Source organism: Aotus nancymaae, unplaced genomic scaffold, assembly GCF_030222135.1.
Source record: "Aotus nancymaae isolate 86718 unplaced genomic scaffold, 86718_ANA_hifiasm-v0.15.2.pri h1tg000020l, whole genome shotgun sequence".
Taxonomy (NCBI): Eukaryota; Metazoa; Chordata; class Mammalia; order Primates; family Aotidae; genus Aotus; species Aotus nancymaae.
Window position 1 is genome coordinate 43297479 of NW_026988432.1, and position 288358 is coordinate 43585836.

General features: G+C 36.0%; 2 protein-coding genes across 3 annotated transcripts in view; one reads left to right on the plus strand and one right to left on the minus strand.

Moving 5' to 3' along the window:
• Positions 1-603: 603 nt before the first annotated feature.
• ASXL3 (ASXL transcriptional regulator 3) lies at positions 604-184293 on the minus strand. Of its 2 annotated transcripts, XM_064379306.1 has the most exons (12): positions 184206-184293; positions 154433-154515; positions 117526-117634; positions 116151-116259; positions 101344-101465; positions 91343-91460; positions 90279-90398; positions 78829-78992; positions 24435-24531; positions 22157-22262; positions 16377-18333; positions 604-8874 (listed from the first exon to the last, which is right to left on the minus strand). In XM_064379306.1, the coding sequence occupies exons 1-12, from the start codon at positions 184257-184259 to the stop codon at positions 5158-5160; spliced, it is 6756 nt and encodes a 2251-aa protein (XP_064235376.1). In that variant the 5' UTR covers positions 184260-184293; the 3' UTR covers positions 604-5157. The 2 variants fall into 2 exon arrangements, with proteins under 2 accessions (XP_064235376.1, XP_064235375.1); XM_064379305.1 differs by lacking the exons at positions 154433-154515; positions 184206-184293 and having other exon boundaries at positions 117526-117666.
• A 58390-nt stretch (positions 184294-242683) lies between these two features.
• The window catches only part of CCDC178 (coiled-coil domain containing 178), a 559051-nt gene continuing 513376 nt past the window's right edge, over positions 242684-288358 (plus strand). Inside the window, exon 1 of the mRNA XM_064378981.1 lies at positions 242684-242753. The gene's annotated coding sequence lies outside the window, so the exon portion shown is untranslated. The remainder of the gene's footprint in view (positions 242754-288358) is intronic.

The window sequence follows — 288358 nt, forward strand, 5'->3', positions numbered from 1 at the left end:
GCCATCTGGTGGCTAAACACAACATTTTCTGTGTAGATGAAAACAGTTAACAGATTTAATAGCCAACTGTGTTTAATACTTGGATTCATCTTACTGAAAAGATATGCATATTTATTTAACCTATGGAAATATAACTGAAGCAATTTTGTTTTAATGGCTCACAGCATTTCATTCAAGTAACTCTAGCTATAATATTTCATGCAGGATTTTAAAAAATTAACCGGAGCAATTCTTTCAAAAGATCACTTTCTGAATTATTCATTTTGAAAGCTAAAAATACATGTGATAGTAACAATTTGTTTACCTGAATTCTTTTGGTATAAAGAATTAAGATCTTAATGAAAACAAGAAAGTCCAAATACAGTCTTAAATGATAAGCATAGCAGCTACCATTAATTTCTAAAGTTTCAGTTTTAGCTTTTCCTGTTTTAACAATAGTTATAACCATATGTTGACAAGTCACCATTACCAAAAAGCAGCATAGATAATTTAACAGTATATGGTTTAAGTTGTCCCTACAATTTTTTAAAATATAATTTTCAATTATTAGTATTTAACGTATATAACTTACTTCATTAAAAAATTTTAAAAAGACCATTATTTCATGTTTAATTTCTTTATTTTCTCCAGAATATCTTAATATTGAAACCCAAGTTACTTTGAGAAAGGGAAAGACAGAGAAACATGAAGAGACAAACATTTCATTTAACTTATGGTATTGTGAGCAGTCACTTTTGTAGGCAACACTTGTTTTTTTTGTAGAAAAGAAATAAAAAAACCAACAGCACCATTAAAGAATGCATGATCCCTGAATTCTAAACAAAACACTGTCTAAAAATTTTTTAAATGCTTGTTGCACTCAGTCACATTTAGTCAGGTATCAAAGCAAGCGTAACAGTATTAAATTGTTGCAGTCTTACTGAATCAACTGCTCCCCCTTCTGAGGATTTTACACACCTTCTCTGAGTTTTTCCTGTGGGAATAATATATTCTTTGGTAGAGGACTGAAGGAGGATTTTACTTTTCTGTATGTTGATATAAAATGTCTATGTAGGTTCGGGGCCTTCGCCCCCAGTCTGTATTTGTCATGCATATTATGTTTGGGTTGATTTCACATTTTGCTGTTACACTGTAAGAGTAATATCGCCTTTAAAAAAGGCATTAAATGGCTAATGTCAAACAGATGTAAACATTCAGAATACTGACCCCAAAAAAAAAATTACAAACGAACACACATAAAAAAAAAAAACAAACTACTGAAAATATGTATCGTATCAGGTTTCCATGAAGCAGGGGTGGGGGGATACAGCAGTACAAGAAAATTATGGCAACCAAGTAAAGCACTTTCTTTGAAACATTCAAGAACAGTACAAATACAACAAAGTTTTTCTACAGTCTAAATTATTCTGCAACTATCAAATATAGTACAAAGCGAAATAGTATGTGCTATAAAAAAGCAGCTCCTTTAAATTATAGTAAAAATGCTTTTTGTTCGCTTTACAGTGACAAAGCATGAAGACTGAAGACGACAGGAATTTTATATTCAGTAACATTTTGGCTACATAGGCCCCTGACAGTCTGATGAGTTCCTGTTCTAGGACTCTTCACAATTGTTCTCTGGGAACACAGATGGACAGTGACTCTGGGCTCTGCATGCTCAGAGGGGGTCATTCCCGCTAGGCAGCTACCGCTGTGCTGGGCTTCACTACCATACAGACGATATAACCCTATGCTTGGCTTCAGCTTCTAAAACCTGGGACTTCACTATACCATGGAAGAACTGGGAAACCAGAGGCCACAGTAATTTCCACTTTTGAAATTGTGTGAGGGTTTGTAAAGGAAATGGGGCTACAGCAATAGGTATTCTTACTCTTGACTGCATTATAAAGCACCATATGCACCAGCTTGTTTTTGTGTGTTTATTTTGAACTGAGTAAGAATATCCAAGGTCCAGCAGTCAACTAAACCTTCTATAGCTCATCCCAGAAACACGTACCACCCCAAAGTCTTCATAGCAACTAGGCTCAACCTCATAGGTTTGTTTTCAAGTTTTCTTCTTCAAACTAGACCTTCGCAGGGAAATATTATATAACTATGGTGCTCAGTTCACCAAAATTTCTGCTATTCTCACTTTGGGGAAGAAAAAAATATTTTCATTTTGAAAATGAATTTGCATCAGAATGCTCTTATTAACATGCCCATTAACTAACCTAAATGTCTTTATACACCTCAGGCATATGCATATCTTATAAGAGGAGGATTAGGGAATAGCAGTCTTCCTTCCCCTGCTCCAAAAGTGCTACTTAGGGAAATACATCCTTTGTGATTAAAAAAAAAAAAATTGCATGGTACATGTGCAAGTTCTATTCCTGATAAGAAAAAAATTGTGTCCAGTAATCAGGATAATGCACATGCTAACATTTGCACGCCACACCACAATAACCATGTAGTAAATAACATACTCCATTTGCACATAGCAGACATATGTAGAAATCAGAAAACTAAGAACCTACTCAATTCAAATATACTGGCTTTTGTGTATATATATATTAAATGAACACTTATAAAATATCTGACCCACATTTTACATCTAAATTTCTCTTCTTCCTTTCCCTTATATTTTAGCTTAGGATATTAATTTTTCAGTAATATAAGCCATATGAGAACACTAGGTATTTGAATTGGAGCAAAAAAGAGCAAGGGCACAGAAAAATTATGCTAATCGGACCTGGACGAGAGAATCCGTGCACTATCAACAACTGATTTTCCAAGCCTGTTATGTGAAAAATCAAAACATACAGAAGGACACTTTTCCTTATTCCCAGTAAGCAACTTGCAAGCAGTATTCACCAGTGAAGGAACTGATCATAAGCTCAGAATCTCATCAGCCTCAATTGTACCTCAAATACCGAGTGCAAAGGTTCTGTAGATTGGAGTTTCTTCCAACACCATGTCAGTTACTGATGTGATGGGTTTCAATCTGCTGGTGTAGACAGTATCTGACACTGGTATAGCAGTGACTGAATTTGGAAGGAGTTGGCATGCAAGTGTCTATGTTATAGGGGTGCCCCACTGTGAGACTAAGAGCATGATCTTCGAAATCAGGATGATATTAGAGCCAAGCAGACAATAAAGACACCACTGATAAGGATGCCACCCCAATACAACCCGGCGTGCAGTGAAGAGAAAACTAAGGATCCGCTGGAACTTACGCTGCATTCCTCGGGAAAGGCTGGTTAAGCACATTGCTAACTTTCTCAGTCATTAGTTTTGCCAATTTTACTGTGAAAAACAGAAATGACAGTATTGAAGCACCAAAATCATGTCTACAGCGGCAGGCCTTTCTTTTCTTTCTTTCTAAGATAAAGTACCTTTCACTATCAGCAACTTGTTATTCCAAATGATGTCTCTATCACCTAAAGAAATTTGGCAACATCACAATAAATATGGAGAAAAAAAAATCTCATATAGTTATTATAAAAAAATCACAAGTGTTCTTATTTTCAGGAATGTAATTTCTGCTCATTCCAGTCAATTTTTAAGACGTGTTTTACGGGAATGTCAAAAAGTTTACAGTGATTAGGATAATCCCATGTGAAAATATCAGTCATTCTTACCCTGGATACGGATGATTCCCCGCCCCCCCATGTTTGTTTTTTTAATTCTACAGCCACAATCAATCAACGGGTTAATGGCACTCCAAACTTTGTGCTCTGAAATCTGAAGTTAAGTGGGCATGGTTGGTTTTTGTTTTCATCTTTCCACAATGTGCATGTGCTTTTGAACTTGCTTTTGGGAACAGAGCCTCCTGAACTACGGCTGTCCTCCGGTATGAGGGTGGCCAAAGTATATGGAATGTAGCTCAAATACTCAACACTCAGACGTTATTGGATGCACACTGAAGATAATTTTAAGATGCAGTATCCCTTTTTCAAAAGCAGTTCCCCCAATATGAAGAATGTACTGAATACACCTGAGGGAAAAAAACAAAACACGCTACACCATTTTTTTTTTTTCAAAATGAGGGTTATTTCAGAGTTCAATTATATAGGCTGTAAATAATGAGAAAAACAATTGTTCTGTAAAATGTTGATGCTTTACCCTTGGGTAGTCCCTTTTATCATCAATGACCCTTTTAAAAAGAGATGGCCAACCTTTGCAAGGTCTGAAGCCAGAATGCATGGGTGTCATCAATAAAGGGCTACAATAATTCCCCCCCACTTTAATATCTAGTAATTCATTAGCGTGAATAGAATATTTACATTATCAACCCATTTGTGTGTGCATAAACAGCATCTTATTTCCTTGCTTTGAATTTCAGGGCATTTTTTTTTTTTCAAACCTGCTCTTAAAAGTCACATAGGAAGTGCTAAAATCCTCTGGGCCCATGGCTATTGGCTGGCCAATTGATCTCATATGATCAGGTGTCAAAGGGCTAGAACCACATTGCTGGGCATGAGTCCCATGCTGCAATTTCACATGTAGGACATATTTCACTACAATATGTGTACAAAATCCAAGGCAGGTACAGATAATCTGCCATAGTTTCTGAGAAAGAGTAAAACAGGAGGAAAGATAATAATCAAGACAGTGGATTTCATTAATGGCATACCTCCTTTAATACATCTTTTGAGATAGGAGTAAATACAAGGAATCACACATTTAAATCAGATTCCCCTTTCTAAATAGGATTTAATCACTGTGGTAAAGCTAGGTCCAGAAAAGTCAAGTGTAAAATTCCTTGCTGTAATGGGTCATCTGCAGAAAAATGCAGAACCCACCTTAAATCATTCCTCTTATTCTCTCTATACATCTGCATTTCTGGTTATTAAGTAATTAAAAATGTCCTTTTCCTATCTACAGCTGGGTTAAAAGAAAAATAAAGATGGGGTATTGACTTGTATACACATGGACAGAAACTTTCCGAAGCTCAGAATGGCAAATGAACACGTAAAAGACATGCCACTGAGCCATTCAGTTGGGATGCATCCTCTCCTTTATGAGAAACGCAAGAAAATAATGCCACAGAAAAAAGAGACCTGTTCCAAAGCAAAATAAATTACCATGATAGAAACCACTGCATTATTCGATTTGTTGCTGCTGATGCTATTTGGCTTTTCCATGTGGAAAAGGGATACTGCATCTTTCACTCAGCTCTTATCGTACAACCAGGCATGCTACACAGAGTTTTGAAGGACCTATGCAGTCGTCATGGCAGAAGGCCCCACAGCCTTTGCACACAATCATGGCTTTCAGCCGGCAAGAGCATTTCAGTTCCAACTCATCTGCATTGCTGCTGTCGGCAAAGTTCTGAACGGGCATCTGAGCGTTCTGACCGGGCAGGCCCGTGGCAGGATTGGAGCCACTTCCCAAAATCCCAATGGACTTTTCAATTGCAGATGCTGCCCTTTTGAAACTCGTGCTACCAAAGTGTATTGTTGGATAATTTCCACAGAGCTGCTGTTGTTGCTGCACCTGCATTTTCTGAGCAGCTAATTGGGTAAAAGGCTTTTGTGGCTCAGAAAGCAAATAGGAAGAGAAATCTGCATTTTTTAGCGCGAATGCTTTTAACTGTTCTTTCATTTCATTCTGGTCATAGGAAACTTGTTTCATGCCCAGTTCACAGCTGCTGCTTAAACCTTCCTCAAAAGAAAGAGGTTCCGATTTTATATTGCTACATATGCCCGTGGACTGTGGCCAACTAAGTCTCTTAGTGGTTTCCATGGTAACTGGCGGTTGTTTTTGATCGGATGGGACTTCTGCATTAGGGAGAGGTGGAGGTAGTGGAGGTGGTGGGGGGGGAGGTGGGGGCAAAGCCAAGGGTGGAGGGGGAGGGGGAGGGGGAGGGGGAGGCGGTGGCGGCGGTGGATGTACAAGTGCTTTGTTTGGCATTGCGTGTGCAGTGCCTCCCACCTCATCGCCTTCTTTCATGGGCATATTGGGGGATAACATGTTGGCTAACCTTAGCTGGTGAGGTGCTGAGGAAAGACTAACCTCTCCCAATCCCTTCTGTTCAAGATGCCTGTTGAAGGCAAATGCATTACATCCCACTGCGGTCTTGGAAGAGGCCTGTAATAGAGCTGCGGTAGGAATGGGGCCCCTCGCAGCCATAGGCATTTGGTAAAACTGCTGTCTGTGTGAGGTACCAGTGTCAGGGTGGAAGCCGCCATTCTTGTCAACATGAAATAGGTTCTGCTGGAAGCTACACGATGGGAGCAGCCGCTTTTGCTGTTTGACCTCAGGGCTGTGAACAATTCTGTTCTGCATGGCGTGCTTGTTTAGCCATTCTTGCTTAAATGGCTGGCTGTGTCCTAGCTGACTCACGCCAGAATTGATGACACAAGGCACCCCTTTCACATCTGGCTCCACCAACAATTTTCCTGGTTCACATTTAACTTGAGTGTGTTCTCCTACAGTCCTAGCTACTCTCTTCTTGGGGTGGTTTTCTCGCTTTCTCATTTGGAGTGGTGCAACAGTCCCTGCCAAGTAGCTCTTACCATCTGGATTTGGAGATCTGGGCGGAATTTCAACGTTTCTCTCTGGTGCTGGTTTACCCACTGAGGTAGTTTGAAGAGGCAATGGAAGCCTGTTGATCTCGAGCTTGGCTCCCAATCTGGGCTGTGGCAGCACTTTTTCCAAAGGCAGGTTGCCCTGTAGTAACTGCGTCACCAGTGGATTGTTAGCCTCCACAGAGGACAGACGACAGCTTGAATTCCCTGCACCAGGGACTCTTTTCAGGGTGTCAGTAGCCAAGGAAATAGCCTCTTCCATGGGACTTGAAGTGGAAGCTTTCACGTTCTGTGTTTGTTGTATACTAGAGGTTACCTCTGCAGCCGGAGGAGGCAGCTCGGGGCCAGGGAAGTCTTCAGTGTCCATTCTAACGCCCTTGTCCGCTTCGTGGAGTTCAGATTTCACAGGAAGAGCAACATTTGTTATGAGATTCCTGGGATGAAGTTCTGACACATTCAAGTAGCTGGCATGTTCAGTTTTGATAGCCTTTGGACAGCTTTGTTCGAGATATTCTTTTTGTTTACTTGAACCCGAATGAGTAACCAGAGGCTGTCCTGTGCTCCTCATCCCATCGTCACTCCAGCAAATCCGGTTACTTGGGTTATACTGACTGCTACAGGTTGTGTCTGCTTCACTTTTGAAAGTAGCTGGGCCACGTGCCTGCTCAGCAAAGTTATGACTGGGAGCAGTCGGCTCATTTAATTTATCTGGAACAAGGGGTAATTCTCGGAGACTTGTGCAGGCGGCCTGCAATGTTTTACAGTCTTGTTTTGCTGCCGAAGCAGCAATGAAAGTGGAACTGTGATCTACACCTTCATTGGCAACAGGCTCAGGCCTGCTAATCACAGACACCTGAGGACACGCCATGGGCTGTATGGATGCCTCTGCTCTCACTGGCCTGCCCTGCAGGTCCAAGCTGGCTTCGGAGCTTTCAACGGAGACAGTCAGAGACAAACTGGAGGTCAGCGTGGTGCTGTGGTCAACAATGACTTTACACGGAATTGATCGGTTTATGGCTGCTGGTGCAAAGCCCCCTGGTGGTTGCTGAGGTTTTCCAGAATGGTCTGCCCTGTTTCGAGGCCCTGAATTTTTGTCCAAGCTTTCAGCACTTAACTTGGGAGGACTATCGTAAGAGTTTATTGTCAGCATATTTCCAGTAAACATTGCAACGGTTGGGTGTGCAACCAGAGAGTCTGTGACTGCTACTGAATCACCGCAGCTGAGAGCTGCTCTCACAGTGGTACCCATGGATACAGTGGCCTGTTCTTCACTCCCAGGTACGGCTATCTTCTCAGAAGGAAATCTGTTAATTCCCGTCGGGGGAATCAAGACAGAGCTAGTGGAGAGGTGGTTTGGCAAATTGTTTCCAATGGAGGGAGTTGGCACAGAGGTGTACTGAGTGGAGACTAAGTTACTAGCACTGCTGCTTGATATTAGTAACTGCTTATCATCCATGGAGCTTGATATGCCGGAGCCCTCTGTAGTGGCTGAAATGGGAGTGCTTTCAATACATTTTGGTATAATGGCTATGCATGGAGTGTCAGTTCCCTGGATGGTTTTTAACATGCTTATATTACAAGCAGAAATTGTAGTGTTTGCACTGTCAACAGACATTAGAACAGAGGATTTATCAACAGAACTCACAAAGGGATGTTCTTTAATTGCTCCCGACATAGCAGTGCTGCAGACAGATACGGGGACAGAATTTTTATTAAAAAGCATGGGCACACTGCTATTTTCAGAAGAGGTAGATGAAACAATTTTCTCAGATAAATGTGACACAGGTATGTTTTCATCAGAACTATGCACAGATAAGTCAGTGGCAGTTTCTGGAAGTTTACTTGGGTTAAGAGACTGCTGTAGTACAGTGGTGGTCTCCCGGAGGTGTGCAGACTTGTTGCTAGGAGATCTACAGTTTGGATTGACAATAATGACACCAGTCGAACCTTCCATTTTTGTTTCAGGGGTAGAAGAGACTTCTAAGTTTGGAGGCCCTTCCTTTGAGCTGAGCGGAGGCAACCGGGTCTCTTTAGAGGTTTGGAAGAGATGGGCTCGAGCTTGATGTTTCGCAAAGAGCTTAGCCTTTGTCTGCTCTTTGATGTGTGCCAGGGTTCTTGCCTTTCCACTCTCTCCTGGGCTTCCCATGGCTCCAGAGACAATGCTTGCTGCAGCCGCTACAGCAGCGGCTGCAGCAGCCTCTCGCTGGGCCCGAGCTTGTTGGGCCCGAGCCTTGATATCTGCGAGGGTCCTGGCTCCTGTGTTCCTCCCGCCACTGATGGAAGTGCTAGTGGAGGCTCGAGACTCAGGTTTCGAGATTGGTTGGCTCTTGATTATAAAAGGTGGCCCAATTTTGGAAAGCTGGATCTAAAAGGAGGAGAGAAGAAAAATAAAATGTGCTTCATACATGATCACAGAGGAGGCACATAGAATGTGATAATGCAAGGGAAAGGACTAGCTGCATTCTCTCATAATGTGCCATGAACTACACCTAAATCCCTGGATGTGTCTTTAGGGCATAAAGCAACAAGAAATGTAGCATGAATGTGAAAATTAAGTTTTTAATCTCTGTTTTTAATCTACAAAACATCCATTGTGACTTCATTTGGCAGGGAAAGGAAGCAACTTCTTAATGCCTCACATAAATGGACACAAAATTCATGCTTCTAGAAGCGGGGTAGGCTAAATACTTTGAAATATTTAATTTTGAAATTATTTTCCTTAGTGGCATAAAAAACTGGGACTTCTACTCTATTTGAGTTTATCTGTCTTAATTTGACCCAAAGAAAAAAGGCCTGACCAAGATACTGACAACTAGAATTCTCATTCTGACTTTAAACAAAGGAACTTTGTAAACGCTAATCACTATGTACCTCAGTTTCTCCAATAACCTCTCTGAGCCAAGGACTCTATAATTTCTATGTACTCCCATGCTACCTTGTATGCTGCTTTATACATATACGATAAGAACACAAGAGAAGTTTGTAAACTCAGTTGTAAAATGAGACTAGTTATTTCTGGTCTATTTCCCTCAAAGAGCAGTTTTAAAGATGGAATGAGACAACATTTGTCAGTGTTCTGTTTTCCAAAGGGATTGTATTATCATTACATTTGCATAAAAGCAAGGGAAACTCTGATTTTCTGCCTCTAAAGAATTTATACATTGGGCAGTTTGATACTGGTAATCCACAATATGCTGAATTTTGTACACGTCCCAACCCATACCATTTACCTATTTTTGCTAATTAAGAGACTCACAAAGTCATCACCAAATTCAGGAGGAAACAAGATCTAACAACCAGCATCCTATAGCAAGGCTGTGTTGCTCTAGTCACTAAAAACATTCTTAGTCATGGCTGTGTAGAGCTGGAAAGACTCTAGTTGATGTCCCTCATTTCACAGTTGAGAAAACCGAAGCTGTGCAGGTAAAGTAGTTTACCCTGGGGTCATATAACTAGTGAGTGACCTAGAGTCTTTGGGATTCCCATTTGGTGCTGTTTCCATGTATTCTGTTTCCTTTTTCTCCAGATTATACATATCAATTTAGAATTATGCTTTGGAACGCTGATAGATGAAATTATCTTCCTGAGCTATCTTGTTTCTCATTTTCAAACTGCTTGTGAAGTCTGTCTTCTATTCCAAAGGCCAAAAAAAAAAAAAAAAAAAAAAAAGATGATTCTGGGGAGAAGATTCAATTTGCTCTTTTAATATTTCTCCTAGTGTAAAAAATTAAAACACATTTTTAATAATTAAACTTAAATATGCTTTAGCAAGAGCTCTTAAGACCAAACATCAAATATTCCTGTAGTATTTATCTACCTACCTTTTTTAACATCAATGCTTAATTTATTAATTAATGTGCTCAATAATATTGCAAGATGGTAACATCTTGCAAGACTGTGATATCACAACCAGGATACTGACATTGATACAATTACAATATAGAACATTTTCATGACTACAAATTTCCCTCATATTATCTATCTATACATAAAGTCCATATGACTTTGAAAACAAGCTTTTGACAAAAAAAAAAAAAAGACTGGCATGTTTAAAAATATCTCTTATGAAAAGTTTATATTATTCTTTCTATGGCTTCAAAAATTAAAATGCATAGTGAGTTTTTAATTGAAATTAATGCTTATTTTTTATACCTCTAGAATCTTGCTTACTAGAGACCGCTTTATTAAAAAGAGTAAGTACAACCATACTCTTAAAGTCAGCCTGTGGAGAGCATGAGTCATATATAAAATAACAATTTTGGAAGATCCAAGATGGCTGATTAGGAGCAGCTCAGGACTGCAGCTCTCAGTGAAAGTGCAGAGGGTGAGTGGACGCCGCATTTCCAGACGGATTTTTATTGCCCACAGACCAGGAGATTCCCAGGTGGAGAAGCCCCACGGGTCGCCAGCGCAGCTGTTTTGCCAGCGCCCCGGCGCGGCAGTTCTCTGTACAAAATACTCTGGTCTGGGTGCCATTTTACCTGGCCAGAGGAGCTCCCGGAAGGCACAGCACCCATTCAGCTGATAAAAAAGGGGACTGAAACAGGGAGCCAGGCCAGGAGATTCCCGGGCAAAAAAGCGCCACGAATCTCAGCGTTGCTGTTTCAGCTGGTGCGGTGTGTCTTCGCACGGGAAATCACACAGATCCCGGCACCTTTTCAACAGGCGACTGGAACACCTGGGAGAGAGTCAACTATTCAACTAAAAAAAAAAAGGGCTCTGAGGCAGGGAGCCAGGTGATCAGGCTCGGCTGGTCCCACACACACAAACACACACACACAAAAAAACAGCATTTGGAAGCGCTCTGGGTTGAGAGTTTCACAGCAAGCACAGCTGAACCTGGGACAGGCTAGCTCTGTGGGGGAGGGGCGTCCGCCATTACCGAGGCACTTTACCACTACGGAGGTAGTCCGCCATTGCCAAGCCAACCCGCCATTGCCGAGGCAACCTGCCATTACAGAGAGAATCTGCCATTACAGAGGTGGGTCACCATTGCCGAGGCAGTTTGAACTACACCCATATAAACAGGACTGCAGGGAAGTTCACACGGCATCTGGGCGGAGCCCCCAGCAGGGCAGCCCTGAAAAAAAGGCAGCAGCACAATGGAAACTCATAAATAAAGCCCTAACTCCCCGGGACAGAACACCTGGGGAAAAAAAGGGGTTTATGAGTTCTGCTGTAGCAGGTTTAAATGTACCTGCCCAGCAGCTCTGAATGAACAACAGAGCTCACAGCTCAGCACTCGAGCTCCTATAAAGGACAAGCTGTCTCCTCAAGCAGCTCCCTGACCCCCATATATCCAAAGAGTCACCTCATAAAGGAGAGCTCAGACTGACATATGGCAGGTATCCTTCTGGGACAAAGATAGCAGAAGAAGAAACTGGTAGCAACCCTTACTGTTCTGCAGCTGCTGCAGGTGATCCCCAGGCAAGCAGGGCCTGGAGTGGACCTCAGTAGTCCTACAGCAGAGGGGCCAGACTGTTAGAAGGAAACTAAGAAACAGAAATAACTTCATCATCAACAAACCTGACATCCACTCAGAGACCCAGTCTGAAAGTCAGCAACTACAAAGACCACAGGTGGATAAATCCACAAAGATGGGAAGAAACCAGCGCAAAAAGGATGAAAACACCAGAAACCAGAATGCCTCTCCTCCTACAAGGGATCACAACTCCTCACCAGCAAGGGAACAAGGCTGGATGGAGAATGAATGTGATGAAATGACAGAATCAGGCTTCAGAAGGTGGGTAATAAAAAACTAAAAGAACATGTTCTAACCCAATGCAAAGAAACTAAGAACCTTGAAAAAAGATTTGATGAAATGCTAATGAGAATGGACAACTTAGAGAGGAATATAAGTGAATTGATGGAGCTGAAAAACATGAGAACTTTGCAAAGCATGCACAAGTTTCAACAGCCGAATTGACCAAGCAGAAGAAAGGATATCAGAGGTTGAAGATCCACTCAATGAAATAAAACAAGAAGGCAAGATTAGAGAAAAAAGGGTAAAAAGGAATGAACAAAGTCTCCAAGAAATATGGGACTATGTAAAAAGACCCAATCTACGTTTGATAGATGTACCTAAATGTGATGAACAGAACAAATCCAAGCTGGAAAATACTCTTCAGGATATTATCCAGGAAAACTTCCCCAACTTAGCAAGGCAGGCCAATATTCAAGTCCAGGAAATACAGAGAACACCAAAAAGATATTCCTTAAGAAGAACAACTCCAAGGCACATAATCGTCCGATTCACCAGAGTTGAAATGAAGGAGAAAATGCTAAGGGAAGCCAGAGGGAGCTGGTACCATTCCTTCTGAAACTATTCCAAATAATCCAAAAAGAGGGAATCCTTCCCAAATCTTTTTATGAGACCAACATCATCCTGATACCAAAATCAGGCAGAAACTCAAAAGAAAAGAAAACTACAGGCTAATATCCATGATGAACATAGATGCAAAAATCTTCAATAAAATACTGGCAAGCCGATTGCAACAGCACATCAAAAAGCTTATCCACCATGCTCAAGTAGGATTCATCCTGGGGATACAAGGCTGGTTCAACATACGCAATTCACCACATAAACAGAACCAAAGACAAAAACCACATGATTATCTCAACTGATGCAGAGAAGGCCTCTGACAAAATTCAACAGACCTGTATGCTAAAAACACTCAATAAACTAGGTATTGACGGAACGTATTTCAAAATAATAAAAGCTATTTATGACAAACCAACAGCCAATATCATACTGAATGGGCAAAAACTGGAAGCATTCCCTTTGAAATCTGGCACTAGACAAGGATGCCCTCTCTCACCACTCCTATTCAATATAGTACTGGAAGTTCTAGCCAGAGCAATCAGGCAAGAAAAAGAAATAAAGGATATTCAAATAGGAAAGGAGGAAGTCAAATTGTCTCTATTTGCAAACAACATGATTGTTTATCTAGAAGACCCCATCGTCTCAGCCCAAAATCTCCTGAAACTGATAAGCAACTTCAGCAAAGTCTCAGGGTACAAAATCAATGTGCAAAAATCACAAGCATTCCTATACACCAGTAACAGACTTAAAGAGAGCCAAATCAAGAACGAACTGCCATTCACAGTTGCTATAAAGAGAATAAAATACCTAGGAATACAACTAACAAGGAACGTCAAAGACCTCTTCAAGGAGAACTACAAACTACTGCTCAATGAAATAAGAGAGGACACAAACAGATGGAGAAACATCCATGTTCATGGTTAGGAAGAATCAATATCGTGAAAATGGCCATACTGCCCAAAGTAATTTACAGATTCAACGCTATCCCCATCAAGCTACCAATGACCTTCTTCACAGAACTCGAAAAAACCACTTTAAACTTCATATGGAACCAAAAGAGAGCCCGCATAGCCAAGTCAATTCTAAGCAAAAAGAACAAAGCAGGAGGCATCACACTACCGGACTTCAAACTATACTACAACGCTACAGCAATCAAAACAGCATGGTAGTGGTACCAAAACAGAGATAGAGACCAATGGAACAGAACAGAGGCCTCGGAGGCAACACAACATATCTACAACCATCCAATCTTTGACAAACCTGACAAAAACAAGCAATGGGGAAAATATTCTCTGTTTAATAAATGGTGTTGGGAAAACTGGCTAGCCATGTGCAGAAAGCAGAAACTGGACCCCTTCCTGACACCTTACACTAAAATTAACTCCAGATGGATTAAAGACTTAAACATAAGACCTAACACCATAAAAACCGTAGAAAAAAATCTAGGCAAAACCGTTCAGGACATAGGCATAGGCAAGGACTTCATGACTAAAACACCAAAAGCATTGGCATCAAAAGCCAAAATAGACAAATGGGACCTAATCAAACTCCACAGCTTCTGCACGGCAAAAGAAACAGTCATTAGAGTGACTTGGCAACCAACAGAATGGGAAAAAATTTTTGCAGTTTACCCATCTGACAAAGGGCTGATATCCAGAATTTACAAAGAACTGAAACAGATTTACAAGAAAAAAACAAACAAGCCCATTCAAAAGTGGGCGAAGGATATGAACAGACACTTTACAAAAGAAGACACACATGAGGCCAACAAACATATGAAAAAATGCTCATCATCACTGGTCATTAGAGAAATGCAAATCAAAACTACATTGAGATACCATCTCACGCCAATTAGAATGGCGATCATTAAAAAATCTGGAGAAAACAAATGCTGGAGAGGATGTGGAGAAATAGGAACACTTTTACACTGTTGGTGGGAGTGTAAATTAGTTCAACCATTGTAGAAGACAGTGTGGCGATTCCTCAAGGACCTAGAAATAGAAATTCCATTTGACCCAGCAATCCCATTAGTGGGTATATATCCAAAGGATTATAAATCGTTCTACTATAAGGACACATGCACACAAATGTTCATTGCAGCACAGTTTACAATAGCAAAGACCTGGAACCAACCCAAATGCCCATCGATGATAGACTGGACAGGGAAAATGTGGCACATATACACCATGGAATATTATGTAGCCATCAAAAACGATGAGTTCATGTCCTTTGTAGGGACATGGATGAACCTGGAAACCATCATTCTCAGCAAACTGACACAAGAACAGAAAATCAAACACCGCATATTCTCACTCATAGGCGGGTGTTGAACAATGAGAACACACGGACACAGGGAGGGGAGCACTACACACTGGGGTCTATTGGGGGGAAATAGGGGAGGGACAGCGGTGGGTGGAGAGGTGGGGAGAGATAGCATGGGGAGAAATGCCAGATATAGGTGAAGGGGTGGAAGGCAGCAAATCACACTGCCACGCGTGTACCTATGCAGGTTCTCCACATGTACCCCAAAACCTAAAATACAATAAAAATAAATAAAATTTTTAAAAAAGTTAAAAAAAATTAAAAAATAAATAAATAAAAATAAAAATTTTATAGATTTTATATTTATAGATAGAGCAGGATTTTTTTAATTTAAAAAGTTTGAGATGTTTATAATTCTAGACCAATGCTATGATGGAATAATCCACTTCACTGTACAAAAGTATAAATGACAAAAGGTAGAAACTTTAAAAAAACTTACACTGGGGTTTCTTTTGAATTAACCTTAATTTTCAGTTTACTTAGGCAGAATTAATTTATATAAATGCTTTGTTTTCTGGAAGTTAAAGTTTAGCTGGGATCAAAACAAAGTATATAAATAGAAATGTTTATCTGTAAGCCTTTATTATTTGGTGAAGTTAAAGGCCTATTTACCATCTTGGAAATAAAAAAAAACATAGGATTTGTATATCTACACCTCTATAGTATTCTCTCTCAGAGTTCATAAGGCAATTTTATTGCTTTATTCAAGAAATATTTAATGAGGCTCAACTGTAAGCTAGGTCTTCAATGCTAGGCAATAGTGGTGTGCAGTGTTTGTTGGGGAAGGAATGTAGGGATAATACATACCTTCTCTACCTTTGTGCTGGCTTCTGAGTTTTGATTACTCTTTCCCTCGTCCCAGAGAACTTTGTAGGACACTAAATTATCTTTCCCATTTTCCCAGGTTTACATAGGTCTCTGTCCTACACCTTGAAATCCCTATAAGCCCAGGTGTCTCAGTGGCCTGTAGACATTTCCAGGCCCTATTCTCTCTAATTCTTTTTTCTTTAATACCGGGGTTTAAACATATGCATGTATCTAAACTGTTTTTATGAATTCAATGCATAGTCATAAAGAGGGTCATTTACTATTAGAGGATTAGATTATAAATTGCTGCATAAACCTAGAAGGAAGAAAATCTAATTATTCTTGAAAAATTAGGCTTCTAAATAGAAAAAGCCTATATATGGAATTGCCTTTTGTTTTTTTATTTAGTACCATACCTTGAGAGGGGGAACCCTTGGTTCCTCTCTTGGAGGCTGTTCTTTCTCAGCTGGGCTGCTAGTTGATATGTTCCGGGTTGACTGATCGTCTTCTATCCTAGCTCTCTTTTCCTTACAGATCCCAAAGCTGTGCTGCTCTGCAGTTTTCCTCTTTGATATCTCTGAATCTCTACTTTCATTTCTTATCCCATCAGGTGACTTAGAGGGTTCTGATGATTTGGAAGTATGTGAGGTTTCTAAACGACTCTGTGTACTCCCTTGCTTATGTGTTTTATTTCTAGAGCCTTCTGAAAATGAAGCCTTATCCACTGATGAGATATATTGCTTGTCCTGTAATTTAGCAGATGGAAGCTCATTTCCCTTATTCTCTGTCTCTTCAGAAAAGACAGATAATTCCAATGGTGAAGATAACACTTTTTTTTCTGTTCTTTGCAGGACGCTATGATTTTTAACTTTTATCATTTCAGTAGAAGCAAGTTCTGGAATTGAAGCAGGATAGGGCTTTTCAGTGTCAAGATGTGATTTACATGTTTGCTGACTCAGGGTCTTATTGTGCAAATCTTCAGATGGAAATGCTTCAGGAGCAATGCAAGAAGAACTCATTATGATGGCTTCAGGAGAATTAGCTAGAGTCTTCTGCTGGGAGGTAAGGTTCTCTCCCAGAGGTTTGGCAGTGGTGGAAGACTCATCTTTCTGCGGGGAGAGTGGTTCTTCAGATACAGAAGGTGACTTTCTTTGCTGATGTGCCATTCTCTCATTCATGGAAGAACTGGAAATTGGAGATGTTTCTGAAGGAAGTGGCAAACTGGATACAAAAGTGGTCTCAGAGGTGAGAAGCATGGAAGACACTGAAGAAGTTTCTGATGTTAAAGGTAAGTCAGACATCGGTGACGTTTCTGATGTTAAAGGTAAGTTGGATACTGGTGATGCTTCAGATGTTAATGGTAAGTTGGACATAAGAGATGCTTCTGATATTTCAGGTGAAGTGGATATTGGAGATATTTCTGACATCAAAGATGCATGAAGGTTTTCATCAATGGAATTTCTCTGGTTATATTTGTCTGTATTTTCAGTGCTAGACACCTCAGAACAAAATGTTGTCTCAAGGGAGGCTGGAGTACATGATTCTTCTGATGTGGACTGTGTTTCCCCTCCTGGGGAAGGCAGGCTGGTACAGGCTCCCTCTGGGCTCTCAGAAGAAAAGGATGTTTCAGAGATGCAGGCATTTTCTGAAAGCTGTTCTTCAGGATCACTCTGTAGCTCCATATCTACAGCAATTCCTTCATTTGGAAACTGGCCTTCTAGAGAAGATGACCCTGTTTTTATTTTTGGGGTACTGGTCTCTATTGCAGTTTCTGACTCCTTATGTTCTGTGTCACTGACATGAGTCACAGATGAAGCGGAAGGAACAAGAGAGTCACAGACTTCTAACTGATCGATGACAACTGTCATTTCTTCCTGGGGCAATTCTGACTTCTCTTCTATCTTAACTTCAATATGAGGCAAAGTTTCTAAAACATCATTCATCATAACACAGGATTCCAAGTTATCTTCAGGAGGTGCTATTTGGGGTTCTTCATGAGAATTGGTTGGACTTTCAGATTCCTCAGAAAATTCAGGTATTGTCTTATGATTTTCATCCTGGCATTCACAGATACTAGTCTCTACCTCTTCTGCAATTTCCTCCTGAATTACAGATTCTTCAGGGATCAAGATATCCTCTGACTCCGATTCTGCCATTAAATCTTTAGCTGGAATTTCTACCATAGGGCAAAGAGAAGCACAGAAACCAGGCTCTGGAGAAGCTGGGCTTTTCATGCTTTTTGGCTGTTGTTCTGTCAAGGGCGTCTGTGCAGAAACTGGAAGACCAGAAGTCCCACATGAGGAACTACTTTGAGCTTCAGCATTGTTTGGTCCAGTAGTGAGCTTCATAGATTCCTCTCTTGACATGCCCAGTCTGTACAGAAATTAGAGATATGAAATTATTGCTCAACCACAAAACATGAAAGGTATAAGTGGGATCTCTCATGAATGTAGTATTCAATAGAAGTAAATACACCAGATTACTTTTATAATCACTAACATGCTTAATTTATGTAAACTAGTTTATAATGATGATGCTTCTTTGCTGCTTTTATAATCTCAACTAAAACTCTACTTCTGATTAAGAACAGTACAGATTTTTATTTTGTAAAGCAAGGAGATATGAACCTTACCAAGTATTAGTAAAGGAATAAGAAAATTACATACAACAAAGTATTAGAAAATACAAGCAGAAAAGCAAATATATATATATTTAAATCCAAAAGTAGAATGATGCTCTTATAATAGAAATTTATATAGTTTTCAGCAGATACAAGAGAACCAAGTAATTAAGATCAATGGAAGATGAATGAAATTCATCAAATTTTGAAGTTGAAATGAGTTCCAAAGATTGGTTTTCTTTAATCTAAGAAGTATTACTCAGTCACCTTATTTTAGCATCTAAGTGTCTAACCTAAGACAACATGGAAATTTCATTAAAGAATAACAGAACATATTTGGGGTTATCAAAGTTATTCTACTAGCTTATATCTGTGTGCAGTAAGACTTTTAAATTATTTCATGCAGATCTCTTACTGTAAAGATATTCCTTAAATGACAGTACAGAAAATCAAGAAATAATTGAGCATGATATTCAGGTCTTAAGGTAAATCTAATTAGAGTTACAATCAAGGTTACTGTAAATCACTACTTTCCGTCATATAATTTACATAGTCAGCATCAGATGGTAGAGAAATATGCTGTTCCAAATGAAGTTAAATTAGGGTCCAGGCAATGAGAAAGATAAGTAGGAGAGAGAATATTTCCAGAGAAGAAGCACATTTAAGTGAAGAAATATACTCACAATAACATTGATGCAAAAAATACCTCAGTGAAAACCACTTTAACCTTTTATTTTTAAAAATCCTCAAAGTAAAAGGGAAATAACATTGCAGGTCTTTGCCTTCTTTATTTAAATTCAGAAATCTCTGAAAAGGTAGAAGATACTATCTTCATAAATAATCTCTTTCCTTTCAATGTTCTCTAAGATGAATCCAAACTAAGCTACAATTTATAACTATACTATACTGAGAGGATCAGAACAACAGCATTACAGATAAATTTAAAGCAGAATAATCTGCTAGAAATGAGGTTCCCTGGGACTAGGTCAAGCAGAGGTACTATTGATACTAGACTAAGTACGTAACATACCCAAATCTATCCACTGGCAGCCAACTTTCTGCTATTTGGTTAATATTATTAAATATACATACAGATAAGTGTATATGTACAACAGCACTGTATAAAACATGCCCATGTCAACATTTTCTTATTTTCATGGGAAAACAGACTTAAGATGGCATAAGACATAGGAAGAAGATGTTCACAGCTCCCCATACTTCGCAAAGGAAAACCCTGGCCTCCAGAGATCTGCACACAAATTCACAAACCAAGCCCTCTAATACTTAGCATTTATACAAGTGATATAAAACAAATACAGAACAATACTATATTATAAAGAAATTAAGCAAGTGAGAATCATAATAATTTAAAACAAGCAGAAAACAAAACGAGGCAGATCTTGACACTAGTTTGAATGTTTAGACACATTTTTGAAAAAACTTAGAGCAATGAAAAGGCACACGATATCAAGTCAACTAAAAACTGTCTGGTGGTAGGGGAATACAGGTAACCTGGGAGCGACAAAGTGAGAAGGTCAGTCAATGAAATGTCCAAAATATATCTGCCATGAAATATGTAATAAAAGATAGAAAAGATCGAGAGACAAGTCCGGTGATGTGAGGGGACAAAAACTACTGATAAACTACAGCAAAAAAAAAGGGAGGGCTAAGTAGATGTTTGTATTCAGAGTTTGGTGATGGTAAGGAAGGGGGTCATGTTTGTTAATATTATAGCTGTCGTTTTTCTAGGGAAGAGACCCTAAATCTGATGCCCAAGGGAATCTGGGAAATTCCTAAATTTCATGCAAAGATTGTACATATGTGTGAATTTTTCAGAGAAGGATTTTCAGGATGAAGACCCCAAGCAAGTTACTCAACCTCAGTGTTATAAACCTGGGAAAATTACTTAGCTTCATTTTCCCTCAGTTTCCTAAATTTAAAAAAAAAATAATAATATAAATAATGGTATCCATCTTATAGAATTGTTGGGAGGATTAAATAATATTTGCAAAGCTTTTAGAAGCATATCAGAGCGAATGTATTCTCAATGATTATTTGTTGCACGAAGGAAAGCTCTCTGTAATGTAACTCCCTTTAACTGTGGCTCTCTGGGAGTAGAACTTAGGTAGCCCTACAAACAACTGCATCCCTGGCATCCAGGAGAGTGTCTGACACAGAGGCAATGTTGAATAAATACATTAATTTAATAAAAGAATGGGTCTATCACTAAAAAAATTAAGAACCAATGCTTTGGAGGTACTATCTCAGTTATGCTTCTGCCATTACTGAAAAGAGTGTGCCCAACATTTTTTTTCACAGGCTCCTAAATAGTCTTTAATCTCATCCTCCAGGGTTCTTAATCCTGCTGGGCATCAGCATAACCTGGAAAGCTTCTAAAAACACAGACTCCTGGGCTCAACTCCTAGATTTTGATATAGCCAGGTTTGAGTGATATTGTTGGTGGCTTCATGTGAAGACCTATGACTAGATTGTCACATTTTTAATGTTTGAGAAAATACATTAATTGTCTCTATTTGGTTTTGCTTAAAAATATATAGGCATCCAGAAATCCTGGCACAGCAATTAAAAACAGGCCTTCCTACTCAAGAGGACTACCATTCAGGACAATTCACAAAGGTTAGTATACTCTGAGTACCCCACTTCAAGCGGTCTGTTAAGTATCTTATTTCTTTTCATGAAGAGCTCTCACGTGAGACTCCTGGCATGTCTCTTTTCCCCATTTACAGGTGAAATTTTGTGAAATGAGATCCCATGACATATGTTTTGTTACCTGTAACCACCTGTGTCCTTTACACAAAATAACAACTTTCAACATTGACTGCGTATGTGGGAATTGGAGCACAAGTTCCTCTATGAATGGAAATCTGAAGTGACCATCAACAGTAAGTGCTTAAACCCCTCCTTTTTAGGGAGATGATTGTCTGAGACACTAATTGCCCAAGCAGAATGTGTCTACTAAACATGAGGCAAAGGTGAAACTGCTTTCAGGGTTAGTTCATTTGCTCCCACACTATGATGTAAAGGCTCGTACTACTTAAAAAAAGAAGCATACACACACATAACAAATTAAAGATAGATTACATTTGAGGAGGAAGATAAGGCAAAAGATAAATCTCAGGCGCTTCCCAAAACAAGGACTAAACAAAGATTAAAATGCTTTAGGCACAGTCAGTACTTTTGGAAAAGTGTGAGAATTAAATACATGCCAAAAATTACTTATCTATAAAGAATTCATTCATGAACATACTTGAAAATAGGAGAATTTTACTCAAATCCATTAAGAAAACCAAAAGTGACTTCTATAAGATTTCATGTGCTACTTTCAACCCAAAATAAATTTTCATGAACAAGTTATAAACCCTTGAAAATGCATTTTTTTTAATTTAAGTGCTGATATACCACTATAATTTCATCTGCACTTTCTTACACTGAGGGACTATTGCCTTTTATCACAGGTTTATTAAGTTTTACAGCATATGAGTGTGCTATGTGAAGCAGAGAATTACATTTTCATTTCCTTCTAAGAGAAATGAGAAAAAATACTCTAGTACTTACTTTTCTCCATAAAATCTCTCAAAGAATTTTTCTTTCCAAGGTTCTGTTTTCTTTTCCTTCTCAATTTCTTGCCTTATCCGCAACTGCATTTCTGGGGTAAACTCTCCTAAAAAGAAAATGGTAATGTATTGAGTAAAAGTGGTCACATCTTTTGCCAATTCATAAAGAAAACATGTAATTCATCTGAGTAAACTTTTATGGATCTTGAAAAGTACAAGGACAAATAATGATAACATTTCTACAGCTTCTCGTTTCATGAACATCACTCAAGATGTTCATAAAAATTCTAAAGCTAAATGCTTTAGAAGAACGCTAAAGCATTTAGCAAGTGTATTACCTGCTAGGGGCTACAAATAGGAGAGTGTATATTCACTGTCCTTAAGGAAATCAGTCTGCTGGAAATAGAGTATAATATAATGTCTAAAGCCCTGTATAGGCCATAATAAATGTAGTGAAATATACAGAGTAAAGCACTTAATTCTGCCTAAGTCAATTAAAGAGGACCACATACAGGAAGTGATTCCTGAGTTTGCTTTTGAAGGTTGCTCAGGCTTTTATAAAGTAATTAAATCACAAGGCACAGAGATATGAATACATATATTTATGATCTTTTGAGTAGCCAGTTGTGAGTAAAACATAGGAAGAAATAAAATGGGAAATAAAACCTGAGGCCAATTACCCAATAGATATTCTAATGAAAGTTTTTTATTTTTCTATGAGAGACAGAGGGAGGTTCTGGTGGCATTCAGTGTGGAAGGAATATAGCCAAGTAAGTTGTGTAGAAAAATAGGTCTGACAACATAATGAAGAAATTGGAGGAGAGAGATGGAGATTACAGTTGGGCCAGTAGCAGCAGGAATGTTGCGGAGGAGTCAAGTAGTAACAGTTCATGACCAGAGAGGCATGAAGAAAGGAAGAGGGTCAAAGACATGAGTAAGGTTTTAAACTGAGGAACTATGAGGACAGTTGTGATATTCTAGAAATAGAGGAAGCAGAAGAAGGAGCAAAGAGGGAAGAGAAGCTAGTGAATTTAATATTGGGAATTTTGGATTAAAGTGCCTGTGCTAGTGAGATCTGCTAAGCATTTGAAAATAAAACACTGGGGAAAGGGGTGGGAATTAGGGAAGGGTGTGAAAGCCAGATATGAAAATTCTTTGCACACTGGCAATAGCTAAAACCATGGTGGTGAATGAGGCAGCTTAGGGAATACATATGATTAGAAAAGAAAATGCTGGAGACATCAGATGGAAGAATAGGGGATCCTGATGAAAGCTGAGCAAGGGCTGGCAGAAACATAAATAATTTAAGCCTCAGAAATCAATTTAAAATCTGTTTTTACAATCTAAATTAGATGGTTTCAAATCAGATGGGGTGAAAAACAAATGAGATATTGGTGAGGGAACTTGAAATGTAGGCATTGAGAACAGGAAATTGGACTTTGCCATTAGTTATATCTATATAGTTTTTGTTTGCTTTTTTGAGACAGGGTGTCATTCTGCTGTTGCCTTGACTGGAGGGCAGTAGTGTGATCGGTAGGTGGATCACTGCAGTCTCAACCTCCTGAACCCAAGTGATCCACCCACTTTAGAATCCAGAGTTGCGAGACTATAGGTATGCACCACCACACCTGGCTGATTATTGTATTTTTTTGTAGAGATAGAGTTTTGCCACGTTGCTTAGGCCGGTCTTCACTCCTGAGCTCAAGTGATTTGCCTGCCTAGGCCTGTCAAAGTCCTGGGATAACAGGTGTTAGCCATCACACCTGGCCAATATTCTTTCTCTAAGAGGAATATTTCAGTCATGTAGAGTGGTGCCACCCCTGACTGTAACAGTTTGAGTGTGTAAAGCGGAAAAATATAGCAGGATTGGGTACTTTTCAGTCTTCCAAGAAACTTGGTGACTAAAGGAAGGATAAGGTGAAGTAGTAACTTCAGGGTAAGAGAGGATTAAAAGAAATTTCTCTAGGTGCCAGGACACTTAAGAGAATGCATAACAGATCAAACAATACCATTAAAATTACCATTCCCAAGAAAAATTTGCTGTATCCAAAATTTTATGATGTCTAAGATAAAATTATGTTTTCTTCAGAAATATCTGACATCAATAACGTCAGGTATAACAAAAGAATTAGTGAACTCATTTGGAAAGGGATATGAGTTTTTACTAAATTAAAGTATACTGTGGGGGGAAAAAGACTGGGAAATCAGAGAAATATACAAAGCTCAGTAGAGTATGTGTACTCCAATATGTCACATAATAATAGAAAATAGAAATTTACCTTCTGCCAGTCGCTGTTTCCACCCTTGTGCTGCATATGCAAAGAATTCATTATTTAGAGCTGAAGTACTGAGGCGTAAAACTCCATCACTTCCCATCTAGGAAAATAAAAACAAGGTTCCATCAGGAATAACTCAAAGCAAAAGTATGCAGGAAAGAAGCAAAAACTGAGTGGTGTTGGGTGGTGTTTGTGTGAGTGGGAGGGAGGGGGAAGGAGATAGAGAAAGGAGAAGGGATAAAGAGCAGGAGCTCCAGGGAGAGCATGTGCAGGGTAGGAGGAAGAGAGGAAAGGGACCCAACAAAAGATCAGTCTCCTGGGATGAATACTAGGAGATTAGATGCATGCATTCTGCTTGCTGATGTGTAGGAGACAGAAAGAATTAGTGTTGTCCTTGACTGGCTTCTTATGTAGTTGGAGAGTGAATATAAAACACATAACAAGTTAAACAATGTCAAGCATTAGGTAAGTGAGAATTAAGAAGTCCAAAATGTAAAAGCTTGGGGAATATATGTATGTGGACATGTGAGTGTAGGAAGAACCTGATGCAGCATCATGAGAGTCTAAGAGGATCTGGACAAAATGGTTAGAGATCAAAGCATAAGGTATACTGTCAACAAGCATGAGCATTACCATAGAAGCAGATCATAATAAACTATTAGTAACTGGGACATTTGTGAAGGTGTGAGGATGCTTTCATCTGGTACTAAAAGGTTTGACAAACTGTAGCCCCAACTATATCTTTAAAGATTTCTTCTTACTTCCATATATAGAATTCATATATCCTACGCACTAATTACCTGAAAACACACTTAGAGATTACTTATCCTCATTTTTTGTTTTTGATCTTCTCTACACTTCATTTCAACCTATTGAAATACTATCACTCTTTTAAAATTTAATTCAAATAATGCCTTCATGAATATTTCAGTTGAATCATCATTCAGGAGCAAAAGAGAAACTGAATATAAAAAGTAAGTATACTATCTTAAGCTGGATAATGTCTAATCAAAGCCAGAAAAGAGAGACACAGAACAAATGTGAGATATGCTGATTGTTGACACTGTGACATCTATAAGGAGACCACAGATTCACAATCCTCAGGGTCTTCATTTAAGATGGCACTGGTAGTCACACTAAAATATTCCATTCATTTGAAATATTTCAGGCAAGATTTCATTTATTCATTGATTTACTGTTTACTCATGCTCAATTATTTCATCTTATTCAACTGATACTTGTTAAGCCACCCATACGAACCTATGTGCATGGCATTTGTATGGGTGCTAGAAATTCACTGGTAATAAAGACAAATCCCCTGTATTTATAGTCTGAATATATTCTACACAGAACAGATGCTTTTGGTCCTTGTCCACCCTTTCCATCCACCTGGGTTCAGCATGACTGATGTACGGTTACGTCACCATGCCAATGTCCCACATCATAGGTTTACCAAAGCCCTGATACATGAGTGGCTTAATGTTTCAACTTCTCCATCCTTTGAATGTACAACTCTAGGACACTATTCTCTGCAGTGTGGTTTATGCACTGAACCAAATGCATGCTATCTGGTGTTCCCAATGGCTAGAATACATGGATCGGGGAACTAAGTAGAATGAAATAACCTTTACACTATCATTCCCAAACACCCACTTGCCGACTGCATGCATTCTGTCCCCATAGCTCTAGCCTCTGTGGGATTAGAAGTCCAGATTCCCAAGGGGAATCATTTCTATTAGAGCAGGGTTTCTCAAGATTGGCACTCTTGTCATTTGGGGCCAGATAATTCATTTTAGTGGGGGCATGTCCTGTGTAATGTCAGATATTTGGCAGTATCCCTGGACTCTACCCAGTAGATTCCAGGAGCAATCCCCTAACAGACATGACAATGAAAAACATCTCCAAACACTGGCAAATCTCCTTTGGAGGCAAAATCATCCCTAGTTAAGAACCACTGCACTACTGGACAATGTAAGGGCCCCATTGTAGCCAAAGCTCTGTCTGGTTACTCTGTATTACTCATGTCATTGGACCAGTAGGCAAAGAAGGGAGACAGATAGGATAATCAATCAGCCCTAACCATCATGAGGAAATAAGACTGCTGCAAGAGAGAAGGGATGGACAGAAGGGTGTTGGGAATGCTGGGGGTTCTCTGGGACATCTCTTGATGTTATTTGTGCCTGGTGATTGACATCCTGACAGGGAAAGACAACCAATAGCTCATACTCCTCAGGGATGGCAGTCTGCGTCACTTCTAGTAGAAGTGCTAAGAGTGAGAAAATCAGCAATGAGTACCAAAGGAGGGAGATAATGAGCTAAAACCACATCCTTAAAACCAGCTTGAGACTGGCGCAGCCTATAGCTGGGCAACTAACCCTCTGGTCATAAGTCTTGTTATTTTCATTTTTTCCTTCTTTCCAATATAGTAATATTATGATCAGCTACTTTTTAAAGAGTTAGAGACACAGGGATCTTCATGTGAGGCACAAGATCTGAGTAGGACAAAAGGAAGTCTGTACCAGATATTTCTGATACTCCACTTTATATCATCTTGGCTACATGAGTACAGAGCTAACAGGGTAAACAGTTCAATGCACTAGGTCCAAACTAAGCCAGTAACACTCTAGGATTTTCTCTGAAGCAAAAAGAGTTTTAAGTTCCCCTGCAGGTACAGCCTGGAGATGCAGAGTTTGTCCCTGGGTGCAACACCCAATTCATGAGAGACAAGGGACTATGGAAAAATGTCTCACTCTCCTGCTGTTGTCCTGTGGAACAGTTCTGTGGCTCATTCTACACATTTTCTCCAATAAATGAGCCACAGTTGTCCAAAGGGCTTCTCTCCTCCCTGTCTCACCCTATTTAACCCTGGATTTGGCTTCCAAATGACCTGTATTCTGGTTCTTTAGTTCCAGGCCCTGTTTGGGGAGGGAAAAAGCTGAGAAGGTTCCTAAGTAAGACACCAAAGCCAAAGAGCTTGGGCTTTATCCTCTACATGGGAGCAGCCCAGTGAATGTACCATAGATAAACATGCCACTCCAGGTCAGTGGCCTCCAGGTCCAAGTTTTCTCCTCAGTTTACCTACGCAAATTTATTACCTTTTTTGACATAAGCCATGATGGTGGAAAGTTGTGAAGCACTGCTCTAGATAGTGGGAGACATATCACTTTTTTGAAGCCAAGGAAAAGCCTAAAAGATATGTGTTTAAAAAGATAACTTTGGTAGCTGTGTAACAGAAGAGAGAAGGAAAAACGATACTGAGATGTTGCTAGAAAGGGTATTGGACTATTTCAGTAAATGGCAATAAAAGAAAGACGTATCTGAGATATATTTATGACTGGGTGAAGATCTTTAGGATTAAGAAGGTAAAGTCACTGGGAGAACATTTCAGGAGACACTTAAGTTGCTGAGGATGATTCTGAGAGATGGGGTGGATGAAATGATAGCCAACCTTCAGTACAAGTCTTCAACAAATGTTATCAAGGAGTTATAGTCAAGACAATGAGGATGAGGACAAGAGAGCCATATAAATGATATGACTCTATGAAGTCTGAAATTTTTCTGCAAACATTAACTCTGAATAGATGTCCTTGTGATTCCAGAGCCTTGAGAAAATGGCAACTCAATTTAGTAAGATTAAAAGGGAAAAGGCATTCGTATTGTACAGATAGATTTTAATTAGGACTAATAAGTAGAAGGCAAGTTCTCTGAAGCAGTAGAGGAAGTTGTTCACTGTGGAGCACACGTATAGAAGGCACAGTGGATTAGAATTATTCTATATTTGAGGACTTAGATGGTACCTTATAAACTTCTATAGTCAGTGTAACACCACTTAGCATCTTGCAGACAGTAAATAAAAGTTATTGTACTGCCCTTGCTTTAAGTAGTGAAGGATTTAAAATTTAACTCCAGTGGCTGATATACAGTAGTTTAGTTCCATATATCCTACCAAGCCCCGGGCATGATTAGTTTAGTAATTGAAATTTCAGCATAATTTTAAGACACAAAGAAATACCAGATCCAGATTAGCTCTGACAGATTCTCGAGATCTCAGCACATGAAAATGCAAGTCAGTGTGACATAAACACATTCAAGAATATGAAAGCTAGCCCTGGAGGAAAATACTTTTATTTTAAAACAGAAAAATAATTTTAACTGCCAGATCCCCAGGCTGTAAGAGACAGCACAATGAAATACTAGTGCTGAATTCGATTGAGGAAATACATGCCAATAAAACGTTTTAAATACACTATTAATTTTATGGCTTTTAAGAAATACTGTCCGCCGGGGCGGGTGCACCTCTCTGCTCCCGCACACGCCACCTCCCGTGGCTGCCCCGGCGCCAAAAAAAAGAAGAAATACTGTCCAAAAGATATATTTGAATGAACTGGAACAATAAAGACTTCTGAAAGGTTTATTTATTCCCCAGCTACAAAGTGTTTTCCTGATTAGCCAAAATAGAAACGTTAATTCCCAAAATCACCAAACTGTCTTATAATGAAGTATCACTATTGATAAATTATAGTTCCTATTTAATTAGGAGGACAAAAACTCTGATCATAATCACTGTTCCAAAGGAAAATAAACCCCAATAAAGGAAAACGTACTCATATGGAGATCCTTTTACATAGGCTTATACTCTTTCTAAGTATACCATTTGAATGAATACTATTAACATACATTTTAAGGAATGGGTGCCAACTGGAATTTGAAGGGTTAAATAAACGTTCCCACTTGCATCTCATCCAACGTTTGAAGATGAATGAATGTTAATTCAGTGCAAGAATATATTTACATTTAAAAATAATCCTTTAAACCTCTATTTTCTAAATCATTTTTTTCTTATATTGTGTTTCTTACAGATGATTCTAACTGCATGGTATGAGAATTGTTGAAAACAGTGCTGGAGTTAGAAAGTGGCTAAATAATAATGGTGCACCAAGAATACTAAGCAATCTGGATTTCATTCTACAGACAATGGGGAGTCATTCAAAGTAAAGTCAAAACATAAAGAAAAGATTCACATGAGTATGTGCAGGTAAGAAGATTGCTGCTCTAGATAGGGTATCGGGAAAAGAGGCATTTGAGGAAAAAGAAATGCAAAAGCAAGCCATACAGCTAGCTGGGAAAGAGTTAGCCAAGCGAAGAGAAGGTAAATGCAAAGGCCCTCAGGTGGAGCTTGCAAGGAGGCCCTTGGAGCTAGAGAGCAGAGAGTGGGAGGAAGAGGAGTGGAGGGGACAGGATCACACTGGGCCTTGTCACCTACTCCCTCAAGGGGGCTGGAAAGCCTTTGGAGGGTGTTGGTCCGAAGAATGATAAGATCTGACATTTCAAAAAGATAGCTCTGACTACTGTGTTTAGAAAAATCTTTAGAGTACTGCTGTCTAATAGCAATACAAAGGTGAGTCACATATGTGATTTCAACTCTTCTACTAATGATGTTAGAGAAAAGAAATGTGTAATTAATTTCAATAATGCATTTTCTTTAATCCAAACTATTCAAAATATTATTACAACATATATTCACTATATTGTTAATGACATATTTTACATTCCCTTTGAACACTAATTCTTCAATATCCAGTGTATCTTTTTAATAGCACATCTCACTTCATATTCTAGTGAGCCATATTTCTAGTGTTCAAAAGCCTCAAGTGGCTAGTGGCTACTGTACTAGACAGCATAGCTTTAGCACATAAAGATCTACCAGGAACACTAGTATACAGGTTTTCAATAATCCAGGAATAAAATGATAGTAGCTTGGACTAGGGTAACAGCACTGGAGGTAGTGTGAAATGGTTCGGTTCTGATTACATCCCGAAGCCAGCAGAATATGATGGCAGATTAAATGTGTGGTATGAAAGAGGGAAGGCAAGGATGATATCAAGAATTTTTGGACTTAGAAATGAAAAGTAGGAAACCGCTACTTAGAAATGAAAAGTAGGAAACCACTAATTAGTTTTAAAAAGACAAGACTATAGGCAGAGGAGATTTGATTTAGCACTACATCAGGTTGAGATACTGATTATATTTCCTAGTAGATGTCTTCGATATGATACTCCTACTACAGTGCAGAGGATGCCTTGGGCAAAGGCAAGACTAAGACAGGGATTTCTGTTAACTAGCATGAAGAGTAAGCAGAACCCATGATGAAAAGTCTTAAGATTGTTCAGGCAGTGGAAACAGAGAGGAAGGAGAATATTCAAGAGAAGCATACCAACCAAAATTGATGGCACTGAGTGAGCAATGGGGCTGAGAAAGATGAGACAGAGATGTGGAAGATGATTCCCAGGAACAAGGCTTGCTAACTAGGTAGAAGCTGGTGACAAACATCAGGACAGAAAAAAGGCACAAGGAGGAAACAGTATTTAGAAATAAGAAATGAAGGCTTTGGATATGTTGATGTAAGGATATTTTGATGGCATCCAAATAAAGACATTTAGTCAGTAACTGAGAATATGGCAAGATGCTCAATGGTAAATATTTTTTCAAATAGGAATGATTAGCAAATAAAGTATGGTTGGAAACATGGGTATGGATGAGAACATCCAAGGAATATTTACCAAAAGAGAAGGTGGCTGCTTGCGGAGTCCTGAGGAATACTAATGTAAAAGGAATGAGGAAGTAAAGTATATCCTGTTAGGAAGAATAAGCAAAAGCAGACAGAGTAGGAAGAAAATCAGAGCAAGTGGCATCATATTTTTTTTTTTTTTGAGACAGAGTCTTGCTCTGTGGCCAGGCTGGAGTGCAGTGCTGCAATCTTGGCTCACTGTAATCTCCACCTCCTGGGTTCAAGCGATTCTCCTGCTTCAGCCTCCTGAGTAGCTGGGACTACAGGCGCATGCCACCATGCCCGGGTAATTTTTTTCAGATTTTTAGTAGAGATGGTGTTTCATTACATTGGCCAGGATGATGCCGATCTCTTGACCTCACGATCCACCTGCCTTGGCCTCCCAAAGTGCGGGATTACAGGCATGAGCCACCGCACCCAGCCAGTGGCATCATATTAATAGGTGCAAGGGAAGAATGTATTTGCAGAAGGTGATCTGTATTGTGGATGTGCTAATATCTATCAGGTCTTTTAGCATTACTAAGGTAAACAGTGTGTACAGTACACTATGTTAGCTGTTGTGTCCAATACAAAAATCAATCGGATCTTTACAGCAAAGATAACCAAGACAGTGAGACACTAATCAAGAGTCTAATACAGTACAAAAAGAGTAATGAGCATATAAACTATCATATGCTGTTATCATCAAGCCACTTATACCCTACATAATGAAGCATCCAGTGCCCTTACATCTATATCCCAGTATGAATAAAAGCCAGGGTACTGATTCTCTTTAAAAGGTAAATTTTAATTTTTTCCTTACTACTAAGTATGATTCAGATGGCCCAGGAGACTCTATAGATATGCTCAAGTTTTATCCACAAGGGAAAATGTTATTATTTAGAATAACATAAAGATAGGAAGAAAAATAAAAGAAGGCTGTTAAGAGGGATGGCTTCCCTAAAGGAGATAGATCAATAATATGCTAAAGATAATTTTGCAAATAAGTTTTTGAAGCTATTTCCAAAATTGCAGTAAGACAATATTCCCAAAATTGTGCTTTGCAAGATAGGTGTTTTAATAGGTAAATCCATCTTAAAGGAAATGTATTCTTCCATACAATAAATATAGCCTGCATGTAGTAAATATGGTAGTTTCATTTACTGTAGTATCTAATATGCTAAAATTTATTTTAAATCCTGAAGAATAAATTATACAGTATTTCCCAAACTTTTTAACCTATAAACCTCTCACAGAACAACCATCAGTATCTCACGGAACAATTATTCCCCAGAATATAATTTGGGAATTCATGCATTAAAGAATTGTAAAAGTACCACTGGCAGAAACAGCCAAATGTGATACACCTGGGACAATGAATTTGCCCATGCTAGAGACTATAACCCTCTTTAACAAATAAATGTAAATTTCTAAGATCTGAACATGGGATAATTTTGAGAATATTGCAAGGATCAAGTATTCAGAGTAAATAGTGAAAGACTATTAAAGATGATATAATATGCTTTAACCCACAAGCTTGAACAAACTCAAGTTCAATGCCACTGAAGGAAACAATTCTTTGCGAACACTGTCAAAAAAAGTCCTAACATATGTAATAATTTTTTAAATTAGATATTGTGATTATAATGCTATAATTGAGATTATGTCCAGTCATATGGGGGCAAAATAAAAAAATGTTTTACAGGCATACCTGAAAAAACATTGCAAATTCAGTTCCAAACTACTACAATACAGTGAATGTTGCAAAAAGTAAGTCACATACATTTTTTTGGTTTCCAGGTACATATCAAAGTTATCACTGAACTGTAGTTTATTAACTGTGTAATAGCACTATGCTAAAAATCGATTTACATACCTTAATTAAAATACATTATTACTTAAAAATGCTAACAATAATCTGAGCCTTCAACGAGTTATACTAGTTTTGCTGGTGGAGGGTCTTGCATGGATGTTGATGGCTGCTAACTGATCAGGGTGGTTGGTGGCTGCCGAGGGCTGTAATGACTACGGCAATTTCTTAAAATAAGCCAACAATAAAGTTTGCTTCATTGGTTGACTCTTCTTTTCCCAAAAAAATTATCTGTAGTATGTGATGCTGTTTGATAGCATTTTGCCCACAGCAGAACATCTTTCAAAATTGGAGTCAATCCTCTTAAACCTTACTTCTGCTTTATCAATTAAATTTATGGAATATTTGAAATCCTTTGTTTTTACTTCAACAATGTTCACAGCATCTTAACCAGGAGTCAATTTTATCTCAAGAGATCACTTTCTTTACACATAAGAAGCAACTTCTCCTACTGAAAGTTTTATCATGAGATTGCAACAATTCAGTCACATCTTCAGGTTCTATTCTAATTCTAGTTCTCTTACTATTTGCACCACATTCCCAGTGACTTCCTCCACTGAAGTCTTGAACTCCTCAAAGTCTCTATGAAAATCAGAATCAACTTCTTCCAAACTCCTGTTAATGTTGCTATTTTGGCCTCCTTCCTTGAATCACAAATATTCTTAACGGCATCCAGAAGAGTGAATTCTTTCCAAAAGACTTTCAATTCACCTTGCCCAGAACCATCAGAGGAATCACTATCTATGCCAGCCATAGCCTTAGGAAATGTATTTCTTAAACAGTAAGACTTGAAAGTCAAAACTACTCCTTGATCCATGTGCTGCAGAATAGGTATTGCATTAGCGATATGAAAAACAACAATCTCTTTTTAAATCTCCATCAGCTTCTTCAGTGACCCAGTGCATTGTCAATGAGAAGTAATCTTTGAAAAGAGTATTTTTTTCTGAGCAGTAAGTCTCAAAAGTGGACTTAAAATATTCAGTAAGCCATGCTGTAAACAGATGTGCTGTCATTCAGGCTTTATTGTTCCATTTGCAGAGCAAAGGCAGAATAGATTTAGCATAATTCTTAAAGGCACTAGGATTTTTGGAATGATAAATGAGCACTGGCTTCCACTTAAAGCCACCAGCTGCATTAGCACCTAACAGAAGAGTAAGCCTATCCTTTCAAGCCAGGCACTGACCTCTCCTCTCTAGCTATACAAGCTCGATGGCATTTTTTTCCAATATGAGGCTGTTTCATCTACACTGAAAATCTGTTGTTTAATATAGCCACCTTCATCAATGATCTTAGCTAGGTCTTCTGGATAACTTGCTATAGCTTCTACATCAGCCACTGCTGTTTCACCTTGCACTTTTAGGTTACAGAGATGGCTTCTTTCTTTAAACCTCATGAGCTAATCTCTGTTAGCTTCCAAGTTTCGTTTTATAGCATATCTTCACCTGTCTAAGGCTTCACAGAATAAGAGTTAGCGGGTTGCTCTACATTAGGCTTTTGCTTAAGGGAATGTTGTGGCTGATTTGGTCTTCTATCCAGACCACTAAAACTTCCTCCATATCAACAATAAAGCTGTTTCACTTTCTCATCATTTGTGTGTTCAGTGGAGTAGCACTTTTAATTCCCTTCAAGAACTTTTCCTTTCCATTCACAACTCAGCTAAGGGTTTGGTACAAGAGACCTAGTTTTTAGCCTCTCTCAGCTTTCAACATGCCTTCCTCATTAAATGTAATCATTTCTAGTTTTTAACTGAAAAGTCAGACTTACGCAACTTTTCCTTTCACTTGAACACTTATAGGCCATTGTAGGGTTTTGTTTTGTTTGCTTTTTGAGATGGAGTCTTCCTCTATTGCCCAGGCTGCAGTGCAATGGCGCAATCTTGGCTCACTGCAACCTCCATCTCCTGGTTTCAAGTGATTCTCCTGCCTCCACCTTCCAAGTAGTTGGGACTACAAGTGCGCGCCACACACATGGCTAGTTTTTTTTTTTTGTATTTTTAGTAGAGACCATATTGGACAGGCTGGTCTCAAACTCCTGGCCTCATGATCCGCCCACTTCAGACTCCCAAAATGCTGGGATTACACATGTAAGCCACTGACCCCAGCCTCTAGGATTATTAATTGGCCTAATGTTAATACTTCTCTGTCTTAGGAAATAGGGAAGCCTGAAGAAAGGGAGATATATGGGAGACAGCTGGTTAGCGAACAATCAGAACACATTTATGGATTAAGTTCACTATCTTATAAGGGCATGGTTTGTGGCACCCCAAAACAATTACAATAGTAAAAAAGATCACTGATCATATATCACCATATATAAGATACATTATCATATATTAATAAAATATATAATGATAATAAAATGCTTGAAATATTGCTTGAATTACCAAAATGTGACACACACAAAATGAACACATGCTGTTGGAAAAACGGAATGGTGCCCGTAGACTTGCTCTGTGCAGGGTTGCCACAAACTTTCAATTTATAAAAAAAACCCCACAGTATTTGTGAAGTGCAATAAAGCAAAGTAAATTAAAACAAGGTAAGCCTGTATAGTTTTCATCCTTCCTCCAACTAATTTTTTAAAGTATGCATGGAATCAAGCAAAAGTGAACACAAAGGCAATTTTAGAAACAAAAATATTACCGAACAAAGCAGCACTTAGATGGAAATGTGGAAGGCTTTTTTGTCATCATTGTTATGATGCAGTTTTAAAGTAGATGTCGTAACAAAAATCTCTTCTTCTGAGCTGTCCTCTTCCTTCTACTACTTACTACTTTTGTGATATGTGTGTGTGTGTGTATACATATATATATATATATTTATATATACACACATCTCTATATCCATCTATACATATATACATGTATTTAATATACACATACATGATACATCCATACATATTCATGAAGTTATCTATATATATACATATGTATATACGTATACATATAATTTTTTCTTTTTCCTTTGCAAATAGAATTTTTAACCAATCCAAACAGTTGGCTAAGATAAAGCTCTCCTTTCAAATGAAACCTTTTGCTGTTCCCAAGAGAATGAGAACTATCCTCCCTGCCACCAGAAGACTGGCCTAACTTTCCAAAGCAGCAGAGGATATATTCAATCAGATGCTGGGGAAGCCATTCCTTAGAATAAGACTGTAGAAAAGCAATTTCTCAGGCCTCAATTAATGAAAGAAAAGAATTATCTTGTTATAAGAGAAAAAGGTTTTCTTATAATTGGTGCTAAGGATTTCAGCATATATAATCAGGAAAGCCATATTTGAGGGATTTATGAAATGTTAAAAGCAAATGAAACAAGTAGAATATTAATATTGATTCTTGAAAGGTTTCAGGTACTCAGTTTCAACTACTGTGTTTACATGGGAATTTCCCTTAAGCTTTCATACAATATTAGTTAAAACAATAATTATTTTCCAATGATGTTACTCTATGTTTAAAATTCTGACACCTTTTCTAATAATCAATCTGTTTTCAAATTCCAAAGACATGAATTGCTATTAAAGTGCTATAATTTCTTATTCTTCAGCAGCCTCCTCAGAAGAGATTTAGCCTGTGGTGAAATCAGTAAAAATAACTGAAATAAAGATATCTAAAGGTAAAAATAAAGCCTTTGACAGATCAGGTTTTCATCAGCTTCTCCACAATTAGAGAAATGTTTGATGTTCACAGTATATCCACTTCATGACAAACTTGTGGAGAACCTTTGGCCACACCTTGGGACATTCTGCTTGGTCCTCTATGAGAAATGATGTTTTCAAAATTGGAACAAGTTTTAGCAAATATGAGAATGTGTATGTTTTAAAAGACAACCTTTAATAATTGCATTTTCATTAATGTTCCCTCTGTGTGTGTGTGGCAGAGGAAGAAGGAAGAACAAACTTCCAGTGTACCCAACCACAAATACTAATGTTTTATTTAGTGAAACCCAAGCTCATGTTCTTGTATAGATAAAATAAGGGTATGTTATAATGTAGTGGGAATCAGTGAATCACTGTTTCCATTTGTAATACACTGAACAGCTGTGTTTAAGTGAGTATCTATTAGTCATTCATTTCTTTAACAAACATTTCACAGCATCTACTATGTGCCAGGAACCGTGAAACAGATAGACAGCTTCTGCTGTTCCAAGTGCCTTGCACCTAGAGTGGTAAAGAAAAGGATAAAATGTCCATTTTAATAGCATGGGGAGTGTCTAGAGAAGGGAAGGATGCTGGGAGAGCCCCCAAGTCTGGGTATCTAGCGTATCTTTAATTCCCCCTAGTAGCCTGGTAATATCTACACCCAAAGGTAACTGTCTTATCCTCTCCTCCTCTTTAACAATGGCCTTGATATACTTCTTCTTCAATAAAAACTATAACCAATAACAATAATAATAGACTATCATTAACTCAGTGCCTTCAACAACCCTGATGATGGGTGTCTTTGTCTACAATAACAAAAAACTATAGACTGGGAAGCTTATAAACAACAAAAATTTCTCATTCCTCTAGAGGCTGGAAAATCTGAGATTAAGGTACCAGCAGATTCAGTGTCTGGGAAGGACCTATTTCTTGGTTCATAGGTGATGCCTTCTTGCTGTTGCCTCCATGGTAGAAGGGCCTAGCTAGATTTCTGGGGTTTCTTATAAGAGAACAAATCCCATTCATGGAGACTCCGCCCTAATGATCTAATCACCACCCAAAGCTCCACCTTCTAATAATATCACCATGGGAGTTAGGATTTCAACATATAAATTATGTTGAAACCTTTAGATTATAGGAGTAGGTAAGCAGCAAAGTAGGATTTGACTTCCTTAAATGACTTTGACTCCCTAAAAGCCATATGACTTTCTTTAGTTAACATGCAGGCATTCATTCTTACACTGAAAAAGTTTATGTGCTGGATGCTGGAAATACAACAATAAACAAAGAAAGGCATGGTCCCTGTTTTATAAAGTTGTAACTATAAATTGTGTTAAGGCCTCTGAAGGAAACAGAAGTACAAGAAGGGAAAATTCTGGGTGCATGTGTGTGGAGGTAGGACTGTCCGAGACATTTATTTCTAAGCAGAGATGTATGTGAAGGAAGGGCAGGAAAGAGCCCTGGGGTAAGGGCAGAAGGAAAAGCAACGACAGCTCTGACAAGGAAGGTAAGGAACCTTGTTATGAAGGGAGATGATGAGAGTGTGGCAACTGAAGGACTGTGTGTGGCATCAACATTGTTGCTGTTGTTTTCTCCTGTTAATTTTTTGTATGGATATTCTTAGCTAACAAGAATCCACTCTCCATGGTTTGGTTTCATTTGTAAACTATGAATAACAAACTATTTAACTCCCTAGAGTTTTTGTGAGGATTAAATGAATAAATACATGCAAAATAGTGTGAATAATGCTAGCTTAGACGAAGTTCTCAACAAGCTGAGAATATAATTATTATTATTTGGTAGGAGGTGTGGCAGACATACTCTAGGAGCCCCTGATGAGTAACACACTTGTAGAATTCCTTTCATTGATCATGAGAAGAACCTATGACTTGCTTAGAAAATGGGGGAAGTAATGGGTTGTCACTCCCTTGATTATTTTATATTACATAAAATGTCATCTTAGCCAACAGGGGCAGAAATATTCTCCTGCTGGCCTTGAAGAAGTAAAAAAAAAAAAAGATTGTAAATTGCCTAAGGGGGTAGCCTTTAAGAGCTGGGGGCTTCAGCCCTACAACTGTAAGGAAATGAATTCTGCCAGCAACCTGCATGAACTGGGAAGAGGATCCCATGCTGCAGTTGAAAATATATATGTCAGTACCTTGATTTCACCATGTTAAGACCCTGAGCAGAAGAATCAGCAAAGCTGTGCCCAGACTCCTGACCATGAAAACTAACCTAACTCACTCCTAACCCATGGAGATAAGAACAGCATGCTACTTTAAGCTGATAGATTTGTGGTAATTTGTTATATAGCATGGAAAACTAATACAGGGAAGGTGAGAACAACTCATTTGGTTGCTACTCCTTTATCAGTTGAGAGACAAAAGTATCTGTGTACATGAGCTGGGTGTGTTTGAGTGTATGGGATATGGATCTATGGGATACATAATTACGGACTTCCCACAGTACTAAATGCCAAAGAAGACAGATTAGAAAGAGCAGACTGTAATCTCCATGAAGGCAGGGATTTGTATAGCATGATAGAACAGAAATTTAACTAATTTTGAAGGAACTCATTTTGTCATTATTCAGTTATATCACTATTTGATGCCTCTACTTAACCCTACTCAGTTTTGTGATATTTTTGTTAGGGTGTATAAACAACAGATTTTATAAGGAACATACATATGGTAAGAGCTACTTTTAGTCTTTGATGTAAAGTAACAAAGAGAAAGAGAAAGAAGACAATGGATTTTAGCTTTTGCATAGGGGTTATCAATGCTATAGTTCTGTTACTGTGTAACACAGCCTTCCAAAGTGCAGACAATTTATGGCTTCCTATTAAATCATTCAGCTGTGCAGAAACCAGAAAATGGGAGGTAAATTCCTTCTATTTATTTTGGTATGATTTAAATTTCTGTATATGCTGGTTCCTCTAACATCCTCTAAGGCCAAAAACAAAACAAAACAAAACAAAGACAACAAACCAATGCCCAGTCTCCCCCAACCCACAAAGCATCCTTCTGATGTATTCAAGACATTCCATGCTGGTCTGCTTAAGTAACCCAGTATGTCACAATGGAAAGACAGCTTGATTTAAAGTTAGAAAATTGGTCTACTAAGCCTAGTTCTGTATCTTCACAGCTGTCTGAAGATGCTCCAATTTCTTAACAGCTCTGAGTGGCGGTTTGTTTCATTATTCAAATAAGGAAGTAAGCATACTTGCAAAGCTGTTATATGAATTAGAAATAATAAATGCAAATAACCTCGTATACTACATAAGGAGTAAACATTTTAAAAATTAATATATATAATACTACTAAGTGCTTAGTTTGTGATCCTTTAAATCTCAGCATTCTCAAATATGTCCTTAAACTGGAGCACAGATATGATATTTAAAAAGCAATAATCAGAAGGGACTCTCTATGTTGAAACTAGGTATCACAAACGGAGAGTTTAATGTTTTGTTGCTTTAGTGCTGGTTGGTCACCTGACCTCTACTGTTACAGTTATTCTACTGAGAAATCAGCTACTTAGCCTTGAGCAAAATCAGCCCTATTACTCAGTTTATAGCTGATTGGCCTACAGATCAGTGTTGGAGCCAAAGCTGTACCAGAGACATATCACATGACTTACTTAATGAATAACCTCTTCTCTGTATAGGGAAAGAGAATCTGGGATACCAGAAAAGATACTGAGAGAGGAACAGATACCCTAGAAACATATAGCAGAAGAACAGAGGTAAATGTAAATGTATGTTTAACATCACCTCCCAAAACTCAATTACTTTTTTTAAAAACCAGCAAATCTCCATTTCTTGCAACCTGAGCAAGGCCAAAGTAACACAACCAGAAAGTATTACATTGAGTAATCTATTATATATTTTCCACCTTGAAGACAGTATACAGTTCATTGAAGAAATAAATTCCATTTACAAAGAAAGCCGAACACCATGAAAAAGTTGGACTGCAAAGTAATTACAAGCCAACAGTTCACTTTATAGAACACTATAAGGGTAGGGTTTCATAAAGACTGCAAACCAACCTTTAAATTTTTGTAACAAAATGCCAAACATGCCACCTAAATTACACCAATACCAAACACCTAGCCAAAAATCCTAAAACATCTAACTCTCCTCTTTCATTACTAATAGAGAAAGCCTGTCATCTGACTTTCGAAACACTTATGCCACAATTAGTGACATGTCAAACCTTCATGCTTTTACTTCCTCATTTCCCAAAACAGATTCTAGTATAGCAACTAATGAGAAGTTCCTAAGGAAATAAAGGATTTTAAAGTCAATTAAGTTTGGGAAACACTATACAAAGTTCAAATATTTTCTTCACTGCAGAGCTCTGGGACTTTTACTATGCAAATAAATGTAGCATTTCCCAAATTCATGAGAGCTCAGAACATTGTTCTCTATATTCTATGGGTCTGATATTCTACAGTGTGTACACTGTAAGAAATGTTGCTGTACAGTATCTATAGGTCAGAGCACTGGAGAATTATAAACCTAGAATCTACTTTTGCACTCTATCCCTGAATTGACACATCTTGCTAAACCTCAGTTTAATGAACTCTCAACTTACTGATAAAGGCCAGCCTTAGAATTGACCTTTATGAACAAGGTCTTTGCCCTTTTAGCAAAATTGCCATTGAAATTTTATTCAAATGTTGCTTGGCATGACTGACACTCAAACCAATGATTCCTCTAACTAAAAAATGAGGTATATGTGACTTACTGTGTTTGTCTTTTGCCTTTGCTGTCTGGAACCTCTGAAATAAGTGTGTGTTCATATCCAGGACACTCACTCAAGAGCATTTCTAATATAATGACCACATTTTATCCCCTCCTCTTTATCATCCACCACTTGTCTCTTTACCTAGGTCTCAAAAATTTTATTTTTTGGTATGTACCCCCTCAATTTTTAAATGTAAAGAGATCATAAATTATAATAGCAAATTTTAATAACCTCAGGTTTTGTGTAGATATCTGATTTAAAAACATTATCCTTCCTAAAACTAAAGATAAAAATTAGAAACATCATTGTTAGTGACAAAAATATTTGTTACACAAATATGATGTTTTAGACAGTAATCACATGGAGTTTTTCAATAATTACACATCAACACTAGGCCCACTTTCTACAGCAAAATCACCCTTCCTTCCAGTTACTGTGGCTAGAGGGATAACAGAAGGCTAAGCTGAATGTGTATAATGTGTAAGTGACATTTTAAAAAGCTAATGTGAAAAGCAAAGTGATAATACAGGGGCAGAACGCTATTCTTTTAAATATACTAACATACATGGTAGACCTGTACATGCCATATTGGCTTTAGAGAGTAAATAATGAATCTGTTGAATTTTTAAAGAATTTGCTAGTTTGGAAGCAGGTAAACAGACAAGATTCCCAAAGAAACAGGGAGTTTGGGAAGTTTCGGTAAGGTCAAGTAGACTCAAGATAAATTAACACATTCACATATGCACAACCTAGTTATGATATTCAGCCCCAGAGTGTGGACACAATGACACTTTGAGAAGCATGAATAAAGTAGAATATAAAGTAAAACACAGAGGCCTCACATGACCTAGTCCATTGTCCTGAGTCAGTTACTGAAGGGGGTGTACTAAGGCCTTCTACCAGCTAGAAGAACCCTACACCTTCATTCACTCTCAGTGTAATTCGAAGCTTTGCAATCAGGTGTTCTTAGTTAGGTAACTTTACCAATTATAAATTGAATTAAACCAGTCCACAATAAAAAGTTGACAAGAGGTATGAAAAGATTCCTACCCCAAAATAGATTCAAGATAACACTAATAAGCAAATTTAAGCAAAGAGTACTACAGGAGAGCAGGCACAGGTCCTTCCCCTAATATGAATTCATTGTGTGTCACCACATAGAGAGAAAGACCAGGGGGAGAAGACTTGGTGAAGAGGTGGGGGTCTGGGGAAACATGTACCCCACTGATCTAGAGAATGCCACCAACTCAAGAAAGGAGTGGTGGCCTAAAGCTGAGTTGGGGAAAACTTGGACATAATGAAAAGGAAGCTTGCTTCTTATGGGAGATATGAGAGCCATAAGAAATACCCTTGGCCTGTTTTAGAATTAGAACCAACCATATGTTTTGGGGCAAGTTACTGTAAATGTGAAAGAGATTAAAATAGATCTCTTTTTCCTTTAGATCTAATGTTCTAAGGCATAGGTAGAGCAAAGGAAAAAATGACAATAACTAGATTCAAAGAAGCAACAGTTAATGGAAAGAGGGTGAAATAAAGTTAAGAAGAAACTAAGTGCTGCTGGATGAGTGGTGATTCTATGAACCAGGAACCTACCTATACTGAATACAATTTGAGCCCTTGGCAATATGCTGTGCTAAAATGTAACAGAGAGACATTGCTGAGATGCAAAGCAACACAAAGTGTGAACACACAGTGCTTAGTGAAGACTGAAAAAGCAAAGGCCAATGATAACTTACAGGAGAAAAATTTTATAAAAATAAATACTACTTGAAATGTGTGTGGGAGGGTGGGTGGCAGGGGGCAGTTTCCACAATTGAAGTGGATTGCTGGCCTTTTGTGGGCAAAAAGGAAAGATACAGAGGCCTTGTCATGTGCGCACACTCACCCACCAGTAGGAATTGTCCAGCACTTCTTATGCCATACAAATGACTCTATGGACACACATGCAAGTCAAACACCCACTATGATGAGTTGAGACCAGCATGTAACACCGAAGTTTTGCATGGGTTTTAATACATACAGAATCTTCTTTGTAGGAACATACCTAACCTGTACTTTGAGAAAACACTGCATTTTGCTGTGTTCAAACTTTTATAACTGTTGTTCATGGAAAATTATGTTATGGAAGTTACCACTTGTGGTCTGTCAATATTCTACCACATGTCTATCAGTCTCTAACTACAGCTCTTGCAATCATGGTCATGTGATGTATACATGCAGTTATCCAGATAACCTATTCCCTGTCATGCCAACATAAATGCTCATGCCTGACCGCTAATATCCTAGAACACATAACGTTTCACTATTAAAAACTTCCTTTTATTTAATATATGACATATATTTGATGAAGATAATGAATAAAAACTCAGGCTGGCCACACTGGCTCATGCCTGTAATCCCATAACTTTGGGAGGCTGAGGGGGGCTGACCACTTGAGGTCAAGAGTTTGAGACCAGCCTGGCCAACATGGCCCATCTCTATTAAAAATACAAAAAAAATTATCTGGGCATGGTGGTGGGCACCTGTAATCCCAGCTACTTGGGAGCCTGAAGTAGGAGAATTTCTTAAACCCAGGGGGCAGAGGTTGCAGTGAGCCAAGACTGCGCCACTGCACTACAGCCTGGGCAACAGTGCAAGACTTCATCTAAAAACAAAACAAAACAAAACCTCGCAGTGGTAGTTGCTAACGGTCTCTCACGTCTCTCAGTATTCTCCCCTTCATTCTTGTCCAGTCAAACCTCACCCCTGAGTTTGCACAGCACTAGAGATGATCTTTCCTAGACTCCCTTGCAGTTACCCACGGCAATGTGTCCAACTTCTCAATAAAGGAACATGAGCACATGTGATGTATGTAACTTGTGCACTACTAGTGTATCCCCAATCATTTAGCTAGGGCATGGATGGGCCAGCTTCAACCACAGGCAACAGCCTGGCAGCAGAGCGGACAAAAAGAAGAAACAGAAGTACTGCACAACTCGATGGAGCAAAACTGCCAAACTCCCATGGATATACTCGCTACTTGCAGACTGTTATTTTAGAGAAAAACCACTATCATATCTAAGTCATCATTTTCTGGGACTGTTTTTTATAGCAACATAGCTGCTACCTTGACTAACCCACCCTGAAAACCAACTAACAAATGCACACATACACACAAACATACATACATACATACATGTGAAACACTGCAAAAAGTTTCAGGAGTATCGTGGATCCTTGAAGCCTTTCTTAGTATTCCGAGCTCAGTATTTAATAGTAATTGGGGTAGTTAAAAAGTATCTTAGGAAAACTAGCTTTAAAATCGTCAGAGGAGCTTTTGTTTCAGAACAACCACAAGAACACTCATCTGATCAGCCAGTATTGTAAACTACAGGTGAAATAAGAGAGCAGTCTGAAATACAAAACAGATTAAATGACTGGCTCCTTCCCCAATAACCTAAATTCTTTCATATCTCATCTTTATTTTCAGGCCTGCAAGCAAGTAATCTCAATGAATGTCAAAATCTATTTAAGTGTGTCAATGTAAATGCCAGGAGCAACAATCACTTAGACTCTAAAACTATAATACAATTCCTTTTTAAACGACAGAAGGCATTAAAATACCATCATTCATATTCTCTGTCAGTAATGAAAGATGAAATTTCAAAACAAACATATTCTACCATAAATATATCATATGGAAAACAAACAATCAAAATCAAACTTTATGATTAACTACTATAAACAAATACAAAAAGAATTTTTGCAAAATAATAGCAACTGGAGGATCAACAACAGTTCTGAAATTTTTGCCCATACATTATCTAGTTTCCCTGTAATTCTATATCTCATCTTAACAAACAAATGACATCTAAAATATAATCTATTGTCTGTAAACCAGAAACTGGAAGAGTACATGTAACTATTTCATATAGCATGAACATTTAAGAAAATAAAGACTGCATATTTTATGACAGTATCACCATTTTTTCCAGCAACTGTAGGACTGCCTAAAATCTTAATCTTTTTGACACAGCTTTGTATTGCTGAGTGATATATAAGTGATTAGACCAAAAATGTAAGAGTGTGAGCCCTGAGAGAAATTAGTAGGGAAGCAATCGCTATGACAACACAGCCTGGCTCTGCAAGGGATCCCCATAGTCTCTCCCAGATACAGAGTGATCTAATCACACCATATGGTCTCACCCACAGGACTCATAGGACCTATGTGCAAACAATCAACCATCTAATTTATTCAAATGATAAAGGGGAGGAATGGCTCTTAAAATTTCAAGCTGTTTAAAAATCAGTTACCAGTGACACAATTCATTATCACAATAACTGAAAAATGTTTCCATTTAAATAAATAATAACCATACACTGACAAGTTAACAATTACTCATTTGGGAATTCAGACTGTCCATAAGACATTTCTTACCTCATAAAGAGGAATAAAATACAGTTAATATAAATGTAAAAAACTGGACAAGAGGAGTCCAACCAAATTTTCGAAGAAGATCACATATATTTTGAAAGCAAGTCTGAGGCATATTGCACAAAATCAAATATAAAATTAAATGAGAAGAATATTCATCAAATTTGCATATAAAGGCATAAAAAAGAGAAAGCCAATGTGAATGTCGTGGACATTAAAAATGAAAAATTGTCTGCTTTCTCAAAAGGAAGAGAGAAATTATGGCAATAAAACAAATACACACATCTGTTTACAAAATAAGATGTAATTTGGTTATTTAGAAATCAGTGCGAGAATAATCATGATATCTACATTCATTCTAAAATGACAAAATTGGACTGTGGGGCTAAAATGTAGAAAACTAAACAGAAAATCTAAATGAAAGGATAGATATGGCAAAATAAAAAAGAACATTTTAAAATCGATCTTCAAAAAAAGAGTACAATTATATTCAAAAGGCAACAGCATTTTGTATGCAAATCTATTTTACCATAACATTTTCCAAAAATTTTAGTCTTTGTTTTTCCCCCAAACAAAAACCCATAAAAAATTCAGTAAAGAAATAAAATAGTTTAATATGATCAAGTGAAATGAAAGTTCATATATTTTAACTATATGTTTAAAGATGATAGCTTGATGTACACATCTTTCTTGTTTGAAAGAACTAAAAGAGAAAGTAAAAACTGTTACCCTTCACCAACTGAGTTACATCTAAATATGTAGGGAATTGTAAATTAGATCATTAAGCACAAAAATTCAAGGAAAATTGATATTGGTTGAAATGATCCTATTTAAAAGAGTGCCTAGAAAGATACAGGTTTTTAATAAAATAAAAAGAAATGGTCTAATTTTACATCTTTGAGCCTATTCAGAAGTGCACATTCAGAAGAACATATTCAGAAAGATTCTAGTACACGAACTATGATCAACTGAAAGAAAACTCAAATGGAAAAATGAAGTTAATTATGGACCATTCTTTCTAGCCCATACATTCTGCTGTCACAGTTTCTTAAACTGAAACTATTGCTAATTACAGTTTCCTAGCTAGCCTTAGTGAAGTGCCAAAGAAACAAGGTACAAGTCGGGGGAAAATAACACATTGTCTAGATCAGTGGCCACCAGTCAGCTTTTAAGTCAAAATTACTGTACATCCTGACAAGGAGCTAGGGGTCATGGTGGGAGGGGAAGTGATTAGGAAATGGTGGTCAGAGTGGGGAGAAATATAACTCTAGCTGCATGTGTGACAGAACAGGCTATTCACTGCAGAGCCAAAAAAATTAGGGCAGAAGAATAGTTATTTTTTTTTAATTTTTGTACATGTAACATATTTAACTTGAAGTTTAACATATATAGAAAGCGAACAAATCATAAGCATAGCTTGAATCACTTTTACAAAATGAATACTTTTATGTTATCAGCAACCTGATTAGGAAACGGAACATTAACAGCACTCAGAACTGCTCTCTCCCAGGTACTAATCCCCAAGAGTAATCTAACACCATAGATTCACACTTTGCTTTTTTTTTGTTTGACCTTTATAAAAATAGAATTACACAGTACATACACTTTTGTATTGGGCAGTTATGCTCAACAATGTATTTGTGAGATTCATCCATGGTGTTGCATATAGATGTAGTTTGTTCATTCTCATTATAAATTCAAACACTGGAATACTATATAGCAATTTATTTATCCATTATACTGTTGAAAGATGTTTTGGTGGTTTCCAGGTTTTGGCCATTGTGAACACTATAGCTACACATTTTTTGCTCATTTTTTTTTATTGGTAAACATAGTAATGATTTCAATTAGGTATAAACATAGGGAAGAGTTTAAAGCTAGGTCAACTTTAAAAAATGCTGCCAAACCGTTTTTCAGAGAAGCAGTTCACTCCCACCAATATGAGTTCTATTTGCTTTACTTCCTCACCAACATTTGTTATTGTCAATATTTGCTTTTCATATTTATGTATGTTTGTTTTTCATCCTCCTGGTCATGGAGTTGTATTACACTGTGGTTTCATTCATGTTTACTTGATGACTAATGAAGCTGGGCAAATTTTCATATGTTTATTGGCCATTTAGATTCCGTATCAAGTGCTATCTCATGTATGTTTTTCCAATTGACAGAAATTATTAGCATTAATGAGTGAATGTAGCAAAACTGTTGAATCATAGTATCACTGATTGATTAAAGCCAATGTCATTGCTAAATGTTAGAACAAATATAAAATTAAATTTTGGAAAATTATATATAACCACATGAATAATATATTGGAATAAATAAATACAAAAAAAAAGATGTGTGAGGTCTCTACATAAGTGGTTCTCAATCTCTTAACCTTGGGGAATTTGTCCTTCTGGAACCATTTGACAATTTCTAGAGAATGCTTTTGTTAGGGACTGGAGGCAGGGGATGCTACGTATATCTAATAGGTAGAGGCCAGGTATGCTGGTAAATATCCTATAAGGACAGGATAGCCATCCCCAAGTCCATCCCCCACCACAGAAGATTATCTAATACAAAATTAGTAGATAGGAGAGGGTGTTATATAGTACTTATGGATTGGAAGACTCAATACCATATACATGTAAGAGTGTACAAAGAAACTCTCTGGGGTGAAAGATATGTTTGTTCATTATTGTAACTGCGATAATAGTTCCATGAGTGTGTTTATATGTCAAAGTTTATAAATATGTACACTTTCAATACGCGTGTTATTTTACATCAATTATACATCAATAGAGCTGTTATTTTATTTTCAAAAATAATTTATGAGAATTGAGAAGATATAAAAGTTCTACAACTATTAAAGAAATTGAGTCTGTAATTAAAAGTTTTCCCAAAAATATCTCTAGTCCAGATAACTTTAAAAGTATAGTTTTCCTAACATGTCGAAAAGATATAATATAAATCTTACACAAAACTTGGCATCAAATAGACTATTTACTAGATAATTTTAAATGAGTAGCATTAATTGTATTACCAAAACCCGTCAAGTACATTTTAAAAAAGGAATATTACAGGCCAATCTCCACTTGATCAAAAATGTAAAAACTTACAACAAAATATTAGCAAACTGCATTTACATGTGCATGCAGGGGCGTGTGTATATAGGTTCACTCTAGGAATACAAGGTTCATTTAATATCTAAAAGCAATTGGTCATTTATTACATTAACATAATGAAGGAGAAAACAATTATCTTAATAGATACAGAAAGAACTGTTAGTAATTAAAACTGAGAAAACTAGGAATGGAAGGAAACTTCCCTAAAATGACAAAAAGCATCTATAAAATACACCAGCATTAAGCATCCTGGATAAAGATGAAATAATAAAATATTTATCCCCAAGTTTGAAAACAAGTTATAGATGCCAGCTATCACCACTTCTCTTCAACACTATACCAAAGATGTTATCTGGTAAAATAAGGAAAGAAAGGTATAAGAATTTAAAATGAATAAAACTGTAATTATTATAAAAAATATAACTCTGTGCTCTGTGTGTTGACTGAGAGGATAAAAAACTATACACTATTAAAATTAATAGGTAAATTAGCACATTCACTGGAAAAAATCAATATATAAATTGATTTGTATATCAACAAAAATAGCTATAATTTATAATACCAGCAAAAATCAGCAAAGACATAGGAACAAATTGATCAAATGATGTACTACCTTTCCTAAGGGAACTATGAAATGTTGAGAGAAATTAAGACCTAAATAAATAGAAAGACAAGTTATGGTCATGGATTAGAAGATTCAATGTGGTAAAAGTTTCAATCTTCCCTAAATTGTTCTATATATTAGATACATTCTATAACCAAAATCCCTGTGCTTTTAGGAACATTGATAACATTATTCTAAAATTTCTATGATAATACAAAGGGCTTCAAATAACCAAGGAAAAAGAACAAAGATAGTGAGCTACCTCTACAAAATATCAAGCTACCAATAATCAAAATAACATGGTTTTGGCCTAAGGATAGACAAAAAGACCAATGCAAAAGAACAGTGTCATAAATAGAAGCTCACATATCGGGTCAATTATTATGACAAATGTGACATTGCACTGCAGTGGGGGGAAAGAGTGACCTTTTTAATAGATATGGTTGGCCAACTGGATATGTATATAAAACAAATTAATCTCTGTCATACTCATGTTCAATTCCAGGTGGTTTGTTATAAATCTAAATGTAGCATAAGTACATTTCTTCACATGATGCAAATAGACTTAATAGATTAAGACGAATAAGCAAATTGGAGTACATTAAAATTAAGAACTTCTCTTCATACTTAGAGAATCAAAAGACAAACCACAGTGTAAGACAATATCAGCAATATATTTGATAAACGACTTATACCCTGAATTTATAAGAACTGATGCAAATCAACAAGAAAAAGGATGACTCAATAAAAAACAGTAGACTAAAGACACAAACTGGTAATATACAAAAGGGGATATCCAAATATCTAAAAACATGTCAAGTGTTGCTCAACCTCATTCGTCATCAGAGAAATGCAAATTAAAATCACTATGAACAACTGTAAAGTTTGATAATATCCAGTCCTGGTAAGGATGTGAATACCATGAATGTTCACATATCACTGGTGGCAATGTAAACTGGTGTAATCATTTTGAGAAAGTATTTAAGATAGTTTAATACGATCTTCAAAAGCTGAATCTATGCATACTCTATGACCCAGCAATTAGAAATGTAGATATATATCTCAAAAACTTTTGTACTTAGGTGGACCAAAATCATAGACACCAAAATGTCCATAGCAGCACTACTCAAAGCAGCTGCAAAATGAAAGCAACCCAAATGTCCATTAAGAGAATAGGGAATTACAATGTCACTCAATGGAATACTACACAGCAATGAGAATTGTTGTTACACACAACAAAATTAGCTAAATACAACAGAGTACATACTGAATGATTCCAGTATATGAAGTTCAAAAACAGACAAACGTAGTTGATGGTGAAAAAAGTCAGGACAGTAGGTTCTTTTATGTGAGTATTAACTAAAAGGGTAACAGGAGTTTCCAAAATGCTAGTATGTTCTCTCTTTTTAAAAAACCTAGATGCCAGTTATAAGGATATCCTCCCTTTTTAGAAAAAATCATTAAGCTGTATAGCTATCAGGTGACACTTATCTGTACGTATGTGGCATTCCAATACAACTTTCACACAAAAATAAATGATTTTTTTCCTTCCATAATTTCTTCATTTTTATGAATAACAGATTTGTAGAACACGAAAGATAAATACAGTAATTGAGGAATATTTGGCATCCATAAAATCAGAAATGGATAGAGAAAATTTGGAGCTTGTTGAATATAATGTGGGTCTACTATTTTTTTTGCAATTACTTGTAGTTTGGCATATAATTTTAAAAATCTAGAGTTCAAACTTGATTGTGCTGTTTAAAATGGCTCATTTTATATAAATTAAAAGTTTATACTAGTTAACTGATCATGATTTAAAATTTAATAAATCATCATACACATTTGGTATCAGGAAAATATTTTCAGTTAAATAAAAAAAAAACATATAATATCCTCATGTTGGAAATGGGTCTATATAAAGTTGCTGGGATGGTATCCCAACACTTATTCTTCCCCAGTGAAATAAATATTTATAAGATACAAAAAACACAATAAACGGTAGCTTCATTGTTGCTATCTTCTGTTACCTTCTGTAATACAAATTCTATGCATGCACATTTTAAGATGTCCAGAAAACAAAAATATTCATCTCTTAAGAATCAACTGTATATTGAAGTATTAAAATATATTAATACTGAATATTAGTAATAGCTTATTCAATCTTGTTTAACCAATTTTTCTTGGCTTCTTTCCTTTCCTGTCAATAGAGTTTCTGAATGGATAAAACATTAGAAGAAAAATTTAACTAAGAACACAGACGAAAGAAGTAATACTCTGGAAACTATCTCAAAAGGAGATTAAAGAAACTTGGTAAATTGAACCACTTAAAACATTTCCTCAAACTTCCATCAAAACAGCCTTTCTTTCTATACTCATCATTTATTTAATGATAGTTCTAATGTATAAAACACAAGGATTAATCAGGATTTTTGGCACTAAAATATCAGTGAATAAAAACAAATCTGTAAAGGCTTAATGCAAGATTAGGCAAGAAAATCATGTTCTAAGTATCATTAACACCTTTGACTTCACACATTATCAGTGGCATTGCTTCTGTTTTAAAATACTGTACCATTTTCTAAGTTTGCATATCTGACTGCTTCTAGATTATAAAATGTTGAGCACAGGCACTACATCTACTCATTAATTTTATCCCCAACGGCTGTCAAAGAAATGGAACACCTGTGAGTAGCAAAATGTAATTTACATTATTGTGATCACTGAAAACCTACCATAATAAATAATGATAAAACAAAAGTAAAAATAAAAAGAAATAGTCTACTTATTTGAGGAAACAGTACTTTAAACAATTACTCACTAATGTAGGTGTTTATAATGAAACTGTCAAGCTCCCTGTGTTAATAACAATCTATAATATAATCCTTTCTTTAGAGGCATCTGTAACAGCAAAAAGCTTGGCAAACTACAACTTTTCTTCAATATGAAATGTAACTTACAATGATAGGAAATAATATAAAGGATTTTTTGTGAGATACGTTTACTCATAGAAATAAGACATTAATCTGAATTTCATTAAAAACAGTTATTGAGTACCTACTACATTATAGCACATAATGAAATATACATACACCACTAATATGTCACTTTTTGGAAAAGAGTAGTTTATTTAACAAATGCCTTTGGCATACTGGGAAATCTAGCAGAGGAAAACAAATTTAAACCAAAATTTATTACCATATAAAAAAGTTACATAAAAAATCTAAAGGTAGTAGAGTTCTACTTCCAGAGTGGTGGTGTGCGGAGCTCTGTGGAAATGTTCCCTGGAGAATCAATCATAATGGTGAAAATTACTTTTAAAATTACCCATTTAGAGTATCTGGAATTTGCCCTAAGACATATAACAAATGAAGAAACAGATATTCAAAAATTCTGCTAAATCTTGGAAACCACTGCAAGAATCTGTGTCCCTTAAGTTCTGACCCATCCATTCCATCCAATAGATTCATGTGAGAGAAGCTCCTCTCCAGGCAATTTTGGCCAAGGAGTGTGGAAGGGGATGGAAGGGTTGGGGGGTGATTTCTCCCCTCTCAATTCCCAATTGACACTGCAATTCAATGGAAGAGGCAGAGACAGGTCCAAAGCATTTCTCATCTTTTCCGGCTTCCAGTTCCAAAGGCTAAATACCTGGCAAGTACAACCAAGAGGTCGAGGGCTTTTTTCTTCTGGCCAATGGTCACTGTAGGGTGGTGACTCCACTCCATGAGTGACAGGCCAAGAATACTAGGGTCTTTGTCCCAGTTCATTCATAGGGTGGATGTTTCATTCCAGGGAAGGCAAGCTGAGCACCCCCACCCAATGCTCTGCAGGAGTCACTTCTGTCCCCATCCAGAGTAATGACTCTAGATTTTGTCCAGGCAAAGAGGAAGACCATAAGAACAGAGAGTTTCTAAGGTCTCCCTAAAGCAACTATTTAATATAGAGTATGGGAAATCTGCGCCTAAGAGTGATCTTGAAACCAATGGAGATTTCGGTTGTGAGCAATTAAGAGGAGACTGGTAGCTTTATGAATGTAATAAGCTAAAAAGTAAGCTAACTAATCTACTAGAGAGAACCAGGGAGAAAGATGATTAAGAAGAGCTCCCTTGGGACCTGAACCACCTCAAAAACTGGCCTAAAACACCCTGCAAAGGAATATAAATTTAATTTTATCAGACTACGGAGGAATTTATGCCCAGGGCATTGTTGCAATCAATAAAGCAATCAGGCAGCAATTAATGGACCTAAGGTGTGGTTGTGATATCAAAGCAGATTATAAAATCTTGAGCAGTGATTATTATCTTCCTAATAATTTTATTCCCATTGCTTATCAAGTAAATAGTATATTTAGAAACAAGTTCACAATGGCAAATATAATTTTACTGTGAATGGCAAATATAATTTTACTGTGACCATTGAAAACCTCATATAATTTATGAATGGCAAATGTAATTTTACTGTGGACACTGAAAACCTAATATAAATTAATTATCCCATTCCCCAAACCAAATATAAACAAACTCCTAAAAATTATGGTGTATAATGATAAAATAGGGGTACAATGAAAACAAATACTCTCCATCCGAGGAAAATACACTCTAAGTAGTTACTACATTTCACTTAGCCATTCATAATAGTTTAACGTAGAGATCAGGGAAAAGGTGAGTTCCATGGTGACTGTGCTCATGGCCAAGGTTGTACCCTGTCATGCTGCAGAGAAAGTAGCTTCACTAAAATAATATAATCAAATCTTTAACCAAGTCAGTAAAAAGACAACAATAAAAATAATTCCTGAAGGAAGAGATTAGCAGTATATATGTATGCTATACGACATAAACTACAATATCCACTTGCAAAAAAAAAAGAAGAAGAAGAAGAAGAAGAAAGAAAAAGAGAGGGAGAGAGATACAGATATGCAAAGAAACTGAAAAGAATGACTCAGTCTAGAAAACAATCAGACAAAAAAACTTCTGTGTAATGCTCTGATGTTGGATTTAATAGAAAAAGGTTTTGAAGTAGGCATTTTAAATATCTTTAGATATCTAAAGTAAACCGTGTTTACATAAATTAAGGAAGGTATGATGACAAGTGTCTCACCAAATACAGAATAAATAAAGAGAGAATCAAAAAAGAGTGATAATGAAAAAGAGTGAGATGGAAATTCTGGGTTGAAAAGTAAAATAACTAAAATGAAAATTTGATTAAGAGGGACACAACAGTAAATCTGAACTAGCAGACGCAGGCATCAGCAAATATGAAGATACAGGGATAGAGCAATTACGCATCCTAAAAAAGAGGAAATAATTTAAATAAGGAACAGACATCATAGATATGTGGGGTGCAAGAACTACTATGAGTAGTGGAAGTGATAGGAGAGAGGAAAAAGAGAAGAAAATATTCAAAAAAATAATGTTTAACTTTCTACATTTTATGAAAAACAACCTACAAATTGAAGAAGTTCAACAAATTTTAAGTAGGATAAATGCAAAGTGATTCATACCCAGACACATCCTGGTAAAAAAGCTGAAAGCCAAGGAGAAAATCCTGAAAACAGCAAGAGAAAAACGACTTGTCATGTACAATAGAACTCTAATAATATTAACAGCTGGCTTCTCATCAACCCAAAATGAAGTGAAGAAAAAAATCCATTTACAATAACATTAAAAGAACAAAATAGGAATAAATTTTTAAAAAATGTAACACTTATACTCTGAAAACTAAAAAACATTGTGCAAAGAAATTAAAGATCTAAATAAGTGGATATTCATCCTCTGTGGACAGATCAGAGGACTTGGTGTTGTTAAGCAATGTCAACACTCCCCAAAGTGATTTATAGATTCAAGGCAATTCCTATCAAAATTCCATCTGGTTTCTTGATAGAAATTGGCACACTTGTCTTAAAATTCTTATGGAAATTCAGAGCCCCAGAATAGACAAAACCATCTTGAAAAAGAAAAGCCAAATTGCAGAACTCACGCTTCTAAAAATCTAAAGGCAAAAATTTTTAAATATGAAAAGATTAGAATACTTTGGAGGATATTCATATATTATTAGTGTAGGGAATATATTCATTAGACAGAAAAAATGAAATCACAAAATGCTCACAATTTTTTTATATAGCTGCTAATAACTTTAAAAAAAGACAACAGATCTTTTGGGAAATACTGGGTAAAATGCCCCAAACTGCTTTATTACTGTAACTTTTACCCTCTATCATGCTCTTCTCTCTGACCTCACTAGTGTGTTAACTTGTTCCTACCATGACCATTCTTGAACCTGTTTCCTGCTGTGTCTCCTCATCCCTTTACTTTCACCCAGTCCATTGTTCTTTTTTCATTCCCCTCCTTTACAAGTTGAGCTTTTCTGGTCCATCATGTTAACAAGATTCTTATCCTTCCTGTCTTTTGCATACAACGCATATGGCTAAAGCTCAATCCATCATGGATGGTTCCATTATACAGCCAACACTTTTGGAAAACTTCAAGCAGAGAGGTTTGATAATATCAGGGCCTTTACCACTCTCTAAGGTAACCTGATGTGCTTCTTTCAGTGAATTTGCTTTCTCACTCTTCAGTTGCTATTTCAAACTTCATTTTGTTCTGCTCAAGCTTCTTACCTTCCTTCGTACCCTCATTCTACCCATCACTACCAGTACATGATACTGGTATCACTTTCCTGGGGAAAAAAGAACCTGTGGTGATCAGACAGGAATGCCCTAGATTTTCCACTAGGAAACTTCAAATACATTGTATTTGCCAACTTTCTTCCTCTCTTCCAGTTTTTGTGGAAGCAGTCCTCTGACTCCTTTCTAAGAAAAAGTATCCCAGTGCTTCAATAACCACCTATTCCACCCCGGCCTTCAGGGATCACTACAGTAAGCCACCGACTTCTATTTTATCTTGATTACTTAATTGCTCCCTCTCAAAGAAACCTCTATCACTTTGATCTCTAAACATATTAAATCCTTTGCCACATGAAAAAATAAACTAAACAAAACCTCATCTCTCTCCTTAACATGCTATTTCTCCTAAACATGCTATTACAGTTACCGCTATGTCGGCTCCCCTTTTAGGCAAATTTATTAAAAGACAGGTCTGCATTCTCAACTTCTTTCTTCTCTAACTTACATGTCATTTAACTCCTATCTGGATTTCTTCGGAACAAATAAATAAAATGGTTCTCAAAAAGTATGCTAATTATAAAGGAGACAAAATTATCATTTTTACAAGTGATATATTTATCTGGAAAACTCAAGAGCATAAAATGAAAAATAATTTATAATTATCAAAAATTGAGTAAAATGATCTAAGAAAAAAATAGCTTTCACATACACAAAACACATCTATATTATGAAATCATTTATAACAGCAATTTTAGAAAGAACAGTGGCCTCAACACACTCAGCAAAAAATCTGAAGATCTACTGCTCCATTTCTTTGTTCCATTTCACACGATCCACTTTCAAGTTCTTTGTAGGAGACAGTAAAAGAGTTCTATGCAAATATTCTCATTCCAGTTTCTTCTGAAACCACTCTAAAGTAGTTTTTCACCCCAAGAATGCCACCAAAATTGTGTCTGTCAAGATCACCAGTGAAACACAGATGAAATTGATGGTTAACTCTCAATCATCATCTTACTCAATACTTGAATAATACTCAATAATCTCTATCACTCCATCTGACTCTTTCATTTGCCAGTTCAAATTTGTTATTGTGCCTCTCTAATAAAATTTTCATTTTATTCTACTCTTCAACCCAGAATTTCCATTTGATTCTTTTTCATTGTCACTATCTCTTTATTGATGATGTGAATTTGGTGTGACACAGTCATCATACATTCCTTAATTTATGTAAGCATGGTTTCCTTTAGATATCTGAAGATAATTACAATGTCTGCTTTGAAGCCTTTTTCCGTTCAATCTAACATCATAGCATTTCATAGAAGATTTTCTTGCCTGATTGTTTTCTAGACTCGAGTCATTCTTTCCTGTTTCTTGGCATATATATGTATCGCTATCACTCCCTCTGTCTCTCTCTCTCTCTCTTTTGAAAAGTGGTTATCTTAGGCTACATTTTGTAGCATTTCTATATGCTGTTACCCCCACCCCCTTCTTCAAGTCTTAGTTTTGTTGTTATCTTTTTATTAACTTGATTAGAGATCTGGCTGTATTATTTTAGTGAAGCAACTTTCCCTGCAGCATGAAAGGGCACAGCCTTGGCCATGAGCACAGTCACCCTGGAATTCCCCTTTTCCCTGATCTCTCTGTTAAACTCTTATGAATAGCTAAGTGAAATGTAGTAATTACTTAACATATATTTTCCTCAGAGAAGGAGAGTATTCCTTTCAATTTAAGTACAAAATACATCATGGTCTCATTCCTAAATATTCACTTCCTACATATCATGGGAAGTATATTCGAGGATGCACTTCTGGTTTGACACTACCCCACTTCACTTATGATTACTTTTCTGTCTTCTCTGCAAGCTCATTTTCTTTTATTCAGCCATTAAAATTTGGAAATCTCAGACTTTCATCTTAAGCCCACTTCTAAATCTATTCTATAGCCCTTTGTGTTTATATCCACGGTTTTAATTAACAGACACACATCAATGGTTCCCAATTCCTTTTAACTCCACCTTAGAAGTTTGTTTAACCTCCAGACCTGTATAGCCAATTACTTATTCACAATTTCCACATAGATTTCTCAAATGCACCTCAGATTCAACATGTCCAAAATGGAAATCATGCTGTCTTTTCCATTTGTGCTGCTAAAACAACACACTCAAGACTGGGTAATTTATAGAGAACAGAAACATATTTTCTCACAGTTCTAAGGGCTGTGAGATCCAAGATCAAGGCACCAGTAGAGCTGATATCTGGTAAGTGCTATTCTATGCTTCCAAAATGGCACCTTGTTGCTGTGTCCTCACTTGGCAGAAGAGATAGAAGTCCAGGCAGCTCTCTGAGGTCTCTTTTATAAGGGTTTAATCCCATTCACTAGGGCAAAAAGTCCTCAAGACTTAATCACTTCTCAAAAAGGCCTCATATCTCTTAATACCATCAACTTGAAATTCAAGTTCCAACATGTAAATCCTGGACGGATACCTTCTTTCAAACCATAGTACATATTATTCTAGTTTTACCTATCTCAGTTAATGGCACCACTAACCATCTACTGGGCTGGCAATACACTGAAGCTTAGTGAGGGAAAGCAATGTAGTTATAGTTTACAGGGAGAGAATAAGAGAAGATAGGGTATCATAGAGTGAAAATTCTGAAGTTCTTCAGCTGAATTTTTAAAAATTATTATAATGTTTTTGAGAGACAGAGTCTCATTATGTTGTCCAGGCTGGTTTCAAACTATTGGGCTCAAGCGATCCTTTCCCCTTGGCCTCCCAAAGTGCGAGGGTTACAGGAATGAGCCACTGTGCTGGGCCATCAGCTGAATGTTGATCAGCACACAAATGTGAGGCAATTACCAAAGGTTAGGCAATAATCACCTGAAAGGAATGAAGGTAACAGTGTCCCATGCTCATACAGGGTCAGAAACAGTGCCTGTTCTCACTAGTCAGACTGGAAAATCACATGCCTCAGTGGCGGGAGACTTCACTATAGACTGAGCACTGGTCTAGTTCTGCCTAAGATATCATAAGATTCTAAAGTATCAAACTGTTTCCAAAACTTTAACTGCATCAGATTCGCTCATGTGCCAGCTTAGAAGCTCTCTTTTCTGTTCCTCCTACTTATATTTCCAGGGAGCTTTGTGCATGTTCACACTTCTAACATTATTTCTCTTGCTAAAATATAAGCTCAGTGAAGGCAGGACTCAAGACAATCTCATGTAACATAGTATCTCCAATATCTAGAACCTTGAATAGTCTACCATAAAATTTGAGTTGATATTTGTAAAATAACTATATTCTTCTTTTCAATCAACTCAACTTTATCAATACACAGTGTTCAAATCATTTTCATCCTATTTCAGTAACACATAAAGGGTCTTGTTCTCTGAATTGTCACATGGGGTCTCTTTTTCTAAATTGCCAAATCTTTCCTATGTTTAGCTATTGATTTCTGTCAGGAGGTGTTGGATCAGTCACAGATATTGAGATGGTTTCCATCAGAAACTCTGTTGGACCCTGTACAAATCTTTCAGCCGGCAAATAAACAATCAGGAAAAGTACATGTTCATGTTTACTCTAGATGATGTCTGTCCAAGTTGAGGTCTGGCACTTGTGAGGAGCAGAGATTGATTCTTTAACAAATAACATTTTACCCATATGTTTAGTGCTACATCATTGAGGCTGAGCCTCCCTTCGGCTAGCAGATCAGCTAGGCTTTGGATAGAACACAGGACAACTCCAGAGCATGCACATCCTGGAAACATTTTCTGCAGTGGTATCTTGCTGTTATAGAGACTAAATCCTGGTGAACACTCACAGAAAGCAAGAGTGGTATTGAGATGTGCTCCTCCTGACTGCCCCACCCTTTCCTCCATCCCCCATCACTCAGAGATAGTTCTGAACAGGACAAACTGGCAGTCCCTTCCAGTCGGATCCTACAGAATTTCCTCCTGAGGCAGTCACTCCCACCCATCATCGCTCTGGTTAATCTAATTTCACCTTCATTATCTCCTGCAGAAACTCCTCACAGTTTTTGGCATGTGGCTGGCATTCTTACCCTAGGTTCCACAATTGATAAAGAAATACAGTAATGGGAAAAGCCAGTGTCACTTTAATCAGGAATTAGAAGTGGTGAAAGGAATTAAATATGCATATTTATACTACCACCTTAATCCACAGGTTCAAATGGCATTACACTGTTGATTTCCTGCTTAGAAATTATTCTTTATTTCTTTACAATGAACTTGAACAAATTTTACAACTAGAATCAAACTATTTTCTTGGGCAACTATATTTTTTGAGGGTTTAATAACTACCAGGAGTTCTAAAACTGACTTTATAAGTCAAATCAGTTTTCTTCTAACTTTGACTTTAATTTAGGGGAGACTCATGGTATGACACCTGTTCATAATGATCAGTGGTGACCTTGGCCTTAGAATGCTCCTTACTAAAATAACAGGCACTAATGTGTAATATACCACACACATGAGTCTCTCCCTCAAACTGTCTCTTTTTTATATTTAGGACAAAGCAAATGTTAAGTCATTTACCATTCCTGCATAAACTGGCAGCTAAGAATTACACATACACATATTGTTAATTATGTAAGAGAACAAAAAGGGAAAAATGTAAATATTACAGGACAATATTAAGTATTTAGTAATCAAATATGCCAGTGGTAGTGGATTATACATGGCCAAAGATACCCTTCCAGGCTATGAAGTTGCCACTTAGCAGCCTATACAAAAGAGAAAGAAAACGGCTTAATGCAAAGAATAGTATGCTATTCAGGTTAAGGGATTTTGTTTCTCTATCAACTGCCTTATGCATGGACTAGAATCAGCTCTGTTTGTCAGATTGCCTGTTATACGCAATTACTTGAAAATCTGCTATTTAATTGAGTCTATAGTTATTTTACATACACTGAAGCAAATACCGATAAACAGGATTTCATATTAAATATCAGTTAACTAAGAAATGAGTAATATATGGGTAAAATTACTCTCCTCCATAAAGGATTTCCATATTACTAAATAAATTATATATACCTCCATACCCTCCATAAAGCCCAAATGGTGAGAATTAAAATATCCAAGCACGGCTGGCAAGAATATCTTTGGCTATGTATGATTTACTATCATCAGTAAGTGACTTAGGCAAGAAGAAATAATGGATCTTCTAAGTACTTTAAGATATGCTTTCAGACTCAGCGAAAAAGCCAAAGTGTCAGTTCCATTAAAATAATTACATCTCAAACACACACTTACTTTTACCTAAAGGCTTAAGATACTAGTATTTTTCATATCTTTAATACTTTTGAATTTTATAATCTTTTAGGTAAATTGACATTTCATTATACATACTATTTGTAGAATAAAATAACAGTATAATTTTTAAATCAATATATACAGTACACAGAGCAATCTCTTAAGAGGAGCCTGAGTTATCGAAAATGTATGAGCTATTTCCATGGAGGAAAAAGATGGAAAGCCCTTTCACATTTGCATTTATAAAGGCTGCGTGACTTCTTTAAATATATACACTGATGCCAACAGAGCCATCAGAAATCAATAAATCACATTCTCCTGTGCTGTAAAATGTCTGACACACACATCCATTTTCCTAGTCCAAAGTTCTCTGCCAAAGGGACTGTGTAAATGTTCCATTTTAGTTTAATGACATTCTCCACAGTTACAATTAGGTGCATTATTACCAGTGAGTGCAGAACTGGAGGAACACAAAGCCAGATAGGATTTTAAAGAGCCTACACAGTACCTAACCTGCAGTGACTAGTTATTTAACAGACCATAGACAACACAGATATAAATGCAAAAAGAATTAAGAGTTTAGTAAGAATAGACTAAAATTCTGCAATTACCATCTAGACACAAAATAGTAAGCATAACTTATTTAGAAGCAGTTGGGGGATGGTCTTATAAACATTTGCAGAGACACCCCTGTTAGCCCCGATAGCACCAAATAGAGAGAGTCAGAGAAGAACATTACGTAAAAATGATATCGATGACAGAAATGACAACCACCTATTCATCAGTGAGGTTCAATTTGGAAGTGTAATAAAAACTTTTATAGGACTCAACTTTAGTTGACATTTATTCCACCAGCTGCCATATATTTTTTAAAAGGTCACAAAATTGTTCTATGTAGACACAGTTTATAAAGTACAAATTCTTAAAGGAAGGAGAGATGTGCTATGTATAATTGAGGAGGTTCTAAAAATACTCCAAGCACATCTTGCTGAGAGCTATGCACAAAGGCATGTCTGGCTACAAACCCAAGCAGTGAATTTATTAAGCCAATATTCCCATATGGGGGATTGAGGGAAGAACTAGCTATAATTCTACCTATCTGCTAGCACTGACCAATCCTCTTCTGACTTCTTGGTTTCTCTGTATTTCATCTCTGAACCAAAATGCTGTGGCCAAGAAGATGACTTTCACCCATGTGTGTACCTAAACCTGATCATATCCAAACTGTGTTACTCTAAGACCCCATAACACTTCATTTATCAACATAGTTCCCTTCCTTCCAACCTGTATTTTCCTCTCCACTCACTCAGCCCAGCTCCTCCAACCTTACTTTCCTTCCTGTGCTGCCTGAATCTCATAATCGACCACATCTAATCAGTCAAGAAGAACCTTACAAGTCTCCTAAAATCCTTCAACTGCTTCAAATTTGAACCTTTGTAAATCTCTGACTTTTGCAAAATCTAACTTCTGCACATGTGTTACCAAGCTACATGCATAAGTACTTAGCATTGCTGAGGACAAAAACACATAAATAGACCAACTGGGTCCACTGCCATCTCTTCTCAAATGTGCCCTCAATGCTTCTCAGCAACCAGTTTTTTCTCCAGAATGAATTCTTATGAAAATCCACCAAGCTGCTCTTCATGATCTTTTTACTCTCCTGAAATCCCTGATCCTCTGGACTCTTGGCAGACACTTACATATACCACCATCCAGGGGAAAACTCTCACTTTTGACTGCATTTTCCATATTTACTTATTTTTAACTCTTTCTTTCCGCCTCCCTCTGATCTCAGAAATCAATACTTTTCTGCCTTTGTTTTTCTTACATAAGCTTAGTCTCCAATTTAGTCAATTCTTTCTTGTGTATTCTAAAACTTTTGCCAGTAAATCAAATACTCTCTCTTCCGTCCTTAATTTCTCCGATTAACTACCTCAATTGTTAAGACAAAAGCACCTTTAAATGTACCCTAGCTTTAAACAATTACCAACCTTTTGCTATTCTCAAATGCACAATAAACATACTGCCAAAAATATGTATTCAGCACCTCCTTCTCCCCCAAATCCAATTAACAAGTTCGGATGACTCTATTTCCAAAATGTTCAATATGGACTGAATTATGCCCTCACAAAATTCATATATTGAAGGCTTAACCCCAACATGATTTTCTTCAGAGACAAGGCTTTTAAAGAGGTAATTAATGTTAAATGAGGTCAAACAGTGAGGCCCTAGGCCAACAGGCAAAGGAGAGAGGCCTCAGGAGAATCCCACCATGTTGGCACCTTGATCTTAAACTTCAAGCCTCAAGAACTGTGAGAAAATAAACTTCTGTTGTAAGCCACCTAGGCTGTAGAAATTTGTGATGGCAGTGTGAGTAGACTAATAAAAAATTCTTTTCCATTCTATAATGTCTGTGGCTAAAGTTCTTACATTTATTAGTTAAGTTACCTTGCTAAATAATTTCCCAGCTTATATTCATTCAATCACTCATTCGGGAAACCTTTACTGAGCACCTACTATGTGCCAGCACAATGAGGAGGAGAAATAAAGGACTGTCCTAAGGCCATTATTCCAATGAGAAAAACAAATACATAAACAAGTTCATTACAGATCATGGCAAGTGCCAGGAAGGAAATAAACTGAAAAATAAGACAAAAAACAACTAAAGAAGGTGCTTTAGGTGGGATCAGAGGCAAGAAAAGCTTTTGTAAGGAGATAACTTTGAGCCCTGGTGGATGAGGAGCTGGTCTTGCCAAAAGCATCCTTGTCAGGAAAGCATCACTGCAGAGTTATTAGAAAGCACAGAGGCTGAGACACAGAAGGGGCTTGGGTTTGAGGAACAGAAAGGAGGGTACAGCTAAGCCCCAGCAAGGTGGGGAATCTGGGACTCCTCCTTCTCTGCTCTATGCTTCAGTCCCTCATCACAGCTCTTTCTAAAACATAAATATATGTATGTCATGCTCCAGTGCAAAATCCTGGTATGCTCTACATAGCTTACTGACATTTGAAGCCTTTTAAAAAATGCTTGCTTTAACCTACCTTTGTAGCCTCAATTTACTCACATTATATCCAAGCCATTTCAAATTATGTGTTGACAGACAAAATGCACTTTTCTGTCTTTGCATCTTGGGGACAAGGAATATCATGCAGAGAAAAAGCATGAGGTTGGAGTTGGACAAACTTGTGTTACCATTCTCACTCCTATGGTTTTACTTGGAAAAAGTTAGGTTAGACCTTTTTCCTCCCTGACCCTCAGCTTCTACATATAGAAAGTGGGTTTAATAACAATGTTTAGAGAATTATAGTAAGAATTACTGATAACACATGTAGAAGACGTAGTATTATAAGTAAACATTATTACTGGCACATAACATTTCCTCTATTGATTTCTTTACCCAATAACCTTCCCGCACGTTTCCAGATCCAGCCCAAATGACACCTCCCCTTTCAAGCCTTCTCTAAACCTTAAAGACAATGGTTATTATCTCCTCTATGTTCCCACAGCATGATACATATACTACAATCAGAGCACTGTTCTGTAATTACAGGCTTTTATATCTCTCTTTCCTCTAGAACAGTTCTCTCTTTCAGGATAAGAACTGTGACTTATCAGCAGTTACATCATCAGTGCTAGCAGAGTCTGGTGAATTACAGGCATTAAATACACTTTGGTTGAATAAATGAATGAAATATACATTCCAATCCTACCCCAAACCACTATAATTTGCTTACATCTCTATTACTCAACTTCCTCACAAGGTCTGCCAGTGAAGAGTCCCAGCAGGCACATATGGCTCCTTCAAGTTAGGATCAGTCAAGGAGAGTAAAGTGATAACTCAAAAAGGTACAGCCCAGGTGCCACACCACCACATAGGATAGTGCAGTAAACTGGAACTAATAACTGGAGTTAGTGTTCAACCTGAAGTGTCAGGGAAAGCAGAGTTTATCAGACCACAGACAGAGAGAGGACTGTATGGAGAGGATGTCCTGACAGGAGCTGGCCAATGAATGCAGCCTGTGCTGACATCGCAGGGAGGATATGGTGCTCAATCTCACTTTTCTTCCTCTATTCAATCCATTGCTGTGACTCCATAATAGCTGAATCAAATCAGAATCCAGAGAGCCTTCTCTTCCCTCTTCTGAACATTTAGGCGTGAGGCTTAAAGCACTGTAAGCGTGTAGAGAGGGGGAGGGGAGTGCGGCCATGACAGTCCAAGAGGGAATCACAGAGCCAAGTGGGGTGAGGTAGCATGGAGAAGTGGCCTGGAGAGGAGATTGAGAGTCCAAGCATGGTGAGGAGGTCACCTACACTGAGAAGTAGCCTGGCATACAGTGTCAGATGTTTAGCAGTAAGAGGAAACTATCCAAGCAGGGTGGGTGAGTGGGTGGCCTGTCATCAAGAGTCACAGCTTGTGTGCCAGGAGGAGACCATCCACATGGGGGAGGTATGGTGGCTAAGATGGAAGACTGGCTATCTACAAGGCAATAATTAAATACCTAGATATATTAAGAATAAGAGAAGCGGGTTTCTCACTGTCAGAGAAGTGAGAGATCTACAGAAAGAGAGAAAACTAGAATGAACCATGAGGCATTAGATTAGGATTGGAGGTATCAGTGTGAACTCACGGCTTACAAGATAGAGATATCTAAAAATAAATGTAGATATAAATTGTGTTATATTTATACATTGTGTAAACAGGCTCATACGCTTTCTTCTACATGATGTGCCTTGTCTCTAAGACACAGAGGTTAAGGGAGCATTCACACACACATATACAGCTGCATGTATATGGGTACTCATACATATACATAAGTGTAGTTTTATGAGATCTCTCTTAGATCTTGGAGCAACATCCTAACAACAAAGAGCACACCTTTCATGACATCTTGATTTCACGACATCCTCCACTACTGGGAACCAGTGCTTTTTGGAGAAAGGGTTCATTACTGGGCTGGGGCAGCAAAAGTATACAATAAGATCAGAACACTTTAATGTGCTTCAAAATAAGGAAGTGATCAAAGAATTACTGAGGTTGGGCATAGTGGCTAACACCTGTAATCCCAGTGCTTTGGGAGGTGAAGGTGGATCACTTGAGGCCAGGAGTTCAAGACCACCCTGGGCAATATAATGAGATCCCATCTCTCTAAAAATAAAAAAAAAAAGCAAAAACAAAAAACAAATAAATAATAATGAAGACATGTCACTTGTCAGAAGGCACAGCAGCCAGTTTTAATGGGCTCTTATGGACCAAATATGGGACAACTGAAGCATAATAGCCTAGTGAATAAAGGAAATAATGAAGCCTTGAATATATATGCACACACGTGTGTGTCTGTGTGTGTGCATATGTGTGTGTGTGAATTAATACATTGAGAGTTTAAAGAGGAACAGGATATTTACACAGTCTAAAAGAACTTCCTCACAAAATACATTTTAATTACAAAAGGGAAAGGAGCAAGTTTACACTGGAAAAGCTTGGCAAATATACTTTAATACAATGATCAAGTGAACAGCATCAGTATTGAGTCAAATCAAAGTTGTGTGCCACCTAACAGGATGCAAGAAGAACGCAACATCATTTATTGTATTCCTCTCAAAGGCACATAATCTGAATCTGAGTAGGAGACATCATGCAAATTCAAATTGGTTCATAATGTTCTAAAGTGTCAAGGTCATGAGTATCAAGGAAAGACTGAAGAACTGATCCAGATGAAGGAGACTATAGAGACACGACAACTCAATGCAGTGACAGATTTAGTACTGGATCCTGTTGCTAAAAGTGACATTACTGGGGCAACTGGATAAATTTGGACAGAATCTAAGAATTACATGATAATCATCACTGTTAATTTCCTGATTTTCACTGGTCACACTGTGCTTATGTAAGACAACATGTCCTTATTTATAGAAAATACACCTTTCAGCCAAGTGCAGTGGCTAACACCTGCAATCCCAGCACTTTGGGAGGCCGAGGAAGGTAGATTACCTGAGGTCAGGAGTTCAAAACCAATCTGGCCAACATGGTGAACTTCATCTCTACTAAAAATACAAAAAATAAGCCAGGTGTGCTGGTGAGAGACCATAGTCCTAGCTACTCAGGAGGCTGAGGCAGGAGAATTGCTTGAACCCGGGAGGCTGAAGTTGCAGTGAGCCAAGATCGTATGATTGCACTCCAGCCTGAGTGAAAGAGCAAGACTCCATCAAAAAAAAAGAAAACAAAATACACCTTTCAAGTCATCATATATTGGAGGAGAAAGTGACACTGAATCATCTGGCTGAAAACTTATTCTCAAATATCTCTTCAAATTTTCTAAAAGTTTATGATTATTCCAATATTTTCAGAAAAGGATGATGGAGGGCACAGGCCCTGCTGATGCAGTAGTCCACATACAGGCTAGCCTTCTGGACAAAAGCAGAGCAAAGAAGACTGAAGTGTGGGTCTGAAGGGACAAATGAAAGATATCTTACTTAGTCTCCAGTGACTTCTTATTGTACATTTACCACTATTGCCTGTATATGATCAACAGATCATGGATTTGTTATTTTTTATCTGTTCTCTGACTCCTTCCCATCCTTTTTCTTATTCACACTCTCCACAAATACATGTATTCTCTGCGATGACTATGCTATCTCCCAATCCCATCAAATCTCATAGCAGACACAATAATCTATGTACATGTTATTGTTAACTAAATCTTCTACTGTCTTTTTTTTTTTTTTTTTTTTATTGCATTTTAGGTTTTGGGGTACATGTGAAAAACATGCAAGGTTGTTGCTTAGGTGCATACGTGGCAGTGTGATTTGCTGCCTTCCTCCCCTTCACCCATATCTGGCATTTCTCCCCATGCTATCCCTCCCCAATTCCCCACCCCCCCGCTGTCCCCCCCACTCCCCCACAACAGACCCCCATGTATAGTGCTCCCCTCCCTGTGTCCATGTGTTCTCCTTGTTCAACACCCGCCTATGAGTGAGAACATGTGGTGTTTGATTTTGTGTTCTTGTGTCAGTTTGCTGAGAATGATGTTTTCCAGGTTCATCCATGTCCCTACAAAGGACGCGAACTCCTCGTTTTTAATGGCTGCATAATATTCCATGGTGTATATGTGCCACATTTTTCCTGTCCAGTCTATCATCGATGGGCATTTGGGTTGGTTCCAGGTCTTTGCTATTGTAAACTGTGCTGCAATGAACATTCGTGTGCATGTGTCCTTATAGTAGAACGATTTATAATCCTTTGGATATATGCCCAGTAATGGGGTTGCTGGGTCAAATGGAATTTCTATTTCTAGGTCCTTGAGGAATCGCCACACTGTTTTCCACAATGGTTGAACTAATTTACACTCCCACCAACAGTGTAAAAGTGTTCCTATTTCTCCACATCCTCTCCAGCATCTGTTGTCTCCAGATTTTTTAATGATTGCCATTCTAACTGGTGTGAGATGGTATCTCAATGTAGTTTTGATTTGCATTTCTCTAATGGCCAGTGATGATGAGCATTTTTTCATATGCTTGTTGGCCTCATGTATGTCTTCTTTTGTAAAGTATCTGTTCATGTCCTTCGCCCACTTTTGAATGGGCTTGTTTGTTTTTTTCTTGTAAATCTTTTTTAGCTCGTTGTAAATTCTGGATATCAGCCCTTTGTCAGATGGGTAGGCTGCAAAAATTTTTTCCCATTCTGTTGGTTGCCGATTCACTCTATTGACTGTTTCTTTTGCTGTGCAGAAGCTGTGGAGTTTGATTAGGTCCCATTTGTCTATTTTGGCTTTTGTTGCCAATGCTTTTGGTGTTTTGGTCATGAAGTCCTTGCCTACGCCTATGTCCTGAATGGTTTTGCCTAGGTTTCCTTCTAGTGTTTTTATGGTGTTAGGTCTTATGTTTAAGTCTTTAATCCATCTGGAGTCAATTTTAGTGTAAGGTGTCAGGAAGGGGTCCATTTTCTGCTTTCTGCATATGGCTAGCCAGTTTTCCCAACACCACTTATTGAACAGGGAATCCTTTCCCCATTGCTTGTTTTTATCAGGTTTGTCAAAGATCAGGTGGTTGTAGATATGTTGTGTTGCCTCCGATGCCTCTGTTCTGTTCCATTGGTCTATATCTCTGTTTTGGTACCAGTACCATGCTGTTTTGATTACTGTAGCCTTGTAGTAGAGTTTGATGTCTGGTAGTGTGATGCCTCCTGCTTTGTTCTTTTTGCTTAGAATTGACTTGGCTATGCGGGCTCTCTTTTGGTTCCATATGAAGTTTAAGGTGGTTTTTTCCAGTTCTGTGAAGAAGGTCATTGGTAGCTTGATGGGGATAGCATTGAATCTGTATATTACTTTGGGCAGTATGGCCATTTTCACGATATTAATTCTTCCTAACCATGAACATGGAATGTTTCTCCATCTGTTTGTGTCCTCTCTTATTTCGTTGAGCAGTGATTTGTAGTTCTCCTTGAAGAGGTCCTTTACGTTCCTTGTTAGTTGTATTCCTAGGTATTTTATTCTCTTTGTAGCGATTGTGAATGGCAGTTCGTTCTTGATTTGGCTCTCTTTAAGTCTGTTATTGGTGTATAGGAACGCTTGTGATTTTTGCACATTGATTTTGTATCCTGAGACTTTGCTGAAGTTGCTTATCAGTTTCAGGAGCTTTTGGGCTGAGGTGATAGGGTCTTCTAGATATACAATCATGTCGTCTGCAAATAGAGACAATTTGACTTCCTCCTTTCCTAATTGAATACCCTTTATTTCTTTTTCTTGCCTGATTGCTCTGGCTAGAACTTCCAGTACTATATTGAATAGGAGTGGTGAGAGAGGGCATCCTTGTCTAGTGCCAGATTTCAAAGGGAATGCTTCCAGTTTTTGCCCGTTCAGTATGATATTGGCTGTCGGTTTGTCGTAAATAGCTTTTATTATTTTGAGATACGTTCCATCGATACCTAGTTTATTGAGGGTTTTTAGCATAAAGGGCTGTTGAATTTTGTCGAAGGCCTTCTCTGCATCAATTGAGATAATCATGTGGTTTTTGTCTTTGGTTCTGTTTATGTGGTGAATTACATTTATAGACTTGCGTATATTGAACCAGCCTTGCATCCCCGGGATGAATCCTACTTGATCATGGTGGATAAGCTTTTTGATGTGCTGTTGTAATCGGCTTGCCATTATTTTATTGAAGATTTTTGCATCTATGTTCATCATGGATATTGGCCTGTAGTTTTCTTTTCTTGTTGAGTCTCTGCCAGGTTTTGGTATTAGGATGATGTTGGTCTCATAAAATGATTTGGGAAGGATTCCCTCTTTTTGGATTATTTGGAATAGTTTCAGTAGGAATGGTATCAGTTCCTCTTTGTATGTCTGGTAGAATTCGGCTGTGAACCCATCTGGGCCTGGGCTTTTTTTGGGTGGTAGGCTCTTAATTGCTGCCTCGACTTCAGACCTTGTTATTGGTCTATTCAGGGTTTCGACTTCTTCCTGGTTTAGGCTTGGCAGGAGGCAGCTGTCCAGGAATTTATCCATTTCCTCCAGGTTTTCTAATTTATGTGCATAGAGTTGTTTGTAATAATCTCTGATGATGGTTTGAATTTCTGTGGAATCTGTGGTGATATCGCCTTTGTCATTTTTTATTGCATCTATTTGGTTATTCTCTCTTTTCTTTTTTATTAGTCTGGCTAGTGGTCTGTCTATTTTGTTGATCTTCTCAAAAAACCAGCTCCTGGATTTATTGATTTTTTGAAGGGTTTTTCGTGTCTCTATCTCCTTCAATTCTGCTTTGATCTTAGTTATTTCTTGTCTTCTGCTAGGTTTTGAGTTTTTTTGATCTTGCTCCTCTAGCTCTTTCAATTTTGACGATAGGGTGTCAATTTTAGATCTCTCCTTTCTTCTCATGTGGGCACTTATTGCTATATATTTTCCTCTAGAGACTGCTTTAAATGTGTCCCAGAGATTCTGGTATGTGGTGTCTTCATTCTCGTTGGTTTCGAAGAACGTCTTTATTTCTGCCTTCATTTCATTGTTTATCCAGTCAACATTCAGGAGAAAGTTGTTCATTTTCCATGAGGCTGTGCGGTTCTGGGTTGGTTTCTGAATTCTGAGTTCTAACTTGATTGCACTGTGGTCTGAGAGATTGTTTGTTATGGTTTCCGTTCTTTTGCATTTGCTGAGGAGTGATTTACTTCCAATTATGTGGTCAATTTTAGAGTAGGTGTGATGTGGTGCTGAGAAGAATGTATATTCTGTGGATTTGGGGTGGAGAGTTCTGTAAATGTCTATTAGGTTTGCTTGTTCCAGGTCTGAGTTCAAGTCCTGGATATCCTTGTTAATTTTCTGTCTCGTTGATCTGTCTAATATTGACAGTGGTGTGTTGAAGTCTCCCACTATTATTGTGTGGGAGTCTAAGTCTCTTTGTAAGTCTTTAAGAACTTGCCTTATGTATCTGGGTGCTCCTGTATTAGGTGCATATATATTTAGGATCGTTAGCTCTTCTTGCTGCATTGATCCTTTTACCATTATGTAATGTCCTTCTTTGTCTCTTTTGATCTTTGTTGCTTTAAAGTCTATTTTATCAGAGATGAGAATTGCAACTCCTGCTTTTTTTTGCTCTCCATTTGCTTGGTAAATCTTCCTCCATCCCTTTATTTTGAGCCTTTGTGTATCCTTGCATGCGAGATGGGTTTCCTGGATACAGCACACTGATGGGTTTTGGCTTTTTATCCAATTTGCCAGTCTGTGTCTTTTGATTGGGGCATTTAGTCCGTTTACATTTAGGGTTAATATTGTTATGTGTGAATTCAATCCTGTCATTTTGGTGCTAGGTGGCTGTTTTGCCCTTTGGTTGATGCAGATTCTTCATTGTGTTGATGCTCTTTACCTTTTCGTGTGTTTTTGGAGTGGCTGGTACTGGTTGTTCTTTTCTATGTGTAGTGCCTCCTTCAGGAGCTCTTGTAGAGCTGGTCTGGTGGTGATGAACTCTCTGAGTTCTTGCTTGTTCACAAAGGATTTTATTTTTCCTTCACTTATGAAGCTTAGTTTGGCTGGATACGAAATTCTGGGTTGAAAGTTCTTTTCCTTAAGGATGTTGAATATCGGCCCCCACTCTCTTCTGGCCTGTAGGGTTTCTGCTGAGAGATCTGCAGTGAGTCTGATGGGCTTCCCTTTGTGGGTAACCCGACCTTTCTCTCTGGCTGCCCTTAGTATTTTCTCCTTCATTTCAACCCTGGTGAATCTGATGATTATGTGTCTTGGGGTTGCTCTTCTAGAGGAGTATCTTTGTGGTGTTCTCTGTATTTCCTGGACTTGAATCTCGGCCTGCCTTGTTAGGTTGGGGAAGTTTTCCTGGATAATATCCTGAAGAGTATTTTCCAGCTTGGATGCATTCTCTTCGTCACATTCAGGTACACCTATCAAACGTAGATTAGGTCTTTTCACATAGTCCCATATTTCTTGTTGACTTTGTTCATTCCTTTTTACCCTGTTTTCTCTAATCTTGCCTTCTCGTTTTATTTCATTGAGTTGATCTTCGACCTCTGATATCCTTTCTTCTGCTTGGTCAATTCGGCTGTTGAAACTTGTGCATGCTTCACGAAGTTCTCGTGTTGTGTTTTTCAGCTCCATCAATTCGCTCATATTCCTCTCTAAGTTGTCCATTCTTGTTAGCATTTCGTCAAGTCTTTTTTCAAGGTTCTTAGTTTCTTTGCATTGGGTTAGAACATGTTCTTTTAGCTCACGGAAGTTTCTTATTATCCACTTTCTGAAAGCTGATTCTGTCATTTCATCACACTCATTCTCCGTCCAGTCTTGTTCCCTTGCTGGTGGGGAGTTGTGATCCCTTGTAGGAGGAGAAGTGTTCTGGTTTTGGGTGTTTTCATCCTTTTTGCGCTGGTTTCTTCCCATCTTTGTGGATTTTTCCACCTGCTGACTTTGTAGTTGTTGTCTTTCTGATTTTGGTAATTTTAAGTCTGCTGTGGCAGAACTCATAAACCCCCTGCTCTTCCCCCGAGGTGTTCTGTCCCAGGGAGTTACTGTTTTCTGATGTTCTCCTGTGCGGTTGCTGTTTTCCCTGCCCACAAGGTGGCAGCCTAGTCACACTCAGGTTGCAGAGGCTTCGCTAAGCTGCTGTGGGCTCCACCCAGCTTCCGTGTGAACTTCTGGGTGTAGTTAGAACTGCTTCCGCTATGTTGGCCCGCCCCTGTAGTGACGGAGTCTCTGTAGTGGCGGATTGCCTTGGTACAGAACAGCAGGGTGCCTATGGAGAACGCCCCTCCTCCACAGAGCTGGACCGTCCCGGTTTCAGTTGTGTTTCAGGTCTTCTTGCTGGGTAAGAGGGGACACCGTCTCATCCGATCTGCCTCCGGAGCCGCTGCGTTGGCTAAAGCCGCGGCTCTGAGATTCGTGGCGCTGGCCTGGCTCCCCGTTTCAGCTCCCCTTGCTGGCTTATAGGGGACTCAGACTCTCTCACTTTATACAGTGAGCCGTTGCCTCAGGGTGCCGGCCCAGCGGCTGCGCCGTTCAAGCCAGCGGCGCCAGCGGCGCTGGCGACCCGTGTGGCTTCTCTGCGTGTGAATCTCCTGTTCTGTGGGCAGTAAAAATCAGTCTGGAAATACGGCGTCCACTCACCCTCTGTGCTTTCTCTCGGAGCTGCATTCCCGAGTTCCTCCTAAGCGGCCATCTTGGATCAATCTCTACTGTCTTATAATCTGCATACATAATGACTTTCTGGACATTTCATATAGTGGATGAATTTCAATCCAACATGTTAAAAACAAAACTTAATCTCAACCCCGCTTCAACAGGTGCTGTTAATTGCCCCCACCCTGTATATATCCCCTGGTAAAACTTCTAAAACACAGATTTTTAAAGTATCTCTGACCTCTACCACAAGTGCACCATTTTACTTCAGGAGATGATGAACACACTCCAAGCTCCAAGGATAGTAGGCATATTTGGTTTAGGCCAATCTGCATATTCCATTTCCTTGGCTAGCGTCATTGTTTAAGAAATGCTCATGTGATCTAAGCAGTACTATTAGTGTGACTCTTAGGTCTTTTGCTTGAAATACTAGTATTCACCCCATGCATTGAGGCAAGTGCTCATATCTTGATTCAGGTAGACATCCTACACAAAGAGATTCGGGTTTAGAAAAACATCCAGAAGAAGGCAGAAGATTTTATGAATTATTTAAATAATTAAATGAGCCTTTGATAATAACTGAGACCTAGGACCAACAACAAGAAGTCCACTCAAACTTCTATCTTCTAATTACCTGAGCCAGTAAGTGTCCTTTTATGACTTAAATGTCTCTGAGTTGAACTTTCTTTTACTTGCAGTATAATGTGTGAAGAATAGAATTAAATATAAAACTAGATGCAGCAATGTGATAAAAACAACTGGGGTAAATTAAAAATAGAATCTAAGATAAACAGAACTCTTAAAAAAAAGAATGAGAAGTACAACTACAGGAAAACAAACACCTAGAAAGACTGCCTTAACAGCCGGCACTGTCAAGATAAATGGGCAACTCAGCTCCCGTATTTTGGATGTAATACTGGAATGAATCCATTTCACATGGGTCCAGAGGAGGAGGCCCTTTAGGACTACTTCATGATAGAAAGCAGTAGAAACTTGGGGTAGCCAGAGGAAAGCAAGAAAGCGAGGAATTCCAGATTTTGTAAATATGTGAAGACATAATTGAAATTTTAGGTATTTCACATAAGACCTTCAACTGGCTCAAATAAATCTATGGAATCAAATTCACATTCCCATGCCATCTCTACTCATTATGGCCACAAAATAGTGGTGTTCATCTTCATCTGGACATTTGCAATAAGCTAGACTAAAACAGCAGCAGTTTTGGCAGTTTGTTGCATCAAGTGACCAGTCCCTTTCTACTAGAAAAGAGGGTTGAGGCCACTTTGAGCAGAAAAAGAGCACACTAGCTCTAAATTTCCTGGTATAAAATGCTGACAGGCCCACAGAGCTTCTCTTTCTTAAGTCACCCTAGAAAAAATATCTAGTTGCCTTCTAGACCTTTAACAATCCCGTTTCATAGCTGTCATTTATTCCTATTCATTCTGGGTTGAAAATATGTCTGGAATTCATTCCTTCCATTTTCAACTCCAATACCAAGGTCAGACATTTATTTCATATCTCAACTACTGCAACTGTCTCCTAACCAGCCTCTCTGGGTCTTACCTTTCTGCTGTCCAATCCATCATTCACAGAGGTACTTGCTTCCAAAAAAGAAAATAAGGACTGCATTTTATTTATCCTTTGGATTATCTTCCCTTCTCCTATGTCTAGGCACTAAAATATGTGTTTAAACTATTTCTTGCATGTCATTTCCCATTTGACATGTCTTTGATGGTACATACTGGTTTCAAAGAGTTTAGCCTACTATCAGGCCATCAACGTTGTAGACCACATTTCCCTTCAGCAAAATAGCCCACCATTTTCCCCTTTAGGTGGCTCAAGTCATACAGAAATACTAAATCTTCTGGAACATATAAGCAAAAAGTATTTGTAAATGGCATGCCTTTCCTTTGTAAAATTCACTTTTCTTTGGCTCTACTTAAGAAACATCTACCAGTCCTTTAAGGTTCAACTTAAGCATCTTCTCTACTATAAAAATCTTCTCCAATACTACATTCAGATTAAATTTCTTCATCCTCCATATCTTCAAAAAACTTTCTTTCAACTTTTATTATGACATTTATGTAATTCTAACTGGTTTTGTACTAAACTTGGTATAACACTTATCCATTGATTAAACTTATTTGCCAGTAGTGAGCAGAGTATTAAACATTTCCGTATGAAGTGTTTTCTTTCCCCCTTCTATTATTCTTCCACAAGATTCATTCTTGTATCTTCCACAAGATACATTCCTATATAAAACACACAATACATGCTCAGTAAATATTTTTTGAATAAAAAATAGTTTCTCAATGGACTAAGTTATTCAAGGATGAGTATTGTGCCTTATTCAATTATATTTCTCAGAGTGACTAGAAAAAACTGAGTAACAAACTGCTAGAGGTTGAATAAAATATTGGGCTTAGATTCTGGCCACCTGGGTTACCCTAGTTTTGACTAAAACTAGGACAATTTGTTATTTATTCATTCCAAAAATATTTACTGAGTATACTGTTGATATGGTTTGGGGGTTTTGTTCCCTCCAAACCTCAACTGAAATGTGACCTCCAATACTGGGGATGGGCCTAGTGGGAAGTGTTTGACTTATGGGGCAGATCTCTCATGAATGTCTTGGTGCTGTCCTCACAGCAATAAGTGAGTTCTCCCTCTGTGAGTTCAAGCAAGATCTAGTTGTTTAGAAGAGTCTAGCACTACTTTCCTTTCCCTCCTCTTGCCATCTGATGTGATTTCACCTTCCACCATGATTATAAGTTTCCTGAGGACCTCATCAGAAGCAGATGCCAGTAGCTTCCTGTTTCCTGAGGCCCTCATCAGAAGCAGATGCCAGCACTATGCTTCGTGTATAGCCTGCAAAATCATGAGCCAAATACACCTCTTTTCTTTATAAATTACCCAGTGGCAGGTATTTCTGTATAGCAATGCAAATGGACTAACACAGTTGTACATGCCAAACCCTATTTCTGAAGCCGATGACAGATTTGTAAACTAAATAAACTGCACCTGTTTTGAAGTGGAGGAAGTAGTTGTATAAGCTAATAAATCAGATCTCTCCCCGAAAAGTTTCTAATGCCTAAATTCTAAGTCACACAAGCTTATAACTGAAGAGTCATCAGTGGTTCCTCCCTATACCTTGCTTCAAGTGGTACTCGACAAAATGAAAAATTGTGACTACTGGAGAAGGAGGTGGTAAAGGAGAAGGAGGATAAGGATGATGACAACTGCATTTTTCCCCTCCTCTTTAATTTTAATTCAATGCTCCAAAATCAAACCCTCATTATGCCTTTTGGGAACAAGTAAAATTGCTTTCTAACTAGTCTTTCTACTTCCATGCTTCCCATGTCTTCCACTTTCATGTTTCCCATGTCTAACATTCTCTTTCAGTACTGTCAGAATAATTTCCTTAAAAAGTAATGGTCTTATTATCATAGCTCCATTCGAAATCCTTCAATGGCTTTGTATTACAGACACAGGGAGAACACCATCCAGACTCCTCAGCTTCATATTCAAGGAATCTTCCAAAGTACACTTCCCATCTGTCCTTCCAAAATCATTTGCACCATTCTTCCTAAAATCCAGACTTCCACCAAATTAGCTGTTGATTGTGTACCGCTGGACTCTCACTTGATACTTTTCCATTCATTTTATTCAAATTCTACCTCTGTATCTCAAGGCCCAAATCAAGAAGTTTATATTTGACTCTGATATTTCCCTTCTGCATATAAAAGTGCAATATACTTTGTACTTTTCCCCTCAAGCTTACCTGTTTCTAACTCATATTTTGGTTATTTACAAATATAGTTTATGTATCCAACTACAGTGCATTTAATCTTTCCTTCAATAAACATCGACCATCTTGCTATTATTCCAAAGCACCTAGAACATACCACATTCAGAGTGAATATTAAGTAAATGTTGTTGAAAGAGAAAAAACTCCTAGTGAAATGAAAAAGTGCCCAAAATCAAAATAATCTTTTTCTAAATATGAACAATAATCACCACCAAAGGGATACATATAAATTGTAGCAAACTTGCTTATCATATTTAAATATATATGAAAGAAAATGAGTAAGTCAGAAGAAAACAGAATCAAATAAAAAGCTAAGAAAACTTATTCAAAGTAATATGAAAATATTAAATAAATTTTGTCCACTTCAATTCATGGATGTACCTATCATCTCAAGACACAAATTCATAAATATACATGTATTAAGTCCATCAACTGAAAATGATATAGAGTTTCAGAATTCACTGAAATAAGAATCATAAGGGAATGTTTCCTAGACAGCACTTAATAAATTTTGTGAAATTTAATAAAAGTTTAGGTGATGAATTTTTTTTTCTTTTTCTTTCCTAAGCAAATAGCCTTAAAAGATGATTGATGCCTGCTCTTATGGGTTTATATTTGTATTTCCTTATTTTAGAAGCTTTTCAAAAATATAAAAATACACTTAAAGCATTTGCAGTTATATTTTTAAAAAGGTAAAAGGTGATTATTTATAGGCAATCATATTCATACTGATAGACTTTCAGAGAGCAATTGCAAACATAAATTTTAAATGCCTTTTGGAAATAGTTGAGGATAAAAACATTTACATAATTTCTTAGAAACCCTGGCTTTTTATTGCTGCATTTCAATATTCCCTCTGGGCAAAGGAGCAGCTACTCTAAAGATTTATTTGATAATGGAATGCTTGATTTCTTTGTTTTCCCTTTCCAATGTAAGTTTATAGTTTTCATACTACCACAACGCACTATATTTTAAAATTTGAATTGGCTCGCTATTAAGAATAAAAATGGTTTCATTTTAGCAGATTAAATAAGCTAATAACAGCAATAAATAGATATGCATAAATTACAGAAATATACTATGTCTGTATGTAAGTCATCTTTGATAATAGACCTGCCACTTCATCATAATATAACTAGTGGCTGATATCAAATATCTAAATCTTCTACTTACCTGCCTATCCACTTCTGGAAGCAAAAGCAGGAGGTATTGTTGAAAATGCTGAGGTAAGGAAGCAAACGTATGTTTATTTATTAATGCCCTCAAGTTAGTGTTGACAAGAATAGATCCTGGGGTTTCTATGTCAATGTCCTCAGCTTTGGTCCATTTCAAGTGCCCTGTGATGAACAAGCAAGAGGCATGAATTTACTACAGGTAGAGGGAAATGTGTATGTATGTACACACACACAGAGTCACGTATATATAGTGAACATGTATATTCAATTATATGTTTACTTCTATCCCTTTTACAAATGGTATTTCAGAAGAGAAATTCTCAAAGCTTCTTCCATTATGTTTCTGTCTGGCTTCAGTTATCTATCTTTAGTTTTCATAATGTATACTTCACTCAATATCTTCCATATTTTTAGCTCAAAGCAGCACCAGATTCCAATTAAAAAATTTCTGAGCTTTCAATTAATAAGAATTTTCAAAAACTCCAAATGCATGAACAGTAACAACTACAATGTATGTAAGTTTGGCAAGACCTAGTTAGCAATAACAGAAACAACAGTACTGTTTATTTTAATAAAGATAATGATAGCACTAATAGCTGTGTGCTCCTCATGGATTATTTCACAAGCACTGGATTATTTCAAAAGGTTTGGATTCAGGGCATTTCTGTGGGTAACACTTTAAAAAGCATTCTTTTTAAAAAATACTAGGCTGGGTACAGTGACTCATGCCCTGTAATCCCATCACTTTGGCAGCCTGAGGCAGAAGAACTGCTTGAGCTCAGGAGTTTAAGACCAGCTTGGGCAACGTGGTGAGACCACATCTCCACGAAAAACTAAAACAAACAAACAAAAAATTATCTAGGTGTAGTGGGATGCACCTGTGTTCCCAACTACCCCAGAGTCTGAGGTGGGAGGGTCACTTAAGCCTGAGAGGTAGAGGTATAGCGAGCCATGACTGCTCCACTGCACTCAGCCTCAGTAACAGAGTGAAACTGTCTCAGAAAATAAAAAATAAAAATGAATTAGCTACTAGGTCTGAAACACAAATAAGCTCTGCAGGATAATTCTACAACTCAAGGCACACTGACCTCCAACAGAAGGCTGTATGTAGAGTTTACATCTCAAAATCATGACACACAAGAAAATAACATACCATAAGGGATAGTCAACTGAAGCATCAAACACAAACAGAAGAACTGCCATTCTGTTACTTGAGCTATGATAACCACTTGAATGTGATTATAAAGAGTATGTTTTAAATCAGAGGTCAGAAAATAACAGCTCATGATTTATATCCAGTCCAATGCCTGTTATAGCAAATAAAGTTTTACTGGAACATCATCATGTCCAACGGTTTATATATATTTCTCACTACAATGTGGAGTTGAAGAGTTGTTACAGAAATCACATGGCCTGAAAAGCCTAAAGTATTCACTCTCTGGCCCTTGAAAGAGTTTGCCAATCCTTGTTTTAAATAACTAAAGACAAAAGAGTGATTTTTTTTAATTATGAAAAAATAGGATACTGTGATAAAAGAACAGTCTGATTTTAACAAGAACCAAATAATGCTTTTATACATACAAATTTAGTAAAAGGTTTAAAAAATTTTCAGTGGACATAACAGAGAAAAAAAATTATTAAGATATGAACCTAAGGAAAATATTTAGATGTATTGTAAAAATGATGAGTCAAAATGTGATAGGGAAGAAATATAGGGAATGTGATAAGTCAGGAGCTTCAGAATTAAAAAACACAGAGATTGCAGAGAGGCAATATCTGAATAACTAATGACTGAATTTTTTTTTTTTTTTTTTTTTTTTTGAGACGGAGTTTCGCTTTTGTTACCCAGGCTGGAGTGCAATGGCGCGATCTCGGCTCACCGCAACCTCCGCCTCCTGGGTTCAGGCAATTCTCCTGCCTCAGCCTCCTGAGTAGCTGGGATTATAGGCACGCGCCACCATGCCCAGCTAATTTTTTGCATTTTTAGTAGAGACGGGGTTTCACCACGTTGACCAGGATGGTCTCGATCTCTTGACCTCGTGATCCACCTGCCTCGGCCTCCCAAAGTGCTGGGATTACAGGCGTGAGCCACCACGCCTGGCTGAAATATTTTTTCAGAATTGAAATAATGATTAAAGTTCTTGAATAAAACTACATACTAAATCGCAAGAAAGATAAATACCCATTTATCTATCTAGTGTGTTGAAATCTCCAAACATCAATAATAAAAGGAATATCTCAAAACCATTTGGAACAAAACATAGATTATCGCCAGAGAAATTATAAGATGGATAGAAATACTATTAATAAATCAATAAATAGACAGTGAAATCCGTCCAAAAGGGCAATAGAAATTGTGTCAATGTAGAATTTCATTTATAACTATGTCTCTAAAAAATGACAATGATGGTAATTATAAGAATGTTTTGGTATCCTAAATCGAAACTCTATCCCTTAGAGAATCTTGCTGAAATAATCACTAGTGTATGTTCTTAAAAAATAAATAAATTATATCAAAGAAGAAACGCAAGAGTTGCAAAGGCAATGATAAGCTAAGAGACTAATAATAGACATGAGTAAATCCAAACAAACGTTCACTGTAGAAAACAATAATGACTTATGTGGGAAATCAAACAGAGTGGAAATAAAATACTCCACAATAACTGTATGTAAAATGGGAAGATGCAATTGAAATCAGAGCACTATAAAACTCTGGTATGTTTGGGAACAAGAAAGATATGAACTAGCTCTTTATTTAGTTAAAATTCTATAAGTAGCTACCGAAAAAAAAAAGAATTATAATTTCCAAATAAATGGATGGATGGAAAACCCAATCAATCAAATGGAAGGAATAAAAGGAGGGAAAAAAATTAAAATTAAGCAGAAAACAATCACAATAAAGGTAGCTGGATTTTCATATTAGATATAAAAAGTAACAAAATCCATTTACTTGCTGCTAAATACACATTAAAAAAATAGTATGGAAAGAATAAAAATTAGAAAATAATAAAATAAAAATACTAATCAAAAATTCAAAACAACAAAAAAGTCATACTGCAATATTAACATCAGGCCAGATAAACAAAGGTTACAAAAATATATTACTAGATATGAAAAAGATCATTCCTTAAGTGTATAAGGAATAATTTAATGGGAATATATAGTGACCTTGAACCTGCATCCATTTAAATAGCACAGCCTCAAAATGTCAAATTCAAACAATAAAAAAGAAATTGACATCATACAATGCTACAGAAAGTATTAACGCAGACTACCAAAACCTGATAGTTTGAATCAAAAAAATCGTTTTAAGGCTACAGAAGACTTTCACAACTCAATAATCAATCTTGAGCCAACAAATTTAACACAGGGCATTTTACTGAGCCATTAGAGAAAGCATTTTTCTCCCAGCACTCAAAAGCAACAAGAAAACAAAACACAACACAACTGACCAGTGAGTCTCAACAGATACTAAAGAATAATATAAAGCCTCACCTTTATATTATTAAAAGAAATTAAATGCAGTATATTACAAAAATATCAATTCCCTAATATCCCACACATCCATTATAGGTTTAGACATTCAAAAACACACTTGTATGTGCTTTACATGTTAGAGAAAATAATTTGTAACAGAAATTATAAAGTATTTGAAAATTTTAAAATGCCACTCAATTGGTTTTAAAGGTAAATTGCATATATTAAAGGGTAGAAAAAATTGAAAATTAAAGGCTTAAGTGTAAAAATAATGAAGTTAATAAATGATCTAAAGAATAAGAAGGAAGGAAAGACTAAAAGAAAAAGGCATTCATTCATTAAATACAAACGAACAATGAAGACCATCAACAATAAAGAAGTATTTTTTATTAAGCTATTAAAAGACATCTCTGGGCTGAGATGGTATAAATACACTTGATCTTAGCCAAAAGGCCGAGAAGCGATGAGAGACGGTATAAATAAATGTGAAGAGGAATAAAAGGTCAGGACATAATGCTTGATAGAGTACATATTTAAAGGCAGATCAAACTAACTAAAAGTAGATGTAAAAAAACATAATAATATTATGACTCTTTGCAATGTAATTGAAGACAAATTATTTTAAGCTTTATACATTTCCAAATTTAACCTGATAAGAAGAAAAATAAATGTATAAAAACTTTAAAAAAAAAATGAAACAGTATGCAATGCCCTCTTTCTCACATACACAAAAAGTACAAATTACAAATGGCTCTAAAGATAAATTGTATGTGGGGTGGAAGACTTACTTTCTTGACCTAGTCTCAGGAACTCCCTTACTATTTCATTTTATACTATTTCAGAAATAAAGAAAAAAACTTCTTCAATTGACTTTATAATAATAATATAACCTTTATTATAAAAGAAGGAAAAGCAGGACAATATGAGAAAGATAGTATATTAGCCAATCTTACTTATAAATACATAAAATTTTACAAGTTGTTTCTATTTTAAAAATCTTACATTTATTGAGTTGAGATGTTGGGCATATAGGTGTCTGTTTTACTAGCATCTGTATTTTTTATATGTTTGAAATATTTCACAATACAACACTTACACCACAGAGCGAGAGTAATTAGGAAGAAGCTTCTTTTCTCAGAAATAGAGGCAAAGGCCAAAACTAGAGGCAAAATCTTAAAAAATAATAATAGAGAAAAAATTTGCTTAGTTCTTACTGCATAGTATAAGTATTCTCATTTAGTGAGAGTGATTCTGATTGGAGGAAATGTTGGAAAATTGAGAAAAACGTAAAACTTTTTATTTTCTACTTCTGAAACATGTTATGAGCAATGTGAGAGATAGGAACTTACACTGCTATTATTTAGTATGTTTCAAAATGTTTACAAATATCATAGAATAAAGAAGCTTCAGAGAGGCACACAGTCTTTTATGACAAAGTCAAAAAAAAAAGATCTATTTCAAAGATGTCCACCTAAGCAAAAATATGTCTTATAATATTGGAACAAAGACAGAGAAGATGAACTAAATTTATTGCCACAGAGGATATTTAATTCCATTTTAATTATCCTTACACATGTACTCTTAATTGGCTTAAGAACAATCCAATTATATATGATTGTCTTATCTCATTAAAGTTGGTACCTCGTATCTCCCTACAGTGCCCAGAGAAGGAAAAAGATGAAGTCATTTTAGCCTCTAATTCCCAGACACTTAGCCTAGAGGGTCTGAGGTAGGGCAAAGGAGATGAGAAGCAACAATTACTACATTGCCAGTCTATGCTACACAATAAGACACTTGACTGATCTCATGATAAAAACCATGGTGAATGTGTTCCACTAGGGTCAGGGAAATTCTCTATTATCTTGGCTACAGGGAGTTCGAAGACCACCAACCTGAGTAAAAGTTGCAAGCTCCTGAACATGTGTTGATCGCTGGGCAGTCTGCTGGCTTCAGGACTCACATATCCCAGAAAAGAACCCACAGAAGGATTATGTATGAAGTGTGCATACAGACACACTCACATAGAAAAGCACATGCAAAAGGCAGACCAGGCAGACAAGAAGCACTGCTCAAACACAGAGTTTAAAATCAAAGAGATCCTCATGGTCTCAAGAAATTAAGAGGAATGATTCTGAAAAAGAGCTCTGCTAGGCGTAGTGGCTCACGCCTATAATCCCAACTACTCAAAAGTCTGAGATGGGAGGACTGTTTGAGACCAGGAGATCCAGACTAGCCTGGAAAACAGCAAGACCCTGTATCTAAAATAAATAAGTAAATAATAAGAGTAGCATTGGTATAGTGGAGCATGCCTGTAGTCTCAGTTACTTGGGAAGATGAGGCAGAAGGATTTCTTGAGCTCAGGAGTTTGATGCTGCAGTGAGCTATTTTTGTATCACTGCCCTCCAGCTTGCACATCAGATGGAGACCTTGTGTCTAAAATAAAATTAAATTAAATGGCGCTCTGAGAAGAAAAATTGGCTTTCAAAGAATAAAGACTAATGGGAAAAATATCTATCAGAGGGCAAAATCTAATCAATATACAACATGAATCAATGTAGTATTCACAAATGAAGAAATTGTGTAAAAAGTCTACATGGAGCACTGAATCCATTAAAATATAGTACTAGGGTTAATGAACTATATGAATTACAGTTAAACAAATAAAATATAAATGTTATCAACTCTGGTATTCAAAAAATAATGCAACAAAAATATGCAGGTAGGAAGGTCTGTAATGTAATTATTTCCCTATCTTTTTATAATATATTGTCTAAAGTTGAAATGAGTAGTTAAAAGAAAATCACTCTTATTTCAGCTATTATATATTATTATATTTGTAATAACTCTGGAGAAAACTTTTAGATATGAATATATCTTGTGGCAATATTTAACAATTTTGGTTTTATGGTTTTACTTTTTTATCATTTCATCTAAAATTAATTAAATTTATTACTTTCAATTAAAATGGTGTAACAGGTTTTCTAATATAATCTCTGGCTATAGATACACAGTAAGAAATATCAAATAATGTTTATAATGCACTGGAGATAATTATTTTGGATGAAAAGATGGGGGCTATTCAAACTTTATTTTTATATTTATACATTGATTTATTTAAAGAGTATGTACCAATTTATAAAATCAACAAAGCTATAATTCTTCACTGCAAAAATAATAAACCAAATAAAATATATTGGAAGGAATCCCAGAAGTTAAGCCCACCAAGGACATTTATTAAAATCCCCTTGGAGACATTCATTAGAAACATACATTTGTTTAGCAAGCACTTTTTAAACTCTTACTATGTGATTGGGTAGGAAGAAGTATAATTAAAACTGGTTTAGGTCAATGACCTTGAATTCGGGGAACTTACATTTTAGTTAGGGAAAATTGTAAGATATTAAGAAGTAGAAAACAAGTGGTAAGAGTACATTACTAAAGAATTTTTTATGTATTCACAAATCTATGTTTTAAGTGCAATGAAGACAGTGAGATGATAATATACCTGGTTTGTTTCAGAAAACTTCATGGGGGAGGGTTTTAAGTGGTTTATCCTTTGCTAAGAGAAGGAGAAAGGGTATTATTAAAACAACTGATGAGGCAAGAAGAACATATGCTTCAAACTGCATTTGCAGCTGGCACCTACCCTTCATCCTAGTAGATAAAATTTCTACTGCCTGATTATTTGGTAGTCTAACATTTACTGTTATAAAAATTTTCAAGGCCTATAATAAAGAAGTCTTTGTAGAAATTGTTAGCATTTGTTTTATGCCTATCAGAACAGTGTTTTCTATTATACTTGATTAAGAAATAGGAAAGGGACCACCAAAGTTTTGTTTTGTTTCATTACAACATCATCAGAGAAATACATACCATTTTAGAAGCACTATATTTTTCAATTGCACTCACCCCATGACCAAGTCTGATAAACAGTGGACTACTCAGAGAAATATCATCATAGTTTTCATACATAACCTGGCGATGAGCAAACAGAACAAAACAAAAAACCTACATCAACAGTCATAGCTTCCTAAGCTGGGTGGTATATTTCTCATGAGAACTTTGGGATTACCATCATCAGAACTAGAATGACTGAGGAATATTTTTCTTTTATTTTTCAATTTAAGAATTAAAACTGAGACTGAGGAATTTTGAAGTTTCTCCTTTTATTATTGTTTTATTGTATGCTTCTAACCCTCTCCAGGGAAGCTAAGCGTGAAAGGGTCTGAGGGGGTCCATAGTGCCTCCTGTATTGAAGAGTGTTGAGAGAACATACTGAGGTCCATTGTGTCTTGGGCTACACTTATTAGATTCTAAGAATCTAAGTGATTAATTCTTAGATTCTTAGAATCCAAGTGAAACCCATACCTTGCACAGGGTGAATATCTTGCAAACTGACAAAGCAACTAATTGCTAGAGATCAAGAAGAAGCACTTAGGGGAAATCAGAAGAACTTTTTATCCTGTTAGGAAAATATCACAATGAGAAAAAAATTATAGACTTACATCCTGAACTCTGATTTTCATTGGATTTTGTTTCAGAATTATTAACTTAAATTAGAACAGACTTATGGTATTTGTTTTACTTCAGCATGGTTTCAACAGGTTAGGACTTATACATACCTACCCACTACCTAGAGAAGGCAAAGAAAGTTAGAAACCTTATTTCCAAAACCATGTGAATTAGACGTCTAACTCAGGTGGAAAAAAATAAGAATAGGAAATACAGGCTGTCTCTAGTTGGCTGGCTAAAGGATATGAGGTGGGATCACTCCTTTAAATTGGTTCTGCAGCTACACATTGGTGCACAAAGAATGACCTTCTCCACAAACACAGCATCATTTTTATTCAAGAAGATAGCAGTAGCTTCATTATGCTGAACCCCACAGGATGTGTCATTCGTTCATTTAAACTGCTAGGCCATTCAGTTAATTAGAATCAGTTATTCATTCCAAACTCATTCAGAACCTTCTAAACAGAAGGGCTATGATGGTTGTAGTAAGGACTACAGAGGTGGACAGAAAGGCCACTGTCCCACGGAGTTAACAACTTAATGGCAAAGAGCAGAATGTACATAAATACACCTTACAGAGTATTAAATATCAGCCTGATTCTAGTAGGACATCAAAAACATCACTGTCTAAAAAGGACATGAGTTATTTTCAGGAGATGGTTACATTTCAGGCCTGTCCTTTCATTCCACGTTTTTCCATTTTCTACTGCTGGGCATATATTGGAAGCTTTAAAAGTACTACTGACTTCATTTGCACAAAATAAGCCATTCCCTTCAGCTGCTTGATAGGTTAGTCAGCCAGTCACAGTTCCTACCCAGTAAATGCCTGCAGTTTATTTATGACAGAATTGTACTTCAATTGACTTATTTTAAATCCCACCTTCTTCCTCCTTGTGTTTGATATAGGATAGGGTGAGAAATCTTACAATTGCTAGCTCTCCTTTCATGTGTAATTAGAAGTGCACTTTAACACCTATGATAGTCTCATCATGTCATTTCTTGTATTTCCCTCTGTGGTGCCTACAGGTCTAAAATATAGGTTAGATGATTTGACATTCAGATTCTATCCAAAATGAATGGTTTCGACTTTGGAGTTAGATATGCCTTGGCTTGTATTACTTAGCTGTGCCATTTTCACGCAACCTCCTTAACCTTTCTGGATCTCAGTTCCTTCAGCTGTAAAACAGACATCATTCTACTATACCAAATTGAAGTAAAATTAAAAGACATAATTTATGTCAAAATACCTAGACCATTCCATTATATATGGCCAGTGAATGTGTGGCTTCACTTCTCCATTCTTCCATTAAAGTAGTTTCATTATCTCTACTACTTTCTAGTCTAGAACAAAGCAGGTTCAAAAGATTGGGGGGCCTTCTTCATTACCTTTTAGTTTGCTAACAAGTCAGCCGAAAAACTTCAGCAGCACGATATTTAACATATAAGATGTTTAGTGGCTTGCAGGATTTCCTAAGAGCAGACTTGTAGATCAGTTTTTGTATCTTTCAGTTGACTTTCAGTATTAAAAATAAATTGTGATTCTCTAATTCATTGAGCATGGACTTCAAGGTACAACAATCAGAATACAAGAGACCTTGGGCCAGGTACGGTGGCTCACTCCTGAAATCCCAGCACTTTGGGAGGCAGAGGCAAGTGGATCGCCTGAGGTCAGGAGTTTGAGACCAGTCTGGCCAACATGGTGAAACCCTGTCTCTACTAAAAATACAAAAGTCAGCTGAGCATGGTGGCGGTGCTTATAATCCCAGCTACTCAGCAGGCTGAGGCAGGAGAATCGCTTGAACTGGGAAGGTGGAGGTTGCGGTGAGTTGAGATTGTGCCACTGTACTCCAGCCTGGGCAACAAGAACAAAACCCATCTCAAAAAATAATAATAATAATAATAATAATGAATACAGGAGATCCTGACTGAAGATTTGAGCCCCTGAAAGGATCCTGACAATGGTACACCTTAGTAACTTTCAGTCCTGAAGTTACTAAGGAAATAAATGAAGATGCCCCGTGCCTTAAATTTTCATACACTTATTACATGGCACTAACTTTACGGAGATTGGTAGCTGACAGTTTTTAACTAAAGGTCACCTGATGTTTAAGTCTCTTAGTGTATGATAATGTGGTACTATTTGCAATATATATATATATTTTAGTATATTCTTTATGTATCACTTACCCACTATGGTTTTCTATTTCAGAAGCTGCTTATATTAAAATACTTACTTTACAACACCCAGAGTACTAGGAAAGAATATATCAATGTATAGGTAAGTATGGTTATACACAAACTCACATATTTTGGGCTAGAGAATAACCGTAAAATTATTTAGCCTTGAAAACAATGCAAAATAGGGGATTATGCTATATTTAAAGATTTTAAATCCAAAAGAGATTCTGCTTTCCTAAAAGTCTCTTATCTAAGGATAAAAAACTCCTATTTAAAGTCCTTTTATTGAAAGTGTGCCCCAGGATTTAGCAAAGTGTCTGTCATATGGTAGTAATTGATAAAACTTCACTAAAAGAAAATCAGATAAAATCTTGAATTTTATAAACAGATAAACTCTGCAAATAGGAATTATCTCAAGTTGCCAAGAAAGTAAGTGGCAGAACAGGTAATAAAGTGCATGTCAATAAATTTATAGTTTCTGCTAAACATTTTACAAAATATTATAATGATGTAGGTTATTATCATGAACCTATTCACAGGTAAAACAACTGAGAGAGAGAAATGAAGCCATTAGGTCCAGGTGTAGCAACAAGGCGGAGCAGTTGAGAATTCTAATGCTTGACTCAAGACACATTTATTTTTGTCTTTTTAAGTTTCATGTTCTTTTCTCCCTGAATGCTGTTGTGAGTTCCTGATGAAAAGTTATCAGGAAGAAGTATGTTGAAGAAAACCTGGTGCTGACTTGAAAGACCAGTGGAGTGTGTCTCCCACATTTCTCAGAATTTTTACATTATTTTTTCAGACAGGTACTACTAAATATTTTAAGCAGAATAGACAAAAAGCAAGAAAGGGTACTTTTACTGCGGCAGACCCCACTGACAATGTACTCTCCAGTTCAGTGAACCCTTTATAAAGGTTGCATTTTTTTTCTTCCGATACAGTATATTCCAATAAAGTGAAACCTAGTTGCACAAACACTGCATATTTGATAGAATCATGGCCAGGCAGACTATTTCACAGATATCAATTTAAGTCACCTATCTTTACCCTCTGCTTCATCCAATAACATCATTCACAAATTTGAGAATAGGCTTAAGACCATTCAGTTGTAACTACAATGTTTCCTTATTTAGCGCTCTTTTTGGTTTTGATAAATGGAGGGAAATTTTAATTTCCTTGTTTAATCACTAAAACAAAAAAAGTTCTGAGAATTTTCCTTAATTTATTTGAAAAGACATAAATTTCTAAAACATGAAATGGCACAGTCTATTAAACACTCACCTAAACCAGACTTTTTTAATCGTTTTAAGTGCTGACTTGTTTGTTTTCCAGTGGGAGATTTTTGCCCATGTTTCATTTCTTTATCTGAACTGTCTGCTTCACCATTTTTAGATTCGGATCCTAAAAAAGGAAATAGTTATTATGTCATTATCTTCTCTAGCTGTTCTCGAAAAGAAAAATCTAAAATTGTTTGAGGAACTGTAGATATAATCTCCTTTTCTAAGAGTTAGTACACTACCTCTGGCCACAATCTGATTCCTCTACTGGATATAAAAAGAGAAGCCCAATAAATCAATCAAACAGAACAAAAAGCAAGAACAGATGGCCTAATAGTGGAGTCAAAAATATGTTCAGTGATCTGATAGCTTTTAAAAGAAATAGAGTCAGATCTTTTGTAAAACTACGTGAATAAGCTTGAACAACACTATGCCATTTTAAGACAATACAAGACAGAGACAGAAAGATGAGGAAATACATCTTGAACACAGGGAGAGATTATACTTTTATGTATAACTTTATGTTGAAGTAGAAACAGAAAATACAAACATTAATCTATAACAAATAGAATAGTACATAGCTGATAAAGTGACAGAAGGTAAATTAGAAGAAAAGGTCAGGGCTGCACTTGGGTGAAAAGAATGCTGCCAGAACACAAAAACTAATAAAGGATTTCTGATTTTGCAGCACAGGACTGAAAAACAAATTCACACTCACCAAGAACTGCTTTTGATGGGTATTATACATCAGCATGTGGTCCACTTTTGAAATTCAACATTCAAACAAAAGCCAAGGCAACAACAAAATTCACCTACACATTTTCTTACACCTACTGTCTTTAGCAAATGAAGTCATTTGATCATGATGAGCAAGCTGGTGCCTTTTTCTTTTCTAAACTGGAAGTAGTCTATATTTTTGAATCACTGAGTCAAAGATATAAAAAAAATTAAACCAAACCTCAAATGGAAATATTATTCAGTTTCAGAAAAAAGTCATGACATCTCTCTCAGTGAGGAAGTCTCCTCCATGAAGAAACTGGCCAAGCATACGATATTTCAGCTCTTTACCTGAAGGTGAATCCGACTGCTCATCAGACACCTTTAATGGTGTCAAAACAACACGAGGAACTGTCTTGTTTACCATCATTGAGACTCCATTTCTTCTTTTCTGCTGCTGCCTCAAAGCCTACAAAACATAATAAAAAGATATAACATAAAAATATAGCCAAAATGATTTCTCAGAATTAAATGACTCATTTGCCCATCATTAGATAGAACCTCTTCAGAGACTTAAATTCCACAGAGCCCCTAATTTCTCAGGATTCTTAATAGTTACCTTCATATCATTTTCCCTCAAAAGCATAAAATTAGGCTTTGGCAAAGGGTATAAGCCCGATACCATTTTCGGTACAATTCTAACAACAAAGCAGCACTTAATGGTTTCTTCTGCCTTAGCACTGTGGCTTGAGAGTCCATGGAATTTGAAACTATGACTCCCAAGTCAAATTAATGTAAAATAAATGTTTCAAAACCAGGATAAAAATATATGTGTCTGCACTTCTCTCGCAGGTGCGTCCTCTCCAGTGCACCGCTCAGTCAATCAAGTTAACACTGAGTGTCATCAGTATGTACAGCATGTAAGGACTACAGTATTGATGCACTCACTCAGCCGTGGGGAGCACTGCACAAAATCACTGAACATGGCAGGAATCATTTATTTCTGTGAAGGGAATCAGTCCTAATCTTGGAAACCTTGCAGCACTTGGCTTCTGTCTGCTTGACTTTGGGCATTAACCTTCAGAACACGAACATGACAGGTTCTAGCAAATCCAGGAAAAAAATGGATATGAGAATAAATCTCTCCAAATGGGAGCGCTTTGTGTTTCATGAATGAATTGACCACGGTGATGATAATGTAATAAAAGACATTTAAAAGTTTTGAAATACAGCTTATCTAGCTGATCACTTTATACAGAAAATTACCTGTAATAAAAAGCGTCTTAAGCACACAAAACTGAAGAGCCATTAAATTTACAGTCACAGGAATGCTAAACCTCCTCAAAAGGTTAAAAGGCTGGCTTCACACTGTCTCAAGCCTTTTTATTCCTAGTTTCTGTGTAATTTCTACCAATTTTAGAACATTCCAGTTACTTGATTAATGTTTTTCGACTGAGAGTTGTCAGAATCTCCTGAAAGACTGCCTTGAGTGTATTTCCCCTTGCTGTCAAAAAACGATGTCCTTTTATCTGCAAAAGGTATTAGCTGAATGCCCAACTTGTCGGCCATAAGATTTAGCAATCGAATAATTACAGAAGTGAAAATTAAATACCATTTAAATGAGAGAAAGCATTTAAATTATGCAGATAACTTGTTCAGATAAGATTTAAAGCCTGATGAGAAAGTAAAGGCTTTGGAAATCTATTACAAATGATATTGTTGCTAATGAAAACCTAAGACATTTTTTCTTTGATTCTTGCATTTATTAAGTTTTCATAAAGTACCCACGTACTATACATGGGAGAGGGGCAAGAAATACAAAGATTAATAAGATGCCATCCTTTTCACCTTTAGCCTGCTGTCAATAATATATTTAATGAGAGTATATGTGTTATAAAATATTTAAGACATTTACTCTTTCTCAAGGTGTATACATAATTGCACATAAATTTTGCACATAATTGAATCAATCTGTCTAGTATCGTATAAGGATTCAAAGGACTTTATAGACATTAACCTATCAATCCAATAATAAAACAGAATACAGCAACATAGCAATTTAAATTACAATTAAGTCCATCTTTGCCCATTATGTAAGACTTCACAAAACAATTAAGCCTGTACAGAGTGATCAATTTTTAGGAGTCTTTACAGCATATATTTAAACTACTTCTCATGGAAAAAAAAAATTAGGCATTTTAAAAATAATCAGTGTGCATGGTGGGGCGGGAGGTTAGAGAGTTTATTTTAGAAAACATTTAGGGGAAAAAAAGATGAACTAACTAGAAGCTGGAATCATAAAGTCAAAGCTGGCATGTCTTTTTAGAGCATTTGTGGTAAATAATAATTAAAGCAAAAAAAATTTGACCTCAATTTCTGAGCAATAAGAATAAAAACCCAGAGCAATTTTGAATTTTAAAGAGACAAGGTGGAGTCAAGGCAAGGATAAAGGAAAGTAACCAATATTGAGCCCATTTGAATAATGTTTTTTGAATATATATCTCTTGATCAGAAAACCTATTTCTTAGTGCGATATTTTTTAAAAGTACTGACACACACTATGTACCTGTAGGCAAACAAAACTAAATCCCTACCATATAAAAATATATATACACATTTTTGAGATGGAGTCTCACTCTGTTGTCCATGCTGGAGTGCACTGGTGCGACCTCAGCTCACTGCAACCTCTGCCTCATGGGTTCAAGTGATCCTCCCACCTTATCCTCCCAAGGAGCTAGGATTACAAGTGTGCACCACCACGCCTGGCTAATTTTTTGTTTTTAGTAGAGACAGGGTTTCACCACGTTGGCCAGACTGGTCTTGAACTCCTGACCTCAAGTGATCTGCCTGCCTTGGACTCCCAAAGTACTGGGATTACAGAAGAATTTTACAAAATTTCAGAATTTTCTGAAATTCTAAGAAAACAAGAAAATTCCTAGTTTACATTATGCTACAAACATAATAGAAATCATCTGCAAATTACAGAAGAATCTTAGGGGTTTTAAAAACATACATACTTATTTGTTTTACCTCTGAAAAACAAGCATCAGATGTGTTCCCAAATAACAGATGAGCAGATAAGGCAAAAATTGAGAAGTCTTTGTTTACTATGAAACTAGTAACAGTGGGAAAGGAGCAGACTGCTAGACAAACACAGGCATCTTGGAGTTCAGTTACCAGAATGATAAAAAGTGGCTTTTTGACTTAACCTCCTAGACCAACAGGTATTTTAGATGGAGTCTGTGGCTACCATAAAGATTCCAATTCACTTTCCAGAAAGTAGGATTTCTTTGAGTCTGGACAATGGGGACAACCTCCAAGAAGATGAGAAGGCTGATATAAGGACAAAAACAATGTCTCCTCAACTGAGTTGTTTGGGATAGATGGGTTGACTCTAAACAAGAGAACTCTGGCATTTTTCCTGTCCATGAGGCAGTCCATATGTGATTCCTGCTCCCTTGTTGCAGGACATGCAACCTGCAAGTAAAGAGAACTAGCTCTTCAATTCTTGTTGTTGTTTTATAACACTATTTCTGCAACTATATGCATATCAACTACTCAAACATACACTGCACATCTCCTCACAATCCTCTGAAAAATGCGAAATGCCTTTTGGGCTAGGCTGGTCGTGGGTAAGGAAAGGACAGAGTAGGAGACTGCAGTTAGCAGGAACACATACCTCATTGGAAGGGTCACTTGCTACTCAAGAGTAGCATCAAATCTAGATTCCTGAGTGAATCTTCCTGTTTTTAAGAAATGTGCCAGACAAAGCAAAGCTGATTGTGGGCCAATTTCAGCATGAGGGCATCAATTTTTGAGACCTACTAAACACCATTTCCCCACCCATCGTCCAAAGAAATGAGTCTGACCACTACCCAAAATAGGTATTAAGATCTCTTTCTTTTAATGTGCTGAACAGCAGAGGAACTAAGGCTGCTGCTGAGCTGTTTTAATGGCAGTGTGATGCAGTGGTTAAGGAGTTGCAGAGTCAGAGAGAGATTCAACTAACTAGCTGCTGGGTGAATGACTTGGGTCAATGTCCCTACAAAACAGAGGCAGTAGTGCAGGCAGAATGCTTTAAACAGAAAATCTGCAAAACAGTGGTTAGCAGAGTTTACCTTATATAGTACATACTCAACAAATGCCATTTTTTTCTATTTATATAATTTATCCTTTCTGCAACTGATGCATTTTTGAGACCTTATTCAGTTGTACCATAGCATAAGTGCTACTGATCCACACTAGTGAATATGACAATGGTTTTAATTATTATACATTTTAGTGAAAGACTGACAAGGAAATACATACAATAACATAGTGTTTCACTCACATACAAGTGCTAAGAAAATTATACCAGAAAATTATACTCTGAAGTACAGTAACTTGGGTGGGGAGATACAATCTAGAGTGGGATGTCAGAAACAGCCTTTCTGGAAGCAACAAAGGAGATGAGACATAAATGACAAGAAGAAACCAGTTGTGTGAAAACTGTGGGGTCTCCAATATGTAAAAAAAAAATAGTATCACATCCACTAGCAGTAACGACTTTTGATTATTTTAGAAATTTAAAAAAAAAAAACAGAGTGGATGGAAAAAAGGAGTAGGGAGAAGAAGGTTTACAGAGAAAGCAAAGAACCCCAAAATGGTTGCCAAGGGAGGACTTACATTAAGGATGCAAAATGTGGGGACAAATATAAAGCTTCCCTTCAACCCTCCCCAAACCATGCCTATGCCTCAAATCAGAAATTTCATTGGAGAAAGGTTTCCTGATTTTATTATGCCTCTGTTTCTTCTTTCTTTTTTTCCGAGTTCTCCAGGATTAGAACTGAGCGTAAGAATGAGAAGACCAGGGTAAAGTGGTCTTAACTAGTGTTGTCATGGCCATGACATCACAACCTCCTGGGAGGCAGAAGGCCAACTGCTGGATTTTTATGGCCTTCATCAGTGGATACATAAGAAGCTTTTGCAGGGAGGCCTTTGAAACTGCATTCAACAGTGACATCAACCAAGTTCTCTCTAACTGATCTCCATGCTTCCCCTCTGCAGAGGCTCTACATACCTCGCTCCTCTCACCTAAGCAGGCAGCTTTCCTGGGCAAGGTCTTTACAAATTTCCCATGCTTGACTAATTGCTCAGCACCTGCTCAGGCCACAAGCACAGTCAGTATCATTGTCCCACTTGACACTGTTTAGCCTAGCCATTATGATCAGCCCTCTACCTGTAGAATTTAACAAATCTCATAATCCTTAAAAATACAAGGTCTGAAACACACACACACATGCGCGCACGCGCGCGCGCACACACACACACACACACAGTGCCCAAATCTTGAGTTATTTTTTATGCATCTGCTGGGGGTTGTTCAATCAACCATCTGGCCTCCTCTTAGTCCTTTGCGGCTATGTCTGACACCTCTCTTCCAAACAGGGTTACTGGTATCATATTGTCTGTAGCTTTGAGCTTTTGATGAAATGCTATGAAAACAAGAAAATTCCTATTTTATATTATGCTATTTCATATATAATAGAAATCATCTGCAAATTAACTTATAACGATCTATATTTGGGTATCTCACAGCCTGGAAATTATAAATTCATGGAATAGATTAAGAAAACAGGATTAAGATCACTTTAGATAGTCATAGATGCTGTGTCCTATACAGAGGTATCCTAAAAGAGGGGATATTTTTTTTGTGACAACTTGGAAGGGGCAGCTTTTTCTATTACACATCAGAGTCTTAATTAGCTAGTGGTGGCCCTGTTGATTTGTCTATAACATGATTTATTTTGACAGATATTACATAATCAGTCTTACTATTTTAGTCTAGATTAATTTGGAGGTGGGGATATAAAAGAGACACCTCCAACTGTCTCAAGCCGTAGCTGTACTGCAGAATACTAATGGACCACCTTGTAGAACAACTTTAAATCCTGTCATTTCAAATCCAGAAAGAAGCAATATCAGAATCAAAATAAACAAGCAAATGGTGAGTGTAAATGCAATCTACTATGAAGGAATGTACCTTCAAGCTGGTCACATGTACAATCTTCCACTGTCCAAATCACACAGAGTACAATTTCAATATCTATGATGTTATGAGAAGGAGTTTAATGCTTCCAGGTATTATTCAATATGAAAGAAATTTATAAGCTTAACCCTGGAAATAAACGTACTTTTTAGAAGAAACACACACAACAGAGCTAACCCAGTCTAGGAAAAGTGGATATCATATCACACTCACATCAATTCAATTCTGGCTCTAAGTGAAAGGAAACAAATCAAAAGATGCTGACTGGGCATGCTTTTCTCTAGTGACATATTGCAATACTTTCTTGCAAAAAGAAAAAAAAAAACCCTTTAAATAAACATTTGATTTTTCAGACAGAAAGCTTTTTAGATAATTCTAAAAATATGGATTGGTTTTCATTCCTATCCTAATGGAAAAATAAAATAAAACTTCAAATCAGAGGCTTTTGTGTTAACTGGGAATTTTAAGCAAGTAATGCCTGCTTTATTTTAATAATGAAAAAAACACTAGCAATGTAACTTAAGAATGCATTGAATGCAGTAACTCTTCACTGAAAATCTGAAGGTGTCACATGCTGTGAATGCTAAAAGTTAAATGATTAGAAATACACATAGAAAGCAGCGGGCTGTGTCAGGCACCAACAACTTGCATTGCTGTTAGTGTGATAAATGTCAATGCCCATGTTCAGAAACTGCTATCATGCTATATAACCTTTGGAATTTTACAGTATTGGTCAAACATATAAAGCTAAAGCAAAATACCAAGAATAGATCTGCTTTGCAACATCAAAAAGAAAAAGCATCTGCAACTATATGAATAAACCACACTAAATAAATAATGAAGAAAGTCAAATAAACCAACACAAACAACATAGAAAGGTTATGTTCACTACCTTGTCTCTTGCCATAAAAGAACTCACCCTTCTTTAACCTTTCGTTATCTTGTGCCTGTTTAAAATTTCCAAAATTTAATCTTTCTGAATTATATTTTTTAATTCAAAATCTAATCTTTTCACACTTTTTAGAATCATGATAACTAAAATACCCAAGCAGAAAGAAGACAAGAGAACAAGGTAATAATCAGCAATCTGCTGCTCTCCAGAGGCTTCTGAATGTGCTTATGCAGAAAAAGAAGACAACTACTGAAATAACAATATATTATTCATGCAATTAAGCCCAACATATGATGTTAACTAACGTTTTAAGGATTAGAAAGTAAAAGGGACTCAAATATTTGGGAGCAATAAAAATGTCCGATGTCAATAGTCAAGGGACATTATAGCTTCCAGATTGTCCAGTTTACAATTACACTGCAATCAACAGTGCTATGACATCAAAGAGCTCACTCTCTGTAGCAACATGCTTTAGGCAGGAGTGGAAAGTGGGGTCCTTCAGACTTGAGAAATTATGCCTGGTATATTTTGTAAGACAGTTTGTTTTAAATTTTATGTTTTTACTTCACTTATGATCATAAAGCTATTTGGTTTTAGGAATTTTGAAAAATCTCCTTCTTTTAAGAGTCTACACTGGCTAATGCACAGACTACTAAAGTCCTACTGAATCACAACATATTTATAATAAAATAATAATGACATATATTTGAATGTGTGCTATCAATATGGGCTGGTACTGAACATAAGCAGCCTGTGTTCAGAAATGCTATTTTTAATAACTATGCTGTATTGCTTTCCATATGCTACATAACAACTCAAGTATGTAGATTTTCTTGGATAGTATCAAAAATTCATCTATACTATTACATAGCATATGCTGAAAGGCAGTATTTGTGAAGGGGGCAGAATGTGAAACTATGATTCTGGATTCAAATGCCATCTCTAAGATTTACTTGCTGGGTGATCTTGGGCAAATTACATAACTTGGGTCTCAATTTCTGCCTTTGAAAAATGGGGATATGAGTACATACTTCAAAGCACTTGCATGAGAATTAAATCATATATTCCATGTAAAATGGAGAGTATGGTGTCTAGAATCCATCATCATTAATTATCAACTAATGTAATTATTTTTAGGATCATTCTGCTGGCCCTAGGTTTATATGATTATGATTTGTGCATGTATACATATACATAAAACATATATTCACAAACACAGAACACATGTATATGGAAAAAAATATATATATATGTATATAAAACAAGAATTCTACATGGTCATGGCCATTCAGCTATCCAAAAGAAAAGAAAGCTGTAGATTTGCTGAGGTTGCTACAGTTTAAAATGCTGCATGTTCAGTCAATTTTTGCAATGCTGTCTTAAGAAATTCAGCAATTACATGGGATCTGGGCAAAATTCTGCAAGAATAGCTTCTCTTCTAAGTGTATTTCCAATATGAATTTGATTATTAATCAAATATTAGTATATCTGCAACATATTGAGCCATATTCTCCTGGTTACTAATTTGCTACTAGGTTATAAAATAGAAGTTTTAAGAAATGAATTAACAACTCTTTCAGGACATTAAGAAGCTTTCAGGACAGGATTCTTAAACAAAGCTTAGACTGTAAGCAAGCAGTGGCAGTTCCCATGAACACAGGCTCCACAAAAAAAACAAATAAAAAAATCACTTAAAATTGCATGTTTTAGTAATTGTAAAAAATGTTGAAATAATACAAAACCAAAATGAAGAAAGTACAAATTAATGATGTAGAAAAATACAGAGACTTGTACCTTTATATTTCCATTCATATACAGGAAGATTTCAGGGTGTGCACATTTTCCAAGTCACTGAACCTCAGAAGTATGAGTTTCATTTATGATCCCATTTATGTTTCTTAAATGCCACAGCCACAAGTGTCCATTTTTGTATCCTTTGTTTTATCCTGGTTAGTATTTTATTACCTGCATCTTATTTGCTGCCTAAATGAGTATCCAGGCTTTGCTACCTACATCCATTTTTTATTTCATCAATTAAAAAAGGATCTCAACACCGATTTCAGTTTTGCTCTCTGGCATCTAAAACATTTCAAAAGCAGTAAGTGGCAAGCTCTCCAAAGACCTACACAGGGTGAAATACTGTTACTAACTTCAATATAATAACAAATAAATGTTAATGCTGCAATGTCAATAATATGAAATAGGAACGTAATATAATTCAGAATAAACATGTTAGGTTTCTTTCCTATGTTTTCTTGTCTGAGGTACAGGAGAAGGTAGGTAAAGATGTTCTAAGTATAGACGTTTGGATGTGAATATTAAGAAGCTTTAGTGGTTGGTGGAACTTAAAAAAAAACTATTTTAGAAAACATAATTTTTCTTTTCCTTGTGATAAATATATCACTAGACTGATGCCTCTATTCCTGGACCTGGTAAAGGTCATCAATGCATGGCTGAAGGGAGTTGTTACAGAAGGATTAAAATGGAATGTATAAGAGGAAAGCACTTAAACAAGGAGAAACTATGAATTCAGGGTTAAATATGTGAACCTTCCATTTACTGAAACTCTTTGTGTTATCATCATGTGATGGCTCCATCTAACCATAACATCTCTTCCTCTTCTTCTCTGCACAATTTAGCCTTTGCCAGTATGACAGAAGTCACTATTATTTCTCTGAGCCACTCACTCTACCATGTGCTTTCATCTTATTAACTCAGTTAATTCTCAGATCAATCCCAGGAGCAAGATACTATTATTTCCCACATTTTCTAGATAAGGAATTTAAGATTCAGAGAGGGGAAGTGGCTTGCTTAGAGACAGCAAATGAGTAGCAAGAATTCAAACCAGGGTATGTCAGTGCCCAGAGCCCAACCTTATAACCATCCCCTCACAGCACCATCTCAGTGCAAGGTCATACAGGTACGTGTACTGCCTCTGTGACAGCAGAGTAATACTGCAACTTTAACTTACATTCAGTACCAAAAAATATTCATAAATGAATATTCCAGATATAAGTAAGCAACATTCACTATTTTTCTTATGTGTAACTTAATGCATCTCAGTAACAAGAAATTTACACTATCAGATAAGCACAAAAAACATAGAGATATTATCTTTAAAACATGCAATGCATTTATGAACACAACTAATTTAATGCTATAAATCATAGACACACAAAATCTTAATACAAATTTTTATATATTTTCAGTGAGTGCATATTCTTTCTATTTTACATCAAAGTTCTCAGTCAAGCCTCTCCTAGGTTTTTATCATAGATTAAAATTATTGAATTGAATATCATGGATGGGGTTGAATTCAGGAAAATTCTACTGCTTTCTGACTGCAAGGCTATTATTTACTTGATCAGCAAAACACATATTACCTTAAGTATGTAGAACTGAAGGACAAAGAATAAATGGCAGCTATCTTACCTGTTTAAGAGCCTTTTTGGTGTGTTGCTGGAAGGAAGACACTAACTTGCTTTGCACTGCTGTGTTAGTAAGGCTTGAATCTCGAGTGGAAGATGCTTCATCAGTTACCTGCTTCGAACAAACTAGAAACAGAGAGAGATAATGATATTACTAATTTGAATTCCTTTTTTTATATCCACTGTAATTACACACTTGGAGCTTTTCTCCAATTGAAAATGGATACCTAAAATAAAGCAAAATAGCACAGTAAAAAGAAGAGTATCTAGATTTGAAGAAAAGGAATCATTTAATAACTGTGTGGCCGCAGTTCAATTTAACCTTTTTAAACCTTCCTGTCCTTACCCACAAATTGATGATAATTTCTGTGTCACTGAGCTATTGTATGGACATAAAAAAATAACACAATATCTGCCTCAGGAGTTGGGAGTCAGTAGGTACTATCTTAGTTTGAATAGGGAGACTGGGCAATGCATAGTATTCTGAAGAAACATCTAAATTAATGCACTTGTTTTAAATCTACCCAGCCTCACAGGTATTATGATTCTATTACTTAGCCTTACTACTATAGACTTCTGTGACCTGTGGGACATGTTTACTTTCTCCTGTGGGCTGAGTCACAAAGCATGGATAAGGAAAGAAGAAATCTGAGATGCTTGCTGACAATTCAAGATAATTATTTTGAGGAAAATGGTGCTCTCACAGATTACAATATTAACTGCCCATTTTTATCAGAGTCGGGCTTCCATGTTGCCTATTCTATAGAAGACATCAAAAGACTGCTTTTTAGGAGAATCAATGTCTCACTGACTTGGGTGACCACGTAGAGCCCACAGGCGGTGTCTGCTCTCTGAAGCCCATGTTTGAGCCAGAACTCTACCTTTAGTTCTCCTCAAACTGAGAGATTTCTGAGTCCTCATTTGACTCCTCCTCAAACTGAGAGACTTTAACACTGAAATGGTTTGAGTAGGAGCACAGATGCAGGCCCTTTTCTGTATACACTGGGGGAGAAGGAGTTTGGAAAATCAAAATGAGGAAGTACTATGATTAGCGGCAGAATGGAGGCATATGTCAAAGGCAGGAGGCAAGAGGAAGTTAGGAGAAAATAACTTGAGAACATATTGTAACAAAGCTCAAAACATGACTTTTTAAGGGCACTAGGGTTAATGCTAGTTCAAGAAAACTTTCCAAGCGATGGTAACTTGAAAGGGTTCTGACCTGAGTTTGAAAAAAAAAAAAAGTGAAGAAGTAAAAAATTATTGTAGTAAAAAATGAAAGCACAGGCATATGCACCCCATTGAGAACACTTAACTTGCTTCTGAGAGACTCAAACACACCTTGCCTAGAAATTCTCACGGGGCTCATGAGAGCATTTTGGGCAAAAAAAAATCATCAAACTTTTTATTAATAAAGAAAATAATCAGAAAACCAAATGAACAAGTTTAGGAAAATTAAATCATTGCTATTTATTAATGCCAGGCACTTCCCACATGTGATTCGATTTAATCCTTGCAGCTCTCTTGTAACACAATAAGGTATGTATTTTTATATTGGAGGGAGAAAACTAGAGCTCAGAGAGGTAAAATAACTTGCCCATGGTCATAGAGCCAATGAAACCTCTGAGATGGGATTCAAGGCCAACCCAGTCTAGCTCCAGAACCCACGATTTTTCTACTTATATTTGGTTTCAAAAGTCAACATCTGATACAGAAAATACCATATCTAAAGAAGTATAATTTAGTTGCATGATACTGGAGGTATGGAAACTAGAAGTTAACAAAGATAGGCTCAAACAAGTCACTCAGTCCCTGACAAGGAAAAATTGAGAATTGTGAGTAAGTGATGGGCCCAGGAAAGACTATGGTTGAAGTAGCAAAAAGATTTGCAGATGAACTGAGAAAAGTCATTGAATTAAAGATCAGGTGACTTTTTTACTTAATACAATACAAATTTTTTCCTTAAGACAGTCTAAATGTTCTAGTTAAGAAACATTTTATTACACTGACCACATAAACTATGGTTCCTAGGCTTCCGTCCTTTAAATAATCACTAGAATAATTTGTAACATCTTGTCAAAGCGTTATTTATCAAGAAACGTTAACAATAATCATCAGTTTATAGTCAACATAAATATATGGTATTTACTGATAATATAGATAGCCTTTTCAATATTTTGAAGTCTCTATGAAATGTGACCAACTAAGGAGGTGACGGAGAGATGGCAGATAGACTGTATGATCCCAAATGAACATATCTTATGTATGCCCAGCCAAAAGTAAAGTGTCCATTAGCAAATATGTTGTATTACTTTCACATTCTTACAATGGCATTTACACCTAGAAAATGGGAAACTTACAGGTTAGTTTGTTTAAAGGAGAACTAAATGCAGTCTACAGATATTAAGGAACTTAGGGAAAATATGAGAATGCGTCTACATACTGGGCATCTAAATGTAATACCAATTTGTTTAGAAAATGCTATTATTCATATGTCTTTCAAAGGTAAACTTCAGCAGGACTATTCTGACCCAGTGTACACGTAATTAAGGCCTTGCATCCCTCTTATTTTCTGAATAAGGAAATAGCAGTATGTAATCATCTGTCCTTCCTGAGGATAACTGTTAAATAGCTCACCATTTACTCTATTTCTGACCTAGGAAACCATCAGACATTGGGATACCTATTTCAGTATCAGCATATACACTGCATACTTTGGGTTAACTTTATTATGGCACTATGTTGATAATGATTGACATCTGCTTACATATGTTGTATCCAAAAGAAAGATTCTGTTCAATTTAGAGTCCAGAACTTCAGAGGGAGGGCAGGACAGCAAAACTGAAACTGCACTAAGGGATATCATGAAGTTTGTTCCAAAAATGATTCATTTTCCTTTACCCAACTTTATTTGCTTTATCTTACACTCCATTCTAGACCCATGTAAAGCATCAAGAACACCGGTCCTAGGTGGTAATTTTTCTCCCTAATCCCTCTTTCTGGAAGTTGTTCCTGACATTTATTTCTTCGGATCAAACCATATTTCCCTATTTATTTACTTCTGATACAATAACTACAGAACCTTAAAGAAAAGCAAAATGTAACAGAAAAAAATATGTGATTGTTCCTTTGGGTTAAATAACTTATTTTTAAGGAAAAAAATCATTTAAGAAAAAATGGGTAGGACATATCTGCAATTCACCCATAGGCTTCAAGCAGTGTGCTCATATACACATTTTTAAAGTGCTAACAAATATGAACCTTTTTCATGGGCATTTGAGTTGTTTTATTCATTCTTTTTCCATGTATATGACTTGAGAGTAGTTGAATCTAAAAACACTAATTCACTGAGTATAGTTGGCTTGTGCAGGTTCATGTAGATTCACATTCTGACAAAATGCAAGGTTTTCACTTTTACTTATTCTTGCAGCTTTCTTAATAATAGATGTGATAAATAAATAATGAAGGGCTCATTTTAAACAGTTGTCTGAATATTTATCTAAGAGACTGAGTTTGGCCTCTGAAATACAAGCCAAAGGAAAATTAATGTTAAAGAAAGGATCAGGGAAAATCCCTGCATGTAAAATTACAATAGGAGCCAGGAAACTGAAGAATTAGGACAGATGTTTTATCCAATAAATATCAAACACTGACATGCAGCTTGGAAAGTGATATCTTCTTGGCATTCAGAACAGAACGGGAGCTATTTTTTCTAACTGTGTACTGGCATGATCACAAAACTAATGCCAGGACCTTATACCTTGAAATCCCACAATATAGCCTGTCCTTTTCAAACTGAAGATGAGGAAACAAAAATGAGACAAGTTCTCCCTAGAATTTTTATCATTCCACAGTTTTTAAAAGGTATAAAAATACTATTTCTGTCTACATTTTGCTTGCGTGCCAAAAATAGGCAAGCCAAAAGCATAGTTAAAAGCTAATCTGCTGATTTTAAATGTGCCTCTCAATACCTCTATTCTCACTCCCCAAACCCTCCCTTAAAATACTCTATTCAGAAGATCTGGGAGCAAAGGGAGGTGGGAGATTATAGGTAACTATGAGACAGCCTTGAAGGCTGGAGAACTGGTGACTGTTCCAGCAAAAGTGTGGGCTTCAGTGTCTCCAAGTTATCTCTCTCTCCTTTTTATTTAGCATTCAACTTGAAAATACTATTGAACTAGAAAATGTAGATTAGAGCTCTGATTTTTAAAGCTGCATGCTAGGGAGGGGATATGGTTGGCATTCCCTCCTAATCTAATTACTAATCCACTGACAGGTGTACTAGAGGACACCCACAATTGTAACTGTGACCCACAACCCAGGATATAAAGAAAGGAGCAATCAGAATGCAAACTTGATCTGTCTCTCTTGTCTCACATCCTGCCTGTGTCCCAATTCTCACCCTCTATAATCCAGCCAATCTGGAGACTATTCAGTGTCTTCTGAACACATCTACTTGCTGTGTTTGTTGTACTTGCTCTGACTGTCCCTCCTCCAAATATCCTTACCCAGCACTCTGCCTGGCAAACTCATCTTGGCAGTCCAAATTCTGAACAGCTTCCCCCAAAGCTTCTCTGACTATCCCAGCTTCTGAGGTAGACTTGCTCCTCCCCTAGCCATGCTTTCTTGGAATTTGGTGTACGAATTCATGACAGTCCCTGCAATTCTGGTGCTTTTGTCTGCCTCAGCAGCCACAGGCTCAGAAACTCAGGGACTTACTTACATGCAAAGATGGGAACAGAGCAGTCGATCTATTAATGGTCACTGAACTTTTTAAAAATCAAAATTTTAAAAATCAAATTCAAAACTTTTGTTTAAAGTATTTTTGAAGTTAACTTTCAACTATGATTTTTAGTAAGAATTCCTGAAAGTGGAGGTTAGCAAAGCTTTTTTTTATGAAAAAATATGTTTAAAATGAATTGTTATAAACTTGAAAATAGAAACCTTCTTAAATTATTTTTCCAAATTCTTCTAAAGTCAATTAGGGATAATATGAAAGCCAAATGATAGAATTTCCTATGCAAGACAGTAGGAAATTGCACGACCTGCCACTATTTATAGATAAGATTTCTCTTTGCCATCTTTACTCATTGCCTTATTTAACGAGTAAAGTCACAGTTTTGTGCTTTTGCATGGGGAAATAAAAATAAAATTTAAAAGTCAAAATTAGAAATCACAATGCTTACATAAAATGGCAGAAGCTGTGTGGGTGCAGAACCACAACACAGGCCAGGATCTGTACATCATATAGTCACTGCAACAAAGATATTGTGTACTATTAATTGCTCTCTGTCCCACTGAGCCACCCAATACATAACAAGCTATCTGAGTTAACTGGTGCTCAAAGCTCTAATAAAGACAAAGAGGGGAGCAGCCTTTTACCAATTTCATTTCTATAAGTTCTCTTTCCAAATGCTCCCTCTTTCAGTCTTCTGAATAATCAGACTAGATGTTCTCAAATCACAACAGTTTTCTGCGTGAATGATCTCCACATACAGTACAGGCTTAAAAAAAGTTATATGAATAAAAAAATTAACTCAAAGAATACACAGTATATTAGGAATAACACTGTGGTACATTGTTAGAATTCAATAAACTCTGAACAGAGGGCTGGGTCTTAGAGGAAGTTTACTGGTTTATTGATTAATCATTCATTCAGTTGCACAACTTTTATTGAGTACTTTCCTTCATGCCAATCACTGTATGAGATGCTGGGGAAAAAGCGGTGAACAAGATCCAATACCTGAGTTGGAGGCCATAATAATTTTTAAAAAATGTTTTCAAAGAACAATGGTCTAGATAGACACCATTAATTCTACCTGATGAAAACTATCCATGAAAACTTAACAATAATAAATTTGTTTTGAAAGATCAAAAAGCAGATAACTCAGAAGTACCCCCAAATGGCAAATAATCACAAAGGCTTATGTTTGGGTTGTAATTTGTTTTATGTGCAGTATTTACATTTGAAATTGTACATATCAGATATTTTGGATATATACAGCCAGAAAATACATGCTACAAGTTGTTAAGAAACCTGAAGAACAGGGAAAACCATCTGACCCCAATTAAATCATTCCTGAACTTCATTTTTTTAAATCCTTTTTGGATTCAGCCTAAGCAGAATTGCCTTTTCTAAAAACATTTGTTTCAAGCTAGGTATAGGTATTTGGGTTTAAGCAAATTTCCTTGTTGCATTGACAGAAAATCCAAAGGATATGAGTTGCCAAGAAAAGTAAGCAATTAAATAGATTAATAAATTGCTAGTAATACTAGCAATAAAATAATGGGACCAGAAATGTTTTCCTAAGATACTTTCAGAGGACAAGGAGCCTCTTATAAGCATTGATGCTCTTGATAATATTTAGTACAATATCTTCTATAATAAAAAATACATAATATAAATGAAATGATTACTATACTTTATAACCTGCTTCATTACCCAATGAAGCCTCTTCTTATTCAGAAGAAGTTTTCAGAAAAAAAAAAAAAAAGAGCAAAACAAACCAAGAGGAATGGTGAATCAGATAATAATTATACAAACAATATACCAGTGAGACCATGCTGCTAAAAATATCAACATGCCTGAGACCTTAATGATTTGGTGGCTGCTATCATATGGTGCAAATGCTGTTCACCTGCCACAGAAATGGGTATGCCACCGCCTCATTACAATGTCTACAAATGGTTCACAAACATTTTGGTTAGAACACGGAAGCTCCAAAGATAACTAGGAAGACCACTGTATACACTAAAGACATAACTATAAGAATCTCTCTTACACGTACTCAATTTACCAGCCAGGCCAATTTAGTTACACTAATATCTCTGGATATTCATAAAAATGTCTCCTTAAACACAAAAGAGAGAAAACTCAAACCAAAAATAAATATATTTAGTAGGAAAGCATATCTTGTAGTTACCAGCCTTTAACCACCTAACCTCTTCTGACCATAGAACCAACAAGGATTTTTGCTCACAAGGTAATGGAGAGTAATAACACTATATGCCGATTGTGTGGGAAAAATAACATTAGAGGCTATTTATTTTATACTCCCGTGATCTTCATACTACATCAGGTTTCTGAAACATCTGCATAGAAATAAAGCAATCAGCCTAGAAAATCAGAAACAGAAAAAAGTGTACAAAAAGGAGATCAGCAAAAGGTTGGCATGTGTAATGGGCATCACTACTAATTACTTCATATTTTACCATATAAACTATCAACTCCAGTGTACGATAAAGGGGAATCAGGTTAGCATTCCAGATGGCAGTCTGAGAAATGGTTATACAATATAACTGTAAAGAAAAATGAGAACGAATTATCTGGCATCAATGAAAGAGTACTTTTTTTAAAGAAGATGAGTGCTTTGTTCATACATACAGTCACAGATTATATAAATCAAACAGAAAATTGGCTAGTTAAGATGTGTAATTGAGGGAATACTTTTAATTTTGTTTTTGAGAGGGCTTTTGTTGTTTTATTATGAGATCATATTCTGTTCTCGATCTTTATATTATGAAATATTTATCTCACAATTCAAGAAGAGAGGTGAAAGTATGCTTAAATGGGTCACTTTATCACACTTAAAAAGAAAATTTTTTCCTACATGACTCTGGACTGTTAAAACTGACCGAAATCCATTTAGACAAGAATGAAGTTCACAGTTCAAGAGGAAATATGTAAGAAAAAGAGGTCTCTAATGGATAAAAGGAATGAAAAGTATCTGTAAGTAATGTTTGAAAGAGTTGGGATAAGTCGTTTGGAGAAATTAAGATGAAGGGGTAAACATCTGTTGCTTGTCATCAGAGCATGGAAAAAAAGGAGGAAATTAGTTTAATTAAAGGCACAAAAGACTTCACCATAAAGAAAAAAGTCTTCCCTAGAAAAGTTATCAAGAACACAGGGAGAAGTACAGGGGAGACTGTGCGATTTTTATCCCTCTGATCATATACTATTAGAATACTGTCTACTTCAACTGACTGGTTTAGGGAAAACACTGGCAAGAGAGAGGATCCAGGGCTGCATGATCTTTTGAAGTTCCTCATGCTTCTTGTGAACTGCATAATCAGGGGGCTGGGATGAAAAAAAGAAGAAGAAAGAGTGGGGAAGAGGAAGTTTTATATCCTGCCAATGGTCATTTCTGACTGTGAAGAGTATTCGCTTTCCTCTATGTTTTCTTCCATGTGTATTAAAACAACAGAATTTTCACATACTTAAGTTTCTCTAGGCCACCAATGTAGAGCAGGTGTCTCCAAGAGCTAAAAAAGCTGTTGCCTAAAATGCAGAGCTGCTGGATGAAAGACAAATTAGCTTAACCCCCTAAAATTAGGGGACCTAGTTCAAGAATAGAAGGAATATCCTTCCTGTCACCTGCAAGATTCTCAGGAATGGTTGCCGGATAATTGATCATGCTGTGTTATCTTTTTCCACAATCATGCAGAAGCCTATAGACACCCTCCAACCCCCACCCTCCTGAACACAAAGATGCAGACACACATCATCCAGTGTAAAACTACACTGGAGGATTCACAGACAAGTTACTGTAAAAACTCCAGCAAAACAAGACTAGGAATACCAAGAGACACCGGGTAGGTGGGCAACATCTGCAAAAGTTACTCAAAACACTCCCTTCACCACGCCACAGTCACCCTCATTTTCCTTTCTTGTACCCTTGTATAAGATTGCCTCATGAACTGTCAGTGTGACTACTCCCCAGGGTGTCCGGACCTTTTTAATGCATGCCCCAATTTCTCCATGAAGCTTCTCATCTGCATGTAACTGTCTCAATTGAGATTATATTAACACACTTCAGGCCTCCTTAACGCACTTTTCACTTTTGATAAAAGACCCCTCAAACTGTAGCCTCTGAGCCAATGAAAACAAAGAGTGAGCTGAGTAACGTTTCATTAAGTTAACACAACTCTGCCAAAAATCACACAATCAGAAACCCACTTATAAAACTGGCCATAAAGAATAATGAAAAAGGACTCCATAAAATTCTTCAAATGTTGGAATCATTATTTGCCCTGGGATCTAAGGTCTAAAACATAAGATACATGTTCTATTTTTTTTTTTCCCTCAACAGAGACTTTTAAAACACTAATTCCCTTGCTAGAGTGCTGCTTCCTCCCTGAAAGCCATTAGGGTTAATAGCAAGCAGAGCCTTGTTTGATCTCTGTGGATGAAATGTGTATAATTTCTAGTTGCCTCATTTAAAAAGAAATACATAGGATGGTTGCTGTTGATTTTAAGCATGAGCTATATTAGGGCCACAAAAAGAGAAACCTAATTTTTCTTGTTAATAACAATTTATAGATAGAGGATGAAGAGGGCAAAGACTGTCTACTGATGGTATCATTTCATATAAAATATGTATGAGTTCTGCAGAGCAGCAACACATTGTAAGTCAACTTAATATGCGTTAAGAAACTCATGATATACCAATGTATTATGTTCAGAAAACAACTCAGACACAAACATTCCCATAAATCTCTGACTAAAATAGACCATAACATTTATAATATTTTATTTGGGTGACACAGATTTATACTTATATAGGCATAAATAGTCATGGGTTGTCAACACAGATATATCAAGTGATTCACCTAAATCACTCTTTGATCTCTAAAGCTTAGCTTGTAAAATGTGAACAGTTTACCTTCTCAAGTCTAATTCTTATTAACTTGAGAAACTCTTCAGAAATCAAGGAAACACATAACCATAGTTCTGTGTCTTATAAATTCTACAATCAATAACACACCACCTCTCCTACATTGTAAAAATTGTCAACAAAACTTTAAAACAAAGTACCCTGGCAGCACATCTCCAATCTTAAAACAATCTTTCCCTGCCCAGTTGATTCCAAGAAGAGGACTAAAGTATTACAATCATTATCTGAACTCTGCCTAAGGACTCAAGTTTTAATGACTGGCATCGGACTGCTAAGATTTCTTTCTTATCGGTTTTACAAAATTACTTTCTTCTCAAATATTCTCTGCTTATCCCCTAAATGGTACAGCAAATGCCAACTAATAGCTGTCAATTTGATATAACACTATGGTAACAGACGCTTATTCTTTCAATGCATCAAGGGTATGTTACGAATTGATGGTTATTCTTCTCAATACTCCCCACTCTTTCATCCTAAAGGAGGAATATAAGAAGGAAAGATGAATAAAATAGCAAAACAGATGGTATACTCCTCCCCTACTCCCTCTCTCCCTCCTTCCCTACTTTTCTATCCCACACCCCCTCTCTTGCTCCCTCACACACATCCACACATACACCCCACCTTCTCTCTCTGATCACATTTTCAAAGTATATTTGTACAGCTGTAGGAAGTGTGGAAAGTATATCCATTCTAACTTTTGGTTCAAATATATATTAAAAACAAAGTAAGCAAGGAAATCACCTAAAGCAGTTCAGTTTCCTGAAATTTGTTATTGAATTCTAAGAAATCATGTGGTATCCCACTACTTTATTAGAATAAGCCAGGGGTTCCTCTTTGTCAAAGCCTTAAATTTAGGATCATAATGGATGTGAACCAACGCTGGAAAGGCAAACTGTACCAACAATGACTGGCTAATAAGAAGTGTTCCCTGTGATTCCAGGCAAGGTATCAGAGTGAAGAGAGACTGGCCTTTGGCGTCACACCTGGGTTTGCAATTTGGATGGGACATTTAACCTAAGGTTGTTCCCTCACGGGTAAAAATAAAATAAAATAACAAAGTACTCAATACATTTTCAATATCTATGTTTGAAAATGTGCCCTGCAGCTAGATTAATGGCTATTTATACATGGAGGTACAGGGTACTTACATGGAGATGCAATTGTGGTTTGCAGTAAGATGCAAAAGTGAGCAAGTCAAGGAATACTCAAGGAAATAAGCTATTTACTATTCTTTCAATGATTCCCCAAAGTAATTTCCAGAATGCAACTTCAAAGGAGAGGCCAGGAAATCTAATTTTTGTCACATTAGCTGGATATGTTTGGGTATGTGTTATTTCGTGAAGTGCCTAATCACATTTTAAATTAGGGAAGTTTGCTTAGCCCTGCTTTGGTTTCATTATTGGCTGAGTGCTCTCATGCTATCTCTTACCCTTTCCCAACTACTAAACTCCCACGGTTTCCTCTGGAATTTAGGATTAGTCATTATCAAAATCCCCTGCAGCCTCTATCTTTTCTCTGAAAACTCCCTTTACTTCTTAATATACAAAATCTAGCTGTCTCGCCAGCCAGAACACTGGTTCTTCTGGAATGCTCTCAGGTGGTAGCCTTTTTCTTTTCTACACCTCTTGTACCACTGGGCCTGGAAATGGAATAATTGACCTATATTCCCCTCACCGTTCCCTCCAGACCATTCTCCCTCCGAGGCTCCTATGATGTCTCCAGCATTGTATCACATGTCATCAGACTATATTACTAACTCCTCAACCTGCTGTACTTACCTGCAAATTCTTGGTTGCTCTCCTTCATTTTTTGAATATGTTAGCTGCTAATATGACATCTTGTCAATGTTAGTTCTACTATAATTGTCTGTTTCAATATCCATGCTGATGATTCTTTAATATCTTATGCAAGGGCCACTACCAGCCTTTACAACATCTTTGTGCAAGAAAAGAAAAGGCAATCTTTTCCAGGTGAACCCAGTTCCATCCCACAGCACTAGGCTGGGCAAATGGAGGGGTGCTGAATTTCAGCCACTGATGCCACTTCATCCAGGCAACTCTTGAGTGCACACATGGCCTAAGCACTCTTGATAGCCTGAAACCTAGACCCCTTCTTTCTTATCATCTCAGAAAGTATATTCCATAATAGTATCCTAAATTCAATCCATGCATTCCACTCACATCACTTACACTTCCAATTCATTTCCCTTAGAACACCAAATCAAACAACCTTTCCACACCAATGAAACCTCCTTCTTCACACCATCTCTCACACACTGTGTCTTCACTCACCTCCACATGTGCACATATTCTATGGAAATTTGCCTTCATTACTCCACTTCATATGCCCTTAACTCCTTTTTTCCTCCTTGCTTCATCATTGACATTTGGCAAACCCCCAGCTTCAATCACTATACAACTCCTCTGAGCTTGTACAGTGCTCCTGAACACAAGTGAACAAAAATGGACAACCGTGTAGGCTGGTCTCCTATTAAATTAAGGATGAATAACCTTAAGAAGTCCTTAATGCTGTCAGAGTCTCTCAGACAAATATTTTGTATCTTCTCCTTAAGTCTACAAAACTACCTCCCCTATTCTCACCCTTAGCTGACGGACTTGTTTTCTATTTCACTGAGAAAAAGAACATAGACAGAAGCAAACTTCTATGAGCCCCTTCCACACGTACTCACCTACCTTCGCTTCTACTGAAACACCCTGACTTTTCCCACTACCTCCTTTAGAGCACCTGTCTACATCTCTTGCTAAGACCAATCTCTCCATTTGCTGAACATGTCCCATTCTCCCTCATCTAACCAAGGCATGGCAAGAGAACACCCCTCCCACATTATACCATCTATAAACTGGCCACTTCCAAATCAGTATCTCCAAGGATCTTTCCCATAAATTTCAGACAGATAAAATCATTTACTTAATACATTCATCGAGATATTGAAAAAGAATCTCATGTCCAGAAGTGAGCTCCTAATCAACAATCCCCCTCCCCTAAACTGGTTCCCTTGAAGATTCTTCCATCTAAACTAAGGACAATGCTATTGTTCAACCTGCTCACATACTCAAACTCTGGAGTCATCCCCAACTCCTTTCTCCGTCTCACATCCACATTTATCTGTCAGCAGCTTCTGCTGGATCTACCAGAATCCAATCACCTTTCATCCCAGCCACTGCTACTACTTTCCTTTAAATCACCAGCACCTCTCCTCTAGATTACAATAGCTTTCTAATGGGTCTCCCTACTTTTGTCCTTGTTCTCATATCTTTTTTTTGTACTTAGTGATCCTAATAAAACCCAAATGTGGTCATTGCCTTTCTAGTTCCAAACTCTACAATGGCTTAATATCTCACTCAAAACAAAAGCCAGCATCAAGGTACCATATAACCTGGCCCCAGTAACTTCCCTGGTTTGTTTGTTACCGTACTCTCCCTTGTTCACTTTGGCCTCACAGCCACACTAGCCTCTTGCTGTCTATGGAATATTCCAGGCACTCTCCTGTCTCAATGGCTTTGTAACTGCTGTTCCTCTATCTGGAGTTCTCTCCCCTGAATGCCTGTTCACTCATGCTCCTCAGGTCTTTTCTGAATGTAACCCTCTCCCCCACTCCCCCGCTCCCCCACTTCCTAATTTATTTTGCCCCATATCACTGGTCACCACTGAATAAGTTATACATTTTAGATATTTATTTTGCTTATTTTCTGTCTCTCAAAGAACATAAGCTTCATGAGAGATTTGCTTTTGTTTTTCCCTGCTGTAACTGCAATGTCAAGAATAGTCTTGGCACATGAAAGAAGCTCAATATATATGTTGAGAGAGCACATGAGTGTTCACCCAGGCACGAGTGCCACACTGACAGCGACTGCAATAAGATTCTCCTTTACCCTCTTGAAAGGGAAAAGTGTGCTCCACTCACCTACCCTTTTATAAAGTCAGAAATTACTGTGATTCTCTGAGTTTTCCTCTCTAACCACAAGGACCAGCCAGGGTTCACACCATTACCCCAACAATTAGGAGATGCTCAAAAGTATAGGATTAGGGACCACAAGTCAGATGAAAAGTAGAACAGTCCATAAAGCAGTCTGCAGCCATTCTTGTGGTTTTCTTAAGACAATAAGCTGTGTTTCCTATATTAAATTCACAACCTTTGCTACAGATTAGAGAGGAACTAAAGCAGTATCAGTCCCATGGGATCTATCAGAAAGCACAAGTTTAAAGGGCAAGAGCGTTCAGTGAGCATGCGCAGGACAAACAAAGGGACTCCATGGCCATTAATAAAATGAATAACTTTGGGTTATTACTGAAATACAATATTTCTGAAAAAGTCCTTTAAGGTTTGTTTGTTTAAAGGTAATTTACTGATTCCTATGAGTCTACAGACAGAGACTTTAATTACACAGTTTTCTCTCAAATCATGATCTGGGTCCCTTTGTGGAACCAGTGGGTAGAGTAGAAGAAAGCACTGCAGCTATTGTGGGAAAAAGATTTGCCTAAATTGCAATGCAGAATTATGTACACTGAAAGAATCACAATATAATTGTCTTGAGGAAGACAAAAATAAGTTCACATATAAAATTCAGAGGATAAAAATCAGAGGTGGAAAATGCCCCCCTTAAAATTCTGGAAGGGTCACTGGCTTCTCAAAAGTATCTCACAAGAAAATATCTTACTTAGCCCTCTTTTCACTCTGAGGAATGATAACACCAAGCTTCATTTGCAAAAGATAAACCAGGGAACAAAGCTGTTATAAAACTACTTGTGATTACAGGAAAAATCAGCACCATCAGAAATAAAACATTTGCATTCTCAATCCTCCCATAAGAATGAAACCACTAGGTACCCCCAGAAACCCTCTCAATTTGCAGGAGAAATACACTAATACTTAAAGAATTATTTCAGAAAATTATTCAGGGAAATACATACTGTTAAAAAACAAAAAAAGCAAAGAACTATATACTTCTTTTAGATACTATCCTTTTTGAATCAAAACACCTTGATGATAAATCTCAGGATTAAAAAGTTAGAAGAAAATTGTATTGGTAACAGTAGGCAATTCAGTTAATGAATCATTGACATTCTATATAACTTTTAAGAAAACAAGGGATTATATTTTATAATTCATCACACTTACCTCCATTTTCTTCTCCATGGGCATTTGCCTCGGCCATATCTGTACCATCCAATTCAGATTCACAGACTAAATCCAACGTGCCATCTGCTGGGCATGACGACTCCTCTTTCTGTATTATTTTGAAAAGTGATGATTTATGGAGAAGATATATTAGCAACTAAAAACATTCGAAATACTTGAAGAAACCTAAAGTATGATCACTTATTTGTGACTTAACATTTCAACACTGATTTACTTTTTAATGAAAAATCATTCTTGGGTTAAGAAAAAAAGAAAAAAAAAAACTGGGTAAAGCCCATTGCTACCGTTGATTTTTTTTTTGGATAAACTTTTAAAATCTATACCAAAAAAGAAGTTTCTTTTGGACATATGTTGTTTCCATTTTTTTTTCAATTCTACATTTTTCCTCATGTAAAGAAATGGCTTAACAACTCAGAATTTTAATCAGTTACTTAAATACCCAACTTGCTACAAAAAGCAATGAAAAAATTACAAGTCTTTCTGATTGATTAACCTGTCTTATTTTCTGAAACACACACAGTGGACCACAGCCTGATGCTTAGTAGCTAAAGAAGAATTCCTGCTTTGTTGTCTAGGTATAACTTTTTATGTTTAAAAAAAAAAAAACTCACAAATTTATAAGTAGTTAATTAAATATAATCCATCACTTAGATACTTCTTTCTAATTTCTAAGAAATAACACAATGAATTTACTTATTCCAAGTTACACAACCATTTGTAGATTATAAGCTTTTGTCTTCTGGAATTCTGCATTTCAGATGTCATTTCCCCTAGATGGAAATGGGAATGTCTTTAAAATAATTATACTAAAATAATTAAGACTCGGTTATCCGGAGCTTTTATTTCTTCTTCTCATACAAGTGGGCATTATTAGTAAAACTTCCTTGACATCACCATTTCTTTTAAAATTGAACACTAGATTTACTTCAGTGTTTTCAAGTAGAATGAATCAATGATTTATTTTTATAAAAGACAAAGGCATACAGGTGTGAAGCCTGTATATCAACTGATGGTCATTAAGTTAAAGAGTTCATGGTAACTCTGATTATCTTAAACTCCTGGCCGATGACCTATGACACTCCTCCCCATAAATTTGAAAGAATCAAGAATTTAAGGAAGCCACAACTATTCTACATTACCATATGTTATGGAGTAAAACCACAGATATGCTTTCCTTAAAGAAAAATGTCATTGTTTATTCTTAATATGAAATCATTTTTAAGACATCTGTAAACATTTAAAAGTCACAGAAGTCATTCTTCTACTCTTCATCCAAATCTAATTTTGTTTACCTTCACGTCTGAAAAAATGCATGATACATAGTAATAACAATATGTAGAACAATGCAACTTACTTTGAGAGCATAGAGGCCTGACTTTCCAGGGATTTTGAAGAATGTTCCATCCCCTATTCGAGTGTTAGTGTGAAGCATTGCATTCAGACAGGCTAATGGAGAGGTTCCACTAGAAAATAAAAGTGTGCAAAAATGAAGCAGTCTGAGGTACAGCTTCTATTGCAAAACTGTTCTCCGAGTCCCTCTCTCTCTCAAAAAAAAAAAAAAAAAAAAAAGACTTCTTTGCATGCCTTTTAAAAATAGCCTCCCAACCCTGAAAACATCTACATTACAATAAAGGGCCAAGTCCAGTTTCACCAAAGTTAATCAGATGCATCTGTCTTTTAAGGCCTTCAGGCAAATTTTTCTTGAATTGAAATTATGCTTTTATTCATAGAGTAACCAATACTATATTTTACAGAAACCAAAGCTCAAATATTTATGTGGTGTTATTTTACAAATAACACCACGAAGTCTTAGCTTTTAAATATTACAGACAACTTGATGGTTGCACTTGAATGATCAAAAAAAAAAAAAAAAAAAACCCACCAAGTTCAAGAGCAGCTCTATCCCATAGGTTGAAAAGCAACAAAAGAATAATAAACCAGGGAAGAACTGATTTGAAATTATAAGTATTTAAGTTACTCACAGGACTGCATTTCTCACATGGCCAAATAAGAATGTATGTATGTGTTTATACCTCTGATACAGCCTCTACAATGACATCCTTTTCTCAGATATGTCAAAGAGTAGGTGTTTGGAAATTCTGTCCAGCTAACAGAATTCTGTAGTAAACATGCAAGTGACTGGATTATAAGATCATTTATTAAAAAAATCAAACAGCATTAAACTAACAATTTAAAATATCAAAGTACATATGTCCGAACATTATTAGAATGAGTTCATATACTTGAATGATGTTTATAAAACGTAAAGTACATATATATATTTCCTGGGGTAGATTTTAGAACAAATTTTCTGTTTTGATTGCAAACTAATATTTAGAAGCTAGAATTCAGAGCTACAATTTTTGCCTTTATTTAATTATATATCCATGAACATTTTACTTTCTAATATGCCAAAATATCAATATCGGGTCAAATCAATTTTAGTTAAATGCCCTACGCCCTCATCACCCTCACATGCTTCTTATGAATTATGGGTATTTAATTCACATTCTGAGACAATACAGCCTTTAGGATATGAAGCTTTCAAACTTTGAATTTGTAAGTTCAGAATTCTAACTTTAAATTTTGAGGATAATTATATAATTTGTGCTCATAATTAAAAGTTTTCTAAAGACCAAGACTATGAAATCTTTTACTTATAATGAAAACTCACCAGTAAAATGAAAAAGTCAAATATCCTGAATTTCCAGAACACACTTAATAGCAAGGCAGCATATATATGCACTATGGTCATAAAGGTTTATAAGTATTCATCTACAAAGACAATTATTTTAGGAAGCAGCTTCTCTGTGCCAGCATATAAATATGACTCCACTGAATTTGACAGAAAACAAGAATCATCTTAATATAAATTTGGTCATAGAGTAATGTAGCTGTAACATTAAAGTACACATGGTAATAACATGTTTAGGTAGTATCTTTTCTCATGAAGCTCCTACAAGCTTGCAGATCTCATTTCGTTATTTTGTCACAAAAGATTTTAAAGTGTCCCAGGCATATCTATAAAGTAAAACATATTCATCTCTCCAGAAATATAAATTCCAAATAAATTATGTAATACATGTTATACTGAACACTGCAAATACATATTTTTACATTATACTCTTCAGACAAAAGCATAGAAAATTTGAAGCTAAGAATGATTATGCCAGATTTTTGGAGTTTTAATTTAGTGGAACTGTCAGAAATACAGACTTTCTGTAGGGACTTGGTAAAAAGATGTTAACACGACATGTAAAATAGAATCCAATACATAAAAATGACACAATGTAAAATGTTTTAAAATACAACTTAATAAAACTGTTCACCTAATATGAAACCTCACAATGCTGTTTCTTCTCTCTATTCCTAAGGCCCTAATGCATACGATTCCAAGAACTCAGATTCAGCACGTTAAATAATAATACAGATTTAAAGGCAACGACTAAGTACTAAACAAATATAATATTACTATAATTTACATTTCCTTTCTAAGGTATAGCAAGCTGAAGATAATTGTAGAAGATAAATTGGCTATTAAATAGCCATTTAATGCTGTGCTTGCTGCAAACATATGTGATAAGTCCCCAGTTTTCTACAAATAATAAGCTCTATTAAGCATGAATATATTATTAAATTATACTGTCTATTAAGTCAATAAACACAAGATTTACTATGGAAAAATTTAAAAATATGTAATTCACAATCACAATATCTCCAAAGTCTCAATGACTATTGCAATTTCTATAAATCTTTCCCAAAAGAAACATATGAAACTTGTTTTATTTCAAAACTATACAATATTTGCATTAGAAAATTATTTGCAATCAAATGCAAATTTTACAGCTAAAATCACTCACTGATTAGTCACTTAGTTTTAGGCACATGAGTTTCGTTCCTTGAAGAAGAAAAAAACTCATTCTGGTCCATTTCATTTAAAAACAATGAAAAATAAGCATCAAAAGAGTTAAATACTTATTAATAGGTAACTGATATATCCAACATAAAATATACACAGGAAAATGTATTTCAAAAACCTTTCACACCATTTACTTATTGCTGTTATCTTCATCAATTCTATCAACTATTGAAAACTTAGACCACTTTTTCTGCAGAAATGTCTTAACTGCTATTGAACAAAAATAAAGCCTTACTTATGCAATTTTATTATTTTTATATTCAGAAAAAATAGAATTGACAAGTATACTATGTATTGTATATACACATACATATACCTTAAACATAATGATTAAATGTGAGTAAAAAATGAGGCAGATGCACATGCTTTAAAAGTCTGTACTCTCAGAATGAACTCCTTCTATGTAATGGTTCTTATTTTTAATTTATTCAACACAATTTTCTTCACAGTTAATGCAAAAGCTCATCAGCTCAACACCTCAGTTGGAATTTAGAAGTTTAAAATCCTGTAGCTGTGTGTGTGTGTGTGTGTGTGTGTGTGTGTGTGTGTGTGTGTGTTGTATGAAATAAAACATCAAAGTTTTAATTTAAAAATCTCTGAAATTTCAAATTTACTTACTTTCTAACAAGATGAATTGGAAAAGCCACGATATCCCGATTTATAGAAGGAAAGCAAAAAGAAAGGAAGAAAACAAAGTTAGTTTTCCAACTTAAAACACAACTCTTCATCTTACCATTTCAACAAATAGGACACTACACAAGAAACCCACCAAAGTCAAATCTGGCTGCCTATGGGAAGGTTGGGAGGAAAAAACTGGGGCACTGGGCTAAAAGGTGACTTCGACTTTCTTCCCTAATACTTCTATAATGGTTTCATTTTGTTCACAAAGCCAATGTATTTCCATATAATAAATATAGCTAGAAATAAACAAGCAAGAAAATATTTGTCCCCAGTTCTTTTCTGTCTCCTATCCCCTATAACTGGGCCCTTTCCTATACACCTGCCAGGGTAGATATACAGCTTATTCTACTTGTTTGTTTTTCCCCCTGGACTGTAAGGCTGTGGACCCTTCTAGTTTGTTTTCATTTCCCACAACTCCTGAAGCAGAACAGGGGTGGAATTTGGAGGCAAGGGAGCAGGCATAATTTAAACTGTCTAGACATCAAAGAACCCCTAGAGATGCTTTACAGAGCCCCAGTCCTGTGTGAAATAGAGAAAAGCTATTGCTTTATGTTATCAAATCGCTGATAGAAGTCACACAATTTTACTGATAGTGAATACTTAGTGAAAGGAATGAAGAGCCTATCTATTAAATAATTTTAAAAATCAGAGAGAATACCTGGAGAATGCAATTGGAAGACTACTTACAGGCATGACAAAGAAAATATAATTGTGGGTCACTATTCCTTTACATATAACATAATGATTTACAATATTTAATAACAATCTTAAACTATTTTATCATATTAATGTTATGTTTTAATAAAAATTTCAAATGGAAGCTATTTCCTGCAAACATTTCTTTTTTTTAAAACATGGGAATGAAAAAAAATTAATCCTGTACAACAAAATCATAAAAAGTCAACAAATTCAAGCAGTTATTAAACATCATAATTAGTTACTGTGCTAGGTGTTATCAATATAAATTAATATAAATAATTATATTTCCATTATTTCAAAAAAGGTTAATAGCTTCTTTCAAGCATTTCAAATGCTAGCTTTGAGAAAATGCATTATAAAGAATATATTTTAAGAGTAAGTTAGGTGGGTCTCTGGGGTACAGGTACTCTTGATACAGTATCTGTGTTCTCTTTGTGAAAATTATTCATGATTTATGGACTAAACCACGTATATGTTATACTTCACAAAAATGTTTTCTAAATGTTAAAAAATTAATAATATACCATTAGATTTATTTATTTAATGGGCATGTCCCTACTAGTGAAGAATGAGGATGGCTCCTAGACACACACAGGAACCCAGTCTACAACAATCAACAACTCAGTAACATAGATGGTTACAAATTACCCTAGAAAAATCAAGGCCAGATGAACTTATTGAGAAATATTACTGCCAGTAAGAAACTCTCTAAAATAACTGAAAATAAAACCTTAAAATTCAGACTCCTTTATATATGTTGTCTGAATAACATATATATATGTGATATATGTATATGGTTATATATGTTACCGGAATAATTCCAATACAAAACAATCTATAGTAATCCTCAAATTTGATTTTGAAGAAACAGTGTCCTAGACTTCATGGTCTCTCTACAATCACTAGCACTAACATAAGAGGAATAACAAAGTTTAGCATTTAGAAAATATATAAATGGGAATAACCCATCAAATAAGAGACAGGTCATATTTCAAAGGAAGATATTTTGTGATTTTTCTATGTGAGGATATCCACATGGTTTTCAATATTCAATATATCTCTAAAGTAATGTTAAAATGTGGTCCTGGTACTCTTATCAGGTGGGATTGAGGCAAAAAATGATTAACAAATAATATATGCTGTACACTTTAATTCTTAAATTTAGAGAAAGACTTTCGAACTCCAGATGTCAATGTGCATCTCTGGTTGACATAAACACGTCTGTCTATACAACAAAGTACAGACAGTAGGCTCTACAGGGAAATTAAGAAATGGCACTATATAAGTATATACCATAACATATGATCTGTATCATAGTTTTCAAATAAAATAGGAGGTGAGGTAGCTATCTTTAACTATAGACATCTAGTGAAGAATGTATACACCTAGACATTGACAACTGTTCCTCTACCACTACGCATGCCACGACACACTGTATTACCACCCCTGTGCTGGGGAAGGTGGTAGAGAACAACGAGGAAGACTGGACTCTCAAGCCAGTCAGCCTGAGTTCAACGAGGTCGGGACCATTTAGCAGCTGTGTCATGTTGGACTTCTCTAGGTCACAGGTTCTTCAACTACAAAATGTGGATAATAAAACTCACTATGTCATAGAGAACTATTCCAAAAAGTAAATGAGTTAAAACATATAAAGTATTCAGGACTGTGTCTGGTATGTTGTAATTATTCAAAAATTGTGAGTTATTTATTAACACCACCACTACTAGCCACAGTAACCAACATCTAGATGTAAAAAGAATGACAGATGGAAAGAAATTAATATTTGGCAGCCTGTTTAAAGAACTGGCTCCGGTAATATTTTAATTTTTAAAAAGATTTTAATTTCTAATTTCATTTTCATCTCAGTATCAAAAAGAAGTGAAGACATGGGCATGTGTACACAGCTCACCCATAGTCTCTCACATGTGGAGAGTATTAAAAATAACTGACAACTTAGTAAGGGGACAGGGAGGAGAATGATAGCAACACATCTATTACTATAGTTACCATTTATTGAGCATCTATAATGTGCCTGGGCTTTCACAACTATTGTCTATATTCCTTACAGCCACCACAAAATGTAAGCATGACTCCCAGTTTTATAGATGTGACCGAGGCTTGGAGACTAGGAGTCTTGCTGAAGTCAGATAACAACTAAGTGATACAGTTGAAATCTAAATTCTCATCTGATTCCAATGCCCATGTTCTTTCCTCTGTCTCACATTCTCTCTCCATAGAACTGCCTCCTCCACTTAATCTAACTTGAGCACTTAAGCAAATATTTAGCATTTCAAGGAAATACATTTTTTTAAAGCCAGATGCTGCTAAATGATAAGGTGATCTGCTCCATTCTCAACACTGCATATAGCAATGACTTCCCCAGAGTAGATTTCAAATAGGCTGCAGAAGATGACATTCTTGATTATCTTCCTCTAGTAATGTCACCAGTGAAAACAAAGGAAGAAGAAACTTAAAGAAAATATGATAGACGCCAGGCATGTTGGCTGAGGCCCATAATCCCAGCATTTTGTGCAGGAGAGGCAAAAGAATGGCTTGAGGCCAGGAATTTGAGACCAGTCTAGGCAATATGGTGAGACCCTATCTCTACGAATATATATATATATATTTGTATATGTGATAAATATATATATCATATATAAGATATATATACACACACATATCACATATATAGTGTGTGTGTGTATATATATATCTTATATATGATATGTATGGTATGTATGTGTATATATAGCTTATAAGAATAAGATCTATATATACAGACTATATATGCATGTGTATATATCTTGTGTGTATATATCTTATTTATGATATATCTTTATCATATATATACACACATACACATTCACGTATATACATAATGTGTGGTAGAGAATTCAGATCTATAATTGAGATGCCTCTTTATTAAACTGGATCATTAAGAAAAAATACAATCCTTTCACTGAACAAACATTTATCGAGCACACTATGAATATATCTCAAGCTTATCCTGAAATAAATTTGTACTCTGACAGTGTTTTGCACGTAATAGAAATGTAGGCTGAGCTGAACTAGTTTCTGAATACACATGAAATGACAGGGGACTCAGCATAAAGACAGCCTTGAGGCATGTTGCAAACAAGAGAAAACCATTTGGAATTTAAATGTTATCTTTAGTTTGTTCCAAGGAGATGACTGAGATGTAACCATGTATAAATATATCACGTCATTGACTCCTTTGCAGAGGCAGTCAACCCATGGCCATGCCATTGGTGGCTCTTCGGGACTTTTACCCTATTTCTCTACCCTTGCAAGCTCAAAAAGAATATTTCCAATTAGGTCAAAAACTATAGCTTACAAAATAAAATTGCAAATTTCATATATTAAAAACAGATACTGTAATTATATCTGGTATGAGTCAGCTTCATACTAAAATGTAAGCTTCTATATTCAACATGTAGCTACTCACACTCTCCCATCATGTTATCAATAGTCAATACTTGACCACTTCAGAATCTGTCCTGTGGGATAGCTGTCCCAAGTGTTGCTCAAAAATATTCTCAAATATGTTTGGGAAATGTAACATGTTGCATTCTCCTTTTGCAAACTCACCAAATTCATTAATATGTATTAAAGTCTCTGAAAAATCCTGTTTAACTCTGTGTTTCCTGATCATATATAATAAAGGAATCCTCTCCACCATAATATTTAGCAACACCTCCTATTATGGCATGCCAGAAAATATACCTGGAGAAATGTTATACTGAATTTGTATAATTAGGATAACTAGGAATAAAGTGCCTAGCAGTCAGCACTCCCATGAATGTTTAATTTTATTAGGCAAATGTTAAAAGATTACTTCAAAAGTGTGCAAAGCTCTCTTTTTCTGTGAAAAATACAGTGTAATGATTATTTTCCCTGTATAAATTTATAAAATTGAAAAACACATCCAGGAAGCATAAACAGCATTGAAAATTTACAAATAGTATCTATATACACTTGAAAATATTATATATTTGCAATACAGGTTGAGTAGCACAAATTCGAAAATTTGAAATGCTCCAAAACCTGAAACTTTTGAGCACCGACATGATGCTCAAAGGACATGCTCACGGGGCCATTTAGGATTTCAAATTTTTAGATTTGGGATGCTCAACTGGTTTAACACAAATGTTCAAAAATTAAAAAAAAATCCAAAGTCCAAGACACTTCTGGTCCCCAACATTCTGAATAAGGGAAACTCAACCTGCATTATATTACCCAACAGATGGCACATCTAACATGAAAATCATCTCTCTCATCTCCTCAGAGCAGATCGTCCTCCTGATCCCCACTAGTCTCGCTCAGCGGTGGGTATAATCCTCCTCCTCCAGCACCCGTGACATGCATTTTTTCAGACTATTCCAATTATTCTGCCTCCACAATGCCCCAACTAAGTTCATCTTTAACCTTACATTTTTACTTCATTACATTTTATTTCAAAAAATCTTCACCTCATTCACAAAGAAGACAATTCTATAACCTCTAACTGGTCTTCCTGCTTCAACTCCTAGATCCAAATCATCCTATACACTGATGCCAAATAATTTTCTTATATAAAAACAAAAACAACAGAAACACTCTTCAGACTGCTTCTTAGCCATGCCATTCACTGTTGTTGTTGTTGAATCAGTTTTTCACTGCCCAGGGAAGGAAACACAAAGTCCTCAGGCTAGCATTAAGGTCACCTACAACACAGTTGGCACCTACCTCATCTTCAACTTCTCCAACTCTCAGACCACTCTCCTAGAATCCAATCCAACTCAGGAAATCACCAAGCTTCTATGGCTTCCAATGTCTGCTCTGGCTATCATCCCTATGGAGAAGGCTTTTAAGACCTAGGATATTCCCATTCCTCTAGAACAATCACAATACTTTGCATATCTCTCATGGTTTATTTTCTTTGAAAATTGCTTACATCTTCAACTTTTCTGCCCTTACTACTTCCAACAAGCTTGGAAATTCCACAGGAGATAGATATATTTATTTTTATATTGCTTGACAAGCAATACCAATGTACTCAAAAGTTGTTTGCTGAAATGAATTGAATCACTGCAATAAAAGCTGTTACAATCATGGATGTGTAAACATAAAACACATGCAATGAACATTACCAAAATTCTTTCTAAATTCATGGCTGCAATGATGTCTGCAAAGGACTCTACATACCAAAAAGCTGCAGTGGCCATCTTACAGTCACATGCCCTGCATTCTTTTCCTTTAGGAAGTCTCCCTTTCTTAATGATGTGATTCCTGTGTATGCATCAAAAAAATAGGATTGATTTCCCCACCAGTAAGGCTAACCAGATTAAACTATCTCCTTGGTCACAGAAATTGGCCAGCTAGTGGAAGTTTGAGTAGCTTTTAAAAAAACAGATACAGAAATAAAAGGAAAGAGCATAAATTATCTTTCAGTAATAACATAGCTATAAAGACACAAAAAAGAGTAGCTGGTGCCTATCTCTGTCTCCACAAGACCAGCGACTGCAGGGGATAAAGCTACCAGAGGAAAGAGAGTAAAACATAGAAAGAAAGGGGAGAAAAGATCATGGGAACTCCTGCGTTGTCTGGTCATGTTGAAGATCAACCTGACGGATGTCTAAGCTAAATAAGCCAGTAAGTCTCTAACTAGTTTTATCTTTGACGTCAAAGGGGGAGCTTATATAACTTGTACAAGCTATTTTTCTAGGCCTCATTTACTCAGCCATAAAATAATATGTTTAAAATACATGTGTTTTGAGGCTCTATTAATCGCTTTCTGGTTAAGGTTTTAAAGGCAATTAGTAATAGTCTAACTATTAGCTTTCTAAAGTCCATTCCCATCAGGCTGTCTCTCAGCATGCTTCCCTCTTCCTCAATGCCCACTGCTCTCCTCTCTTCCTACTCATTTGTCAAGATCCCCTCACCTTCACCTCCGAAAGCCTACTAATCACCCCTGCAGTCCACAATGATGCTCTCTGCACTTCCAAAGGCATTACACCCTATGCTACTACTGTAGCATTTAGTTCTGTGCAGTCTATCACCACATTGCTTGATGGCAACTAGCTCCTTGAGGACTCTGACTTTATTAAAGATTCTTTGTGTTCACCTCACAGCACCTTGCCAGATTCGAGCATTCAGAACACATTCAGGGGCTTGTTAAGTTAATATTTTACCATTTACAGAAAACAAAATTTCAAGCCTGACGATTCCATGTGTTGGCTGAGGACATCTAGAAATGGGAAATATTAAATACTCCAGTGACAGCATAAACTGATATAACCAATTTGGAAAGACATTTGGCGAGATCCAGTTTTTTAAAAAACTGTGCATGCTCTACAGAACAGCAATCCACTTTTTGGTACAGACCATAGAAAAACACATACTTTCACAAAAAGACATTATTAGTTATAGGAAAAATAAACTAACTTAAATATTCAACAGGTTATAGTTTATAGATTTAGATATATTTTGCCTATAGATTAATAATAAAAGTATAAATTCTGAACTACAACAATACACAGCAAATCTACGACATCGTTGCTTCTGAGGAGGAAGAGGAGGAAATTAAAGCAACTTCAGCTTTTTCTGTTAGACTTTATTAAAAAAGAAAAAGAAGCAACCACATCCACAACTGCTAATTCCAGCTACTGTTTGCTGGAATGTGGGTACTCTGCTATATTTTCAAAACAGAAGAAAATGGTTTATGACTTTTTTTCTTCACAATGTGACTTTTCTCTAATTTATCAGATTCTTCCCTTGATTCAACTAACGTTTACATGCAAGCAAATTAATATAATTACATGGAAAGTGTAAAGGTACATCATTATATCCAGTTAAAAGTACAAGTCCTTCTCAACTCCCCTCAATCCCATCCACTGCCTCAGAATGAATAACTATTAAATGTCAACCATGATTTCTTCCAGATCTTTTTGTATTTACATTCATATATATGCATATATTCAACTTTATGGTTTAGATTTTCACATTTATTTTCAATACAAATGAAAACATGTTCTGCTCTTAACATTCTATAGAATTCTTTTAATGCTTTAACATTTTAGTTTATTAATTCTCATTTGAATTTTTTACAAGTGTATATTCTGCTTACAAATAGTAAAATATTGATAGATGTAAAAGGCATAAATGTAATTTGACATTACAAAAAAGTAACATCAAAAATGCAAATTAGCTTGTAAGATTCTAAATGTTTTTAATATTCATGTAATGTTCTTAAGAGTCTATAAAATATATGTACTGTATCATAATTCAAGTATTTCCTTATTACAGAACACTTAGTTTACATTTATCTATGAAATAAGTGCTACAATAAAGAGTTTTATATATAGTTCTCTTTGTATGTGTACAACTATCTCCCTACAAAAGATAAAAAGATTGTATTTCCAGTTGGAAGGGTGCTTTGAAAATTTTAATAATAACTACTTTCAAATTACCTTCTAATGAGAGTAACTAGTTAAAGACAGATAGTATTAACCTTTAAATTTTTGCTAATTCACTCAAGAGGTGGAGATGAAGAGGCCATTCCACGTGGGAGAAGCAGCATCAGGGAGGCACAAATGGATAGAACTGAATGTGGTGTGCAGGAACATGATTCCAGAGCAGGGAGTAGAAGAGAGAATAGGATAGGAATCAGATTCCAGAGGGAAGGTATACACCACTTCATGGTGCATAACGTTTATAGTTCCACAGTTTAAATGCCATGGCCAAGAGCTTCACTTTCTGCAGGAGCTGATAGAAAGCCCCAGAGGACTTTAACAAGAAAGTGCTCTTGTCCATCTATTAACACAAGGATAGATTTAAGTTGAGCTACATCTAGAAGACAGACCAATTAGAAGCCTGAAGGACTGGCCTGCAGGGAAGGTGGAGCAAGCTTCACCAGAAAACTAATGGTAGCCAGCAATGTGGAGAGAGTCAAGAAATACATGCAAAGACAAAAACAAAACAAAACAGTCGGCTGGCTTCTTGTTGTTGTTTGGACAAAGACACTGACAAAATGTGTGCGATAAGGGAGAAGAAGTTTAGGATTCTTCTGGGACTAGAGATGAATGGTGGTATAATTAAGATGGACAATACAAAGGACATTAGTTTGACAATATGATGAATTTAGCTCTAGACTTAGTGATTTAAAAGTATGCATCCAAAATTCAGATATGTACATGCATCAGAAAGTTAATGGTGGGGTTCAGGATAAACACTGGAGGAGTTATCATTATACAGAGAGTATTCAGAAAATGGTGACAAGTGACTGACATAGTTGTAGAGTAATAAGAGAAAAACGACTGATGTGAGTTCATATATTCCATGAGAAAACATTACTAAGTTCAACATTACTAAAACTACATGAGAAAACATTACTAAGATCAAAGAAAGGAAAAAACTCCTATAAGAATTTTATTGTAATATGATGTATACCCTAGCATCAGCATATAATTGTTTTAGAAGCCATAATAAATCTCTCTATTCATAGGTAGAAATAACCTGTAAGTAGGAAGCTATCTAGGAGATCTGGCCAGAAGAAATCATTCCTTTATATACAGTTTTCTCTTATACAAGAATATTACTAAACATCTGCAAATTGAAGAAAAGATGACAAAAATCACTCAAAATACCAACTCCTGAACATAACTCTAAGCACTTTGTAAACTTTCTTCTGGCTAATTCTTTCCATTTTAAAGTTATAATTTATTTAAATGTTTAATAACAGTATTTACTTTATTATATCCTTTTACATACTACTACAAAGCCATCATAAATGTCACATCAAAGGGTTTAAAATATTCTGTCAACTTGTTTCAAGTTAGTGGTCTTCAACCTGGCTGTATGTTAGAATTTTACGGAAATTTTTAAAAATGCATATTCAGGGCCAACTTCACATTTATTAAATACAAATTTCTGGGTGGGGCTGAGGTGTCAGCGTTTTCTTAAATCATTCCAAATGATTTAAATGTGCAACCAAGTTTCTGAGCCACTGATGTCAGTAGTGAACATTTAAATTGTCCTTTAATTACAATTAAAATAGCACTGATATGAATATCTTAATGTATATAATATTCTTTTCTAATGATCAAGAATACTTTATGTTAGGTTTGTTGAGTGGTGTTATTAATTCACAAGATATGGGCTATTTAATGACCTTTGTGAATAATGCCAACTGACTTTTCAATGATTGGTTTACATATTCATCACTGGTATATAAGCAAGATGCATTACTTGGAGTCAAGAATGAAGTGCAAAGACTGATTAATTTATTAGGTGAACTAAAAAACAATTCTCAAGGGTTCCTTTAACTCGGATTTTCAGGATTATTGGTAAGACTGAATGCTTATCCACATATTTGTTTATTCCTTAGTTTTATGCATTGGAGTTCCTCTTCTGTTCATGTCCTTTGACCATAACGCTAGAGGGTCATATTTTTTCTTTTTGTTTTAATAATCTCTTTATATAATACCTCTAGCAAATTAACTAAAACTATTTTCTCCATGGTTTGTGACTTAATGTTTTGTTTTTCATATGCAGACATGTAAAATGTTATGTAGCCAATTATCTCCACCTTTTCCTTTGTGGTTTATTTTACAGCTTCTAACTTTGAAAACTTATTTTCCTGTCAAAGGTTGAGTTAAATGTTACATTTAAATTTTTCTAATTTTTTTCCAATGGTATGACTTTTCATATTTACATTTTTCATTGTGTCTGTATTTCTCAACATAAAACACAACCAGCATATTACATGTTGAAGAAAAAATTATCATTTATAATTGCTTTCTATGGTTCAGAAAGAAAAACAGCAGTTTCCTTGTTCATTACCTAATTTTTTATTCATCCTCCTACCCTTCTCTCCCAAAAATTCTGGTACTACTCATCTGAAATTCCTTGATCAGCAGAACGTCAAAAGGATTCAGCTCAGAGTTTTGCTGGCTATGGGAAAAATTTTACCTTTAAATGTTTGATAAAGGAAATGTCTAAAAATAACTAACCCAACCACTAGTGTTAAGACTGGCATTCATACCACAAGACAAGTGTCAATTTAATTTAGCTTCTTTCTCCTCTCTCCTCCTCTTCTTTCTTTATCCATCTATTCTCAAGGTACTTTGTCCACTGGTGGTCTTCCATTTTGATTAAAAGTGCCACCATATAAAGATATTTTTTAAAACATAGCTTTCTAGAAAAAAAGCCATAGGTTTCTGCAGTAAACTGTAAGTTTTGTGAAATTCAAACATCATAGTTATTTAGCATGGTGTGAAATATATATATATAATGTAGATAGAATTAGGAAGTAAAAACAAACTTTACAAAAGGACTAACTTCAAAGCTAAAACCTCTTATGGAAACAAGTGGCTTTGGAAAGGAAGTAAATAGAAAGAGTAGTGAATTTAAGCACCCTTCCCTTCCCCAAACTTAGCATGCGACACTTAAAAATACATATTATGAATCCAGTAGTAAGCCTAAAAGAAATTCAATATACCTAGATCTTGTTTTAATTTCACCCTCAGGGAAATATGATTCATGAGAAACATAAGTTCAGAGCAGGGGGTGGGGGTCACAGAAATGCTTATATTTGCCTATAAGCCAATGTTAATACTCTTCTTCCATACAATAAAACCAGTAAAAGAAAGGTCAAGATAACTAGGATCAATGTAAGTGTTTAAAGAGAATAAATAATAATGTTTCAGGCTAATAGTTTTTAAAAACTATAAAATTATACATACATATTAATAAATTCCACAAGCAATGCTACTAATCAGTTATATAGATATTACATTTGTTTATAGAAATAAATATCTTTCTTAGGAAAAAATGTGCATTTTGATTACCCATGAGGAGAAATGTATTTTTAAACAAAATAAGATTTCCTGTGCATTATTTGACAGCAATATCAATGTTCCAACCAGACCCACAGAGACTCTCCAGAGAACAATTCCAATCACAAAAAAGGAGAATATGTAAATGTAATCGGAGTAGAAAAGAGAATTGAAAAGCCAAGGTAATAGTTCAAGAAAAAATTATTTTAAATCTGGGCCCTTATTTAATCAACTAACTAAACGGTAACTGATTAAACCATTGCTAAAATTATAGAGAACTACCTGTCTATGTAACAAAAGAAGTATTCTTCTGTTTCTCTTCATTTTTCAAGCTTCCTAAAAACACAACTTGGGATATCACAGCTTCTGGCCATTTGGCAAGCATCTTATTTAAGTAAGCACAACTCCAACCAACTCATTTAACTTGAATTAATGTTCTTGGTCTTTTATATTGCCACTTAAAGCTTTCAGGAAATAGTTCCTGGATACACCTGCCACCTAATTTCATGAAATCAATATTTCACTAAAACTAAGTCAGGAAATCTTAAGGTGCTGAATTCAATTATAAATGTTACTTCAGGAGTTGACAGTAGATAAAATATAGCATTGACATTGAAAATCATTACAGGTAAAGGACTTTACTTCTTTTTGGATGTAGGGGGATTGTTTTCTAACGTACCAGTAACAATTATTAATGACAACAAGTTAGGATAACAGTAATAGCTTTAACCTTTCTAGCATTAACGTGGGTTTAAAAGCACAGAAACAACATTCTGGCTACAACTCAAATAAATCTATTGTGATGATGAAAGACAACTATCATCAATATAAAAATGAAAACTAATATTAATTCAAACTTCATCCAAAGATGAAAACCACTATTTACTGAAATCCAGACAAGTTACTCTTTGAGTAGAACACAAGAATTCACCGTATCTCTGTCATATATACCGTGTTATACTTAAAAGCAGTGATAAGCCATGTTCCACATTGAAAAATTTTTGCAGACATATTAAAACCAAAAAAGCTTTTATAAACAGTAAACACCTGATATTTGCCTTCACATGCTGTCTTTCCTCCAACAGTTAATTACTAACCACCTGATTGCCTTCCATGCACAAATCCTTTGAGTAGGGTTCTAGGATCCAATATTGGGTGTATCATTACTTCATTTTCAGCACAGAGAGTGAAGAAATGTCAGAACAATGACAGAAAATCCAAAAGTCTAAACCTGTTCATTTGCTAATCTTAAAATTATTCCTTTTCTTGGCTTTTCAAACTAAGTGTAAGGAAAACTCTGAAATTTTTCAAAACAAACATTATCTTAGTATATTCCTATGTCTCTCATTTCCTCCTTGTTCATGTCTCCTAATCATCATTTTCTTCTTCTTTTCAAAATCTTTTCTCTAGAGACACCTCTTCAAGTCTAACACTTGCCTGTGGCTCACAGTGATGGAAATACTGAGCTCTGGAATGAGCAAGACCCAGGCTCAAATACCAGGTCTTTCCACTTATCACTGTGTGAAGTTAGGCAAGATACCTGGCTTCTCTCAGCACCAATTTCCTCATCTGTAATATGAAGAAACAGCATCCACTTCTCAATGTTACTGAGGAATAAATGAGCTAAAAAATAGAAACTGCTTGGCTAAGCGCCTGACATTGATCAGTTACTACAAAAATGTTAGTTTCCTGCCCTTTTGCCAAAATGATATTCAACAGACAGTTCTAATGATATTTACAGACACATACATCTGTGTTTTCTTTTCAGTTCTTTACCTGTATTCTACTCTTAGACCTCATAAACTTCTTCCATGTTCAACACTCAACAAGCTTTTCATTACTCTAAAGGAAAATACTGAAATCATATTATATAAATAAATAACCAAGAAGAAGCACCACATTTCTAAGGAACATGTTCAAAATTGGAGAAACTCTAGTATATTCCTTGCAAAAATTTAAAATGCATGAGCAGTTTAAGGCAAAGTAGAGTCAGTATTTATGATGCAAAATTCCTTAAAACTGCAACCCAATTTGATTCTTAGTAAAACAAAGTCAGAATAATGAAGTGCTTTCAGTGAAGATAAAACAGTCACCGGGAAAAATCAGCCTCAAGAATATTTATTAATGTCATCATGCTACTTTGCTTAAATGGGTCCCAAGCAAAACAGTGAACAAGAAGACTACAACTTCAGCAAGAAAGATCATGGAGATGCAGTCAATGTTCACAGGGAAAAGGCTCTGGATATATACAAGAAAGGAAAATAAAACATTTCTATCTAATATTACATAGAATTTTCATTTTTAGATAAATTCATGGTTAAAATATGGCCACGGTTTACACAAACTGTAATTCAGACAGAAAAATTAGAAGGCACACCAGGGCCTCTCGAATTTTCACTTTCCAACAATTCACACTTTCTCACTTTCCATTCTAGTCTGCACTGTCACACTGACAAAACAGAAATAACATATGTGAGCGACACCAATCTGAGGATCACTCTCATAACCTTCTACCCAGTCATTCAGATCACACTGCCTGGCCTTCAGATGTCCATTTGTCCTCTCATGCCCGCTATATGACAGGGGAATGAGTGACTCTTATGGGGTTCCATACGGGAAAACCCTCAATGTCCATTTTCACCCAACATCACTAGCTGGTACCTACCCGGAAGGAATGAACGGAACCACTCCAATGCAATCCCAGCCACTCCTGCTAGTTCAAGCATTCGGTTCAGCATCACCTCATGACCAACACGAAAGCAGCTGAGGCTCTAATATAATCATCATGGAAAGTTGTCCCAAATCCTTCATTGGAGGAAGATCCTTCATACACACCAACGCTGTCTCCAAGCCATGCCGGGGTCTGAAACCAGACTGGAAAATATTATATATGTGTATATATAGTAAAACTCCCACAAACCACTCTTCTACTTGTCATATTTATTTACAGCTGCTTAACCAATCCTATATATATTGCCTTCTCAAGATGAAAATATGAACATTCAAGGAAAGATCCTTTCCATAGCAGAAGGTAAACTGAAGGCACATGAAGACCTGGTGCTGCCTGTTAAGGTAGTTGAGGTGATCCCAAATGGAAAATAGTTTGTCCTAAAGGGAAGAGAGAAAACACAATATTGGTTTCCAAGGCTAATCTTCTAAACAGGGTGGACAGAATCAAGTATTTAAAAGAGAGAAAGAGGAAAAAAAAAAAAAAGCCTTGACTCTTTCAGCAGATAGAATAGCAATGCCAGATTAACTCCTGAAGATCTATTTGGTATTACCAAATATGCCTTGACTCCTCCTGAATCCCACCATTTCCATAATCCTAACTACCATCACCTTGACAGCATTATCCGACTCCCTCCTAAACAAAGAGCTCTAGACTGATTGCACCTGCTTATAATGGAGCGGGGCCAGGAACCTTAGAAGGAACAACAACTTGAAATTGTAAGATTTTTGTTTTTTTAATGATCAATGGAGCTCCAAGAGCTATCATACATAAAAAGCAAAAAGAATTCAAACCAACTAAAAGAATTTCAGTTTTCCTTCTAACTCCTTAATGAATAGGGTTTTTAGAAACAAAGTAATAGATATTACATAGAGTATTTGAAGTTTAACCAGAAAATTCACTGTTCTTTTTCCCCCTTGGGTCCATTATTATAAGATTGAAGACTATTTCCTCTTTGCTTGTCCCCTTCACCTAAAGGGTATAATAGTGACAACAGGAACTTTCGGTCCACTGCCAAATTTTACTAACTTCTTCTAGTTCCAGAATGCATCTAAAACAAAATTGAGTTAATTCACTGCAGCATGATTTTCTGTGTACTTACCCTAAATTATTTTTGAGTCAAACTGCTATCTATAAAACTACTCATCATATACAACCGCATTCAAGGTTAATAGAATTCTGTCTTCTTATCTCCATTTAACTTGCTCAACTGGCCAGACCCATTCCAACCTTGTCGGTTACTTTCTATCTATATTAAAACAAAGAAAACTTGGAAATATCCAGTTGGTGTATTGCCTCTCCTACCTACTTGGTTTATATTTTGGTTCCTATGTCAATTATTCTGCTGATGTAAAATACCTAGAAACCTTTTAGACAGATTTGGACCTGAGATTTATGGCAAATATAATACTCATTACGTTTTCCTAGACACTCTTCACTAACTTCACTATATCTCATAAAGAATAACACGTCTCTCACTAAGGATAATGCAAAGAATTGACTCACCTAGGCATAAAACACAGAAAACATTACTTTAAAAGATAAGAGTTCACTTGGTTACTTAGTAAAATGAAGTAGTTTTCTTCTTAAAATTTTAAATTCTCATGATTGACACACTGACCTCTTGTTGCATAACCTGAGGTTCCAACCACAGGAAAGTAAAAGAATCTTCTCAAACCATTCCTTACACAGATATTGACTAAAGACATCTGAGTAATATATGCTCAGTCAAATGAACATTTGCTGTGGCGGCCACTATGATCTAGGAATCATACAGGACCTGCAGTTGAGTAAGGTATGCCACCAGCTATCTTGGAATTCATAGTCTAGTTGAGAGAAAGACTTATTTAAAAAACAACAATAATGAAACTCCAGAAATTCCTCAAGGGATACTAAAGAAGGAACCATGTTTCTTTGGGGAAAGTTTCCCAGGAGCACTAACAATGTGTATCTTAAATGATAAATGAGTATTAGGGTGACAGTGATCCTAATAACAAACAGAGGCTAAAGCATTAGTGTATGTATGTGCAATTTACAAGAATCTTGGAAAGCAAATTACTATTCACAACTAAATATTTTCTATGCTGTATTTAGTTTAATAGGCAGCAAACTATTTCAGTATAATGGGAAAATCCTAGCATACAATGAATGTTCAATAAATATTAAACTGAGGATCTCAAAGACGGAAGTGTACAAATGATGACACAGATTTTCCAAAGATTTATTTCCTACAAACATATGTACCTACTAAGAGACAGAAAATTGGTTTTGTTTCCTAAAGTCTCTCCCCTAAATTTTCATTTTGTGTATATGAAGCTTCATAATCACATTTCAAACAAAATTTGGATGATGGTGCTGATACAGGACTAGACTTTAAGACACATCCTTTTCCCCCAAAAAACATACCCATCAGACAGTGGGCAGAGAAGTACTGTCAGAATACTACCATTAACACTTATGAGTTTGGAGGGTGGAAAAGCAAAGGAAATTCTACATCAGTGTTATACATTCAGAAGGCTGAAGTGGCCTAAGTATGAAAGCAGCCAAAGAAATATACTACTTGCCCCCCAAAAACGCAACAACAACAACAAAAAAACCCTGAGCACTAAGATGTTAAATAAATTAGGTAAATTAGGATTCATTGTAAATAACTGTCACTATACCAAACATGGCAAATTAGGAAATATAAATGGGTAAATGTTTCTAAAGTTTTAATGTTACAGTGAAAAAAAAAATTGCCCTCTGAGTTACAAGTAAGATCTAAGTTACAATTCATCACTTGTAACTCAGAGGGCAATTTTTTTTTCACTGTAACATTAAAACTTTACATGAAAGCATCTCATTTAATAAAGGATAATTTACTTATAGGTAGAGTGTACATCAGGAAAGTACACTGATATTGGAGTCCCAACATTAGTTTGTTTTGTTTTGTTTTTTATTTGAGACATAACCTCACTCTGTCACCCAGACTGGAGTGCAGTAGCACAATCACAGTTCACTGCAGCCTCAATCTCCTGGGCTCAAGCAATCCTGTCACCTCAGTCCCCCAAGTAGCTAGAATCACAAGTATACACCATCGCACTTGGCTGATTTTTTTATTTTGTACAGAAGGGGTCTTGCTATATTTCCCTATATAGTCTATATATGCATAATCTTAAACTCCTGGCCTCAAGCGATCCTTTTGCCATGGCCTCCCAATGTGCTAGGAGTACAAGAATAAGCCAGCACATCTGGCCCCAACATTAGTTATTTATATATATAAAAAAAAAATTCAGGCTCTGTTTCATTAAGTAATAATAGTTTCATATCTTGTCATGGAATTTGAATAAAGAACACTAACTAGACTTTCTTTTCTAACTACTGATGAAATTTTAGATAAAAGATAAATATTAGATGTTATTATAATATTTCTTATAGAAATATAAAGCATTTGGCACCAGCATGCCAAAATACCATTGTAAAATATCTTAGAATATAAATTGGATTTCATTCTATCTTGATTAGCTTTCTCCAAATTTCTAACAATGGCAGCAAACAGTGACATCTCATAAATATCTTACAATTGACAACAAATTTTTCAAGTTTTTGCAAATTATTATATTTTTATAATAGCATCTTGATGCAAGAATTATGATTTCCCCTGTTTTACTGGAAAGAAAAGAAAAATAGTCTAAGTGACTTATCCAAGACAACACATTATATTCAAAGCAGAAACGGAGCTAGAATTCAAATTTCCATTCATTCAATCTGAAAATATCACAAGTCTATATTAGATACTGCAACAGAAGAACATACATATTATGTTAAAATGAAACTGCAAGGATAAAGTGATGAACTGAAGCCAAAAGAGTGAAAGAATTATTCACAAGGAGGTGGTATGTGACATCTGAATTAGGCCTTGAAGGTAGGGGTAGAGAGCAAAAACTGGTGAAGGTCATGATAGGCTGAGCAGTGTCAGAGAGACCTGTAAGTATAAGGAATGTCTGTGTAAACTATATAATGTTTTTCAGATGTAAAAAGTGATAATACATCTTTAATATAAATCAAGCCCACAAGATTTAATGAAAAAATAGATATGGCAGAGGCTGGTGGTTGTTCGCCAAGAAGGACCCTTCCCTACAGTTAAGATGCTCCACTTTTTATCTTGGAACATGCTTCCTCAAATAAAGATTTATTCTCTAGCTTCCTTTTAAGTTCAGTGAAAGTATATGTCTGACCAATGGGGCATGAGGAGAACTGTTTATTCAACTTTGAGAACATGTCTTTAAAGGGACTATGTGTGCCCCTTATTCCAGCTGCAAGCTAGCTCAGACCACTGAGATAAGAACAAAATCCTAGAGACAGAAAAGCAACAAGACAGAAGGACCTAGCTTCCTTGATATCCTGGGGTAACATAGCTACCTCATAACTCCTAGGACTACCCACCTTTAGACTGCAACATGCAAAGTGAACTTCTATTTGATTATGTCACTTAAACTTTGGGACTCCATAATACCCATGCAAACTTACACATCAGCTTATAGAATAGATTGTGTTATAAAGTAAACAGCTAATTTCTTGGATCTCAATTCTCCAAATCTAAGAAAAACAATCTGAAAATATTTAAATTAACTGCAAAGGGTTTAATAAAATCAGCAGCATACACTTGTAACAGACTATCAAATTCATGTTTTAAATTTAGTCTACCTATCATATGCCATATTCTAGACAGTAGGAAGATCAGGGATCAATATCATCATTTCATATGTGATGAATAAGACAACATATAGTGAATTAATTACAAAAAGTATTTGATAGCTCTGAATTATACTGGATTTAACCACTTTTAATCAGTAAAATAATCGTTACATATATCATATACTGCATTTGATACACTAAAGATCTATTCATGAAAAAAATTTAAATGTTACTAATGCCAGAAAAAAATAATCAGTAAATGAAAACTTGATTTTTACTGTGGCTTCACATTAGTTGACAATGTTTTCATTTACTAATAGGACTTTTCAGACCATAATATTTTACTGTGACTATATTTAAATATAATTACTACCCATTTTGTTTTTTACAGAGACCAGAAGGAAAATTCAATCAGAAAACATAAAATATAATGTAAGCAAAGAAACGGAGTGGGCTGTAAGTCCATGGGGAAAATGTGAAAAGAGAATAGGTGTTAGACAAACCCTCCTAATCAGATTGTCTACAGACAAATCTATTGGCCCCTGCCTCACATATCCCATACTTACATGCATTCCAAAGAAAAACTGGAAAAAAACACTCTATTGAATGATTTCTCCCTGTGAGGTCTTCATTGGCTCATCATGCCTTACTGAGCTCAATGCCTCTCTCCATCAACCCATGGGGGGAATCTGAGGCAAGCACATCCCCTTCCTTGTTCTTTTCACAGTTTTCCTTTGGGTGAGGTCTTGATGGCAACAAGAAGCCAATGAGACCAGAATCAAAAATCTTAGATCACTATTTGAAGTATAAATTACAGTACAATCTCTCTTGCATCCCTAACTCGTACCAACAATTTTACAACTGTTTACTATTAGGTAGCTGCAAAAGTAATTGCGGTTTCTGCCATTCCTTTCAACGGCCAAACCCACTGAATAGTACTTAAGAACTAATTCAATAGTTCCATTTCAATAGTACCTAAGAACAGAACATTGATCTTTCTTTACACAGGGTTCAGCCTTCACTTACTTTTGAATACACTTTTGTACATTCTTCTTAAATTCAGAAATAATCAGCCTCTTCTAAGTTTAAAGATGAGTCAAATATTCACTAATCCTATTGTTGTAGACAACTCACTTACCTTTTCTAAGCCTTAGTTTATTGATCTGTGAAACAAAAGTCTAAGACTATATGATCTGCAAAGTCCTGACCAAAAACAAAATATAAAGCGGAGATAAACCTCATTCAGATTTTAGTTTGCATCCTAACGTGGTAGTGGCTGTTTCGAATGATCTGTTTTGAAGAGGACACTTGCTCTCAAATCAATTCTCACAAGCATGGTTTAAAATTGGGACAGTAATAACAACAGTAAATGGTCCATGTGGAAACTAGTCTTGGCCTTCTTTTTACCAAAGGACACAACTCCTTAGCTATTAAAAATTACATATCCTCCTACTCTTTAATCACAAAGGTACACTTTTAATAAAGACTAGAAATTGTTGGGGAAACTAGATGGTTAGAAGTTGAGTACAGAGAAGACCAGATTTAAAAGTTTAGATAATTATCTGCTCCAAGTTACTTAAAATACTTCAGAGACTATTTCACAATCCCTCATCACCTTCTTACAAGAAAAGGAGAGATTTTACCACTCTACCTACCATACAAAGTAAGTTATAAAACTTTGGGAATTAAATTATAATTGGCTGACTTACTTTTGGTAATACAATAAGAAAATAACAGAATTGAAAAATAATAACTAATTCTTATCTTACCAATCAAGTTAAAATTTCAAACAGTTAAATAAAAACAGAGTGAGCAGTAAAAACTTTGGCAATTCCTATACTAGCCCTCCCTGTATTCCTGTTCAGCACATCCCTTCTTGTAGCAGGGGAGAGTGGGAGAGACGACTTCCAAAGTGAGCCTTGCTAATACTAACATTTAAGAAATTAAGATCTGAGCTATTCTTTAAACTACCTCACTGACAACAACCTTTTCCAACAAATCTTAATTAATGCCATTTTTCTATCTCTAGCAACCCGCAGGTCATCTTCGATGAACACAAATTAAGCAGCAAACTGAATAATAATCATTACACAAATTGTTTTATTTCATGCAGACATGCTAGAGAAGAACTACATTATGAATTCAAGATAGCCACAGTGGCCTGAAACATGCTCTGCTTGGCAATTATGCACATGTCATTTGTAAAAATAAAAATAAAAACGGAAAGAGTGATGTTTCCATACCTCCCAGTGGGAGTATAATACATGGGTGATAGGAGGGTGGATGAACAAGTGATTATGATAAAGATTACATGTAACAGTAAATTATCTCTGTTCTCTGCTTAAGAACACTTCCTAAAGGATGCAGTCACACTGCTTCTCAAATTATACTGGGGTATTCATTCAGGCCTCTTTTTCTTTACCTAGACATGTATCTCAAAAGAAAAAACAATGTTAACAACTTAGCCTCCCTCTACCTTCACCTAAATATGGTGGAGGTAGGACAAGCTCATCTATTTTCATGCAATTGTTTCCCGAAGTGTAGAAATTGCCACCCTCTAAAATTACCTTTTGGATTATCTACATTGTGTTAGCAATTACGATTTGACTAATAATAGTTAGCAAGAAATAAGAATTTCAATCTGTAAGTCCAAGATCAACAATAAAACACTGAGAGTCTCATGAAGTCTTTAGTTCTCCCATTACCCATGGTATGTTTCCCACCCTCATGGCACCATCTTCTAAAACAAACAGTACAGAGTTACATTTAAAATATGTCATGCTGCTGTTCATTAGCCCAAATCTTTACTCAAAATCATCCTCCTCATGTTGGGCAAGCAAAATAGCGTGAGGTTTTGCATCCTCCAAATGTAAGTGGGTTGGAAATGTTTTTTTTCACTCTTCAAAACTATTTATAAGTAGGCTATAAACTGGAAGAGTTTCAACATACCTGTCTATGAGCCAGACTTTCATTTTGGTGAGTAATCATATAAGATAGCAACAATCAGGCAGAAAAGCTGCCAACAGCAATGGAGGAGTTTTTACTCGATAGAATCTTATAACCAATACTTTTTTAAATCAGTTTAATTAAACTCAGGCTACAAATGTTTAAAAAGGTTAAGAACAACTGGCTCTAAGTCAGACATTAAATCCCAGGTTTATCCTTTTGTAGCTCAATGGACTTTTTCAAGTTACTTACCCTCATCTGCCTCTGATTCTTTACTGGAAAATGGGAACTATAGTATCTACTCACCTCAAATCTTTTGTTTCAAGATAGTTTATGTAAAGCCCTTGGCATTAAAGCCTAATGTAAAGGATCAACAGATGTTAAGTATTATTTTTATTATCATTTCCCTATTTATTAACATGGTTGACACACTACATAAAACACAGCATTCTGGTACTATGCCAAGAAAATTAATGGTACAAAGGTATGAGTTCCTCACCTTAAAGAGCTTATATTTGTGTTGGAAAGACAACACTTTTTAACATGTTGGAATATCACACATGTGAACAATTCAAGACAGAATTTAGAAATTCTCAACTTTAAAATTAAAAAATAACATTCAGTATGAGGCTTAAGATATGCTTCACAGAGGAGGCTGAAAGACCTTATTAAATAACACTGAAAATGGTCTGAAACCACACTGAAATCCTCAAAAGCAGAAATGGTATTTTATTCACCTATTAACTCCCACAACTTCTACAGTCTCAACAACATAGTATGTGCTGAATAAATGCTAATGGAATGAACATATGCCTTAAAATTTCCAGAAAGTTCTCAGGATCTTACACTGTAAACAGTGAGTAGGCACTCAGTAGGTATTTAATTGAGTAACTTTCAGTAATATCTACATCTCCACAACTTCATATTAATTTCTCTGAGGTCCTCTAATTTCTCTGATGTTTCTCTAATTTGACAACTAACCACCCTGCTATAAATACCCAAGTACTAAAAACAGGCCCAGGAGATGATTACCAGCAGACTATAGAGAGTCCAGAGATCATATAGAAATCATGCACTGCACCAGCACAGGTCTTAACTTATTTTAAAAAAGAAAGTCAATAGAATAATGACCTGGGTTTCAGTTATAACTCCAATTAACAATTATCAATTTCATTTTTGTGTGGGTGTGTGACAAGGCATAGGATAGTTTTTTCATTGTCCTAAAAGAACTAAGAATTATTTTTAGGAATTATGTACTATTGCTTTTAGAAAACCTGGCTCAACAAAAATATAATTTTTATTCCTTCCAAAAACAAATCAACTATAAAAAGAAGTCCCCATGTCAGCATATCAGCTGTTTTGCATTTGAATTATGTTGTCAAGTTAAAAACAATGAAGCAAAACTAAAATCATTTAGGCATGTGGCAATTAAGAGCACAAGCAATGAAATAAGAGATGAAGAGAAGAACCACGACTTAGAAAAAAAATTAAATAAAATCATCCCAGTTAAATGCCTATTCCTCCTCAAAGATTTTCACCTGCATAGGATACTTGGAAATATTCACACACAATGTAATTTTATATCCATTTTGGGTTCTCTTTCTGCACTGAAATATTTATAAAGCATTCAATGTTTCTGGAGTAAATTATACCTAGATCTTGATAAAGCTGAAATCACTGAAATTACCTTTTTTGCTCAATTATTTGGAAGAATGGAGAAAGAAAGCTTGACAGCATATAAAGATATATTAAGAAATGGCCATTTTGTAGCTATAATTGCATAGCTTAGTGGTTACTGATGCCTTGAGGCATCAATATATTTGCAGTCACCACAGCTATTTTTACCAAAGGCTTCAAATAAAAGCCAAATAAGTTTACGTTATGTGAATATACACATTATGTTTGGTTTTTTGTTTTGGTTTGGTTTTTGAGATGGAATCTTGCTCTTTTGCCCAGGCTAGAGTGCAGTGGTGTGATCTTGGCTCACTGCAACTTCCACCACCCAGGTTCAAGCAATTCCTGCCTCTGCCTCCCAAGTAGCTGGGATTACAGGTGCAGGCCACCAAGTCCAACTAATTTTTGTATTTTTAGTAGAGACAGGGTTTCATCATGTTGTCCAGACTGGTCTCGAGGTCTCGAACTCCTGACCTTAGGCAATACACCACCTCAGCCTCCCAAAGTACTGGGATTACAGGCAGGAGCCACTGCACCCGGCCAATATGTGAACACAAAACTTAAGTCAATTTTATTGGTTTATATATTAGGAATGACACATGAAAACACATAGGAGTAGTAGGCAAAAATGGAAGCATGTTACTGTGTGAAACATGTTGTTATAAATAACTTCCAAAATGAATCAGATCAATAAAATTATAGAAATATTTTCATGTTATACTCTGAATTCTAGAAATGTTCCAAATTCTGAATCACTGTTACAGACTGAATGTTTTTGTGCTTTCAAAATTCATACGTTGAAACCTTAACCCTCAGTGTATCTGCATTTGAAGATGCGCCCTCTAATGAATTAATTAAGGATAAATGAGGTCATAAGGATGGGGCCCTAATCCAATAGGATTGGTGTCCTTGTAAAAAGAGACAGTAGACAGCTTGCTGTGTCTCTGTGCAGGCATATGGAAGAAAGGCCAATGTGATGACACAGCAAGAAGGCAGCCAGTTACAAGCCAGCGAGAAAGCCCTCACCAGAAAAGGACACCGCCAGTTTTAATCTGGGCTTTCTGTCTTCCAGAACCGTGAGAAAACAAATTTCTGTTATTTAAGCCACTCACTCTATGGTATTCTGTTACGGCAGCTTAAGCTAAGACAATCACTATTAAGTCCAGACTTAATAGTGATTAAGAGTCCTCTTCCAAACTTACTGCATTACTGTGAGGCATTCTGTATAAAAAGTATTTCCTTCCCCCTCAGCAATCCAATCTCATATCAACAATGTGATAACTACCAGAAACGTGAGTGCACATGCATATGCATATATATACATACATACACACACACAAATACACACACAGAGGCACACATGACAGTCTGAATTTCTTGTGAGGCTTGACTACTTTTCAAATCATGAAAACAGTAACAGGGGAGATTTCACAACGAACCACAAATACTCAACTGTGGCTGCAATATCAGATGCTTGGATGCTTGACTATAAAGGCTTTACAGTTAGCCAAGCCCAAGTCAGTTAGGGTTGTGCTGAAAACTTGAAACCTGATCTCGCTGGGTAACATTTCACATAATGATTTTCTAACTCAGAAAAAGCAGCCACAGTAACATATAATCTTATCATCCTCCTCAAGAATTACTTTATTTTGTTCCTACATGCAAAAAAAGTTTAAGTTAAAAGAAGTTTAACTTATTAGAGATTACCCCGTTATTTTAAAAAATTAGTGATATTCATGTGCAGACTATGACTTCTAATTTAATCAGTGTTACCATTTAAAACTAATTATGTACAGAAAACATACAATGCCCCAAAACATTTTAAGCAACACATTTTGAGTAAAACAAAATGTATATAAAAATGGCCAGATTAGAAATTCAAAATTTTATCTAAATGTAAGATGTAATGTATGCTTTATCATTCATAAGCCCTATAGCATTAGAATATTATGTAATAGATTTATCCAGATTCCATCTAACTAGAAAAAAGGTACCATATTCAATTTAGTCAAACAATTATCAAACATATAAGACTGTAGCTTTTGATCAATCACATTAAGTGATTAATATGTGTGATGTAGTATCTGGAATTTAGGGATATCTCATTTTTTGTGTGTTTCACTTTATTATGCTTCACAGATACTACATTTTTTACAAATTGCAAGTTTGCAGCAACCCTGCATCAAGCAAGTCTATTGGTGCCATTTTTCCAGTAGCATGTGTTCATTTCCTATCTGTGTCATAGTTTCCTAATTCTCACAATATTTCAAACTTTGTCATTATTATTATATCTGTTATGGTGTTCTGTAATTAGTTATCTCTGATGTTACTATTGTAATTGTTTGGGGTGTCATGAACTGTGCCCATATAAAATGGTAAACTTAATCAAAAATTCTATGCAGGCTAGGAGAGGTGAGGAAGCTGCAGAAGAAAAGTTAGAAGCTAACAAAGTTTGGTTCATGAGGTTTAAGGAAAGAAGCCATCTCTATAACACAAAAGTGCAAAGTGAGGCAGCAATTGCTAATGTAGAAGCCCCAGCAAGTTATCCAAAATATCTAGCTAAGATCACTGACAAAGGTGGCTATACTAACTAGTAAATTATTTATGTAGATAAAACAGCCTTCTATTGAGAGAAAATGTCATCTACAACTTACATAGGTAGAGAGGTGAAGTCAATGTTTGCTTTCAATGCTTAAAAAACAGGCTCCCTCTCCTGTTCAGGGCTAATGTAGCTTGATGACTTTAAGTTGAAATCAGTGATCATTTAGCATTTTGGAAATCCCAGAGCACGTAAACATTATGTTACATCTGCTATACCTGTACTCTATAAATGGAAAAACAAGACATGCATGACACCACATCTGTTTACAGCATTGTTTACTAAATATTTTAAGCTGACTGTTAAGACTTACTAATCAGAAAAAAAAAAAAAAAAAAAAAATTCCTTTCAAAATACTACTGTTCAACTAACAGTGCATCTAGTCACCCAAGAGATGAGGGAAATGTACAAAGACATTAATACTGCTTTCATACCTGCTAAACAACATCTATCCTGCAGTCCATAAATCAGGAATAATTTTGATTTTCAAGTCTTCTTATTTAAGAAATGTATTTCCTAAAGCTATAACGGCCACAGATAGCAATTCCTCTGATGAATCTGAGAAAAGTGAATTGAAAATCTTAAGAAAAGACTTTATTTACCCTTCTAGATGCCATTGAGAACATTTATGATTCATGGGAAATGGTCAAAATAGCAACATTAACAAGAGTGTGGAAGAAGTGGATTCTGAGCCACTTCAACACTTCAGTGGAGGAAGTAACTGCAGATGTGGCAGAAACAGCAAGAGAACTAGAATCAGAAGTAGAGCCCAAAGTTGTGACTGAATTGTTTCAATCTCATGATAAAATTTTCACAGGTCAGGAGGTGCTTTTTATGGATGTGCAATGAAAGTAGTTTCTTGTGATAAAATCTACTTCTAGTGAATATACTGTGAACACTGTCAAAATAAAAATAAATGATTTAGAATATTACATTAACTTAGTTGATAAAAAGCAACAGCATGGTTTGAGGGGGCTGACTCCAGTTTTGAAAGTTCTACTGCAGGTAAAATGCTATCAAATAGCATTGCATGCTACAGAAATCTTTCAAAAAAAGGAAGTGTTAGTCAATGCAGAAAACCTCACTGTTGTCTGACTTTAAGCAATTGCCACAGCCATTCCATCCTTCAGCAACCACTATCCTGATCAGTCAGCAGCCATCAACATCAAGACAAGACTCTTTCCACCAACAAAATGATTAGGAATTGCTGAAGGTTCAGATGATTGTTACCATTATTTTTAAACAGATTCTCACTCTGTCATCCAGGTTGGCTGGAGTAGCACCATTTCAGCTCACTACAGCCTTGACCACATCGGCTCAAGTGATCCTCCTGCTTCAGCCTCCCTAATATCTGGAACTATAGGAATGTACCACCAAGTCTGGCTAATTTTTTATTTTTTGTAGAAATAGGGTCTCACTGTTTTTGTTGTTATACAGGCTGGTCTCCAACTCTTGGGCTCAGTAATCCTCCTTCTTTGGCCTCCCAAAGTGCTGGGATTATAGGCATGAGCCACCATTTCCAGCATAAAGTATTTTTTAATTAAGGTATGCACACTGTTTTTCAGACATAATACTATTATTGCATACCCAAAAGACTATAGTACATAAACACAACTTTTATATGCACTGGGAAACCAATTTGTATGACTCCCTTTATTGCAATATTCTCCTTTTTGGGATGGTCTGGAATCAAACCTGCAATATCTTCAATGTATGCTTGGATTATGGATTCTCTATTAAGAAATGCTAATATAAACTGCGGTTGGTTTTGAGGAAAAAAAATAGATTTTTAAAGGGGAAAGACTGGGGGTAAGATGATCAGATAAGAAGACAGTACAATAATCCAGGTAAGAAATTATAAGCGTCTGAAGAATTGCAAAAAGTATGGTACACAGAAAGAAAGATGTGCTTAGGAAGGAAAACTAACACTACCCAGAACCATCTGGCCATGACGATATAGGAGAAGGGAGTTAAGAATGGCACTGATTGAGATTTCTAATCTGAGTAATGATGACAAGTAAAATTTTATGTCAACTAAGAACTAGATTATTCTCGAAGCTTGCTTATACACATGTACACACACAAATATATGCAAATTGCCCTATGTTTCTGTTTAATAACACCATTGTCTCATACATCCCTCTCTAAGTAGCTGACTGTGCACACCATTTACACAATGAGAGAATTAGATGTTAACAAATGGCAGGGATGACACTGTGAGCTAACACTGTAATTCTAAAATGCCCAACACAAACAAACTAGACCACCATTTCAGTATTAGAGGAAGGACGCCAACATGGAGTCTGCAGATAAGAATTGATTTTGCAGTAGAAATTACTTGCATTTATTTCTTATCTCTAGGCAAAACATTGCAGCAGCAAGAAAGAAACATCTCCTAAAGCACTAATTAGCAACGTAAATCTCACCAAGAGCAATGCCAAGAAATTTTATTGTTCGTCACTATACATGGTAATAGAATTTCTGACATGTTATTCCCCTAAGAAATGCAACATCTTTAATAAACCACAGTACAAAGTGGAGATCCTAATTTTAGCATATCATAACAGAGACTGCAAAACAGAAAACATAAAAAGCCTTAAACAAAACAAGGTAAACATAAATTTAAGAATTATCAGTGGAATAAAAAATTCTCATTGATACTAGAATAATGACAAAATCTGGGATGTCAAATGCATGTTCCACATCACAAAATCTAAAATATGTCCATATTCTGAGGAATACTAAATACAATAGATACTGTTTATAAAACTTTTTAAAGTGTCCCTATTGGAATATATAATTATAGGATGTTTCTCTGTAAACAGTTGATGAAATTTAACATAGATTTTTAATATAGAGTATGGCATCTCTACTATTGTTAAAATGTATCTCATAAATATTGTCTTGCCCTCGACCCAACAGACATTTTCTTAATTGCTTTGTGTGGTTTGTGTGTGTATATATATATATATTTTAATTTTATGACTACTTCACCTCCATTATAAACTATTTGCCTATTACCAAAAATATAAAAACTAAATCACAGTTCATGCTACATTAACGACAAGTATCTTATAATGATAATGCCCAGCACATAAAAAATTATTCCTCACTGATGAATGGTTGTTTTGCTCTCACTATGTAAGTCTTGGAAGTCTTACTCCATGACCTTGGGGCCCCTGGATATGTCACTTTAACAGAGCACACAATTCTTTGGAAGCATCACTTTAAAAATTACGTAAGACATGGCATCAAAAAACACATCCTCAGGCATCAAAAACCCCATGGTTCTTTTTGTAAAGGAATGATAACTTCTGAACAAGCACATCAAAAACAAAAAGCAGAATTGGGATGTCCCCCAAAACAGCAAAAGCAACACTGTAACTAGACTTACTTCTCTTTTCTACATAAATATTTTCACTTACTGCAGACAAGAACATAATCTATGGCAGCACCCTAACTCCCTGAGGAAGGAAGTGGGGATGTTTATCTAAGAAGTCCAAAGAGGAGTATCAAATATCCATCCACAAAAGCAGTAGACTGGAATATTCACATTTTAATACCATCTATAGGAACAGCATGGCTATTTGATTGATTATACGGTTCCAATCATCTGAAAACCCTTCCAAAACACTCTGACTGATGAACTATTGACAACCAATAAATGTAAAAGAACAGAAGCCCAAAAAATACTCAGAATCAGTGAAGCAAGTATACAGATGGACCAGAATAAAATGACATTAATAAAATCTTCTATCCTATTGTATAAAAGGAAAGTAAAAATTACCAAGAGCATTTTCATAAAAAAGAAAACCAGGTCTTAAAAAATCATGCTATGATCATATTAATTTTTTCAACAAAACCACACATCTTCTGCCAATTTATTATATTCATAATTCTTTTTTATACCACATGGAAAGTTCCTATTTCATTCTGGCTTTTCCTAGTAGAATTTAATCATACTCTACACATTTCACCAACAATATGAAGATGATACACAGAACATGATGTAAAAAAGTTGGCCTATTTTTATCATGTCTACATGAAAATTATATGATTTAAAGTGTCACTTGTAAAGAGGAAAATACAGCATACAATGTGAAATTTCATCTCAGTCAAATAACAACATATATACTGAATATATTCAAATATTCTCAGTAGTTTTGTCAAAATTATTAACATACTTTTTGTATTGTAAGTTACAAGACTAAACTAGTGGCTTTCACAGTGTTTGAAAACAAGCAACAGCACCATAACTTTACTTGTTCACAGATAATCTGCTGGAAACTATTAGCGTACATATATTTAATGGGATTTCCACAAAACTGTTAAGTTTCTTTAGATGTTAAAAAGAACTACTATTACATATCATAAAAAATACAACATGTAATGTTAAAAAGAAGCTTCTAACTCTGAATGCAAGCCAAAGTCATTACTAAGCACGAGCAAATTAACAATGAAATTAATCTTTATTGAGAATGAAAATTATTGACTAAATAACTATTTATTGAGTATCTGCTGAGAGCCAGAAGCGTTAGGTACCCTGCCCTTAAGGAATTCACACAGAGGCAGGGAACACATACAAAGACAAAATTACAGTACAGTGAGGTAAGCATATCTGAGACCTGTCTGGCACATAGATGGACCCCACAGTACATGAAACAAATGGCCTTGCTTTGAGTACAGGTTGGAATGATGATGGCTGAAGATCATATCTTCTCTTGTCTAGAAATGCTAGGTACAATGGTGGACTGTCTGGGGAAGGACCATTAAAACATTACCTCTCATCCATAGAAAAGACCACCAGAGGGTTATGGCCATATTACTAACTTCACAAGTAACTTCCCTGTATTTAATCGGGCATATTATCAATGTACATTTCTTGAAACACATCACTAGTAAATACCTAGAAATCAATCAGCTATGTTTGACCTCATGAAGGTGGAATTTCTAAACTTTACTTAAGAAAAATACATAATAGTTACACTTCATTTACTCAACTACCTTAAATATTAGGAAAACATTTAAGAACTTGGAAAGTAGCAAAATGGTACATTAAGTAGGCAAAATAAATGTCAGTATCTGCTCCTTGAAACAACATACATTCATACAGGACAGTCCCAAGCTCACTCAGAAGCTATATATGTTTATTTTCAAGGTGAATCTAGTAAGAAAATTAGAACTAGAAAACAAGAAAACAGTGAGCAGAGATGCATGAGCCATAAGTAATGGATTACCATTGACAAAAAGGGGGAAATTTAAAGAGATAGAAAGAAAAAAACTAATAGGAGCACAAAATAGTCTGAGATCACTCAATGCAGAGCAGTTTCACAGAAGAAAACTTTAGCTGTGTTCTCTTTGTTTGCCTTTCTCTTTCCTATTCAAACTGATAACTGTGTACAGTTACTTTCACTAATACCATACTGGTTAATCAGTATTTGTAACAAAGGACTTTTTTTTCCCTACAGGACACAATAGTGGTGCAGTGGGTGAAGTGAAGAGAGGGATTACATTTAGAGGAACAGGGAGTTATGTTTCCCATTTCAATGTTCTTTCCTCCTGAAGAAGTTCGTTTTTAAAATTTGTTTGTGTTTGTTAACTATGAATGCTGATTGCCCTTTTATATATCATTCTGTAAGGACCAGCATTTTGAAAACTTTGGAATAATGCTATAATGATAACAAGTATAGTTAAAATGTTGTTGTGAGCCATGGTACAGGAATTTTTATATCTCAAACTTCATAACAACTGTTAACAGCAGAGTTACTCCTGTGGAGAAGAATATCTTAATGAACGAATTGCAAATGTCTACTTTTAAGAGTTGCTTTTTATGTTCATGTTGGCAGATTCCTCTGGCAACAAAGCCCACATAAAACAGTTGACATCCTTGATTTTTGGCCCCTCTTTTCTTCTGGCTGTGGCACAATTATTTTCAGAGGTTTCTAAATGTCATAAATAATTTCAGGGTTATTGACAGGTGCAAGAAGAAAATTAATCTCCCGTTTTTCTGATTTTGTTCCCTAACTCCTTAAGCTGACATTTGGCTTAAAACAGGATCTCCTTTAACAGAGTTGTTAAGCACTGTTAGCAACTAATCTGCCCACTGCTGCCTTCTCTTCATGGGGGAACGATTAGTGCAAACACAATGTAGTTATATTATCTTAGGCTATTTCTACAGTGTAGGCAGGAAAAAAGTCTCCAAAATAAAAACGAAAATTTGAGCATAGATATCCTGTACCCAGTAAATGATGATGTCCACAGACCTACCTTTCAAAAGATACATTTTAAATAGCTAGAGGCTGATGTTACCCACACGTTAAAATTATAGGAGTTATAGATGAAACCTATTTTTTATGAAAAGTCAGCCTCAGAATGATATTTATTTATCTTAGCAGTCTCTATATCCACATCAATGAAAACATCCAAAAAGTAGTTAAGTAGGTTTAATTTCATCAAGTTGCAACTACTGTATGCTAAATGGCTTACAGATGGACAACTCATGTATATGAATCCATTCTATGTAACATGGCTGATTACATATACATGACTGATTACATATGACAATATCATAGTTGTTTTATCCTATAGTAAACCCTTTCTCCTTAAGAAATATCATCTATATGACCCTAATGTGCTATCTAAAGCCAAAATTGTAAAATGAATACCTAAATAAGAATAAAGAATCATCACTTGAAATATTGCTTGGCAACCAAAAGCAATGAAGTCCTGATATATGCTACGAGAGTAAATGTTGAAAACATTATGTTAAGTCAAAGAAGCCTTTCACAAAAGGCCACATATTATATGATCCCACTTACATTAAATGTCTAGAACAGCAAGTCCATGGAGACAGAAAGTAGACTAGCAGTTGCCAGAGGCAAGAGTAGTTGAGATAGGGAGTAACTGCTTATGGGTACAGGATTTCGTTTTAGGGTGATGAAAATGTTCTAAAGTTTGATATGGTGATGATCCATAACTTTGGGAATATAACATAAACCACTAAACTGTACATTTTAAAAGGATAAATATCAGGCTGAACAGCTGTCACAGGATGCTCCAAACAGAGTTCTTAAATATAAGAGGACTAGACTTTCAACTACATTTATTGGCACTAAATTTTATCAAAGTGAGCTCATCTTTATATCCTAGGATCTACCTATTAAGCCTGTAAAAGTGTTTCTCTTTCACCACTTGGTTTCAAAAACACAATCTCCTCTTACAAGAAAGAGAGACAGAAGTAACTTCAATGAGGGACCAAGTCACACAGTGCTGCTCTTTGTTAAGAAAGCACCTCCTGTGTCAATCCATCTAACGTAATTTATTAAGGTAACAGGCAGGTCCAAGGAAATCTTAAATCATCCATCTATTTATCAATTAAAAAACAATTTGTGGGTACTTAATTCACAATCAACTACAATATCAAAATCTAGATACACCTATGGCTTAGCAATGAGTGGCAATTATTAAATGAAAACAGAAAATGTTTTAAATATGGATACTGACCTTGTTTCTTTTAACCCTTCTTTCTGAATGACTTCCAATATCTGCTTTGCTGTCATTGGTGAGTTGGGGTGTTTTTCTAGTGCCTAAAATATAAACATAATATTCCTAGATTATTGCATGGCAGCATACAAAATAAAAATGTACCTGAATCATGCATTCTCTGCTTATTTTATTACAGAGGAAGGGGCTTTTACATCAAAGTAACATTCCATCATACAGGTCAGGTGCCCAAAGGGAGAATGTAATTTTTTTGGACATTTAAATCAGAAATTTCTGCAACATAAAGGGGCCATCCTTCAAAAATGTCACAAAGGCATACACACCAAAAAAGAAATGTGAAACCTAAAGAAACCAAGTTAACAAATGTATATAGTTTCCTTTATTTCAAAAGTTTCTAATATTTTATGGTAAAAGTCATGTTTTCAGGCTGTTAAAATGTTATCCTAAGATTCCAGGTCCTTGGAATCATGGAGCCTGAATACTACCAATAGAAGAGAACAGAGTGCTGGTCACAAACAGCCTCTCTGGATTCATGGCCAAAATGTTGAAAGAAGCATACAGGAACGCAAGTAACTCATTACAGTGTGTTTTCCAGTTCAGCTCAGTTTCCTTTCCTTTGCCTTTTCCAATTAATTTCAAATAAGCCCTTTCCTCTTCCCATTCAGCCTATCTCAATTGTATGAACTCAGTCCCAATCTCTTTCTCTCCTCTTTTGCCCTACTTATCTTTTGTGAAAAGGGTTCTTTTAAACAGAGGGTAGGGAAGACACAGGACATAGTTGATTATTTCCACAGGTCTTAGACCATCAGCCCTGGAAATCAGGTTCCTTTATTTTTTCCAGGGACTTAACTCCATGTGGTGGAAACAATACGCAGTAGTGCCCCTACTGTGCACCTACATGAACTACAGAGACCACATCTGGGTACAAGAAACAAGTTACACACATCTTCACAATGACCTACTCCAAGGGTTGAGGACACCTAATTAAAGATGCTATGCAGGAGCTTCATACCCAGGTCACAGCCTCTTGTAACTTAGAGACATTAGAGTTCTGATCTGTGATTATTTACTAGAAGAATCATAATTATTAAGAATTAACAGAGTCATTCTAAAAATGTAAACTTGAAAAGGCTTCCGAATCTGTTCAAACTGCCTCTGTGATCTCATACTGTCAATAACCAAATTTCAACTGATCACAAGTGAAGGCTCTGTTCATCAAGGCCCTTCAGTGTGTTGCACACAGCCTGCCCTCCTAACCTTTCAGACACTTTCCTATTCTCTCCTTTCCAATTCCCAGGAAATTCCCCATTTTTCCCTACACTGATCAGGCCCTTCCTTACTCATAGTTGTAAATTCTTTAAAGAATACAGAAGTATGAGCCACACTACAACAAGGGTATGGCAACAAGTATGGCAATGGCAAAGAAGGAAAATGGTCCTTCCAGAGGACGCTGTAGAGCTGAACTGAAAACTGGAAAAGGGGGAAATAGAAATATAGGCAAACTTGTATAGCGAAGAGGAGCATAAACATATTGAGAAAAAGGCAATAAGGAAACTGCATAATAGAGCTGAAAAGGGGGAAAGAGTAGAGCACAGAGAAATGAGGAAGAAGCTGATATGAAAACAAAAAGCTGACACAAGTTTTAAAATAAGAACTGTAAGTAGAACAGTACATAATTATGAATTACTGAAAGGAGATGCTGTGTTCACATGGACTATATATAGGGAGGGCACTGCCTCAAATGAAAGGCAATGGGTCTCTCATAAAAGATATGGACAGGAGGTCAACAGACACAGACACACAGGAAGCAAACAAGGAAGATGGGAAACTGGAGCGGAAAGGCATAGGATGGTGAAAGAGGAGAAACAGGAGCAGGGAGAGAAAGGAGGAAAATTGAGCTGAACTGGGAATGTCTAAAGGCAAACTGATTAAACCTAGAAAGGGCCAAAGAAGAAACTCCAGTGTACTGGACAATGTTTAAACGGAAATTTGGGTGCACTTGAAATTGGGGTTACTCACTGTGGAGGATTCCCTGTTTCTCTTCCTGAGTACAGGCCCCTCAGCACACCTGGGCAGCTCCTCCCAGCAATTGAGAGAATTTGGATAGCCCTGTCCCCTTCTCTATGACATCACATCCTACTCTACAAAGGAAGTAAAAGTGCCAAGAATTACATCATGAAGTGGATGAGAGGCAGGAAGGAAATGATGAAGCCACACAAAACACCAGAAGCCACCCTCAATTCCTGCAAGACAGAGAACAGAGACAGAGAAGGAGAGGTTTCTGGGTGTAAACAAGCTTTACTGATTGAGCTGTGTAAACATTAATAGAACAAAAGATAATGAGAAATTATCTTCACAGAATAAAACATTGATGCCATTAAAATAATGTGACACATGGCAGACATGAATCAGACTCACAGACAGCCATACTCAAATACACTAAGTGGGGCAAGCCACAGGCAAAGCACAATGGCATCTTAGGCTACCAGACCCGAACTGTACACTAACTGTCCATTGCCCCAACAATCTCTTGACCACAAGGCATTGCCTGGCCTTGTTGTTGCTTATGTTTGAGATGTTTTGGCTGGAGATGTTTTTTTTTTCTTTCATTGTTACACAAGCAACTATCCATCAGGCTTTTCCATTAACTTCTACTACTTTAATGTTTAGAAATTCCTTTTATCCAGAGAGCATGCAAATACCTACAAGTGTTTCTTTCAAGTACTTATTTTTTAATTCATCTGGAATTTATATTTTTGTGCCAAGGTGAAATACTAACATCTGCCTCCTCCTCCCAATAGTAAGCCTCATTTCCCCAACATAATTTGTTTCATATGCCACACATGGCTCGTGAGGCATCCTCTACCATATGTTAATCGTAGGGCAATGAAAACTTTTCAAAATGTGAAACCTAAATATAAATGTGGGAACCCAATATATAAAACACACAAATGCAGAGTGGTGTTCATGTTGAGCTGGAGATGAGAGAGCTTGGACCCCCACACTTACTCCCTCTAATGGCTAACAGCACTTCTGGGAATTTTAAGAGTCTCCAGAAGAAACTGCGTAACACTGCCCTTGGGGCTTGTTCAGGGGTCCCACTAGGTCCCCCTGATATTTTTATCAATTGCCGAGCTGGCATTACACCGTTTTAATTGTTATAATATTATAATATACTTCACTCTCTGAACAGGACATTGCTCTAATTATTCCTTCTTAAGTTTCTAATTATTTCCTTTATTTTTTCCAGATAAAATTGAGACTGGAATTCAATGAAACATCTAATTAAATTCTGAAGGAATTTTATACATCATTCCACTTAAGACTTATTTTGTAACCTGTAATAAGCTATTATTTTATATTTTCAGTTGCAACTTGGAACATACTTTTTTCATATAATATTTCCATATTCTATTGCTAAATGCCACTGAATCAGAATAATTATCTATATAGTTAATTAAGTTAAGCTTTAATAGCACAGAGTATACAATCATGTTTTCTACAAATTGTAAACTGCTTCTCCTTTATAATAGCTGTATGCTTTATTCATCTTTCCTACATTATTCATATTGGCTCACAACTAATCTTTCTTAGTCCATTTCAAGAAAATTTTGCTGAAAATCTGAGCACTTTACAATTCATTTCCTCAAAAACAGATCCCTAAAACTGCTGAGGAGTTTCACTAAGAATATATGTAGCTAGAATTACTGGAACTAGCACTGCCAAGATTGTAATTACAAACCACTGGCCACACATCACTGTCTCTTCACAAATCAGAGTCTGTCACAGTGCTCAATCTTTACATAAACTGTCCTTTCTTTCCTTGTAAAACAAACTGTTCTCTTGTGTTAAAGTTCTATTTGTGATTTTACTTCACTCAATCTCTGAGATGTCTTGCATCTCTCATACACTGAAGTCTTTTCAATTCCCAGCTCCTTCCTTTCTTCTGCATCTCTACACTTCACAAAAGATTTCAAATTCAACATTGCTCTCCACAAATGGGACTCTCCATGACTGGGACACAAAGCATACACACAACTAGCTGCCTTCCTAGCAGTCGATCTGTTTTTCACAGGAGGTAAACAGATGTACAGAGCTGGCAAATACACCATTACATTCCTCCTTCTTATCTAACTAACTCTATCGGAGCCAATCTCAAAGACTATACATTCATATAATTTTGAGGCAAGATAGTCTCATTCCAGAAATTTCCTCCCCTAGACTTCTACATGTCCTAGTATGGGGGAAAAAAATTACAAAAAAGGACCTGTAACACCTGCAATACAGTTAAAGGAAAGAGCGAGATGATTTGCCAAATCGTTTAGGGTCAGATTAAGAATGGATTTTTCTGTCCTACATTTGGTCCTTAAGTACCTTTCTGATTCCAGGAACACTGGCTTAAGCATTTTAAGGCTTACTCAAGAGTTTCTTGGTGTCTCATTAACAGAAAACTCATTCTAAGTATCTCTAGAATAAACACATTAGACCAGTGTTCATTTAAAGATTAAAATTTTGGCCCTTCTGGCCCTAAATAAAACTTTCTGAGAGAGCTTACTTATTTGATGGCAAAATAAAAAATAATCCCTACAATTTAAGTGTCATTTCAATGATAGATGTTTACATTTGTGGAATTCTAAGTGGATATTAGTGACCAGGCTTTCTCCCTTCTTCTAACATTAATGTGTCGTCTTCCCTTAATCAATACTGGCAGTTCATTAAAGTGTTCAGATGTTTAGAGCGTCATCACTGAGGTAAACGATTTTGGGGTTATAACAACAATAAACCATTATATATCTCTTCACAATTACAGATGACTTTTATACAACATTTTATTTTCCTTGCTTCACACGATACATATTATTTTATTTGATCCTCAAAACAGCTTAGTGAGATGCATACAGAAGTATTATTAACATTCTCTGAAATGTACAGAAGTTGTATTGGCCTGAGGCCATAAAGCTAGTGAGTAGATGAACAGGACTTGTACACATGATGATGTTAATGACAATGTTTAAATATAATAAGAGCAGCTAATATTTATTAGACAACTCCTGTATGCTAAGTCCTGTCTGGGGGCTTTCCATTATTATAATAGACTCTAGAATTAATATATTTAACATTCCCTATTTCTGCTATTCTTGAAAAATTCAAAGGTCCCTGTGCTAAGTCCTGTCTGGGGGCTTTCCATTATTATAAGAGATTCTAGAATTAATATATTTAACATTCCCTATTTCTACTATTCTTGAAAAACCTCAAAGGTCCATGTCATTTTGATGAAACATGAGCTTGGATTGCTGATTGCCTTCAGATGAGAAAATGAATTACATAAAAAGTGACAGCACCTCAGCAAATGCCCAGTATTTACAGCTCAATTAGGTTGTACTTCACTCCCAGCATACGTGGCTGCTGGTTGAAGGGTTAAAGATGATACTAACAGTTTTCTATTCTATTTAAATGTACTTTATGGTAAAATTATATACTATTATACAGCGGTCCCCCACCTTTTTGGTACCAGGAACCTGTGTCATGGAAGACCATTTTTCCACAGAATGGTGGTGGAGAATGGTTTCCGGATAAGACTGTTCCACCTCAGATCATCAGGCATTAGTTAGATTCCCATAAGTCAAGGTACTATCGCTCTCACAAACCCCAATTCAGCAATTTCACACTAAAGAACAATCAGCCCAGACGTGGTGGTTCATGCCTGTAATCTCAACAATTTGGGAGGCTGAAGTATACAGATCGTTTGAGCCCAGGAGTATGAGACCAACTTGGGCAACACAGCAAGACCCTGTCTATAAAATATAGAAAATAAGAAAATAAGAAAAAAAAATAAGTAAGGCATAGTGGTGTGTGCCTATAGTTCCAGCTACTTGGTAGGCTGAGGCAGAAGGAAATTGAGGTTGCAGTGAGCAGTGATTGCAACACTGCACTCCAGCCTGGATGACAGTGCAACATCCTGTCTCAAAACAAACAAACAAACAAACAATCAGATATTTACTTAAATTCTCAGATAATGGTTTAAACTATACATTCTTATGGTATAGAACCCGTCAAAATTGTCATTAATTAGTGTTAACTGTTTAATGATCTTCTTTCTGCTCACTGTAAGCCTCATGTAATCCTGGGCCTTGGTCCTCATTCACATCTATATCTCCAGATTGTAGCATTACTAAATAGGCTCCAACAAACAAGACCAAATTAATTTGGGGAAATGTTTTGAGTCATTCTATATTTGCAACTTTTTTTTTTTTTTTTTTTGAGACGGAGTTTCGCTCTTGTTACCCAGGCTGGAGTGCAATGGTGCGATCTCGGCTCACCACAACCTCCGCCTCCTGGGTTCAGGCAATTCTCCTGCCTCAGCCTCCTGAGTAGCTGGGATTACAGGCACCCGCCACCATGCCCAGCTAATTTTTTGTATTTTTAGTAGAGACGGGGTTTCACCATGTTGACCAGGATGGTCTCAATCTCTTCACCTCGTGATCCACCCGCCTCGGCCTCCCAAAGTGCTGGGATTACAGGCTTGAGTCACCGCGCCCGGCCTATTTGCAACTTTTTATAGAATAATAATGTTGTGAGCTCTGGAATCAGATGAACCAGGAACCCCTACTCACTAGCTGTCTAATGTTAGATAAGACATCAGAAATTTCTGAGTCATAATTTCTTCTCTTCCTCACTCATATTGTAAGGACTAAATAAGATAATGAACTTAAAGCACTTATTATTCCAATGAGCCAAATGACTGCCTACAGCAATGAGTGTTAATGAACGGTAGCTAATATTATTGGCTGAAAAAAAAGGTCGGCCCCGTTTGAGCACAGCCTAGAAAAACAGACTTTTTTCAATACAAAGAAGACCGCTACCAGAAAATCACAGGAATTAAATGTAGTCTCTCTCAGATTTCCTAAATAAACTTCACAAGCTACTACAAATCAGGTTAGCCACATATTCTCAACCCTTACTGCCTGACCACTTCCAAACGTATTTCACCAATGATGCACAGGTAAGCCTGCACCATACTGTGCCTCATTTCCTCATGACATGGCTTCAGATACTGTTCAGATGCCTAGGAAGAGCATCCTAAAGGACCAATTATCTCGTTATGTTTGTTACAAATCAAAAATATAGAATATCAACAGTAACAACTTACTTCCAACAACATATACTGAAACTTTCAAGCAACAATGATATACAGTATCATAGAAAATTCATCAGAAGGAAATTATTTTAGTTGCCCAGGATCATAAAACCTGAGCACAGCTGAAAGAAATGATTTTTGGAGTTTCAAACAAAGTGGTCATTCCCTGAATTTGCAGATGAAATTCTTTGCAATTGAGAAGTGAATTCTAATTTCCTGTGGAATTTTGGCAACTGTTTTTTGGATCTCAGTAAGTTTCTAATGGTTTAAAACACTTGGCATTCCTTTTTCACACAGAAAGAAAACAAAGTGAGAGACACTCAGAAGTTACAAAATGTTCTTGAAAAAAAATTAAAAGAAGAATCATTGTTTAAATAATGATATGTAAAACTTGTTTTACAAAGTAAAACTTCTCTTTAATGAAAAACAGGGAAATCTTTCTACTATAGAAATTTGCAGGCAGTCTATTTTCTTAAGACCTTAGTAATTATTAAAAAGCCTTTACTGTACTTGAAGTAAAAATTATGCTTTCCTTTCATTTCTATTGAATAATCCTAGTTTTTGCCTTTGAATATAACAATAGTTATTTAATGTTAAATTACAAACACTGTTTTATCATGTAAGCTCAAAAGGCAATTGTGTTATATAAGTTTACAATTATGGGATTCAATAAGTTATACACAAGATACATTGCCACATATTTTTAAACACTGTTCAGGTCAAGTCTCCCTTTGTTTCCAGATTAATAGATCCTCGGTTTCTTCATCAATCTTTACATAAAATAGTTTGCAAACACAACCACCCAAATCATCCTTCGCTGAACATTCTTGAGTTTTCCAGTGTCACTTTTAAAACACATCTTTAAGAATTACAGTCATTAAAATAAATGAGCTAAAAACCATTGATAAATATTTTAACTGTAGCTTGATCAAAATACAGTATGGGGAAATCATTTTTTTCTATCTCCAATAATTACATTAACCTAATACAACACATGCTCTTTTTCAGCAGCCACCTCACATTGTCACTCAACTGAAAGTTCCAGATCTTTCAATATTTGCTTCTGAATTTGTATCCACAGTTCTGTGGTGTGTTTTCCAAACTTGCCAGTCATAAGCATTCCACTGTTTTAATGCACTAGTTTTATGCACTAGTGTTTGTTTAAATCCAGGTATTTAGGTTTAAATCTTATTAGTGCCAAATAGCTGATAATTCAAAGTAACAGATAAACTCATCCCAGAAATCCCCTCCGCTGGATTTCTACATGCCCCCAAAAAAACTGCAAAAAAGGACACTGATCTCAGGTAAACTTTATCTTTTTAGTTACACATTATTTTCTCACGCTTACAAAGTTCTTTTGTGATCCCCATTTGTTTTCCAATTGCTGGGTTTCCCTTACTTTGTTGGCACCAATTTGACAAACATGGTTTTGATGTATTCCTCCAAGTTATTCCTGACAGAGCGAAACAAAGCAATGGAAAACAAACTGTCCTGGCTGCCAATGGGATCTCCTTTCAGACAGATACTGATTACTCAATCAATATACTTTATCTATACATGTTCAATTCGCTGCAAATTCATTTGATTCTACTATCACCAGTTTATAACTGTCCATCACTTCTAAACGAGTTTTACAATAGACTTATGTCAAATGACTGGCTGAAATTTAGTTCTAACATGTGCATCTTCCTGATGTATATAAGTCTAATAATCCTATGAAAAAATAAATTAATTTAGTTTGACATGAATTAACTTAGAGAATCCATAATGCCTTCCAGGGATCTGATCATCCACTTCTAAATGCTCACAGTCATCTGTATCATAACACACTCTAGTATTTTATTGAAGGTTGAGATGAAGCTCAATAGTCTATAATTAAAAATCTTTCTCTTCCTTTTTAAAAATAATAGCAACTACACAGGAGTTAGTTACTCTGCATTAAGCATTATTCTAACATGCATATGAGCTCATTTAATACTTATAACAACCCTATCACATAGGGCCTATTGTTCCCCTCATTTTATAGATGATAGATGAATTAATGAAGAAACAAAGAAGTTAATTTAATTTGCCCAGTGTTACACAGCTAGAAAGTGGGAGAACCAAGATTTCAACCCAGGCCTTTGGACAATTGCTTTCCTGTTCTCTGTGATTATTCCCATGGTTATCCATGGTTATCCACAACACTTCCTGCTCATACCTGCAGATTCTTTCAGTGTCTTGTCATCAAGGCTCATATGTCACCATTCCTTATCCCATATAACTTCTCTCATGTAACTTTCTTATCATATCTTCTCGAAAGAAACTTGCACAAGTTTAAATGAGACTAATCCAATGAAATGTTTCAAAAAGAGAAATCATGCCCCATAATAAAGTTGCTGTGACTCTGATCTCAAACACTGTCCCAATTTATGGTAGTTAAAATGTAGAGGCAGACATTAGTTAACTCTCATTAGCTGAATGAAAGAAAAATGAGTTTGTCAAAGCAGATAAACATGTTCCTATTTCTAAGCTAAGAGAAGTGTCTCACATAGACATTTACACAGAGGAACTGGTGGGCAATGAACAGTATTTACAAGAAGGGTTAAGTAAAAGCAAACATGGAACATATAATAAGCTTTGTTATAGAACCTCCCATAAAAATCTAAACATAACATAAAAATATAAATGAGAATATCAGATGAAATAATTCAATTAGACAATCTTCCCAAGATCTAATACGATTAAATCAAGATTATATACTCTAACAATTTGGGGTTTATTTATATTTTACTACTAGTAGTATAAATAGATATATAATAACTCTGAAAACAATAATTGCAGATGCAGGATTAATACAATATTATGAAAATTAAGGTACTTAATGTATACTTTTTCCTACATATGAATACTAAACCTCTGTCCATATGTAAATAGACAACAGGGATACCCAGCATTCCTTGCAGGATAATATCAAAAGCAGCAATCAGTCAAGACCCTAAAGTTTTAAATCTTGGGAATTCTTACAAGATTCTGGCATTAATAAGAGCAGCCAATACATAATGCTGGAAAGCATTTTGTAATCAAAATAGGCTAAGCACTTTTCTAAGAACTTGACTTATGTTAAGACATTTAATTTCACAATTATCCAGTTAGGTAGATTTGGTTTTTTTTTTTTTTTTAGTTTTTTTTTGTAGATGAGAGAACTGAGACACCAATACATTAATTCACTTTTAATTCACTTACACCAGGTTATTTCATGGTAAAAAGCAGAACTAGGATTCAAACCCACGCCTTCCTTGTCCAAGAGTTTCACCTCACAATATACTGACTTGTATCAAATGGTAAAATCTCACTTTAACAGTAATTTAACAGTACTATTAAAATATAAAAGGCAGGCAGTCTCACTTAACTTCATCTACCTTTAGGTATTTTTCTTACAAAAGTCCACAGACTATCTTTCATGTACAAAGCAGCATTATATGAGATTACGCCTACAAAATAATGAAATGTAGTTAAATAAAGAGGGAGAAGGTTAAATAAATGAAGGTATATACCATAAAATAATAGAAAGAATAAGGTAAGGAATAAGAAACTATGTACAGACATGAGAAAGTGCTAAGTAAAAATAAACATGTTAAAGAAAAATACATCAGAGGATGCATATATTCCAGCGTCTGTGGTGGACGTATACACGTACCCATAAAGTCCCACCTACATTCCAGTCATATAAAAATACTAGCATTAACAATTGTAACCCTGGAGACTCTACATATTATGTAATTTATATGACTTATGCATGTATTATATAAATTATACAGTTGTTAATAGCTGATTTAAAAGTCAGCTCAGGACAGCTGCAGTGGCTCATGCCTGTAATCCCAGCACTTTGGGAGGCCAAAATGGGCTGACTCCTTGAGCTCAAGAGTTTGAGACCAGCCTGGTCAACACAGTCAAACCCCTGTCTCTACAAAAAAATATATAAAAATTAGCTGGGGGTGGTGGCATGTGCCTGTAGTCCCAGCTTCTCGGGAGGCTAAGGTAAAAGGATCTCTTGAACCTGAGAGGTGGAGATTTCAGTGAGCCAAGATTGTGCCACTCCACTTCAGCCTAGGTAACAGAGCCAGACCCTGTCTCAAAATGAATGAAGGAATGAATGAATGAAACACAGAGAGACAGAAAGAAGGTCAACTCAGAAACAAACAAATATGAATACTCAGCCAACAACAGAAACAGTTATATGTCCCATACTGTAATCATAATGAAGAAAATAAAGTACAGGAATACTGAAATTTTTCCAAAGCAAACATTATTCATCATTCAATCTGAGTCAGAAAAATTATTCAATGTTATTCCCACAAACTAGTCTGAAATAACACAGCATCCAGATGTATCTGCCAGAAGAAATTATGTTGTAAAATATATCTTTAGATAATTGTATAAAATGACTTTGTTATATGAAATTATTTGTTTCTGCCCACTTAAATGTTGAAGAATGACAGACAATGATGTTTATTTTGTCAGTTAATGGTAACTCTTTTCTCCTGACTATATATGGACAACTTCACCACTACTTCAATAATTCATTCATTTAACAAATATTTTTACCAAGGACACACATATACCAAAGTGAAATACAATAAAATACGCCTTTACCATTGCTGAAGACACTTATTCTCTGGCTTACTACAGTGGGGAAAGGGAAGGTGGCAAGCATCTAATTTACTCAGAAATAGATTTAAAATGAAAGGAAGGGGCTGGGCATGGTGGCTCATGCCTGTAATCCCAGCATTTTGGGAGGCCAAGGCAGGTGGATCACAAGGTCAGGAGCTCAAGACCAGCCTGGCCAAGATGTTGAAACCCCATCTCTACTAAAAATACAAAAATTAGTGGGGCGAGGTGGCAAGCTCCTGTAATCCCAGATACTCGGGAGACTGAGGCAGGAGAATCGCTTGAACCTGAGGGGCAGAGGTTGCAGTGAGCTGAGATCATGCCACTGCACTCCAGACTGGGTGACAGAGCGAGTCTCCGTCTCAAAAAAATACATACATATATACACATATACATACATAAAATAAAAAATAAAAGGAACGAAGCCATACGTCTTCTTTCATATTCATTCAAAATGCTAATCTATGCTATATAGAAATGACTCCTGCCTACCCTGTTTCTAGTGGTGGTATTATAATTCAGATTCTATGGAATTGTTGTCATCTTGATATTTCTGTATATGTGTTTGCTGCTATATTTCTAGTACCAAGCTCATGGGAGGTGTGTAACACTTGCCTAATAAAAAAAAAAAGAAGATAACAAAATGACAAGAAAGAATTGATGTACTCAGTTTATTGTTGTCTGTGCACAATTCCCTACTTCCTTCTTTGGAAGAATGCCTTTTCTCATCCTGGTTTGAATGGAAGCTGTCATATTCCTGACAGCTAACACATTCCTATCATATTCCTTCAGGAATAGGCAATTCCTAAAGAATTGCCTATTAAGGATGGGCAGGAGGGATGGCTGGGGTTGGGTATCCAAGGAGAAACCATCATTAATCTTCTCCAGGATGTACAACCTTAAAACTCAAGAAAACACACCTTGAGTACCTTCTGATAATGATACCATGTGAGGAAAGCCTGAGATTTGCTGGAAGCTATGTTTGTAGGCATGTGAGCCAGGCTCAGAAAATAAGCATACTGTGCAGAGAGAGGATGGGAGAGTCCTAGCTACTTTCATTCTTACTTTCCAAGTATTACCTAGAGCCTCTCATTTTCCTGCAATGGCTTATAACCTATGAGTCTTCCAATGAATTCTCCTTTTCATTAAATTGGTTAGATGACCAAAGGTTCATGACCAAAGTGTTCATCAGACTAATTATTGAGTCCACAGTTGATTCCTTCCATAGGATACTTTTTGTATTTTATTTTTTAATTGCATTTTAGGTTTGGGGGTACATGTGAAGAACATGTAAGATTGTTGCATAGGTACACACATGGCAGTGTGGTTTGCTGCCTTCCTCCCCATCACCTATATCTGGCATTTCTCCCCATGTTATCCCTCCCCAACTCCCTACCCCATGCTGTCCCTCCCTTAGTTCCCCTCAACAGACCCTAGTGTGTGATGCTCTCCTCCCTGTGTCCATGTGTTCTCACTGTTCAATACCCGCCTATGAGTGAGAATATGCGGTGTTTGATTTTCTGTTCTCGTGTCAGTTTGCTGAGAATGATAGTTTCCAGGTTCATCCATGTCCCTACAAAGGACACGAACATAGGATATTTTAAAAGGATACAAAATATACAATAAATGCTTTTTAAGTCAGATGCTAATTTATCTACTTCCTTTAGATTAACAGAAACATAGAAATTCCTAAAACCTCATCAATGGCAACTCAAATTCTTAATGAACAAAAATTCTGAGAAGCAGAGTATACTTCTTGGTTAAATATGCACTTGATCCATCCAGATGTAATATATAGAAAATTAAACATTTTACAGCAATAGGAGTCCATGGACAAAGCTATAAATAATTCTAGTGGTAAAAGTTCTTTACCTAGAACTTTGATGAGTAATCGCTGAAGAAATTCCTGATTCCAAGGCTTCAAAAAGAGGGCTAACATTTTTAAAATTTGAAGCAGGTGTCCTAAGAGCTTAGAGTTTAGACCACAGGCTTCCTACAGACCAGTAGACTTAAGTGAAATGTGTGTCCCTGTTTCCAATTTGAGTCATGCACAAATATTTACTGTAATGGTTTATACTACAAACCAAGTCAAAGTACTCCCACCCTGATTTACTATACTTATTTGTGATATAACTAAAATATTTGCATCAAGATTTATGCTAAATAGGCCAGGCATGGTGGTTCATACCTGTAAGCCCAGCACTTTGGGAGGCCAAGATGGGAGGATCACTTGAGGTCTGGAGTTCTCACATAGTGAGACCCCATTTATATCAAAAAAAATTTTTTTAAGATTTATGCTAAATGAATTCAGGGCAAATATTTCTACATGCTTCCTGATGTACTACCTACCTTAATATTAGCTAAGTTTTCCAATCCTCCCAAATTTATCCCTTCTTTCTGGTCTTGCTTCTTAAACTATATGCTAAAGGAATTAGGTATATTTATAAGCAAGCAGGACTGAATTCAATCAGCCAGTATTTGTTGATATGAAATAGGGGCTGGATCTCTTTGATAAGTCAGTGAAGTATTCAAACTTGCCTTTGCCAACAAAAGATTCTGCATGAAATCCGATAGTCCCTGTTACTTCCTAGCCTTCCTTAGTCCTGATTTTACAGCTGAGTTCTGCTTACAACCAGGCTGGGTGCTCATTATACTATAATACCACGTTTTGATGACAGAAGGAAGAAAAATTAACTTTGATGTGATCAAAATACCCATTCCTTTGAAAATTAAGAGTTACCTATTAGCCAACTCTAAATTAGGACTCACATCAAGTCTTACTTAGATTTTTCCCAGAGGTTGCCATTCAGCATTATTAAATTTTGCCTAAAGATAAATTAGGCCAGATGTTGTTCTCATATACATTTAACCACAGACAGTAGGGTTTAGGCCCACAAGGAATCCATCCTCTCAATGCAAGCTATCTATAGAAAAATTTTTAAGAGTGCTTATTACACTTGCATTCAGGTTTAAAATATAACTATGCCTGCCATCAAGTATAGAGGACATACAATAATACAAACATCTGGATAATCTGTAGGTATTCCAGTACATAGGGGATATAAATGTAAAATACATCAGCTCCATATTATGGGAAATTAAAACAAAAAGATGAGACTTTGTTTCGTGACCTTAGCAATTCAGAGATAGCCTCACCTATAATAATATTTCAGTGGCTGCATAATCATATAAAGGCTGAAATTTTTAAAGATAAAGGAATTTGCTGTGAAAATCAATGTCTCCTACAAATACATTATACCATAAACAAAATTACAATTTAAGATGTAAGGGACTGTTTATTTACAACTTCATCCCTGCTGGCAAGAAGGATTGGGGAGAACCTCCTGGTTTTGAGGTTTTAGTTTACAACATGGAACAGACATGGCTGAATAACAATAAGTTGAAGGACTGGACAAACATAGTTCATCTGGTTTAAGATGCATGTGGTCAACACATTCCTTGTGGTATGAAAGTCTGCAGGCTTTCAAGACCAGATTTCTTCATTTTTCCCCACTTTCCTACATGAAGGGGTTAGGCTCAATGGGGAGTCTGTGAGCTGCCAGGAGTTTCTGTATAGGATATCTAGGGAAGAGTGGAAACTGGTGGGAAAAAGCCCCAGGGTAACTGAGCCCTCAATGGATAGGAAACATAGACTGAAATCTCTGAGACAGACAGGCTGGGAAATATAATCTGCTAGTGGGGGTGCTTCTCTCCCAGTTCTCCCCCAGGCCAAAAAAATGTGGGCGTAGGGGGAGAAAAGAAAGAAAGAAAGGAAGAAAGAAAGAAAGAAGTATTATTACAGTGTCTGCTTTCTCCTTCTCAGCGGTGTGGAAATCTGGCCATACCTTTTCAATGAAACACAATTTGTCTTAACTTGGGAACTTGAACTCATTTAAAATGTCCAGGTGCCCTTTCTTTATCTTTTCAACAATCTTGGAATTAAATTCCTTGTTAACAATGATTGTTCTACTCTCTCTGGTTAAAAAACTTTCCTCCTTGGCAGACAAATGGGAGGAAAGGCAGTTATTTCATAAGGCAAAAATATAAACAAGATTATCTTAAGATGAAATACAAAAAGATTTTCCTTGTAATAAAAATTTTTTTACCGGTTTAAAACATTTTTTTACAGGTTTAAAGTAACAAAACATACATACTGGAAAGGAAGATTTTACAAATCAATTTAACATAATGGAGAAGGGAAAAAAAGGGACTTTAACCTTGTTTTCCTAACAGATCTCTGAAGCATGTAATTATATATTTTAGTGTCTCATAAACAAAAGTTAAGGGTGGCCTGGAATAAAAACACCTGTTTTTCATATAAAGATTGAATCTGTCAAGATAGGCAGATACATGCAACAGTAAAAATCAACCCCAAAATCTCGGTAGATTGAAACAAATGCTTATTTCTCACTGACATCTACATGTCCAGCCAAGAACCAGGTTAACTGAAGTTCCATCTTGTCACCGGCTTCTGTGATCAATACAACCAGGAAAGAAATAAAGTGAATAAAATACTGAGCCTTAAAAGTTGCAGGTCAGATATAATAAAACAGAAATGGTTATGCCTGATTCAAGGCAGCAAAGAAGCCACCACCTGTCCCTAAGGAGGAAAACAAAATAACTGTACACCAGCCTAATGATTATAAGGTAATATCTACTTGCTCATGTCTTAAAAACAGAGAAAGATATTTATTTAATTAACTTAGTAGAAGACCGTTTTTTCCTTGTAGAGTCTATCTAATATAAACGTGTATGTACAAACACACAAGAAAAAAACTTCAAACACTGTTTTATCAAAGTTCTATTAATAGTTTCTCCCATCACCCATTTCTCTAGATGATACCTTGCTTAGAGGTGCTTTTCCCACCTGACCTGCCTACCACTAGCACCTAGCACCAGGAAGATAAAAGATAAAATTCCATACAAAGATAGGAGAGGGTAGACTCTACTAATTAAGGGCTTCATTCTCCACTAAAGCTTTTAACCAATGAAAAAAATGTGTTTAACTTTCATGAGTGCATTTCCTACTATGAAGTTGAGCTCAGAAAATAGTAAATTTCAAAAAATAACAAGTAGTGCCATTAGAAGATTGAAAGGAAATGCAATATCTAGATTTATGCATGCACTTTTCTTATTCCTGCTGATAGTCCGTCTATTCCTATTTAGTTACTGGCACTTGGTTTATAAACACACTGTTAGCAAAAAAAATGACAAAGAAATAAAAATTGGAGAAAGGATGAGAATAAGAAGATAATATTTTTGTTTATATTCAATAGCATATTTCTTTTTCTCATTCTCTCATTAAAGATCCTGGTGGATCCAGACTAAACGTGTTTTCTCTTTAAATAGTAGCAACTCTGCCCAGGGCTGAACATGAAAAAAACATCAATTCTCAGAACCATCCACTTTTCAAGCTGAAAAGGTAGAGATAAATTTCCACAAAGCTAAGTAAAATGTGTTAAAAAGAGGGAGAAGGAGAGAAAACATTTTTCTGAAACACTATATTTGATTCATTTGGGCTCTAGGGAAGAAGAAACGTTGTCAAATGAATAAACAGAAAATGGCAGCAATAAGACTGTGATGTCCACAAATTTCTACATGAAATAAGGAATCATTGTCTGATGCTGACCCAATCTCAACATTCAGAGAAATGTTAGAGGATTTATTCCATGGGAAAGAAATGTTTGTTCTCTTTGGTAAGTCAGTATCATCTAAGGATTATGATCAACAAAGGGAAGAAAACTTGGACATTTTAAATAATGAATAAAAATATTTACTTGCATCCAGAAGGTACCTGGAAGCTTCACAAAGAAATATATATTTTAGTCTGTTAAGATCTAAATAGTACTTGGATCCTAAATTGTGTCAAACTATATTATAAATATTCTATATAGACTATTCATACATAACCAGAAAGAAACTAGTCTGAGGGGGAAAACAGAACAGAAATTATCCATGGTAACTTCTAGCCTCTAAATCAGGAAAGTAGGTTTCAGTAGAAACAGACCAAAGAGATATTTAGGTTATTCATAATGGCTGCCTGAGCTTCAACATATCTTTAGTGTAAAATAAATATCATAAAAATAATACCAGAAGTAATGAATGTGGAGTACCTACATTAGAACACTTAAGTCTAAAGTCAGGCAGACATGGATTTGAATCATTCCTCCACAACTTACTAGCTAAGCTAGTTAATTCATCCTCCATATAGCAAAGGCAATGTCATTTATAATTTGTTTTTCCAGGATACTTTCCATTTGCCTTTTATTGGTGCTTTTGTGTAATTTTCCTTTTCTCTATGTGATCCTTGTGTTGCAATAAATAGTGATACCTGATCTTGGCCACTGCAGTTGGTGCAGGAATGGGCACATCAGCCAAGCAAGGATAAAGTAAAATCTTCTTTGAGACCGGCATTAAAAACTAAGAGAGAGATATGGACTGGGGAGAGGAAAAGAGACTGAGATTGTCTTTAGGCTGTTGTGGCTAAGGTTGGACACCACACATAGGTGGTGCCAGTGGCCATCTTATCTTGTCCAATACCTGAATAGAACCCTGCCTACAATATGAAGCCAAGAAAAAAACAAAGACAAAAAAATAGAAAGCAAATACCTTGATGACATTCTCTAAGTCCCTATATCACCTACAAATGAAGTTCATTCCTGGATTTCTCCGTTACATGAGCCTTTTTCCTTAAACTAGTTTGAGTTAAATTTTGTTTCACTTGTAACTGGGAGAAACTCAACTAACACACACTCTAAATCTCAATTTCTACATTGGACAAATGTGAATAATATTATAAAATGTTCCCTAGGTTTACTCATGGGATTAAGCAATATAATGCATATAACAAGTTTAGTTCAGTATCAAGCATATAAGTACCCAATCATTATTAGTTCTTATTGCCATTTTTATTAGTTAGTGTTAAAAGCATTACTGTCCTTTATTAACAACTTTATTAAGATTGATATACTAAGGTTATTCCATCATATCAAATTCCTATACTCTTAAAAGAGGTGATGACACCAAGTTTAAGAATAGTTTACTAGCATGTATAAAGGAGATTATTACCTTGCAAACATTTCCAATCTGTGTTGTAATCAATGTACCAGACAATAGTTATCTTAATTTGAAAATCGTAACAAGCCTTTTTTCCCTCACATATCCTGTTCTTTTCTTTTACTGTGCCCTAACTTTCTTTAATCACCCCTTCAGGGTAATGCTATCTATTTCCTACAGGGACTTAGACTCAATGCGGGTACCACGAACAAGTTTTACTTTTAAATAATGATTATAAATGCAAAAAAAATGATCCTCAGTGGAGGCAAGTCTAGAGTCAGTGAAACAAATTTCAAAGTTGTTGCAGGAACTTCATAAGATGGAAGCTACCAAACACTAACATTAACTGGCATCTTATAATGTAAGACACAAAACTACACTGTGCACATTATCTTAAATATTCCAACCACTCTTTAAGGTAGATATTATTATTATTCCTTTATTAGACAATGGAAGTAAAACTGAGAGATGTTATACAAATTTCTCAAGGTCAAACACACAGTGGCAGAATTTGGACTCAAACTCAAATATTCCTAACTCTTACGTTCATCATTAATTTACATTGTCTCCCTAACCCATATAACAGCCTGCATTAAGGTAAATGACAGTGGAAATGGGTATATAAGTATAGTATTTAAAAACAAGGATCTGAAGAGTAGAAGAAAAAAAGATGAAGGTGTCTGAAGTCAGCCGGATATAAGACAAAAATATAAGAAGGTATAATACTGACAAGAGGGCTTGTGGCTTGAACAAATGTGGAAATGGTGGTGGCTTTACTGGGAGATGGAAGAAAGGAGGAGAAGACTTACTGGGAGTGGGAAAGAGATAAGGCATTTAGCCTTAATCTTGTGGACTTTATTCTTGCTATGAAAATGCACGTGGAGATATTTTCACTACAGGAGTTGAAAGGGCCATATATACTTTCTCATTACTCTCTAGCAGCTAAGGTACAGATATGAGACCTAGAGTCTGTCAATTTGATTCTCCTGAATGTGTATTTTAATCTTTAATATGGGGTACAAATACAGCAAATTATGAGACTATTCGTGACACACTGGCAACAATGGCAGTGTCCCATGCAAAAGCACCGAGTCATGGTGGTGATCATTACTGATGGTATTAGTGCCCACAGCAATATTCCAACTAGACTATTCTTGAAGCATGACCTCCAAAAAGAAAACCTGCTCCTTTTCTACTTAAATTAGGAGGAGTTGTGTTCTGTTGCCTGCAATCTATAATTCTGATGAATGAAACCAATAAATTCATCCCTGTATACTGTACAGTATTAGGGGAGTTCTTTCCCCATTGTTCTTGTATCATCATCCCCAACCCATAAACTAGATATGCAGATCTGCTAGATGTTAAGGGGAATCTTAGGATACTTCAAATAATTCACAGACTGACAGGGATAAAATGTATTCAATAAGTAAGTTATAAACATAGCATGATCCACATTTTAAAGCATACACACACACACACACACACACACACACGTGCGTATCCATACACACAGATACACACTAAGTAGAATAAAGATAAATCCAACCATAAACATTGAGACAGAATATTAAAACTGTAAACTTCAAAAATAAAGTGAACATGTAGCAACTACCAGATACAATGTGTATTATACCTCTTTAAGACTAACAATTTAACTCATAGTAGATCAGAACCTCACATGCCAAAGAAACATTTCTAAAGTACTAAGGATAAAAAATTATCAGCAGATTTTTATAACTAGCTAAATTATCATTCAAAGGTGAGGCTAACATGAGATCTTTTTGTTTTTTCCTACTAAGTTTCTCCTTTTTTTTTTTTTGGAATTATAATCTACAAATTCAGTGGATAATGCTTCAAAAGGGTACCTTTTAACTACTTTTGTACCCAGTCTTGACTGTATTCTAGTTCAATTTTTTGAGGGTAGGAAGGATTTCAGTAGATAATACAAATGACAGGGAGAGGATGTGACCATCTACTCATCCTTTTCTTTTCTAATTTTTATAATGCATGTGAGCCTGTATCTCAAAATTTAAAAGTTTAGAAAAGAATATTTTTTAAAAGTGAAGGCAAAACAAAAACATTTCACCATACAAAAACTAAGAATGTTTGCTACCCAGAGACCTTCATATAAAAATTAAAAAGCTATCAAGAGCAATTTAGAAAGAAGAGAGAGTGTGATATAAGAAAGTGGAAAATAGAAGTTGATTAAATAAGTTGATAAATGTAATCAATTAATGTTAAAAATAACTAATTTTATGTATTTTAAAATGTAACATAAATGTAAGGCTGTAGAAATTGCTACAAGATGGGAGAGGTGGTGTGGTGTATAATAAATAAAACATGATAAATTCTGCATAGTATTAGAAAATGCAATAATTTACCACTTTAAAAAAGTATTGTCACTATAGAAAAGGGCTTCTTATGACCTAGGGTACTTTAGGTTAAAAGTTATCACAAACGTTTTAAACAAAAATGATTCAGTAAGATTATATGTGTTCTTGAAAAATAACTATAGCTTTAGTAAGTAAGATTTGGAAAAGAGATTAGAGACACTACTATTTGGAAGGTCAAAACTAGGTAAGATATAGTGAATAAAAAGAGGAGGAGTTAAATGTGAGCTATATTTGGAAGACAGAATCCACCACTTTCTCTGGACACCATGTGCTTAGGGACACATAGATAAGCCCCTACCAGACAGGAATGCTGTCATATTCTTCTCTGTCCAATGCATGACTGTTGAAGTATCCAATAAATGTTTATGAACTGGATAAATTTCATTTGAAATATCCACAATACATGAAGACAGACAAAATTAATTATTAGCAAAACCCTGAAATTCAGAGGAAATATCAGGGTTGACATCCTCATCAGAGGAGACTTACATTGGGCTGAGCAAGCTGGCCAAGGGTGTGGGGCAACGAGAATAAAGAGGAGGGGGAGGAATCATCCTGAAATACACTAACGCTAAAGGGGCAACTGAGAGAAGGGGACACTCAAGTGAGCAGGAAAGAGTTAAAAGTGATAGAGAACAATGAAACTATCAAGAAATCTAATTTTTAAAATTAATTTAAGTTCTAAGATTTACAAATGAGAGGGACAAAAAACGAAAAGAAACATATTGTGACAATTTGTAATGGCAAGGTTAAAGACACATTTTTTTTTTTAAAAAAAAAAGGCAGGCAATTTTCTTATATACGCTTGTTAAAATAAGCATTTATTTGTTGTGTGCATATTTGGAGTAGTGGTAGGAGTGGAGGGTCACAAAGATTCCTGATATTCCAGACAGTGACTTAGTTCTGTGGCTATGTCAACAAAGATTTGATATATGTGCAGATTACATATGCAATAATTTATTTTTGACATAAAAAATATGAAGGATAAACAACAGCCTCAGTATATCGTGACTCTCTATAACTGAGCTGGAAAACAAACCCAAAGATCCATCTCAATTTCTATTTCCTGAAAATTATTAAAATAGGTTCTAAAACATTATGATTACTAGGATCTTAGAAATGCCATTCACTTTCTGAATAAAGGAGGGTGCATACTATTCCCTTCTATAAGTCATAAATAATTACGATGATTGACTGATTTTTTTAAATCAACAGATGCATAAAGAAAAATGGAATACATGTACTTACCAAAAATACCGATTGTGCAATTGTTTTAAAAAATCATAATCTAGTTTTCTCTGGACTAATTTATGTTACAGATATGCAAAATAAATCCATGATAAATAACTGTATCATAAATTATACATGTATATATTTAGGAAAATGTTACAATTTCCAAGCCTGTCTACTGAGTCTAAATTGCACTGCCTTGGAGAATTCCTCAGATTCTAAAAGTTCCACCAAAGCTAAGGTCTTGGATGTCATTTAAGTTATATATTTCAGCTATTAAAGGCAATGTTCTGACAAGCCCTTTGGCGCTAACCCCAGGGCATAAATTTGCCTTAAAACTACATAAGAATGTGTCAGAGGGCTATATGTCAATCAACCAGGAGAAGTGCCTATTCCCAATTTAGTGTTGTCAGTTGCTGACATTAAAACCAGCAACAGTTAATTGTTACTACTTCAAGTGGGAATATTGAGGGAAGAGGAGAGGTAGGTGTCTAAGTTCAGACTGATAAAGCTGTTAATTGCTACCCCTTTATGTAGATTTGTTCAATAATGAAAACAATGTGGCTAATCATATAATGTTTCTATTTGTTCCCCAAGGGCTCTTCAGGGAAAGTTTCCGTCAGGGCTAGATTTTGGCAGCTACCAACTGTGCAGGGACAAAAGCAGAACAATCAAGGCACTCAGTGCTGGCAAATAGCTGAAAGTGGTTGTATACAAATGCCCCTCCTCCTGGCCCTATCAGGAATGAGCCAGGATCTGCCACTGATGAGCTTTGAAGGAAAAGTTAAAAATGTAAAAGAAGATAATTTCAAGCAGAATGATAGAAGAAGAGGGAAGAAAAGAGGAAGAGAGAGTGAGAGGAAGGAACTGAGGGAGGAGAATACATATGCAGGCAACCTGAAAGGCAGGGAATAATTATGACATAAGCTTGGGTCCTCCATATGCTTCCATGCAACAGATCAATTAAATTCATATCAGTCAAACACCCATATTTTTTTTAATGAGAGAATTTTATATATATACACACACAGAGACATATACACATATATATATGGACACACATACACATACACACATTTTATATTTATATGTGTGTGTGTACAATATATATGTGTGTACATATGTATTTATATAAATATAAAATGTGTGCATATATATGTGTATGTGTGTGCATGCATATGTATACACACACATATATATTGTCCCAGCCTTGCTTTTTATAGACAGGATGATGATATTGAGTGTATCATTAAACCACTCTCAGAGAGTTACTGAGATAGTCCTAGCTACTGACTAATCTCAAGAGGGTATTTTAGGGAACAAACAGAGTGCTCTATGTAAGCCTTAAACAAATGTAATGTATATAATTTACTGATTTTTTTTAACTTTGCCTCATTTGGTAAAGGACATGAGACAGAATTAAATCGTATCATTTAATTTTGTTTTCAGACTCTTCAGTACCAAGTAATGAAAACATTCAGAAACACCCTCAGACCACTGGTGTACCCAATATCACTGTACAAATGTATATCGTAAAACTTATGACATAAGTCATATTCGTTTTGTTTTGTGTTTCTTTGTTGGGGGGGGAGATGGGGGTGGGGAATGGAGTCTTTAATTTCCTTTCTATTACCACCTAACTACACTAGCCCCATAGTAAAACTTACTGAATTAAAATGGCTTTAAATCCCTCTATTTTTTAAATTCTATCCCAGTACCTATGCCCCCGTCTTCTGGTATTTCTAGATTCCTCCGCTTATCTCCCCCTGAACCTACCTTCTAGAGTGCACCTCACCTCTATGTCGTTCTCTCTTCTTAGAATGGTCTCTCTTCACCTGCTTAAACTTACTCATATTTCATGGCCAAACCAAGTTTCATCTGATCCAGTGAGCATTCCACGATCACCACATAACATACAGCTTCTCCCTTCTGTAAATCTGTAATCGAGCACCTGCTTGATCATTCATGTGTCACCTACAGATGGTGTCTACTCAAGTCATCCTCCACTTTTTCTTGTTCCTCTACCAAACTTTATACTGCTTGAGGATATACCTTTGTATCCTCTACAACATCTGAATCATATATATAGTAGCCTGCAAAGTGTTTAGGGGCCATATTTCACTTTTCCAATGCATTTCAGTAAAGTTTAAAAATTATTATATTGTTAAATGTTGAATTCAATTCCTTTATCAGTTAACTTTTCAGTTGTGAAATTCCCTTCCAGGTATGACTCTACATGTCTAAAAGCCACAGTATACCAAGAAAATAGTCCATTTCTGACATCTAAGAAATCATGTTACCCAGAAATTTGTCAAAAAACAGAAAAACTTAAGAAATAATCAATTCTTAAAATTCACTTTCATGTCAGCAGAAAATAAAAAATTAACAACCTAAGCACTAGGTCTAAGTTCACATTACTCATTATTTCAAGTACATTTTTATCCAACTTCAAACTTGTTTTCTTTCTAAATAGGCACGGAGATCATTAAACTCTTTTTTATCTTTCAGACTGTAAGACAGAAATTTAGGTTCCATATTTGAAAGGAGAGATGATGAGATATAAAGAAATGATGCTATGTGCAGATCACAAAAACAGCTGAATCAAACCAACTGAAATTTCAGTGATTAAAAATAAAACTAAATTTGCAAAACTATATTAGCCATGCTCATGATCCAACTGCATTGTCAATTACGCTCTTGTGTACCTTTGGGGTTACCCCAAATCACATGTCAAAATTTTTCAAGTGTTATGAATACCTGACTATAACCTAAAATCAAACTACCGTTAGCACAGTGAGAAAATGTCAAAGGCAGTACACACACTCTCCCCTATAACCATGCTTATCACTTCTGACAAATTATACTTATTTCTCAAATACAAAGACAAAAATCAAAGCAACCAGTAAATTACACAATTATGAAATGCTTTTTAAAAATTTTAACAGCCACCAATACCATTCAGCTTTATTTTATCGAAACCCTAACAATTTATTTAGAATGTAATGCATTATGCAAAAGAATCTACACTGTGCAAAAGATTCACACAGATTTCCTTTAATTAATAAAGGAAATAAAGGAAATCTGTGTGAATCTTTTGCACAGTATAGATTAATTTTTAATACAATATAATTTACCAAACTTTAATTTACTTAAAACCTTCAGTAACCCTGCTGTGTCATAAAAGGTTATGTGCCTGTTTTCTTCCAACAATGAGGTGAATTTGTCATTAAAAAATTTTACCCAGAGGTCACCTTGAACTACCAAGAAAACACACACACATACACACACACACGAAAAAACCAACCAAGAAACTGATATTCATTATCTGTGTGAATGTATCTAAACTACAAGTAAATAAATCAGCCATATTACCAAGCACAAAGCTATTGAAATAGTTAAGAATTATTCTCAGGTGTCATTGAGACTAAACAAAGATTGTAAGGAATAAAACAAATAAAACAAAACTCAGGGAAATTAATACATGGAACTATTATCTTAAAAGCAGCATTCCCTATAGAACAAAGTGATGAAGCTATCAAAAAGCACTTCTCAAAGCAATATTTTTGCATGTCAAAAAAAGAATTAACCTAGAATAAATACATAAATAACAGTATATTCTGTGTTAAGCCAGTAACAAAGAAACCCCTTAGTGGAGTAAAACGAAGTCCTGTCAAATCCCCATTTTTTACAAAGAAGCATGAAGATCCTTTCACAATGGTTTAAACTGTATTTATAGTAACAGAGTGAAGTCTTGAGATAAAAGTCAAAAGGATTAAAGTCAAAGCCCCAGCTCGACATGAGTTATGGTTTTGATTTTATTCTTATTGTGGTCTACAAATATTAAGACAGAAGATATTTCCATGTGATTGTGGGATCCTCTGAGACTCTACAACCTTAGAAGAGCAGATAAAACAGATGAAAATGCATCTGGTTTGGGAGCAGACTCCATATTAAATGGCAATGCGCAAAGTAACAACTACTACTGCAGAAGGCTGTGGGGGAGGGGAAGAGGCTAAAGGCTGAAATTTCTGCAACTGATGCAGGGCAGAAAGAAAAAAGAAGGAAAAAAAAAAAGATGTGGTATTACTGTTTTAAAATGGCAGCCTGTTAATAATCACTGCATTCCTGAAAACACAGACAAATTATACCACCATTCCTTCTTTCATACCCTAAGCAAGCCTAACACATACAAGCATTACATACTTCTTTGAGGAAAATGATACAGTTTGATAGCTGCATCTATATCTAAAACAAAATCCCTAGAGTTGCAACTCAAGAGTTTACAAATTTGGAGCCCTATACTTTTCTCACAAAGAAAATAGAAATTCTGTTGTGAACTGGAAAATCTTAGTTACACTAAAAAGAATTATTCTTCTTCCACATATATTTTTCTTTAAGTGAAGGCAAAGCTACATCATGTATACATAAGCTTTTGGTCATAGTTCATAATATCTATTTTGCATTTCCTCTCTCCTGATGTCCTATATTTCAAGAAAATCTCACACACACATGCCAGCAAGAGAGATATATATTATATAACATACTCTGCATGAATTGGAAGATCATTATTCTTAACATCAATTTGAGTACTCTCTCTTTAGTTCATATATTGCAAAAACCACATATAGAGTTGTGTATTTTCTATCTATCCTGAATCTTTTAAGATCAGACACCTCACTTAACATTTGATGAAGAAAAGGTTAAAAGTCCCTAACAACAACAGCAGAATCATCAGAAGCATTGTAAAATATAAAATGATAGTATCCATATCACAGAAATGCTTAAAGTATCTTTTTTAAAAATTGAGTACAAAGAAATACTATCAATTATAAAAGTAAAAATATTTTATCATGCAAGTTTAGAAGAGTTCAAGTTCATATGCAATCATGTAATCATAAAGAAGATTTAAAAAATATATTAACCAAATATTAATTTGGTTAATAGTGATAACCAGATATCACGATTAACCAAATGGATTGAGTTCTCCTTTCTTCACAAAATAAGAATGAAGATAAGTCACTTACTTATACAAATCACAAATTTTTGAAAATAATATTTTCAATAGAATTCCTTGCAATTGTATTCAGTATTTTAACTGTCACATTTTGAACACATACACATTTATACAACTACCAGGGGAAAAATAACTAAAACCAAATTGAAAAATTACCATAACTACTAGTTCAATATGTCTGGTTAAAACAGAGACATCTGGTCTATCGTTCTTTTGTGTTGATGACTCCTAGTGTGTCTTTTCCCATCAATGAACTTTTCAAGAGGAAAATTCAACTTTTAACAAAAACCTGTGACTTAGAAATCTCTTTCAAATTATATCAATACAGATATGTCATGATTAGGTCAAATCAAACACAGTACTTTCAAGAATAGTAACATATACTGATTGAATACACATGGTTAGCTTTAAATTCCATCAGAGTAATGTTATTTATTAAATAATTCTCTGCAGGCAGATATGGCTAATTCATGAATCATTATATTTAAATATTTATAAATCAACTCATTGTTCACTTGCTTAAAATATACACTGAAGCTCTCTAATAGTACTTGATTGCCACTCCACGGAACCTGAATAATGCATTTTCAGAAGCCTTGCACACCCCCACACAATTCTGAATTAATGGCCGAGCAAACAATAAGTAATGTACTATGCTCCAGCAAAAACTCAGTGATAACATCAATCTGGCATCTACTTAACACTTACTGCTTACTTCTCACATATTCCCCACAACTTAGTTTCCTCTTCCAGATGTAGTTCATTAAAGAATCACTATCACCTGCCCATTCACCGACAGAGTGAGAGATTTAGCGATTAACACGATCACAGATAAGGAGAGAAATGATAACATACAGCACTACAAAATTAAGAGATAAAGTAAAGGGGCCTGGGTACTCCAGCTACCAATAACTAGATTGCAATTAAAAAGGACTTTGTCACTTCTTCGCTGGGCAATAGGGCCAATTATCTAAAACCCTTTGCTAGAATCCAGATACATACCAGAGCAAGGCCCTTCAACCAAACTCAGATAATTACTTTTGACAAATGTTCTCCTTGAGCATAATGTAGTTACTCAAATGCTTTTCAAAATGACTACAGTTATAGTAAAACAATCTTTACAAAGTCAACCCAATAACACATCCTGCTCCCCCCTCCCAAAACCCCCGCTGCATGCAGTATGCTTTCTTTTGGCCAATTTATAACAGATAGTAAGTTGGTGAATAAATATTTAATTTATGCAGCCAAAACCCTGAAAGGCTTAGCTTCAAATGTAATGCCTAGCATTCCCGAGACACACTGTACAGAAATATCCTTTTGAAAAATCCTTTTACAGCTGTCCTTTAAAAGAAGAAGATGGGAGGGGGAGAAAGAAAAAAAGAAAGAAAAGAAAAGAAAAACCCACACATATACATGCATCAAACCGAAGACGCCGACGCCCCTCTGCCAACCGGCATTTCTATAGAGACATTCTTTTGATGATTAAAACGTAAGCTCCGAAAGGTTAAAGAAAAGGAAAAGCAGCCAAGTAACACCGCCCAGAAAGCCAGCAGTAAAACACACCTAGCTGTACACTCTTAATAACCTCCCACTACAAATGACACTGACCCAACTTCACCAAACATACACACACCGCGACACACACAAATTGCACACACGTGCACAGAATGTACACACAAACATCGAGCAGAGCACAATACCTACAAACACAAACGAACTGGAGCCACACAAAACATGCACGTATCAGTGTGCACACATAATGCACACTACACGGCACACAGACACGCAACCACCTAGCCCACATGCACACGCCCCACAAGTCCGTGTCGGACACACACCGTGCATGCACGTGTAAAATGTTTGAACTCACAAACGCCGAACATACACACAGACTGTGCACAGAGTTATTGATGAAATTCCGGGGGGTGGAGGGGCCGGGAGGGAGTGGTAATTGCCACACAAAGGTCTCCGGAGCGGCAGAGAGGGAAGTCGAGCGGAGCCGAGCGCTCGGAAATTCACCCGTGGAGAAGGCACAGCCAAGCCCAGAGAGCGAAGTACGGGGAGAAGTGTCCCGGGCGGTCCTGGACGCGGGGCTCCCGGAGATAATCGCTGAGCCCCTCCTCGCGCGCACGCACACACACAGGGGCCCCCGGGCGAGCCCACTCCCGCAGAATAACAAAGAGCAGGAGCCCGGCGAGCGGGCGGCGGCTCGGGCTGGAAGTCTCCGCCGCCGCGGACCGGCGCAGGGCGAGCGGCGGGGCCGGCGGGAGGCGGGTGGGGGGCGGTACGTACCAGGCGGGCAGCTTCGGCCCAGGTGCGGTCCTTCTTCTTCCTCTTGTCTTTCATGTTTGCATCTCATTGATGGTTCTGATGATGACGTGGGGGATTCCACGGGGTGCTCGGGGTTCGGGCGCGGAGACAATGACCCAGTGACCCGGTGACCCGCACTCGCTCCGCGGGGGGAGGCGCGCGGGCGGCGGCGGCGGCGGCGGGTGGGAGGGATGGAGCGAGGGGGTGGGGTGGAGTGGGTGGGGGCGCGCGGCGGCGGCGGCGGCGGCGGCGGCGCGCGGCGGGCGGGCCGGGGGCGGGGGCGGGGGCGGCGGCGGCGGCGGCGGCGGCGGCGGGGCCCGGGCCAGGGGCGGGGGCGGCGCCGGCCGGGCTCGCTCGTGCGGGGCTTGCGCTGCGCCACCGCCGCGGCCGCCGCGGTGACAGCTCCGGGGATGCTCCGCTCGGCCCCGCTCACAACAATACACTCTGACGTCACGGGGAATGGCGACGCGGCCGCACACTCGCCGCGCTCACACTCACCGCGCTCACACTCGCCATCTCGCGCGCGCACACCCGCGCACACTCGCCGCGCGCCCCCCTACTCCAGCCACGCCCTGAAACCCTCGCGAGACCCCTCTCCCTCCAACCCAGCAGCCAAATTCCCAGAGCGCTGCCCACTCCGTGCAGGCCGTTCCACCCGCTTCCCCCTGTCCCGCTCGGGCCGAAAGCCGCGGACTCTGGCCTTTGGAACTTGTATAGGAGTCCACCCCGCACCTCGACGCCCCTGTCCTGTGCGCTCACGCGTGCACACTCACTCACAGCCACTGCACACTACTCTACTCTGCTGGATTCCCTTAACCCTGTCTCTGGCTGGGGGAACTCCGAGAGCCTTGCTGAAAGGGTACAGAGCCAGTGTCTTTGGATACAGAATTAATGATGTACGAACAACTTAACACAACGTTGAAGCACCTACAGCATCTCAAACAATGCAGGACCAAAGAGCCGTGACCATGTATCCACGCGATGCCATACCGTAGCGCTAATTATTTTTGAACAGCGTGTAGTCAACATTCCGTAGAGTAAAACATGATGCACATGTAAAAAAACTGAAGCGCTAACGCTTGTGTATTTTTAAAATTATTTATGATTTTTAGGTCTGGGATACAGGAAGCGTTGGATTGTTACCCTTATTAGCGAACTACCAAAAAATGCGTTAAGACTTAAAAGTTTATGGTAACCTTTCCAACTTCATACATCTCTGGTGAATTGTTTGGATCAGTGGAGTTATTGTTAAGCAAAGAAAGAAATGACGCTGTGATCCACACAGTAATTATGTGTATTTGTCTTGAGTATCTGAAAACAAAAAGGTCACTTGTACTGGATTATTTATCTGAAGTTATTTCCTGAATATAATGTTAATGGTATTTAAATAGTACTTTGTGTTTTTTCGTATACGTTATCTCGTTTGATCCTAAAAAAAACAACGCAGTTAAACATATATATTTCCCGTCTACTGTACAAATGAGGAAATGAAACTCAAAAACATGACAATGTATCCAAGATCTCTTGCTAAATCATTTTAAGAACTCAAGTCTTTTGACCCTAATCTCATGTTGTTTATTCAATTCCATACTGCCTGTTTAAAAATACTCATGTCTGAAAAATGGACACTTACATCTAATGAAAAGATTTATGTCTGAGAATCAGAACAATTATAGTAAGGTGATTCCTTTGAGAGCACTGTAAAATGACTGAAGTAATAAAAATGTTTGATTACCAAAAATTAAACAGAGACAGTTCATAATCATAAAGAGCTGCATATGATAATTCTTTTAGAGTATTTGTTTTATTAATGCATTAGACTGAGAAAAGGCTATGCATCAGTTTAAGAAAATATCAAAAGATTATCTCCACTCTTTCTTTTTTAAAAATGGATTTAGAGAACACACTGCAGTTATCCCTAGGGGAAAATTTTATCCATGCAATTTGCATAATTCTATCCAGGTGTATTATATTTTTACTTTACATTTCAAATATATTAAATTTGAATCACGTTCACATCTGCTTTTATTTTCCAGAATTCTCTTTATGGTTGAAGTAATTGATATATTTTCAAAGTATTTTCATTCTAATGTTTTTTCTTCTACTCAGAAATACCTATTTTAAGCAATCAGACCATAACATATCATTTGTTATTTTCTGTGAAATAGTGCTTAATAAGAAGTTTTGGAGCCAGCTAAAGGAAAACATACATACTCAATTATTTCACAGAAAGGCCAATTTCTGGTTATTAAAGAAGAAAAAATATATTGTCCCACTTAAGCAAATGTAAACTGATGGTTTAAAAAAAAAAGCTATTGTTTATGCACTCATTCTCTGACAATGAGCTGAGTATAAATAACCAATATTATAAACTGACTCTTAGATTCTACCTCACCTTTTGGGTACTTGACTATAAATAGTCCATACCAGATAAGTCTGATTAAAGACTTGGTGAATAGCCTATGTCAAAATAACATATTTTACAGAGCACCATAAGAGGTGTAGGCCACCATTTCAAAGAGGTCATTGTTAGACTTCTTTCTTCTACATTTACTTTGTGTCGGGGGCAGGGAATAGATTAATCAATTACAGATCTTTTATAATTTGATAAATTATATAGATAGCTTTTCAACATAAAGTGAAATACATTATAAGAAATATACAAGTAAATTTCTGTGAAAATGAGAGAAATAACTCTGCCAGGGAGATTAAATAAACCTTTAGAAAAGGTAAGTTTTCAGGTGGGATTTGAAGAATGAGTAGGATTTGAATATTCACATTTCTAAAATGGAGAAAAGCTTTTTGAAACATAAATGCAATAAATGTCAGTCAGGACAATTGAAAACTAGGAAAATATTAAATTAGATAGACAAGCACATTCAATTAAATTCATATCACATCACAATATTTCAAGAACTCTTTTCTTAAATGAGAAGAGAGGAGTAACTCAGAGAACAAGCTTTAGTTAGAATTGCCTATAAATCCACCCTTTCCTGAGTCCCCATCCCAATTATACAGTAATGGAAATCACACCAGAGTTCAACTGGCATTCAACAGCACCTTCTCTGCATTCCACTGCTTTCCTCCTTTCCATTCCTGCTATTAGTTCTGAATCCAACAATTCAAACTTTTGTGCATATCTCCTCTCATCAATTCCAGCAGGTTTTTTTCATTTCCTGTAATGTTTATTGCAACATGTTTAACAATCAATAAACACTTAATAGATATATGACCCAAACAGTAAGAAATATTAATGTACATATGACAAAATAGAGGTGTTGGAAAATGGTTTACCAGACAACATAGAGGTTTACCGGAAAATGGGCTAAGTTAATATGAGGCTCTGAGAACAAGAGAAGAGACAGAGAAGAGACACCTGAGGATTTGAGCAGAGAAGTTTGTTTATTTCCACAGTCCCTCAAGAGATACAAGGTTTCACCATGGATCCTAATCAAAGAGTTCACCAAATATGGGAAACTAGGTGTTTCAGACAGGGCTAAGGGGCTGGGATTCCTTTGGATTCAGACTCCTTGTATACATGGCTACCATCCACATGCCTATTGAATGTTGTGTGAGGAAATCTGGGTTAAATAGAAATATCTTCCATTCCTCTCCCACAAAATCCCACCAGCAGCCACAACACACAGCAGGAGGTGGAGTGGGGAAGGAGTACTAAAAGATGAGGGGAGAGAATGGAGACCAGGGTTGCAGGGGAGGTGGAAGAGGTCTTTGTTGGTCTTGAGGGCCATGCCCCATGGGTGTTATTTCTGAAGCAAGTTTGTTTATTATGCATAAGTTTAGAATCTTTGACTTTTCAAATAAGAACATTTAATAATTTTATTTCTTCTAAACATCTTTTGTTCATAATCAATTAGAATCTAACTGGTCTGGAAAATCCATGAAGGTGATCCCCTTGTCCCCTTTGTCCACTGCTCAATTCACTAACGTTTAAGCACTAAGCAAATTCCCTGTTATGCTCTAAGGTGCAATAAATATTTACTGAATAAAGATAAATCACTGGAAATAAAGGAAATTGATCCCTTTTATTTTTACCACAATAAACGTCCAGCAAATCAAGATGCAGTTTTATCATTTTACACTTAGTATCATTTTTTTCTGTCCTGCTTATAGTTCACTGAACAGTTGAGGAGATATAAAGTAAAATAAAGCCAAATATCAGTATTATTCATTATGTGCAGTCAAGTATTACCGAGTGATGCTCCTCAGGGCAAATGAATTTCGACCTTGTCTCTTTTATTCTACTCCTGCATTTCCTTTACTTTTCGAGTCCCTCATTATATCTATTTAAAGTCAGTTTATCCTATGAATATAAACAAATTAACTGCACTTCAGGAACATATAGAAATCTTAATAAGATTATCTGAAAGTAAGTTTATCTAAACTTGGGACAATTCTTCTACTACCACATGAGTAGGATTACTGTGATCATTTTGTTTTTACTTGGAATCTATGACAGTTTATTAGTTTAATATTTCAACATATTTTAATTATTAAGATATGTGTAGTTATAGAGAAAATTAAATTTTCATTTTCTTCAAAAGTTTTCTTTAGGTGATTTTATTTATATTGTCAAAGCATATCATTTAAAAAAAACAAATTAGGGCTATTTTGAGACTCATTTTTAATTCTCTGGCCAATTTGTAATTGTTTGTATATTTCAGTGCACTAATTGAAACATAAAATTGTTCATGATATATCCAGATCCTTAGCAGCTAAAGTCTTCTTAAATCTGAGGAAAGTAGAATAAAATAGCTAAAAATATTTCCATACTGTTCTTTTTCACTTTCTTAAGTTGCTCTTTTTTCTGCTTTATCTCTCTCCTTTCTTTGTGCAATAACAAACTCTCTTTCTGAGTAGAGCCCTTCATTCAAGAATTTACCTTTTCCCTCTTTAAACCCTTAATTAGGCATAGAGAACACAGTCTGATTTATGGCCTAGCGTTTAACAGGACTCACACTTAATCCATTACACAAAGAGGGATACACATATTCCCTAACAGCACCACTCATTAGTTTATACAAGACGAAAAAAATAAAAACACTTAGCAAATGTAAATAAAGCTTTGCTTGATACTGTCTTCTTATGCATATATAATGTGATCAGAATTTCAGCATTGCAGTCTAACAGCTTTTTGCTTATTTTCACAACTACAAATTAGATTTCTCTAGGTAAACTCTAATTCAATCCCACATTTAGTGGATAAGAAGGAAAATTACATGCTGCTAAATTCATCTTTATGTAGAAAGAATGTTCTTAGTTCACAAAGAAGACTAGAATTCTGATTACAGCTACTGTGTCAGACATAATTTAATGGAATCTTGGTCATGTTACTGATATGATATTTCCCTCAGTTTTCATGTTTACCAAAAGAGTAAATTTTGTAGTGGAGGCCCCCCAAAAAGAACTTCAGAAGGATCATTAACAAGTAATTTATTCCAGTAATTTTGGATAGAACTGCTATTTTAAGTTGTACAGTAAAATATATGAAGTACACCCGTTAGATAGATAGTAAGCTGGTATTGGACTGTCCTCTCCATTCTACATATAACACCAAAAGCTCAAAGGAAGATTTAAGGCTATTCTGCAACTTTTAAAAGGATGGATTGAAGTGAGGGGGAGATAGGGCTCCTTTTGTAACTGAAGAATTCTTATTGCTTTCCTGTTGAGTTTTATTGCAGGGGACATGGCTGATCATCTTAGCCAACACACTTCCAGTAACCATGGATGACATGATTGATTAGCTAAATAGCAGGAATAACTGGAAGATCTCTTAGGAGCCCATTGTGGCCAAGGAAATGTCATCCAATTGTCCATTGACTTATGTGGGGAAAGAAAGAAAGGGGGGAGCCACAGGAATTGCCACCCCCAGTGAGGCCCACCTATCAGTGAAGAAAAGCAGTAGGACTGTATTTAAGAAAAAAGAGAACAATGACCTGCAGTGTCAGAAATCTGTTCAGTATTTTCATAGCCCAAGTGATGCTGGGGGTGGGGACAGAGCTAAGCCTATTTGTCTTCTGTGTGGGAATAGAGAGATCCAGAAAAAGAGATTCTTGTTCACCCACTCCCTGTGACTTTCTACCACTCTATCAGATTTAGGCAAGGTATCCCCAAGGAAAAGGATCAAAGATAGTTATGACATTTAGATGTCAAAATAATGAATCATGCATTTTAACAATATCTGGATTGAGTTGCTGGTAGGAATTTTAATCAATGCGCATTTTTTAGTAGAAAATTCTTTTCTCTGGAGACCCTCCCCTTTTTTAGACCAAGAGGTTATTACCTCCACAGCAGATTGTCTAGATCACTTATGTACCTAACTTATAATCATTTAGTTAATTTCTATTTTATAAAACTAATCTCCCCTTTGTCTTTGTGGGCTTATTGCTATGTTCTCTATGTAGTAAAGGTATGTTTCACTTTGATACAATTTCTAAAGTTTTGAAAATTTTCTATTCTTTTGTTTTTTATTGGAAGCATAATTAACATAAAATATAAGGCATAGGTATTATCCAAGAAATCTTTTCCTACTCCAACTTTAAGAAGCCATTCCCCCTTCTATTATTCTAGAAGCTATATAGTCTAGGTTTTACATTTATGTCTTTGATCCAACTATAATTAATTTTTATTTATAGGGTGAGACAGGGATCAAATGTTTTTCATATGGCTATCCAGATATTTCTATATAGTTTATCATGATTAGTTTTACTAGATGCATTGACTTGGCACTGTGATCAAATGTTAATTGACTATATATATATGAGCCTATTTCTGGCCTTTATATTTTATTGTATTAACCTGTTTGGCTATACTTATACCAATAACAAACTGCTTTGATTACTGTAGCTTTACAGTGATCTTGAAATCAGACATGTACATCCAAAAATGTTATTGTTCTTTTTCAAGATTGTTATGGCCTTTCTAGATTCTTGCATTTTTGTATAAGATAAATTTAAAGAATCAGCCGTTTTTATATGGATGACATTGAATTTGTAGACTAATTTAGAAAGACATCATACCATCAAAATTGGTGTATCCATAAAGTCAAATTTATTTTTAAGGGACTTCTTTAATTTTTGTCAGCCATGATTTAAAATATTTAATGTAGTACTGTAGGACATGATTGTTACATTTATTCCCAAGTTTTGATATTTTTTTATGCTATTTGAAATAGCATATTAATTTGATTCCTGGATTATTAGACGATTATATATAGAAATAGAATTGATACTTGAATATTGATCTTATATATGCTAAGTTCAGTTTTGGTGTTATTATAGATTCAAGTAGTATTTTTTTTTTTTTTTTTTTTTTTTTTGTTGAGACGGAGTTTCGCTCGTTACCCAGGCTGGAGTGCAATGGCGCGATCTCGGCTCACCGCAACCTCCGCCTCCTGGGTTCAGGCAATTCTCCTGCCTCAGCCTCCTGAGTAGCTGGGATTACAGGCACGCGCCACCATGCCCAGCTAATTTTTTTGTACTTTTTTTAGTAGAGACGGGGTTTCACCATGTTGACCAGGATGGTCTCGATCTCTTGACCTCGTGATCCACCCGCCTCGGCCTCCCAAAGTGCTGGGATCAAGTAGTATTTTTATATGTATTTGTAGAATAATTATGTTGTCTGTTAATTAGGGAAGTTATATTTCCTTTCTGATTTAATAAATTTTGTTTATTTTTCTTGATTTACTGCACTGGCTAGGACTTCTGGAACAATTCTGAACACAAGTTGTGAGAGTAAACACACACTATTTACATCCTTAAAGTTGGAATAAAGAGATACATGTTTCACTTAAGTATCATATTAGCTGCATAACTTTTGTAGATACACTATCTGATTCAGAAAATTATTTTCCTTTCCTAAAAAGTCCAGAGTTTGTTCCCTCCTTTCGGAGTAGGACTTACATTTTGTCGAAAGCTTTTCTATATTTATTGAGATGATCGTAAGATATTTTTATTCTGCTAACGTAGTATATTACATCAATTGATTTTCTAATGTTACACCTTATATTTCTACAATATAACACTCTTGTTCTTTTTTTTTTTTTTGAGCTGGATTCATTTTTTCCTAATATTTTGTTATGATGTCTGCCTTTATCATGAAGAATACTAATGCTTATTTATTGATATTTTCTTATATCTTTTAGATATCTAATTATAGTATTGGTCAACTCATAAAATAAGTTGGAAAGTTTGTTTCTCCCATGCATGCCAAAATGCAGAAAGAATATTTGTTAGATTAGTATTATTTCTTCCTTAAATATTTGTAGAATTTATTCCTGAAATTATGTAGGACTGAAGTTATAATTGTGTCTGTACACATGTGTGTGTATATATGCAAAGGGTTTTACAGCAAATTCAATTTTTATAATGTATGGTGGGTTATTTATAGATTTTCTCTTTTGTTTCTCTAAATTATATTTTATTAAAGCTTTACCAACTTTATGGAAATTTATAAATTTATACAACTTACATACCTGCATACCTTGCATTTAGCCAATGTAATTGTATAATTTGAGGGTTTTATTTGTGTGAATTTATACAGTTATGCAACCATAACCTTAAACTAATTTTACAACCCTTTGACAATTCCCCAAAAAGTGCCTTCATGCCCATTTGAAGTCAAATCCAGTTTCTTTCCTTTTTTTTTTTTTTTTTTTGAGACAGAGTCTTGCTCTGTTACCCAGGCTGGAGTACAGTGGTGTGATCTCGATTCACTGCAACCTCCACCTCCCAGGTGAGATAGGGGCTAAAACAGAAGCCTAAGCACTGCCATCTTATAGAGATGGCACCTGGGCCCTGGACAGAGGTGTAGTTCTCAAAACTGTTATTGTATTGTAATTCTCAGAAGTGTTATTTTCTAAGAGTAAAAAATTTCCACTGCTGCTCCCCTCCCCTTGCAACAAACCGCTGACTTTAGCTTCTGTATAAACAGCTTGCCTTGCACACCCTTGTGCCCCCCTGAACAAGGATGTGGTTTTGCAGCTTAAATGCCTTGCTCCACATGAGCTCAGGGCCACGGGTTGGAGAGACGTGAGCCCTCCATGGCCGCTGGCAATAAACACTCTGCAATTTGGCATACTTGTGTCTTGGTGTTGATTTTCTGTGCTCGCTCCGGTGTAACACAGGTTCAAGCAATTCTGTCTCAGCCTCCTGAGTAGCTGGGACTACAGGTGCCTACCACCATACTCGGCTAATTTTGGTATTTTTAGTAGACATGGTGTTTCACCTTGTTGATCAGGCTGGTGTCGAACTCCTGACCTCAGGTGATCCGCTCACCTCGGCCTCCCAAAGTGCTAGGATTACAGGCGTGAGCCAATGTATCCTGCAATCAAATCCAGTTTCTACTGCCAAGACATGGAATCACACAATGTGTAGCCTTTTATTTTTGTTTCCTTCACTTAGCAAATCTATTTCACATTTATGCAGTTTGTTGCATTTATGCAACAAAGTTTGTCTCTTTTTTTCCTAGTATGCCACTTTATCGATATGCAGCATTTTGTTTATCCATTCACAAACTGAGTATATTTAGAATGCTTACACCTCTTGGCCATTATAAATAATAGTGCTATGAACATTTGTGTAAATTTGGGTAAAATGTGTATTCAAATATTTTATCCATTTTAAAATTGTATCTTTCATCTACTTACTGATTTTCAAGTGTTCTTTATGTATACTGTACGTAAATATTTTATCAGATATGTAATTTGTAGCTATTTTATCCAAGTATATGACTTACCTTTTAATTTTCTTAATGGTATCTTTTGAAGATCAGAGGATCTCAATTTTGATCAAACTTAATTAGACAATTTGTATGTCTGTGTGTGTGTGTTTGTGTGTGTGTGTGTGTGTGTGTGTAGAGAATGTTTATAGTATCATAGCTAAGAAACCTTTATCTATCCAAAGGTAACATATTTTTCACATGTTTATGTTTAGAGATTTCCTAGATCTAGTTCCTAAACTTATGAAGATGATTTATTTTGAATTAGAGTATAGATTTTGTGTATGCTGTCAGCTAAAGGCGTAAGTTTATTGTTTTAACTGATGAATATACAGTTATTCCAAAATTATTTGTTGAAAAGAAAATCCTTTCCTTTACTGAATTATCTTGACATATTTGTCAAAAACTTGATCCACCATGATTATATGGGTGTTCTTCTGTGCTGGTTATTGGTTACATTCTTATATGTGACTTTCTTTTTGCCAATATCATATCATTTTTCGTAAAGTATTATTGCAAATTTTAAAATCAGATAGTATAAGATCTCCAGCTTTGTTCTTTTTGAAGTTGTTTTAGCTTTTTAGGATTCACTGATTTTCCATATAAATGGCATTTATTTCAAAGCTGCTGGTATATAATCTATATCAAATCCTTCCACTGTCTTCTCACTTGCATTATTTATGATGAGAAATCTGTAGTCATCCTTGTCTTTGTTCCTATGTTCCTAATGAGTCTTTTTTCTCTCTGCTTTAAGAGTTTTTTTTTTGAGCAGTTTTATTTTAAAATCTTTGGTACAGTTTGCTTTCTGTTTCTTTAGCTTGCAGTTTATTGAGTTTATTGTGAATTTATAGTTCTCACCAAAATTAGGAATGTTTCAGCCATTATTTCTTAGAAGTCTCTTCTTTTTAGAAGTTAACCCTCACCATCCTCCCCACTAACTGTATACATTCTAAGAAAACAAATTATGTCTTTATTGCAGCATTGTATCACCATGATCAACCCAGGGTCTAGTACATATGACTTGTCAACCATTATCTGAATAAACTAATATATGCATTTCCAAGCAATAAATATACCATTTGTTTTACTCACTCATTTTGCTTAGACAGTGTATATCTGAATATTACTATCTTTGGGTAGACATAATTAAGTGATTATATGTCTCCAGTTTGGCTTAGTATAATTCTGAGTCTTTTCCAAATTTCATCCAACTGTCTCAGTCCAGAACACTACAACAAATACTTAGAATGTTTATGTCCATTTTTCCTTGTATTTCTTTGTAGTCATTGTCACTCCTATATATAAAAAATTCGGGTAGAAAAAGGAAAAAGTGAGAGAGAAATAAATAAAGGGAGAGAAGAGGGGAAATGCAGTTGAACTCTTCTTTTCAATGCTCTTGTATCAATATGAAAGTTTCTGACTTTCACATTCACAAGGCTACACTTAGAGAAATTTTATTAACATTTTTATTTATCAAAATAGTCAAATATTTGTTCATGTTAAGGACAATCCATATGTAGAAATAGATACTTCTTGGGATTGTGCCAATTATATTGGTAACAATACTAACATTTATTTATCACTTATTATGCCATTGGCATAGTAACAAGTACTTGATTTACTTATTACTTGCAAGAATATTATAAATTATATAATATTGAGACAGCCAAATGCCTAGGCAGATAAAAAAGGGTTCCCAGAGAATCTCTAACCCACCCACATGTGTTTACATCAGGTTCTTTTGTGCACCAGAGGGAAGCTGCCCAGGGCCTTGTCTGAGCATGCTAACATGTGCACTGGGGTAATGGAGTGGAGCCACAGACTGGGGGAGGAGCCTGGCCTTCTCAGTTCCTGTGTGGTGGCCTGGAATAAATCTGTGAGGTGGGGGGCCTAGCAGTAGGATTCCATCTTGCTTTGCTGAGGTATTATATATTTTCTTTTCTTTTTTTTTTTTTTTTGCCCAGTAGTATCCTGTTCTCCTCACCCCTCAATGTGTCTGTGTGCCTAAATATACCGATCATGTGACAAGAACCTAATTTTTGCTAAAGTGAGGAGCAAATTTCTGCAACATTTTGGTGCCCAACATAGGGCTTGAGGAAGGATGAATAAGATGCAAACCAAAATATCTTTTGCTCTTTTGCTTCTGAGCCTTTTTGTCCTCAGACTTCTGAGGGTAGAAGAAACTGTGCACCACCAACCCCAATGACTGCAGGCACCAGCGGCTCCTCCACCCTCTCTTCCAACTGGGGGTAGGAAGTCATCTGTGTAAGAATAAGAGGTACTTCCCCCAGGCTCAACACTGCCCTTTAAACTTTTCTTCCTTTCCTCTACCCTGTACGCAGTTAATACAGTCCTGCACTTTAAGCTTTTCTTTCTTTCTCCATTAGATCAGGAGTTAACTTTTAAGAGAGAGGTTTGGTGTTTTCCTTTTAGAAGATGCCTTACTAGGCTAGGAATGATAACAATCACTGTTTATATACTCTGTAAAGTTGTAATTATGAAAATGCATTTGTTAGGTTGGTCTTAAGCTGTAGCCAATCTGGTGTGCTTTGCATGACTTTCTGTATGGTCAGTAGCACTCTTTGCTGCAGGCTTCCATCTAGTTTTATGTTCCTGGGAATGTGCCCTGTAACCATGTGGCAATGTTTTGTTTAGCCTCCATCATTTTACAATGGTGGCCAAATTTAATCCTGGCTTAGGGAATGAGTCCTTTCTGGTTTGATATCTGTATAACTTTTGCTGTTTATTCTCTTCCCCCAAAGAAACACCTTGTATTTTCCTTTCTCTGAGCACCTGGGAGGTCATATTAGTTAAAGTTTGAAAACCAGAAATATTGTCCACTTGGTGCTACTAAAGTCAGGTAACAAGGGATTTAAAAGAATTTTCTTAATGAGCACTCAGCTTAATTAGAAGAGGATATCCAAGTTATAGGTATATTTAAAAAACCTTTTTGTTTTCTTTTCTTGAATCTTGTATTTCTGGAAAAATGTTTTTTTCTCAGTCAACTGAATTCTTTTTCTCAGTCAACTGAATTCTTTTTCTCTGTTTTGTCTTGCCACTCTTAATGCATGCACAAGAGGCCAATAAGTCAATCAGGAGATTGGCAAATAAAAAATCTTATGGCTACCATTTTTTTTTCTGCCTGTGTAGTTATATATGTGTTGTATGTGTGATCTCTATAAAAAGAGCTCTAATTAATTGGTCTAAATGAAGATAAGTGCTTGGATTAAATATTTTTAAAGGGAAGATAAAAGCTGAGTGGTACTGAGGGACTGTGTGGGTCCACAAGGAGTGTGGTTTCAAAAGCAGGAATTTCCCAGCGCCATGCCTCCATCCATGTCCCCAGCCAGGAATGTAAAGTTCTTTGTCTGATTTTCCCATGCTCGCACTATGTAGAAGTTCCAGGTGGGCTCCTTTGTTTAAAAAGCCCCAAAAAGCTCTGGGAGGAGGGGGCTCTAGTTGCAGACCTAGCACCATTCTAATATCAAAGTCAAAGATTAATCATTTCAGCGGAAGTTTGAAAGAACTCCTCTCATTAGAGTTATTCTCATGAATGGGGCAAGAATAACTCCAAGGTTAAAAATGCACTGCCCCTTACCTGTGTGGATATCCCCTCCAGATTCCCCTCCCATGGCAGCATGGGAGCTCTCTCTCCTCTTTTTCTCTCTCTCTACCTAATAAATCACTCTCTGCTAAACTCTTTGGGTCTGTGATATTTACTTGAACAGTAAGCTCACCAGGCCTCCAGGGCCCCTTTCCCCATTCCTGGGGCAAAAGAGGCCAAGGACCTGGGCACATCGGATCAGGGAAACTAAAAGCATCTTCAAGATGCCTCTGCTCCCTCCCCACAGTTACATCTGTACCTTTTAGTTCATATGACTTTAATCTTTGAAAAAAACAACCTTAAATACTATTGGTAAAATGCAGATATCATCAAAATGTAAATAGGTGGACTAAATTATGTAGGTCAGATACTAGGTTTGATAAATGGTTTAAGGTTATAAACTGCTTTTTTGGTTTTTGAGAAATGTTTCACTTGCCTTCTTCACAATTGGTAAGGCCTGGGACATATGGATTTAACCACACCCTTAATTGTGCTAGAAGTAGTCAAACCTTGGCTGCACCTTATACATAATTAAAACAACTTACAGGTTTTACATAAAAGTTAAAAATTGCTAGTAGTAACCATTATAACATGTAATTGAGATTACTGGAAATAGATTTACATGTAAAGTGTGTAAGTACAGTACAATGTGTTTTTAGTAAAAGATTATAAGACAGCGTGGAGATGTAAATTCCTGCCTAGCGTTGGTTGAAGGATTGTTTTGAATAAGTTAAAGCTGAAGGTTTAAACATATGATGAAAGGACTGTAAAAATTAATCTTGCAAAATTTCCATGTGGGAACATATTGACTACATTCAAAAGAGTATAATATGGGTTTTCTGTAAATTGAGCATTGAAAGAAAAACACAACAAGGTACTTTTGAGGCACGAATCTGCTTAGCAAAATTTGTAAAGGGTTTAAAGATTTTCGCTTTTGAAAATTTCTGAATTATTTTGGCAAAATAAATAATTTATGATAATCTGGAATTCTATTTCACAGCATCAAGTGTTTTAATCCTCTAACATATTTAACAGCCTTCACAAAATCAAACATTAGTTTCAAAATTGTCTTTCCTAATACCTGGCTTTTGGATGCTACAGAGGGTCCCAGGAATTTCCAAAAGAGAGTTAAACAGGATTATTTGACATGTTCAGTTACATGGGATTGCCAAAATGGTGCTCAATCTTATTTAGGTAACATTTTGGTGAATATTACTAATATATATTCCAAAATTGTATGAGTTTTCTAAAATTCTAATGTCTAAGTATATGCTATCAGTCACAAGGTTGTTATGTTAAGTTATTGTAAACCATGGAGATAACTAAATTTATTTGCCAATTATGATTCTGACTATAACCACCCTGGACATTTTGTTCTTCTTGTTTTGACCCTCTTCAAAAGATGGTTTATAAATCAACTATAGAACTTTGACAGGTGCTCTCAAATGCAGGTTTCTGATAACTTTGGAGATTGTAACACTAGAATAAAGGAAAAGTGTAGAAGACTCATCAAGATAGATTCCAGGCCACAATACAGGAACTGAAGAGGCCAGGCTCTTCTCATGCCTGTGGCTCTACCTTGTTCCTCAAGGGTGCATGTGGTATGCTCAGACACAGCCCTGGGCAGTTCCCTCATCTGCACAAAAGCATCTGATGTAAACACTTGTCAGGTGGGTCAGAGTCTCTGGGAACCCCTTTTATCTGCGTAGGCATTTGGCTGTCTCATTCCCCCCGGAAAGATGTACATCTAACTGCTGTTTGAGTAAGTATAAGGATAAGGATGAAGACCAATCTTAATTGCTTCCTGCTGACAGGGGCTTCTGTTTTGAGAAAACAGCAGTTAGAGCTCTCTCAGAGGCCTAAGGGTCCTGGGCAGAAGGGGCCATCATCTGAGGCTCTAGTTCCATGACTGTTTGGAGTTTGATGGCCTGAAGGTGACAAGAGACAAACTGGGTTATTAGAAAACGGGCTTCAAAACAAAATAAGTGGGAGGTAAAGACAGCTCAAAAATCCTGACACCTTTTACCAGTTTGCACAGGGGAATGGAGGCCAAAAGAATGACTGGTAAAAACAAAACAAAACCAGTTACCCTTTTGCTGGCATGTCAGGCTTTTGGGTTCCCTTCTCCTGAGCCTAATTCTAAGCCAACCAGTCTAAGGTCTGGGAAATCAACGTTTCCCAGTTTGGAGGATGCATCTGAGGGGAATTTCCGATAGTACAGAGACACAATTACTTATCAGTAGAGAGAGGACAGAGGAGGAAAAAGGAAAGAAAAAAAGCTTTTTTTTTTTTTTCAGAGGAGTCTCAGGAGTTCAGGATACATTTGAAAGGGGTACAGACTGAAAATGAATAGCTACTCATCTAGAAAGTGGGGAGAAAGAAGGCATCTCTAGTTTCTTTCTCTTCCTAGCAAATACCTGGGGTACATGAGGGAGAGAAAGTGAGGCATTCCTCTTTCTGTCCTGCATCCTTGTATCCCTGAGTCCTGGTGATCACAAGAGGGTGCCACCCATGGGTGTCAAAGCAGCTTTTACCCATGTTAACAGGAGGTACAGGGGGTGAGAATATCTGCTCTTACCCACATATGCCCTATCTCCCCTGCTGTCAGTAGCCTTTGAATTCTCTAGACCTCATTTATACCATGGATACTAACATAACCCTTATCCATGAAATGGGAAGCTTGGCTTAACCAGCAGGAATTAGTCATGTTCACTTTAACTTCCATTATCATCTGCCTCTAGATCCCTCAGATCCAGTTCTCTTTCCTAGGTATTTCTCCTGAAACTTGGAATTGAATTTGGGACAAAAATGTGTTTTGGGGATGTTGCATGGACTCCGTATCATAAGCCACATGCTAAAGTGAAGCAGTGGCATTAGGTCCTCCCCGAACAATAGAGAAAAAAGGATGTCTTATGACATGCCCAAATAACTGATGGCTGTAGTTATGCTTGCTAAGATTTGGGTACATGGGGCTTGACTTTGGTTAGCTCCCTTTGGTCTTACTTTCCCAAAAGGAAACCTCCAGATAATGAGTACCCTATTTATACCCAGATGATTTGCAGGATTATTTATTTATTTATTTTATTTTTTGTAGAGAAGAGATCTCACTATGTTGCTGAGGCTGGTCTTGAACACCTGGGCTCAAGTGATCCTACCACCTCGACCTCCCAAGTTGTTGAGATTATAGGCATGAGCCACCATGACTGACTCACTTGTTTTTTGTTAACCAATTTAAACTAACTTGGGTAAATACCTGGGAAGTGATTCCTAGGCCATATGGTAAAACTATTATTTTTGTTTTTAACAAACTGTCAAATTATCTTCCAATGTGGCTGTATACATTTACATTCCCTCCAGCAATGAATGGGAATGCCTATTGGCTCTGCATGCTTGCCAGCCATTGTTACTGTAGTTTTTCTGGGTTTTAGGTATTCTAATCAGTGTATAGTGGTATCTCATTGCTGTTTAAATTTGCATTCACCTAAAGGCAAATGATGTTGAGCATCTTTTTATATGCTTATTTGCCATCTGTTTATCTTCTTAGGTGAATTGCTAAGTTGTGTGACTCTTTTGCCCAACTTTTTGTTTCTATTGTTGAGTCTTAAGAGTAATTTGCATGTTTTGGATCAGGTCTTTTAATATATAATGTGATTTGCAAATATGGTTCCTTAGTCTGTGTCTTTTCATTGTCTTATTAGAGTCTTTCTCAGAGCAGAAGTTTTACATTTTAATTAAATCTAGTTTACCAATTTTTTCTTTCATAGATTTTGTCTTTGTGCTGTAGATAAAACCTCATTGTCAAACCCAAGAACACATGGATGTCCTCTGTTTTCTTCCTGAAGCTTTATAGTTTTGCATTTTGCATTTTGATCTATCATCTAATTTGAGTTAATTTTTGTGAAATTAATGTATAATTATGTGTCTATGTCTAGGTTTCATTTACATATGAGTGTTTAATTGTTCTAGCACACATTTTGAAAAGACTACTCCTACTCTGAAAAAATGCCTTTGAAAGTTTGTCAAAGATCATTTAAAATATAGTTATTTAATACATGTATGTAGTTAACTCAGTTGCTTAAAGGATGATGCTAATGAGATCAATATTGAAGTTGAATCTTAGAGAAGCCATTTGGAGTCATACAAACATAATGTTTTAGAAACATGTGCCTCTGTGTGCTGAGAATTCTTCAGATTGCCTTTTTCACCTGTTGATTTGTAGATGTATGTCCTTACTTATAAAGAGGAAATAGTCTAAATAGCTTATTCAGGTAAAGCCCAGGACCAAAGAACATCTTGTGAAAATTGTGGGTCTTTATTGCCCTGTTGGTATAAAAAACAAATAAACAAACAGAAGATAGATAAACATGTGTTGGATTAGTAGCTCAATTTGTATTAAATACACAGGAAATAAAGTGTTATTTCCTGGTACACAGTGAATTGCAGGCTACCTTTGATACTGCAGCTCATCATGGAGCTAGGGGAAGAGTGTCATGACAAACTGAAAAAAAAGTTCTGCTGCTGGAATGTATTATTATTCCAGCTCTCTTATGGCTCCCAACAATAGGAGTCAGCCTCTTGCCCTGAACTTTATTACTATAGCTATTTATGCTACTATGCTGTCCACTCCTTGGTGGATAAAAGTACTTATGATCATTGTTGTATGCAAATTTTCAGTGCTGCAAAAAGAATATACATTTTCTCTCAGCAAGACAACTTTACTTTCTGCAGAAAGGATACACTCACCAGCAGTTTGCCATGATAGTAGAAAGAACAAAGGAAAGGCAGACATATTCATCCCTTATGGACTGGCCCCTACTGCTGTGCCCTGCCTCCATTGGCTGGAGCTGGGCCTCACTATCTAAACTATACGGATTGGCTAATAACTCAAAACTTTTCCTAAAAGGGTAAAGGCAAGAGAGAACAAAGGAAAAGAGGAAGTCATTTACAAAAGACTTAAAGAAGCAATAACATTTCCAAATAAGGAAGGGGAATTAACTATGGGCTGAGGCCTGCCGGGGCCTTTCAGACATGCCAGGGCAAATATCTAGGCTACAGTATAAGTACTAGGAACACAGAACATTCCTATTTCTTTATTATAACTAACAGCTACTTAGGATTATTAACAAAAGGCTTTAGAGTAAATCAACCTTCGAAGAAGCTATTATTCATCCTTCATAAGCTAAGAAGAAAGTTTTGAAGAGGAACTTCTATTTACTTTTATTTTCTACAGGTATTCTTTTTTTTTTTTAACCTCCTAATAAAAAATACTATGCCCTGAAATTCCTGTAGCTATAATGAATGTTGAACCACAAATACCCAATAGTGAAACAACAAAAACCTATCCACATTCATTTTATAAAATAAGTCACTTTTACTTGTAGACAGGTAAAAACAGCACCAGCTCACACTCTGCCCTGCCCCACACTTTTGAAATACATTGATTAAAAAAGGTTATGACTATGTTTGTCTCTGAAAGTGAATACACTTCATTAAATACACAATTAACACAAATGTAATAGTGGGCACATACATAATTGAGTTAAAAAAAAAACTCAGTTTGGAGTCCAAATTGATGCCACCGAATTTCTCTCCTGTGTGGTGTACTTCTTTATGATTTTGTTAGCATGTCAGATGTTTATTAATATTTTATAATAGAAACTAAATGTCTTGAGATTTCAAAATCATCACAAACTGCTCCAGCTCCACTCTGTTGGTTATTATAATGTCATCAAAATCCTTTAATATATGTATAGAAACCTCCTTACTGGAACCAGTTTTAATTCCCAGTTTATACAAATACAGAAGAGGGAAACCCTGTGAAATTCAACTTTAATGACATTGAATATTTGGAAGGGTGTTTTGGAAATCTGTGTACATTTTTGTCTTCTGGGTGTTTCCCATGGTAAAGAAGATTCAGCACTTTTTTTTAAGGCATCAAACATATTGAGGTTTTTTTTTTTGTTTGTTTTTTAATCTGGCCTCCTCTTTAAAAATTGACAAGGAAAAGATTACAATAGAATGAATATAAATAGCAGTTATAGAATACATTCTGCCAAGAAGTTATAGAATATATTCTGCCAAGAATAAATCCTGTGTTAGAATAGTTGATATATTAAAGCTGTTTTACAGAAAAAAAATACTTTTCTTTGCCACTTCTTACTCAGTGAAGATCCCACTCTCATTGAAGCTAGGAATTGTATATATATGGACAGACAGAAATGGGAAATTACGGAAAATTTCAAAAAATATCCTTTCAAGTTAATGTATTTTATAACAGGAGTACAATAATTACTGTTGAATAGTATAATATTTAGGAAATATATTTAAAAAGTTAATTTTCATTCTAGATATATGGATAAAGAGTTTTATTCTTCAGACTTTTCACCTTAAATATATTTAAACAAAACTAAAAGCTAAGGAATAAACACATATTTTCCACCCAGATTCAATAATTGTTGGTAATATATTGTCAATTTTACACTTGTTCTGTATATGTGCATTTATATATTTGTGTGTAAATAGCTTTATCTATAAGTTTGCAACTTTGTGGTGAAGAGTTCTTTTTTCATCCCCATGTCACCATAGTGTGGAATTCTAGGGTATAGTTTGCCTCAGAGAGGACTTAGAAAGCAGCTGTAATATCAGATGCAGTGTTCTTCCAACTTATTTTTATAAGTACATATCTCAAAGAGTTAAAATAATATACAAAATGATATATCAAGACATGTGCCACTACTATACAATTATGTACTACATTAGTACAGTAGCAATTTTTTTTCTTTTTTGAGACAGAGTCTCGCTCTGTCACCCAGGCTGGAGTGCAATGGCGTGATCTCAGCTCACTGCAACCTCCGCTTCTCGGATTCAAGCAATTCTCCTGCCTCAGCCTCCTGAGTAGCTGGGATTATAGGCACCCACCACCGTGCCCAGCTAATTTTTGTATTTTTAGTAGAGTTGGAGTTTTGCCACGTTGGCCAGGCTTGTCTGGAGCTCCTGACTCAGGTGATCCACCCGCTTTAGACTTCCAAAGTGCTGGGATTACGTGCATGAGCCACTGCACCCAGCCCAGTAGCAAATTTATACATTATCAAACATAAATAAAATACAAATTATAAAGTTCTAAAGATTAACTAAGTGGTGTGTGCCTATAATTCCAGCTACTAGGGAGGCTGAGGCAGGAGAATTGCTTGAACCTGGGAGGCAGAGGTTACAGTGAGCTGGTATTGCACTACTACACTCCAACCTGGGCAACAGAGTAACACTCTGCCTCCAAAAAAAAAAAAAAAAAAAAGACACATTTGCCTTTTATTTTAGTTAACTTTTTAACAATAGTATTTTTGTTCTCATTAAAATATCAAATAATCAATATTGGTTTTTAGTGAAAGCACTGCAATTAAAACTAGTTTATTTTTTTAAAGTTTGTTTAACTCTAAATTAACTAATTAACTAAACTAGAACTAGAGCTACTTTTATTCTAAATTAGACTGAATTCAAGTCCAGTTTCTAATGTTTTTAGAGCTAAAAAGGTACTTCACAAGGATACATACAAAGATTTCATTGGATGAACTTACTAAATCGTGACACACGTATTTCAACTACATTTGCCAGTGATGTGAAGGCGTTTGTAAAAGTTCAGTTAGTATATTTCCATCTTCTCTAGTGCCAACCAGTTGCTTTAGCAAACGACTTGCCAATTGGAATTTGTTAGATTTTAACGATTTTAGAAAATTGATTAAAAAGACATTTCTGAAATTTTCATTTGGAAGATAACAGGTTAGAAATACTGTTTCCACCTTTTCTTTTAATTGGCCATATACGGCAATCTTTTTATTAGAATTGAAGTACTTATTATTTCAGCAACAGAATTGCATAATAATGGTAACATTTTTAACATTTTCCTTTATACGGTGAGATTCTTTTGAAAAAGAAGTTATTTTTCTCAATGATTGGTAAAATGGTATCTGTCCGATTTAGTTAAATAAGTAACTAGGAACATATATTTTTATTTCTTCAAATATCTGTAGACAGCATACTGCTGACAGCAGGTATTACCATAAAAAAAGATCTATAAAATTGAAACAAGTGTATTTTTATAAAAAAAGAAGCATATAACTCATCTTTAAGCTCAATGACTTTATAAAAGTACTTTGCTATTGGATAATCTTTAAACTGCTGTACAGTACGAAAGGTTTTCAATGTTACTTCTGATAGCTTTACATGTAATAAGGATTCTACCGCTTAACACGGTATATTCCATGAAGCCAGTACTTCACCGTACACTCAATAACTTGAAATTGAATCAATAGTTAGACAACCACTATCAGGGCTTTCATGTTGCATAACTTCTTTAAACTAGTATTTTTTTAAAAGCTTGTTTAATTATAAATTAACTAATTAACTAAACTAGAACTAGAGCTACTTTTGTTCTAAATTAGACTGACTTCAAGTCCAGTTTCTAATGTTTTTAGAGCTAAAAAGGTAATTCACAAGGACACATATGAAGATTTCACTGGATGTACTTACTATTCCCCAGGATACTTCACATTGTCTCTGTGCATATATACCAGCATCACTCTACATATTAAATGACAGGGAAGCATCTTTTTTTCCATTTTTCTTTTTTTAACCAAAAAAAACTATAAATAGAACAATCTAATATTCATTTTCAGTTCCTCAATACATGATCTTACATGTTCCCTGTGATATGTACAGCTTTTTGTTGGAGACCACAGATGTAAAACATATTTCAAACTTGGGTGTGATTCAAGCAGTCGCCAAAAGCAGGAGGCAATATGCCTTGAAGAACATCTGTCAGGAAGGCTCACCCTGCATCAGTGCTCGGGAAGATCTTTCCAGGAGATCTGCCCAGGAAGAGCAGATAAGATATGCAGCAGATCTAGTCCTGTGGGGAAGGTATCTGGTAAGAAAGAGCAAGGGTACCTATTCACAGGATTGCACCATGAGTCTCATGGATTTGAAATTAAGATGATAGCAATGAGATTGAAAGTGTTAAAAGTAGGACAAAGGATACATGCAGAGCTTGTCCTGCAATATCGAATTGGGCTTTAGCTCACAATAGAGAAGAAGTCCGATGGGAAAGGTGCCAGGGAATGAAGGAACATAATATTCATGGTGGGTTTTGGATCCCAAGTATGACTGTGTTCCAAGACCCACTGGAAGTTATAACAGAGGTTGCGCTATATAATTCTTCCATCAGTCTGGATTGGCTGTGAATTGAAGGTAATTATTCCTGCAGTATGTAGAGAAAGAGACAAGAAAGAGATTGATTAAAAATGGAGAATAATTGCATTAACATTTTGTAAGATATTATTTAAAATGTTTGTCAACCATAGAAGGTAGTATGGTGAAATCTGCCAACTCAGTCAAGTTTCATTTTTCGGTGTAACTGTCAAGATAGCTTATATGCTGATCTTTATCTATTAGATTATCCACTAGTATCTAGGTATCTACTAGATTTCCTAAAGGCAGTCAGTCACAGGGGATTCCAAATAAAACATACTTCAGATTATGACCTGGATTTGAGACAAAATTCTACCACTCACTATCAGCGTGAACTAAGACAATTGTTTAATTATTGTGAACCAAAGTTTCTTCGTTTTCTCTCTTTCCTTCCTTCCTTCCTTTTCTTTCCTTCCTTTCTTTTTTCTTTCTTCTTTCTTTCCCTCTTTCCCTCTTCCCTTCTTTCCCTCTTTCTCTCTTTCTCTCTTTCTTTCTTTGTTGAAGTCGCCCTCTGTCACCCAGGCTGGGGTGCAGTGGCACGATCTAGGCTAACTGCAACCTCTGCCTCCCAGGTTCAAGTGATTCCCCTGCCTCAGCCTCCCGAGTAGCTGGCACGACAGGCGACACCACCACACCTGGCTAATTTTTGTATTTTTATTAGAAACCAGGTTTCACCATATGGACCAGGCTGATCTTGAACTCCTAACCTCAAGTGATCTGCCAGCCTTGACCTCTCAAAGTGCTGGGATTACAGGCATGAGATACCGCACCACACCAGGCCTCTTTTTTTTTTTTTTGAGGCAGAGTCTCACTCTGTTGCCCAGACTGGAGTGCAGTGACATGATCTCAGCTCACTGCAACCTCTGCCTCTCTGCCTCCTGGGCTCAAATGATTCTCATGCCTCAGCCTCTCCAGTAGCTGGGATTACAGGTGTGTGCCGTTACACCTGGCTATTTTTTGTATTTTCAGTAGAGATGGAGTTTTGCCATGTTGGCCAGGCTGGTCTCAAACTCCTGGCCTCAAGTGATCTGCCTGTCTTCACCTCCCAAAGAGCAAGGATTACAGGTGTGAGCCACCCCACTCAGCTCCCTCAGTTTCTTTAAGTGTGAGGTAAAGATAATAATCTATATCTCATAGATTTCCTCTGAAGATTAAATACATTATTTTAAAAGATTTTTTAAACACAGTTTTTGACATGTACCAAGTGCTTAATAACTGATAGCTATTATTACTATTTTAAGGTCTCAATAGTCTATAAATGAAAGAACAAATATATATAATTTCAAATGTTTATATTTTCAAAACTATCTAGGCTTATACTGATCTTATTCATGCAGTAAAGAGGATAGTTCTGGAGAATGCATATTCAGGGAAGATGGAATGGGTTAGATGTACTTTTCCTATTCCTTCTGATAAGTACAGTTAAAAACCCTGGACATCTTATATACACAAAAATGTTAAAATGCTGAAAGGTGAAAAAGAAGAGGTAAATTGGCTTGAGAATTTGGGGACCCAATGAACAGTACATAAATGAGTTCTCTGAATTTTGTATTTTGTTTTTTGACTCATATATCCTAGGCAGGGTATTAAAGAAGGAGACTACCAAGAGATGCCAAGGGTGCAGACAAAAAGCCCCAGCAAAGGTCTACTGTCTCTAAGCAAAGGACCAGGAAGGGGACAGCCAAGCAAGACACACATTTACTGTGCTATATATACCGAATACCCCAGGAAGGAACCCATGGCTCTATCCCTACTCATGCCAGCAAAGACCATGTGGGCAGTCTGGACATCTATTCTTACCTGACTATGATGAGGTGCCTCAAGCCCTTTTACTCCCACATCTCCCAAACCGTCATGCCAGTGTTGTGTCAGAAAAAGCTGATTGGGGCCTGACACTTTCATCCATGCCAGGTGTTGAGAAGGTTCCCCTATCCCTGCAGTGTCAGTAAAGACCACATGGAGAGCCTGTACCTTCACTTCCAACTGGCAGTAAAAGGCATCCTTTTCCCTGAGTAGGCCTAAGGAAGAGTTTAGGCTTTTACCAGGGCTCAGGTGTAATAGCCAAACCCTCATGATGGAGGTCACATGGGGAGCCTGAACTTCTAGCCCATGCATTGGTAACAAGGAGTGCCCTCCTCTCATCCACCCAGGTGTTATACAAAGCTGAGTCTAGTCATAACATTATATATCCATAGCTTACCACAGTCTTCTAGAGTTGAAATTTTACCAGTTCAAATGAAGTGTAGAAACCATATTTTGCATCCCTTTATCCTCCCCCATTTTTAATAAATTGTTTCAAATAAAATCAAGTATCTCTGTATATAGTAGAGAATTACTGAGAACCACCATAAACAGTGTTTATGCTGCATTTGTAGCTGAGTCTATGCCTAGACTTCCACCTCATTTGGAAGTAAGGAGGCAGAGTCAACCTTTCCCCCATAGGAGAAGTGTCAGAATGTTACTAAAACACAGGATTTAAATAAGAACCAGAGACTCACAGCATAATATCAAAATGTGCAGGTATTCCTCGAAAGTCATCATATCCAAGAACGTCTTTACTTACATAAGAAAATGTAGTCAACAGATGCCAACACTGAGATGACACTGATGTTGGAATTATCTGGCAAAGATTTTAAAGTGGTCTTCATAAAAATCTTCAACAATCAATTATAAACATGCTTGGAACAAATGAAAAAATGGGAAGTCTCAACAAGAAATAGATGATATGAATAAGAACCTAATGGAAATGTTAGAACTAAAATATACAATAACTAAAATTAAAAATTAAATGGATTGGCTCAATAGCAGAATGGAGAGAACAGAAGAGAAACAGTGAACTTGAGAATAGAACAATAGAAATAACACAATCAGAACAACAGAGAAAATAGACTAACAAGAGTTGGACAGAGACTCAAGGTATGTAAGATTTTAAAAGACATAACCATCAGTACTAGTGTTCCAGAAGGACAGAAGGAAAAGGGTGGACTTGAGAAGTTATTCAAAGAAATAATGACTGAAAACTTCCCAAATTTGGCAAAAGAAAAAGATTTCTGCAGATTAAAGAAGATATGTGAACCTTAAACTCAAATAAACCCATGCTAAAGCACATCAATACTTAAATTTATGAAAATGAAAGACAAAGAGTCTTGGAAGTATCCAGAAACTGACACATGACTTACACAGGAACACCAGTTTGAATGGAAAGCAAATTTCTTATTAAGAACTATGTATGGAGGATAGAGGGAAGTGACACACATTTTTAAGTGCTGAATGAAAAGAACAGTCAACCCCAAATTTTATATCCAGTAAAAATCCATAAAAATCAAGACATTCTCAGACAAAGGAAAACAAAGAACTTGTTGCAGACAGACTTACCCTAAATGAATGACTAAAGGACGTTCTCTAAACAGAAATAAAATTATGAAAGAAGAAATACTTAAAGATCAGGAAGGAATAAATAATACAGCAATGAACAATATGGAGAAATACAATCTGCTTTCCCTCTCTTGAGTTTTCTAAATTATTCTACAGCTCAAACAAAAATTCTAACGTTTTATGGTAGTTCTCAGTAACACTCTACTATATACAGAGATAACAGATATTATTTGAAACAACTTATAATGGGGAGGGTAAAGGGATGTAAAGTATGGTTTCTACACTTCTCTTGAACAGATAAAATTTCAACACTAGAAGACTGTGGTAAGCTATGTATATATAATGTTATGCCTAGAGCAACCACCGAAAAAGTGTACAGAGGAACACTCAAAACACTATAGATAGGTTAAGATGAAATTCCCAAAACAAAAGCCCCAGGAAGGAAGGCATGAAAAAGATTTAAAAAAAATTTGTAGACATACACAAATTATTCTGATATTTACATGGAAAGGCAAAGGAACTTAAAATTGCTAAGACAATTTTACAAAACAAGAGTAAAGTGTGAGAAATCAGTCTGTTGTACTTTGTAAATTATATAGCTACAACAATCAAGAGTAGGTAATATTGGTGGGAAAATAGATACATAGAACAATGGAACAGAATAGAGACAAAAAAATAACCCAAACAAGTATGCATCACTTATTTTGAGAAACATTTAAAAGCAATGAAGGAAAGACAATCTTTTCAATAAATGGTTCTGGAGCAATGGGATACCCAGAGACCAAAAATTGGGCCTTGATTGAAACCTCACACCTTTTACAAAATTGTCTATGAGTTAACTGGGAAAACTTGGGAAGAAGCCTAGTGATGCGAGTTTAACATAAATAGTTGTAGATAAATACTAAAACAAAGGTGGGGACATGAACTGAAGAGTAAAGTATAAAGGGCATATGTTTTGACAAAATAGATACAAGAAAACTAACAAATTGGAGAAGGAAAAGGGAAAGAAAGAAATAACATGAGACCCATTAATTTTTATATAGACAATACGTGGGAATTAAAACATATCATCACCAACTGATAGAACAGATACTAAAAGATTATATAAAAATAGAGGACAAAGTGCAAGCAATAGGACAAAAAGCAAAGCTTCCTTAATAAAAATAATAAATTTTCAAAATAAAACAGCAGGTTGGGCGTGGTGGCTCACGTCTGTAATTCCAGCACTTTGGGAGGCTGAGGTGGGCAGATCACCTGAGATCAGGAATTCAAGACCAGCCTAGCCAACATGATAAACCTCGTCTCTACTAAAAATACAAACAAATTAGCTGGGCATAGTGATGGGTGCCTGTAATCCCAGCTTCTTAAGAGGTTGAGGCAGGAGAATCGCTTGAACTCGAGAGGTTTCAGTGAGCTGAGGTCACACCATTGCACTCCAGTCTGGGCAACATGAGCAAAACTCCATCTCAATAAATAAATAAATAAATAAATCAGCAAAGAAATCACATCACATAAAAAGAGACAAGGAAATATAACACAATTTATGCAGTTATAAGATAAAATAATATGGCAAAGCTAGTGACTAAGCATGACAATGCAATCAATAGATTAAATATATTTATCTACAAATAAGTGAAATTCCTACCTCAGAAAGCAAAACCTAACACTCCCTATAAACAGAGACAATCCAAAAACAAAATGATGCAGAAAAGCTGAGAATAAAGCAAAGATGTATTAGACAAACAAAACATGATAAAAGCAGACTTTGCAATTCTGATATCAAAATAGAATTTAAGTCAAAAAGCATTAAGCCATGCCAAAAGAGAAAATACTTTACTTCTAAAGGTCATATTTTACAACATAAATATAACTTCTATGAATATTTATGCTTCAAATAACACAGCATCCACCTTGGAAAACGAAATATGGAAACAAAACTTTTCCTTCTGGGAATTTAAAAACCTATTAAAAAACTTTTGAGTAAAAGGGGAAATAAAAACAAATATTATCAAATTATTTTTAAATGCAAATCCTACATAGCAGGCCTCATGGGAAATAGTAAAAATATAACTACAGATCACATAAAAGTTAAAATGAAAGGTTAAAATAAGGGCATTAAATTTCCAATTAAAGATGAACTAGAAAATCAACAACAAAGTAAACTAAAACACAGTGAGGTGGGCGAATAACAAGGTCAAGAGATTGAGACTATCCTGGCCAACACAGTGAACCCCCATCTCTACTAAAAACACAAAAATTATCTGGGCGTGGTGGCATGCGCCTGTAATCCTAGCTACTCGGGAGGCTGAGGCAAGAGAATCGCTTGAACCTGGGAGGCAGAAGTTGCAGTAAGCCGAAATCGTGCCACTGCACTCCAGCCTGGCGACAGAGATTTTCTGTCTCAAAACAAAAACAAACAAACAAAAAAACAAGTAAAGATAAAAGAAGAAATTAATGAGCTAAACCCAGAAAATTGATAGCTCTAAATAATATATAAAAATTCTTGCCTGAAAAACAACAAAATATTTAAATTGCTAGCTAATTTAATAAAGACAATGGAGAAAACACAGACATATAAAGTAATAAATGACACAAATTATTTTTTAAAATATTGAGAAAGGCCACATTGAAAATCTCTATGCAAATAGATTTGAAAGCCTAGATGAAATTAATAAATCATATAAAAATGACTGTTATCAAAATTGGTCCCATGAGAGTTAGGAAGTTTAACCACACCAATTTCTGTTGAAGAAATAGAGAAAGCTATTAAGGAACTAGTCTACAATTAAGTACTAGGCTCAGTTAGTTTCTCAGAGGAAATCTGCCAAATCTCTAAAGAACAGATAATCATAATGCAGAGTAAAATGTATCTAGTAAATAAAGAAAAATGCCCCAATTTTTACTGTGAAGTTACTTTAACATCAGGAAGTAAACCAAATAAAGATAGCACAAGAAAGAAAGCTGTAAACTGATTTTTAAAAATTAGTAAAGATATACTATAGAATCACATTTAAGTGGTATTTTTTTCAGGAAAGCAAGATTGATTCTCTCCATACACACACACCCACACACATATGTGTAAATCAAGAACAAGGCAAATATTCCCAATTCCCCCTTCTATTTTTTTTCAGCTCTATACTGGAGGTATTGCCCAAGCTAGTTAAATAAATCAATTTGAAGCATATGAATCAGAAAAGAGAAAAGTTAAAAAAAATTGTCTATTAGAGGAAGCTACCATAATACACCTAGAAAACCTAAGAGAATCAATGACATTGCTAATCAACAAAAAATGAGTCAAGTAGCAGGATATACAAATGAGATACAGGAGTCAATAAGCTTTATCTACATAAATAGATGATTAGAAAATAAAATGATAGAGAAAACTGTTTTCAATCACTGAAGAAAAAGAGATACTTAGAAACAAATTTAACAGGAAATGAGAAAAAACTATAAAAAGAAAAGATTAAAATCTAGAAGTCACAAATGGAGGTTTGTACATATTCTTTAAAAAGTCAATATTATAAAGATGTCAGTCCTCCTGCAAGTAATTTGTAAATCTTACACAATGAACTAGTTATATAAAGCTGACACACTTGATACAAAATTTAATGTGGAAGAATAATCATGTGAGAATAGCCAGAAAAACAATGAAAAAGAGAAGCTATAGGGGACTAGCCTAACAAAATATTAAATAAATCAATAGTCTTTCTAACAAAAGCAATATAATATTGACCCATAAATAGAAAGACCTGTACATAATAGATTTTTCAGAAGCAGATCAATGCACATATGAAAATTAAATGTATAATAATATCACAAGAAATCATTAGGTTAAAATAGGTTTTTTAACAAATGCTGCTGAGATAGATGGTTAACAATTTTGAAAAAGATTAAGATTCATGTCTCGCACTATATGTAAGAAAAAGAAATCTCCAAATGAATTAATGACCTAAATTTAGAAACTACATACAGACAGTAAAAGGAAACACGTTTAAGTTTCTTGACAACAGGATGTTGAAAAGGCTTTTTAATAATGACTCAAAATTCAGGTGTAATATTTAAAAATTGGTAAATTTTGCTGTATTAAAAAAAGGAACATTTTTGTATGGCAAAGTAAAGCACATCTAAAGATAAATAAAAAGCTGGAGGAAAAAAAGTTACAATTTATAGCACAGCTAAAGGGCTAGTATCCCTAATATATAAAGAACTATAAATGGCTTCATAGTGACTGTCTTGAACTAGAAGTATTAGACTAATTATTCACTTCATTTCTGACACTTCCTTGTCATAATCATAACCATGTCTTTCATATAAGAATCATCCATGTGTAATTTTAAAGAAAACACACACTTCCCTTATTTAAATTACATTTGAGTGTAGTTATAAATTCAAAATACTAAGCCTTGGGCAAAATTGTCTTTTGGCAACTTGAACTGAAAATCATTTGATTGCAAAAGTTATATCCACAACTTGATTTTACACTAATTAGCTAGGTAATTCGGGTTTTAAAAGCAAGTTTCTTTGCCTTATCCCCTAATCAATTTATTGCTTTGTCTTTGCAGTTCTACTATGTGTTCTGGGTAAGTCTATAGGTAAATCCACCACAGTCTCTTTCACTAAAGGGATGTTAATGAATACAATATTGAGCTTTTTTTCTTCCCTAAATTACCACTAACAAGACATTTTAGAGTTGATTTAATGAAGTGCACTAGGAAGTTAAGTAAGTGGCTTATTTCATTAAATGAGACAGGTTGGAAGAAAAGAAACAATAAATACTGTAAGATGTAGGTAATTCTATTGTTTACAAAGTATTTTGAAATCCTTCAAGCATTGCAGCTTTTTCTACTTTAGGATACGATTTGGATATATCTATTATTAAATTTGCATAGCCACATCCATATACTATTGTTATACAGTTTAAATAAATTAGTAAAATCATCCTGGACCACAATAACAATACATAAAATACAATTAACAATTCAATATTCATGGAGATAAGATACAATAAAGTGATTAATGACAGAAGTCTGTATTTTCATTTGAAGTATTTCAGAATACTTTGTAAATGATAGAATTATCTGCACCTTACAGTATATATTGTTTATTTTCTTTCACCTTGTCTCATTTAGTGAAATAAGCCACTTACTTAACTTCCTAATGCACTTCATTAAATCAACTCTAACCATTTTTGAGGTGCAATGTTATTTGTCCTTTTTCTTCACACAGATCAATAAATTATGTGGTTGGAATAAAGATTAATTTAGATTTTTCTCTGGAGTTGCTATTTTCAACACGTTTTACTAAAATTAACATTGGAGCAGTCTGGTACATTATTTCTAAAATTATAACTCTAACTGTATAAGCTGGAACTATTCTCCTTAAATTCACAAATACTTCTTAAATCTAACTATCCTGCAGTGCATGGATGGTCATGTGTGATAAGCCCTGGTAACTACTAATAGTTTACTAGTGAAGGCCCTACTGTAGGGTCTGGTGAATAAATCTGCTCTCAGAGAATATGCAATCCTCAACCTCTGAAGGTTGTTTCACATTGACATACTGGGATATATGAGAAGAAACCATCATTCTCTTCCAATATTGTAGATCTTCCTGCCGAGGCATCTACCTGAGTTCTTGTGCCACCACCACAAAAACACGGAAGACCGGGAACAGGAAAGAACCAAAATTCTGTTAAAATATCTAGGTAAAAGTTTTAGAATTTTCATTACAAAATTGATAGTGCTTAACAGTGTGTATCGCATAGATCAGTGATTTTCAAAGTGAGGTCCTGGAACCGAAATAGCAGCACAAGGAAACAGATTCTCTGACCCCACCCCATACCTACTCTATGACCTACCATACCTTAGTTTGGCAGTGAGGCCCAGGATCTATATTTTAATAAGCTTTTCAGGTGACACTGTTACAGGTCCAAGTTTTAAAAAATTAGAACAATAATCACTAAAGTGGAAGTACTTTTGTTTTGTCCCCCATTGATTTATTGAATCAAATTTCAGAAAGAGCTATGGACATTTTTCTTGGTGTTCTTTCCTTACCTGAATTACTTTTTCTCATTTTTTGAATCTGTATTAATCACAACCTTAACTGCTATCGGTTTAACTGTTAACTTCCATGATTGAGTACTTCTGAGGTAAACTCATTCTACTGAGAAAAAGTTACCCGAATGTGCTAAGACTTTCAAGCCACTTTACCCTCAGATAATTCCCACTTTAAACAAGTAGATATAAATTTAAAGGGAGTTAGAGAGGTGCTTATTTTGTAGCTAATAAAGCCTGAGGGAACCGTTCCAGAAATTTCTGCTTGAATCCCTAGTCTAACACTTTTATGTGAGGAGTCTCTTTAAGCTACATTTTAGGTCCTCAAATGAACAGTGAAATACTTTCTTTCCCCTCCTTCAGAATGTGGTATAACTTGCTAGCTCCCAGCTATTCAGAGATGAATTTGGAAGCAATGACTTTGATGCATGTGTGATTGACTGAATTGGGCTCCTCCTGAATATTAGCTGTATCCATTTGAGAGAACCTTGTTTTCCTAATTATTTATAAAGTCAGGCAAAATCCAGGTTTACTTGCCCCTTTCTCCTTTGTATTTCCCTAGATATTATACTTCTGCTTCTTTCTTTCCTGCTTGGACTCTTTCCCAAACCAGTTCTTTCTATTTTTTCCCAACTTCATTTTTACTTCTCACCTCCCCTTTTGTTCTAACTTTACCACTTTTCTTTCTCCTAATTTTATCTTGATTCCTTTGTCATGCACTGGCTGGAATTAAGTGCATGACACTTAATTAACTTAATTAAACTGGTTTCAATTAAGGAAACCTTACATTTACTCTTTTTTTTTTTTTTTTTTGAGACGGAGTTTCGCTCTTGTTACCCAGGCTGGAGTGCAATGGCGCGATCTCGGCTCACCGCAACCTCCGCCTCCTGGGTTCAGGCAATTCTCCTGCCTCAGCCTCCTGAGTAGCTGGGATTACAGGCACGCGCCACCATGCCCAGCTAATTTTTTGTATTTTTAGTAGAGACGGGGTTTCACCATGTTGACCAGGATGGTCTTGATCTCTTGACCTTGTAATCCACCCGCCTCGGCCTCCCAAAGTGCTGGGATTACAGGCGTGTGCCACCGCGCCCGGCCTACATTTACTCTTTTAAGATTCAGACTTGGAAACAGGCTCTGTCATAGGTAAGTATACTTATTGTAAATGTACTAATCCTGTTCAGAGAAACAACAGTATTAAAAATAATGAGATTACTGGTTGCGGTTTTAGATGAACAGGAAAATTAAATTCTTGCCCAAGATCTTGATCTGCTAGGCTTCCCTTGCCCTCTTTTGCTTGCTCAATGGTTTATTCCCTATTGAAGGTAAGTTCTCCAAGCCAGAAAGCTTCAAAACGATCCTCTAATGAGCCCTACCCATTCCTTACCATCCTTAAAAAAGTGCAGACTTTTTTTTTCTCTTGCTTTTCTAACAGACAGTATTCGGATTATTTTGAAGAGCTTAGCATCCAGGAGATACTATGAACTTGCAGTGCTGTTTTAAAAACCCAATACTTTGCACAAGATCACAATATTTCTCTTTATCTTTTCTTAGACAATGGAAATGTCACATATCCTTGGAGATTCTTTTGTGACATACTTTAATAAGTTCAAGGAATTCAACTTCACTCTTCCTTTGGCTGAGTAATTACAAAAGGGACTGGGCTGATACATATTAAAGTCTGCCAGTAAAAGCTGCAATCTCACTCACTGGTGATATGTAATGCTTTTAAATGTTCTTAGAGTTTTCCAATTATATTAAACCAGTGTCCTACAGTATCCGTTCTCTAAGTTTGAAATGCTGTAAAAATATGAAATATTTATTTATCAGATCACCAATTATTTGTTCCTTCAGTTCTGAGGTATTCTTCTAATGTGCAAATATGTGGAAGATTATCCTACAGCTCCTCTCCCATGTCTATATAGTTGAGAACTCTAAAACACTTTCTTGGCATTCTTTAGATTTTGTATCCCTAGATTACACTAAATTCTCACCAATTTGGTTAAAGGAAGTTATGCCCACATTAAATGAAATAAGAGACTGTTTGTTTCAGTTTATACTGTTACTTTAGTGACCAGAAAATAATAGTTTCAACAATACACAATCTAGTTACAGACAATATGACTAAATTACTTAGATTACTAAGTATTTATACCTACTTTGAAGAATATAAGTACTTACATATACTTATAAATTACATCTTTGTGTGTATATATATATATGTGTGCTGTTATAAACAATTTTGCAGTAATCAACTTTGTATATATTTCTTTTTATGACCATACGGGGGGTGTTGTTTCATTAGGGAAGATATCTTTAAAATTGTTAGATCATAGGGTATGCATATTTTTAATTTTGCTAGATTCAATTAATGTGTTGAACAAAGTTGTTATAACAGTGCATACTCCCACCAGTTGTGAGTAAAGTTACAGCTTCTTCACTTATTAGCCAATACCTAATGATGTCAGACTTTTATCTCTGACAACATAATGAGTGACAGATTTCATTACGGTGTTAGTTATACTTTCTCTGATGCTTAGACTTCCTCTTTTGTGAATTTCCTATTTGTATCCTTTGTTCATTATTTTTTGGATCTTTTGTCCTTTTCTCATTTATCTGCAATAATTTTAAAAATTTATTCTAGATACAATATCTTTGTTTACTTTGTTGCAAATATCTTTCAGTGTGTTGCTTATCTTTTAACATTGATTATGGTGTTTTATACATACAACTTGTTTTTAATTATTAAGAATTTAGATTATAATGTTTGTTCTGATTGACCAGAAAGAATAATAATTCTTGTTTTACTTCTTTTTGTCATATAATTTCAACTTGACATTCAGGCTGAGAAGTAATATTCTAATTTTTAGGTAAAATGTGTTTGAAACAATGTCCTTATTGAGAATACATTATTATTATTATGCTTTTTAGGTAAATAACATTAGTAAGCTTTGAATTCATAAGGGACATAGAACTGTATGTTACTGATTAAAGACTAGTTTTACAAAGTTTCTACCTCCTCAGACAGAAAGGGCCCTTAGAGATAGCCTTTTCTTCCCTTTACATGCAGTAGAAATAAAGGTCACTGTTCATGGGGAACATGCAGCTAGAATTGATGTCTATTTATTCCTAGTTCAGGGCACTTTCTGTTAAGCCACAATCTAAATATCTCTAAGAACAAATGTATTTCACTTTTCAGATTTAACGTTAGTGTTATTCCTAAATGACCTATTTCCTTTCCTTCCAGGAATGAGTGACGATGGACTCAGTACTCAGATTTTTAGACAACACCAACTTTCTTCACAATGGGAGAAGGTAAGAACACACCGATTAAGTTAGGTTCTCTAAGCCAGTGAGTAAAGGAGAAGGGCAAGCATGCACATTAACCACACATGCTGCTTCTCCTGTGGCTGCCACTCTGCAGGTGGCAAGGAAACCAAATGGAAATGAATCTACCAATTTCAACTCCCAGAAAACTGTTCCCATATTTAGAGAAATTCTGTGGTGAAGGCTGAACAAATCCTAGGTTTCCATATGTAAAAATTAATTTTTGGATGTTTTTCATATTATGAAGAATGTTAACCATGGAATAATTACATTGTAATTACCTTGTTTGAAATATATACATACAAAAAACTCCTGTAGCTGGAAAAATGCTAAAATTTGTAAATGCCTAATGACTTACTTTTTTCTTTATTATATCTATATTATAGGTACACATCCATTAGGAACACAATCCATTTATCTGTTTTGTTGTTACTTGTTCTACAGTAAGAGCTTGTGGTTGGTATGAGGGTTAAATACATATGACTAAGAATACAGCTTTGCATCGGTGTGCAGTTATTTTGAAGGGCAGCAGAAATTCTCCCAAACATAATCTGAGCTTTTTATTCCCTGAGCTGTTGGAAAGCAGGAGTCCTTTCATCTTTTTATGGCAGTTCACCATTTATTTACATCTTTTAATAGTATGTTTTCTAGTTCTAACATCAAGGACTATGCCTTCTTTCTAGTTTCTTAGATTGGTGATCCAAGTAAAACTAAGGGGTATTGGAGGGAGAAAGAAAAAATTATAATTGTTTTAACACTGTAGTACTCTCACATAGGAAGGAAATTTACTTCACAAGTGAGTATACATATGCAATTCCTATAGCATAAAGCACTCTGATTCTTAGAGGTCGGTCCGTGTCCCACATGATATTTTCTAGTTGCCATGGCAATTACTTGTTTTCACTGGGTAACTGAGCGAATGGCCACATCTGTTCTTGCTGCGCTCTCTTTCCCCCGCACCTAACACAGAGCATAGGGAATAGATTCACTTCTCAGTGCACAAAGATTTATATGCATAACTGTCTCTACATCAAGGGAAGGCTGTAAATCTCAGGTCAGAGAGTCACACTTGCCCTTGAATACCCTCCTTTTTTGTGCCCAAATGTTCTTCTATTCTTCTATAAACACAACTAAATATGCATTTATTCACTGGAGAAAGATACATAACATTCCCCTTAGGCAATACATAAATAAATATACATGTATACAGATCCATATTGAGGACATGGTAATTTATGCACTTGTACAATGATATTCTGGAATTCAAAATTAAAGATTCATTTGGATAAACTTAGTTGTATTTATCTTTTTTTTCTTTTAAGTAAATGTCTCTTAATTGGTGAGGTTCTTCAGGAAAATAAGTATTCAGATACTTTAGTTCTGGTGCTAATTGGAAGTAAAAGACCTTTGGCACCTTGTTAAATTTGTACTAGCCTCACCGAAACAAATAACAGCTGCACTGAGTCAATTCTCTTTTACTTTTCTGCATCCCCAGAGTCAGACTGGTGATAACAAATATGTGTAGAGATATTCATGTCAACATTCAACTCGATAATAGAGTCACGAGGGAGATAACTTCTGGTATTTATTTTATGTCCTATTGAAATTTAATTTAGTTCAATTTTATATTTAGGGGTATATGTGCAGGTTTGTTACGTGGATATATTGCTAATGCTGAGATTTGGGCTTCCAGTGAACTCATCACCCGCAGTGAACATAAAACCCAATAGGTAGTATGTGAACCCTTCCCTGCCCCCAACCCTCCTTTCTTTCAGAGTCCCCAGTGTCTATTATTTCCATCTTTATGTCCATATGTACCTCTTGTTTGGTTACTTATGAATGAGAACATGCGGTATTTTATTTTCTCTTTCTGACTATTTCACTTGAGATAATGGCCTTTAGCTCCATCCACATTGCTGCCAAATAGAGGATTTCATTCATTTTTATGGCCGTGTAGTATTCCACATATACATGTGTATATGTAAAATATTTTCTTTATCCAATCAACTGTTGATTGACACTTGGGTTGACTCCATGACTTTGGTATTATGAATAGTGCTGTTATAACAGTACAGGTGACTTCTCTGTGAAATTATTTATTTTCCTTTAGGTAGATACCCAGTTGTAGGACTGCTGAGTTGAATAATAGTTGTATGTTTAGTTCTTTGAGAAATCTTCCTATCGTTTTCCATAGTGGTTGAATTAATTTACATTCCCATCAACAGAGTATAAGTATCTCTTTTTCTCTGTATCCTCACTGGTGTCAGATGGTATCTCAATGTGATTTTAATTAGCATTCCTCTGATGATTAGTGATGTTTAACATTTTTTCACGTTTGTTGACTGCTTGTATGTTTTCTTTAGAGAGCTATCAGCTCATGTCCTTTCCCCACATTTTAATGGGGTTGTTTTTTCTTCTTGATTTAAGTTCCTTACAAGATTGTAGATATTAGTCTTTTGTCACAGTCATACTTTGCAATATTTTCTTACATTCTGTAGGATGCCTGGTTACTCTATTGATTGTTTCTTTTGCTGTGCAGAAGCTCTTAAGTTTAATTAGGTCCTATTTGTCAATTTTGGTTTACAATGCATTTGCTTTTGTGGTCTTCATCATAAATTATTTGCCTTGGCTAGTGTCCAGAAGAGTTTGTCTAGGTGTTCTTATATAATTTTTATAGCTTGAGATCTTAGCTTTAAGTCTGTATCCATCTTGAATTTAATTGTTATACATGGCAATAGATAGGTGTCCAGTTTCCTTCTTCTGCGTATGGCTAGCCAGTATTCCCAGCATCGCTCATGGAATAGGGTGTACTTTCCCCATTGTTTATTTTTCATCAACTTTGTCTAAGATCAGTTGGTTATAGATATGTGGCTTTACTTCTGGGCCCTCTATCCAGTTCTCTTGAGCTATGTGTCTATTTTTGTACCAGTTCCATGTTTTTTTGGTGATGCCAGCCTTGTAGAATGGTTTGAGGTGGGATTAAAGGATGCCTCTGGCGTCATTCTTTTTGCTTAGGCTTGCTTTGGTTACTTAGATTCTTTTTTGATTCCATACAAATTTTAGAGTTATTTTTTATTTGATGAAATATGACATTATTAATTTAATAGGACTTGCATTAAATCTGTAGATTGCTGTGGGCCATATGGTCATTTTAACAATATTGATTCTTCCTATTCATGAACATGAAATGTTTTTTCATTGGTTTGTATCATCTATGATTTTGTTCATCAGTGTTTTACAGTTTCCTTGTAGAGGTCATTCACCTCTTGCATAAGTGTATTTTTAAGTATTTCTTTATGGTTGTCATAAATGAAGTTGAGTTATTGATATGGCTCTCAGCTTTAGTGTTGTTGGTGTTTAGGACTACAATTTATTATTATTATTATTATTATTTGGCATTAACTTTGTCTCCTGAAACACTTCCTAATGTAATTTATCAGGTCTAGAGTCTTGTGGAGAAATTTTTAGGGTTTTCTAGTTATAAGATGATGTCATCAGCAAACAGAGATAATTGACTTCCTCTTTTCTAATTTGAATGCCATTTATTTCTTTCTTGTAGGTAATTGCCTTTGCTAAGACTTCTAGTATTATGTTGAATAGGAGTTGTTAAAGTGGACATCCTAGTCTTGTTCCGGTTCTTAGGGAGAATGCTTTCAACTTTTCCTCTTTCAGTAAGATGTTGGCTGTGGGTTTGCTATATACACCTTTATTATTTTAGTTATGCTCCTTTGATGCCTGGTTTGTTTATAGGATTTTTATCATGCAGGGGTGTTGGATTTTATAAAATGCTTTTTTCTGTATCTATTGAGATGATCATATTTTTTTGTTTTAAATTATGTTTATGTGGTGAATCACATTTATTGATTTGCATATGTTTAAACATCCTTGCATTGCTGGAATAAAATCCATTTGATTGTGATTAATTCCCTTTTCGATGTGCTGCTGGATTTGGTTTGCTAGTATTTTGCTGAGGATTTTTGTGTCTATGTTCATCAGAGATATTGGCCTATAGTTTTCATTTTTTTTTTTAATTGTACCCTTGCCAGATTTTGGTATTGAGATGAAAGTGGCCAGGTATAGTGGCTCACACCTATAATCCCAGCATTTTCGGAGGCCAAGGTGAGAGAATGGCTTGAGTTCAGGAGTTCAAGGAACATATCCTAGGCAACATAGCAAGACTCCATCTCTACCAAAACAAAAAAAATCAAAATAAAAAAGACTGAAGTGCTTTCATAGAATGAGGGAGAAATCCCTTCTCCTCAAGTTTTTAGAATAGTTTCAGTAAGATTGGTATCAGTTCTTTGTACCTCTGGTAGAAGTCAGCTGTGAATCTTTCTGATGATGGGCTTGGTTTTTTGTATTGGGAGTTTTCTTTTTTATTGCTTCAATTTTATAAGTCATTATTGCTCTGTTCAGGATTTCACTTTCTTCCTGGTTTAATCTTGACAAGTTGTATGTTTACAGAAATTTATTGATTTCCTCTAGGTTCTCTAGTTTTTGCATAGAGATGTTCGTAGTCATATCCGAGGATCTTTTGTATTTCAGTGGTATCAGTTGTAATGCCACTTTTGCCATTTTTCATTCTGCTTATTTGTCTTCCCTCTTTTTTTCTTGATTAATCTGTCTAGCACTCTATCAATTTTGTTTATCCTTTCCAAAAACCAACTTTTTATTTCATTTATTCTGTGTTTGAATTTTTTTGGTCTCATTTTTATTTAGTTTAGCTCTACTTTTTGTTATTTCTTCACTTCTTATAACACTGGTTTGGTTTGTTTTTCTAGCTTGTTGATGTGTGATATTAAGTTGTTAATTTGATATCTTTTTAATCTTTCTGATGTAGGCTTTTAGTGTATAAACTTTGCTCTTAACAATGCTTTTGCTGTATCCCAGAAGTTTTGGTGTGTTGTGTCTCAAATATTTTTACCTATTTCAAAAATTTTTAAATGTCTGCCTTAATTCTTTTGTTTCCCCAAAAGTCATTCAGGAGAAAGTTGTTCAGTTTCCATGTATTTGTGTGGTTTTGAGAATTCTTCTTGATATTAATTTCTAATTTGATTACACTGTGGTCCAAAAGGATACTTGTTATAACTTTAATCTTTTTGAAATTATTGAGACTTGCTTTGTGACCAAACATATGGTCACTTTTCAAGAATGTCCCATGCCAGTACCAGTTTTTCTGAAGGATAAGGATGTTCAGGAAAATCTCCCTAATTTTGCTACCAAGGTAGACATCCAGAAACAAGAAATTAGAGAGCACCTGTGAAATATTACAAAAGATGAACATCATCAAGATGTATAGTCATCAGACTATCCAAGGTCTGAATGTTGCCCAGGCTATGTTTCTTGAACTCCTGGGCTCAAGCCATCCTCTCAACTTGGCCTCTGAAAGTGCTGGAATTACAGGCATGAGCCACCAGGCCCAGCCACTATCATCCTGATACCAAAAATCTGGCAAGGATACAACAACAAAAATGAAAACAACAGGTCAATATCCCCGATAAAAATAGGTACAAAAATTCTCAACAAAATACTAGCAACACAAATCCAGCGGCACATGTCTTATGAGAAGATATATTCTATGGTTGTTGCATGAAATGTTCTGTATATGTCTATTAGGTCCATTTGGTCAAGACTCCAATTTAAGTTCAGATTTCTTTGTTTTACGCCTTGATGATCTGTCTAATGCTATCAATGAGATGTTGAAATAGCCCACTATTATTGTATGGCTATCTATCTCTTAGGTTCAGTATTGTTTGTTTTATAAATATGGATGCTCCAGAGGTGGGTGAATATATATTTAGGATAATTAAATCTTTTCATTGAACTTTTTGTCACATAATGCCCTTCTTTGTATGTATGTATATATGAATGTTTTTATTTTTCCTGATTGGTTTCAGGTCTTTTTGTTGTTGTTTCTGATGCAACAATAGCTAGCCCTATTCTGTTTTGTTTTCCACTTGTGTGGTATGTCTTTCTCTATTCCTTACTTTGAATCTGGGGTGTCATTACTCATTAGGTGGGTCTCTGAGTGGTAGAAGATGGTTCGGTCTTGTTTGCTTTTTGTTTTTAAACAGTTTTCCAATCTATATCTTTTAACTGGAGAATTTAGGCCATTTACATTAAAGGTTAATATTGATATGTGAGGTTTCATTCCTCTCATACTTTTCTTAGTTGTTTTGAGTCTTAATTGTGTAACTGGATTATAGAATCTGAACTTTTTACTTTGTAGTTTGTTTACATACTTTTATGATAGCAAGTATTATCCTTTCATTTCCATGTTTAAAAATCCTCTGAGCATTTCTTATAGGTTTGGTCTGGTGGTGATAAATTCCCTTAGTGCTTGCTTGTCTGGGAAAGACAGTATTTCTCCTTCATTCATGAAACTTATTTTGTCAGGATATAGAATTTTTGGCTGGCTTTTTTTTTCTTTTTAACTTTAAGAAGGCTAAATCTTCTGACTTGTAATGTTCTGCTGAGAAATCTTCTATTCATCTGATGAATTTACCTTTATAGGTGATTTGAGTCTTTTCTCTAGCTGTCTTTAAGTTATGTTTCTTTAGTATTGACCAGTTGATCTTGGATAGTCTGATGAATATATATACCTTGGTGATGTTCATCTTTTATAGTATTTCACAAATGTTCTCTAATTTCTTCTTTCTACCTCAGTTGCAAAATTAGGAAAACTTTCTTGAACTTTTCCCTCAAATATGTTCCCTAAGTTGCTCTCTTTTTCTTCTTTTCCCCCAGAAATGCCTATAAGTTACAGGTTTGGTCACTTTACATAATACCATATTTTCAAAGAACTTATTCATTTTTAAAGTTTATTTTCTTTATTTTTCCAACTGAATTAATTTGAAAGACTGGTCTTCAGGCTCTAAACTTATTTCTTCTGCTTCATGTAGCCAATTTCAAAAGCTTTCAACTGAATTTTGAAATTTATTTGGTCAATTTTTCAATTCCAGAAGTTCTATTTTGGTAAAAATATATCTATATCATCTTTTATATCCTAAGTCTTTTTTTCTTGTGTGTGTGTGTGTGTGTGTGTGTGTGTGTGTGTGTGTGTGTGTGTTGGTTTTCAACTGTATCTTGGATCTCATTGAGTTTCTTTGCAATCTATATTTCGAATTACTTATCTATCATTTCAGAATTTTTATTTTAGTTTAGATCTATCTCTAGAGAACTAGTGAAGTTCTTTGTAGGTGTCAAAGTATTTTGTCTTTTTGAACTACCAGAATTCCTGTACTCATTCCTGCTCATCTTAAGAAACTGCTCCTTCTTATTTTTCATTTTGCTATCATTTGGATGGGAATTTTAAATGTTCATTCTTTTTATACTAGATGGCACTACTGTGATGTATATTATGTTTGGTTATTTGGCTTCATTTCCAGATGCTTTCAGGAAACCAATCTATATGTGTTCTTTGCTTGTGGATGGCTTTTGTGCAGTGGCTTTCTCAAATGCTACTTGTTGTAGTGATATATTGGATGTATGAGTTGACACCTTATGTCCTGCAGGGCTGAGAATGCAAAGGTCTCAAGAAGCTTATCTTGTACACTAGCACTATGCTTTTATGACAGAAGATTTTTTTCAGCTTTTATTTTAAGTTTAGGGATACATGTGCAGAATGTGCAGGTTTGTTTCATAGGTAAACATGTGCCATGGTGATTTGCTGCACAGATTATCCCACAACCTAAGCATTAAACCCATTATACCTTAGCTATTCTTGATGCTCCCCCTACCCCCAACCCCTTCTGACTGGCACAAGTGTGTTGTTTTTACCCCCCTGTATCCGTGTGATCTCGTCATTCAGTTCCCACTTGTAAGTAAACACATGCTGTGTTTGGTTTTTTGTTTCTGTGTTAGTTTGCTGAGGATAATGGCTTCCAAATCCGTCCATGTCCCTGCAAAAGACAAGATCTCATTCCTTTTTATGGCTTCATAGTATTCCATGGTGTACATGTATAACATATTCTTTAACCAGTCTATCATTGATGGGTATTTAGGTTGATTCCATGTCTTTGTTATTGTGAATAGTGCTTCAATGAACATATATGTGCATATATCTTTATGACAGAATGATTTATATACCTTTGGGTATATACCCAGTAATGGGATTTAACAGATTTTTTTTTATTTTGTGGTGCAGTTCAATCTCCCATCCAGTAGGTGGTGCTTAGAGTAAAAGCCTGCTCAGTCTGGGATAGCCTGACAATGAGTGAGTGGAGGCATCTGCCTTGATTGAGAGGCGAGGGAGAGCTCATGTTGGTGTGTGCTGAGGTCTTGGGGATAGAGAAGGGTGGCAGTCTGCTCTTTGTTCTTGGCAGGCAAGAATGCCATCCTCTTTCCTATCATGCCCTTATCAATTCATAAAAATATCATTTCATTTTTTTGCTCCTAGCCATGGCTGAGGACCACGAAAGCGCCCCTCTTGCAGCTCTTACAAGAATAGGCTTAATGCAGAACCTCTTCCCCTAGTCCAGAGCAGTCAACACTGTGATGTGTCTGCCCTCCATTCCTCTGATGGTGACACTGTGTGTGGATGGGTAGATGAGCCCTGCCCTTCATGGAAGCCCATGAGATGCAGGCCCATGTACACTGAGAATGCAGCCACTACATAAAGCACTGTAAAGGCTTTCTCCACATGCACACATGCTGGCCTCTAGTAGGGAGAGCTTCTTCTGCATCTGCAACCCCAGGCAGAGGGAGCAGGAGATAACTCCCACTCTGCATCTGTTCCCAGAAGCCAGTGCCACCTCCCTAAATGATTGGCTCTATGCCTGCATTTTCTTTCTCCCAAGGAGGAGTTTGGTGGGCTGGGACCCCCGTTCTAAGAGAAGGCTGCTCTGAAGGATAGATCTCCAGGGAACCCATAGCTCCCTAGGGACCCAGTGGTCTCTGTGGTTGTCAAAGTCAAAGTGGGTTGGGGGTGTTTTTGTAGGGGATCTGGTGATGTGATAACTCAGAGGTGTGTTTCTCCAGGCAGAGAAGTGGCCCACAATGGGTACACAACAGTTGTTGCTGGAGAAAGTTCTGGCACCCTACTATAGGACTATACATAAGGATTACAACATTTTATTTAGTCATCTCAGAGGCCTTGAAGTCAGACCTGACTTTGAATGGCATAGCTCTGCATTTATTAATGGCTTTGGGGCAAGTTACCTAATTTTCTTGATCCTCATTTTTTAAATTTCTAAAACCTGAAAAATGGTAGTTATGTACCTGTGATGTTTAAAATTGAAGTGCCTGGAATCATTTCATGTAGGTGATCAACTGAGACTTTACCCCTTTATAAAGCTCATGGTTCCTTCTACCATTCCCTGCTGACTTCTCCACTCATCATTAGGCTATTTTATTTCCAATTCAGTTGATTTTTGTTGTTGTTGTTAATGGAAAAACTACATTATTTAAGTAAATGATATAAAATTTAAAAGAGTTGAGTTATAAATAGAGTTCTGGCAAATAAATTCTGAGTAGAATGCAACATTCTTTTTGTCAGTCCATGGGACATTCTCCAAGGTGGACCATATGATAGGCCACAAAACTAGTTTCAATAAATTTAAGAAAATCTAAATAATATCAAGTATCTTCTCAGACTATGAGATGTTGATCACCACCTGTGGAGGTCTGTTCTGCAGACCCTGACTCAAAGACAGTTGAATAAATACACTTTTACACCTGGTTCATTGATTCAAGTGGGCTACGGATGGTCATTGGTTACTTCGACCGGAAGGCGAAATGCAGCCAATCGACCAAAATAAATGTGTCCCCCACACATTTATTCAGTAAAGGTTTTATAACAGAGGTTTTAAGTTAACATGCTTGTGGATAATTAACATGGTTAAAAGAGTGGTTTTAGGAATGATAAAAGCCCTAGGTTCCTGGGCCCAGAGTAAACACTATTAACAGTTAATTCCCCTTTGATCTCCCCCTGAGAGGGCCACCCAGCACAAAGTTTACATGAGTAAACAGAGTAGAGACAAAGAGATGTGGGGTAAACAGACTTAACCTGAGAAAGCCTTTTATCTCCCTATCTTTTCCCTAATGTAATGGACCAGCTACCTTCAGCCTGTCATAATAAAACCTTTCAGCCTTCCAAAAGGTTTGAGACTATATAATCTATAACTTTCCCTAATATTTTGCTAATATTTTGCCAGTCACTTTGAGTGAATCTCAACAAGACTACAGTGGAATAAAACTGAAAATTGACTTTAAAAACAAGCTTCAAAACTATACGAATTCATGGAAATTACATCATCTACTCTTAGAACGATCTTTTGGTCAACACTAAAATCAAGATGGAAATTTAAAAATTCTTTGAACTGAATGATAATAATGATACAACTTATGAAAATTTCTGGGATATGGTAAAGGTGGTGCTAAGAAGAAAGCTAAGACTTTGTGGTATAGCATTAAGTGCCTACATCACAAAATCTGAAAGAGCACAAATAGACAATCTAAGGTCACACCTCAAGGTACTAGAGAAACAAGAATAAATCAAACCCAAACCCAGCAGAACAAAAGAAATAATAAAGATCAGAGCAGAGCTAAATGAAATTGAAACTAAAAACAAACAAACAAAAATGAAACAAAGAGCTGGTTCCTTGAAAAGATAAACAAAATTGATAAACCATTAGTGAGATTAACCAAGAAGACAGAAGACCCAAATAAGTTCAATTGGAAATGAAATGGGAGATATAACAAAAAAAGAAACTACAGACTGATACCTGTGATGAAAATAGATGCAATAATCTTCAACAGAATACTAGATAGTCCAACAGCACATCAAAAAGATAATACACCATGATCAAGTGAGTTTCATATCAAGGATGCAGGGACAGTTTAACATATGCAAGTCAATAAAGGTGACACATCACATAGAATTAAAAATGAAAATTATATGATCATCTCATAATAACATATAGTATTAGCACTATTATACGCTAACAGTGATCAAGCTGAGAATCAGAGCTCAATTCTTTTTACACTAGTTGCAAACAAACAAACAAATAAAAACAAAAGAAAACAATACAAAAATACTTAGAAATATACCTAACCAAGGAGGTGAAATATTGAAGTATCTCTACAAGGAAAACTATAAAACACTGCTGAAAGAAATCATGGATAACCTAAACAAATGGAAACATATCCCATTCTCATGGATATGTAGAATCAATATTGTGAAAATGACCATACTGGCAAAAGCAATCTACAGATTCAATGCAATTCTCATCAAAATATCATCATAATTCTTCACAGAACTAGAAAAAAATCCTAAAATTCATATGGAACCAAAAAGGAGCCTCCATAGCCAAAGCAAGACTATGCAAAAAGAACAAATTTGGAGACATCACATTACCCAACTTCAAACTGTACTACAAGGTTATAGTTACCAAAGCAACATGGTACTGATATAAAAATGGGAATGTAGACTGGTGGATCATAATAGAGAACCCAGAAATAACACCAAATACAAATAAAGCCCACTGATCTTTGACAAACATTACCAAAACAAAAAGTGGGGAAAGGACACCCTATTCAATACATGGTCCTGGGATAATTGGCAAGCCTCATGTAGAAGAATGAAACTGGATACTCATCTCTCACGTTATACAAAAATCAACTCAAGATGGATAGAAGACTTAAATCTAAGACCTGACACCATAACAATTATATAAGATAACATTGGAAAAACTCTTCTAGATGGCTTAGGCAAAGAATTCATAACTAAGACCCCAAAAGCAAATGCAACAAAAACAAAAATTGACAAATGGGATCTAATTAAACTAAAGAGCTTCTGCACAGCAAAAGAGACTATCATTAGGGTGAACAGACAACCTACAGAATGGGAGGAAATTTTTGCAATCTACCTATCTGACAAAGGTCTAATATCCAGAATTTACAAGGAACTTAAACAAATTTACAAGAAATAAACAACCCCATCAAAAAGCGGGCAAAGGACATGAATCAATACTTCTCAAAAGAAGGCAATTATGTATCCAACAAATCTATGAAAAAAGATCAACATCACTGATCACTAGATAAATGCAAATCTTAACCACAATGAGATACCATCTCATGCCGGTCAGAATGACGATTATTAAAAAGTCAAGAAACAATAGATGCTGGTGAGCCTGTAGAGAAATAAGAACACTCTTTTGCTATTGGTGGGAATGTAAATTAGTTTAACTATTTGTGGAAGACAATATGGTGATTCCTCAAAGATCTAGAACCAGAAATACCATTTGACCCATCACTCCCATTGCTGGGTATATATACCCAAAGGAATTGAAATCATTCTACTATAAAGATACATGCACACGTATGCTTATTGCAGTACTATTCACAATAGCAAAGACTCAGAATCAACCCAAATGCCCATCAGTGATAGACCGGATAAAGAAAATGTTGTACATTTACACCATGGAATACTATGCAGTAATAAAAAGGAATGAGATCATGTCCTCTGCAACAACATGGATGAAGCTGGAAGCCATTATTCTCAGCAAACTAACACAGCAACAGGAAACCAAACACAACATGTTCTCACTCATAAGTGGGAGCTGAACAATGAGAACACATGGACACAGAAAGGGGAACAACACATACTACGGTTTGTCAGTGGGACAGGGAGAGGGAGAGCATCAGGACAAATAGCTAATGCCTGTGGGGCTTAACACCTGGGTGATGGGTTGATAGGTGCAGCAAACCACCATGGCACATGTTTGCCTATGTAACAAACCTGCACATTCTGCACATGTATCCTGGAACTTAAAATTTTAAAAAATGTAGGCAAAGGATATGAATAGATAGTTCTCAAAGGAAGACATACGAATGGCCAAGAAACATAAAAAAATGTTCAACATCACTTAACTATCAGGGAAATAAAAATTAAAACCACAATGAGATACCACCTTACTCTTCCAAAATATAATAGATGTTGGTGTGGATGTGGTGAATAGAAAAAACTTTCACACTGCTAATGGGAATGTAAACTAGCAACCACTATGGAAAACAGAATGGAGATTCCTTAAAGAACTAAAAGAACTACCATTCAATCCAGCAGTCTCATTACTGGGTATCTATCCAAAGGAAAAGTAGTCATTATTTAAGAAAGACACTTGCACATACATGTTTACAGCAGTACAATTTGCAATTGCAAAAGTATGTAACCAACCTAAATGCCCATCAACTAACAAGTGAAAAAAGAAAATGTGTGCGTATGTGTGTGTATATATATACATATGTGTGTATATATATACTCATGTGTGTATATATATTAGACATAGAAGCTAGTTAAAATCACAAAAGAAATAAAGCATTCTTCCTTCCATCTAAGTTTGATTGATTTTTCTCAGGGAAATCTCTGTGGATTATTTAAAACAATTCTTCGGGTGAAATTAAATGTCAATTACCAAATTGTCATGCCATATTTTTGTTGTAGATGAATATATTTTTGCACACAATTTATAAACTATTAAAACAGCTGTTAGGCATGGTGACTCATGCCTGTAATCCCAGCACTTTGGGAGGCCAAGATGGGAGGACTGCTTGAACCCAGGAATGTAAGATCAGCTTGGGCAACATAGTGAGACTCCATCTCTACAACAATGATGACAACAACAACAACAACAAAATTAGCCTAGCATGGTGGCACTTGCCTGTAGTCCCAGCTATTTGGGAGACTGAGTTGGGAGAGTCATTTGAGCCTGGCGGTCCAGACTGCAGTAAGCCGTGATTGTGGTACTGCACTCCAGCCTGGGTGACAGAGTGAGACCCTGTCTCAAGAAAAAATAAAATTAAATTTACAAAAAGAGTAATAGCTTTTGCTTTAAGTTATTGTTACATAGCACAGTAGTCTTCTTTCATATGTCTTAACCAATAATAATGAATGAGCTGGCCTGGTGCAGTGGCTCACCTGTAATCCCAGCACTTTGGGAGACCGAGGCTGGTGGATCACCTGAGGTCGGGAGTTGGAGACCAGCCTGACCAACATGGCGAAACCCCATCTCTACTGAAAATCCAAAAATTAGCCACGTGTTGTGGTGCACACCTGTAATCCCAGCTACTCAGGAGGCTGAGGCACTGCAGCTTGGGCAAAAAGAGTGAGAGACTCTGTCTCAAAGAAAAAAAAAAAAAAGAATGAGTTTTATTCAGTAGTACACTTTTACATTTATCTTAATTGAATAAAAATATAAGCTGATGCATTTGCATACTCATCAAAATATTGTGGCAATTACACAGGGAAGGAAATTGTCCCCTTTAAAATACTGATAAAAACAAAATTCCCATTAACCAAGCTCTACTACTTATGTCAAATAATCATCTCTTTAAAAAACATATTTCCCTTTTAAATGAAAAAAAAATTAATAAATTAAAATATTCTGCCTAAATGAACTAATAACAACTACAATAAATATTTCAAGATTAAATTATAATGGAGATCTCTTTATGATATTTTTTGTTTATTATGATTGTGAATAAAAATAATTTAGTTCATGTGACACATAAATAAGTACAATTTCTAACCTAAGTAAAGGTTAATGCTTTCACTTGAGATTTTGGAATATTTTTTTCTGTGAAAATTCAGACTTGAGGCTCAGACATTTCAACTAAAGGAGAAATATAAATAATAAAGTGCTTTTGTCTTAGCACTGGTGTATCAGTGCTTTTTTGGGGCAGAATTGAACAGATAGCATCCCGAGGCCAAGCCTGCCCTGTGGCCATATCACACTTTACTATTTGCAGTCCTCAGACATAACTGGGATGTACAGATCTTAGGTAAGTGTTTACTTTGCCTACTCTATTTTTTTCTCTTCACATAAAGTCAGTTGTGAGTGAAAAGCTGTTTCTGGCAATTTCTTAACTTTAACTCGTTGTGTGCTTTCATAAATGACAAAGCCTATTTTTCTTTTAGCTAAAATTGTTCTCTAAAATAATACTCTCTCTCCAGCTGTGAAACTGATTGATGTTTTTAAAACCCCCAAGGAACTTCTGCTGGCAGCTAAAGTTGCAGTTTCGAAGAAGAAAAAGATGTGGTATATGTTTTTACCTAAAAAAAAAAAAAATCAAACCCATTTTGATTTCTATTTGAAGAAGCAGAATTATTATGCATGAGGTACTGAAATAAATCAATGTAATTAATCAACATTGAAAAACTGAATCTACTAATACCTACATATTTTCAAATTTAAATTAAGTTACTTAAAATATTGAGATATCTTCAGGCAAATGTAATATTCTAGTAAAAAGTGATCTAGCTATGAATTTTAAAAATGCTGTATTTATTTTTATGAGGTTGTTTAGAGCTGGAAAAGCCATTAAAAACCTATTTAATTGAAGTTAAATACCTGGAATATTTATATAAATACACTGAGATTCTGAATTCATGGTAAGAGACAAGAGAAGGGAGCCAAGGGAGAAGAAACAGAAGTAATACTTCTTAGTCCTGATCATAAAGAATTAATTGTTTTCAACTGAGTTGACCCAAGCCAGTTTGGCCATCTGTAATTATAGCGTTCGCCAACTTTCTGAGGCAGGTGAGAGCATTAAAAATTTCCTCCACAAACTTTCTGCTAGATTATATGTTATAATAAAAGCAATATTCAGGCAAATACTGACACAATTTGATATTTATTAGCAGGCAAGCATAAAAAAACTGAACCAATTCTTTTAGACTTAGTGAAGTCTCACTCCTCCATCCTTAAGGAATTGTGATAGAAGTACTTTACATGAAACTTTTATTGCAGGTAGATGCTACAATATTCTAACAATGTGATCAGATAAATGTCTAGTCAGATGGGAAACAAAATCCTCATGCCTAAATGAACAAATAATAACCACTGAAATAAATATTCCAAGATAAAATTATAATGAACATTTTAAAGTGAAATTATCACTGTGCTTATTATGTTTGTAAGTATAACCAATCTAGTTCAAGTGAAAGGTAAATAAAACACAATTGTAAACTCAGTATAAGGCAGAGCAGAACAGAGTCATACAAGACTAGTTCTACTTTCTGAATAATCTGTAAGTCCCATTCAACAAGACTAGTTCTCCTTTCTGAATAATCTGTAAGTCCCATTCAGACAACATTGCAGATACATGTGCAATGTTACTAGCACTTCAGTGTGAGATTACAAAATTACAGTCTTAAAAATTGATCATTTATTTATTTTCCAAATTTTCTTTAATGAGTATATATTATTAATATGACCAAAAGTAAAATGAAATACATGCACACAAAGAAATACAAAATTAGGATATGGAGGATAAAAAACTGTAATGGTATCAATTTCCTGACTACAGACTTCCATGTATACCATGTCCTAAAATCGTGTTGATTTTTCTTTCTTACCACCCATTTTCACATACCCATTAGCTGTACAGAATCTTACTATGGTTCATTGCTTTTGAGAGCATCAAATCTCCTGGGTATTTAACACAGGAACAATATAAAATGTTATTTTTGGTAAAGTAGCCTTTAACTATTAATCAAGGAAATTGGTCTGTTAGATAGATAGATAGATGGATAGATAGATAGATAGATAGATAGATGGATTGATTTGTTTTCCTGGTTTTGGTGTCAGGGCAATGCTTTCTCATTGAGTTGGCACAAATTTCTCCTTCCTCCATTTTCTGAAACAGTTTGTAGAAGAATAGTATTTTTTCTTAAGAACTGTTGGATAGACGTTACCATTGAATTCATCTGGGATGTAGTCTTCTCATAATATGTGTTTTGTGTATAAATTCAATTTTTAGGAGATACGGGGCTATTCAGAGTTTCTATTTTGTTATTGGAAGTTTGTTTTGGACTTTATGATACATTTATAGTAGATTTTCCTTTGGAGCTAATTTAGCTATCTACTAATGCATGACCCTTCAGGGGCCGTTCTGAAGGCTGCAGGTGTTCTACACAGATTATTCTGGCTAATTGAAACACACAGGGCCATTTCTTTGTGAGCTCTGTAGAATATGCAACTTACAGTTTCTTTGTCATTCCTTAAATTGACTTGAAGATTTCTGAACCCCTCATTCTGCATGGTTCCCTTGTCTTGGTTACTGTGCCATCCAAATTTCTAAGTACCTCTGCCCCCTAGTAATCTGATATCTGTGTCATCTACACACTAAGACCCTACTTTGGTTCCCCTTCCCTGTGTCACAGGTCAGAAATATCTCCAAGCAAAAAGCTGGGAAGATACAGCACATACCTAGTTTTCTATACTATTAGTATGTTTTTGGTGTAATTGTCTATGGCAGCTTACCGAAACCAGATTTTTTGGTTTCTATTTGTCTGACAGAATGTTTTCACTTTATAAATGATTCAGTCTTTACAAGTCTTTATTCTTTATGTCTTTCTCTTGTAAACAACATATATCTTGATTTTGTTATTTTAAAAATCCAAGTCTAATATGTGTCTTGAACAGTAAGTTTAGAAAATTCACATTTTGTCTACTTTTAAAAAATATTTTTTATCTATTTCTATTAGTTCACTTTATTATATAATTATTTTTTTGTCTGTTTTAAATCTTATGTTACTCATATTTTCATTTTTATCTATATCTCTCACCTCTAACAAGATGATATATTTACTATACTTTCTCAGTCCTCTTCTGTACTCTCTTTTTTTTTTAGTTTGATGTTACCAAGATTTTAATTTTGTGGTAATGCACACTTTGTTTTCTCTGATGCTCACTGTATTTTAAAAGAAAACAACAAAATTTTCTGACATATTTAATCTGTTCTTCATATGTCTTGTAGCATTGCATAGATTTATTAAAATATAAACATGTTATAATTTAAAATGTTATAAAAATGTATTTAAAACTATTTCCATGCAAATCTTTTTTGGGGAAAACAAAAGGTTTTAAATTCATGGGAATATTTTTCTCATGCCCTAATATTTGAATTACCTTGGCTAGATCTAAGCATCTATGTTCAATTTTTCTTCAATGCCTTCAAAATATGATTCCCTCTTTATATTGCTTCTAGTGATGTTGAAAAAAATGTGTTGATCTGATTATTTTCCTTGATCTGCTCCTTCCTTCTGAAGATTTTAGAAGTTTCTGTTGTCTCTGATACATTCCTTAATACCCAGGTGTGTTCCTCTACTAATCTCTCCTCTTGAAGAATTCTCTTGCACTAGAAATTGTTTAGCTGTGGTCTGAATATTTGTGTCCCCCCAAAATTTATATGATGAAGCCTATAAATTAAATTCTCAATATTATAGTATTAAAAGGTGGGGACTTTTGGAGGTTTTAGGGTTGTGAGGGTGAAACCCTCACGAATAAAATCTTTTCCCTTTTTAAAAGAAGCCTAAGGGATCCTGTTTGTCCCTTTTCTATTATGCGAGGTCATAGAAGGCACCATGTGTGAGGAACCAGCTTTCGCCAATGGCTGAATCTGCTGGCATCTTGATCCTAGACTCCTTGGTCTCCAGAACTGTGAGAAATAAATGTTTGTTGTTTATCAGCCACACAGTATTTTTGTTAAAACAACCAGAAAAGACTAAGATATATTTTATTGATTCTTTTAATTCCTGAGAAGGATTATTCACAGTTTCTTTAAATATTTCTCCTCTCAATTTCTATAACTGTTATTCTTAGTGTTTTATTATTTGTATATATTTTTATTCTACTTTTCATATCTCTTAAATTTAATAAAAATTTTTATTTACATTTTACTTCTTCCTTTTGGGTATTCAAGTGGGTCTTACAATTACAAATTCATTTTTCACTTATATCAATTCAAGTTTAACCATTGTCCTCTTTATATAAACCACCTTATTTTTCAACTCATTTTTTCCTTTTAGTTTTTCAACGTGCTTTTATTGTAGTTCACATTGAAAATATCTTGTTTCTTTTTTAATATATGTTAATTTATATTATTACATTTATTTAAACTTTTTGATGTGTTTGTTCTAATGCTTCAGTATCTGAAAGACTGTTTTTACAATATGCTTTTTTTCCCTCTGGGAATGAAAGTTCTCTTCAATATCTTATTATTTCATTCTTGAGGACATTTCCTCCTGGAAGTATCAGCTATCCTGTCAAACAACAAATATGAGAGGTGAGATCTCAGTTTATAGAGCCCTGTGGATTCAAGGAAGGAGAATGGACATGGACTATGATTTGAGAGCTCCAAAGGACAGAAAATCACAAATAATCACTCTTCATTTGGAAAAATTCTCATTAGAGTTTCAAGTTTTGTCTTTTGGTAAAAACCAAATTAAGAAAAATGACTGAGGGAGGATCCAACATGGCCGAATAGGAACAGCTCAGAAGTGCAGTTTCCAGCAAGAACAACACAGAGTGTGAGTGCCCACCACATTTCCAAACAAATTTTCACAGCCTACATACCAGGAGATTCCCAGCAGAAAAGTGCCACAAGTTTTCAGCACAGCAGTTTCAGCCAGTGCCAGGTTGGCGCACAGAAACTCACACAAATCTGGGCAACTGTTTCAACTGGTGCCTGGAATGCCTGGGAGATGGAGCCGCCCATTCAACTGAAAGGGAGGGGGCAGAGACAGGAGCCAGGCAGTCTGGCTCAGTGTGTACCACCCCCACAAAACAAGCAATCTGAAACACTCTGGATTGAGACTTTTGCAGCAAGTGCAGCTGGATCTAGGATGGTCTAGCTCAGTGGGGGGAAGGGTGACCACCACTACCAAGGCAGTCCGCCACTACCAAGGCAGTTCACACAGCAGCTGGGCAGAGCCTGAGGCAGCTCAGCAACACCTCTGCTGGCAGACTGTGACTAGACTACTCCATGTGGGGCAGGGCATCTATGAAAAAAGGCAGCAGCACAACAGGAACTTATAAATAAAGCCGTGAGCAGTGGCTCACGCCTGTAATCCCAGCACTTTGGGAGTCCAAGGCGGGCGGATCACAAGGTCAGGAGATCAAGACCATCCTGGCCAACATGGTGAAACCCCATCTCTACTAAAAATACAAAAATTAGCTGGGCATGGTGGCGCATGCCTGTAATCCCAGCTACTCAAGAGGCTGAGGCAGGAGAATTTCTTGAACCCAAGAGGCGGAGGTTGCAGTGAGCCAAGACTGCGCCACTGCACTTCAGTCTGGCGCCTGGTGATGGAGCGAGACTATCTCAAAAAACAAAACAAAACAAAACAAAAAAAAAAACTATGTCCCCTTGTGGACCCAAAAAAAAAGAACACATTCCCTCATTTCCCCTCTCAGAACAGGAAAGCCCAACTTCTGTTGGAATTATGGACGTTGATCCTCTTTACTTCCTGCTGAAATGGGGCTAGAAAGGGCCCTGCAGTTGAGGTTTCCTCCAGAGGGGAGGCTTTTAGGGGTGCAGGCTGATCCTGAGGTTCACAATAGAGCCCACAAGCCAAGGACATCCGGGGTTCCAGTAGCAGGATTATTTGTGACCTTATGGTTCTATAAGAAATGAATGTGACAAGGTGGCCAAAGATGAGAGGCCCAGAGGCTAACAAGTACAGACTGGTTATAAACGAGACTAAGAGAGCAGAGCCAGGACAGTCAGTTGTTAAACAAGCTTCACAATACTTAACTGATTTCTAAAATAGCAGCATTTTTCCTAGAAACAGACAGGTTCCCTTCCCACTATGAAAAGGATAATCAGAGTTTGAGAGGTATCAAAGTTGAGGGTTATAGTCCTATTAATGCCAGGATATAAATTAGACTTACGTATGGTTACTTCCCTGAATATTCTTGTTGGAAGAGCAGATGTAGATCCTCTAAAGCCTCGCAGGGATATGAAGGGTTGTCTCCTGGAACTTCAGGCTGTGGAGTGGAGGGTCTGTGACTTTCCTCAGGAGGTATCCAAGGCTTCAGCCAAGTGTGATGAATCATGAGTTAATTTCCACTACCTTAACTGCCGTTGGAGTGGACAGAATGATCGAAAATGGTCCTTCTCAGGATGGGCCTAGAGAGGGAGAGTCTGAGGGGAGAGAATTAACAAGCTCCAAGTCTCCAGGGCAGGAGAGAAATATTGAGAAGGCCATGCAGTGTCCAGAAGAAGATTAACTTACTGGATCTCTATGTTCAGCTTTACCCAGGGCTCTGTGAGGGTGACGGCTCATGCTGGCACTTGTTCTAGGCACCCTCAGTGCTGCCATTGGGTCATCTGGTCAGACACCTCAGGCCCTGGGACCTTCACCCCCTGGGACAGTGTGCTTTCTAGTGATTCCCTTGGCACAGCGGGCATGGAAGAGATGGTGGTCCATTCCTCTGGGGACAATTTCTTACAAAATGTCCCTTCAGAACCCACTGGTAACAAGTTCTCCCAGACTGGTGGCTAACCCAAGCCTTTCCCTCATCTGAGCCCCTGGGATCTGCTTGCCCAAAAGCGATGATTAGGCAGCAGCCTTTCTCTGAGCTCTCCTGTTCATTTCAGCTGTTCCTTTTGGTCTCTATTATAAAACACCGAGGTTGCCTGGTTCAGTAATGATTCTAGACTCTGTTCTGGTCCCAAAGTCAGCTTTTGAAGCTTTCTCCTGATATCTGCTGCTGACTGAGTAATAGACTTGTCCTTTAGTATTAACTGACCCTCTATGGAGTCTGGTGACAGGGGGCTATACTCCTTAAAGCTTCTTGCAATCGCTCAAGGAAAGCTGTTGGGTTTTCTTCCCTTCCCTTTGGTGGTTAGGTTTTCCACTCTGCAGAGGGTAATTTGGCCATGCTGTTTGGCAGAGAAAAATAAGCTGCCTCCTCCTTAAAGACTGTGTGCTAAATTGGTCTCAATTTTCCAGTATACACTTTAATGGGGACTTGAGCTTGAGAAGATTGGCACCTATCTGAAATCGAACACAAGGAATGCCAGCATTCCTGGTTAACAAAATTATAGCCACTTCGACCTAAGACATCCCCCAGGTAAAATGGGTACTAAAATGAAACGTCTTTCAGTCAGTACCCTGAAATTTCGTGTGCCCAAGATGCGTGATCCGTCTTATCAGAGGGTCTCCTATGTACTGGATTTGAATCATGACCTACCAGCATCATAGGACCACTCTCACTGCCTGCATGACTTCCAGTGACTACCATAGAGGCGTGGAATGAGAGGAGCTATTGGGTTGCGTAGTCATGTACCAATGAGCCCCAATGAAGCCAGTGAGGCTCAGGAGATGGGAAATACCAATATTTCCCAGCAAAAGTCCAATTTACACAGGCCAACTTATAAAACTGCCCCAGAAGGGTAAACTTCTAGGGAGAGACCATTAGAGCACACAGTTCAAAGAAGGCAGGCCACGTGGCTGAGGCTGGAACAATACCCTCAGGACCTGGACCTCCTTTACCCTAACCCATCTTCCCTTATAGGAAAATGCTCTTAAGGTTGTGAGACCTGCCATTGACTATTTGGGCCTGGAACCAATTTAAATATGATCTTCTAGATGGAAAAGTTCTGCCAGAGAGAGAGCCTAAGCAAGACAAATTATACACCAAACACAAAGTCCCATAGCCTTCAGCTTCTGAATTTCCCCAAGAGGTTTCACCCAGTCAAGACTGACTCCACTAGGGATTTAAACCAGCAACCTTGCAGTTGCAGGCCCTACAGCTTAACCAACTGTGCAAACAGGTAACTGGCTTTAAGAGAAGGCAGAAAACTTTCTTAAGCTGTATTTTGAATGAGAATACTGCACCCTGAAGCAGTGTGGCCTGCCTAAAAGCTGGGTGAGGCTGATGGCCAGCAGCTGCTTCCTTTTACTCAGCCACACAGGCAGAGGAAAAAAGCCGTTTGCCACGTCAGTTTAAAAGCGGCATTTGCAGCCATTACTGGGCCTACGGTGAGTTCCCCTGTCTGCTCGGCTTTCGGTTGCCATGTTGACCCTGCCAGAACCACATGTGCAGTTGGGCCATCTCCCTAGCCGCTGCCCACATATGGACCTGTAGCAGGCAGGTGAACATCTTGGGGAGAATTTTTACCCTGCTGCCTGGGACTGGGGAGTGCCGGAGAGGGCTGCCAGAGCCATGACCCAGGCTGCCACACTCCCTGGTCCCCCGCCGGCTCCGGGCTCCCCTCTCCCTGCTGTTTTCTCCAGTCCACGCCTGCGCACTCGGTTCCGCCCCTGAGGCTGGGCTGTTCCCGGTGTCAAGGAGCAAAAGGCCCGGGGTCAGTGCTCGCCTCCTCTGCCCCGCAGGCTCCCTCAGGTTTTGGTCCCAGAGATAATATCCGAGGGGTACAGAAGGAGACGGAAAGCAGAGAGAGAGCTTGAAGGTAAAAAAACTGCACTTTTAATTCTGGCTGGCCCGCCCTACTTAAGAGGGGCTGGGCCATTCCGCTGCTCTGGTTCCACACAGCCCTGCCTGGCTGGGAATGTTTCAGGTGTTCTTAAGGAGACAGGACAGAATGGGGCCAGTTTTACTCACAATTTTTAAGTCTTCTTCACCGGCTGTACCTCTTTCCTGGCTGTAACTCTCTTCTGGTGTACCCCTCTCCTGGCTGGCTTGCCAAAATGTAATATTGGGGTTCAGGGGTTCAAGGTGCCCTGAGCTCTCCTGAGAGGATATTTCTCCAGGTTCTTGGTCTCTTGCCCTCTCAAGAATGAGAGAGGGGACCACAGAACAGTGGGCAGTAAATGCCGGACTCAAAAGTGTTTGTAGAAAGTGATTAAATTTTAGAGAGAGAGAGAAATAGGAGAAGGAGAGAGAAACGGTTAACTCTCACATTGAGTAAGAGAATCCAGAAAGATGGAATCCAGGAGAGAAAAGCAGCTTCCACACTGAGTGGAAGGGAATAGAGAGAGATGGAGTTTAGGAGGGGAAGACAGGCTTCCACGAAGGGAGTGTTAGTGGAAGGGGACCCAAACATGGAGTCCAGACGGGTGTGGAAGAAGGGGACTTTTAACCTGGGAGGATCCCCCACCTTGTCCAAGACCCTGGGCCAATGAAAGGAGTTCCTTAGAACTTCCACTGGAGTGATTGACTGTTACTTTCTTCCCGTACCGCTAAGTCTCCCAGATGGAGAGAGATGGGAGGGGGGCATGGTGCTAGGAAGTTCTTGCCCTTAAAACTCCACCTCCTTGTGGACCTGGAAAGAAAACACCTTCCCTTAGTATGTCAGTTTTTGTTTGATATGTTTTCAAATATATAATTGTGTGCACATAGACTTAAGATTTTTTATGCCTATCTGATGGATTGTCTCCTTTATTATTACCAAATGCACCCAATAACTCTGGTAATGCTTCTCATTTCTTTACTTTGAAACATTCTGTGTCACAGAATTTATAATTTATTTCTTCTAATTATCATATCATTAAAAATGAGTCTGGTTCTTATTTTATTGAAATATCTGTTCAATTTAAATTTAATTATATACTTGGTCAATAGCTATCATCTTGAAATTTGTTTTATATGTGACAGATCTCTTTATGTTTATTATTCTATCACTTCTTGTCTTTCTTTTAGTAAAATAGTTTTATTTTATTTTTCTATCTATAATACATTCTTTCATTGTTCTTATGCATATATATTCTTTTGTTATTCTCTTTGTGGTGACTTTAGAGATTTTTAGATAGTCGATATATGATTTAATGTCATAAAGTTATTGGTCTTTATCACTTCCTTGATAATGCCAGATCCTAGAACACTGTAATTCTATGACTACTATCATCATTTGCCTTACTCTTGTCATGCATGTTAATTCTGTAGGATTTTTAATTCCATGACACATTACAGTTATTATTTTGTATATATAATATGCTTTTTCTATTTTAGGCTAGGCAAATGAAATTGTAGGATATGCAGTATAAGTGATCCGCTTACCTCCACCACCCAAAGTGCTAGAATTACAGGCGTGATCCACCATGCCTGGCTTCTAGCATTCTTTTGATTAGTGTTACCATTGTATATCTTTCTCCATCACTTTACCTTTAACTGAGCTGCCTCTTTATATTAAGGCAGGTTTTGTAGACAACATATAGTTGGCCCCTGTCCTCCCTTCCCTATTATGACAGTCTCTGTCTTTTAATTAGAATATTTAGGACACTAAATTGGTATAGTTGGATTAATATATACTATGTTTGCAAATATTTTATATTAATTGCAGTTGTTCTTTGCTTATCTTCTAATTTTCTTCCTGCTCTGGTTTTAATTGAATATTTTATATGATTTTATTTATTATCCTCTCTTAGCATGTCAATGAGCTGTGTTTACATGCTCCTACGTTGTTGGTTTTCACTGTGATTTGTGTTTAATGTTTGCTGTAGCTGTGGGTGCCAGAGGGTTCAATTTCTCTAGTATCTTTATTTTTATTTATTTATTTATTTTTTAGCACTTCTGTACTTTATTTGGGGAACAATTTTAAACGGGAAAATCACCAAGAAAAAGCACACAAATGTGACAACGGCACTAAATAGGCTACAAAAAAGGTTATTTGTTTATAGTATGAGAGCTGAAACAAGATGGCAGAATGTTGCCCTGTTTACCCTAAGCTAGGAATGTTTTCATCACATGATTAAAATTTTTCAGGGCTCTGCACAGTATCTTTATTTTTTTCCTTTTCTGTTATCTTTGAATTTCCCTATGAATTATTTTAAAAACAGATTCTGTGTCTTGCAGCTCTTTTAGTTGCAATTCAATGTTCTTATACTGTAGCCTTGATAATTTGTGGTAAGGTGAGGGGGAGGGGAAGCCTTTGATAATCTTTTGATTAAAATCAGTCTCTTAGTGTTCTGCATCCCTGAGCTGTGACCTTTTAAATGCGTCTCAGCTTTGTTTTTTTCTTCTGTGGGGAAGACAGGAAGGATAGATGGTGGTGGAGTTGGCTGATTGTCTTTTCTGCAGGTCAGATAAGGCTCTGATAAAGTCTTTTCAATTGGAGAGTAGGTTTTTTTTTCTTTATGAAGAATGCTCTGGTGTTTTTCAAACTGGATACTCACTAATCTCCCTGCCAGAATCCAGAGGGTATTTTTATTAGGTCTTTACTTTGAGACCCTGGCAGAATTCCCCAGGCTCAAGCTAGTCTACCTACCTTCAGCTTCCAGCAGTTCATGAAAATGGCCATTTATGTGTTTCTAGCAGATTATGGCTCCAACAGCTTCTGCTCTAGGTAAGCAGATCTCAGGTGTACCTCTGTATTCACCTTTCTTTCCTAATTTCAGAGTGGTGATTTGCCCTGTGATTTCAATTCTCTGATAGATTTTAAAAAGTCATTGATTTTCAGTATGTTCAGATTTTGTGTTGTTCTAAGGACAGCATTGATGACTTCCAAGGTTTTTATATAGCACAGCTTTAGAATTTTAATTGCTTTATATTTTTAGTGCAAATTTGTAGGCAACACATTCTGGCAGTTTCTGTCTGAAAAACCTCCTCATTTTACCTCCGTCCAGGTGCAATGAAAAATACTTATACTGGGTAAATAATTCTAGGTTAGCAGCTTTTCCTTTCAGTTCTTTAATTGTGTCATTCCATTGTGTTCTGTCTTTAGTCTCTTATTCCTCCACTGAAGATAATGTGGGCTTTTCTCCTCTCTTGTTGCTTTTAGGATTTTTTTCTTTCTTATTGCTATTCATCAGTTTTACCATGGCAAGCCTAGGATAACCTTTGTTTTTCCTTCTAGGGATTCCTAGAGATTTTTAAAGATGCTCAGACATGACTTTTTCAAATATTGCCTATGATCCATTTTCTCTCTCTCTCTCTCTCTCTCTCTCTCTCTCTCTCTCTCTCGCTCTGTCTCTCTCCCTCTCTTTCACTGACTCTTATTACACATTTTATAGGTCTCTTTTTGTACATTATTTTGTGTTTCCAATAATCTGCACCTTAGTTTTCTCATGCTCTCTTCTGCCATTTCTAATTTGCTGTTAAACATATTAGTTAATGTTCTAGTTTTAGGCATTATATTTTAACTTCTAGAATCTCAGTTGTGTATTTTTTCTTGTATATTTTAATTGTCTGAAGAAACTTGTAATATTTTCAATAATTTGTTTGCAAATTTTTCTGAACATATACATTATAATGTTAAAGTCTTTGTGTACTAACTCCAATGTGTATATTATATTCATTAAAAATCTTATTTCCTCCTGGCTTTGGTCATGTCATCTCTTGGCATATCTAGTAATTTTTTATTGAATATTCTGATAATGTTATTATGCTCTGAGACTATTGCCCCCTTTTCATACTAAGTAAATAGGATTGGGTACTGGATGACATTGTAATAAGACTCAGTCTAGCTCTTGTTTGTTCTGTTACCAGAGCCTAGCCTTTGTGGGCTTCTCAGTAAAAATATGCTTGCATTCATTGGAACCCCTCTTGCTAGTCTTTGTCCTCTCAGTACTGCAAGATGACATAAAATTCTTTGCTCTTTTAACAGATTTTTGCCTCAACTTTTAAATATTCTGCAACTGAAGATATTTAGAATTATGTCAGTGTTTAAAAAGAAACCACTTCCATGTTTGAGACACCACAATTTTTTACTTTTGTCTCCCAAATGTCATGTGTTGGCTTATAGTTCACCTTTCCCTGCAGATGTCCTCTGTCCTAAGAAGCCAGGATTTTCCCCCAAATCAGTAAAATGCCACCATGGTAAAATTTGTTTCAGATCATTAGTTCAGCAGTCCTGGTATATTTACTGGAGACTCTTCCCCTAAAAGGTCTTTGTTTCCTGAGATAGCACACAGTTCAGCTGGGGCTTTAATTTTAGCTCCCTTGTTTCTTGCCTCATAGAGCCTCAAAATTTATCCAATGTGTCTGGTATTGAGAATCTACTTTTCTCAATTTTGGGCACGTTAGTTGACTTGACAATGCAAAGCCCTACTATTTTCTCAGAGACATTGCCTCCTGGAGACACCTGCACCAAAATTCTTTGTCTTCCCTGCTGTGTACCAAAAGGATAAGCAAAAGCAGAACTCCAGCTACCTCTTTCCTACTTTATCCTCCAACAATAACCCCAAATATGTAGTTTGCAAATATTTTCTCCCTTTATGTGAGTTGTCTCTTCATTTTGCTGATGGTTTCCTTTGCTGTGCCGAAGGTTTCAAACATGGTATGATACCATTTGTCCATTTTTGCTTTAGTTGCTTGTGCTTTTGGGTATTACTCAAGAAAGCTTTGCCTAGTCCAATGTCCTGGAGAGTTTCTCAGATCTTTTCTTTTAGCAGTTTTATAACTTGAGGTCTTAGATTTAAGTCTTTAATCTAGTTTGATTTGATTTTTGTATATGTTGAGAGATAAGGGCCTACTTTCATCTTTTACATTTGGATATCCAATTTTCCCAGCACTATTTATTGAAGAGATTGTCCTTTCCCCCATGTATGTTCTTGGAACCTTTGCCAAATATGAGTTCTTTGTAGATATATGGATTTATCCCTGGATTCTCTATTCTGTTCCACTGATCTATGTGTTTGATTTTATGCCAGTATCATGCCATTTTGGTTGCTATAGCTCCGTAGTATTAATTTAAAATCAAGTGATGTGATTCTTCCTTTTTTGTTTGTTTTGCTTACATTAGATTGGGCTCTTCTGAGTCTTGTGTGGTTCCATATAATTTTAGGATTTTTTTCTATTTTTGTGAATAAATCTGCTCTAGTCATTATTACTTGTTTTCTTCTACTAAGTTTGGATTTGGTTTGCTTTTGCTTTTCTAGTTCTTTAAGATGCATTGTTAGGTTGTTTATTTGAAGCTTTTAAAATTTTTTGATGTAGGCATTTATAGCTATAAATTTATAGCTGTAGTACTATAGCTCTTAGTACTGACTTTGCTGTTTCCCCTAGGTTTAGGTATGTTGTGTTTCCATTATGATTTGTTTCAAAAGATTTTTTAAAATTTTCATAATTTCTTTATTGATCCACTGATCATTCAGGACTATATTTTTAAATTTCTGTGTATTTATATAGTTTCCAAAATTCCTCTTTTAATTGATTTCCAGTTTTATTCCATTGTGGTCAGAGATAATGCTTAATATTATTTCAGCTTTTTTTGAATATTTAAGACTTCTTTTATGATACATATGGTCTATCCTTGATAATAATCCATGTGCTGAGGAAAAGAATGTGTATTCTGCAGCCATTGAATGAAATGTTCTGTAAATATCTATCAGGTCCATTTGTTTTACAGTGCAGATAAATTTTGATGTTTCTTTATTGATTTTCTGTCTGGAAGATCTATTCAATGCTGAAAGTGGGATGTTGAAGTCTCCAGCTATTATTGTATTCAGGTCTATCTCTCTCTTTAGCTCTAATAATCTGCTTTATATATCTGGGTGCTCCAGAGTTGAATGCATACATAGTTACAAATATTATATAATCTTGCTGACTTGACCCCTTTATCATTATATAGTGACCTTCTTTGTCTCTTATAGTTTCATCTTGAAATCTATTTTGTCTGATATACATATAACCATTTCTGTGCTTTTTTGGGTTTAATTGGCATAGAATATCTTTTTCTATCCTTTTATTTTCAGTTTATGTGTGTCTTTATAGGTGAAGTGTATTTCTTATACGCAATAGATAATTAGATTTTGCTTTTTCATATGTTCAGCCTTTCTATGTCTTTTGACAGGAGAACTTAGACCATTTACATTCAATGTTATTATTGATAAGTAATGACTTATGCATATCATTTTTTGGTTTGTCTTGCAGTCTTCTCTTCCTTCTTTATTCCATTCTTCTTTTTAGTAAAGGTACTTTACTCTGGTCGTATGATTTAATTTCTTACTTTTTATTTTTTGTGTATCCATTATGTATTTTTGATTCAAGGTTATCATGAGGCTTGCAAATACTATCTTATACCCCATTGTCAGTTATCAGTTTTAAACTGATAACAATTTAGTACTGTTTGCATAAACAATCAAACACAAAGAAAATGAATAAAAGCTCTATAGCTTAACTTCATCTCTCTGCTATTTAACTTCTTATTGTACTGTATATGTCCTGAAAAGTTATAATTATTATGTTGGATTGGTTCATCATTTAGTTTTTCTACTTAATAGTGGTTTGTTTACACACCACAGTTAGAGTGTTATAATATCCAGGTTTTTCTGTGCACTATTACCAGTGAGTTTTGTACCTTCAGGTTGTTTTTTATTGCTCATTAATTGTCATGTCTTTCTGACTGAAGTTCTCATTTTATAATTTCTTGTAGGGAGGTCTGGTATTAATGAAATCCCTCAGCTTTTCTTTGTCTAGGAAGGTGTTTATTTCTCCTACATATTTGAAAAATATTTTCACCAATGTACTATTTTAGGCTAAACTTTTTTCCTTCAGCATTTCAAATATGTCATGCAAGGCCATGTGTGGTCGCTAATGCCTGTAATCCCAGCATCCGGGAGGTCAAGGCAGGTAGATCACTTGAGGTCAGGAGTTTGAGAACAGCCTGACCAATACAGTGAAACCCTATCTCTACTAAAAATACAAAAATTAGCCAGGCATGTTTGTGGGTGCCTGTAATTCCAGCTACTTGAGAAGCTAGGAAAATCACCTGAACCTGGGTAGTGGAGGTTGCAATGAGCCAAGATCACACCACTGCACTCCAGCCTGGGCGACTCTGTCTCAAATACACACACACACACACACACGTCATGCCACTATCTCCTGGCTTATAAGGTTTCCAATGAAAAGTCTGCTGCCAGACATATTGGAGCTCCATTGTATGTTATTTGTTTCTTTTCTCTCGGTTCTTTTAGGATCTATTCTTTATCCTTGACTTTTGGGAGTTTGGTTATTAAATGCCTTGAATAAGTCTTCTTTGGGTTAAATCTGCTTGGTGTTCTATAACCTCCCTGCACTTGGATATTGATATATTTCTCAAGGTTTGAGAAGTTCTCTGTTATTATTCCTTCAAATGAACTTTCTAATCTCATCTCTATCTCTGCCTCCTCTTTAAGGCCAATAACTCTTAGATTTGCCTTTTTTGGGCCATTTTCTAGATCCTGTGTGCATGCTTCATTGTTTTTTATTCTTTTTTCTGTTGTCTCCTCTGACTGTGTATTTTCAAATAGCCTATATTCAAGCTCACTATTTCTTTCTGCTGCTTGATCAATTATGTTATCAAAATACTCTGGTGCATTCTTCAGTATGCCAATTGTATTTCTCAACTCCAAACTTTGTGCTTAATTCTTCTTATTTCAATCTCTTTGTTAAATGTATCTGGTAGAATTCTGAATCCCCTCTCTGTGTTATCTTGAATTTCTTTCAACCTTCTCAAAACAGTTACTTTGAATGCTCTGGCTGATATGTCACATATCTTTGTTACTCTAGGATTGCTGCCTTATTTGGTTTGTTTTGTGAGGAAATGTTTTCCTGGATGGTCTTGATGCTTGTAGATGTGTGTCTGTATCTGTGCATTAAAGAGTTAGGCCTTGTAGTCTTCTCAGTCTGAGCTTGTCTGTACTCATCTTTCTTGGGAAAGCTTTCCAGGTATTGAAATGAATGTGGATGTTGTGATCTAAGCTGTTTCTGCTTTAGGGGATACCCTATGCCCAGTAATGCTGTGGTACTTGCAGACTTGTAGATGCACCACCCTCATGGTCATGGGTAAGATCTAGAAAAATTATCTGCATTACCAAGGAGAGACTCTTATGCTTGTTCCTTACGTTTTTCCAAATAGAGTCTCTCTGTCTCTTCTCTGAGCCTCCTAGAGCTAGGGGTGGAGTTACACATAAGCACCTTTGTGGCTACCATCACTGGGAGTGTATTGGTTCAGACCTGAAGCCTGCACATCACTGGGTCTCACCCATGGCCCACTGTAACCCACTACCTGGTTTAGTCTATGTTTGCTCAAGACTCTGGGGCTCTACTATCAGCAAGCAGTGAGGCCAGTCTGGCTTGTGTTCTTCCTTTCGGGGTGGTGAGTTCTTTTAGGTCCTGGGCAGGTCCTGAGGTGCTAGCCAGGAGCCAAAATACTCAGAAGTCTACCTGGTATTCTATTGTATCATGGCTGAGCTGGCACTCAAATCATGAGATGCAGTCATTCCCACTTTTCCTTTCCCTTACCACAGTCAGAGAAGCCTCACTCCACAGTCACTACCACCACAGGCCCAGGCTACTGCTGATGTTCATTCAAGGTACAAGGGCTCTTCATTCAGCTTGTGGGAAATGCTGTCTGGCCTGCGACTCAGCCTTTAAAACTGAGCTCCCCTCTGACCCAGAGCATCCAGAAATTACACCCATGACCCAAGACATGGAACTGGGGACCCAAAGACCCTACTTGGTGTACTATCCCTCTGTGGCTAAGCAGATACCTAAGGTGAAAGAGAAAGCTCCTTCTACTTTTACCTCTGCTTTTCTCAGGCATAAGGAGTTTCTTGTCATATCTTCCATAGCTGAGAATATGCTGTGACTCACCTGAAGCCAGCAAGTCTCAGAGTCTCACCCAAGGCCCATGGCATACTACTTGAGTTTTGCTGCTGACTGTTCAGGGGCCAAAGGCTCTTTAGTCAGCTGGTGGGGGTCCTGCCAGGACTAGGTTTTTCTCTTTAAGGCATGGGTTCTCTTCTAGATCAGGGAGTGTCTAGAAATGTTATCCAGGAGCTAGGACCTGGAATAGGGGCCTCACAACTGTGCCCAGTGACTTATGCTACTGTGGCTGAGCTGGTATCCAACATGGAAGATACAGTCCTCTCATCTTCTCCTGTCCTCAAGTGAAAGAAAGTGTCTCTTGTAGCCATGAGTATGCAGCTTGGGGTTAGGGGATGGGTGGCACTAGCCTTCCGTTAGCCACCCTAACTGGTGTCTCAATAGGCTGCATGCCTCTCAAGTCCACTGGCTCTTAGCCCAGTTCAGCAAAAGAACTTGCCTAGCAGTTGCAGTCCTTGTGCTTAGAATTCCTGTTAAATTTGTTTAGGACCTCTATACACTTTAGTCTGTGGTGGCAAGGCTTGCCAAAACTCAAGTTCTGGCCATTGGGATGGTCAATTTTCCTCTGGCTAGGGTTAGTCTGAATGTTCCCTCTGTGGGCAAGAATCAGCTGACTTCAGCCCAGTTTTGCTTACTGTTGTGACGGGGCAGCACTGAGTTCAATGTAATGTCTCACAGTTGCTGCACTCTCCCTCTCCCAAGTTCAAAGATTCTCTCTGTGCCATGGGGACACTGCCTGGGGATGGGGAAGGGATGGCAATGGCAGTTCAGAAATGTATTTCTGACCTGCTTCAATGCCTCTTTCAGCAACATGAAGTTAAAACCAGGTACAGTGAGGGCTCACCTGATTTTTGGTTCTTATGAAGATGCTTTTCTGTGTAGATAGTTGTTAAATTTTGTGATCCTGTAGGGAAGATGATCAGTGAAGCCTTCTATCTGGCCATGATGCTCCACCCCTCCTACCTATGTAGTTTTTCTATTGTTACTCTTGGAGGAGGGAGACAACTATCATACCTTTCTAACATCTTACTAGAAAACCAATCTGGAATTCTTAAATATGTTAATTTATTTTGTAATACTTTTATTACTTTATAGTTTTACTTATATTACTTTCTATGGCTAGCTAAGTCTTATGACCTAAAAATGAAATCACTATTTTAAAATAGTATAGATAAAGTAATGAAAATAACTAAATCCTAACTCACAATAGATAACATGACATTTCTTATTTTTTATCTATGTTTTACCTTTTCAACTATGTGCTTGAAGTACTACTACCTATGTATCTATCCAATAACTTGAAACAGAATGACTGTGTGTACATACGGAAACAAGGGGATGGAATTGTTAAATTCAGGTTCCCGGACCCTTTTCACAAGTAAGGAATTTAAATTTGGGTTGAGGGGGTAAGGCCCAATAATTTACATTTTTAACAAGCCTCTTCTATGAAGACTTTGATTCATGTTTCATTTTGAGAACCACTCCTCTAAAATCTTTGAAACACTCATATTTATTTTCTAATATGTTCATTCAAATGCAAATGCAACACGTTATTACTATCATTGTCATGATTAATTTAAAATTATTAATGAGGCTGTGTGTGGTAGCTCATGCCTATAATCCCAGAACTTTGGGAGGCCGAGTTGGGCAGATAACTTGAGACCAGGAGTTTGAGACCAGCCTGACCAACACGGTGAAACCTCGTCTCTATTAAAAACACAAATATTAGCTGGGCATGGTGGTGCAGGCTTGTAATCCCAGCTACTTGGGAGACTGAGGCACGAGAATAGCTTAAACTCAGGAGGCGAAGGCTACAGTGAGCTGAGATTGCACCACTGCACTCCAGTCTAGGTGACACAGTGAAACTTTGTCTCAAGAAAAAAAAAAAAAAGATCAATGAATTTGACTTTAGTTTTCTTGGTTTGATTATTTGTTAATTATACTAGTCTAATTAATTCTTCATGTCAACAAATGTATGATTTCTGTTTTTACTTCTTTTCATATTCCTATCTGGAAGGCAAATCTTTTATCAATGCAAGGTATGGTCCACCTGTCACCATTGCATATTGCATTGACTTGCTAATGTCATACTTTTGAAATAATGCTATATTCAATTTTATTTTCGGCCTGTCATTTGGGAGTTTTTTAAGGCTGAACATTTCCAAAGGACTTATACCTAGTAAGTTTTGCTTAGGGTGTGCACAAGCATTATCTCACCTTGGGGAAAAAGGACAATCTCAGTAATACAGATAAACACACATTTGTTATGGAAGAGGGAGTGGAGAGTGTAGAAATATACATGTACTTTAACATTTTCTCTGAGGAATCCACTTCTTTGAAGTTAGACAGCTTTTTGTTTTCAACCCTCCAAACAAAAAAATATAATTACCTTAACTTTTCCCAGACAACTGAATTGAACAGTTCATTGGTTCTAGGGTCCCTAAATTCATTCTTTAAGAAGGGGAAGGGCTTTCTTCAGTGATTCTATTATGGTTTTGGTATCTCTTTTGGTGGAAAAGAGTTTAAAAAGCCTAAACATTTCCTCTCTCATGTAGCCTTCTAATACAAATTTATTTATTTATGTACTTAAAAGTCTTCGTACTTAAAAGTCTTCATTTAATATCTGCTTTCCTCATCTTTACAACAACAATCCCTGGACTACAGAGAGGTACTCAGTTCAGATATCTTGTATCTCTGAGTTTGGGGTTAGAATTTTAAGAACTTTTCACTGTCATTCTCATATACAATCTACAGGCAAGATATATTTTCCTTAAAATATTTTCCTGCTGAATTTTAAATATGTAGCAAGTATTAACCCAGAAACTTGTGTGCAAAACAAACTAGTAACTAATTTGCTTTCCTTCTTTTCAATTGCCATAATTCTGGCTCTGAGTTTCCTTCCTACTAGGTTGGTGGGAAATTTTCCTTGTATCTCACTGCCATTTTTACTGGGTCAGAAACAAAAGTATGAATTCAGCAAGGCATTGGGAACTGAAATGCAGAGTTGGAAAAGAGAAATTTTAAAGACATAAGTGATTGCTGACATATGAATAAAATTTATCTCCCCAAAAAGTTCAGTGAAGTATAACCTCACATATCTGAGAAACACATCTGGCTTCAAGATGGCAAGCTAAGTATATGAGAGAGACCGAGAACAGATTAAATCTAAGTGCTGCTAAAAATCCTGTCCTGAATGAGTATTAAAAGTTTAAAGCAAATAACTATTCTTGAAATAAACTTTAAAAATTCTATATTTATGTAAAAGTAACTGGAATGAAGAAAATATAATCAGGCAAATAATAGAATATTTTTTAAAAAAAGAAGAGAAAGAGTATCATATATGTAGGGAGCCGTATAAGATGGCAGGAATAAGTTCAAATAAATAAATGAACAACAATAATGAATTAATTTTGGTTAAATTATCTTAGCTCTTTATAGTTAAAAATCAAACTGCATTTTATTTACTAGATCCGTGCCTAAAACAAAGTGCCACCACATTGTGAAAAATAAATATTTAAAAAAAGATTCTAGCAAATGCTAACAAAAAGAAAATAACTAAATTCTATTAACAATGATATAATGATCAGAATTCAAGTCACAGTAATTAAAAAGATTATCTTTAAAACTGTCACCTTTCTAATAATGATTACATTCAAAAGGCAAGTGTGTAAGTTGGGTGTCCGAAACATAACAGGAGAAGCCCATGCAATTAAAACTAAGGAATAGCATCAGCTCAACTTGACTGTAAGAAGAATTTGAGTAATCAGTCCAATTTAAATAATTAAAGGACTTGTAATCTCTTGAGGGGAAAAACAATACAAAGTCTGACATATCAATAACTATCGTTCTTGCATACATGATGTATGAAATAAAACAAAAATTTATGAGACGTGCAAAGATGTATATTTACCTTTGGTTCTTCAGATGTGGTTTCCTTTTGTTCTTTGAGCATATTTAGGACAGCTCATTTAAAGTCTTTGTCTAGTAAGACCAATGTCAAGATATGCTCAGGGAAAGTTTCTGTGAATTGCTTTTCTCCCACTGAGTATGAGCCATACTTTTTTGTTTCTCTCTATGTATCATATATATATTTTTAAATACTGGACATTTAAAATAGGTTTGTTGTTATTGCTGTTTGTTATTAGTGTTTGTGTTGTTGCTGTTTCCTGTTAAATACTTTTAAATTTATATTCTTTTAAATGTGTGGCTACAGAAATCTGCTTAATTAGGTTAATGGTTAGCTAATGAATGACAGAAATTTCTTTAAATGCCTGAACAAGTCTAACAGATTTTACCAAAAGTCTCTGTGCGATTTGTGGTGCAGTTTCAATGTCCAGGTAGACAGTTTAAAAGTCCACCTTAACCTTTACTTCTTATTTGTGTAGACCTTCAATTTCATACAGAAATGAGAGCTTCTTAGGGCCATCTTCCATCTTTCCAGGCTATGCTAACAGCACTACATGTGCACATGTCCTTCCAGATTCCTAAGGATATGTCAGAGTTTTTCAGTCAGCAATGTATATCTCATTCCCAAGCTTTTCCTTTGATGGTTTTGGATCTGCTTGTTTGTCCTAATCGTTATTGCCACCTGAGATATTAAATAATTGTGGCTGATTGTTTTTGACAAACAGCTTCAGAGAAAAGGCTATTTACACTGGGTCAGCTCAATGTCAGATAAACTAAAGACAAGCTTTGCTAGTGGGATTGCTCAGAAAGCTCCAGAAAGGTCAAACAATGACAATTTTCTTGAAATTAGAATTTTGAGAAGATTCCACCCTGTTCTTTGCCTTTTACATACTCCTAGGTTGTTGGTTTTCACTGTGATTTGGGAACTATTGCTTTTCAAGGCTACCAAAGGCCTACTACAAAGGTCATGGAATTGGGAAAGTTAAAATAGTACAGACCTCACTATTCTTACTAAGATTCAGCCAATATTCTTGAATAGACCTCCCAGTTTGTTGAATGCCTTTGGTTAATTTCCAGTCTTCTGAAAATGTTCATTTCTGACAATTTTTTGCCAGTATTATGACTGCTTTTATGGAGGAGAGGTTTGTTGGAGGTCCTTACTGAGCCATTCTTGCTGACATCCAGCAAAGAGTTCTTAGATTTGACACCAAAAAGCATGAGCCATAAAATTTTTAAAAAAATCTATAAATTAGGCCTCATCAAAATTAAATCTTTTCTCTTTGGAAGACTTTATTAAGAGAATGACAAGACAGGTCAAACAGTTGTTGGCGGTGGGGGTGGTGGAATTTGCATATCACATGTCTGTCAAAGAACCTGTATCTAGAATACATGCAGAATTCTCAAACTTCAACATCAGAAAACAAACAGTACCATTAGATGGTGGGCAAAAACTTGAACTGATATTTTACCAAAGAGGATATGTAGATAAAAAATAATCACATGCAAATATGTTCAACATTGTTAGCTATTAGATAAATGAAAATTAAAGCCACAATAGGATATCACCACACAACTATCAGAATACTAAAAAAAAAAAAAAAAAAAAAAAAAAAAAAATAGTGATAATAACAAGTGTCAGTGAAAACATAGAAAACTCGGTTTCTTATAGATCACTGGTGGGAATATAAAATGTCATAGGCACTCTGGAAAATAGTCTGGTGGTTTTCTTTAAGATTAAAAATGGATTTAAAATATGACCTAGCAAATATTGCAAAGAAATGAAAACTTATTTTTGTAGAGAAACTTGTACATAAATATTTTTAGCAGATTTATAATAGTAGCTAAAACCTAGAAAATATCCAAACGTCCTTCAGTAGGTGATATGGTTTGGATTTGTGTCCCTACCCAAATCTCTTGTTGAATTGTAATCACCAAAGTTGGAGGAGGGGCCTGGTGGAAGGTGATTGGAACATAGGGACGAATTTCCCCCTTACTGTTCTCGTGGTAGTGAGTTCTTACGAGATTTGGTTGTTTAAAAGTGTGTAGCACCTCCTCTTTTGCTCTCTTTCTCCTGCTCTAGTCATGTGAGATGTGCCTGCTTCACCTGCTGCCGTGATTGAAAGTTTCCTGAGGTTTCCCCAACCAGGCTTCCTGTACAGTCTGTCGAACCATGAGACAATTAAATCTCTTTTCTTTATAAGTTACCCAGTTTCAGGTATTTCTTTATAGCAGTGCAAGAATGAACTAATACAATGGGTGGTGGTTAATAAAACAGTACACCTATGCATGGAATGCTATTCAGGAATAAAAAGGAGCAAACTATTAAAACATGTACTAACTTGCTTTAACCTAAAGGAAATTATAGTGAGTGAAAAAACCAATCTGAAAAGAATATATACTACATGATTCCATCATATAACATTTATGAAATAGTGTAATTACAGAGAGGAAAAACAAATTAATGATTGATGGTGGTTAGAATATGGAAGCAGGAGTCAGTGTGGCTATAAAGTAGTAGAATAGAGGAATCTTGTAGTGATGGCACAGTTAGGTATCTTGACTTTGGTGGTGGTAAAGTAAAGCTATGGATGTCATAGAATTGCATAGAGTTATACCCCTTCCCCTGCAACATACAACTAGGTACACATATAACTGTTGAAATCTGGATAAGTTCTATAAATTGTACCAACAGTGATAAAAAATTACAAATAAAGTGTCAGCCATTCAAATTGAGCAATGTGTTAAAAGAACAATGTATTATGACTGTGTTGAAAACCACTTAATACTTACTAAATCCTCATTTATCTTCTTCTCTAGTAACCAAAACTCTGATTTTAATTCAGTCACTAGTCTGGCCAACTTAAAAAATATATACATTCTTCTCAATTTTTTGGAGGTAGGGTGGCTAATAAAGTGTAAGAAGAAACTGTGGATTGTTACTTCTGGGGAAACTGTTGTTTCCATACTACTCACCTTTTCATTTTCTGGCCTCTGATGAAGATGTGAGGATTGGATCTCTGGTGGTAATCTTGGAATTATAAGGAAAAACCAAGAAAAAACAGAGGCCTTTTTTATGTACTCAAATTGCTGAACCAATGTCAGGAATTGCTTTACTCTAGACTTTTGGTTATTTCAGAAATATAAGCTTTTGTGTGTTTAATCAAGTATATCCCTGTTTCTCTTATTAGTAGCTGAATGCAATTCCTAACTGAAACACTGACCAAAAAAGTTTATTCATGTATTACAATGATGGATTAATGAGAAATTATATCAAGATAATTATATTTGTTAATACACTAAAGAAGAAAAGTTATATAATTATTTCAATGTCTGCTGATACAGAATTTTATAAAATCTAATATCCTTTCATGATAATAACTCTTGAATAATGAGAAATAGAAAAATACTTTCTTAATGCATTGAAAAGTCATCTGATAAAAACCTAGACAAACATTTAATAATGAGATATTAGAAACACACCCTGTATTGTCAGAAATAAGTACAGAATATCTACTATCATTACTATTATTGAATAATAAGTTAGTGATTTAAGTTAAATTAGGAAAAGAAGAAAATGACTCAAAGATTAAAAAGAAGTTATCTGATAGTCTTCCTAGAATATTTTCAGAGAATAAGTTAATAAACAATGGAACTAGTAAAGGAACTTAGCAAATTGCCTGGATAAAAATTCCCCATGCAGCAATCAAATTTTTAAAATTATTCATTAATAAAAATTAAAAATTAAAAATAAGGACCTGTTTACAGCAGTAACAAAAACATAAAATGCCTGGTTAAGAACAGTAACAACAGACTGAAAAAATTCAAGATGTATAAAGAAGGACATGACAGTTCAGTGCAATGCTAAAAATAGATCTAAATACACAGAACTATGCTACATTTATAGTGGAAAATAGTCAATATTATAAAAACATTCATAGAGTCAGAATGAGTAAAATTTTTGGAAGCAATAGAATTGCTTTGATTGTCGTGATGGTGGTGGTTACACAAGTGTATGTGTTTGTCAAAATTCTGAACAATACACAAAAACGGAGTAATCTCCCTGTAAGTAAATGATATCCCAACATAATTTTTTAAAACTTAACTGGGAAATTTTCAATATGCTTCAATAAAAATTGTCACGATTGATTCAAACTATAAGAAAAATCTACCTTTCTCAAATTAGTCTAGTCAAGAGAATATTTATAAAATAAAAATAATGTGATTTTTTTAACACTCAGCAAAAGTAAAAAATCAAAACAAAATCTGGCAATAAAAAGTGTCAGTAAATATGTAGAGAGCAAGACTTTTCTTATTTTTAGGATGTGAATATTGTATATTGATTTGCTCAGTTTAGGCAGAAATTTGGAAGTACAATTAAAAATAAATTTTTTGAGTCTATTTCTGTGCAATTCTACTTCTAGATATGTGTGCTTATGGGCATAATAAAGTTCACTACAGCACTATTTGGCTAATCAAAACACTGAAAACAAACAATATATTTCACAAAGGTTTAAATCAAATATGGGATGTACATTTTATGAAATACTGTCTTTGAATTAAAGTATAGAATCCACATGCATTAACACAGATACCTAAAAATCACATAATGTATAGTACATAGCATATGATACCACCAAAATAAAAACACATACAAGAAATAATTGATAACAGCACACACATTAGCTAAAGGTTAAAAAAAAAAAAAAAGGAAATATGAAGAAAGACGTAATAGTAATTACCTTGGGGGAATGAAAGAGAATCCTGGGATTGAGGATGGCGACCAAAGGTAATTTTAAATTTGGGTGTAACTTACTTGAAAAATGTAATAAAAAATTAGCATTACGTGTAGGTTGTACAGATAAAAATGAATTAAAAGGGTCTCGCAAATATTTCTGTAAGTGAGTTTTGATGGTGGTGCTCAATTAAAGAGCAAAAACCAATTTTGGATCACACTGGATCAATACTGAGTTAATACAGATAACTTCTCAGAGATTCTATATATGATACATTGGGGGACACCTAATAAAGAAGAAGAAATTGATGATTTTAGGAAATGTGAGGAGGTGAATTTGATTTTTGAATTTGAAGGGAAAATTGGAATTTTCAAGTGAAATGGGCCAGAGTGAGTTGAATGACCGCAGACAAGAGCACTGGCAAGGGGAGCAGTATGTACAAAGGCCTTGAGTCCTGAATGGGAGATAAAGTATAGTGTGACTGAAAACACATATGTATTTAGAAGGAAGGGGCTCTACAGAAGCTGTAAAGAGGGCAGAGGCTGGAGATAATAATCTGGGGTGGATTGTGGGGCCTTTATGCAGTAGAAATGCATATATCGTTTTCCTGGTTATTGAACTTTTCTCAAAAATGTCTACCTGTACAACCTATTATTAAATTGCTAGTTCAAAGCCCATGATGACTCCTCAACTACCCTGATTTATTTTAAGCTTTCTTTTTCAGACTGCTTTTAGCACCCACAATCTGTATCCATCATTTTGATACTTAAGTGCCTACAATTCTGGAAATTTCTTATATTGCTTCAGGTGTCTTTACTTTCCAAAAAATAAAACAAAACACACACAAACACACAAAAGAAACAAACAAAAGAAACACACGCACACCCCCCCCCCACACACACACTAATTACACTGGGTTATAAATTATTCTTGTATCCTGAAATGACTGAATAGGGTATTAGGAACATGATGGATGCCCATATTTTCTAAGTTGAACTGAGAAGAGACAAAGAGATAGTTCCTAGGCACTAAAGTAAAAAATGAATCATCTATATAAGCAACAGAGTTATAGAGTAAGGACACAGGGAGTATTTTATTTGGGTCCCCATTTTGTTTATTACTTATCTCTGGTTCTCAGAAAGGTAGTTTTATTTCTTTGTGACTTTCATCATCTATAAAGTAGGGGTGATAATAACATGTGTAACATTTGTTGAGTGTTTTCTGCATGTTAGGAACATTGCTAAGTTTTTTTTTTAACACATGTGTCAAGTACAAATTTTCACCATGACACTTACATAAAATAACAAATAGATTTTTGTAGTTTTCTAAATCAAATTAGATCTGTCTTAATCTCCATCTGGCAGGGTTTATGAAAAAACATTCTCAATAATCCCTCACTCCTCAATTCTTGGGATTGATATGAGGTTTAAACAATCTGGAGAAGTTGGATTTGACTTTGTATGGGAATCATTTTATAAGTGTGTTGTTCAATTTTAGAGGCCCAATCAAAGGCAAGTGGCTTTGCAGCTCCTGGCATTTACTCCTCTCCCATCCTTTCAATGACAAAATCAGCATTTAGCATTTTGCTGTGTGCCACTAGTTCTCAATGAGAATATGGAGGATTTGGTCCTCTAAGAGACTCTTAGATAAAGGAAATATTTTTGGTTGTTGCAACTTAGAAGGGAGGTGCTAATGGCATCTAGTGGGTAGAGGCCAGGGATGCTGTGAAATATCCTACAGTGCATAGAACAGCTCCTGCCACAAAGAATTACATGGCACAATACCTCAGTAGGGTCAAGATGAGAAGTTGCTCTCAGCTACAGACTCACGAAAATTGTGCTCATTACTAAGAACTAAAGAGTATGATTAAAATTCAGCTGCTCACAGAACCTGGTACTCCTCCACCTGCTTCAGATGCAAGACTCCAACTATGTCCTCCCTCTTCCTCAAAATGCACCAGCTGCTCTCCATTCACCCAACTTGGCAGAAATTGCAGCTTTCTTTCAAACAAACACCAGTTTGGTTCTTTCCAACAAAGAACCTCATTTGAGGTTTTCTTAGGATGGATCCTGAAACCCAAAGAAATTGATTATTTCTGGAGCAGAGAAGCCAAGTAAACATCAGACTGGCTGTCCATACTACCACAAGAAAAATAAGATAGGAATTAATATCTCATTAAAGGATTCTGTAACATTTTCCAAAATAGAAAACTGAGCCTTTGGAGAGATAAAGCCACTTATCTAAGAACACTCAGTTTATTAAAGAGCTAGAGCCATAATTGAAACCTAATCTTAGCAGTCCAGTGCTATCTTTTCTGTGATAAGTAAAGATCATATTTGACTATGAGGTTGATAGATGCTTTAAGTCACTTTCAAAGTCACTTTATCAAGGAAAACTTAAAACAGATGGAAGATAAGGCATGTTCCCCTGTAGCACATGTTTTAATTTAAAATATTTCAGTGAAATATAATATACACACTAGAAAGTACACATGTCATATGTGTACAGTTTGATGAATTATGACAAATTGATTCTACCTATGTAACCAGTAAGCCGATCAAGGAAAAGAACCTCACCAGAAGCAGCCTTGAGTTCTCTTACAGTCTTGAACCCCTCTCCTCCAACAGTGTAACATAATTTTTCATATTTAGATCCTCTGAAGGTGTCTCTGAGGAGCCCATTATAATACCAATAATACCAAATTCTATTTTCTCTATATTTTATCTTTCCCTTTCTTTCTTCTCCCTCCTTCCCTTCCCCTCTTTCTCTTCCCCAACTCTTCCCACCTCCTTTCTTTTTTTTAAATTTTCTTAGTTACCATGAGTTCACTAAATATTTGCCTTCATTAGCTTTAATATATTAGGGCAAATATAAAAGAGAATAGGTACTGAGACAGAAGAACTATTGCAGCATATGGGAAACCCTGCGAAGTTATGCCACTATCACAGTAATGCTAGTTGTGCATCTAAATCCATTACTACAAAACACCTGGGTCCTAGGGAAGTAGGCATCATGAATATGACTTTTAGAACAAATGTCACATGACTGGAAGAAAACCACATAGACTGCCAAAAGCGGGAAACAGAAATGACAGCCAGCATAAAAACAACAAAAACTATTCCTCCTGGGTTCTTCTTTCTCCTGTGCTGCTTCTGAGTTCATGTAACATTGAAAATCAATAAATTAGCACTTTCAAATATGCCATGGACCAATTTCCCCCTTGTGTAGTAAGGATTAGTAAATTTTAATAAATAATATAAAATAATATTTGAATTATAGATTATATGAGCCACTTTTTTTTTAAATAATGCGACTGAGGAATGGAAGAAATAGGAGTAACACCTGTTTTATAAATTAATTACATTGCAACAGCGCTTTATGTTAGGCAGCTGTTGTGTTTTACAGGGTGAATTCAATGAGTGGGATATCCAAATATGGGGAATCATAAGCCATTTGAAGTTGGAGTTTGTCTTTCTTTTTTTTAAAGGGAATTTTATTTCTAAGTACATTCATTTCTTCAAACTAAAGTGAAAAGCTCTGCTGAGTGGAGGCCTTGCTGACTCTGCTCCAAGGACTAGAATAAGGGTACATCTGTAATTAGCACATTAATTGCTTTAGTACACATGGTTACTACTACAGTATTTGAAAACAGCTGCAAATAGATTAAACATTCCTAGGATCTTCATCTGTTAATTTGCTCGACATATCCCTTCTTCATAAATAATGTAAAATCTGAATCTTAGTAAAATTTTCATATATTTGCATTAGTGAATTTCTATTACATGAAATACTTCTACAAAAATCTGTGAAAATGGCTATACTTATTAAAGCTGTGCTGAACCATACCAACAAATCAGCTGTTTTCCAGTTGATTTAGTTTATAAGTCAATCTTAACATGGCACAATTTACTTAATGAACTGTACTGGGATTGAATGGATCATTAAAATGGCCTAAAACTGCCCAAATTTGGATTTTAGGTTTTCTCTTATTGTAGTGGAAGGCAAAGTTAGTTGTTTATTCTTTTTCTGCATAATTTAAAAATATCTGTTCTCTTGGAGCACAATAATTTTTCTAAATATGTTTTTGAAATAGAAATGATTCTACTTTACAATAATTAATCAATTTTCATTGAATGTTATTTAGTATTTTTTGTTTTCTGACTGGAATTTTAATTAGCCACTCAACTGCTGGCTTGATATTGGAAAAAATTCAATAGTTACTCCTGTTGTTCTTAGAAGAAACAAAATGTTTTTTCATAGCTTATAGGTACTTCATCACACAATCACTTCTGCTTTTAAATGACAACAATTTTATACAAAATAATACTTATTTCTTGAAATAATTTTTGGTTCTCAGCTTGTAATACATAAATATTTCAAGGACAGTTATCAATGTGTTACATTTAAAGTAATGTAATTTAAATTCCGGTTTTCAAGGAGATATACCATAGTCTCTAACACGGTCTTTCTGAGGCCGAAATTGAGATTCTGCATAGGATAGTATTTGAGAGAGCTTAAAATTAATGCTCATGCTCCATATTTGTCCTGTGGCTTTGGCTGCTGTCCCAGCTCAGACTACAATTTAACAACCATAGTATCTATCTTTACCACCTCACAGATGGAATTAATCTTTCCAGTTAACCAGTGAGTGACATAGGAAGACTCTGAGAAAATCAGGCAAATATACAAATTCTGGGTTTGGGAAGGGGCATCAGAAAAACTCCTGAGCCTGTGACATGGCCTGAGTTGGGAAGGGATTAAGAGGCACTTGGGTGTGTGTCTCTTAGTAGTTAAGGACAGTACATGTAACATTCCAGTTTAATGCATTTCCTAGTTTTGCCTAAAGATGATAAGAGGAAATGCTTTCCCCAGGATACACTGTATGAATACACTGAGCAGTACCTAACAAAATCTCTTGTCTAGTAATTATTCATAGAATGGGTTTTTGATAAATACTTGAGTGAGGAATGAAGATACAGGAGTGTAAAACTCATACACGTTTGGATTTTCCTAAATAAAATGCTTTGGTAAATGTTGTCATTGTTTTGTCCTCTCTTCATTCTGGATATAAATTTGATTTGCATAAATAAGTTATTTAAATGGAATGCTTTAAATCAGAGTGAATTAGTTTAGTATATATTCTAATTATTCATCTCTCTCCATTTTCCAAATAGTATTAACTGAAATTTATAGCAGCGTATGTGTGTGAATTCTAACTATCCAATTCCTTCTTTCATTCTATTAACAAATGTGAGTATTACTTGCATTAAATGGGAATAACTCTTACATGTCTAGCAGTTCAAACTATTGCTTTTATTGAAAGGAAAAACCTGAAGCAGTTTCACTTTTCTTTTTTCTGTTTCTTGGCATTTGTCAAAATGTACACAGTGTACAAAAATAGAAGCTCTTTCTATTTTATTTGAATAATAACCTCATTTTGTGTTTCATGAATATTTTTCTCATCTTTATTAAACAAATTTCCATGTTAAGATTGAGTTTATTTTGCTTACATCTCATGGTCTTTTTAAGAATTCATTTTTGAAAATGCATTTAGCTCAGCAAAGTTAATGAAAGACTGCATTACAGGCACTTTCAGAAACATCTGTAAATCATGAGATATGATGAAAATGTTTCACAAATACATATTCATGATTAATTTAATGACATGACAAGTTAGCTCAAATCAAATACCTATGTATTATGAATAATTAATGCTGCTACTCTATTAAAAACACACATTTAACAGAAATAGTTTCTGCCTTGGATTTTCAGTGAGTAAATTACTATGCTATAACAATTTTTGTTGAACTTTAAGCTTTTTTTCCTGCCTGGACATTTAGGAAGAAATGAAATGTTTATGTGAAAGTTATCCCCAGAGTATGAATCTGCCCATTGCCTTTATACCCATCTCTTAAAGTAGGCTGTTATCAAACAGCCCAGCCTTGACATAGCTGGAACACAATATAACACAATATAATACTGTTATATTGTGTTCCTCCCCTATAGCATCCTGTAGGATGTTATTGCTGAAATCAAGCAGGTGGTGGCACTCTCCTCCACTAAACTCTCCAATATGACCAGGCTTATACCAGAGGGATGTTCTGTGAGCAGGGACGGATAGGAAGAGGATTACAGGAAGGGCTGTTCCTTGTCAGGATTTCACTTGAACTACACTAAAACAAAGATTTATTATTTTTCTCTTTATTCGGAATCTCTGCCATAGGACCCTCTTAAAATTCTTTCATAAGTAGTTCACACACATCTTGATTGTGGTTCTACTCAAATTGGACACCTTTGTGTTACCATGTTCCTTTCTCCCCTTTTCTTCTTTTATGTCAGCAAATCTCACCTCTTTTTAAGAATGTAAAGCCCACTTAGTTTTAATGATATGCTGCTCTGTGCTGTGTTGCATTTGCTTTTGTCCATGTGTTGCAAAAATCTTCTTTATTGTTACCTTCTCTCCCTTTCTTGTATCTTTCCTTCCTTTCTTTCTCCCCATTTTCTCTTAAAAACATTTTTACTGTAGGCTGAATAATGGTCACCTAAATATTTCTATTTCCTAATTCCTAGAACTGTGAATGTTGCCATATATGGCAAAAGCATCTTTATAGATGTGACTAAATAAAGATTCTTGAAATGGGGAGATAATCCTAGATTGAACAGATGGGCCCATTATAATCAAAACAGTCCTTATACGAGGCAGGCAGAGGGAGTCAAAGTCATAGGAATAGGTGATATGATGCTGGAAACAAAGTTTGGGGTGAAGTACTTTGAAGACGGAGGAAGGTGGCCACAAGCCAAGGAACACGGGCAACCATTAGAAGCTGAGAAAGGCAAAGAAATAGATTCTGTCCTCAGAGGCTTCATAAGGAATCAGCCTTGCTGACACCTTCACCAGTGAAATGGATTTTAGACTTCTAATCTTCAGAGCAATATGCAAATGAATTTGTGTTATATTAAACCACTAAGGTTGTAGAAATTTGTTACGGCAGCAATATCAACTTCATATGACTTTCAAAAAGAAAACTAAGTCTAGGTCGGGCGCAATGGCTCATGCTTGTATCCCCAGCACTTTTGGAGGCCAGGTTGGGTGAATCACTTGAGGTCAGGAGTTCAAGACCAGCCTGGCCAACATGGCAAAACCCCATCTCTACTAAAAATGCAAAAATTAGCCAGGCATGATGGTGGGCACCTATAGTTCCAGCTACTTGGGTGGCTGAGGCAGGAGAATCACTCGAACCTAGGAGGCAGAGGGATAAAATTTGCAGTGAGCTGAGATCTCGTCACTGAATTCCAACCTGGGTGACAGAGCAGGAATCCGTATCAAAAAAAAAAAAAAAAAAAACTAATCAAAAAAATCAAGAATCTGGTATTATTAACATATATTGTTAAAAAAAAAAACTATTAGAGAGTAAACATTGAGCACTAAGTGAAAAATTTCCTTTCAATCAGAGAGTTCATCTGGGCACAGAGTCTAGGTCAGCTGTCAGCTGGAGTTCAGCAGAGAGCAAGGTAGAATTATAAAGGCAAAATACTGTGAACTGTTTCTGTCCCATGTTATGAAAGCAACATCTCTGAGTGAGGTTGACTGGCTGCGAGAACAGGAGAGTCCATCTATGCAAGCCCTGGACTGCTTCGCAGTGGTCTACTGGGACCCTGTTGACCTGTCTAGTGATGACAGCCTCTAGCTCCCACGTGACATGCTGTTTTAGTCTGTTTCGTGTTGCTATAACTGAAGACTCAAAGCTGGGTAATTTACAAATAAAATAAGTTTATTTTGCTTATAATTCTGGTGACTTGAAAGTCAAAGATGAGGTGGCCAGATCTGGTTGACTCCTGGTGAAGGCCATGTGTGGTATCACAACATGGCTGAGAAGCAGACAGTCAAACAGGTGTGTACAAAGAGAACAGACATGAGAGGCAGCCTTGCTTTATAACAACCCACTCTCATGGGAACTAAGAACCCATGCCTACAAATGACGTTAATCTATTCATAAGGGCCCAGCCCCATGATCCAAATACCTCCCACTAGGCCCACCTCCTAGCACTGCAGTAATTGGAATCAAATTTGGGCATGAGTTTTGGTCAGGGCAATCTCAAACCATAGCACGTGCCCCAACTGGGATTGTGCCATCCACTCAGGTGTGCACTGGGATTAGTAATGTAAGTGGCAGGTCAGGGTTTATGGAGACAGTAGAAAGGAGGAAGAGAGCCATACATAAAATGTTAGTAACTGCAACAGAAGAGAAGAGGTGAAGTAGGGGGAGGGAAGTAAAAGTAAAAATCATAGCAAAATATAACAGCTAACACTTATACTATCAGCTAGGGATTTTAAAGTTTTCAGCATTATTAAGTCATTTATTGCTTAAGCGCTATAAGAAATAGTGGGGAAGGGGTTACTATAATTATGCTATTTTACACTAGGGAACCTTGGGTCCTGAAAGGTTATATAACTTGGTTAAGGTTACACAGCCTGTGGCCAAACCAGATCCAAATTCAGGACGTCCTAACTCCAAACTGAGCTCTTTTTCTGCTACCTGATGAATAGAACTTGCTTTGAATTGGTGTATTGTCTCAGTTCATTCTATCTTTTTAATTTGTTGACTGTGTGGCATTTACCACTACTGCCATTAAAAATGGCTACGATCACACTTCTGTGGGACTTAAATGGTTACAAATTATTCCTCACATCAATACTCAGTTCTGTTTCCTGTATCACAAGGTTTCCTTCTTAACTTGTTCTATATAAATTGTTATAAGAATGTAAGATCAATATAAACATGTTAAGTCTTGCTTCTTTTCTATGGTATTTGTAACCTAAAATTCATAAGGCTATATCTATCTTTGTTGCCAAAACTCAAGGTTAAAAATAACAGAATCCATCACTATTAATCTTTGTTTTTGTCATCAAATCCAAAGTTTATGCATTTGCTTAAAAGGTCATAGTCGTGATAATTTACATTTTTAGTAAGTCTGAGACATATATCATATTTTATCTGATCATAAATATTCTTCAGACAAGCAAAGACTGTATTTGATGGATAAGTCACATATATACTTAGGGTACTTAGACAGTGATACCATTTTTTGTTGTTTCTTCTTTCCTATGTAAGAAAGAGATATTCCGAGATAATGGTAACATCTTGTCATTATTAAGACAAAGGAGTTAGAGATGTTATTTAGCATGACAATAAAAAAAGACAAAGAGGAGGCCATCTTCATAAGATAAAATGTCTAACTTTGTAACAGAAGCACTAGTCATGAAAGTTAAAGCCTCCCCATAATGATTGACCACTATAAAAATCACGTTTCCAAACAGAAAGGAACAAAGATGGTATAGGGACGCAGAGTTTATAGGATGAAAAGAGAAGAGCAAGGGATGCCCTTGAAGGTAAGTGACTCTAGGGAGAGACACGGTCTATTGGCACAGACAACAAGCATAGGTTGAAGAACCTTCACACTTTGAAAAAGTAGATTATATATTGAAAAGAACAGAAGAGGAATTTCAAACCTTCCACATACTTCCCCCACTCATAGATTCCATTTATTTTGGAGATTAAAGCAAAACTAAAGAGAAGGCATGTTTTGTGCAATTCTGGACTATCTGTTGGCTTGACTATTAAATCTTTCTTTTTCTGACTGTATTCACTATATCCTCTTCATTGTTAAGAGTGGTTCCTGTGATGATGTGTACATACAGTGCTAAGTACTTTGTTATGGGAGGAAGTTCAAGGGAACATTGCTTTGATGATCAAAAAAGCTCCCACTTTTAGAAGAGTAGCCAAACCAGAATTGCAGTTAACCTAAAGCAAGATTAAGCCAAGGTTCTGGGATGATTGTGACAACTATTTCATAAGAACTTTCACTTAGCTAAACATGTGATGTCTTTCTTGTGGCTGATGACTAGCACAAAATATGGAGATAATTTAGTGAGAATCTGAGCAGATTCTGGAGAATCTGGAATGTATGTACACATCAGCAACTCCTCTCTTTTCTTTTATAATTGGACAAAACAGTTTATTTAAGTTAATGCAGCAAAGAGAAAACTGTCTTGGTAATTTTAGTAATGTCTAAAAAGGACGAAACTATAGAAGGGTATTTATAGGACTTTTAGGGCCATAGCTGGGTAACTTTTTTTAACTTTTGATTTTGAGATGACTGTAGATTCACATACTTTTATAAGATATAATACAAAGATTTGATATATCCTTTATCCAGTTTTCCCCAATGATAATAACTTATAGAACTATAGGCCAGGCACGGTGGCTCACTCCTGTAATCCCGGCACTTTGGGAGTGCTGGGAGGCTGAGGCGGCAGCACTTTGGGAGGCCAAGGCGGGTGGATCACAAAATCAGGAGTTTGAGACCAGTTTGGCCAATATGTTGAAACCCTGTCTCCACTAAAAATACAAAAAAATTAGCCGGGCATGGTGGTGCATGCCTGTAATTCCAGCTACTTGGGAGGCTGAGGCAGGAGAATTGCTTGAACCCGGGAAGCGGAGGTTGCAGTGAGCTGAGATCATGCCACTGCCCTCCGGCCTGGGTGACAGAGGGAGACTGCATCTCAAAAAGAAAAAAAAGAAAAAGAACTATAGTGTATTATCACAACCAGTAGAGTGGCACTGATACAATTCACAGACCTCATTCAGGCATCTGAAGTTTTACGTGTACTCATTTTTGTGTTTGTGTATTTATTTCTATGCAGTTTTATCACATGTGTAGGCTCCTATATCCGCCACCAAAGTCAAGATACAGAACATTTCCAACACCACAAGAATGCTTCTTGCTGCCTATTTATAACCATACCCACTTTCTCCTGACATCACTTCACCACCACTTGGAGTAAAATGTAAAATACTTATTTTTATTTAGTTCTCTTTCTCTACTTTTAAATGTCATTATCCCAAATATTAGATAGTGTTCTAGTTTTCTTTTCAGTTATTACGTATGATTTCTAAAACTCATGAGGAAAAGGATCACCTATTGTATAGACCTATCTTGCTTCTCTTTCCATTGTTCCCCCTGTTGCTCCAAGATTTCTTCCTTTGTCATTTCCTTTCTTTTTGAAGATTATCCTTTTGCTATTATTTAAGGATAGTTCTGCTAGTGGTAAATTCTTTTAGTCTTTCATTGACAGTGTCTATATTTCCTCTTCATTCCTAAAGAGTAGTTTTGCCAAACATGGAACTCACAATTAACAGCTCTTTTTAGTCAGCACTTGATAAATGTTGTGTGACTTCCTTATGGCCTTCCCATTTCACATGAGAAATCCACTGTCATTCGAAGGGGTGTTCTTTTGTAGATAAGGTGTCATTTTTATCTGGATACTTTCCAGAATTTTTTCTTTGTTTTTAGCTTTTGAAAGTTTGGTTATGCTTTGTTGTCATGTGGATTTCTTTTGATTCATCATATTTAGGATTTGTTCAGCTTCTGAAATCTGTAAGTTTATATCTACTGGCAAATTTGGGACAATTTAGCTATTAAAAAAAATATATTATTATAACCTCTCTTACCTTTTCCTCTTTTTCTGGGACTCCAGTGATATAAATGTTATATGTCTTATTCTTGTCCCTCATACCTGAGGCTTTGCTGGTTTTGCCTGTGTTGTTCAGATATGATAAATTCTATGGTGCTACCCTCAAGTTCACGAATTCTATTCTCTGTCATTTTCATTCTACTATTGAGTGCATCCAGCTAGATTTTTATTGCTATTATTATATTTTCCAGTCTTTAATTTTTAAAATAATTTTTGTGTAAAAGTTATCTATTTTTGGGAGCCGCGGTGGCTCCGGCCAGTTGTCCTGGCGCTTGAGGAGGCGAGGCTATGCGTTCAAGGCCAACCTGGGCAATATGAGAACCTCTCATTCATTTAAAAAAAAAAAGTTATCTATTTTTAAAAATAGATCAAGATAATTTGTGGTTGTTTGTTGAAAGCTTTTTACAATGGCCATTCTAAAAGCCTTGTCAGATAGTACCAACACCTAATTCATCTGAGAGTTGACGTGAGTTAATTGTATTTTCTCATTCAAGTTGTGATTTTTCTGATTCCTGGTATGACAGCAGGTTTTTTTTATTGTATTCTGGGTATTTTGCTATTACGTTAGCAGACTGGCCCATTTAAGTATTTTATTTTGACAGGTACTCACTGTTTAGGGTTAGCATGTAGGTCCTGGCCTAACTTTTTGGCTGTAGACTCAAAACAAGTTTAATTTCAGAGCCTTTGCAGTGCTATTTTGGTCTGCTTGGTTTATCTGGTGCTGCAGGGGCTCTGATTGTCTCTGCTGGTGCTGCTTGAGCGGTTAGATAGAGTTTCCACAGAGTAGGCTGCCTGCTGTCTTCCCAGGAGAGATGCACTTCCTGGGTTGGCTGCTTTCGCCAACCCCGACCTCCCCCTGCTGCCCCAGTGGGTTTTACTGAGGAGAGGATTCTTGGGCCAATCCGGAATGAGAGCTTTTTCTGGGCTTGGCACTTGCTGCTGTGGGACTACCCATCCTGTGAGAGATAGAGAACGTGTCCCAAACCTAGTGCTTGTTGTGGCGAGATCTCTTTGCCAGTGCTGCCTGACCATTCAGCATCTTGGTTAGTGAAGGTAATCTCAGGGCAAGAGCATGATTCCCTGTCTGCTTATTGTGGCCATGCCTTTCTATCCATCACCCTTCCCAACGTTACTGGGCTTGCCTGGTGGTGTTGGCTTGATTTGGTAGAGGAATGAGCCTCTCTGGGCCATCTTTTGTTGTAAGGTTGAGCATCAGAAAATTTTGAAATTGTGAGTTGCCTTTTTCTGTAGTGTTTTAGTCTAGTCAGACGTAAATGAAAGACATTTATTTCTCATAGTTCTACAGGCTGGGTTTGAATTCAGAGTGCCAGCATGGTTGAATTCTGGTGGGGTCCCTTTTCCTGGTTTGCAGATGACCATCTTCTCATTATATCCTCACACTGGGAAGAGAGAGATTCATCTTGTGTTTCTTCCTTTTTTTTTTTCTTAATAAGACAATTAATCCCATCATAAAGGGTCTACCCTTATGACCTAATCTAACCTTAAAAACCTCCTAAGGCTGAACTTCTAGATACCATCTCACTGGGGATTAGAGTTTCAATATGAATTTGTGGGGGCACAAAGATTTAGACCATAACAAGTGAGGATTCATGTGATGCCCTGCTGCTGAGTTGTTCTTCAAGTTCAATAGTTCCTAACCAGTTTTTTTTCCTTTTTTCACCTTTCAAAGTTCTTTTATGGTTGCCTTGTGTAATTTTCAGAGTTTATCATTGTACTAATTGAAGGTACAGAGAAAAACAAGTCTATGCCACATCCAATTCCCTCTTTCTTAATCACTCTCCAGAGAAATATCACAACCAATTCAGGAATCTGGCTTAGTCTTTAGTTCACAGGATGCTGCCAGATCTAGGTAGGAAGGCAGAGGTGGGACTTAGTTTTTCCTGTAACTGGCCTGAGTTCAGGAGCCAGCGAAAAGGAAAAACCAATAGGAAAATTGCTTTCCTTTCCTTACAAATAAAATTTTCTTTTATTTGCCTGAAGTTTTCCTACAGCTATAGGGTATGCTTAGTCCATTAATCAGGCAAATAGGAAGTACATTTTATAGTGTGTATTTTGTAAAGTACTGTGTGTACTTCGAAGTACATACTTTGGTAAAGCTGATTACAAAAAAATAGACCCAAGGATAAAATCCGATTAAACTACTTTTAATGTTACATAAGAAATGTTATTTAAAATCTATCTTTGAAAGATGTAGCTTTGAAGCTTGTCTTGAGAAGAATTATGCCATGGTTTTTGTCTAATTGAGGGAAATTTAATGTGAAAATAATCTAATACATAGAAAGCCTACAAAGCTTTTTAGAAGATTGTATTAGCAAGAAGGCTACCAACTTGGATTAAAATGGACTTTGGTTGCTCAAATTCAGAAAGGTGTCCCTGACTCCCAATATTTTACAGTTAAAAGGCAGGCTATGAAAGCTACTCATCTGCAATTGTCCATAGGAAGACGGGATGTCTCAAAAGACCAAGTAAATAATAAAGGGGCCAAACTAAGACACAGATAGAACATTAGATAATGGAACCATTCCTAGGAGCATAACCAGGTCTTAATGAAGGCACATTCCATTCCCCAGAGTAAAAGAAACGTGGGACATTTTCCCAGGTGAATTTCAGAATTGCTGTGGGCCAGGGACTGCTTATTATCTCTGATTTCCTATCCCTCCGCATCCCTTTTTGGGGTAGAATGCTCTCATTTTTAAATTTTTATTTTTGTTAATTTTTAATTGGTACCAAATGATTGTACATATTTCTGGAATGTAATCCTCCCTTTTTGAAAGGAGACATTGTTGTAGTTATCCTGTCCCTATCTTATTATTGCATTTTGGATGTGAATGATCAGATAACTTATCTTTTTACTTCATAGGTCTCCCCAAGAGCAATATCCAGGGAGTCTGGCAGTTGCTGTATCTGTACTGATGATCTGACACTATTCCATAGCTCCAGTAACGTAATTTCACCCCCTGCCCTTCAAACCAATGGATGGAAATGTTTTCCTATTATTGGTAGTTTCTGGTTTCTTCAATACTTCCTTGCTTTTTCCCTTAATCCAATCCTTTTCTAAGGTGATTCATTCATTGAAGACTTTCCTTCTAAACCCATCTGAGTTGACTTTTGTTTTTTGCTGGGATCCTGACTCATGAAGTTGGTTTTTGCTATGAAAAAATATTTCTTTTAATTGGGTCAAACTTGTCTTATTTAAATTACTGTTTTTCTTTTCGTTGTCGTACTTTGAAAGGCTTTTCCGTCTTTCAGGTAAAGAAGATGTAGCCAAAATTGTTCACCTCCCTGTTTATCTCCAAAGTATTTATGGTTTTATTTATTGTACCTTTAAATCTTAGTTCTACTGGAAATATATAAGCAGTGAAATTATTTTATCTGAATACTACCCATTTTTTTGACTACTACCCATTTATTGCACATTATTTATTTAATAATATTTATTTTCCCCAATGAGAAATGTCACCCATACTACATATTAAATTGATGTGTGTATATATATATGTGTATATATATATGTGTATATATATGCATTTCAATTTAAAATTGTCTCTATATCATTTAAACTACATTAGACCACACAAAGTGGAAATATATTTAGTTTATTCAATAAAGCTAATATAATTTTAATTATCCAAAGTTGTTCTAACAAAGCAAGACACTTATTCATTCTGAATAATATTGCAAAAATCTCACATAAAGTGTTTGCAAAGGGAAACTATAACAGTGCATTAAAAAAAATAAAGATAAACCAGGGCTTATTCTGGGAATGCAAAGGTGGTTCAATATCAGTAAACCTTTCATTACAATTTATTATTACAATGTGTTTTAATTGTATTATGAAATAATGAAAAGACATTTGATATATAACTTTTAAGAAAATCTTAAAATAGGAATAAAAAAATCTGAGTTAACAAAAAGCATATTCAAAAAATTACTAACCAACGAAATTCTGAAGATCAGATTATTCAGGAAGACTCACTATCACTTCTGTGACTCAATGTTGTTGGAGGTCCTTGCTAATGTAATAAGAGAGAAAAATTCAAGTGAGAAGACACAAAATTATTTTCAGTTGTTGTTGGTCTGATTCTATACCTAAAAAAAACAACAGATTAATAAAATCTACTAGAATTAATTTTTTTAAAGTTTGCTGGACCGGGTACGGTGGCTCACACCTGTAATCCCAGCACTTTGGGAGGCTGGGGCAGGATGATTTCTTGAGCTGCATCAAGCAATCATTCTTGCATCAAGCCTTGATTGCAAGACTGCAGTGAGCTATGATCAGGCCACTGAACTCCAGCCTGGGTAACATAAAGATCAATATGATTTCTCTATACAAGCAATAAACACACAGAGATGCAAAGGATAAAAATAATTCATGCACTATTGGAGTAAAAACTATAACACATGTTGAAGTAATTTAAAGAAGGTTGTGTAGGACATATACTAAGTTTCTCATAAAATACAGTTGAGGGGGATAAAGCAAAACCTGAAAAATTGGGTATATAAATTTAATAAATTTTTAAATAGAAAACCTACAAATTTTATGGAATTTTTGAATGGAGATAATGATCTCAAATTTCACATAAAAAAACTAAATATTTGGGAATTGCCAAAAATAATGAAGAAAATAGGGAGGGCAGACTGGTTTAATGGAATTAAGAATTGGACACAAAACCATTACACTACAAATTAATTTTTACCAAAGAATGGCCATAAATAGATATAAATAGTAATCTAATGTATGACAAAGATGACATTTTAATTTACTGGAAAAATAATATTTAGTCAGTAAACTGTGGTATGACAATTGGCCCCCCATGTGAATATACATCAGTCAAAACCTCTGTCCCACACTGTATTCAAACAAGTATTCCAGATGGATGAAGGATTCAAATAAAAATTAATTAGATTATTATACAATTAATTTAATAAATTCAGTAAATTTATTGTATAATAAATACAAGTTAATAAATATATAATTTATTACATAATAAAGACAATTTAATAAATATATATGATTGTATAATAAATACAAGTTAGCTGTATAATAAATACAAGTTAGCTGTATAATAAATACAATTTATTTATTATACAATAAAATTGTTAAATTTAGGAAAATATTTCTGTAAATTTTGTTGAAGCTTACATTTTCTAGCAAATCTGGAAATCCGGAAGCTATGTTAGAGGAAAGATAAACTTATCAGAGGAGATAAGGATAGCAATTTAGGTATAAAAAAGCTATCATAAAAAAGCCTAAAGACTAGTTAGTAATAAACTAGGGAAAAATTACATCTCATGTGCATAATATTGCTAATATTCCAACAGATTTTATATATAAGATAAGAAACTATCCCACAATTTGTTGGGAAAATACAGGCTACAAATTAGCAATTCACAGATAAGAAAATGCAATGGCACAAATATATAAGAGCTACTTACCCTCAAAATTAGAAAAATTTTAACAAAAGCAAAATGAAATAACAATTTCAGCCTTCACACTAGCTATGATTTAAAGGAACAATAATATCCACTCCTAAACAAAAAGGAAAATGGATGTACTCATACATTGCTGATGGCAAAGTGAACCTTTTCAGAAAGCAGTTTCATAAAACTTGATTAAATGCTTTGAACCAAAGGAACTACTTTGGAAATCTCTCCTATAAAAATAAAGGTGTGTGTGCATGCACACACATACACACAATTAAAATAAAGGTGTGCATTCATGTGCACACACACATACAGAAGAATAATTGTATAAGGACATTTATGGCATTGTTTTTAGTAGTAAATGTTGGAAACAAACTGAATATAAAATATTATCTACAATATGAAATATTATACAGTTATTTAAAAGAGTGAGATACACTTATGTTCATTGGCCTGAACAGAAGTTCTTGTTGTATTGTTAAGCAAACAAGGCAAGTGGTGTATGGTATTATTCCATTTTGGTAAAAACCAATGAGCAACAATAATGCACAAAAGTGTGTGTGTGTGTATGTGTGTAGAAAAGTTGGTGAAGAAACATACTAGGTATTTACTATCTGAGTCTGGGTGGGGATTGCTGTGGTTTGAATGTCCTCCCCAAAACTCATGTTGAAATTGTATTTTCATTGTACAAGTGTTGAGAGTTAGCACCATTGAGGGTGTGGTTGGGCCAGGACACTCTACCTTCATGAATAGATTAATGTGGTTATTGTGAGAGTGGGTTGCTATAATAACAAGTTTAGCCTCTCTTGTTCTTGCCTTGTCTTCTTTCTCTTCTGCCTTCTGCCTTGGGATGACTTAGCAGAAAGGCCCTTACCAGTTGCTGGTTCTTTGATATTGGACTTCCTAGCCTCCAGAACTGTGAGAAATAAGTTTCTTTTTTAAATATAAATTACCAGTCTGTGGTATCTGTTATAGCAACAGCAAATGGGACTAAGACAGGGATGTACATTGAGTATACATGGGGACAAAGAGGGGAATAGACCCTGGGGACTCCTTGAATACTTGAGGGTGGGAGGAGGGTAAGAGTTGAAAAACTACCTACCCAGTACTATGCTCACTACCTGGGTGATTAAATCATTTGTCCACCAAACCCCAGCAGCAAGTAATTTGCCCATGTAACAAACCTGCACAAGTGCTCCTTGAAACTAAAATAAAAGTAGAAAAAGGAAAAAAAAAGGAGGAATGAAATCAGCACACACTCAGTTGAGGAGATGGACAGAGGCACTCCTAGGCAATTATTTTCATGTATTGACTGTTACTTGGTTCTTTGCTGCTGTTAGAATTTTCCACTTTCCTTGTATTTTTAAAATTAGTGTAGTACCTGGTGCTGAGCATTCAAGTGTAGAAATCCAGAACCATCTTACTTTGTTCTACATGCTCTATTAGCTTCAACTGTTTTATGATAAGTATTTCTTTTTCCTCTGCTGAAATCATGGTTTACTTTAAACTTTCCCCAGTCCTTGGATTTTGAATCTGCTTAACTCTATTTCATTATTATTCCTTCCATTTTATATCCTCTGCTCAGGGAACCCATAAATGGCTTTGTAATTAATATATATATATATTCAACTTTTGACTCTGGGGCCATTTAAAGAGGACAATGTCTTTTCCATTGATAATATTTACAATGTTAACTTCTTTAATTAGCTGCCAACAGGTCTATCCTTATGTCTTATGGTATATGCCTGTCTATATCCACAGGTATATATAAAAAGTCATAATTGTGCCTTACTTTTTGGTTCTGGGAATTTATTAAGACTAAGCTCTTCATTAAGACCTACAATCAATGACAAAATTGTTTAAGTACTGGAATTTGGAGGTTCTTTACATTTCTAGTTCAGTAGTTTTCTTCTAATTTACCTTATTTTCATTTGATATCTTGATTTTAAAAATTCTACACGGTTAGTTATTTGTAAACTTATGAAATAACATTGCTAATAATTATCCCTAATGTCCATGCCCTGAAACTGTGATGAATGTGTCCTAAACTGGTGATTGGCAGAGACAGGGAAATCGCTTCCTCCATTTCTTGAAGGATATCATACTTGTGTAACATGAGTCACCAAAATTCTGGACATATTTGTTCATGTCTTTGATAAATATTTATTGAGTGTTTATTAGGGGACAAACATTGTCCTTGCAGCTAAGATACTGTAGTGAATGAAAAGGATAAAAATACCTGCATTCATGGAACTTCTATTTGATTAGGGAAAGATGGACAATAATCAAAATCCATAAGTGAAATAGATAGACTACTGTAAATTTTTAAAATGCCTGTTGAAAAATATGACATAAAAGGATAGGGGGTATCAGGAGTTACTATATGGTTGAAATTCCAAATATAGTGGCCACGGGAATAATAATGATAAGGTGGCATTTGAGCAAAGACTAAACTGAAAAGAGAAATTGATCCATGCATGTACTTACAGGAAGAGTGTTCCAGGCAGAGGGAACAGCCAACTCAAAGAGTCAGAGGTGGGAGCAGCTCTGTTGCGTTGGGGAAACAGAAAAATGTCAACATGGGTAGAGCAGAAGGAGCAAAGTGAACAGTGGAGATGAGTTCAGGAAGACTTGGGAAGATCAGATAGGGGTCAACAGGACATTTTATGTGATTTTAGTAGAGAAAGGACAGGAATAAACTACCATTTAAAATCACTAAAAGTGCTATATTAAGAAAGAAGTGAAGATGGCCAGAAACAATACCAGGGAACAGGTTCAATGAAGAGGCTATTGCAATAAGCCACTTGAGAGAAGATGGTGGCTTGAATGGCAGCAATAGTAGAGGTGATGATAGCTGGTTGAATTCTGTAGAAGTCATTAAGGCAGACCTCTTGGGATTTATTAATGGATTGGATGTGTCACGTGAAGAAGAGGAATAAAAGACAACCACAGGAATTTTGACCTGAGAACTGACAGAAAGACTTGCCATTATCTAATATGGGGAAACTGAGAGAAGCAGATTTCAGAAGAAGCTTAGAGTTCAATTTTGGACGTGGTAAAATTGAAAAATAAATTATACAACTAAATGAAAATATGAAGTAAGCAGTTGGATGAGCCTGCATTATAGAAAAGACACTTGGAGATTGAGGATGAGAGGAAATGTTTGAATTTGAGGAGAGAGGAAAAGATAAAATAATTGCATAGGAAGTTGGGGGAATAAACGCAATAGAAGAATATGGAATGATTGTAGGTCAGTATTAAAAGCATATTTGAGGTTAATGTTTATAAATTTATTGTGAGACAGCATTATTTAAAAATTTCCTCAAGCATGTATACAGGTAGGAAATAGATACCAAGCTGGATTTTAACATGACTAGGTTTTGCTGAGCAAAAGGTAGTTAGAACAAAAGAAAAAGGAATAGATAGTACATGGTTGGGAATGATTACCATAACTAATGATGGAATTAAGCTAGATAAGAGGAAATTGGGGGGTGAGGGGTAGTGAAAATAGATTGTTGACCCTATACTGTTGAGAAATTACTGGATTTGTGGCTGAAGGGGAGGTAAGCCTGAAAGCCAGAAGGCAGTGATTATAGAACAGAGCTGTTGGTATGTAGAGTTACACCTATTTGTGTTGAGCCCCAGAGTGTGATGAAGGAGAGTGTCTTAGCATAGAGATAGGATGTCAAGATTATTGACAGTAAATAGGTCAAGAAACTGAGAGATCAAGATATTAGAAAGACTGTATGCCTGGGTATTTAATTCACCCAATAATTATGACAGGAGTGTGATGGAAAGCAGGAGAGTGAAGCACAGACACAAAAGAGAGATTGAGGGCTTTGTGGATGACTGCAACAAGATGAAGTCATAGGTGGCAAAGTCTGATCAGAAGGTATTCAAACTGGCTGATTTTAAGGAGGAGGAAAAAAGAATAAACTAAAAACCAAAATAAGGAGCAAAAGATACTCTTATTCTACCTCCAGGCCCAGTGGTTTCATGAGTGTGGAAGAGATACCAGCCACCAATTGAGATGGCCACAGTGAAGCAGTGTCCTCAGGGAGAACCAGACTTCCGTCTGAGAAAATAGTGAGGAGACTGAGGATACAGGAGAATTGTTTGTTCCACAGGGAATGTGGAAGGGTTTCATGAGTTGGGGAAGGTGGCAGATCAGAACTCTGAGCCAAATGCTAAATAAATCAAGAAAAACCTTTGCATATAAATAATACTCCTTAAAAGAAAATATACCCACACATAACCAGCTCATAGAAAGTAGATTACTTACTTCATTATGTATAGACTTTTCCACCTTTGTACCACAGAGATAACCACAATGTTCCTGGCAGAATAAGTATGTTTCAAATCCATGTAGGTACCCAGCTTATCCTTATGAAGTGTATATTCCATTCTGTTGACTGACCATTGTTAGAATCTTCAAATATATTTAAAGTATATATCACTTATTTAGAATGCTTCCTATGTTCTGAGAAAGATAGTAGAACAATTATAGGTGAAGAAGGATGAGAGATGATGTCAGAAAATGGAAAATTTGCAGGTAATGGATGACCTGGGAATGCTGGGAAAAGCATCATGTTGAAATTAACCCTGATGGTTTTGAGGCTGTCAGTGTTGCTGAGCCTGTCAGTGTTGGAGATAAGGCAGGGTTTAGTGTCTTGTTAATGTTCTATAGCTCCCACTTGACACCTACCATAGCAGCTGCCCCTAAACTCTCTGGGACCCTGAAATCTTCTTGGTCCTTGCCTGTGAAAAACCAAATCTAAAAGACAGATATGAGGTGAGATAGTTAAATATACACAATTATTAGGATTTATTACCAGGGTTGTGTGATGATCCCAAGGGGAGGGTATGGATATCTTATGTCTAGAAAAATTTTGGAGGTATATCATCCACTAACATTTCCCCATGTTTACCTCTGAGTAGCCCCTATTCTATGAAGCCCAGTAGCTCTAATGTGATGCTTCCATGTACACAGGTGTGTTTTCTCAGGTCTGTCACTCCAATGGCTATTACTAGCCTCCCTAGGCTCCCTGAATAGGAAACATCCCATCCAAAGGTTCTCTCACCTCACTAGGACTACACAAGAAGACTCCCTTTGCTCAGCCCTCAAGTTTCATCCCTTCACAAGGCTCTCTAGTTTCTATCTTTCAAACTCTCTGGCTACCCACTCTGGGGTGTCCATCTAACTCTCCTCAATGATGTTAGACTTTCATGAATGACGTTTTGTCAGTGTTTTGTCATCCTCTGGCTTCTTGATTTATCCTTGCAAATGTCCTTCAGTCTAGGAAATACAGAGTACAATTTTGCCTTCTTAATAGGAGAGGTGGTAGAAACAGTCAAAATAGGCCCAAATTAGTATTTTAATGTTATTTTATGATATGCAGAAGAGGGAAACCAAACAGGATATAACCTCTGTATATATCTTTCAAATTTTCTTTTTTGATTAAGGTCAAATTTAAGCCACCTGAAAGGCCACAGGGGCTTACGCCTGTAATCCCAATACTTTGGATCACTTGAGCTCAGAAGTTTAAGACCAGTCTGGGCAACACCTTGTCTTTACAAAAAATACGAAAGAAAAACCTTGTCTTTACAAAAAGTACGAAAATTGGTAGGGCATGTTGTCATCTGCCTGTGGTCCCAGCTACTGGGGAGACCGAGGCAGGAGGATTACTTGAGCTCAGGATGTTAAGGCTGCAGTGAGCCGAGATTACACCACTACACTCCAGCCTGAGTGACAAAGTGAGACACTGTTCAAACAAGAAAAAGAAAAGAAAAGAAAAGAAAAAGATCACCCTGGAAAGTTTTCCTTTGCCTCAGATCACCAACCTTAAACTTGTAGGAAACCATTGTTTTCATTTCTATTGTTTTAGATTAGTTATGTTTATCTTTTGAACCTCATTTAAATAGAATCATACGCATATTATTTGGCTGCTTTCTTTCAACTGACAATGTTTTTGAGATTCAGCCTTGTTGCATGTGTAAGTATTTTCTTTTTAATTTATTTAAAGAAATTCTATCATATAAATACATTATATTAAAAAATTTATTCTACTATCAGTGGCATTTAGGTTGTTTCAAATTTTTGGATTTTATGAACAATATTAATATAAGTTATCTGCAGAAGTGGAAAATGCTGACAAGTGGAATTGTTATAGTCAGGTGAATATTTAATGTTATAAGAAACTTCCTAGTGATTTGTAGGAATTCTTTTTATAACCCGGGTATAAGCCCTTTGTCAAATATACATATATATTGCAAATATTCTTTTTTGGGAGTGGGAGTTACATTTTAATTTCTTAACAGTTTCTTTGGATGAGCTGAAAATTTCAATTTTGATGGCCTATGATATCAATTTTTTGTGTATCCTCTTAAAGAAATCTATCTTCATTTAAACAAACATGATGGAGACATTTTACTTTTTCAGAAGCTTTAGAGAATTACCTTTAAGTCTCATATTTCATCTGTGTAAGCATCAATGTTAATATTATTTTTTTCTTTGTATTAAATTCACTTGTTTCAGCACAATTTATTGAGAAGCCTATTCTTTTTCCCCCATTAAATTATCCTGATTTTCTTACTGAAAATACATTAAACATATATATGACTCTATTCTGTTGCAATGACCTATTTGACTATCTTTACTTCAATATCACATTATCTTGATCTGTGTTTTAAGTAAATTTTGATATCTGATACTGTATGATTCCCATTTTTCTTTTTCTTTAAATTTTGTTTTACTATTTCAGATTGTTTTTCATATGAATTTTAGAATTATCAATGTCTGTAAAAAAAAGTGTATTTTGGGATTGTGTTGAATTTCTATGTGAACTTGGGGTGAATTCAAATCTTAAGTCTATTGAAACTTTCTATTCACAAACATGCTGTTAATTTAATTTTATTTATTTTTAAATTTTGGAAAGCTATAACACTCTTTCTTTTAGGTATCATTTTACAAAATATTAATTGTAATAAAAACACACAACTTTCACCATCTTATACCTTTTTACATGTGCAGTTTAGTAGTATTAAGTACATTCATTGCTATGCAGCAGATCTCTAGAACATTTACATCTTACAAAACTAAATCTTAGTAGCCCTTCAGCAACAACTGTCCCTTTTGTCATCTCCCCAGCTCTTAACAAATACCATCTACTTTCTGTTCCTATGAGTTTGACTCCTTAAGATAGCTCGTGTAAATGAAATCATACACTCTCTGTCACTTTGTTCCTGGAATATTTCACCTCACATAATGTCCTACAGTTTTATGCTTATTGCTGCATATGATATAATTTCCTTTTTTTAAGGTAGAACCATATTCCATTGCATGCAAATGCCATCTTTTCTTTATACATTTATCTATTAAGAAACATTGAAGTCATGCTGTTCTTTAATTCTCAATTCTTTAATATCTCTCATCAAGGTTTTATTGTTTGTGGTTTCGTAGTTTCTAAGTTCTACTAATTGTTTTGTAGATCCTTTAAGATTTTCTACACAAAAGATTATGTCATGACTAAGGACATTTTTATTTTTATTATTTACTATTTTTTATTTGCCTTTTTACACTGCCTATTTTCTCCAGTACACTTTTGAGTAGAAATGATGAGAGCCTTGCTCTTAATCAAGAGGAAGACATTCAATATTTGCCTTTGTGTCTGATGTCACCTGTGGATATTCTGTAAGTGTATTCTGAAGTCTGTATCAGGCGTAGGACGTTTCCATCTACACTTGTTTGCTGAGAAATTTATTTTTGTTGTTGTTGTTGTTGTTGTTGTTTTGAGATGGAGTTTTGCTCTGTTGCCCTGGCTGGAGTGCAATGATGCAATCTTGGCTCACTGCAACTTCTGCCTCCCAGGTTCAAGTGATTGTCCTGCCTCAACCTCCTGAGAGTAGCTGAGATTTCAGGCACCAGCCACCATGCCCAGCTAATTTGTGTATTATTTAGTAGAGACAGAGTTTCACCATGTCTGTCAGGCTGGTCTCGAATTCCTGACCTTGGGTGATCCACCTGCCTCGGCCTCCCAAAGTGCTGGGATTACAGGCGTGAGCCACCACATCTGGCCTGAAGTTTTTTTTAAATTTTTAACAGGTATTGAATTTTGTCAAAGGATTTGTCAATATCTTTTAAAATGATGAAAGATGGCTTTTTTTTTCTGTTGAATGAATGAGAACATTCTTGGTTTCTAACATTAAACGAACTTTGCAGTCCTGAGATAAATCCTACCTGATTATGATTTATTATATAATTTTCTGCTGCTCTATTAAACTTGCTGATATTTGTTAAAGTTTTTATGTCTTTACAAGATTTATTCATATGCTATTTTATTTTTATTTGCCTGCTTTTGATATCATGTTAGTGCTGTGATAAAATGAGTGAAGGAATATTCCTGTTTTTCCTATTTTTTTAAACATACTTGTGCAGAATTGGTATTATTTCTCTTTTAACATTTGGTAGATTCACCAGTGAAATCAGCTAGGTCTGAAGTTTTTTTGGGCGAAGACTTTTTGTTACAAAGTGAACTTTTAAAATAAGTATAACAGTATTCAGATTTTCTGTTATATTTTCTGTCAGTTTTTGTAAGTTCTTCCATTCCTCCCCCTGCCATCCAGTAATTTGTTTATTTCACCCTTGTGGTCAAATTTATTAGCATAAAGTTGTTTATAAATTATATTATCCTATTAATGCCCATAGGATCTCTAATGATATAACCTTTTCAATTTTGATACTAGTACATTGTATTTTTTTCTTTTTTGTTGTTGCTCAGTGATTCATAAATTTTATTAAACTTTAATGAGAACAAAAATTGGGTTTTATTTTATTTCATCTTTACAGTAACTTATTACCCTTTACAGATAAAGAAATTGAGTGTTGCCCAAAGCCCTAAATGTGGACTAGTAAACTGGAGCTGTGAGGATTCAAACACGATTCTTTTTAACTCTAAAGCCCTGTCTCTTTCTTTTTTCTGTAAGGTTTCTTACTTCTTAAATGGGCTCGATTGCAAAAACTGAAGCTGCAAACATTCAATGTATAGTATAAAAATTGCCAGGTACTCTTGTTTTTTGGAGACTAAGTTGCCCCAGATGAAAAGTATAGGGTAACTTTGTTTTAGTTTGCAGAATTCACATTCAGCAGTTCTCATTACAGCTCATCATTCAATGTGAAAAATCAAAAAACGATATGAGAAAAATTATAAAACTATGCTCCAACATAATCTACTACAGATTTCCTTAGAGCCACAAAATAAATAAATCAATAATGATGCACTGGTTATCCTACCTTCTTACATGAAACAATTTAGAATTTCTATTCTCACCTAGATATGGCTAGGGGAAATAATGGTTTCAACCAAATAAGGGCATCAAGCTCCCTTCAGAAAAATTTAGTCTCATGCCTCCTGTTAACTCTATATCTACCCAAACAGAAAATCAAGGAATAAACCTCTGACATGTGTGCTTTGGAAAAGTTACCATGATGAATGCAGTATGTCCCTCTGGTAAATAATTTGTGCCCAGTTAGTTGAAAAGTTATGCTGTGTATGAAGCAAATTGTATGTGCTACAAGCTGTTGTCATTCATTAATAGTATTTACTCCTTTTGAGTGTCTATAATACGAAGCAGGTAGGCAAGCTAATCTGGATTATTTGTATGTTATATGTAGAGCCATAAAGAACTTTGGTTGATCTTAATGTGTTCTACTATTATTCTACAAAGCACATAAGGATTGTTAATATTTTGTAACATTATTTAATGTGAAATTTGCCGTAAGAATATCACATTTTCTATCCGTGAAGAGAAGAAAATCTCCAGGAGCTAGGAGACTGGAGTATGATGATATGAATTGGACTAGATTGAAGATTTAGTAGTGGCATAGAATTGACTGGTCTAGCACAGTAGGTCTGATTTAAGATTGCTATAAGTTATTGATTCCTATTCACCAACAGGCTGCTAAACAAAACAGATGAGCCAAACCAACCTTAGAGTGGCCCAGAATGAGCCACAGAATGAACCTATACTTCTTGCTTCTTCAAATAGAAAACATCCTGCCTAGGACATAATCTCTAAGGCCATTCTTGAGCTGACTTTATTTCAATGTGAGGATTTTTGAAATGAGTATTACAAAATTTCCTTCAAGCCACCCTTTATTTGATAAGCCGTTGACACTTTTATCCAGCAAAAGCCTTGATGTTAGGGTCATTGCGTATCACTTAGAAAAAAAAGACAGTATTTAAATGGGTACACAATTTTGCATTATAATGAATGATACTTTTGTTGACTTCATCACCATTATTAATGTGAATAATATATTTATATTTAATTATCTGTCGAATGTATCTCATTGTGTTAAAATGGAATTTTTAAACATTGAATCCCTTACTTTTTGTGGTCATATAACTTTTAGTTAGTCTTGATGATAAAGACAAATGAATTTGAGGTATAAAAATATAAATAAAGACAATGTATATGAGAATATAATCGTTATCATTCCAAGTATATATGTATTACTATAATGAAGAGATTTATGTTTTCTGTTTACACCCTGAAAATAGGGTTGCTAGGAAATATAGAAGATACTTACATAAATTTGAATTTCATATAAATGAATAATAATTTAATAATTTCCAAAATATTTTATGGGATATACTTATATTAAAATTCTATATATTTTTATCTAATATTTACATTTTATTCAGCATCCTGTTTTTTTTCCCCTAAATCTGGCAACTCCATTTGAAAAAGAAAGTAAAAATGCTTCAAGAGTTAATAAGCATATTTCACAAAGTTTGTTTTTAACTAAAGAGTTTTAGGTAATTTATTTGAATTATGTGGCCTTATTCCATAATACATTTCTTTTTAAATATTTTACACTTGTGTTAATATGAAAATTTAGAGAAAGAAACT

Coding starts and splice junctions, on each gene's coding strand:
- ASXL3 (XM_064379306.1), bottom strand. CDS start 184,259: ATGAAAGACAAGAGGAAGAAGAAGGACCGCACCTGGGCCGAAGCTGCC. Junction 154,516..184,205: donor GGGCCGAAGCTGCCCGCCTG/GTACGTACCGCC, acceptor TTTATATTTTAG/GCACTAGAAAAACACCCCAA. Junction 117,635..154,432: donor GAAGGGTTAAAAGAAACAAG/GTCAGTATCCAT, acceptor TTTATTTTCTAG/TGGAACCTCTCCATTAGCCT.